Source organism: Sorex fumeus, unplaced genomic scaffold, assembly GCF_029834395.1.
Source record: "Sorex fumeus unplaced genomic scaffold, SorFum_2.1 ptg000047l, whole genome shotgun sequence".
Taxonomy (NCBI): domain Eukaryota; kingdom Metazoa; phylum Chordata; class Mammalia; order Eulipotyphla; family Soricidae; genus Sorex; species Sorex fumeus.
In genome coordinates this window covers 8,325,372-8,613,729 of record NW_026606104.1, presented here as the reverse complement: position 1 = coordinate 8,613,729, position 288,358 = coordinate 8,325,372, and the positions used below count along the sequence as shown (strand labels likewise).

The 288,358-nt window shown below is 41.1% G+C and overlaps 2 protein-coding genes and 1 pseudogene across 4 annotated transcripts; all 3 read right to left on the bottom strand.

Moving 5' to 3' along the window:
- Positions 1-47,753: 47,753 nt before the first annotated feature.
- Positions 47,754-55,185, bottom strand: GFI1 (growth factor independent 1 transcriptional repressor). Its single transcript, XM_056123612.1, has 6 exons — positions 55,060-55,185; positions 54,533-54,715; positions 52,223-52,725; positions 51,970-52,107; positions 50,852-51,017; positions 47,754-47,932 (listed from the first exon to the last, which is right to left on the bottom strand). The coding sequence occupies exons 1-6, from the start codon at positions 55,172-55,174 to the stop codon at positions 47,754-47,756; spliced, it is 1,284 nt and encodes a 427-aa protein (XP_055979587.1). The 5' UTR covers positions 55,175-55,185.
- A 28,074-nt stretch (positions 55,186-83,259) lies between these two features.
- Positions 83,260-273,088, bottom strand: EVI5 (ecotropic viral integration site 5). 3 transcript variants are annotated; one of them, XM_056123726.1, is made up of 20 exons: positions 272,772-273,087; positions 227,022-227,251; positions 213,669-213,858; positions 211,810-212,034; positions 210,223-210,297; positions 202,452-202,577; positions 200,142-200,285; positions 199,144-199,233; positions 198,917-199,014; positions 183,487-183,547; positions 175,910-175,963; positions 173,683-173,715; positions 172,987-173,133; positions 164,877-165,011; positions 164,006-164,146; positions 159,279-159,437; positions 153,338-153,484; positions 147,622-147,717; positions 114,942-115,037; positions 83,260-87,156 (listed from the first exon to the last, which is right to left on the bottom strand). In XM_056123726.1, exons 2-20 carry the CDS (start codon positions 227,168-227,170, stop codon positions 86,848-86,850), a joined length of 2,475 nt encoding a protein of 824 aa, XP_055979701.1. In that variant the 5' UTR covers positions 227,171-227,251; positions 272,772-273,087; the 3' UTR covers positions 83,260-86,847. The 3 variants fall into 3 exon arrangements, with proteins under 3 accessions (XP_055979701.1, XP_055979702.1, XP_055979703.1); XM_056123728.1 differs by lacking the exon at positions 83,260-87,156 and adding an exon at positions 112,726-112,797 and having other exon boundaries at positions 272,772-273,086; XM_056123727.1 differs by lacking the exons at positions 172,987-173,133; positions 173,683-173,715 and having other exon boundaries at positions 272,772-273,088.
- On the bottom strand, positions 256,953-261,765 carry LOC130031483 (thyroid receptor-interacting protein 11-like; annotated as a pseudogene).
- Positions 273,089-288,358: the final 15,270 nt, after the last annotated feature.

Below are 288,358 nucleotides of genomic sequence, written 5' to 3'. Positions count from 1 at the left end.
TGTGGGAGAAAGAGAGAGAGTTCTGGGTGGACAGCACCCTTGAAATCAGGTGACAAAAGAGAAACTAATGAAGATGTTAAAGGAGGGGGATGAACTAATGAAGATATTAACATCGAGAAGAGTAGGAAGAAAACCAGGAGATCATGTTTTCTTATATTAAATATTCATCAAGTAAGAGAAATACTCAAACTTGACTTTGACTGACCCATCAAGGCCTCTAGATTTTGGGAGAGGTGTCACTGAGACAGTTCTGTCAAAGGAGCTGGCACTTGGAGTCTCCATTCTTTTTTTGTCTGTTTTGGGGCCACACCTAGCGATGCTCATGACTCATTCCTGGCTCTCTGCTCAGGGATTACTCCTGGCAATGTTGAAGAGACTGGACAACACCAGGGACTGAATTGGGGTCGGCCATATGCAAGGCAAGTGCCTTTCCTCTGAACTATCTCTCTGGCTCTTGGAACGTTCATTTTATGGCATATGATTATGTCCAAACTGACCTTTATCCTTGACTTTCTGGTCCCAAACTTGTTGGACCAAAACTTGTTACCAAAATCTCTCAGATGGTTATGGTACATTGTGAGTTTTAGAAAGTCTCCTCAAACAGAGGAGGATTTTTAGCTGCCAGGACAGCAAGCACACACACCTCAGCATCTGGGAAAAGCCTGACTCAATGAAGTCCTAACTTTGCCTTTGACCATTCTCATATCTGACTTTCTGACATGAAGACAGTGGCAGAGAGTCTGTGGCATTTGGATAGTGTTAGAATTATGATGTCTCTTTATGCACCCAAAGGGTAAAAGCTCTGCTGTAACCATGCTGCCCCGACAATAGATTTAAATTAAAATTTCAAATCACTTGATCACTTGACATCCTGTTACTCATCAACTTGCTCAAGCAGGTGCCAGTAACATCTCCATTCGTCCCTGTTGCATGCTAGTGTAGTCCCTGTTGCATGCTAGTGGCGTCTGCTCACTCCAGGAACATGAAGAGCCTCAAACCAATCATTCAGGGTCTTGACGAAGAAGTCTGACCATCTCGTAGGTGGGCGGCCACCAGTCGGCAATGGCTCTAGTCCAGTGGTCGTCTCCAAATTGCATTACGTGTCCAGAGCATCTGATTTTTGACACCTTGGCAGATGAGACAGCATCCCTGATTCTCTATCATTGACAGAGGTCGGAACTCCGGCTTCTTTCTCTTACTTGAGTGAAGCATGTTACTCCAAGCATAGCTCTTTCGATTCTTCTTTGGGAGATCCAAATAGCGTTCTCATCCTGTTTTTATAGGGCCCAGGTCTCTGAGGCATATGTTAATGCAGGAAGAACAGAGGAATCGAAGAGGTGTGCCTGGAGCCAGAGGTTCTTCATCCTCTTTGCTATTTCTTCAATGCTCTTGAAGGCGTTCCAAGCCACTCTCTTCCTCCTGTGCAACTCAGATGCCAAGTCATTCATCATGTTGACTTCTCGACCTAGGTACACATAACTTACATTCGGAGATGTTCGTTCTGTTGAGAGCAAATGGAATGTCAGGAACGAGTTCATTTCTCATAAACATTGTCTTCGTGAGATTCAGCTATAGTCCGACCTTCCCACACTCATGGTCAAAGTTGGCCAGCATTTGTGCCGCTTGGCTAATGCTGGGTATTATTAGAATGATGTCATCAGCAAAGCGGAGGTGGTGTAGTTGCCAACCCTCTATCTTCACTCCCATTCCTTCCCATTCCAGTCATCGCATGACATTCTGAGGGTGGCACTGAAGAGTTTCGGTGAAATGGTATCACACTGCCGAACCTCTCTCTTGACATGGATGACTTCATGTAGAATGGTAAGATCCTGGTAGTGAATCCATAATACAGCTCACAGAGGATCCTGATGTATTGAGTTTGAATGCCCTGTTTGACTAGGGCTTCAATGACCACTTCCGTCTCAACAGAATCAAAGGCCTTCTTTAAATCAATGAACGTTAGACAGAGCGGCATCTTGAACTCCCAAGAAATCTCAATAAGCTTGGTTACTGTGTGGATATGGTCAATCATGCTGAATCAAAATTCAAATAAATTTTAAAAACTTTAGAAAAACAGTTGGTTTTCTGCATGGGTGGCTGAAAGGATCCCAAAGACAGTGGTGAAGGGATATTGGCAATTTGGTCTCAAGTGTGGTATGCTGACATCATACCCCTAAAAATTATTTTTACATAGCGGTAGGGCGTTTGCCTTACAAGCAGCCAACATGGCCGATCCGAGTTCGATTCCTCCGCCTCTCTCGGAGAGCCCAGCAAGCTACTGAGAGTATCTTGCCCGCACGGCAGAGCCTGGCAAGCTCCCCGAGACGTATTTGATATGCCAAACACAGTAACAACAAAGTCTCCAATGGAGACGTTACTGGGCCCGCTCGAGCAAATCGATGATCAACAGGAGGGCCTTTACTTTACTTTACATTAATTTACATTTACATTTACATGCTCTTACATTAATGTTATCTCAAACAATAAAGTTTAAAATAGATTCTGACTTTCTGAAATGCAAAGCATGCTTAGAGGACACAGACTGAGTGTGTGAAAGCATGGCCATCCTGAGCGACTCATTTCACATCCGGAAGCACATCCTCCTGTCACCTCGTTGTCAGCACAACAGAGAAAGCGAGCACTGTGAACAGAGGTTCAACTTCAGAGAAAGCTGAATCCTAAAGCCTTTCTTGGCTGCCACCAAACAATGAGGGCCAGCAGAAGTTTGGTGACTAAGCACAGTTTCAAATCCTCACCTAGGTAGTATGTGACCGAGAGTATTGCTTTTCTGTGCCATAAAATATGGATGATAATAGTATCTATCTTATAAGATAGATATGAATATTAAACAAATGAATATTTTAAAGCATATAGAATAGCCCCTGGAACATAAAAAACACAAGACATGCAATAGTTAAGTTACATAATAATCCATACGGGCATGTGCTGACTCACAGTCTCTGCTGTCTTCCGGGCCACTGGCCTCACCTTCTACGCATGCTCCTCTTGCAGTTCTAGGCACCTCTTCATGCTAGAAAAATGGATAAACACTTCTTCCTTGTACCATGTAGGGAAAGAGAAACAGAAGTCTTCGCATAGCTGTTATACAAGAGGAGTGAGAAGAACGTTCTTCCTCTTTTGTAAAGAAAACACACCATTTTCTTACTCAATAGTAGTATAATGTGGCAGGTGAACACCTGCCTGCAAGTGAGGTGAGATTTGTTCCACCCAAATCAATACCCGTGAGGAAAGCAGTGGCCAGGTTTCCAGAGGAAGATTGAAGTATGATTTGGTCAAAGAATGCAAGATCTGGGGCTGGAGCAATAGTACAGCGGGTAGGGGTTTGCCAGCATCCCATATGGTCCCCCAAGCACCGCCAGGAGTGATTCCTGAGTACAAAAGCTAGGAGTAACCCCTGCACATCGCTGGGTGTGACGCAAAGAAAAAAATGCAAGATCTTCATTATAAATCTCTACCTGATGACAAGTTCTGTGCTATACTCTGGGGATATAGTCCTCAAAGTCACAATTTCTGCCCTCCAAGGAGCTCACAGCCTAGAGGAGGAGCAGAGACAGAGACAGAGACAGAGACAGAGACAGAGAGAGACAGAAAGAGAGTGTGCAGAACTTGAAAGCATAGTGGGAAATCACTGTGCCAGACCAAAATTAGGAGAGTTCTAAAAGAGAGAGAGTGGGGAACTGTCAGCTCTTCCTAAGGAAGGTGAATCTTTTAGCACAAGGAAAACTTTATCAAGAGAATGAATTTCCAAGCACACGTAGATCTAACTAAGTCAAACATGAAGCATATAAAGCAAGGAGAGGAATAAGGAGGAGGAGTCTGAAAGGGACAGGAGATATGAGGCTGGAAAAGTCGGAAGATCCCAAAGCAGATCACATTTTTGCGTGAATTCAATAGCTGAAAATTTAAGGTAAGGTTAAAGAAGAGGGGGCAGGGGAAAACATTGGGATGAAGAAAAGGAGGGCAGGAAAGAACCTGAAAGTGTGTTTACCAAGGAGGTAAAGGGGTTCAGGTAAAAGCACAAGGAAAAAAATCATTTAAAAAATGTGGCAGTTACTACAAAGAGATTAGGCAGGCTAAGTTCTGAGAAAACAGGCAATTAGTAATTAATGCTGACCTTTACCTCGAACAGAATGGTTTCAGTGATCATGAAAGAACCAGGGTTACGGTGTTTAGTAAATGGCAGTTAAAAACTGAAGTGATGATAGCAAACTACTCTTTTTTAAATTGTTTATATTTTTTAATTTTTTATATTTCACCATAATTTTTAATTTTTTATATTTTATATTTTACAATATCCAGATAGTTAAAATATGCATTCATGAATGTGCCTTCAGAAATTTGTAGCAAAGGAACAATCAAGAGTATATGTAAAGATTTACAAAGGTTGTACAATAAGGCTAATTATAGTACAATCTTTGTAAATAAACAATTTGAAATAACTTTATGGTTACGGTTAAAAATGACTAAGTCAATTACAACATATTTTAATGCAGTGATTAAAATCATGCTTGGGAAAGAAAACTTACACAGAAAAAGTGTCAGTCATTATGAAATAGAACATTCAGAAACAGACTCAATGTCAAATGAATTGTGTTAAATGTTCACAAATATAAGATCACAAGACACAAACCAACATGTTAGCATTGGCTGTAACCTCTAAAAATGTGATTGTGGCTGTTGGAAACAAGCTTGTTTGTACTCATTGATTTTCCTGACTATTTTTTTATAAAAATGTAGGAGAACTGCTATTTATTCAGCCATTGATTAAGCTGATTGAATTGGGCATGAACTCCACTATATTATTATTTTTTTTTTGCTTTTTGGGTCACACCCAGCAATGCACAGGGGTTACTCCTGGCTCTGCACTCAGGAATTACTCCTGGTGGTGCTCAGGGGACCATATGGGATACTGGGAATCAAACCCGGATTGGCCGTGTGCAAGGCAAACGCCCTACCCGCTGTGCTATCGCTCCAGCCCCGCACTATATTATTTTTTAATGAATAAAAAAATTAAGAGCTTGCCAGTGAGAACAGAAGAAAGAAATTCATTTTGAGGGGAATACAGATAGATTGGAGAGGCAGAAGAAGATTAATTTTATTTATGGGTGACGGGAAAAGGAGAAAGTTGAGAGTGTAAATGAAGGGGCCAGCCCCTGAGAGATAAAGAGAAGCCTAGGGCTTCGGGCGGGCGGGGTCTGAGAAACAAGGTGAGGATGGCCAGACCCTCACAGATGCCTGCTCACCTGCCATTCGGGAGGAGAGCAGGGAGAAGATTAAGGGGATGCAAGGGAGTGGAAGAGGTTTGTAACAGCTGCTCTGGGGCATTAAGAAATCAATTAGCAATAAATGAAGGGATTCTAGAGAAGATCCAAGGGAGGGCCCAGCTGCCACTGAGGAGCAGGACTTGATCCTGCAGTCAGTTAATTTATTAGCCGCAGCAAGAGGAAATGTGTGGCCTGGATCCAATGAACATCCAAGTTATTGCCAGAAAAATGTAACCTAGAATAACTACTAATGATTATGTAGCACTGTAGCACTGTCACACTGTCCTTCCGTTGTTCATCGATTTGCTCGAGCGGGCACCAGTAACGTCTCCATTGTGAGACTTATTGTTACTGTGTTTGGCATATCGAATATGCCACAGGGAGCTTGCCAGGCTCTGCTGTGTGGGTAGGATACTCTCGGTAGCTTGCCGGGCTCTCTGAGAGGTACAGAGGAATTGAACCCCGGTCGACCACGTGCAAGGCAAACGCCCTACCCACTGTGCTATCGCTCTTGTTATATTAATAAATACAAGTGCTTGTTTGTTCATTGCAGCACTCTTTACAATAGCCAGAAACTGGAAGAAACCTGAATGCCCAAGAACAGATGACTGGTTAAAGAAACTTTAACCAGTACATCTACACAATGGAGTACTATGTAGCTGTTAGAAAAGATGAAGTCATGAAATTTATATACAAGTGGTACAACATGGAAAGTATCATGCTAAGCGAAATGAGTCAGAAAGAGAGGGATAGACATAGAAAGATTGCATTCATCTGGGGAATATAAAGTAACAAAATATGAGATTAATACCCAAGAATAGCTGAGATCAGCACCAGGAGGATTACTCCATAGCTTAGAGGCCAGCTGGGCATTCTAGGGGAAAGGGCAGCTCAGATAGAGAAGGGAGCACCAAATAAAGGGTGTTTGGAGGATCCTCCCAGGAGGGGAGATGCATGTTGAAAGTAGACTATGGAATGAACATGTTTGCCACTCAAAGCCTTTTTTGCAGACCACAACACCCAAAAGGAGAGAGAGAACACAAGGGATTGCCCTGCCACAGAGGAAGGGTGGGATGGGAGGGATGGGGGTGGGAGGGATATTATCCATGGTGGTGGAAAATGGGCACTGGTGGAGGGATGGGTATTTGATCATTGTATAATAGAAACCCAAGCACAAAAAATTGTAAATCTACAACTGTACCTCATGGTGTTTCACTAATAATAAAAAAAGGAAAAAAAGAAAAAAATGGCTGGAGGAATTGGTCAGGATAGAATATGTGTGCAGAAAGTAGATAAAGGACCAAACATGATAACCTCTCAGTGTCTGTATTGCAAACCATAATGCCCAAAAGCAGAGGGGGATTATGGGGAATCATGTCTGCTATAGAGACATGGGGAGGGTGGGAAACGGGGGCTATACAGGGGATATTGGTGGTGGGGAATGTGCACTGGTGGAGGGATGGGTGTTTGGTTATTGTGTGATTGTAACCCAAACATGAAAGCTTCTAACTATCTCATGGTGATTCAATAAATTTTTTTAAAAAGTTTAAAAAAATAATAAATAAATAAATAAATAAATAAATACAAGTGCTGTTTGGCTCTTCTGGTTTGGTCTCAAGTAGTTGTATATTTTCACTGTAACCACTAGTTTCAAAATAAAGAAGCATATGTTAAGAAATAAAAATGGTTTTAAGAAAGTGGCACTTTATCAGCCAAAACTGATGAAGCATTAAAACATCACATTCATATTGAGCTGAAATAAGTGGCAAGCGCCTTCCAAGGCTGCTGATCCCCGTTTGTCTTCCAGATGAGTGATTGGGGAAGTTCTCCAAGACAGTTGTCCGAGGGTAAACTGTCTCTTGGCTTTGTAGGTAGGTGATTACAAAGTATCCCCCTCTCATTAGAAAATGGTATCAAGGGCTGAAATGATAGCACAGCAGGTAGGGCATCTGCCTTGCACGCGGCCAACCTGGGTTCAATTCCCAGCATCCCATATGGACCCTGACCACCACCAGGAGTAATTCCTGAGTGCAGAGCCAGGAGTAACCATGTGCATGTACAGGTGTGATCCAAAAAAAAAAAGAAGGGAAGAAAGAAAGAAAGAAAGAAAGAAAGAAAGAAAGAAAGAAAGAAAGAAAGGGAAAGAAAGGGAAAGGAAAAGAAAATAGTAACAGACTTTTCTATCTGACCAGTATCATTGTTATAATTCACCTTGAAAGGGATTATCAGAAAATTCAAGATTGCTAGAAACCAAGGAGAATCCTTATAAAATCTAGTTCATGCTGGGATCATGTCCTAAAATGAAAGACTTATCATCTGTTAATTATCTACTAAATGCATATTATTTGCTGAGTCCTTTATTTAGTATTTATAAGACAGAACTTCTACAAATTAAAACTACAATGAGGAGGCCAGAAGGATGATCCAATGGGCCTAGCACATGTTGCATGCAGGACATCCTGGTTCTACACCCAGCACTATATGACTCCCCAGGACACTGTGGGAAGTGACCCCAGAGAACACAGCCAGGAAGAGCCCTGAGCACTGAGATCCCACTTTACATACATTAGGAAGCATAATATTTTTATTAAATGAAAAATAAGAAATATTGGTGAGAGAGTGGAGAAACTGGAACTCTTATGCAATGCTAGTGAAATGTAAAATAGTACAACTGATGTGGGAAATAGTATGGAGTTCTTCAAAAGACTGATACAGAATTAACACATAGTCCAGGGATTCCTTATCTGGAAATATATTTAAAGGAACTGAAATCAGGAAGTTGAACAGATATTTGTACACCAATGTTCACAGCAGTACAGCTCAAAGATATTAAAGACCCACTGACAGATAAATGATAAACAAAATGTGTGTTATATATACACTGGCCATTTAGTCAGCCTGAAAATAACAACCTTCTGATACCCACTGATACATTCTAAAACATGGATGAATCTCAACACTATTGTGTGGCAAGATCAATAAGCTGGACATAAAATGACAAGTAGTGTATGATTTCACTTATATGATGTAACAAAATAGGTAAATTCGTAAAGGCAAATATTAGGGGCTATGAGATACTGGGGAAAGAAGAGTAGAAAGTTATTCAATTTAGGATGGTGAATAAGTTTTGAAGTAAATAGTTATGGGATGTGAAATAATGTAGAATGTAATCTAATGACACTGAAGTGATAGTTAAAATGGCAACTTCTGTATTAGATCACAATATTTTATTGTTATAAAAATAGGAAAGTGCTGCACATAGCAAATTATGAGAAATAAATACATTTTACAATTTACCATTGATGTTTGCTCTTCAAGCCCATGTTCTCCTTGCACACATGTCTCACTTGCTTGTCTCTATGTTTCTTTGCTTATTTCCACCCTAGAGAAGTCTGTGTTCTCTCTTGAACACACACTTCTCCTTTCTTTCCCTCTCACATAAGTTTCAATAAAATCTATATTCTTTTCCAAAAGAAAAAAACGTTTACCATTGTTTATGTTTGCTTGTTTTCTTCTTTGGTAATGCATGATAGTTTATCTTCCACCTTTTCTTCAATGAACTTTTGGAATGAGGAAAGGTGTTTTTTGTTTTTAATTTCTTATTAATGAATCACTTGAGGTACAGTTACAGATTTACATATTTTCATGTGTTTCAGTCATACAATGCTCGAGTACCCATCCCTCCACCAGTGCCCACCCTCCACCACGTAGGATTCCAGCATCCCTTCCATGCCCCACCCCCCATCCTCCCCCATCCACCCCGCCTCTGCGCCAGGGCATTCCCTTTTGTTCTATCTCTCCCTTTGGGTGTTGTGGTTTGCAATAGAGGTGTTGAGTGGCCATCATGTTCAATCTATAGTCTACTTTTAGCACGCATCTCCCATCCCAAGAGGGTCTTCCAACCACATTTTACTTTGTGTTCCCCTCTTTATCTGAGCTGCCCTTTCCCCCAGCATGTGAGACCTGCTTCCAAGCCTTGGAGCAAACCTTCTGATACTTATCACTACTATTCTTGGGTGTTAGTCTCCCATTCTGTTACTTTATATTCCACAAATGAGTGCATCTTTCTATGTCTGTCTCTCTCTTTCTGATCATTTCACTAAGCATGATACTTTCCATGTTGGTCCACTTGTATGTAAATTTCATGACTTCATCTTTTCTAAAAACTACATAGTACTCCATTGTATAGATGTACAAAAGTTTCTTTAACCAGTCATCTGTTCTCGGGCACTTGGGTTTTTTTCCAGATTTTGGCTATTGTGAAAAGTGCAGCAATGAACATACAAGTGCAGATGTCATTTCGACTGTACATTTTTGCCTCTCTGGGATATATTCCCAGGAGTGGTATTGCTGGGTCAAATGGGAGCTCAATTTCTAATTTTTTGAGGAGCGTCCATACTGTTTTCCAAAAGGGCTGAACCAGTCGACATTAACACCAGCAGTGTAGGAGGGTCCCTTTCTTCCCACATCCAAGCCAACACTGTTGCTTTTGTTCTTTTGGATGTGTGCTAGTCTCTGTGATGCGAGGTGATATCTAATAGTTGTTTTGATCTGCATCTCCCTGATGATTAGTGATGAAGAGCATTTTTTCATGTGCCTTTTTGCCATTCACATTTCTTCCTTGAGAAAGTTTCTGTTCATTTCTTCGCCCATTTTCTGATGTGGTTGGATGTTTTCTTCTTGTAGAGTTCAACCAGTGCCTTATATATCCTTGATATCAACCCCTTATCAGATGGGTATTAGGTGAATATCCTTAATGAGGAAAGGTATTTTGAACAGAATGAGGAAAGGTGGAACAGCACCTCCCCTGGGATGATGATGGAGGTGATATGCCATTAGACACCAATTTATTCAATGTTTATATTTTCTTCAGAGCAAATATGGAGCTTATTTTTTAATACTATGCACTGTATATAATTAAAAAGTAGTTTTAATAGCAGCAAAATACTTTTCATTCTCTTTTTCTTTTTTTAACTTTTCATTTTCTTAAGGGGCAGGTTGATTCTGAATCTTTTTATTGTTGACCATTATTCACTATGCTAGCAATGACCTTTTCTAAATTTCAATTTCTTTTTTTTTTTGTCCTTGGGCCACATCCAGCAATGCTCAGGAATTACTCCCGGCTCTAAACTCAGGAATTACTACTCCTGGTGGTGCTCAGGGGACCATATGGGATGCCAGGCATTGAACCCAGGTAAGCCTCATGCAAGGAACACACCCTACCTGGTGTGCTATCTCTCCAGACCTGCTTATAACCTTTTATTTACTATAATATACTGGAAATATGCTCCTGATTTCCAATCAATTCAACAAACACAGTTGAGCACCCAGAATGTGTTGGGCCTCTCTGCCAGGGGTCCAAGAACCCTTGTCCTTTGAGCCTGTAACATAATGGGGTTGATCTTGACTAGCAATCTCACCCTTTTCCCATACCCCTTTTCACATCATTTCATCATTTCACATACACCTTCCCCAGGGTAGATACTACTAATTTGGAGTATATGCTTTCAAACTTTTTTCAATGAATACCAGATAAGGTGGGCTGGAGCGACAGCACAGCGGTAGGGTGTTTGCCTTGCACGCAGCCAACATGGCTGACCCAAGTTCGATTGCTCCGCCCCTCTCAGAGAGCCTGGCAAGCTACCGAGAGTATCTTGCCCTCACCGCAGAGCCTGGCAAGCTACCCGTGATGTATTCGATATGCCAAACACAGTAACAACAAAGTCTCCAATGGAGACGTTACTGGGCCCGCTCGAGCAAATCGATGAACAACGGGAGGACAGTGATCAATGATCACCAGATAAGGTATTTTTTTTTACCATATAGGGACAAAAATTACTTTTGTTTTGTCTTGGGGTGGGGGTGGGGAGCTGCACCCTGTGGTGCTTAGTGCTTACCCCTAGCTCTTTGTTCACGGATACCCTCCTGCTGGTGCTCAGGGGACCATATGGGCTGCAGAGATTTGAAGCATCATCACAGCTGCAGCTGCATGCAAGCACTGTAACCTTTGTACTAACTCTCCAGCCCTGGTACAAGTTTTAACATGTGAGAAAGTTGTTGGATTTGGGCAGTGATGGGAGGTGTGGGAGCAGGCAGGAGGGTTGGGGAAGCTATTCCTTTGCTCCGAATTCACTCATTTTGTTTTTTAAGGGATTTTTAAAGGTATCACATGTAATTTTATTCTTATTTATTTTTTTACTTTTTTTTTCTTTTTTGGGTCACACTCGCAAAAGACAGGGGTACTCCTGGCTCTACATTCAGGAATTACTCCTGGCATTGCTTGGGGTACCATATGGGGTGCTGGGGATTGAATCTGGGTCAGTTGTATGCAAGGTAAACGCCCTACTTGCTGTACTATCACTCCAGCCTCAAAATTCATTCTTAGCAGTATTGAGGGAGCAGGGGAACATGTGTGGTGCCACAGGTTCTAACTGGGGTCATTGTCATGCTAGGTAAGCGCCTTAACCCCTGTGCATTCTTTACCCATTCCCTTATTGGTGTGCACGTGTGTGTGTGTGTGTGTGTGTGTGTGTGTTTGGCTTTTTGGGTCACACCCAGCGATGCACAGGGGTTACTCCTGGCCCACGCCCTCAGGAATAACTGCTAGCAGTGCTCGGGGTACAATATGGGATGCTGGGAATCAAACCCAGGTCAGCCAATGCAAGGCAAATGACCTACTGCTGTGCTATAGCTCCAGTCTCTTGATATATATTTTAAATGCCTAAGGTTTTCATACATAATAATAAAGGTATTTGAATATTTATCTTTGTAACTCCTGTATCTTTGAAGGAAAAATACATAAAAGTGAATTTGCTTTTTATTTATCCTACTTAATATTTTATGACCCATATGAACCACCTTAAATGTTTCCTGGAACAAAGCATTAGCATGGAGGGTGGGGATTTTTGCTTTCTCAAGACAAAACACTGAAAAGAGGGAACTTTGTGTCTTTTCACAAAGCCCACAGGAACTGGAAGTGGGAGGGGAATGTTCAGTGGGGGTGGGGCAGATTGCAGAGTGGTGTTCTTCATGCACCTTTTGCATCTCTCTTCTTATGTGGACAATAGGAAACTGATTTTGAACAACTGTCAATGGTTTGAACTGAGTGAAAATGAAAGACATTCTCACTGCTGAGGCTACCCAGTGACAAAATGAAACAGCTGAGACAGTTGCCATCTCTAGAGATGTTCAAAGCCCAGAAAGGGGAGCCAGAGCAATTTGGGTGTTTGCCTTGCTTGAGGCCAACATGGGTTTGATTCCCAACATCCCATATAGTTCCCTGAGCATCAACATGTGTAACACAAAAAGCCAAAAAAAAAAAAAAATCCCAGGACAATTTATAAGAGAGGCCACCCAATGAGTTTGGCTAAAGGTACACCTAGTGTTGAGAAACCTGGGTTTGCGTCCTGATTCTGCTACTTAACTGGGAAATTTACGGCAAATTACTTAGCCTTAATTTCTCAATCAGAACCTATGGTGGGCCAGAGCAATAGCACAGCAAATAGGCAATAGCACAGTAAATAGGGTGCTTGCCTTGCACACGGCAGACCAGGGTTCAATTTCTTGCACCACATATGGTCCCTGAGGTTTGCCAGGAATGATGCCTGAGCACAGAGCCAGAGCCCCATTGGGTGTGGCCCCAAAACACAACAAATAAACATAAAAGAAACCAGAAAATAAACTAAGATTATATATCTAGAATCAGTCCTTCCTTCCTCTCTTCCTTCCTTCCTTTCTTCCTTCCTTCCTTCCTTCCTTCCTTCCTTCCTTCCTTTCTTCCTTCCTTCCTTCCTTCCTCCTTTCTTTTTCTCTCTTTTTTGGGCCTCTCAGGCAGTGCTGCGTGGGCTCAAGGCTTGGCCTCATGAATGGATGCTCAGTGATGCTCTTGGAGCAGCAGGACTACTCCAGCAACCAGATGTGTGGGACCATGCCATACCAGGGTTCCTATTCTGCCTCTAAATCATACAAGATGTATATCCCATCCACCTTTGAGGTGTTTCCACCCTCCACCACCTCCCTCAAAAAAAGATTTTTTAAAAATTCCCATAGAAGTAAAATGACTGAAGATGAGGTCAAGAGAGGCACTGATCAAGTGTTCTGGCTCCCACACACTCAGCCCTCTGGCTTAGGTGAAGTCTGGGATTGTTTTGTGGGGGTTGGGAGATAGGAAGGTGGTCACAATGAGAGAAAGGAAACTAGTACAGTGATAGAAGAGATCAGGGATAGGAGAGATCATTATGAGAAAGAAGTCAAATTATCTTAGGAAATTCTCCAGAAGACGCAGGAAACCCAGCATATCAAAATGGACAGATATTTGTGTGTTAATTTTCTAGCCTGCTACTTTGTTTGTATTGACTTATTGTTTCTGAGTTTTGGAGGTCTTGGGGGGTTTTTTTGCTTTTTTATTTTTTAATTTTTATTAGTGAGACATCATGAGGTGAGTTTTGTTTTTTTTAAGTAGTGTCTTTAGGGTTATCTATTGTAGAAAATCATATCATCTTCAAATAGTGAGAGTTTAACTTCTCTTTCAGTTTGGATCCTTTAGATTTCCTTTTCTTGCCTAATTACTGTGAAGCTGAACAAAGAAAACCTCTTCAACAAATGATGCTGGGAAAACTGAATAGCCACATGTGAAAAAAATGAAACTGAATCTGTGTCTCCATACACAAATAGGATTTCAAAAAGTTCAAAAGATTTTATGTGGCAAAATAAACTTGGGATAAAATTAAAAGACAGAGGACCAGAGTGATAGTACAGTGTCTTGCAGTAGGTTGGCACAAGTTCGATCCCCAGCACCATATATAGTCCCTGAGAATGTCAGTTGTGGCTCAAACATCAAAAATATGAAGACCTGTTCATGAATCCCACACCACATATCAGAAATGGTTTTTTTAAAATTTTTTATTTATTGAATCACCATGAGAACAGCCACAAAGCCTTTCAGTTTAAGTCTCAGTAGGTCATACAATGATCAAACACCCATCCCTTCACTAGTGCACTTTTCCACCACCAAGAACCCCAGTATATTATACCCCCTTCTCTTGCCTCCCCCATCTGTGTGGCAGATTTCACTTTACTCTCTACGTTGATCACATTCAATATTACAACAAAAGACCCACCATTATTATTCGGAATTTCCCCCAACAATCAGACCTGCCAAAAAGACATCATTAGATAATTTGTTTTCTATTGTTGATTATGAAGAGCACATGATGTCGCGTGGCCGCTATCATGGCCACGCAATTTTGGATTTCTGATATTTTCGTAACAAGTATGGAAGGATTACTGCCAAAAGCTGCTGGGTTCAGAGATTGGTTTGTGTGCCTCTGGGATCACGGTCGTTCAGGAGCCAGAGGAGGCATTCGTGGGTGGCAACTCGAGGCATTGTCAGGGCAGGGAGCAGGGCCAGTTCCACCCCCCATCCCATGAGACCCCGCCTGCTTCATCACTGCAGTCTCATAGCTGGCTATCCATTAGGATCTGAAAGATGGTGTCCAACATGCCGCCACCGCCAGGAGGAAAAGGTGGGGGGGAGAACCCCTCCCGGGGTGACACGGGGCCATAGTTTAATGCACAGTCTAGATGTATTTCTGTTGGGCATTATATTTTGCTTGAATCTTCCCACCACCATTCAAGCCTACCTTCTAGGGACAGACACTAGATCATTTACTTTCCATTGCTCACCTGGCTTATCAGGAAAGGTCGTGCGGCCAGGTAAGCAGCCACGTGGTTTGGAAGAATAGTCCTGGTGCCCACATATCAGAGCCATGCTTATAGAAGCTCATGGTCGCCGGGATTCAATCTGGAGAAGGCGGGGAGACTGCACCTATCCCATCTGGGACCTCCCAGTAATATCGGCTAGGTATGGGGCCCAGAGAATTCTCCAGGTGTTGTGGTGCCCGCCGGCCAGGTTTCTTCATTGCTGTGTGCCCAGAAAGGGTTAATATACAAGATACATAAAGCTCAACAGCAACAAAAATCAATAACCCTATCAAAAAATGGGGAGAGCGAAGAATGCTACAGGTCCCAAGCAGAGCCAAGATCACCGGGAAGTCCCAGATGGGGTAGGTGCCGCATCCCACCTTCTCCAGATAGAACCCCAGTGACCATGAGCCTCTACAAGCATAGCTCAGGCATGCAGTAACCAGGACTTTTACTCCAAACTGCTGGGACTGCCCCAGCTCCCAGGTAACCTCTGATTCCGGAAGTAATGCCCACAACCCGCCCCCCACCGCCATCTTTACAGCACACAGCAACAAAGAAGAAAACCGCTGGGAGGCTCCACAGCTCCCGGAGAATGCTCCAGGTCCCAAACAGAGCCGAGATCACCGGGAAGTCCCAGATGGGGTAGGTGCCGCATCCCACCTTCTCCAGATGGAACCCCCGGTGACCATTAGCCTCTACAAGCATAGCTCGGGCATGCGGGAACCAGGACTTTTATTCCAAACCGCACAGCCACTTAGGCGGCCGCACGACATCTCCTTATATACAAAGTGATCAATGGAAGGTAAATCATCCAACATTTCTCCCTGAAAATCAGGCTTAATTCTTTTGCAAACCACAACACCCAATAGGAGAGAGAGAACAAAAGGGAATGCCCTGCCACAGAGGCAGGGTGGAATGGGGGGGATGGGGGGTGGGAGGGATACTGGGGTCCGTGGTGATGGGAAATGGTCACTGGTGGAGGGATGGGTATTCAAAATAAATTTTTTAAAAAATGGAGAGAGAAGATGAAGTTACTTCCCTGAAAAGAATGTGAATGGCCAGCAAGCATATTAAAAAGTGTTCATTGCTTCTTATCAGGGACATGCAGATCAAAATGACAATGAGATACCATCTCACACCAGAGATAATGGTATCTATCAAACAGACTAAAAATAACCAGTGCTGTATGACTGAAACCCAATTATGAACAGCTTTATAATGGTCTAGCTTACAGATATTTAATTTAAAAAAAATTTTTAATAATGTGGAGTTCATGCCCAATTCAATCAGCTCAATCAATGGCTGAATAAATAGCAGTACTCTTACATTTAAAAAAGAAAAGAAAAGAAAAATAACCAGTTTTGGCAGGGATGAGGCAGAAAAATGAATCCTCATTTGCTTTCAGTGGGAATGTCATCTGGTTCAACCTTTATGAAAAACATGGAGCTTCCTCAGAAAGGTAAGGTTAGAGCTTCTATATGACCAGAAATTATATTTCCTGGCATCAAACCCCAAAACAACAAGAACTCAGAAAGATAAATTATACCTATATTCATTGTAGCATTTAGTACAAAGACCTAGGATATGGAAAAAACCCAAATGTCCAATGACAGATAAATGGATAAGGAAGATGTGGCAAATACTCACACACACACACACAGGAATATTATGCAACTGTAAAAAATTACATTTTTCTGAAATTTGTGTGGAGCTGGAGAGTTTCTTGTTCAGTGAAATAAGTCAAAGAAGGGCAAATAAATACCATATGATCTCACTCTGTTGAACAGAGAAACAAACCAAGGAAACTGTTAAAGTATGACAAACCCCTGACCTTGATCTACAAAACTGAGATGACAACAGGGACTGGAGAATGGCTGGGGAGAATGAAGAGGTGGACTAGAAGCAACTGAAGAATTCTAAAGGGAAGGGTACTCAGCACTTTGGCAGGTAATAAGATGCTATAACTGTACATCAAAACCATAAACATTATCACTGTGTATAAACATTACCTAAAGTACAATTAAAATATAAAAAGGGTACTTTTTAAAATGCCTCCTTAAGAAAAATTTACTATAATTCTACTAAAGTGCAGATGCCGTAAGACACAAAGTCCTGGGTAGGGTTTACAAACTCTTACCTCCAATTTTTGGTTCAGTGTAACTAAGTCTCTTAAAAGATACTAGGCAGATACTCCTACATTAAAAAAAAAAAGGTATTGGACAGAGATCTCAATGGACTAAGCACATACTTTGTATGTGGGAGGCCCAAATCCCATCCTAGCACCCTTGCACCATGCCCCCACCCCAGCCCCAAATCTGAAGTCAAAACTGCACTTCAAGGAATAAGCACAGGTTTACACCACCCATCAGATGGTCACCAACACATCCTTGGTGACTTCCTAGCTCTTCCCTAGGCCCCCAAATGAACACAACCAACCCACTTTTTAAAGACTGGGTGTGAACAAAGGCAACGCCAGCTGAAAGAAAAAAGCTCAACGGAGTGAGCGACTCGGAACACCTGCAGCCCTCTGCCCACCCTACTCATGGGGTACAGATCCTGGAACGGTCCAGGCCCCAAGTGAGCCACCAGACACCTGGGGGTGTGGCCGCGCAGGTGCTTATGGGAAGGGGGCGAGCCCGACACCCCAGCAGCTGCAGGGCCCTGATTGAAAGTTGATAAATGGCTCCGGGTTTCACGCTCCCAATGTCACTGCAATCGAACCGGCAAATATTTACCTTGGAATCCGAGTGACTGAAAATATTTGGTTGGAGCCAGATGCGTCGCGTGTCTCTCCCTGAAATATTAGCTAAAGGAGTGATTTAGGAAAATAAAATAGAGGGTGGGGCGCCTTCCTGGCTGGGCTGTTTGCTTTCCTCGGGCTTCGCACCGAGTTAAGTTTCTAACAATCCCAGAGGGAACGTGAACAGCTGGGAGGCAGGCCAGACTGGGAGAGGAGGTCTGTTTTGGTTTGGGGTGGATAGTTTTACATAAATCAGAGATGTGGAAATACAACTCTTCCTTCAAGGCTCTTAAGAAGGCTCTCAGAAACAATTAACTCGGGAGAAGAAAACAATTGTTACACCTTTAGTTCTCCAGCTCACCGCTAAAGACAAGTTACTTGGACTTCCACAACTCACAGAAACTCAGCTTGTTAGTGGAGGGGGGTTGATGGTGGAACTGGTATTGGAAACTTGTATACCAGATAACCTAGCAGGGACACAATTATAAATCATAGTACTGAAATTTTTTTTCAATTTTTTTTAAAGAATTGCAGAGACTGGGGGGATAGTACAGCAGGTAGGGCGTTTGCCTTCCATGAGGCCAACCAGGATTTGATTCCCAGCATCCCATATGGTCCCCCGAGCACGGCCAGGAGTGATTCCTGAGTGCAGAACCAGGAGAAACCCCTGAGCATCGCTGAGTGTGACAAAAAAAAAAAAAAAAGGAATTGCAGCTTCTCTCTGCCAAGGCATGGGCAAATCAATTCATATAGCTGAATGTCAGAGATACTTATACCGCACCTGGATGTGTGGAATCTCTGCTTGAACACTGCCAATTCTTACCACCAGTGCAAACCAGACCCAGGCTCTTAGGAGCTCCAGCTTACAGGTGAGAATCAGTTCAGACAGGGGGAAGGATTTGTTGAAGATCTATGGCGTCTGGTGGTAGAGCTGGGATTGAGATTGGAGGAACACACAGTCTGACTGACTCTGTGCCCCCCATTCCTGTCCCCCCAACTCCTGTCCCCCCACCTGCTTTTCTCCGTGCTGCTGATTAGGAGGCTTGTATCTTCAGGACCAAGGGAACCCCGGCATTCCACTCTGTTCCCCTGTCACATGCCATACTGGAAAGAAAGCTTCTGAGGAAATGAAACAGCATATAACTAAGTCTTAGATTCAAAAACGTTTTTAAAGAAAAAAAAAAGAGTCGATTTTTTATCTCTTTTCCAAATGTAAAGAAAATACAAGGTATGAGGGGGAGTGACGGACTGGAAACTGGGAACACTGGTGCTGGGAAATGTACACTGGTGGAGGGATGGGTGTTGGGACACTGTATGACTGAAACCAAATTATGAGCAGCTTTGTAAAGATCGCACAGTGATTCAATAATTAAAAAATAAACAAAAATATGAACGATTAAAAAAAAGAAAGTACAAGTTATACAGGAGTGTGATTAGGTCTCCTGGACTCTACCAAGATGATAGGTGATCCCTGAGCACAGAGCCCAGAATAAGTTCTGAGCAGTCAAGTGTGCCCCCCAAAGAAAATCAGATCACAGATCATCCTGTTATTCGTCGATTGCCTCGAGCAGGCCCCAGTAACGTCTCCTTCATCCTGGCCCTGAGGTTATATTCAAGGCTCTTTAGGAGAATGAGACCCATCATTGTTACTGGTATTTGGTATATTGGGTACGCCACGGGGAGTTTGCCAGACTCTGCCGTGTGGGCAGGCTACATTCGGTAGCCTGCCAGTTTGTCAAAGTAGGAATGAGATGTCATAATAAGATGTCGCGTGGCCGCATTTGCGGCCGCGCGGTTCCAGGAGCTGGTTTTTATAGTCTCAGAGTCTTGGCCGCTGATGGGATTACATGGCGCCAGGGGGCCAGTTGGTGGGTGTGACCCCCGCCTACTGGAATTTGGAGGATCTGGGTGGAGGATGCTCGACTCCAATCCGAGTAGGCTTGGAGATCTCGGCCCCGGAACCCACGTGGCTTTGTCCCTCTGCCGGTACCTTCAGGTGTGCGGAGAGTGGTCTCAGCATGGTGGTGGTTGGTCCTGGAGGTCTTCGGCTGCCAGAGCCCTGGCCAGGGCGGGGAGGAAAGCTCAACCCGCTCCCCTCCAAGGGGCCTCGACGAGGAATAGCCAGGCGCGGGGGCAGGAGACTGCCCAAAGAAAGTAAATTAATTAAATTAAAATTAAAAAGAAAAGAAAGAAAATCTAATTTAGTCCTTTCTGCAGGGCAATTTATTCACCTGGTGGAAGAAAGAGGGTGAAAAGAAAGAAGGAGGCGTGGGGCACAAGCTCTGGAGGGGAGTGTGGTATTGGAATAGTGTGTGTATGAATGAATTGTAAATCACAGTCCTAAAATAAACATTTATTTATTTATTTATTTTGCTTTTTGAGTCACACCCGGCGATGCACAGGAGTTACTCCTGGTTCATGCACTCAGGAATTACTCCTGGCGGTGCTCGGGGGACCATGTGGGATGCTGGGAATCAAACCTAGGTTGGCTGCGTGCAAGGCAAATGCCCTACTTGCTGTGCTATTGCTCCAGCCCCTAAAATAAACATTTAAAAATTAGTTCACCAATAAAAAGAAAAAATGGAGTTATAGGGATAACCGATTCAGTGGCTCTTCTATCTGTAGTGTACTTGGCACATCAGCTGGCTGCATGTTCCCTTCTGCGCCTGTGCTCCAGACCAATACACCCCAACCCTGCACATACCTTCCACGTTTTCTCTACCTTTCTGCCTTTATCTACTGTGTCTCTCCTCCTCTTCCAGATGATTCTTTGTTAAAGACTTAAAAGCATGGGCAGGAGAGAAAATGCAGTGGTAGGGAATTTGCTTTGCATGCAGCCATCCTGAATTTGATCCCTAGCGTCACACAAGGTCCCTTAAGCACTGCCAGGAGTGATTCCTGAGCACAGATCCAGGAGTCAGCCCTGAATACATCTGACTATGACCCAACTCTCCTGCCACCCCACCAAAAAAAAAAAAATGGCAACTCATTTGATGCGGCACCACATCAAATCATCACCTTGGCTAATGAGAAAGTACAACGTGGAGGCCAAAAGACCACAGAATGAAGGGATGTTTCGAATGTTTCTGATCCAAAAATACCCCAAATTATATAAAAAGGAGATATCGCAGATATAATATTGCAGATATAACAGATATAATTAGATCTACCCTAATTCCATCCTGCTTACACCTGTTTTTGAGAAATCACTATTAACATTTTGGTACTTGTTCTTCCATACTGTTTTCTACACAAACCAATATTTATCAAAATTGATCATACCTTTATATTACTTAGTGACAAATTTCTAACCTTGGACTATATGGATATGCAGGTGTCTACGCAAACACTCCACAGTTTTAAATAATGCCCTAGTAAGCATCAGACAGGTCAGATGCCATTTTCACAACCTGCTTTAGTTAAGTAAATTTCAATTTTTGTAATAAAGCTAAAAGGGAAGGGGGGAAAAAAACAACTAGTCAACAGAGAAATTTCAAGGCAGTTTAGATAAAACCATACTTGGGAATGGCAGACGGAATCACAGCATACCCAAATTCAAGGGAATTTCCCAGGAACTTGGAAAATCTCCAGCTGGGTCCTCCCCCAGCCGACATGCAGAGACCAAGTTTATCTGTGGAAGTGGAGCCATTTGTCTTGCATTACCTGAAACTCCTCTGGACCAAGTGGGTCTGGAGTGAGTTATCATATCAGCATGTGTAAAGTGCATCAAGGACAGGCATTTGCATCTGTGAATTGCAAAGACAATTGCAAAGGGTAGAGGGATATAAGAAATGCCACATGCTGAGGAGAGGGAAGCAACTGTGTAATCAGGAGAGTGAACTTGCTGGATGGCTTAGCATGGTCTGGCACCCTTGCTCTGGTGCAGACCTCTGAGCCCGCCAGCCCCACCTCTGCAATTATTTCCAGGTTTGGAGAAGTGACTTTGACAAATCACTTCTGAATAAAGCTTTGATTTGTCCCTGCTTAGTAGTCTCCAAGCTTGCCCAGCTTCGGAAGGAGAGAAACTGCTTCCTACTTAGTGGGATTAAACTCATGAGTGCCTGTATGGAGCTAATGCTTGTCCAAATAAACCATTTTTTAAAACGTTATTAAAGCACTATGATTTGCAAAGCTATTCATAGTTATGTTTCAGAAATACTCTGTTCCCACACCAATCCCACCACCAGTGTTTCTTCTCTCCACCAGGGTTCACACGTTCCCTCCCCCACCCCCACCCCCAGCCTGCCATCCTGACAGGCACCTTTTTAAGTTTGGTTGTTGACATTTGGATCTCTGTGGTTTAGATACTTAGCTAAAGCGCTCTTTTATACAGCCAATGTACTAGGATCCCCTTGACTCCTGCTCCCTGTTGCTTCCCTTCTATTTCTTCTCCGTCAATCCACCACCCACCCCTCATGAATTATTTCCTTCTCTGCCCTTCTCCTCCCAATGAGGCCAAGGATGATCTAGGAATCCCCCCTTTCAAACATTGCATTCCCTCGCCCAGTTTTTCTGTATACCACATAGAAGTAAAATCAAACACCCATGGAAATCTTCAAATAAACCATTTCTGAAGCACCATACTCGGGAAATTTTCTAACTAATAAGTATTTAAAAATACAGAGTCATCCAATTGAACTTCTCCAGTTCTTTGATTTTATAAATGAGGTACCTAAGTCTAGAGTATAGTGACTGACCTAATGTTTTACACTATAGATGTTTACGTTTTAATTCTTCTGGATTACTACCTTTTCATTATCAACTTATTAACATCAAAAAGCTGTGAGAACTTGTAGGCTATACCTGTTAATAAGTCCTTGTCTTAAATGCTGAAAAGAGATTCACCAAAATAGAAATGTTTTTTAAAATTGTATTTAATATGGTACTGTATAGGATCTACCCCAGCAATGCTCTGGGATTCCAAGGATCACTCCTGGCAATGCAGGCCTGAATAAAAGTTGCTTGGAGGGGGGTGGACTGGAGAGGGGAGGTTGTCACCAGAGCAATATCAAGTATTGTTGGGACGTAGGAAGCAGGTGACTTGAGAAGATGGGATCAAACACAGAGCCTCATAAATGCTAGGTAAGTGCTTCACCACTTTGACTTCTCTGGCCCTAAATATATGATATTAAGCAAAATTATTTATTATTGTAACAATAACATGCTACTGTTCTAAATGCTCTATTACTATCTGTTGGGTTTTTTTTTTCTCTTTCTTACTACACCTTCTTTGAATTGATTTTTTTCTTTTTTGCTAATTTTCATTCTGTTCATTATTTGGAAACTATACACCCTACATTTATTATTTCAGAATTACAATGGCTGACTTAACCTCAGGTCTGAAGTTAATATCATTACCTTGATCATAAATAATCAGAGACCTTGAGCAGTGTTAACTCCAGTATAAGCCAAATATTTTAACTCTGCCCTCCCTCCTACTGACACAATATTTTGTTCCATAGCCAATGTCTGTTAAGATAAGTTTTTCTATTTGCTGATATATTGGTTCACCGTTCCCTTTATATAGGCTTTTATTTTTTTTTATTTATTTATTTATTTTTTTTGCTTTTTGGGTCACACCCAGCAATGCACAGGGGTTACTCCTGGCTCTTCACTCAGGAATTACTCCTGATAGTACTCAGGGGACCATATGGGATGCTTGGAATCAAACCCGGGCCGGCCAAATGCAAGGCAAATGCCCTACCCGCTGTGCTAGCACTCCAGCCCCACCATAGGCTTTTATTTTACAGATAAATATGCTTATGAGGTTGAGAAAATTATTCTCTATGACTAATTTGATAGGAGGTTTTATTAAAAATAGATGTCAAAATAGATTATGTTAAATGCTTTTAATGTATCTATTAAGATTCATATATGGTTTGTCTATCTTTCAATATGGTGGATTAAATTAATTTTTAAGTGTGAATTCAAGATTTTATTCCTAGAATAAAACTCTGTTGTGTTGTTTACTTTTATTATATTGTTGGATTTGACTAGATAAGCTGTTCAAATTTATTCATACAAAGTTATTAATATTTCCTTATAAACCTTTACAAACTGTAGTGATATCACTTCTCATTCTTCTTTTTCATTTTTTATATGGAAACTCATGGGGTTCTTTTATTCTTTAATAGTTTGACTAGAGAATTCCTTGTTTCTGTTTCTGTCATTGATTTCTTCTCTTATCTCTATTCTTACCTTTTTTCTTAGTTTTTTTTTTGTTCTTTCTTTTCTAGTTTTTTGAGATTGAAGCTGAGAATGTTGACTTAAAATTTTTCTTTCTTAGGACTGAAGAGATAATAGAGGGCTTAAGGTGATTGCCTTGTGCATTTCATACTCGAGTTCGATCCCCAGCACACCATCTGGTCCCCTGAGCCCTGCTAGGAGTGATTCCTGAGCCAGGAATAAGCCCTGAGCACAACTGGGTGTGGCCCAAAAACAAAATAAAAGATTTTTTTCTTCTCTAATATTAGTATTCAGTGTACAAATTTCCTTCTAAATGCTGCTGTGCCAAATCCCATGATTTTGTATATTTTATATTTAGTTGGTTATTTCAAAATACTTTGTAGTTTCCCTTTTCATTTCTTTTTTGACCAATATGACACTTAGGTGTTTGTTATTTGGTTTCTAAATATTTGGTATTTGGGGATATCTTTTGGTTATTAATTTCTAATTTAATTTTACTGCAATTAGAAATAAACTTCTTATTTGAAGTTATTTGAATTATTTGAATTGCTTTAACTAATATATGTTCTGTGCACGCTTTTAAAAAGTAGTTATTCTAAAAAGGTATAGTCGAAGTGACATCTGCAATTGTTTGTTCATTGCAGCACTCTTTACAATAGCCAGAATCTGGAAAAAACCTGAGTGCCCAAGAACAGATGACTGGTTAAAGAAACTTTGGTACATTTACACAATGGAGTACTATGTAGCTGTTAGAAAGGCTAAGTCACAAAATTTACATACAAGTGGTACTACATGGAAAGTATCATGTTAAGCAAAATGACTCAGAAAGAAAGGGATAGACATAGAAAGATTGCATTCATCTGGGGAACATAAAGTAACAAAATAGGAGACTAACACCCAAGAATGGCTGAGATTAGTACCAGGAATTTTACTCCATGGCTTGGAGGCCAACCACGCATGCTAGGGGAAAAAGGAGCTCAGATAGAGAAGGGAATACCAAATAAAGGTGTTGGGAGGATCCTCCCAGGATGGGAGAAGCATGCTGAAAGTAGACTATAGACCAAACATGATTATCACCCATTGCCTCTTTTGCAAACCACAACACCCAATAAGAGAGAGAGAACAAAAGGGAATGCCCTGCCACAGAGGCAGGGTGGGATAGGGGGTTGGGGGGGTGGGAGGGATACTGGGTGGTGGGAAATGGGCACTGGTGGAGGGATGGGCATTTGATCATTGTATAATTGAAACACAAGCACAAAAATGTGTAAGTCTGTAATTGTACCTCATGATATCTCACTATTAAAAATTAAAAATAAAAAAATAAAAATAAATAAAAAGTGTGCATTCTATTGCTGGATGTCTAAATATGCTTATTAAATCAAGTTTATCAGCAGTGTGTTTCCAAGTGGTCTTCCAATTAGAAACAGAGTATGTTGTAATCTCTGACTGTAATTACCTATTTTTTCTGCAGTTGTATCAGGTTTTACCTCATGTATTTTGAAGCTCTGTTTTCAGTTTCATAATATTTAATATTGCGACATTTTCTTGAGAAACTATCCTCTTTAGCTATATGAAGTGATGGTCTCAATCTTTCAGAGTAATATTTGCTCCAAATTCTGTTTTGTCTGTTATTAACAAAGTCACTCTAGGGGTGGGAGGATGTTGGCCAGTGGCAGGGAACATGCCACACTTTTGCAAGTCCTGGATTCCATCCCAGCACCACTGGACTCCTGAGCATCACCTGGAGTGGTCCCTGCACAAATGTCAATAGATAAAGGGTCTCCAGCATTCTGCATTAATATATGTGTTGCAAAAAGGAGCACTCCAGCATTCTGCATTAGGACTATCATGGTATAGATCTTTCTGATCTTTGACTTTTGACTTTTTATTATGATCTATCGATTTTTTTTTCTTGTGGACAACACAGATCTTTACCTACTCAGATTATCTGATCTGTGATTAGGTTGTTGAAACTGTGCTACCCAACATAGGAGGCACGAGTCACATGTGCCTAAATTTCATTCAAATTTAAAAGTTGAGTTTTTAGTCATAGAAGCCATGTTTCATATGTTCAGTGGCCATTTGTGGCTGTAGCTATACTATGAAAATAATTTCTCTTTGGTTACAAATGGGATTACTGGGATGTCTAGGTTTGAGGCTAACATATTGCCATTTCTTTTCTATTCATCCCATTTATTCTTTGCTCTCTGTTCAATTCTAGGTTACTAGCTTTCAAGTCTTCTCGGTTCAATGCTCTGATTGTAATTTAAAATATTTATTTAAATATGTTAAGCATATACATTAAAATATTTTGTTTCAATAATTCCAGCATCTGAAATATTTGTAGATCTATATTTAATAAAATGTATTTTAATGATTCTCATTTATGGTCTTATTTTCATTTTTTGTATTTGTGATTATTTGTATTTGTAATAAATAAATAAATAATATGTATGTATGTAAGTTGCCCATTTCTCTTAGAATCCAACCTGTAGTGAATCTTCTCTGAGGGGTGGGAATGGGGGTCACACCCAGCAGTGGTCAATGGGCTCAGTGCTCCAGGTTCACTCTTGAAAGTTTTCAGAGAACAATGTGATGCAAAGGATCAAACTTAAGCCTCTCAGGATGAGGGTGGAGCCGGTCCTGTCCTCCCCAGTCCAACGAGACCCCAAGTCATCACCCACAAATGGCCTCTCTGGCTCCTGATCAAGCTGCTTAATGACCATGATCCCAGAGACTCAAACAAATCTCAAAATCCAGCAGCTTTTGGCAGAAATATGTCTGGACCCCACAGTAGGTTACTGTCGCAGGGCCACCCCAGGAGGGAAAGGGTGTTGTCCCTCCGCCTGCTTCTCCCAGGCGGCTTGGTGGCCACCATCCTCCAGAGGCCATTGGACAGTCAGGTTTGGTCCTGCAGTGACGAGACATTTTGGGCCTCACGGGATGGGGGTGGAGCTGGTCCTGTCCTCCCCACCCCAACGAGACCCCAAGTCATCGCCCACAAACGGCCTTTTTGGCTCCTGATCAAGCTGTTTAACGGCCATGATCCCAAAGACTCAGGAGCAAATCTCGGAACCCAGCAGGTTTTGACAGAAATCCCTCCAGATTTAAGTGTTAAAATTTCGGAATTTCAAAATCGCGCTGCCACTACTGCAGCCACGTGACATCATATGTTATTCATAACCAATAATAGAGAGCAAATTGTCTACTGTTGCCTTTTCAGCAGATCTGAGTGTTGGGGTAAAATCTCAAATAATAATGGTGGGTCTGGTGTTAAAATATTGAATGTGATCAAAGTAGAGAGAGAGAGTAATGTGGAAATCATCTGCCCCACAGGTAGGGGGAGGGTGCGGGATGGGGGTATACTGGATTGTTGGGGGTGGAGAATGGGCACTGGTGAAGGTACGGGGGTTTCATTGTATGACCGAGACTTAAACCCAAAAGCTTTGTAACTGCTCTCACAGTGATTCAATAAATAAAATTATAAAAAATGAAAAAAAGTAAGGTGGAGTTCATGCACAATTCAATCAGCTAATCAGTGGCTGAATAAATAGCAGTACTCCTACATTTAAAAAAAGAAAACTTAAGCCTCCTGCATGCAAAGCATGTGCACTAGCCCCTGGAGCTACCTGCCTATCCTGTGCAGGAAGTCCTTGAGACCTGAATTAAAGTTACATTCCGGGACAGCACAGCAGGTAGGGCATTGGCCTTGCACACGACCAACCCAGGTTTGATTCCCAGCATCCCATATGGTCTCCCAAGCACTGCCAGGAGTGATTCCTGAGTGCATGAGCCAGGAGTAACCCCTGTGCAATGCTGGGTGTGACCCAAAATGCAAAAAAGAAGTTACATTCTTCCTGGGAAATTTGCATTTGTTTCTTTCAGTTGCTCAGGCTGTTATCATCTGGGATGATAAATTAAACTTCTAACCTAAAATTCTTCCTTCAGAATGGAGAATGGTTCTGCAGGTTGAAACACGTGCTTTGCAGCAGGAAGTATGGGTTCATCCCCAGCACACATTTCCATGAGCACCACCAAGAGCAACTCCCAAGTAATAGGCCAGGAGTAGCCCTGAGCATCACCAGGTGTGGTACCAAAAAAAAAAGAAAGAAGAAGATAAAAAGTGGATTCTAGTCTCCGGCACGGCTACGGCCCCAGAAGCACAAGGACTTAATGCAGAAAACCAGCAGCTTGGAGTAGAAAAGTGAACGGACTATGTGTTAAACCGCGCCATCATGCCTGCCCGGAGGGGAAAGGGTGTTGCCCCATTCGCCCTCTCCTCTCTGGAAAGAAAGATGGCAGCCGCAAGGGAGCCTTGTGGACAGCAGGTATGAGCCGGGGGTCGGGGGCAACAAAAACCTCATGGGAAGGGGGGCGTTCCAGCCCGTCCTTCACGCCCTACCAAGGTCACCAGTTGCCCCCCACGAGCGGCTCTCCGGCACGGCCACAACTCCAGAGCACAGAAACCAATCTCTTAATTATCTGACTTTTAATAGAAATACTTCCAGGGTTAATAAGTAAAATAGCAGAAATCCAAAACCGCGCGGCTGCAATAGCAGCCGTGCGACAACATTTAATTCTTGAACCCAGCTGTAGAAAGCAAATCATTTCACAACGCTTTTTCAGCATGTCTGATTTGGGGGGGGGGGGGGGGTAAAATCTAAATAATAATGGTGCATCTTTTATCGAAACAATGAATCTAGTCAAAGTAGATAGAGTGTTAACTAGAACTCATCTGCCTCACAGGAATTGGGAGGGGTGGGAGGCGGGGTTCTATTGGGGTTCGTGGTTAAAAAATAAGTATTGGTAAAGGGAAATGTGTTTGATATTTACATGACTGAGACCTAAACCTGAAAGCTCTGTAACTTTTCCCACAGTGATTCAATAAATAAATAAATAAATTATAAAAAAAAAAAGTGGATTCTAACTGAGAACTCAGAGTCGATGCTGAGTTCTAGGAGAGGCCGGGGCCTCCCTATTGCACAACCACAAAAATGTTTCTTCATTATCTCCTGGGCAATGTGACTTTTCCACTTGCTTTGTCGCTGTGGTTTTTGATGATTGTGTGCCACACTCTTTGGTTATAGTGCTAAAGCACATTATAGTTACAGCGCTCACACATATGCTCCTAGCCACACACTTGGCTGTGTCTGAGCTCACTGTAACAACGCTGAAGGTAGCAAAGAGCTGAGCTGCTGGGACCACACATGTGAGCAGCCCCAGGGATTGAACTCATAGCCTCTCTCTTAGAAAGCCAGCACTGGGGCTGGAGCAATAGCACAGTGGGTAGGGCATTTGCCTTGCACGTGGCCGACCCTGGTTCGATTTCCATCATCCCATATGGTCCCCTGAGCAGCGCCAGGAGTGATTCCTGAGTGGAAAGAAAGAAAGAAAGAAAGAAAGAAAGAAAGAAAGAAAGAAAGAAAGAAAGAAAGAAAGAAAGAAGACAGCACTTAGCCACTGAGCCATTCCCAACTCAAGATAAAAAAAAAAAATAGTGATTTTTTTTTTCCTTTTCTTTAGGCCTTGGGTTTAATCCCCAACACTGAAGGGAAAAAAATACTACATATCCATGCACAACACGTAGAGCTATATATAAAGAGCACATATATATGATTTTCAGATTCTCCACTTTGGTCAGACTTGGCTGTTAACTCCTGACTCTTTGCCCTGCTTTTGCAGCCTTGGTGGAGGAGGAACTCTGGAGTTTGAAAAAAAAGTCTCAGGGCAATGGAAAGTTGGCACTTGTTTCCTGTCCAGATTTCCTTTGACTACAGTTTTCACTACATTAAGATCAATAAATTCCTCACTTCAATGGCAGACTGTGATATATTTTTGTGGGTTGAGCAGTTTTACAGACTGAGAATGCAGAGTTGCTCAGGCCTTGCAGTGCCGGGGACCACCAGGACCCCCCCCAAAGGAGTACTGAAGGGTAGGCTATTTGGTGCTGGGTGCAAATAATTCTGACTCATGCTTTGCTTTGCGTGCATCCCTAACTGCTATGCTATCACCGGCATGATTATTTTAAAATATTTTACCAGAAATTTTAGTAAAGCGGGTTGCTCAGGGTATGTTATTCTATGATCCTGACAGAAATCAAAGTTTATAGCTCTGTTATATTTCAGACTTGGGGGGGCTAGATGACTAACTTTGGAGCCTTTGGTGAACAACAACGAGACAATAATTTTTGTATATTGAATGCCTGGTCTGGTCCAGGCATTCTGCACGTATATCTCCATTCCTCACAATAATCCCTAGGTAGTCTTTCCATTTAGCAGATAAAACAATTAGGATTACATCCCACAACTGGTCAGCAAAGGAACTTGTACTCTGTTCTTTACTACCAATTCTAATATCTCAACTTTATTCTTTCCTCTTAAGAGACAGTTTACTCCTGCTTATAATTGACCGCAGGATTTTACATTTCAATGTCCCAATAGATAGATTTCCAATAGCTCAGCCCCTGTCCTCCACATGCTTCTTCATCAGAGAATCCTCTGTAGTGAAACCATGTAGAAACTGACTTCCTCTTATAAGTAGTCAGAATTCAGATTTCTCTCCTCCCTATTTCCAAAGCTCCAGGTGATCTTTATTTGTATGTGACCTGCAATCCATTCCTTCATCTAATCTTCTTTTAGTTCATGATATACCTAACAAGTCTTTCTCATAACTGCAGCCTTTATACACCATTTTTTCTTCATTTTGGGAGGTTGGTGGCTTTTGTCCTTAGCAGCTGTGGCCTTAGTTTTTATCTGGGTTTGCAATCAGGAAGCTGTGATACTTCCTGAGAGTGTTCAGGGTACAATTTTTACACAATACAAATTGAGCTCACTTTGGAGTTGCTTGAGGCTTCTGAAAGGGTTGGCTCTGCCCTGTCCAGTTTTCTACAGGTTGAAGCCAGCAGTTGGTGAGAAGCAGCCTCTGTGGTTTACAAGTCCTCATGCTTCCTGACCAACGTAAGTGGAGCATTTGGAAAGAAGGCAACGATCAGGATTGGTGTCTTGAAAACCGTTACAAAGGAGGAAGTTTATCAACGTGGTGGGAGTAAATCTCCAAACCACCTTCAGAATGTTAACACGCACACACCGCTTCTCGTTGTGAGAGCCGGTCAGCAGGTTATTGAAGAAAACCAGCCTACACCCAGAGGCATGGGGGCTGGGATATGGCTTCATAGCAGAATGTTCTCCTATTTACAGAGGCATGAGTATTCTTGTATGTTCTCCTAATAAAGAAGTTGAAGGAGAATCATCATTTTCCACTACTGAAATCATTAATCAAAGAAAGAGAAATGGCACTGTGGGGGTCATTTTTTTGTCTGTACATGCTTTTCCACTTTTCATTGGTGAAATGTTCTTAATACTTTCCACTGTTATGTGTTTTCAGGGTGTTCTCTTATTGGCTACACTTGCAACTCTGAGACAAAATTATTTGTCTATATTAATTACTATAAAACTTATCCTGCCCCTAAATACTATTAAAATTCACATGTTTTCTATTAAGTCTGTATGCTAGGAGTCCTTTCTGGACCTTCCTGCGCAGGTAACCTCTTGGGGTGGAGATTTGGAGGGAAGGAGAGGAGCAAATTCATGTCAGAGTCTGTGTGAGCAGATTTGTGAATGGAAATGGGTGAGTATTCAGAGGGCCTAAGGTCTGACACCATGTCTGAACTTAAAGTGTTCAGCTTTGCTGATATCTGCAAACAATGGTCCAGAATGATCTGTCTACCTGTCGGTCCTCCAGAAAATAACATAAACAGGACCTTTTATGGCAAGAGGATTATTTTCTGGAATTCAAAGAATGAGACCACTAAGCTCCACAAAGTCCCTGTGAAGTGAAGAGGCCTGGTATTACTATTTCCACAAGAAATGGGGATAGAGGGAAGTGGGATAAATATTGAGGAAGGAGAGAACCCAGCCCTCCTCCGGCTCAATTTTGTCCCTACCCATCACAGCCACAGAAGTCCAGGATTCAGATCGTGGCTCTACCACTTAGCACCTGTGTGACTCTGGGAAATCACCTCTCTGGGTTTCAACTTTCTCACCTATAATCCAGGCATGACCGTTTTCTAGTAAGAATCTTGAAGGGGGGAATACTGACAAAACATTTGACTCATTGGGGTCAGGGACATAACTCAGTGGTAGAGCACCTGCTTTGCATGTATGAAACCACGGGCTCAATCACCGGCACGGCTTACTGGCAGTGCGTGGGGGACCTTATGTGAACCAGGGTCAGCTACAGGCAAGTCATGTGTCTTACCCTTTTACTATCTCTCTGACCCCCCAAACTGTATGTATTTTATACCTGAATGGAACATAGGAATGTTAATATCCTGAAATTGACAATGAAATCAGTCTACATAAAAGATGTGAAGGTATTTTAAAAAGTAACCACATGGGGGTATAAGAGACATTTATAATGGCAACCTAAACAAAAAACCCACAGGGATGCAATGAAAACTGAAACCACAATAATCTCTAAATGGAGAAGTAATAATTGTAGCCTCTGAATGTTCTGAGAGGCATGGGTTTGGGGAGGTGCTGTCTGCCATGGGGACTCTGTTTAATATTTCAGACTTGGTGGAGAAACTAAAACTGATGTGTGTGTGTGGTGGGGGTGGGTATGCCTGGCTTTGCTCAGAGCTTATTCTTGGCTCTGCTCAGGGATCATCCCTGTGGGGAATGCTGGTCCATACAGGGAGCCAGAGATCAAAGCGGGTTAGTTGCATACAAGGCAAGGAATGAAAAATGAGTTCTCTCCAGCTCCTAGAACTGATTTTTTTGTTTGTTTGCTTTTAGGTCACACCTGGTGGTATTCAGGACTTACTCTTGGTTCTATGCTCAGAGATTACTCCTGGCAAGTCTCATGAGAGCATATGTAGTGCCAGGGATCAAACCCAGATTAGCTGAGTGCAAGACAAGCACCCTACCTGCTCTAGCCCTAGAACTGATATTTTTTAGGTTACAACATGGTTCAGATCTATCTAGTCTAATAAATAGTAGAAAGGGCTGGAGAGACAGTAAGGGCAGTAAGACGCTTGCCTTGTATCCAACTTGGGTTCAATCCCTTGAACTATATATAGTCCCCAAAGTCCTCGGAGGAGTGATCCCTGAGCACAGAGAAAGGAGTAAGCCCTGAGCACCACTGGGTGTGGCTCCAAACCCAACCAAAATATATATATATATATATATATATATATATATACAGTTGTAGTTAAGGAAATAAAGAAAACCAGTCTCCATTGGAAACATGGGAAGAACTGGGTATAGGTATTAAAAAGGCATTGATTCGTCTTAAAAGAGGTAGTACATAAATTGCAGCCCTCAGAATGAGTGGTTAATTTCTTGAATATCTTTGGGAATTATCTAAAAGAAGAGTGTGCTTAATTTTATGTGGCATTATCTAGGTTTCCAGAATCTAAAAAAAAAAAAAAAAGCTATGATCTAACGGAAACTGGATCATTCAATAACACAAGTAAGACCCAGTGAAGGATTTAAATAATCTGATACCAGCCTTGAGAGCCAGACTGTGTGGTGTCAATGTGACTTTGGGAAGATGGATTCCTTTCTGTACTTTACTTACCTACAAAAAGGTGATAATAATAAGAGATTCTTGGGGTGGTAAGTTTTACATATCAATCTAACTGGCCATAGAATGCCCAGATTAAATATTATTTCTGGGTGTGTCTATGCAGTGTTTCCTGATGAGCATCATAATCAATGGGTTTAGAATTTTTGCCACACTGGGTGAAATATTGCTAAAAGAATTTATCCGCTTTGTGCTTCATTGCTGCCTGGTTGAGTTTGAGAGCCCATTTCATCTTCCTAAACTATTAGACTGGAATTGAAAGCATTGGCTCTTCTAGTTTTCAGGATTTTACACACAAATATATTATGCCGGTTTTCTGGATGACCAGGATTCCTACAGATGGGAGAGCATGGGGCTTAGTTAAGTGACAAGAACGAGAGAAGGGAGGCTGGAGTGATAGCACAGTGGGTAGGGAATTTGCCTTGAATGTGGCCAACCCCGGTTTGATTCCCAGTATCCCATATTGTCCCCTGAGCACCACCAGGAGTAATTCCTGAGGCAGAGCCAGGAGTAACCCCTGTGCGTTGCTGGGTGTGACCCAAAAACCAAAAAAAAAAAAAAAAAGAACAAGAGAAGGGAAAATTATTTTTGGAGAGCCCTGGTCATTACTTCATTGCAATGTTTAGGATTATAAGAGAAAATTCATGCAGAGCATCTAGAACATTCTTTGCACAGAATAGTAGTTCTAATATTAGAACTGGTAGTTACTAGTGGTCATTACTAATATTAGAAGATATCAATAATGATAAATAATGATAGAATTAACAGTGGTAGGGTCACTTGTTATGTGCTACTCTATTCCTATTAGAATTTCTCTCTCTTTCTCTCTCTCTCTCCCCTGAATTATTTTGCTAATTGTATTGACTTGTAAAATGACATAGTGAGTAAAGGAAACCAGATTTTTCAAAGAAACAATAATAATCTCAGTGAAACTGAAAGTATAAATAAGGTCTGGAGAGCTTTCATGTCTCCCCCCACCCCACCTCCAAGTACAGAGCTGCAGGACAGCTACTTTTTAGTGGGTACACAATAGAGTATTCTACAGAACTGAAAAGAGAGAGTTACAACCCCTTGAGTAGAGAAGTGCCTGCTCACACTCTGGAACTGACCACCATGTCCTGTAAGTACAGTGAGAGCCACACTTTACTCTATAATAGGTAGAAAGTGCAGCTCAATGGAATGATGATGATGCTTCCAGATCTAGAAAAACAGAACTTACACTCTCATTTTCAAGCTCTATGGGCCTCCAAGTTTAAGTGAAGCATGAGGGATAATCTATTGTTGACCTATTGTTCATTATTCTGAGATTCCTAGCGTCAACAGTAGATTTTGGTAAGATAAAAACTTTACTGTATGGAATGGGAGACTAACACCCAAGAATAGTAGAGATAAGTACCAGGAGATTACTCCACAGCTTAGAAGCCGGCCTCACATGCTGGCGGAATAGGCAGCTCAGGTAGAGAAGTAAAAGGTGCTAGGAGAGCCCGCTCAGGATGGGAGATGCAGGTTGAAAGTAGAATATAGACCAAACATGATGGCCACTTAATACCTCTATTGAAAACCACAACACCCAAAAGGAGAGAGAGAGCAAAAGGGAATGCCTTTTGCTCACAGAGGCAGGGTGGGGTGGAAGGGACGGGGTGGGGTGGTGGGAGGAATGCTGGGACCATTGGTGGTGGAGAATGGACACTGGCAGAGGGATGGGTACTTGATCATTGTGTGACCGAAATGCAAGCACAAAAGTTTGTAAGTCTATAACTGTACACCACGGTGATTCACTAATAAAAAATTTTTTTAAATTTTTTTAAAAACTTTACTGTATGAAGGCAAAGATAAACAAAAGGCATTACATAAAACTATGAAAAGAAACTACGGACAGAATAAAAGGACACCCAACAGACTGGGAGAGGATATTTACCCACCACTCTTCTGACAAAGGGTTAATATTCAAGACATATAAAGCACTGGTAGGATTTTACAAGAAATAAAATCAATCCCAATAAAACATAGAAGAAAGGGATGAACAGAAACTTCTTCAAAGAAAACATACAAATGGCCAAAAGATATATGAAAGATATATAAAAATAATGCTCTGCATCATTTATCATCAGGGAAATACAAATCAAAACAGTGGAATATCTCACACCAGTGAAACTGGTACACATCACACACACACACACACACACACACACACACACACACACACACACACATGAAAACAGCCACTATTCGCATGGATGTGGGGGAAAAGGGAACCTCATTTACTGCTGATGGGAATGTTTATTGGTCCAGCCTTTCAGAAAAAATATGCATACTCCCCAGAAAACTAAAAATTGAGCTGTCAAATGACTCAGAAATACTACTATTGACATTTACCACAAAAGACCCAAAACCCTGTTAAGAAGAGGCATTTATATTTCTATGTTCATTGCAGCTGGAGCGATATTTCTATGTTCATTGGGCTGGAGCGATATTTCTATGTTCATTGGGCTGGAGCGATAGCACAGCGGTAGGGCGTTCGCCTTACAAGCGGCCAACATGGCCGACCCGAGTTCAATTCCTCCGCCCCTCTCGGAGAGCCCGGCAAGCTACCAAGAGTATTCAATATGCCAAACACAGTAACAACAAAGTCTCCAATGGAGATGTTACTGGGCCCGCTCGAGCAAATCGACGATCAACGGGAGGGCCTTTACTTTACTTTACTTTTATTGCAGCACAATTTACAATAGACAAAACTTAAAAAGAGTCCCAAGCATCCTAAAACAGTTGACTGGGTAGAGAAACTATGGAACATACAAACAATGGAATACTACTCAGTTTTAAAAGAAGAAGAAATCATACACCTTACTGCTACATGAATGGATCATGCTAACTAAAACTAGTCAGAAGAAGAGGGACAGACACAGAATGGACTTTCATCTGTGGGGTAAAAAAGAAACATAGTAGGGGAATAACAAGTGCCCAAAGGCAACTGAAACTGAGAACTGATCTTTGGTAAGAAGCTTTTACCACAGGGAATTGGAGGGAGGGGAGTAGGATGTGGAGGCAGGACCACTGGGGTCAATGGTGGAGGGAAGTGGATGCACTGGGGGAGGGTGTGGTACTGGAGTGATTTATTCAAGAATCTCTACCCTTAACAGTATTAAACCATGGTGCCTAAAATAAAAATTTTAAAGAATTACTGAATAGATGAATATATGTATCGTATTTTTAACATATTCCTCATAAGAAATCTCCTTAGTGGGGCTGGGCGGTAGTATAGGGGTTAAGTGTCTTGCCTTATCTGTAACTGGCACCAATTCAATTCCAGGCATCACATATGGTCTCCCAAGCACAACCAAGAATATCCCTAGAGCACAGAACCAGAGTAAACACAGAGTGCCCTTGGTATAATACACCCCTGGTATGGTACAAACACCCTCTCCACTAAAAAATCTTATTGTCTTAAATTGAAACCAAATTAAATTGTCAAGTAATATTTATTCTTCAAAAAAACTTTACTCTTCTCCAGGCAGGTTCTAGACCCCAAGTGCAGCAATAAATAAATCAGACATAGTCTCTGACTATGGAGTCCAAATCTGGTTGGGGAATCAGATGATAACAACGAAGTAAATAAACAGAATGTACAAATAATCCAAAAATGCCAGAAATGACTTGTGAACACAATCTCTATTGCCCAGGCAGCCTCTTGTGAGGCACCCTGTGGGTTCTTTGGGACTGGGGTGGATATATCCTGGGACTTCTCTGTGTCTGTAGAGTGGAAGGGAAGGAACACAAGGGGTCATTGCTTTTCACAGCATAAGAAGTGGAAGAAGAAAAGGAGGAAGTTTCATGACCACAGTAGTATTTGCATATATGGTAAGGGATATTGGGGTGTTGGGGTGGGAGGGCTGGCACCATGTTCTAGGGTAAATCTGCACCCAGGGAGAGAAGATAATCCTTATTCTTGGGAACTTCAGGAAGTGAATAGACTTTTCAGAGGCTGCAAGTGTTGACTAGAAAATTCTTGGGGGAAGGAACCCTGATCTCTATTTTTTCTCTTTGTCCAAGAAAGATCCTCTCCAAGCTGGGTGTTTCCAGCACCCAGTTAGGGTTTTGATAGAATTATAGAACCTAGTTGGTTAGAGATGGAAAGTCCCTTAGAGAGCATGTAATCTCATCCTCCCTTTGTACAGAAGTAAACAAGCTCAGAGAGGGGACAAGTTCAAGTTTCGGATCTAGGACTGGTTCGATGCTCAGCAGTCCCATTTTCTCCTTGTTGGCACAAAGGGAAATTTCACAACCCAGCCCCTTTTACAGATTCACAGGGATAGTGTGTTGGTATTCTGACCAGTGGAATGTGTAGAGAAGTGATCTAAGTCTTACCTCAGAAAGGTTCCACATGATCATCCATACACTATCTGAATTCATCTGCCAGCTAAATACAGAGAGACAACTCTAAGATGATTCCCGAAAAGACGGTGGTGGTACAGACAAGATAGAAGCAGCTGCTATCTCTCAATCACTTGTGAAAGCAGCAACTCAAGCCGTCCAATTCCCTAGGGAACCCCAGCACAGTGGTTGTACCTCAGACTTGCTGACTCCCAAGTCAATGCTTTCTTTTCTCTCCCAGTTAATAGATTCCTCAGAAAACTTCCTACTTATTTCTCATATCTGGAACCTCCCAGTCTTGGACCAACAGTGATCAACAAAAATTAAATCTCCAGTGGAGGCCTAAGTTTATTGATACAAAACTTACAAGTTTGTGGATAATTTCAGATCAGCTAGTGCTTGGATGATAATCATAAGCTCCTAGCCTCCTGCCCACTATTTTTTTATTTACTTTTTTCCCATTTTTTTCATGTTCTTTTTTTTTTGGTAGGAGTATTGCTGTTTATTCAGCCATTGATTAGACTGATTGAAATGCTGCCCACTCTTTTAGATATCTGTAAAGAACACACATGTCCAGTGTCTTTCAAACAAAAAATTCTATTTTCATTGGTTACTATGATAACCTGAACCAATGAAGCTTGAACTGTGAATCAATAAGAACCATAGGTCACTGATATAAACACAGAAGCAACTACTGGGCAGAGTTTTCTTCTTCCTGTCCCCTCTGAATCACAGATGGAGAATTACATAACCAGGCAGAATTGCTAGTCACAAAATTCACATCCTTGGACAGTTGATTAAATGGAGCAATCTGGATCTCTTTTACAAAGCTTCCTGATTTTCAATCTCTTGTGTGTGAAAGGACTTGACTGAACTTGCCTCAAATATACCTCAATGTCGTCAATTAGGTGGGGAACTCTTGGGAGAAAAAGGAAGGGCTTAGGGCCAGAGAGATAGTGGGTATGGTGCTTGCTTTGCATGTGCCCAACCCAGGTTCAGTTCCTGGCATACCATATGATCCCCTGAGAACTGCCAGGAGTGATCCCTTAGTGCAGAGCCAGGATAAAGGCCTGAGCACTGCTAGATGTGGCCCCAAAACCTAAAAATATAGGAAGAGCTTAAGATAGAACATCTAGGACAGTCTTGGAATTTACATAATTTCATTTTTTAATTTTTAATTTTTATGTATTTTATATAGTGCCTCAACACATGATGTAACCAGTAACCACACAAGAACAAGAAAAAGAGCTTGCATGCAGGATTGATATGGTGGTTAAGAACTCGTTACTCTTGATTCTTAGAAGCCCACGAACAGTAGTTGCAGCATAAGGAAAGAGGAAGTGGAGTTTGTGTGAAGCCCAGGGGAAGATACGTCCAAGAAGTGAATTATATACAAGCTTATCAAAAAGTAAGGAAAGGATGGCTCCTGACTCTTCCTAAAGGAGTCAAAAGAGCTATTGAGTCAACTGAGGAGTTGCCTTCCTTACTCTGAGCATAACTGAGAAATTTCTACTGCAATGAAGTCTCAAAGAGCCATGCCAATCAGTTCTACTTCTCAGAAAGGGTGACCTAGGAAATGGTTTTATTCATGCTAAAAGACAGAATTGAAACTACGCTTCCTAGCTTACCAAACACACACACACACACACACACACACACACACACACACACACACACACACAAATTCTCAATGAAGTTTGAAACCTGGCACCAAGAAGCAAAACTAACTTCCTATTTTTTGATTCTCCTCTACAGACTTAACAAAGTTTTGCAAATGTGAATCCTTCCTCTGAGACCACAAATGAGCGGGAAGAGGAAAGCAGTCTTACTCTTTCATCTGCTTGTTTTTTATTCTCTTCCCACTTCTTCTTCATTGCTGTCATTTTATTGCTGTCACTGCAGTAGTCGAGGAGACACACACCTGGCTGTGAAATACTGATGTTTTTAGCTGCTGTGCTCACTGGAGGTTGCACGACAGCCTGTGGTATTTACACACTTGGTTGGTGCTCACTGAGGTTTGCACTCCCGTCATCTCTTTTATTGCATTGCTTACAAGTGACTACACCCAGATTCAGGCACCCTAGACATGGATGTGGTACTCCCTGGGACTAGCTATAGTGCTCCTAAATGTGCTCCTTGGGGCTTATACTTTTTTGGAGAGAGGGGCACACCCAGCAGTGCTCATGGGGTTATTCCAGGCTCTGCACTCAAGAACTTCTTTAGTTGTTTTTTGAGGGACCATATGGGATGCTGGGGGTTGAACCCATGTGCAAGGCAAGTGCCCTTCCTGCTGGACTATCACTCCAGCCCACAGCTTGTACCTCTTGGCATGGCATTTGCAGATATTTTTTGTGGCACTCACCGTGAAAAAAAGTCATTCTTTTCATGGTGCTTGGGCTGGAAATAATCTGTGGTACCTGGGATCGGAGAGAGTAGAGCAGGCAGGATTGCAATGTGGGACCCCAGGACTCTGAACTCATGACTCTATACTTACAAAGCAAGGACTCAGGCCACTGCATTATTCCTTCAGGCCCTCTCAGAGTTTACTTTCTCTCTCAAGTGTGTAGGTGTGTATAGCTGTTTTATTAGTAAAAGTTTGGGAAGCTGGAATGATAGTACAAGAAGTAGGGCATTTGCCTTGCATGCAGCCAAGCTGGGTTTGATCCTCGGAAACCCATATGGTACCCCAAGCTCACTAGGAGCAATTCCTAAGCACAGAGCTAGGAATAACTCCTGAGCACCACCAAGTGTGACCCCCCCCCCGAAAATAACTTTTTAAAAAGTTTATTAGAAATGGGCTGGAGCGATAGCAGAGCAGTAGGGCATTTGCCTTGCACACAGCCAGCCAGGCCAACCCAGGTTCTATTCCTCCACCCCTCTCAGAAAACCCAGCAAGCTACCAAGAGTATCTTGCCCGCACGGCAAAGCCTGGCAAGCTACCTGTGATGTATTTGATATGCCAAACACAGTAACAACAAGTCTCACAATGGAGACATTACTGGGCCCGCTCGAGCAAATTGATGAACAATGGAAGGACAGTGCTACAGTGCAGTGCTTATTAGAAATAAGAGACCAGGGCTGAAGAGAGAGTGTAGTGAGTACTTGCCTTGTCTAGCTGACCCCACTTCGATCCCCAGGACCACATGTGGTCCCCCAAGTACTATCAGCAGTGATTTCTGAGCACAGAGCCAGAAGTAAACCCTGAGTCCAACTGGTATGGCCCCCCAAAAAACAAACTAATCAGAACATAATGCTGGCAATATTTAATTGGTGTTGTTTACAAAGATAGATACCTAAAAACATAAGGACTAAAAAAAGATTTAAAACAGAAGCATGGAAAAATACTATTTGATAAGTGAAGGAAGTTAATATATATAATGTATGTGTATATCTCAGGACAAAATACACTTCAAAAGTAAAATAAAAGCTGGTGACTCTGTGGTAGCATGCACACACACACACACACACACACACACACAAACACACCCCTTGTGTAAAGCCTTGAGATCTATTCTCAAAAAATACACACATGCACAATTATTACAAATAACAATAGAATAATATGAGAAAAGAACAATTCATCAGGACTCATAATATTTGAATTCCCATATACCTGATAACAAATCTCAAAATAGATAAAGTAAAAATTTAACAAAATTCAAAGTAGGAATTTCATCACAAAAGATTCTAATATCTCTCTCCCAGTGATTGATCAATAAGGCAAAAAGAAACTTAGCATATAAACAATTTAAACAGCAACAGCATAACTAAAAATTGGAGAAAGGCTCCCTGCTGGTGCTAGGGGCAACCAGGCCTAACAGAGTCATGCCCAAAAGGCCATGTGGTGCCAGAGATTGAACCCTGGGCCTTGTGAATGCCAGACATTTGCTAATTACAAATGTTATCATAAGGATATGGGTAGAACTTGTACACCTTAATTTGAAAATAAATATTTTTTTCAGGTTATCTATAAAATGTGGAGAATCTTGGAAAAAGTTCAAAGGTTCAGCAGGTGCCCTGAGATCAATCCCTGTCACCACTGGTCCCCTGAGCACTGCCAGGAGTTACTTCCCAAACAATTCCCCTGAACACCACTGGATGGTGTTCTGACCCACCAACCCCCAGAGGTGAGTTGCTCAGGGTTGTTCTTAATAACAAAAATTGCGAATAGCTAAAACTTTTCCAACAGGAGAATATATAAATAACTAACAGGTACATATATAATGGAAGGCGACATGCAACAATAAAAATAAATGGATAAAACTAATAATCTAAGAAAAATAAATCTTAGAAAATGTTGAGGAACTAAAATGTAAATCACATAGATATATATGCATATATTTTATATACACATATGTATATTATTTATATATAAATGTTGGGTAACATTGGTTTGTCCTTGCTCCTCCTGGAGGGAGGTTAGGTTTATTGAATTGTACCCATCACAGAGCTTCCAAAGCACACCCAGTTCCATCAGGCACTTCTAATCCTATATTGCTTTTCTCTTTCCTTTATGTCCTTTACATAGCTCAGCAATGTCCTTCTTGTGTAGATACAGGGAGACAGTTAATGCTATTCTTTTGTAACAGAGAAGTTGACTGAATAATATTTACTTCTGGGCATCCATCATATTTACTTGGCTTAAGCCTCAATTGCCTTTACTTCCTAACAGCCCCCAAAGGAGGGTCCCAGTGAGGGAGTTGGATGGACCCAGGGCATGCCGTAACCCTGGCATCAAAAAGGGACGAGCTAAGTGCCATACGAAGTATAATAAGTTAAGAGCACAGTCATGGATCAAACTCTGTCATGACCCCAAAAGAAATAACTGAATAAGAACCCTGCTGGGGTTAGGAAAGACTAACCTGGTCTAAGGACTGTAGTCTGGGATTTATAGCGAGATGTCCCCAGGAAGAGCTACTTTTTAACCTTAATATATCTTACTGTATCCATACAAAAATGACTAGAAATATTAGGAAGAAGCAAATTTAATATGACTGTTTAAATGGATTACTAGCCAAGGAGAGGAGAAAGCAATATACCCTTAGATGTAATCCCACCCTTGAGTGGGTCTCCTAGTAATCTAAAGTGCTGAACCCTCAAATGAGATTTATCCTTGAGTTAATCTCCTAGAACTTCCCCTGAAGGAGGAGCTTTACATCTGTTTATATTATGATGATGTTCAACCACAGCTATGTTACCCCCCACCCTTGACTATTTCTAATATAACCAATGCTGTGAGATGGAATAAACGGTCACTGATTACCAAACAGCCTGTGGCCCTGTTTGTTTGTGGGTCGCTGTTGGTCAGCAGGGGAAATGGTTCTCGGCCACCAAATGCACCCATGTTTGAATTCACATATAAATATTTATTTATATACACACATACGTATACTATTACTTAATTTTCATTAAGTTAAAATACACTAAGGCCAAAGTACATGGGTAAGGTGCTTCTCTTACATGAAACCAACCCAGATTCAATTCCGGGCATGCCATATGGTCTCCTGTTGCACCATCAGGAATAATTCTTGAGTGCAGAGCAAGGAGTAAACCCTGATCACTTCCTGGTGTGGCACAAAAAAAAAGTTAAAATATGCTAAAATTATATATATCCATATTACTTATGGGCATATATGAAGTTTTTAAAAATATTCATGGCAGTAATATAGACCCAGTTTGATACAGTGGGTGCCTTTGAGGAGAAAGAGAATGACGTTATACAGAAACATATTTCAGAAAATAATTCAAACATATCTAATATTTTTTTAAAAGTAAAATTTAAAGTATAGCAGAATTATTTATATTCTATAACTTTAATATTTAAAATGCTTTATTTATAGAACATTTTATGAATTTTTCTTTTCAGTTTGCAACCGTACCTGGGAATGCTCAGGGGCTACTTCCCATTCTGTGTTCAGCAGTAGTTCCCTGCAGTTTTGAAAGGACTACATGGTATCAGGGGTCGAACCCTGTACTCCTGCACACAAAGTCTCTTTCGAAGCTATCTCTCTAATCCCATGTTTGTTTTAAGTTTAAAGTAAAATGGGAGACTTTCTCTCAATGATGGAAAATATTCCTAACACTAATTAATTTTTTTCTAATACTAATTTAAATATTTAATCATTATCAAAACTTTTAATTATATCTCTATAATTTCTATAAATGGCAAATTAATTTTATAAAATTATCTTGACATAAACTGAAAATACCCTAATTACAGGATGAAAAAAATATACACACATGTGAGTAAAGAGTCCATGCTAGAAGAAAATGAGTTTAAACTTTTAAGCTAGAAACAGTTGGGGGCCAATAAATATCTTTAAATTCTGTGTCTTTAAAATGACCTAGTGAATTAAAAGAAAGTATATTACGCAGTTCCTGAAAAATTTTTATTGTTGAGATTTAAACACGTGGTGCCTAAAATGTACAGTAGGAAGTAGTTTCTTTCAGACTTTACTTTGTTTCTGTTACCCAATTTCTTTCAATTAACCAATCATGTTAAAAAATATAATAAAAAGAATTGGGTCAAATCACTATTACCACCAATTTCCAAGGGCAAGGCAGGCAAAAGCCAAAGCCTGCATCCCATTAATTAAGTCCACTGTCCCTTTAATTAAGGCGGGGCTTTTAAAACTCAATTGTTCCATTCGTGTCTCAAATCAATCAGACGAAATTCACCTTTTACATGGCCTGAATCCTGATAGCTTGGCACACTAGAGAGGTAATTTAATCATCTCTGGTGTAGATGAACGAAAACTCAAATTAGCAGCTGAAAGGGTTAGTCTGCTCTGAGATAGCTGTGCTTTTCCACTTTTATGCAAGAGCTGAGCTTCACCAACTGGCTAGCTGGAGGTGTTATTAAAAATTTAGTGAAAGAAACAAAGGTGTGCTCTGGTGTCTCTTCTTACCCTTTCTACTGTTACTCCCGCAGACAAAAGGCATAGAGCCTACCTCATGAATAATGTGACATGGAATATTCACAATCTATTTTTAATGGAGTCAAGTAATAACATTAAGGGAGATATTTGCAATCTTCAAATTTCACAAGGTAACAGGCGCAGTAATTTGTTTTGATTCTAAACTGGGATATCAAGATATTTTTTTATCAAAAAAAAAAAAAACCACATACTGTTAACATCAGCACTCCTGCTCTTCTTTTGCAGCACCATCAGGGATTATGAGATTGAACCACATGTTCTAAAGGTCCTAAAGGGTAAACAAAACAGGGCAGACACCTGCACTTCAATCAGTTCCACTTACGCCTCAACACAGTTTCTTGACTTTTCAAAGCAGGTTGAAAACAATCAGCCAGCTTACACTATGAATTTTGTTATCTTTATTCACTGGGGACTCTGCTTCCCTGAACACTGGGGTTCCTAAACACTACAACTATTCACCCATCAGTTTTGGAAATATCTTAAGCTGAATTTGTGGAGAGCAAAGAAATGTGAATTTTGAATGCAGTAAATTGACATGGAAAGACAGCACTCAAAACCAAACAAAAAGACTGAGATTTGGAGAGACTGGAGCAAAGCAGCATCAAGCCCACTGACTTCCCCACTGACTCAAGAGTCTTTTCAGCTTCATTAGTTCCTAGGATCTCAAGTGATGACAACTCCACTGTGTGGTGGAGAGCACAGCTAGTCAGGATGAAGCCAGAATTTTCTCTGCTTACTCACCTATCATTTAAGCAGGTATTTGTTGATCTCAAACTGTCCAAGAAACTGTTCTGGAAGCTGAAGATTCAGCAGTGACCAAAGGTCCATAGGACACTGTTACAGGCACACAGTGCCAGGTACACATCGAGTGCTCAATCAGTGCATGTGAACTGATGTGAACAAAAATGCATAAAAGGACCATTTGCATAAATACTCTGACTCAGGGGCTGGAACAATAGCACAACAATAGCACAGCAGGTAGGGCATTTGCCTTGAATGTGGTCAACCCGGGTTCAATTCCCAGCATCCTATGTGGTCCCCTGAGCACCGCCAGGAGTAATTTCTGAGTACATGAGCCAGGAGGAACCCCTGTGCATGGCCAGGTGTGACCCAAAAGAAAAAAAAAAACATGACTCAAAGATGTCAGAAAGAGCACTGGGAGGCACCATAGAATCAAGGGCATCAGGAGGGGGAGGGTGGGAAAGAGGGGGTATACTGGGGATATTGGTCGTGGGGAATGTGCATTGGTGGGGATGGGTGGTTGATCATTGTGTGATTGTAACCCAAACATGAAAGCTTGTAACTATCTCATGGTGATTCAATAAAATTTTTAAAAAAAAGATGGTTGAATAATATTGCATGCCAGAGGCCCGGGCTTGATCCCCAGAATCATTTGGTCCCTTATAACTGCTGTAAATAATCCCTGAGCATAGTCAGATATGGCCCCAAAACACAAAATTGAAAAGGAAAAAAAGAATCTCTGAAGCATGGGGGGGGGGAAGGAGGGGGGAGGCGAAAGCAATCTAAAACCTTGGGCTGGAGAGACATCATAACAGGACTGAGCACACTTTGAAACCAGGAGGCACAGGTACAATCCCCACCACTACATGATCCCCAGAGCACCTCTAAGAGTGAGCACATAACTGGGAGTATTCCTTGGATAATAGCGCCCAAACCAAACAAAATGAAAAAGCCTATGAAAACAAGCAATTGGATTTTACTCGTTTTGGGCTGTTGATGTGCCTGCTTTATTTTCACTGTCCACTCTAGTTCCACCAAGATCCCTCCTAGAAAAACAGAAGTCTTCACCAAATTCCCTGTCTAAATAAAATACACTGTGTAAGAGTCTTAATATTTTATTAATTTAAAACATCAATCTAATAAATACGTATTAACAAACATAATGCACTCCAGATCTGAAAACATTTACAAACCTCACCAAAGTGAAAATGCCAGTATTTTCCTCTATGGTACACGTGGAAAGTCAGAGTCCTCACGCCATAGTCTTGCTAGTTTAGACCCTGAGATGTATTAGCTTCACAATAAAAGACTGGATATACAAATGACTGTTTGAGTCATCTGTTCTGCTATCTTCTATTTATGCTTGGTAAAATGCAAAAAGGTCCCCAAAAGTTCCAAGATTCTGTTACATCTTCTTGAGATTTTCTCAGAGCAGACTCAAACACTGAGGGTGGAACCGAGGGACAGGCCTCCCCAGAACCTAGCACAAGGCCTGAAATGCTGCTGGCCACTGGTCATTAGTCATTTGCTAAATGATTGCAGGGACCTTGTGCATAGGTGTTGTTCTTGGTGCTGGGCTGCAGCTTTTGGAGGCCTCCCAGCAAGGAGGGCTCGAATCTCTCCATTGAGTCCCTTTCCCCATGTTCCGGCTTGCTGCAGACTCCACAAGGCATCTTGTCATTGCAGAAAGATGAACTCATCTCCTAAATCATTTTTTGAACCCTTCATCAATTGGGAGAACAAATTCCTCCTGCCTAACAGGCAGCACCCAACAGAAAGGGGCCAAGAGACTCCCCCAAAGATAAAAAGGAACAACCACAATCACAGCACTCATTCTTCATTCTAGATCAAAGCATGAGTCTGGGTCTGCCACACAAATGGAGATTCTGCCCCTTCCCCCATCCCACCCCCAGGAAGGAAAATCAGGAGAAAGGAGAAATTCTGAAGGACTTTCCTTGGTATGGAGTAGGGCTGGCAAAGGAAGGACCCTGGGACCCACAGTGAATCCCTCTTCACCCTGAGTCTTCCAATGAACAGGAACCTGATTTGGTGTGGCCAAAGTTCAGGGAGTCACCCTCCAGGATGAACTCAAGAAAGTCATTTCTCCCCTCTGGCATCTGAGAATTTCGAAGCGGGGTGCAAGTGGGTGGGGTGTCCTCTGTAGTGTTGTCACCGGCCCCCCTCTGGCAGCCAGCCAGGGGCTCATTTGAGGCCATGCTGCGTCTCGCGGTGCCGGCGGAGGTCCACCTTCCGCTGGAAGCCCTTTCCACACAGGTCACAGCCGAAGGGCTTGAAGCCCGTGTGCTTGCGGCTGTGGGTGATGAGGTTGGAGCTCTGGCTGAATGCCTTGCCACACACCTGGCACTTGTGAGGTTTCTCGCCTGCAGGGATGGCAGGGGGAGGGGAGAAAGAATGCATGTGATTAGAAAACCCAAGGGGGACTCCCAGGCCCTGGGCAGCAGCTGGTGGTGGGGTTGCCCTACTCAGTGGGGCTTTCAAGCTACTTGGGGATAAGGGAGGGAACGGGGTGGCTGGGGGGGTGGCCACTTGATTGAGGCAGTCCTGCCTGGTGGCAGCAGGTGACAAGGAGACTGTCTGAGGGGGTTGCCCAGCCAAAGGCCTCAAACTGTTTGCTGCTAAACGGAAACAAAGCAGAGGCCCAGTGCCCGCCCACGAGGAGGCCCTGACTTTAGAAGCTGGCGCTCCCACAGCAGATGTGCAGCGTGAGGGGGTGGCGGGGTGGCTGTCCTCCAGCCATGTGACTGTGCTAACTCAGAGGAAGTTTGCAAATCTGAGTTTCCGAGTGGGTGGTGGCTTGTAAGGACCACTGATGATGCCGCCTTCTCACTCTTGAAGGACACACAAGGTAGCCAAAGCGTGCAGAACCCTCAAGAGTCTCGTTATTTCTAAATCCACACGTGTCAGCCAGAGAGTGGGTAAGGCCCTTGCTTTGCATGTGGCTGATCCAGGTTTCATCCCTAGCAGCCCACATAGTCCCACCAAATCCCACCAGGAGTGATCCTTGACCAGGAGTAAGCCCTGAGAGCTTGGTGTGACACCCTCAAAAATAAATTTCACAAGTGGGTCTCAGATTTCTTTCCTCTTTGTCTGATTTGGTGGTGCTGGGAGATTGAGCCCAGGGCCTTACAGATGAGCATGTGCTCTACTGCTGAGCCGCATTCCCAGTCCCACACAAATTTAAGGCATCCTTTTGAAATCTTGATTTGACTTTTTTGTGTGTGTGTGATGTTAATCATGGGGTTCTGTACGTATTGTCAAGTTTGCACCATGAATGAATAAATTAAAGTTTTCTTTCCCCTCTCACAACTCGCAACTCTATACTATTTAACGTTTGGGTAAATAGCGTGACTTTTCCAAAATGTGAGAGTCAGGGTTTGGCCTTGGAAAATAATGTAAGACCAATGAAGGGTTCTGTTTGTTTGTTCCTTTGTTTTTCAGTAGTCAGGACTCCAGACAGGGCTGCATATAAGGCCTGAGCTCCCACACTGAGCTACATCCCAGTCCTGAGATGAAGGAAGCTTGACACTGAGAAACCTTGTGTCCTTCTGGTTGCTCTCCTTTCAGTCTTGAAGCTTCAGATTTCCTTGATAATAAACCAACCATCCAAACTTAACCTTTCTCTTTAGGGTTAAACAAATCTGAGAAATTAATTCTAGCTATAGTGTAAATGTTTCAGATTCTAGTCAAGATCCCAGTTACATTTTGATTGGTGTCTTGAATACTTTTATTAAAAATGCATGAGTTGCATGAAAATTTCAGGCCAAGAGGGCATGAAAAAAATCCTATTCGTATCCTCTTAAAGCAAATTTTGGATATTTTTAGGACAAAGTAGGATATTTAGATGGTTCCTAGGATTTCTGAAGGGGCCATCTATACTGTTCAAGCATATTTATAAACATCACTGTGATTTGTTTTAAATAAGTATCCTTATTCTGAAATAACATGATCAGAATTCTAAATCTCAAGTAAATAAGACATCTGTCTTATTAAGTATTCAAGAGAGGCTCATGTGTGAAAAGTACCACCAATATACAATTAGGGAAAGAGCCAGAATTGGAAGCCAGAGTATTCCATGACCCAGGATTTACTCTCAATCCAACCTTTAGTAAATGACTCTATCTGAGTTTCAGGATTAAATGGAAGTAATAGATCTTAAAGTACTAAGATTTTAAATTACTAAGCATTATAATAGCTAAGCAAATTCTTATTACGGTGATATGAATGTGCCAATATTTTGAAAGGGCAACAAGTAAAAAGAACTGTCAATACCCACCAACGACCCTGACGCTGAATACAAACTACAACAAAGCAGCCAAGAAACTCAAAGTTCAATGTCAGCCAGACTCAGCCCTGCCACTTGCTAGCAATGCCACCTTCTTTGCCTCACTTTCACCTCTAAAAGAGAACTAAGCAAAGTTTTGGCCTTTTAGACAGACAGTGAGCACAGCATGAGATGATGCATTTCAAAAAGTGCTTAGCAGACAGCTTTGGAGTAGCAACCTTTTCCCCAGTCAGAATAAACTTTTTTTTTTTTTTTTTTTTACAAAATGCAGCCATACCTCTCAGTATCTGCAATGCAAACCATAATGACCAAAAGCAGAGAAGGGGTAAGAGATAAATTGTCTGCCAATAGCGGCAGAAGGAGGGGTGGGATGGAGGGGCGAGGGGATACTGGGGACATTGGTGGTGGAAAATGTACACTGGTGGAGAGATGGGTATTCAATCATTGTATGATGGAAACTCAAACATGAAAGCTTTGTAACTGTATCTCACATTGATTCAATAAAAAATAAATAAATAAAAATAAAATAAATAAAATGCAGCCAAAGAGGACCCACAAAAGTGCCCTCCACAAAACCAGATAGGAGCCTGAGGGAGAGAGAGCCCTCAATCTCCAGGCCAACATTTAGAGCACTTTTCTGAGGGGAGCCAGAGCTTCACATCCAACCCAAGGCAGCAGCAGCAGACCACGCAGATGCTAGATAAGAGGAACAGAATTCACTGCACTGTTCACTCAGCAACTCTACTCGGGGTTCTTCAAATAATCCCCAATCCAGATGCCTGGGGAGAACTAAGCATGGAAATAAACCCAAGAGATCCTGGATCACAGGCTAGAATATGCTGCTGCCATGACTGTGCTGGGCCTCCTGACTTCCTAGCTGCAGCCCTGGAGATAGCAGCAGACCCCAGGGAAGGGGGGTGAAACTGGCCTTGGAGGAAAGCACAAAGCTGCCCCTCCGCCCCTCCACAGGCCTTCAAGCCAAGAGCCTCCTGCTTACCGGTGTGGATGAAGGTGTGTTTCTTCATATCAGACTTCTGATGGAACCTCTTGCCACAGTACTGACAGGGGTAGGGCCGGGTATCAGAATGGATGAGCAGGTGCGTTGACAGAGTAGAGGACCTCTTAAAGCTCTTGCCACAGATCTTGCAGTCAAAGCTCCGTTCCTGGGGGAAGATGTGTATTCCACCTCATTGTCTGAGCTAGTCATTCTCAAGTCCCCCAAATGAGGAGTTGCCTCCACCCCCCCTTTCCGGGCTTCTTTTCCACCTACTCTGCCTCCTAAAGGTCTCTCCCTCATTTATTTCCAACTCCCAGCTCTTACCTCCTCCTCTAAACACCCATCACCCACAACCCTCCACACCCCAGGGGACAACAAAAGAATCCCCACCCAGCTTTTTTTAACACTCCTTTACAAACACTTCTCCACCCTCCTCCCCAGGAGGCACCGACCTCTGGCGGGGGTGAGCCCGGAGGGGGGAAGGGGGAGGAGAAAAGAGAGAAGAGAGAGGAGAGAGAATGGAGAGAGGAGAGAGGGAAACTGCTCGTTCATAGCAAATCTTGGTAAACGCTCTCCAGGCCTGGCCGCTTGGTTCTGATTTGCTTATCTAGGCTCCGTCTCTGGGCTACACCGTAATCTCTGCGGGGGCACCCTGGCAGGAACCGGGTGGGAGACAGGATTCTCAAGTGCCTGGCACCTGGGAGTTCAGCAACGACTATTTATAAACGCATGAATCAAAGAGAACTGTGTGCAGCTGGGGGCGCGCTGGGGGCGGAGGGGGGGAGGGGGGGAGGGGGCTGAGCTCCCCCCAAATGGGGATGCGAGGAATCCACGTTTATTTAGAGACTCAGCGGCAGTAAAGAAACGGCTCAAGCCCTGGGCAGTGAGCGGGATAACACGTTCGTGTCAAGTCCAGAAGAAGACACCAAGCTCTGGGTCTGCCCGCCGACACAAAGTGGTCGCCTTTACACCCCCACCCGTGAGCCAGAGGGCGTGGCGGAGGCACGGGGAGAAGCGGATCCTGGAGAAAGCTGCCTGGCGGGGCGGAGCCGGCGCTGCAGCCGAGCCGCGAGACCTCCCCGACGGCTAGCGCCTGGGACGGGCCGGGCCGCGCTTACCTGCGAGTGCACGGCTTTGTGCTGCTCCAGGCTCACGGCGTGCCCGAAGGTCTTGCCGCACATCTCGCACGCAAAGGGTCTGGTGCCGCTGTGGGACCTGCGCACGTGCACCTCGAGCCCGTGCGGCGTGGAGAAGACCTGCGGCGGGCGGAGTGGGGCCGGGGGGGACAGGGCCACTGAGCGGGGCTGCGGCGCGGGCTGCGAGCAGGGCGCGCGCGAGCTGCGGGCGGGCGCGGGCGCGCGGGGCCCTCACCTTGCTGCACTTGATGCACTTGTACGAGCCGCCGCCCAGCAGAAGGCGAGTGCACAGCAGCTCCGACTCCACTTTGACGCCGGCGCCCTTGTCCGCGTGCAGTGCGTGGCCGCGCTCCGGGTACAGCCCGCCGCTCGCCGCCGCTGCGCTCGGCCGTTCGTAGAGCCCGGCCGCCGCCGCCGCGGGCCCGAAGTCGCCGAAGAGCCCGAGGCCGGCGCCGCCCGCCGAGCCGCCGCCCGCGCCGCCTGTCCCCGACGCCCCGGCCCCCGCGCCGCCCACGGCCCGCTCCGGCCCGTAGAGCGCTGCTGGGTGGCCGGGCTCCGGGGTGCGCTCGCAGAAGAGGCCCAGGCCCGCGGCGCCACGCTCCAGGGCCGCGCACGGCCGGTAGCTGTGCATCACGTGCCGCAGGTCGGAACTCGCCAGGCCGCTCCACGAGTAGGGCTTGAAGGGCAGGGACAAGGGCTGCGCATCGTCCAGCGACGGGCACACAGAGTTCTCCGAGGCTGCGAAGGGATAAGAAGGTTCAGCCACAGGCTGCAGACTGCCCCGACTGGAAGGTAGACGCACACGTCTTAGGCCTGCGAGGCATAGAGTTCGATCCCTCGCACCGCCTAACCTGCGACGCCCGTGGATCGAGCATGACTGGGAGCGGCCTGGGTCCCGAGTCCCACGGAGGTGGTTGCCATAAAAGAAATAATAAGATTCGTGGAGCCAGGCCTCCTGGCATCAGCCTGTTTGATGTATTTGCGGAAGCCACTTACACCCCGTTTGTGGAGCAGGTGCCAGAGACGCCCCCGGGATAAAACGAGGGCCGGTCCTTGAGACTAGAAGGGTCACGATAGGCGGCAAGCAGCAAGCCAAATGTCGTCGAATGAGGAAATCGTTCACTCTGTGCCTGGCGGGTTCCGTGGCTAGTGACTGTTAGCTCTGGGACATGCAGTGCAGGGGAAGGCTGCTGCATGGGTCCTGAGCCTTGATCTCTTTCCCCTTCCCACTCAGGGTGGTTTTTAAAATAATTTTTTAAAAATCCATTCCCCGGGTTGATAAGGAGAGCAGTTGATATGTCAATATTCCTAAAAGGTATTAAGTGCCCAAGGAAGGTAGCAAAAGGGCAAAGCTAGCGACTTGAGATTTGCCTGCCCAGTATTGCCCATTCTCGGTTCATGTCACAATCTGATGGAGGTGGGAGAGGAACACAGATTTCCAAGAAAATAATTCACAAAAAAATAAGATTTAAGCATCATCTGTAGATTCCTGGCGTCACCCTCCTCCACGTGAATTTTGACACATAACTGGAAGTGCAATACAAGCTTTCTAAGTGTCCGCTGCTTTCCATAATAGTTCATACACACACTGACCCCAGTTCTAGCTATTCTCTTCAGCTAGATGCTGTTCCCCCCGAGTTCTTATTGGAGACAAAGTAGCATTCCCAAGAAGAACCCTCCCTCTAAGCTTATGACTTCAATCAGGTCTAGCCACATAGTCCGGACATGGGTTGGGGTCGACTTTAAAACTCATCAATACAATCTGTATATGCCCTGCCTCGACTTCATCCTCCCAGGACCCACTTCTGAGACCAGCCCAACTCAAGGAGTAGTCTCTCGCTTTGTGGGAAACTCGGTTGCTGCTTATAAATGACACCAGAAGGACTACTGCATGAGGCTCATCCATCCTCTGCCATAGTCACAGAACAAAAAATGAAATGTGGGGCCCCATCCGTGCCTGTGAAGCCTAAGCAGGGCCAAGTTATTTGCCCGGGAACATGCAGTGCAGGGTGAGGCTGTTGCATGGGTCCTGAGCCCTGATCTCTTTCCCCTTCCCACTCAGGGTGGTTTAAAAAAAAATTTTTTTTTTTAAATCCTTTTCCCAGGTTGATAACTCAGGGGACACTGCATTGGGTGAGGGCTGGTGTTAGAGGTGCGTGAAAGAAGGATGCCGTTGGAGGCTGGTCATGTACAGATTGCAGCGAACAGGTTAAAAGACAATCACACCTTTTGGTCTCAGATGCTCCCACCCGTGTTTGAGGCTAGGGCATCTGGAATCTTTCACAACAGTCAATGTTGTGGGAAACGCAGTGTCCATGTTACCGGCCCCTGAGATGACAAATGTCAGGGATTCTGAAACCAGGTTTCGTTCCCTGGGGTTCCGGCAGCAGACACCCGCCAGCAAGCTGTTCCAGTTCCAGAGAAAATGAGTTCCTGCTGTGGGGCTCTGGGCCCCACGAACATTCTCAGCCACCCATTACTCGCGGCTGCGGCCCTCCTGCAGGGTCCCTACCGCCCCAGCCCCAGAAGTACCCCAACTCCCTACCTGGAGACGCGGAGGGCGAAGGAGGCCTCCAGAAATCCTCGAACTCCGAGCTCCGATCGCACGGGCTGCTCTTACAGCTGCCCGGGGACGCTGAGGCTCGCTCGGGGGCCTCTGTCAGGGGCGACTCAAGAGACAAACGATGCCGGGATTCCGCCTTCTCCCCCCCTGCGCTCGAGGTGCTGTCTGCCGAGAAAAGGCGGGAGAGAGGTTCAGGCTGGCCCGCTTGGACCCGACGGTTCTGAAGTGGCGCTCCCGGACTCTCAGACTAGGGACACCCCAGCATCGACCTTTTCCCCGGCCGCAGACCTAGCCGGGAACCCGACCTCCACAACCCCCAGACCCAGGGCGGAAGCAGAGCGGGGCGGGCGGCCGTGGACAAGAACGAAAGGAAGCCCGACGGTAGGAAACAATCAAAGGGCCGCGAAAAGGGGGGCGTCGTGGCTGCCCTTTCCCGTTCCTGGGAGATGGAGAGGCGGGCCTTAGGGTCGGCGTCCCGGACTCAGCCCGCTGGCCCGCGCGCCTCGCACCTGCTCCTCCGGGTGCCGGGGCGTTCTCCAGGCGCAGGGAGTAGTCGGGTCCCGGGGAGCGCGGCTGGTGGTAACTGTGCGCCTTCTTGCTTTTGACGAGGAACGATCGCGGCATGGTGCTGCGGCGCGTGCCCCCGGCTCGGTTCCGAGGCTCTCCCGCAGGCGCCGTTAGCCCACCGCGCCCTGAGTTCTGGCGGCGTCCCGGCCGGGGGCGACCTAAGAGAGAAGCGAGGTGGAAAGTCGGGTGAGCTAGCTTCGGGCCGGGCGACCGGGCGGGGAGATGGTCGGGGAGGAGCGAGGCCGGGCCTGCGCCCAGGGGATTGGCCCCCGCGCGCCGCGCTCACCAGGTGGCACTCGGACAGGTGGCGCAGGGCCGCTGCTCCGCGCTTCCACCCGACCGGGGCTCGAACCTAGGTCTCTCGCAGCCGCCAGGTCCACGCCCTGCTCCCCTCTTCCTTAGGCAAACCCGCACTGGTACACACGCCTCCACGAGGACCCACGATCCCAGCTGGCCAGGGAACCCAACCTGCTCGTTCGCTGCCGGCTGGCCCTGCAGCCAGTGTGTGGAGAGCCACCCAGACGAGCCAGGAATCAAGCTCTCCTAAAATCAGCAACTGATGGGGTGTGGAGGCTCAGGGGTAGAGCCCCAGGCCGAGAACACACTACAAACTGAGGGGCCGGAGGCAGCAGAAACACGGAGATAGGAGAGCGGCGGGCAGAGAAAGAGGAAGGGGCGGCAGAGGATAGAGCCGGTCCCCGGGGAAACTCGCTTTCGGGAGATTCTACTCATTCCGCTCGAGGAAAGAGTTGTCCTCAAGAGACGACTCCGACGGGCACAAAGAGAGTCCCGTGGGGTTGGGAGGTGGGAGGGAAATACACCCCTGATAGTGGAAATTTAACCTCGGACACCAAGTTCTGGAAAAAAAGCATTTTGCGCTCTGCTCACCCGAAGCCTGTGCCCGGGATAGCGACGCTCGACGTACGTGCGCTGGCGAAGTCACGCGTGGGGTCCGGGTAGTAAGCGGAGAAGCCACCGAGAGCGGGGAGCCGGGGTCCGCGAGCGCGCCTGCCCTGCCTGCTGCGCGACTCACCAGAACCCCCCAATCAGTTCACCTAATCGCGGGGTCGAAACCTGAGCCTGGCGGGGAGGCGGGACGGCGCCTCCCGCTAGACTCTGGGCTTGCTCCGGGGGCGGGACCAGCCCGGCTGGGAGGTCTGGAGAAAACGAATCTGCGGTGCGCCGGGAGCTAAGGCGCTAATGATGCCGCCGCGGCCTCTCGCCAGGACCTTGGCGGGTTCAGAAACAACGACCCTGAGAGTCCCGGGCTGGACCCCTCCTCCTCACACTGCCAGAGCAAGAGTAACACGACTTTAAGGTCTGGGTTTTAAGACTCGGCCCTTAGCGTCCGGGTGACCGCCCAGCTCCAAGCAAGTCCTCAGGGACCCCTTCCCCAAAGGGTATTCTACGCAGGACAGAATCCCCTTTCCCGCGGGATAGTTAAAACAGGCTTTGGAGGAACCAGGGCTGGAACATTTAGCAGAGCCCAGAAAGTTCCTAGGGGTGGGGCGTCTTGTCCGGATTAGCCTTTAGGGGACGGGCTTTAGAAGATTTCGGGGGTACTAGACTGCCCCGTGGCGCGATTCTGTCGCTTGGATTCTCCCAGCGCCCAATCGGGCGGCATCATTTGACAGCACAAACGCAAAAAACGAATTCCAGAAACTGGCAAGAAAAGGGGAAAGGGGACCAAGGAGTGAAATGAGCCCGAGGGCCAGCTACAGCTCTGGTGCGCATGGACGCGGAGCCGGACCCGGACTGGAGGGGGCGAAAGTCGTGTTGTCAGCGCCGGGCGACGGTTCCGAGCCCTCCAGCGTCCCGGGAGGGAGGGCCCGGCCGGGTGAGCGGGGCCTGAGCAGCGGATGGGAGGACGCAGGCCGGAGCGCGTGGGAAGGCAGCCGAACACAGCAGCTGGCGGCGGGGCTAGGGGGGCGGGGCGCCCCTCCCTACCCCCTGGCACACTCGGGCCGGCCGGACTGCCCCCTGCAGGGAAAGGCGCTAGCCAGAGGCGCGGAGGGAATCCCGTCTGGCGCCCAACCGCCGCCGTCTCCCCACGGGCTTCCCGCGTGGTACCAGCGCCTTTGCGGGACCACCAGAAAGCCCCGATGCATGGTCCCAGCTGCAATTCCTAGGCTCCACCGCGAGGGTTGCCCCGGTATCCGGCTGCCAGTGCTGTCGAGGGCGCTTTCCCCACAGCCACGGCCTGACCGCTGCGTCTAACTGACACAGCACTGGGAGGGCGTCTGCCCATCTCTTCCCCCGCGCGGACGGAGGAGAGCCGCAGAAGCTGCGAGGTGCACGTACCTGCGGGGTCAGGACGCGGGCGCTGCGCGCCCAAGACGTTCCGAGCTGTCTCAGGAGCGACCGCGCCGTCTCTCTAGGTCTTTTTTTTTTTTTTAAATCTCTTGTGGAGCTCAGCCCCCAAAACCACAGCTTCACTTCCTGAGCGTTAAGGAGTAGCTCGTCCTCTCAGGCCTGCTCCCCCAACTCCGTCGGTCGGCTGGGCGCACTCCTCCTTTTTGCAAGAGTGAGGAGTAGGGATAGGGCGGGGAGGAGAGTGGGGGCAGGTGGCCGTTCCCGCCAGGCTGCGGATTGACCCTTCCTAGGTTTACTCTGTGACGACAGGGGGTTGAGGACACCGACATGCCCCACACTGCAAGGGCAATGATTCGAAAGAAAACGCACTTATTCTGGGCTCCCGGGAGGGAGACTTCCGCAGCGAGCAGAAGTCACAGATTCAGGACACAGATTGAGTGGAGCGCGCCGGGGTGGGAGCGCCCCATCTGCAGCTGCGAGGGCGCCTTTCCGCCCCCCACAACCCCCCCTCCTGCGGCTCGGGACACCCGCCCGGGCCTTGCAACCCGTCGGGGCCGCGTCGGGCTGGGGGCGGTGAATCAGCGCTGTTGGGGCCGCCGGCCTGGAGCCCGGCTAGCGGCCACGGTGTCCGCAGCGCAAAACCTGCCCCGCCACCCCGAAATAGCTTGTTGTGGAAACACTTGGGGATAAATACGCCCAACGAGGCTGAAAATACCTTGACACCCAATCCCAGAGGTTTGCTCATTTCCCTTCGGATTTAGGTAATGGTTAAATTTGGAAGAGGTGGGCGAGCGCCGAGCCCCCGGCCGACTCGGGCGCTGGCGGCGCGTCCTGCAGGCGCCCGCCGGGCCCGCCTTCCCCACGCATTGCTCCCCCGCGCTCGGTGGCGTGGACTCCACCCGCAGTGCACGTCGCGGGGCGGTGGGGAGGGGAGGGGGCTGGAAGATGGGAGGTGAAAGACCGCGCGGGGGCAGCGGCACCCCTGCCCGGCTGACCCCGCCCTGCCTGGCACGCGGGGAGAGAGGTAACCCGCCACCGTGGGGCCCTGCCCGGCCACCCGATCCCCAGGGGAGCAGTAAAGGCCATAAAAGCTCCCTCAAATGATCTGTTGAAACCTAAAGCTTCTTTCGGACGGTGTGTTTCACCAGGAAGGTACTGGGTCTTCAGCACTCATGCTCCTGGTAGGCATTTAACATTTTGTTACTTACTGAGCTGGGTAAATGACTGGCGTTAACGAACGAATGCTACTGATAGAGCAGGAAGAAATGAAAACAGCTTCTCCAGAGTGAGAGAGACAGCAGCCTCTAGCGCCAGGCTGCAGCCCCTATCCACCCGTCTGATCAGTGCTGTCTACCTCAAGCCTCAATACTCCCGACGGGCCGGACACTGAAGTCACTTCACTTTTTTTCCTCCTTTTGGCGGGGTGATTGGCACACCCGGTTATGCTCAGGAATTACTCCTGGCGGTGCCCAGGGGCTCCTATGGGATGTTGGGGATCGAACCCGGGAAAGCTGCGTGCAAAGCAAGCGCTTTATCCACTCTGCTATCTCTCTGGCCTCATGTAGTGCCTTTACTTTCTAAAATGGATTGAATTAGATTATGACCATTACTTCACGGACAAAGCGTCACCAACACCGGGTGCCGGTAGCAGGGAGTGGTGTCCTTCGGTATTTGCAAAATAACTATTAGGAAACTATTTTAGACGGATTCTAAGTTGCCCTGGAGAGTCCGGGAAGAGTGGGAGGGTGGGAGAGAGTTAGTCCTTATGAAGTCCCTTCTCCAGACAATGCCTTTAAAAAAGAAATTTGAGGGGGGAGGGCTACACCCTGCAGTCCTCAGACCTTTCTCCTGGCTCTATGCTCAGGGATCACTCCTGGCGGTGCTCAGAGAAGCACATTGGATGCAGGAGATCGAACCAGGGTCAGCGGGGCAAGAGCCCTACCCGCTGTTGATCCAACCTCTTAAAAAATAACTTGAAAATTGCATTGTAAGTCCAAATATTTGTGGAACTTTTTTGGTTACTATGGCAGTACCTCGGGCTTGCTTTAATGAATTCTTTTGGACCAGAGGGGCGGTGCTTGTCTTGCACGTGGATGACCCAAATTCCATCTAGGGCACCCCATATGTTCCCCCCAGCCCTAAGAGTGAACACTGAGTGCAGAGGCAGGAATAAGCCCTGAGTACTGCTAGGTGTACGTCCTCCACAAAGGAACTGTTTTGTACTGCAGTGATTATGCATCTGCTGTGTACCAGGCACCTAACCACATGCTTGGCTTATTATTCTGATTAACTGGACTCCTAGGACTCCTGTTCCTTTGAGCAACCCTTTCTTTATAAACAAACTTAGAGGAAAGAAATCTTTTTTTTTTTTTAGGGAAAAAGAACTTTTCTAATGAGGTACTGGGGTTTGCAATACACTTAAACATATTTTTCATGCATACACCATTCTAACACCAGACCCATCACCAAAGAGCAGAGAAAAGCAATCTTAATCAGAAAATTAAAAGATTGCATCAGTTTATGGGAAATTAAGAGCACTTTGCTAAGTTTTTATTTCTTGTGTGCTCTGTCCTGGAGAACGTTGAAAAAGGTCTTCCAGCAGCCGAATCTATATCTTTCCCTTACTTCTTCTATCCTATGTAAGATCAGAAAAAAATCTCATAATTAAAAATAAATTATGAACAGGACAAAAGAAAAATTATCAACTAAGTGCTAGTAAAATTGCCAGACCATTTTCTTTACACATTAACAAGTTCAAAATCACATTTCTTGAAAAGGTGCTGTAAGTATTTAATAGATTAGTTCAGTGTTACTGTGTTTCTGTATGATATTTTAAAAAAACAAAACAAAACCCAGTAGGGGAGGCTATGAAAGGGGCAAATCACCTATCATCAGTTCACAATAAATCTCTTTCATTCAGATTTGGTCTAGACTTCTTGCTTTGTTTACCCTTCCAGCATCTGAGTTAGCAAAGTAAAACGGGTCACTGGAACAGGGACGCCTGGAGAGGTGCAGGTGGAAAAGAAACGTCACTGAATCCCCACTTTTATCTTTCATTTCGGATCCGTGTACTTGTGTTACCACTTCAATAAATGAGGACACGTTTAAGATGTTTAACTAGTGGGGCAGGGGATGTGGCTCAGTGGTAGAGCACATGACTCTCATGTCTGTGGTGCTGGGTTTGATTCCCAGTACTGTAGGGAGGAAAAAAAGAGTGATATCCCAGAAGTGCAGTATTAAAACGTAGCTCCCAAATTTTGGGGGAGCAAAGAGGACCGATAAGAAGAGGGGCACCCAGAGAGGTTACAAACATGTCAGGAAACAGCAGAGTCAGGACTGGTGATGATGAATGCATGAAGCTGACTTGCCGCTACTCTAAACTACTTCTCACTAACTACTAGACTGAAAGTTAAGTGAGAGTCAGCCACAAAACACACATCTTTAAAAGCCAGAGTCTGTTCTCCCAAATGTGCCTTTTGCAAATGAAGTAAGGAAACCTTCCAGAACGGCATAATTTTCAATAAACTATTTTTTTAAAAAAGCATGTTAGGGGATCAGAGAAATAGCTTGATGGGGTGCACGCAGTGCATACTTTGCTCATGGGAGGCCCAATTTTCATCTTTGGTTCCACCTACTCCCCTAAGCCCTGCTGAGGGGACTTCCAAGAAAACCAGGCTGAAAGAAGCCCCTGGGTATTGCTTAGTATGGCCCCCAAACCAAGAGAATTTTATGTATGTTAAATTTATTAATTTTGTCAGTAATTTACAATCATTATTGAATAATAACAATGTACTTATAAGTGTCAGTAACAAACTTCATATTGCAAAGATTTCTCAGCTCAGGCTAGAGAGATAGCAGGTATAGTGCTTGCTTTGCACGTGGCCAGTCTGGGTTAGATCCTCAGCACCCCATACGGTCCCCCAAGTATCACAAAGAGTGATTCCTGAGCACAGAGCTAGGAGAAAGCCCTGTGCACCACCAGGTATGTTCCAAAAACAAAACAAAACAAACAAAAAGTTGTCAGTTCTCACCAACTGCCTATTTATTTTTTAGTGGCAGCTCATAAATCAGAATTCTCTTACAACAAAAGATTGAGACTTTTTAAAAACCAATATTGCAACAGGAAACTTTCAGTCTCTTGTTTATTTTTCCTCAAAACTTTCTAGTATCTGTTCTAATTAGGGGAGGTACAGAAAAAATGGATGACCCCCAAAACCCTAGGGAGGGGGCCTGCTCCACTTTTCAGGATACATTTCTGTGATGTTTGCCACTTTTGATCTCACAGTGATGCTGTCAGGAAGGGAAAGAGTCAAGGCTTCACATGGACAGTATTTGTGGGAATTTATCTTAGTTCTGCCAGTTACTAACCCCGAAATCCTGGGCAAGTTAGTTCAAATCTCCTTAATTCAGTTTCCCAGTGGAAAGTCAATACAGTCTTTGCAAGATGGGGTGGTTGACCTTTGATTTCATGTTTTCCAGTTGCGGGTGGGGGTGGTCCTAGGTTTATTCCTCTTCTTTTATATCCTCTTTCAAATTGTTAAATTTCACTTATGTAAATGACCTTAAAGCCCGTTGTTGGGATTTGTATTTTTTAAATGAGGTCAAGAGAAAAATGAATTAAGGATCTATGTTCATGTCTCAGTATTTCATGAGTTTCTTTAAAGGAAGGGAAATGATTAACTAACTTGTATTAAAACTTAGTTTGCCAACTTCAAGACAGGAAATGCCTCCCAGGTAGACACTAATAGGATCTGTTTATTGAGAGGAATTGCATTGAGGAGACACATTGAAGGACACATTAATGCTTAATAAAATAAAAAACAATCCACAGGATGGAACTGGGCAGGAAGCGCCTCTGTAAACTAGATAAGAGGTTTTGTCTATAAGAAGGTGGTGGTTATTTAGTAAATGTGTCTTTCACAGGTCGGGGATGTGGCTCAGTGGTAAAGAATTGGCCTTGTATGAATGTGTGAAGCCCCTAGATTCAATTCCTGGTGCTGCAAACATGAAATGAATCAGTAAAATAAGCATTTTTCATTATTAATTATTTCATGTATGATTTAATAGAGAACTAGTACATAAATCTTAGTAAAATAACTTTCTTGCAGTTTTGCCAATATTTTTTTTGGAGGGGTTGTTCTGGGGACCAAATTCAGGGACTCAGGCATGCAAATCAAGTGCTCTACCACTGAGCTACATCCCTGGCCCTTGCCCTACTTCTTTTAAAAAAAAAAAAACTATACTTGTAGGGCCAGAGATTTAGTTGCCTGTGGCCAACCCTGGTTTGATCCTTGGTACCACCAGATACAGAGACAGGAGTAGCCTCTGAATATTACCAGGTGTTACCAAAAATCAATCAATAAGTAATACATAAACAAAAATTATACTCGTATCATATTCTAAAAAGTTGGGTTTTTGTTTGTTTGCTTTGGCAGTACTGGGGACAGAGCTCAGGACCTTCCATATGAAAGACAAGTGCTTTACTGCTGAGTTACATCTCCAGTTACATCCCCAGTTACATCAAGCATAAATTCTTTTTTCAGTGGATATTATCATTATATTTTTATTTTATTTTTCCTATTTCCTTCATTTAAATAACAAAATTTTTTAAATAATAAAAACTACTTAAATAAAAAGCATGATAATAATTTTCCTTCTTTAGTCTTTTATTTGTTTTTTGAGCCATAGCAACAGTTACGGGATTAGTCCTGGCTCTGTCCTTAGACAGGACTCCTGGCAGACTCAGGGACCATATGGGGTACCAGGAATTGAGCCTGAGAACCTCGGTCACTCACATGCAAGGAAATCTCTCTACACACTGTTGGTGTCTTTTTGGGCCTATCTAACTTGCTTTAGTATTTGTCTTTCTTTTTTACTTTCTTTCTTCCTATTTAAAATTTTTTTTTTTGCTTTTTTTTGGGGGGTGCTGGAGCGATAGCACAACGGGTAGGGCGTTTTGCCTTGTATGCGTCCGAACCGGGTTCGATTCCCAGCATCCCATATGGGCCCCCGAGCACTGCCAGGAGTAATTCCTGTGCAACGCTAGGTGTAACCCAAAAAGGAAAAAAAAATTTTTTTCCTTTTTGGGTCATACCCAGCAATGCTCAGGAGCTACTCCTCGCTCTGCACTCAGGAATTATTCCTGGTGGTGCTTGGGGGACTATATAGGATGCTGGAGATCAAACCCGGGTCGGCCACGTGCAAAGCGAACATGCTACCCGCTGTACTATTATTCAGACCCCTGCTTTAATATTCTTTCATTTGCTATAATATTTTTTGAATTTTTAATATTCTTCTCATTTTCTATAAAAGAATGCTAGCCAGTATATTGCTACATTTAAAAAAATCATTTGTCTTAATATTTAACTTGTTTTTTTGTTGTTGTTGTTGTTATTTCTTTGTTGCTTTTTCCCCCACTATTTTCGAACAATATAATGGAAAGTTTTCTGGATATAGCTATACTTTATTTTTTTTTAATTTTTAAATTTTTATTAGTGAAACACCATGAGGTACAGTTGAAGACTTACAAATTTTTGTGCTTGAGTTTCAGTTATGCAATGATCAAATACCCATCCCTCCACCAGTGCCCATTCTCCACCACCACTGAACCCAGTATCCCTCCCACCCCCATACCCCCCATCCCACCCTGTCTCTGTGGCAGGGCATTTCCTTTTGTTCTGTCTCTCCTTTTGGGTTATAGCTATACTTTAAAATGCTTCTTTAGGGATATGTTTGGGAGTAGAATTTCTGCATCCAACAATCAATTCAGGGGAACTGGGGACTACACCCAACCAGACTCGATTCAATGCCCACGGGTGTAATGCTGCTAAGGCACCAGAGTATTGGGGGCCAGAGGCTCACAGCCAGCAGTATTTGGGCATAAAATAGAGGCTTGATGCTGGGGGGGTGGACCAGGTCCTGAGTATGCACTGTTTTGCTTGTTTTTTGAGACATTGGGGTAAAATTCAAAACTTCATTCATGAAGGCATGTGCTCTGCCATGGAGCCACATTCCTCGCCCCTTATAATGAATATGTTTATGACCCATGATATATAATAACAGAAAAGGTGTTTTAAGAGCATAATGCATAAGCTAAAAGAATTCTTATCACTAAATAGTTAAACAATGATAAAGATCAACTATGGAAAAGTTAAACCTTGATTAAAGCCCAGATGCGTGGTCTGTTTTATGCACAAGCAGTACTGGTTAGACCACGGCCACATCCTGTCATATTGTCGGCATTTGTCCTTATGGTATTACAAAAAAATGTAATGTTTGTATTTGGATTAACTAATGAAGGGTATAGTCAGACAGAAATTAAACATTTTTCCTAGACTATATTACTTCATGGAGAGGAAAGGCAGAATTATAATTGTATGACCCTCTTTTAAATGTTAAATACAGTTGTCTCTTTTCTACTCTTACAAGTGGCAGGCATGAATATAAAATTCAAATGATACTCTCAAGTCAGAATAAGAATTGATTATCAATACTTGTGGAAAGTGTTGAATGCTTTTATACTAACACATGCAAAAATTGGGAGATGAGGTAAAGGACAAATTTGAAGATAAATATAAGACACAAATGAGTAAGACTTAATATTAAAGTAATATTAAAAATCTTTTCAAATGCAAAGAAAAAAATACTCTTTTCTTTTAATAAAATTCTGGGGACTGACATATTTAAATCTTTGAACACTATAAAATGTGCTCAATTACAATCAAAATTTTCATTCAAAATTAAATTTTTATGTCAGGGATTTCCAGCATCTTAAAAGGGAGGGGAGCTGACCACTGTTCAAAGTTCAAATAAGAAAATTGTTAACCTCACCACAAATATATTTTTACATTCTTCCTAAGAAGAGATTGACAGTATAAAGTGTCATCTTATGTGTGGGCTGCAGATGACTCTTCGTAGAACAGACCTGACATGAACTTTTATGGAAAAAAAAAAAAGGAGTAGATTTTACATGGTAAATGGAAAATGTAACGAGAGAGAAAACGTAAAATTATTTTTCTTTTGAGTTTTTCATCATTTCCTCCAGGATGTTTGGTAATCATTTCACTCGGCCTCAGATGAAACATCTTTGCTTTTAAAACAGTACAATCTATAAAGTATAACTTTAGGAAATTACAAGATGCAGCTCCCCTGCAGTGTGTGTTGAGGCACTCACAGGATCAGGCCCTAAGAGGCAAATCCCTTAGAGCAGGCCAGCAGATGCTCTTGTTCTGCCGCTGTCAGGTCCAAGGCCTCTGGCCTTGTGGGGGAGATAGAGAAAGAGAAGCTGGAAATGGTCCCAGGCAGGCCTGCTGGCATTTCTGTTTCCCACAATTACTCCAGTGGGTTTAAGGCGCCCAGGTTCTGTTCACTGGCAGAATTTTTTTTTAACCCAGTACAATCTGTTGATTCTATTTTTTTCTTATCCATTTTTTTATTTTACAAATATGTGGTCAATTGTATACAAACAATTGCTTTTTTTTTTCTTTTTGGGTCACACCCGGCGGTGCTCAGGTGTTACTCCTGGCTCTGCACTCAGGAATTATTCCTGGTGGTGCTCGAGGGATCATATGGGACGCTGGGGATCGAATCTGGGTTGGCCTTATGCAGCCCTACCCGCTGTACTATAGCTCCAGCCCCTGTTTTTTTTTTTAATTGAATTTCTGTGAGATTGACTATTACAAAGCACTTCTAAATTTTTTTTTTCTTTCTTTTTTTTTTATGTTTTGGGGCCCCATCTGACTGTGCTCAGGCTCTGTGCTCAAGGATCACTCCTGGTGGTGCTCAGGGATGTGATGGGATGTCAGGTCAAAAGGCAAGTGCCCTACCTGCTGTACTATCCCTATCCTTGTATTCCCATCTTTTGGGGCAATTCTTATGGGTTTCCACTGGTAGTGGCATACCAAGGGAACATTGGCCCTTCCTAAAAATTTTTATTTTTTTGCTTTTTGGGTCACACCCGGCGATGCTCAGGGGTTACTCCTGGCTCATGCACTCAGGAATTGCTCCTGCAGTGCTCGGGGGACCATATGGGATGCTGGGAATCGAACCTGTGTTGGCCATGTTGGCTGCGTGCAAGGCAAACGCCCTACCCGCTGTGCTATCGCTCCAGCCCCCCTAAAATATTTTTAACTGTTCCTGCTATCAGGTAAGGATTAATTCAGCAATATGGTTACCATTAATTTCCTCTTTCTCTTAGTTCTCTCTCTTGCCCAACATTATACAGACATATTATAAAGGACTCAGAAACAACCAGATAGAATAGGTACATTAGGCAAGAGGTGGGAGAAAGGCCCCAGATCAATGCCATTCTTCCCAACTCATCATATACTTACCAGTCTGGATGTCCCATAAACTCTCAATGAATTTTAATCAAAATATACTCACATGCTCACATGCAGCAACACAGTAGGCTTTGGTGCAGGGTGGCCTTTGGCTGTGATCATAGTCTCCTTGTTTACAAGTGGAAGAAACCAGGATCAGGAAACACCGGAACCAATGTGGAGGTTAAACTGAAATGCAGCCACTGAGGCCCAAAGGATGGAAAGGCCCTCGATGGCACTGTTGTCCCAGAAGATGTCTAGCTTCGCAGTCTCATGTCACAGTTCAGTTCCACTCAGCAATATATACTGAACATAGGTTGAGGGTCATGCACCAACTCAAGTGTGGGGAACAGAGAGGACCATGAAGGTCTCTGCTCTTAAATCCCACTGAAAAAGTAATTATAGTGAGGAAGGTGCAAGGGAGAAAATACACGAAGCCTAATTTGCTCTGATGTAAGGTCTCTGCAGTAATCATCTGACCTGGCATAAAGGGATTTTCTGTGGATCAGTGTGATGGTTAATATTACGTGTCAACATGACTGGGTTCAGGGAAACCCAGATAAGTAGTTAAAAGGGAAAAATAAAAAAAATGTATAAAGGCGTGTTTGTGAGGGTGTTTCCTGGAGAGCTCAGTCTTTGTATCAGTAGAGTGAGGAGCTGCCTTACAATGTGGCTGGCTTCATCCAATTTACTGAGGGCCCAAAAGGAACAAAAAAGGTAAGGGAAGATACAATTCTTTCTTTTTTTCTTTTCTTTCCTGAAAAATTAGGTACAGTGATTCACAAAGCTGTTGATAAAAAAGTTTCAGGCAATATTCCAACACCAAACCCACCACCAATATCTGTATCCTTCCACTAATGTCCCCAAATTCCCTTCCTCTCCCTTCTTGGCAAAGTTTGTTTATTTATTCTTTTTTTTATGACCTGGCAATGCTCAGGGCTCATCCTGGCTCTGTGCTCAGGGATCACTAGACCTCGTGGGGCTCACTAGACCACTTGGTGGGGCTCACTAGACCAGCTGGGGCATTGGGGATTTAACCCAGATCAGTAGCATGTAAGGTAAGCCCTCTACCTGCTGTACTCTCTCTCTCCAGCCCTGAAAAAAAATTTTTTTTTTGCTTTTTGTGTCACACCCAGCAATGCACAGGGGTTACTCCTGACTCTGCACTCAGGAATCACTCCTGGCGGTGCTCAGGGAACCATATGGGATGCTGGGAATTGAACTCGGGTCGGCTGCATGCAATGCAAACGCCCTACCCACTGTGCTATTGCCTCAGCCCCTGAAAAAATAATTTTTAATAAATTTTTATTTATACTTTGGGTCACAAGCTTACATTAGTGTTGATTCATGGTACATAATTACTTCACCTCTATACCACTGAAATATCTAAGACCCTTGAACAATGCACTTATATTATGGTCAGTCAAGTGACAATTTTTTTCTCCTTACCTTCCTCCCTCCCTTTCCACCTTCCTCATGGGACTTCATGGCCTTGTAATGGACTTCATGGCCTTGTAATGGTGTAATTTGATAATGAATATCTCTTTCTAGCTCTTTATCCTATTGATTCTGTTTTTTTGAGAACCTTAATACAACTAGGCAATGCATTGCATAGTTACTGCTAGTGATCTGAGACTCTTGAGGCTGGAGTTAGGATTTTGGTTTTTTTTTTTTTTGCTTTTTTGGGTTACACCCGGCAATGCACAGGGGTCATTCATGGCTCTGCACTCAGGAATTACCCCTGGCGGTGCTCAGGGGACCGTATGGGATGCTGGGAATTGAACCTGAGTTGGCCACATGCAAGGCAAATGCCCTACCCACTGTGCTATCACTCCAGCCCCCGGGAGTTAGGATATTTGAGTAACAAAATAGTACATTAATTCTGGGCTGGAGAGATGGTATAGTGAATATGACCCTTGTCTTGCACATGGTAGTCCACCCCTAAGTAACCAACCCCTGAGCAAGGTGGGTGTGGTCCAAAACAAAACTGTTCTGATTGTAGATAGTAAAGGGGTTAGCAAGACACACATCCAACTAGGGTTTCACCACTGGCACTTACTTTATGGTCCCAGAACCACCCCACCACCACTCCCCCCTCCCCCACACAAGTATCAGGTACAGCTCTGGAGGCCTCTGGAAACTGCTGGGGGTGGTTCTAGTGGTCTCTGACACCACAGGGCTCAAGGAGCACCACATTCTCCAGACTCAGCATCAATAAATCGTTGGTTGAGAACCACTAGGAGTGGTCTGAGCCCCCTGAACATTACTTGAGAGCCCCTCTCCCATAGAAACTAAACAACACCTCCAAGGAAAATCCAAAGACAAGGGTAGGTTTTTCTGAGGCAATCTTTGTGTGTGTGTGTGTGTGTGTGTGTGTGTGTGTGTGTGTGTGAGAGAGAGAGAGAGAGAGAGAGAGAGAGAAAGAGTGGGGGGAAGGAAGTTGGGCCACACACACCCAGCAATGCTCAGGACTTAGTCCTGGCTCTATGCTCAGGAATCACTCCTGGCGGGGCTCAGAGGACCACATGGGATGCTGGGGATCAAACCCAGATAGGCTGTGTGCAAACCAAGTATCTTATTGGATAGACTTTTACTCTCACCTCTGAGACAATCACTTTGAATCTGCATAGTCTGCAGGTGAGACCCTAAAAGAACCTAACCATAGAATATGGTCAAAATAATTCCCCCAAACTTTATAGTTTTAATACTGAAATGAATTAAGAATAGTACAATAAACATGCGTCGTTCCAGTGAGAGCCTGGAGGAACATAATAGTGACTTAGAGCACCTGCCTTGCAAGCAAATGATAATGAGTTAAAATACCTGGAGTCCCACATGCACTGAGCACAGACTTGGAAGCTCCGTGTATTACTATAAATAAGACTGGCAGCTCCGCTATCTGTGGTTCCTGTAACTGTATGTAAGTTGTTGTTTTTCTTCTTCTTCTCTCCTCTTCCTCCTCCTCCTCCTCCTCCTCTATCTCCTCTTCTTCTTCCTCCTCCTCCTCCTCCACCTCCTCCTTCTTTTTTTTTTGTGGGGATGGGGAGTTTCCACATGTAGGGTCTATGGTGCTCAAGAGATTATGTGATGCAGACTTCCTGCAGGCAAAGCATATGCTGAGCCCATCAAGCTCCCTCTCCTGCCCACCATAAGATATCTCTAGTCACACTACATCCAGGTGTGCATGAACACCGCAAAAAGAGGTGTGACCCCTGGCAAGCACATGTGTAAGTACCCAGGTGTAACTTGTGTGCCTCAGCTAAGAGTGTGTGTGGCAAGCACGGGTGCAGGCACTGCAGCTCAAGGGGCACAAATGCCTGCCGAATGTGTGAGGACCACAACCTGATGTGAATCCCCAGGGAGCACAAGTAAAGTGTGAGAGCCTGGCATTTCCACAGTCCCTGGCCATCACAACCAACATTCTTAAGGGGAAGGGGGAGGCAGTGCAAATATTAAGAGGAGCTGGAGAAATAGTACAGTGCCTTGCATGTGACCAACCTGGGTTTGATCCCCAGCACCACATACAATTCGGTCACGCCGTGCCAGGGATGACCCAAGAGCACAGAGTCAGGAGTAAGGTCTAAGCACAGTCAAGTGTGGCACCAACACCCCAAATAATATATTTTTAAAATAGAACTTTTTTTCAGTTGTAGTATTGTGAGTTTTAGGTTTACATATTGCTATACCACCCCATCACCAGATTGCCAAAATCTCTCCCTCATTGTTCCTTTGTCCCTTCTTATCCTGTCCCCCCCCCCTTGTTTTAGCAAGACTTGGTTCTATAGGTAAAATATCAAGATTTTTATCTTTGTGTTTGAGTCATACCTGACAGTGCTCAGGGCTTACTCCTGGCTGTGCTCAGTAATCACTTCTAACAGTGCTCACAGGACCACATGCAGTACCACGGATCACAAGCTGGGGTCAACCACATGCAAAGCAAATGCTTTAACCCCTGCACTATCTAGCCCCATGTCTTTTTTTCCATCGTTGATTCCTTTGTTTCTTTATGCTTCACACATGAGTGATATCTTCTGGTTTTTATTTTCCTTCTGACTCACTTTGCTTAGCAAAACACCCTTTAGGTTTCATCCAAATTGCAGCAAACTACAAGCTTTCATCTTTTCTCATAACTGAATAGTATTCCACTGAGTATTATGTGACAATTTTGTTATCCACTCATCTCTTCCTGAACACAAGGGCTCTTTCCAGATCATTGCTACTGTAAATAGTGTTGAAACAAACATAAATATGCTTGCTTTTTTTTTTTCAAATTAACGTTTTTGTGTTTTGGGGATAGATGCCAAGGAGTGGAATTGCTAGGAAAACCCTATTTTTAAATTTTTGAGAAGTCTCCATAGTTTTCCACAGGCTGAATCAGATGACATTCCCACAGAGCAAACAGAGGTTCATTCCTTTTTCATCACAGTTCTGTCAGTTTGTTTTGTTTCTGTCAGTAGTGTTTTGTACTGTTTTTTTTTTTTTTTGCTTTTTGGGTCACACCCGGCAATGCAAAGGGGTTACTCCTGGGTCTGCACTCAGGAGTTACTCCTGGCAGTGCTCAGGGGACCATATGGAAGCTGGGACTTGAACCCGGGTCGGCCGCGTGCAAGGCAAATGCCCTACCCGCTGTGCTATCTCTCCAGTCCCTGTTTTGTACTTTTTGAAGTAGGTTATTCTTACTGATGTGATGTATCCCATTATTGTTTTGATTTGTGCTTTTCTAATAATAAGCAATGACAAACATTTTTCCTACATACGTATGCTCCTTTATAATCTCTTTGGGAAGACATCTTCTTTCCACATTTTTGGATGGGGCTATTTGGTTTCTTTATTGGTAAACTTTGTAAGTGCTTTATGTATCTTGGGTATTAGCCTTCAGCTTGATGTGTGAGGAGAATAGTTTCTTCCATTTAGAAGAGTGTTTTTATTTTAGCCATCGATCACTTCTTTCTCAGCACAAAAACATTTCAGTTTGATGTAGCCCAATCTGTTAATTTTGCTTGTTTAACCAATGGGTTCAAATCAGTGAAGCTGCCTATGAAGTATTACAGAAGATTCTGCCTAAGTTTTTCTCAATGTTTTTTATGGATTTGGATCTAATTAGTATTGAAGTCTTTGATATATTTAAATTTTTAATTTTTATATTTAGTATAATATTTTTCACTTTAGCCCAGGAGCGATAGCACAGCGGTAGGGCGTTTGTCTTGCACGCAGCCAACATGGTCGACCCGAGTTCGATTCCTCCGCCCCTCTCGGAGAGCCCGACAAGCTACTAGGAATATCTCGCCTGCACGGCAGAGCCTGGCAAGCTACCCATGATGTATTCGATATGCCAAACACAGTAACAACAAAGTCTCCAATGGAGACGTTACTGGGCCCGCTCGAGCAAATTGATGAACAACGGGAGGACAGTGATACAGTGATAATATTTTTATACATATATTACTGCAGCACCATGCCGACCACAAGAGTGCCAGGATCCCTCCACCATTATCCCAAGATCCCTTCCCCTGGGAAGCCCCTCTAACCTTTTGCCCGAGAGAACAGTGCTAGTGACCTTCTCACACAGTTGTTTCCACTGGTGACCATCTAATCCCTTACTCTTTCTTCATATTCCACAAATGAGTGAAATTAACTGGGGTTTGTTTTTTTTCTTTCTGTCTCACTTCACTTAACATGACTCCCTCCAGTTCCATCCAAGTTGCAGCAAACTCAAAGATTTCATCTTTCCTTTTGTTGATGTGGTGTATCACATGAATTAACTTGAATATATTCAACCACCCTTACATCATACACTTGGCCATGGTGTCTGATGATTTTAATGCTTTGTTGAATTTCGTTTACTAAGATTTTGTTGAGGATCTCTGCATGTATCTTCATCAGAGATATTGGTCTGTGATTTTATTTTTAGTGATGTTTCTGTTAGTTTTTGATAACAGTATAAAATTGGTTCCTAGAACTATTTGGAGGAATTCCTGTTCTTGTGACTTTCTGGAAGTGGCTGAGAAGGAAAGGAAGTAGGTCCCTTTGAAGGGTTGGAAGAACTCATTAGGGAACTCATCTGGACCTGGACTTTTGGGGAGATTTTTGGTTATGAATTTGATTTCTGTGCTAGCAAGTGGTCTGTTTAGTATTTTATTTACTCTCAAATAAGTCTTGGGAGGTTATAGAATTAAAAATTTCTTCTAGGTTTTCTAATTTAGTAGTAATGTTATTTTCATATATATGTATATATAATATAATCTCAGTTTTTTATATTTCTGTGGTTTCTGTTGTAACTGCTCCCCTTTATTTCTGATCCAGTTTGAGTTTTTGTTGTTTTCTTTGAGTCTACCTAAAGTTTTGTCAATCTTGGTTATTCTTTTGAAAAGCCTGGTCTTGGTTTCAATGATCTTTGGCATATTTTTCTTTCTATATTTTTCATCTCCACTCTAATTTTATTTCTTTCTCCTTATTTTGAGCTATCTTTGTTGTACTTTTTTCTAATTTTTTAAGATGTAAGTTTAGGTTATTTGAGCCTATTCTTATTAACTGGTGAGTAACTGTATTGTTCATAACTGTATTGTTATGAACTTCCCACTTAGAACAGCTTTTATAGTATCCGATAAATTCTGGTAGCTTGTAATTCATTCTTGTTTCAGGAATCTCTTCATTTCATCTTTGATTTCCTCCTTGACCTACAGGTTGCTCAATAGTATGTTATTTAGTTTCTAAGTGTTTGAACTTATCTCAACTTTATGTTTGTGATTTATCTCTACCTTTAGCGCACTGTATTCTTAGAAGAAACGATATGATTTCTAACTTCATCATTTTATGAACACTTGTTTTGTAAAAGAACAGACTGTGGTCTGTCCTTGGGAATGCCCCTTATGCAATGAAGAAAAATGTGTACTTGACTTTTGTGGGGGAGTAGCCCTATGTATGTCTTTTAAGTTGCTTTTCCATTCCTTCCTGTAAGGCCAATGTTTCCTTACTGATTATCTGATTGAGAATAAGGAGAAAAATATATTAAAATCTTCTACTGTTGTGTTGTTGCCTATCTTTACTTGAGCTATTAATAATTTCTTTATATATTTGAATGCTCCTTCATTTGGCGAATGTTAATTAATGCTAGGTTTTCCATTATCATCATATAATGTCCATCACTGTCCCTCGATAATCTTTATTAATGTGTTCTATTTTGTTTGATGTAAATATGCCCTTCATAGCCTTTTGTAGAGTACCATTAACCTGTATGATTGTTTTTCAGTCTTTTACTTTGAGACTTTATCACAGCAGCTGAGGTGAGTTTCTTAAAAACAATAGAAAGTTGGGGTCAGGACTCTGATTCTTTGGTCACTTTTGATTGGTGAATTCAGACCATTACCATTAAGCAAATTTTTTGGACATAAAGTTCATAAAATTCATTTTAAAAAGTAACTTTATTATACCATAATTTTAGTTCTCCACATTGACTATAAGTCTTTGAAATGATGATAGGTACACTGGTAACCAAAAAGTTTAGTGAATCTTCATCCTCTTATGTTTTCTGGACAACACACGTGAACTCAATATGGAAATGTCTGCATTCCTTTGGCCCATATAGCTCTGTCGAGCCTGGTATCTACATACACATCTGGGGTGCCCATCTTCATGGCAAACTTCTAGATCTCTCTGTCCAAGGTGAACTCTTCTTGAAGCCCACTCCATGGATGCACATGTGAATGTTTATGGTATATTCTTGGTTAACTACCTCACTGATGGCAGAACAGCCCTTTTACTCATTATCCTTCTTAGTGGGAACTTTTATGCAGGGCTCAGAAAAGTATAGCCATATTTTTATTATATTAATGAAGTTTTTCTTTGCTTCCGTGATCTTTTCAAATTTTCTTCTTCTGTACGTTGATGGCTTCCTTTTATGTAGTGGTCAGATTTCATTTGCCTCTTCTTGATGGTGTCTGCTAAGTATCTTTGTTGTTGTTGTTTGTTTTGAGTCACACCCAGTGATACTCAGGAGCTGCTCCTGGCTTGGGGGACCAGATGGTGACAGGAATAAAACCCAAGCATCCCACATGCAAAACATACATGTTTCCAGCACTTTGAACTCTCTCCTCCAATCTGTCTTGAGATGACCATGCAGCTCAAGTTATGAGTCTATATCCTCTTCTTCCTTCTCCTCCTCCTCCTCCTCCTCCTCCTCCTCTTCCTCCTCCTCCTCTTCTTCCTCCTCCTTATCTCTCTCTTTAAGGCTTATAGTTCACACCTGGTGGTTCTCAGAGCCTACTTCTGGCTGAGTGCTTAGGTATCACTCATGATGGTGCTCAGGTGATCATGTGGGGCTAGTGTCAAACTTGGTGCTCCTTCTTCAAAACATGCCCTTCAGTATTGTGAACCATCTCTCTGACCCCATATCACCTCTTGAATGTAAATAGGTGACCAGAGAATACATTATTATAATAGAACATCTTTTTGAAAAAGTTCTAGTAAAATCATCTTATAACCTAGGGCAAGTTACCCAAATTCTCCATGTCTTAATTTCCTCATCCATAAAGTGAAGATAAATATATTGTTGTGAGGGTTAAACAATTCAGTTTGTACTTAGCTAGATTCAATTTGGTATCCTAGATTATATCCTAGAATAGAAAAAAAGATTATGAGTGGAAAGCTGGTGGGATCTGAACAAAGACTATAGTTTGATTGAAACAACAAAAATAGTTTAATAATTAACATACTATTAATAAATTACTATTTTGAAAAGTGTAACTCAAGTTATGTTACACTTTTTTTGGGGGGGGGGGAGGCAGGAGAGGTAAATCCAGTGGTGTTCAGGGCTTACTCCTGGCTTCGTATTCAGGGATCACTCTTGGAGTGCTCAGGAGATCACATGAGGTGTCAAGAATTGAACATGGTTTGGTTTCATGCAAGGCAAATCACTGTTTTATCAACTGTACTATCTCTCCAGCCCTAGTTATGTTAGAGTTTAAGGTAAGCTGCTTATTTGCTATGCTGAGAATTGAATTCAGGGCCTCACATACTCAAGGTGTGTGCTCTGCTGCTAAGCCATATCCCTGCTTCCTAACCTTAGGGGAAGCTGGATGAAAGGTAAAGTAGAACTCTCTGTATCATCTTTGGAGCCTCTTTGTATATATAAAATTATTCCAACAGAAAATATTTATTAAAAAATAACTTATTCCTTCCTCACTGTACATACAAAAGTGTATTTTTAATATAAGTATAAAAGCTCTAATTATAAAACTCCTGGAAGACATATATTGTCACTATATGTGACCTTGGTTTAGGTAATCATATTTCATGGCACCGAAGGTACAGTAGCCAAAGAATTAACAGGTAACATGGACTTCACAAAAATTAAACTCTTTAACCTTGTAAAAGAACCTTTAGGAAAGTAAATGATATCTTACTAGATAGAAGAAAATATACATAACTTGTTTTAGAATGTATCAAGAATTTTTGTAATTCAACAATAAAAACAAAAATGGACAAATAATTTTGATAGAGTACACTCAAAGAAGATATACATAGCATTAATAAGTGCATAAAAAAGACATTCAACATCACTAGTCACTGGAGCAATACAAATGAAAACCACTATGAGATACTCTTTCATACCCGCTAGAACTGCCAAAAATAAAAAGGACAGACAATAATATGTTGATGAGGATGTGGAGAAATTAGAACTTTCATACTCTGCTGGTGGGATTTTAAAATAGTGCAGACCACTTAAAACAGTTTGGTGGTTCTTCAAAATGTTTACTGAGAGTTACCATATGACCCGGAAATTCCATTCTAAGTATTTACCCAGAAAAACTGAAAATCTATGTCCGCACACAAACACTGGCATGAATGCTCATAGTAGCATCCTTTAGGAAAGACAAGAACAGTAACATCCCAATTCTTATCAATCAATGAATGAACATACGTGTTATATACATGAACTAGAAAGTTTTTCAGAAAAACAAAAGGATGGGGTGCTACATGCTACATGAATGAGTCTCAAAAACATTAGGTTATATAAAGCACACACAAAAGCTCACGTGTTTGATTCCATTTCTACGAAATGTCCTGAACAGTAAAAGTCATAGAAACAGAAAATTTAAAAAAAGTAGTTGCCAGAAGCTGAGGAAAGAAGAAAACAAAATAACCAATAATGATTATGAGTTATTTTATGAGGGTGATAGATATATGCTGAAATTGGTGTGATCATTCTCACTTATTGGTGATGGCTACACAACTCTGAATGTACTTAAACTGATATAGTTTAAAGGGTTGAAATTTGTATGGTGTGGATTATTTTGCAATAAAGCTTTTATTTAAAACACTGGTTTTCAACCACCAGTCTGCAAGATGTAGAAAGGCTGAAAACCAATATCTATCTCAGTGGTTAAATCTGCTGGTTGTGGGCCCATTTGTATGACAGGTGTCTGTTTGTGGGTATAAAAGTGTTGAAGAATGCCGATTTAAAAAATGCTCCTAGATGAAATCATGCAGTTTGCTACATGTTGGATGGAACTGGAGGGCATTATTTTGAGTAAAAAGCCATAGGGAGAAGGACAAACACCAGACAATCTTAGCTCAAGTGTACAGGTAAACAAGGGTATAAATAATATCAATGGAAAACTAACTGGCTGTTGTGGAGAGGAAGTACAACAGATGAAGAGCCTGCCCTTAAAGGAGGCTGATCTGGGTTCGATCCCTGGCACCTCATATGATCCTCCAAGCATGGCCAGGAGTGATCTTTGAGCAGAAGTTAGCCCTGAAAAATGCAAGAGGTAGTCCCCAAGCAAACAAAAATCAGTCTGGGTCCTGGAGTAGAGTGTGGAGCAAACAGTGGGCAGCTTCGGATAGGCGTGCAGCATGAGTAAATATGATGTAAACTGATGAGATTTCAGGGTGTGTGTTCATCTTCATAAACATTGTCCTCATCACTCATCACTTAGCACACCAGTTGAAATTAGGACAGAGTCTGCTGCAAATAAAATGATTGTTTAGAAAAATCATGCAGACAGTGAAAGTACAAATATGGTATGCAGATAAAAGAACATTCAGATCAGAGGGCCTTTCCTGAGAACCTGCACTGGCTCTGGGGATTCAGAAATGCACCCACCCTTTCCTTGACCAACTCTGACCAAGTTTATGATGGGGCCTGGGGAGCAGCTCTGGTACAGGCTTTGTCTCCAGTCTCACCGAAGAGCGACTGGTGATGGACAAGAAGCTTCTCCAACTTGACCCAAAGTAAACAATTCTATTTTAGAGGAATTAGTGAAGCAAATGAAAGGCTGCAGGATCCTTTCAAAATAGCCAGAGTATCAAGGGCTATGAGCCAGACCAAACAACACACCTTCCTACACACCCCGCCTTGGGCCTGTGATTACTCAAATCCCAGTGCAGGGCTGGGAGGTGCCGGTCAGCAAGACCTCTGAAGAGTGGGGGACGGTGGGCCCGCAAAGGCTGGGGCTGGGCTTGGCCTGAGTTGTCTAGGAGTTTACTTGGGATAAACGTATGATATTTCCCTTGCTATTGATAAAATTTATGTTTAAATCATGATTCCCTGCCATGTGGTTGTCCATCTTCCTGATGGGCTGTTGCTCTTGCACTTCTGGCAACAGTTTGGCGTGGCAAGCTGGGGAGAGGGGTAAGTTAGACCTCTAACCTCTAACCTCTAACTGCAGGGACCAGCACTCACCCATGCAACAAAGGTTCTTTAGTTTATTTATTTTTTATTATTTTATTTTATTTTAATTTTTGGGTCACACCCGGCAATGCACAGGGTTTACTCCTGGCTGTGCTCAGGGGACCATATGGGATGACAGGAACTGAACCCTGGTCAGTCACATGCAAGGCAAATACGCTAATTATTATACTATTGCTCCAGCCCAACACCAAACGTTTTAGTTTTACAGATTTTTGTTTTTGGGCCACACCTGCTAGGAGTTATTCCTGGCTTAGGGCTCAGGGGTTGCTCCCTGCAGTGCTCACAGGGGGACCTTGTGGTGCTGGGATCAAACCCAAGCTTCCTGCTTGCAAAACTTAGTGCTCCAGTCCCTTTGAGATGACTCTCCATTCCCGTGCACCAAAGGTTTGAAATATCTTTGTAAATAGAGGATGTTTGATCCAATCCTGTGCTCCTATGAAGGTGTAAGGGCAGATGCTGGACCTTGAGACTAAGAAACAGAAGTGACCAAGCCGGCCATGGCCATCATCTTGGTCATTCACAGGTCAGAACTATTCTGGTTATAGTCATGTGTCTAACTTTCTTAGTTTTTTTTTTTTTTTTTTGCTTTTTGGGTCACACCCGGCGATGCTCAGGGGTTACTCCTGGCTTTGCACTCAGGAATCACTCCTGGCGGTGCTCAGGGGACCATATGGGATGCTGGGAATCGAACCTGGGTCGGCTGCGTGCAAGGCAAACGCCTACTCACTGTGCTATTGCTCCAGCCCCTTTTTTTCTTTTTGGGTCACACTCGATGCACAGGGGATACTCCTGGCAATGCACTCAGGAGTTACTCCTGGCGGTGCTCAGGGGACCATATGGGATGCTGGGAATCGAACCCAGGTCGGCCGCGTGCAAGATAAATGCCTACTCGCTGTGTTAGCACTCCAACCCCCATGCAGCTAACTTTCAACTGCACCCTGAAGACAGAAGGCCTGCAAACACTAAGCAAGGGTGCCTCGTGTCTGGCATGGGGGGTCGGGAGAGGGGGAAAGTAGCAATGATGCCCCTCCCAAGGAAAGCCTCTGGATGGAGAGGTGCCCCTGTGGGGGAGGAGCCGGGGCTGGCTCCAGAAGGCTGGGCACCATGAAGGCGGGAGCAGTTAGGAGCTACCAGGTGCATGTCAACTGTCACTGCATCTCTCCGCCCTGGAGTCTCTCATGTGTAGAGTTCGCATTTCCTTTAAAAAAAAAAAGAGAGAGAAAAACCAGCAAAAAACCAGAGAAACATCTGTAAGTTCAACTAGCCTCTTTCCACCTGGCCCTGTGCTCTCTCTACTGAGTGTAGACTTCGAGAAACATGTGCAGTCTCGGAAAAGCGGTGGGTGCTGGGTGCAGCTTATTGTGGCTTGGACATGGAGGTTCTTGGGGCCTGAAATCCCTCATGCTGGTGTGAGAGCTTTCATCTCTAGGTATCTTTGGTGTCATCCAGAGAACAGGAGAGATGCAACTATACCCAGCAACAGGAGGCTTGAGCAGGAGAGCCGGGTAAAGGCCAAAACCATGGGGCACACAGAACCAGTGGGGAAGGGATCAGGGGGCCTGGCCTAACGGAGGCTTTTGAATGAGAAGGGAAGGGGAGAAGGGGTTCAGAGGAGCTTCTCACCCTATCTAATGTAGTCTCTGAATTTCTGTAGTAAATCACCTTGTATTTCTCACCCCTTGTGTGAGGTCAGAAGTTGATTTAATTCATTTTCCTGCTTTGGGAGCTCCAGCATGGTGCCTTGTGTCAAGCTGGTACTTAGAAACTAGAGGACCCTGGAGCTGGGCTATTAGCTTTGGGATTCTGAGTTTTCCTCTGAAATGTGTTTATAAGTAGTTGTTTAGGAGCAGCAAAGGTGCTGTTCAGAATAGGAGGGATAGAAACAGGAATTCTAACTCTTGCATTTTTGAGTGAGCAGACAAAGAAAGAAAATGGGAAGGGGCTAGGGAGGTAGCTCAGTAGTAGGGCGCTTGCTTTGCAGGGATGAAGCCCGGGGTTCAATTGTCAGCACAGCTGAAAACATGTTTGTTTCCCTACTGGGAAAAGAAGGGGAGACCTAGTCTCCCGAGGTCCTTATGAGCAGGGTGAAGAGGGCGCTGTGCACAGCCTTCCAGGGAAGGCACACACTGCTGCAGCTCTGTAGCTGGCCACACTATCAATGGGGAGCTTTATGGCCACTCCAGCATCAGAATTCTGCCCACAGACATTTCTATTTCATGGGTACTGTATATGCCCTTTCTTTTTTTAGCTTCCCATGCAGGGCCTAGGGGGCCTGATTCAGTGCCTGAACTAGGGATGCAGCTGCTCAGGACCATGGCACAAGCCATGGGTCTATACCAGGCGGTGCTTGGGAAGCCAGGGTGTGCTGGACATGAGAGGCATGCATCCCTAGGGGCCAGAGAGATAGTACAGTGGGTAAGGCACTTGCCTTGCATTAGGCAGACTCAGGTTCAATCCCCAGCATCCCATATGATCCCCTGAATGCTGACCACCAGGAGGAACTCCTAAGTGCAGAGTCAGATTAAGCCCTAAGCACAGTGAGGTGTGGCTGCCCCCCCTCCCCCCCAAAAAAGGAGAGTCATGCACTCTAGCCTTTTGAGTCATCTCTCCACCTTATTTTTAAAATTTTTATTTTTATAAAATAGTTTACAATATTTGACTACATTTAATATTTGAACACCAATTCCACCATCACTATATTTTGGATGATTCCATATCAAACCCCAACCCCTGCCCCAAAGCAGAACTGAAATATTTTATTTTGTATTGTTTGTTATGTTTTATTATAAACCACTTAAAATGAACCAAAAAACTTTCCTTAGAGGAGAGTGTGTGACGATTCTTGTATTTCACTCAGAGGCCAGTAAGCCCTTCTATAAGAGATTACTAATATGTTGTTAAGGGTTGAATCATGTTCCCCACCTCATTTTAAAGCTTGAGTTTTTAGCATGACTGTTATTTTTATTAGTTTTGGGCCACATCCAGAAGGGTTTACTCCTGGTGGTGCTCAGGTTAAACTGGTGGTACCAGGGATCCATTTTTTTTGTTCTTTTGGAGTTTAAAGCAGCATGGTAACAAGTGTTAATGTTTGTGGCTCTACATACACATATAATTAATGTACAGTGTTTGATACATACTATACTTTTACCATCACTTTTACGAAAGTCCTCAGAACTCTGGCCTCTGTTCTTATAACATTTCTAATCTTCCTCTTCCTCCCCAAGACCTCTCCTCCTCCTTGGTAGCCTGTTTTGTAGTCAAAGTCCAAGGGTTTGTTATCATTGTTTTATTTCTCTACATACCATAGAAAAGGGAGGTGATCTGGCATTTGTCCTTCACCCTCTTATTTTGCTTACCAAGATGCCCTCCAATTATATCCAGGTTGCAGCAAACTATAAGGTTTCCTCTTTTCTCAGTTGTGTAGTATTCCATGATGTATATATCACAACTTCTTTACCCACTCATTTACTGGATATTTGGGTTGTTTCCATATCTCGGATAAGCACTACAATAAATGTAGGTGTGCATATATCTTTTTGAATTAATGTCTTTTGTGTTCTTGCTCTAGATGTTAGAAATTGCTGGGTCATGTGGAAGTTCTTTATTTCCATTTCTGCAGAGTCTGCGCACTGTTTTCCATAGAGGCTGAGCCAGATAAAATTCCACCAACAATGAATGAGCATTTCTTTTCCACCATATTCCTGCCAACAATGGTGTTTTCATCTTTTTGGGGTATGTCTAGTCTCACTTCTTACTGGTGCGAGATGTTGTCTTAATTTTAATTTCTCTGATAATAAATGTGATGAGCACTATTTCATATGCCTATTGGCCATCTGTATGTTTTGTTTGAGAAAGCATCTATCTTCTCTCCCCAGTTTTTGATGGGATCATTAGTTGTTCTTTGTTGTTGAGCTCTCTGAGTGCTTTGTGTATCTTGGATATTAGCCTGTTATCCATGCATGGTCTGCAAAGTTTTTTCTGATTCAGTAGAGTGTCTTTTGAAATTTGGCTTGTTTGTACTTTTTGTTTGGCTTGTTTATACATTTTACCACTTTTTACCACCTAACAACAAGTACAGCATTTAAGGAACTCTTTAAGAATGTCTTTCAGTTTACAATTCAAACATAATTCAAGAAAGCAGTTTCAGTTCTAATGTCAATGATAAGTAACACTAACACAGTAAAGCATATGCTAAACATCAATGATGTATGCTTTAAAACCACGGGATCCAACTTTTAAACACCTGAGGCTTGTTTGGGCAGTTAATATGCATAAAGTGGAGCCAGGAAAGCCTCTTGAACAGATGATGCTGGGAAAACTGGATAGCCACATACAGAAATTGGATTCCTATCTCACATTATACATAAAGTTAATTTAGAATCCACCCATGACTTAGAATTTAGGCTAGAATCCATAAAAACGCATGGAGGAAAGAGTAGGCAGCCAAGGTACAGACCTGAGGTTGTCTTCAATGTTTCAACTACACTGGCAAAGAAAACAAAATCAACAATAAGCAAATGGAACTACATTTATTTTTTTTTAAACCATTTAAATCACTTTTTTTGTTTGCTTGTTTTGCGACCATACTTGGTTGTGCTCAGAGATTTCTCCTAGCAATGTGCTCAGAGGGCCAAACCCAGGTCTGTTGCACGTAAGGCAAGTGCCTACCTCCCTCTGGCCCACATTCAAACAACTTTTAAGAGCACAGCTGAGCGGCAGTAAATATATGTAGTGCTGTGCAACCATCACCACATGCCCCTAGTCATAACAACAAAGAAAGGGAAAGGAAGGGGTTAAAAAAAGGAAACATATTCTTGTAAAATGGAAAAACTTTAATTGTTTAAAGCAAAGGCACAAGTAAACATCTTGGATTATTATACAATGTTATAAAAAGAAATTCCAAGAGCAAATGTAATACATTATAATTTTGCTTCTTTACAGTTATTCTAATGTATTATTTTATCATATCCTTCGAGTAAATGGATGTGCTGTAAAATCTTGGGTTACAAGAATCCATTCCACTTTTACCAGAAGTTTTAATTTTGATGGAAAGAATTAAATTAAAATGTAGAAACATGTTAGGTATGGTACTACACAACAGCAAACTGACCTTGGAAGGGCCTTATCAAAACACAATTCTCTTAATTTCCTTTAAATTTAAAAATTATAGTGCATTATGTAAAAGACGTAAAAGAGTAAAGAATGAACCAAATAATTTGTTATGATGTTAAAAATAAAAAATTAAAAAAGGTCTAGACCTTGTTTTCAGTCAAAGGCACTAACTGGAGAGTAACCAGCTGCATTATTTTCAAGCACTAAGAAAAGTTATTCCAAAATTGCTGGCCAGTCGGTTGGGACTTGATGTCTCAATTCATCATCAGACTCTGAGGGCCTAATACTATGAAAAAAGAATAGAGGCTGTATAGTTATATCTTGACTTTATTTTCCAGGAAGATTATAAATCCTTCCTAAAAGTATTTAAATTAAAGATCTTGAATGTGAATATTAAGTCTCATTTAATAGTTCAAATGTCAACCAATTTTTACCACTTTTTACCACCTAACAAGTACAGCATTTAAGGAACTCTTTAAGAATGTCTTTCAGTTTATGATTCAAACATAATTCAAGAAAGCGGTTTCAGTTCTAATGTCAATGATAAGTAACACTGACACAGTAAAGCATATGCTAAACATCAACGATGTATGCTTTAAAACCACGGGATCCAACTTTTAAACACCTGAGGACTGGCACTGTCCAAACACTGACCAACAATTAACCATAGTGGTTGATATCAGACTTTCTCAACCTTAAGCCTGTGAAAAGTGGTTGGAAACCACTGCTTTAAAAAATATTTTGAGTTTTTTCCCCATTTCCAAAGATAAAGATAACCTTCCAAGTTTGTCTATGGCATCAATGATTTTATGATATAAAGCAGCTACATTTGGGAGCCACAAAAGTGGTGCTCAGGGATTGTTCCTTGGTTTGTGTTCAGAAATCTCTCCCAGTAGGGCTGGGGGAAAAATATGTGGTGCCAGGGATTGAACCCAGGTCATCTGCATAAAGGCAAGTTATATGTTATATGCTACCTTTCTGGCCCCAACGAAATTTTAGACTTCCAGGGGCTGGAGAGATAGCACAGCGGGTAGGGCGTCTTCCAAACCACTAGCTCAACAGTAACAGTGGATAGTTAGATCTTCTAAGACAAACTGAATAAATAAAGCTATATTTTAAAGTTTCTAAACCAAAGCTCAGGAACCTTTGCCACTCTCTAAAGTGCTAGAGTGGAGATATTTTAAGCTAGGGGAGCCACTCTGCCACTGTCCCACAAACGCAGTCATCTACAATCTAAATGGAGCATAAAACTGACACTTTAATCTGAATCTCATTTGATTTTCATATAACACCAATGATTTGTATTTTTTTTCTTCCAACTATTCTTGTCACCTGAGCATCAACAGGCGCTAGGTTGACAGCAATAAAAGTTCTAAAAGAAAAGTCATAAAGGGCTTGTCAGACAATATTCGGAGCAGTGTTTTACACTCACGAGCTACACAAGAGTTTAAGAATATTGGTTTGTGTGCATATTTTTATAGATATCTATATGTGCATCAAAAACACACTTAAATCAAATTCATTTAATTAAAAAAAGTGGGGAACTGAGAAATTTATTAGCTGAACCATTTCAAATGCTTTGGTGTTAGAGAGATCTGGATTTAAATCTTGGCCAGGGATATGGTTCCGTAGAAAAGCACTCTCCTTGCAAGCATGAGGCCCTGGGTTCAATTCCTGGCACTGTCAAAAATATAAGTAAATCTTGTCTCTGGCATTTTTCAGTTAATGACCACAAGTGGACAACTTAACCATGTAAATTCAGTCTGGTACTACAGACACAGCAGGCAGATTTTTAATCTTATTTCTCAAGAAAACAACTACAAAGAGTTTACTGGTTCTAGTAAATTCTAGGACCAGTAATTCAACTAGGATCAGATTTTTCAGTAAGGCTTAACTCCTGGTTCTAGAAAACTATTTTTGGCTCACCTACTCCATTTCATCATATAAAATTTTTTTCCACATGAAATATATTGTGTAATATTGTACATCCCTATATACCTTCTTTGTATATTTTCAAGGCTAGTTTTTGTCCATAGGTTGTTGATAAAAATGAGAGTAAAAGACATTCAGTTAGCACATTCTTCTTGTCTTTCCATAGAGTGAATTTAATTTGGGTGGCTCTTCCAACTTATCAATGACAGGCATATTATTTTCTCAGGGAAAAGTCCAGATGATTAAAAAAAAAATGGGGGGGGGGGAGTAAAGATTTCTTATGGCTTTATGTATAGATTGGTAACTAGACAATATGAAAGATAATGTTTGTGGGCTACTTGAAATATGACTGTGGATCATAAACTTCAGTCCAATGTTTTACTTACATTACATAGAATATTAGCACTATGTATGTGCTATTCTTTAATCATGAAAAATTTAGTGATAGTCATGAAATAAAATTTTCTTCAATAGTGTTTTTGAACAAGCATCAATTATGTTATAAATCTGCTAGTGCTGAAGCTAGCAAAATACTAATGCTATTAAAATATTAGTGTTTGGTTTTATTTTTAATTTTCTTTTAATCTATTATTTACAAAAATCCTTTTAAGATGAAGGCAGTTATTTTGCAACTGGTATATTTCTTCATATAAAATGATGTTCAGTGTGGGGTAATGGCAGATTTATAAATATGTACAAAAAAACTTTATTTGCAACCTACAACTCTGATTGGTAGGGTTATACATGAAGTATAATATGCACATAAAAGTTTGAAATTATAGTGAAACTTAAAAACTCTTAAGACACACAATCGTTGTTTATAAAATTATATGAAAAAAATAAAAAGCTTTGTGTTTGGGAACTAGTCATTTTAATGGAAAAAAATTCCCAAACACAAAACACAAACGCAAGGTTGATGTCTTGAATAAATGTTTGCTGACAGCTGCCCTGAAAACAAACTGACGAAAATAAATATACAATTTGTTCACTGAGCATAAAATATTGCACAAGAGCAGTTTATCTGAAGAAAATTCAATTTTCCATAGGTCTGAGCTTCAAAATGGTTCTCACATGTAGATCTAATTGTATTTTCTAAACAAGACACACTAATATTCAGTAATACTGTTAGATCCTTATTCCCGCCCCTCCCCAGTTAACCATACTCTTGCCTACTTTATGGCAATGGTTAAGTCAGTGGTGAAGATTTGGCAAAGATAAAAAGGCAGATAAAATAGTAAAATATATATATGTTCATATATATATATATTTACATATGAAACAGATGTCTTCCAAAAACCCTTAATCATAAGAGAGTTGATCCCTTGAACAAATCCAAATCCACAGTCTAGGTCACAGTGATGTCAGACAGTGGTTGAGTATGACTCTCTTCTTGAAGGCCACTCCTTCTGCACCACGGGGTCACTTTCTCTGGTCTCCAGCACACTGTCTTCTGGTTCGCTTCCACTGTCATCAGCAACCACAGGGTCCAAAGACACAGGGGCAGATTTTCTGTGCAAAGGAAAACCAACGCCACTTTCCCGCAAGGAGTTATCTATAAAATCTTCATCAGAGGAATGCAATGATTCATCATCTATTAAATGGTTGACAATGTGGATTCCATCAAAAGAGGGTTGTCCTGAGAAGCCCCTCTGGCCTTTCAGGCATCTGAGCTGTTAAAACAAAATCCGAATTAGTACACTCAACTGGGGAGATGCTAATCCATAAAGAGAGCAAACGTTTTGTGCTTAAGGAAGAGATACTTTGATCTTTTTTTCATTTACCGATATAACAGTCTACCAATTAAAGGCCCCCTATGTGCTATGTGCTTAATTAAATCAACAAATTGTACTGACTGGGTGGCTTTATTATCCTCATTTTGCAGATCAGGAAATGTAGACTCAGACTAACTTGCTTGAAACATTTGGCTGATGGTAAGGTTTGGATTCAAGTTGAACCTTCATTATGACAGAAATAATGTAACAGTTACAATGTACCATCATTTGTCTTCGACAGTATAGCATGGAAAACCTTATGTTATACCTCTCTCTTTTCTGGATCATTTTGAGACAGATCCTAGCCACTCTATCACCTCTATCACTTCATCCATAAGTCTTACAGGATATATCTCCTATCATAATAGATTTTAAAACCATACTCTTGAACTATCTTAAGAGCATGCTCTGAATGAAAATAATTTATAAATCACTGAAATTTGTTAACAATCCCCATTCTACTATTCATAGCCTAAGGTCCACACCATTGTCACTTAGGGTAGAATTTCTTTTCCCCACTATCAGTGTTTCCTTTGTGTGTCTGGAATGCTAGTTGCTAATACGTTTTTGCTAATACATCTTTCTCTACTCTTTCCCAGAAGGAAGTGACTTTTCTCATCAGGGAGAAAAGGAGAGAAATGGAATGTATTACTCAATTCCTTACTGCTCTCTCCGTCTTTGGGTCATTTCTCAGTTCCTGGAGTTTCACAGGGTCAGAACATCCTATAAGAAGGGCTGAGGAGAACAGCCTGTTAATACCACCAGTGACTGGAGGAGTAAGTCTGATGAATTTTATAGTTCCGTATTAAAAACCTTTTTGCTTTTTAATTTTAATAAGTCACATATTGCAAAATTAGCTTTATTAGAAGTAAAGATGATTCCATCATTTGCTAAAGGGGGTTCCAGTAAACCCACAGCTTTGCACATGAAGACATGAGCTCTACCATTTAAACCAAACCCCCGGCCATCAATCTTTCACTTTTCCACCTGAGTTTCCTCATAATCACTACCGTATAAATAATCATTTCCATTCTAAATAATTAAGAGCTGGTGTTTTTAAATATAACATTTATTTTACATGTTCTAAAGAGCTGTTTTTTTAAATATAAAATTTAGTTTTGATGTTGACTTAAGTTCTCCCATACACTATGAATCTTCTCCTACAACAAAGCAGAAGTGTTCAAAAGAAAAATCCACTTAAAAATACACAATGAACCAGCCAAATCTCCCTTGACTATCAAGACTTTTGATGAAATATACCCCATGCCTCTGACCCTTATTATTAGCAACCTTCAATTTTGTTTTTTGGGGACTAATTCCTGGACCCTTACTCAAGGCGATGTGAAATATTCAGGAAATATTACACGCACTTTCAAAATTAACGGTACTGCGGGGAGAGAGTCAGCTCTTGCCCTGACACCGCTCAGTCTTCCTAGGGGTTTCCAGGAATGAAGAAACCTCAATACTCCCCTGTTCGGTATATGAGAGAGGGAAAGAAAGGACGCAGGGACTCATCACAATGATGTCAGCAAACTTCATTCACAAAGAAATCCCTCTGCCCTGGAAAAGAACCAAACTACAATGAGGTGCAGTGCAATTCAAATAACACCTCTGATATTTAGCAGAGCAGAAGGGATCTAAACTCAGAGTTTGTGATCCTTAGGGAAAGGACACTGAGGTCCACAAAGACCTACCCGCAGTGGGTATCCCCACGGCAGTACTCCAACAGCCGTTCTCTGATGCAATATCCTATCACCTTATTGCAACACACAATTTATAGCTGAGTGTTCAATTAAGTCAGTTAATCTCTTCCTTTCTCTTTTTCTACCAGGCCCTCTTAAGAAATACCAGGGACTGGACGTGCCTTCCTTCTTCCTGGCTGCTAGAAAGGAGCCGGATGGCAGGAGAACCACCACTTCTCAGCTGTTTAGAATGCTGAAGCTTTCCTTTGCTCGAACAAAACCTACTTTACCGAAAACATCGCAGGCTCATCTTAGACTAACAAGTAACCTCAAACAAACTACAGATTAATGTCAAAAGGCATACAAGGAATGCCTCTTTATTTGATGGCTACTGAACCAAAAACAGCAGAAACATGGGAGAATGTTTTGGTGGAGAAAAACAGAGAAGGCAGGGATAAAAGTGGTGCTTCTCCTGGCTCAGGGGACCAAGAGGTGCTAGGGACTGAAATGGGGTCAGTAACAGGAAAGACACACACTGAAACTCCTGTGAGATTTCTCTGGCCCCCAGATATCTGCATCTTAAATAAGTATGCTTGATGATTCTGAAGAGAATGACTCATAGACATTTCAAGAAATTCTGCGGTAATTGGACTACATATAGGAATTGTTTTTATGTTAGTTATGTTAAGAAAACCTTCAATGGGTACATAAACTTGAACTTAAAGATTTCTTATTAATTCTCACTGCTACTATTACACTGGCCACTGTCATATTTTCTGCAATGCAATGGTCTTGGGGCCAGAGAGAGAGTACAGCAGTGAAGATGCTTGCCTTGCACTCAGCTGACCTGGGTTTGATCCCCAATGCATCTCCATGAGTGATTCCTGGGTACAGAACCAAAAGCAACTCCCAAGCACCTCTGGGTGTGGCCCAGAAACAAACAAACAAAAAAGCAATGGTCTAAATGTGGGATAGGGAAAATGGACTAAACACAGACTAGGGGAAAACCAACTAAAGGAAAAGAGCAAATCAAAACGAAGAGAACCACAAGGCTTGTAAACAATTTTTCAAACATAATCTATTCTTCGAGGGTTTAAGGACATATTCTCCACCTACTTTTAAATCTAGGACTCGTGGAGTAAATGTTTCATGGGATTCATCACAGAGGAACACCATTCAATCTCAGACACAGCAATGTCTCACACTATCTGAGAGAGATAGTGAGAGAGAGAGGGGGAGAGAGAGAGAGAGAGAGAGAGAGAGAAAGGAACACTATTCAATCTCAGACACAGCAATGTCTCACACTGTATCTGAGAGAGATAGTGTGTGAGAGAGAGAGAGAGAGAGAGAAAGAAAGAGAGAGAGAGAGAAAGGAACACTATTCAACCTCAGACACAGCAATGTCTCACACTGTATCTGAGAGATAGTGAGAGATAGTGAGAGAGAGAGAGAGAGAGAGAGAGAGAGAGAGAGAGAGAGAGAGAAAGGAACACTATTCAACCTCAGACACAGCAATGTCTCACACTGTATCTGAGAGAGATAGTGAGAAAGTGTGTGTGTGTGTGTGTGTGTGTGTGTCTGAGTGTGTGCGCACATAGAAAGCAGAGCCTTGCACCTTCACCTCCTATTAAACAAACTATTGCACTGTAGCACTGTCCTTCCATTGTTCATCAATTTTGCTCGAAGCGGGCAAGAGTAACGTCTCCATTATGAGACTTGTTACTGTTTTTGGCATATCGAATACACCCTCAGGCTCTGCTGTGAGGGTGGGATACTCTCAGTAGCTTGCCGGGATCTCTGAGAGGGACAGATGAATCGAACTCGGGTTGGCAGTGTGCAAGGCAAATGCCCTGCCTGCTGTGCTATGGCTCCAGTCAAACAAACTATTACGTTCAAATTTCATTCCTGCGTTTATAAGGTTTTGGAATTAATCCCTGATACCACACACATAATCTCCCATTATATTTAAAGAACTAAAAAAAGAAAGTAAAAAAAATAAAAATTAACCACAAATTAAAACATGGGGAGTGGATCTGAATAAAACATTTTTCAAGTAAAGTGTACAAATGGTAAATAAACATTCGAAACAATGCTTAGAATCAATAATCATGAAGAAATATAAGCCAAATCATGAGGTATCACCTCATGTTATTAGAAAAAACACAAGAACCAATAAATGGTGACAAGGATGTGGAAAAAGGAATTCTTGTGAATACTTGGGAATATAAGTTGGTGCAGGTTCTATGGAAAACAGTATATTTTTATGGAAAACAGTATGGTATTTCTTCAAAAGATTAAACACAGAACTACCGTATGATCCAGCAATTCCACTCGGTATTCATATGAAAAAAAATGAAAACATACATGCAACCTCAAGTTCATTGTGACCTTATCTACAATAGTTGTGGTATGGAAACAACCCATGTCCATAGATAGATGAATGAAGATGGTGTAGTATAAGGAGTTGTGCTGGTGGGCACAGGAGCGTGTGCATACTCATGTGTGCATGAGACAGACCTTTCTTAAGAGTAGAACTCTTTCTCCAGGTCTTTGTTTAGGTTCTGATTCCTCTCTGAATGACAGTTAAGTATAAATGTCCTTTCTTAAGTATCATACATATGAAAACTTCCATGAGAGAGATAAAGTGTGTGCTCAAAGTGTGGAGGCAAAATAGCTCAGGAAGTTTTGGGGGGAATGCTAAGAAGTTTAATAATAGACTGCTAGCAGGGGCAAAGGAGAGTAGCATGGAGAAGTTGTAAATGTAGAGTGTTCAGTCAAAGAGGTCAACCTGTCCAATATCAGGTCCCTATCTCTCCAGTCCCTTGACTTTTACTTAAAAAAAAGGAGTATTAATTGACTGAAGAGATAATACAGTGGGTAGGGGACTTGTCTTGCAAGTTGGCTGACCTGGGTTTAATCCCAGGCATCACATATTGTCCCCGAACCCTACCAGGCGTGACCTTGAAACTATTGGGTGTAGCTCAAAAACTAAAACAAAATAAAAGCAAAAATTAAAGTCAATTATCAGCAAACTTCATTTGGCTATTTTGATTATTTTTATATTAATGTCATCCAAACTGTCTCTAAATCATTTTGGAGGAGGATAAGATATAAATCTCAACACAAACATTTTCCACCATCTACATTATAAATGTCAGTTATCTGTTTAGTTATATTCTAAGAATAAGGACATCAATAAAAACCTCTCAAATGCTTTCAAATTTATTTGTAGCTTGATCATTTAAATAAAAGTTACAGTCACTGAATAAGCCTTAAATATTCCAATGACAAAATAAAAACACAAAAACTGCATCCTTTAACATTCTTTCATTTCTCAGAATTATTTTGATATTAAATAGTAGTTCAAAATTTATGAGCTCCCCAGATATTAAAAACAAAACAAAACAAAACAAAAAAACCGTTGGGGTCATACCTAGTGGTACTTGGGGGACTCAAGATCACTTCCAGCAATGGCATTGTTGGGCTTGTCAGCTTGGTGCTGTGGACGGCTGTGTTCAGGGTCAGGAGGGTCATACTTCATGTGCAGGGAGGTGGGTATGTGGTGCTGGGGGGTGAACTTGATGGTTCCTGTTGCTAGGGAGGTACTTTATCGCTTGAGCTACCTTTCTAGTCCAAGATTTTTTATTAAGATTTTTGCAAAAACTTTAACATTCTATTGCTTAATATACACATATGTGTGTACACAGGAATAAATATTATTTACAGTTAAGTTTTCCAAGTTATACAATTTAATATCGAAGTTAAACATTTAAAATCAGCACTCAGGAAAAAATATGGACTGGTTGCTATATTCACAAACTATCTATTCTGCTTGCCTGCCATGGTGGGGATTGTTTCGTAATCATTTTTGTACTCTCAAATTTAGCATCCTGACTTGACAAGAATATACACATGAGATATACTGATGAACTCCACAGAAAAGAGGGCAGAATTCTTGAAAATGCCCTTAGACTATCTTATTAAGTACAGTGGTAAATGAGAGTGATAGCCACAGGACGAGAAAGCCAGTATACAAAGAATGTTCTGCTTCTTACCTGAAGAGGGCTGCTTCATCATGTCATGCGTTAAGAGACAGAGTTTAAAAGAAAAAGTCAGAATGTGTAATTTATTTAAATAATACTTAAGGCATTCTTCCTTAGCCATAACAATGTAAAATTCTGACCTTTACAGAGACTAGATTTTAGTATTTCTCAATATTAATATAGTTAGCATATTCAGTAATGCTGACCAAAAAAGATTTAGTGTTTGGAAAAGGAAAATGACATGTTATTATATTTAACATACAAAAGAAAGCAGTATAGTTAATAAGAAAACAGGAAACTGACATGTTCATTGTCTGATGAAGGTAGGTTTTGACAGGAAACAGCAGTCTTTAGCAGCATGATAGTAAAAAACTCAAACACTTAAAATATTTAAAAATGATCACAGCTATTTCACATTAAAAACTATCACTGACATTTTTAAGAAGGGCGTACCTGCATGAATGAATATTCTGTAGTAAAGGAAATTATTTCATTTATATACTTCAGCAGCTAAACCACTAAAAGCTAACATAGAAGTTTCCTTTATAAACAGATTAAACATCATGGTTTAAGAGATTTTCAGTTTTCAAATATAACATACTGAATGGGAGAAATCTATGCTCTAAGAACATTGGATTGCCTGGGTTACCTTCTTGTGGACAGAGGTACATATTCTCTGTATGTTTGATTTCAGCACATTACAGAATACTGGTAACTTGAAAAGGGTTGAATTTTATAGTTGGTTTTAAAGATTCAATAGGTTAAGTGTCTGCAATCTCCTAATATGTATGAGTAATACAATTATGAACTCAAAATTGACATGAAGTTCAACAGTTAATAATGCTTTCATGCACTTTATTTCAAGTTAAAAAAATTTTCCTCCCATGTGTGATTAGAGGTTGAGCTGTGCAGGCAACTCTGCATTCTACCACTTTCTGAGATTCAAAAGAATAAGAAGGACTATATTGAGTATTTTGAAAGACAATCAATCCACAACAAAGTGGAAAAAAATCATCCACACACCAAAAAAACCCCTAACCAAATGATCACTACTAGACTGGGTTTAAACCATTGAAGTGAGTCATGTGATAGCAAGTGAACAGCAAAACAGTTGCAGTAAGTTTCCAAGACTGAGTCATATCAGATTATAAAAGCTCCTATTTGTACATTTGGGTTCATATAAACTTTTTAAAACATAAAGCTAGAATGTATTATTTAAAAACATACAGTACACAAAAATTTAAATAATTATAGATTATATTCTAAATGGGGAGATGGAAATGAAAACCAATAATATATATTTGGATTTCTACATCCTAGAGGTTTTACTTTTATTTCTCCCCAGAGTTTGATACGCATTCCTTAAAGAACAGGTTAAGTACTTTTCTTAGTTTTCAAAATTTAGAACAGATATACATGTGCTGTAACAATAGGCTAAATCTATCTCAATGATCAGCTTCTTTAAAAACTTAATTGTATATATGACAAAGACTAAAACTAGCCACAAGCACACAAACCAAACGGTTTCCAGTGAATCAGAACAGGAAACCAATAAAAGCAATCAATTGGAGGTCATGACTTTTTGATTACTTCATTACATAGACAAGAACCAAAATTCAGAGAGTACTTAAGAATCAGATTAGTTTTTTAAAAATTTAAGAATTTTATTAAAATACGAATGTTTTTGGCTTTTAGATAAATTGGTCAAGAGATAAAACCTTTTTAAAACAACAGATTCTGGGCCAGAGAATGGGCCAGTGGGGAGGGCATTTGCCTTGCACACAGCCAACCTGGGTTCAATCCCTGGCATCCCATGTGGTCCCCTGAGCACTGCCAGGAGTGACTCCTGAGGGCAGAGCCAGGAGTTATCCCTAAGCATCACTGGGTGTGACCCCAAAAGCCAAGGGAAAAACAAAAAAATTACCAAAACCTCCCTCACAAAAATCCAATAGATCCTATGTTAAATGTACAACATGAAATAGTTAATACTCAAGTTTTTAGGAACAGAGACACATTCACATGGGTAAGTAAAAAAAGGTGGAAAGTTTGGAATTAAAGAACTCACATAGTACATGTGTTACTAGAGAGAAGAGGTGGAAGAAATAAAAGTCATTTAGAAAGAATTCTTTAGTCTTTCAATAGAGTATTCTTTGGTTTATCCACTCTTCTGGGACAAACAAATGAAACTGCCATTTTCTTGTTCCTGGCAACTGACACATTTTGTTAAAATTGAGACCATTAATACTACTTAGAATGTATCCTAATGTCAATGGTGATGAGGTTAGGAATATATGAGTTTCTATGTAAATTATGACCAATTACAGGAAATAAATCACTTCACACTTGTTTCACTTTGAACTTTTAAAGTTACTTCAAAGTACCACATACATGTCATTTGATTTCATCTGCTTCAACCGAAGAGCTGAAGTACTGAAAAAAATTCAATCCTTTAGCAAAACATTCTCATAAAAATGGGCTGGAGGGACAGTTCATGGGGGAAGATGATAGCCTGAATGTGGCTGCCTAGTGTGATTCCTAGTATCCCATATAGTTTCTTAAGCTCTGCCAGGAGTGATCTCTGAACACAGACCAGAAGTAAGCCCTGAGCACCGCCAAATTTAGCAGGAAAGGAAGGGAAGGGAAGAAGAGGGAGAGGTACAAAAAGGATAAGGTAAAATGAAGTATGGATACATGCTACAACATGAATGAAATCTTGAAAATATTATGGAGGGGAGAGGAGTGGAGAAGAGGAGAGGATTAAATGGAGTATTACTTTCTTATCTCAATTCAGAGAAATTATTCATCTCTATAACTAACCAATAAATCAATGTCAGTTCAATCACTTGGCTAATTTTTTATTTTTTAAAAAATTTTGCTTTTTGGGTCACACCTGGCAATGCACAGGGGTTACTCCTGGTTCTGCTCTCAGGAACTACTCCTGGCGGTGCTCAGGGGACCATATGGGATGCTGGGAATCGAATCAGCCGCGTGCAAGGCAAACGCCCTACCTGCTCTGCTATGGTTCCAGCCCCCTTGGCTAAATTTTAAGTCTATAAAATACTCTTACAATTCAATTACAGAGTCAAAAAAAACCCCAATGAGATGAGAAAACATCTGAGTAGACACATTAAATAAAATATGAATGTTCAATAAGCATATATAAAATTTCCCAGTATCATAGTTCTCAGGAGCACTGTAGCACTGTCCTCCCATTGTTATCGATTTGCTTGAGTGGGCCCAGTAACGTCTCCATTGTGAGACTTCTTTTTTTTTTATTGTGTTTGGCATATCAAATATGCCATGGGTAGCTTGCCAGGCTCTGCCATGGAGGCGAGAAACTCTCGGTAGCTTGCCGGGTTCTCAGGAGAATACAATCAAAATAAAATGGCATTCTCATTGACTAGGATGTTGAAAGAGAGAGACAGAATATCAAGCATCTATCAAACCTAGCTGATGAGAATATAAAATAGTATCACTGTTTGAAAATGATATGGTAATTTGTCAAATGGTTAAACATAGTCATCTATGACCCAGCAATTCCAGTACTAAGAAGATATTCAAGACAAATGAAAACGAAACTGCACATGAATAAAAAAGGTAAGGTAAATGAAGTATTGATAAATGCTACAACATAGATGAAATCTTGAAAATATTATGAGTGAAAGAAGCCAGACATAATTATAATTCCATTTAAATAAAATATACCAAATTGGAAAATCTATAGAGATGGAAAACACAGGTGTCCTAGGGGACTCTGGGGGGAGTGAGGATTAACTATTGATAGAACTGGGATTTTTTGAGTGATAAAAATGTTCCAAAATGGATACTGGTTATCATCATTTTATATATCAAATATGTGCCACATTTCATAGTATATACCAAAATATACTAATATGAGATATAATGTATGTGTACTGTATCTCAATAAATATAAAATTTACATGTGCATACACACATATTAAAAACATAGCTATTTGGTGCGTACACTCTCAAAGGCACTACTGCCAGGTGGAAAACGAGTAACTTTCTATTTTGGGAAATGCAGAAAATTTAACTGATTGAAAAATGTTAATCACCAGTGGCAAGTTATTACTTCAACAATCATCAGCATTTAGTTATTACTCCAACAGGAGAAAAAATGGTGGCTAGCTACTACACCTTCATTTTAAATTTAAACTTAAATTTTAAATTTCATTAAATTTTAAATAAAATGAAAATATTTGCAATTTAAAAGGTTGCCGTTTAGACTGAAGTACTAAGGAAAGGAGATCAATGCATCTAGTATTCACCTTTTTCAGAAACTAAAATCAACTTCTAATGGGAAAATCATTTCTAAAAAAACCTACATATACAGTCACACAACCACACTATTTTGTCACTGAGTACAAACTATGCCTTCCAAAGGACAAGGTTAGTATCTTTCTCTTCCTCATTCTGAGGTGCTCACAGGCTGCTTAGTTAAGATTGGGCACTTGCAAACCACATGACCTCAGGAATGCTATCTTATCACATCACAGGTTCCTCACACTGACCACAACAACTTAAATCAGACAGCAGCAAAGTAGCACCAAGTCTCTTGACACGTATTATTGCTATGGCATTTTCAGCTGTCCAGTCTGTGGGGAGTGAAAATCTGATTATCTCATGTCCAACTGCATCTGTGAGATACTGTCCATGAAAAGCACATGATTTACTGCTCTAGGGACTGCCGACCACAATTGAAAAAATTTTTAGTTCTTGTAAATCTGTGAATCAGCTATTCATCTTTGATTAATTCTCTTTAATTGTCAGTTGAAAATTTGTGGAGACAATTTTCCAACATTCCATGCTTGAAAAGCTGTCAATATTATACATGTCATTGCTTCTTTAAAAAAAATGAAATTTAAAATCTAGTCACTTGATCCAAAAGAAAATACAGTTTTAAAAATGGTGGGCTGGTGCTGGAGACATAGTATAGCACACAAGGTGCTTGCCTCGCACATGGAAGACTTGGGTTTGATCCCTGGCACCTTACATGGTACAGCAAGCCCTCAGCACAGACAGGTATGGCCCCAAAGCAAATAAATAGACAAACAAACAAACAAAATGGCTGGCTATTTCAAAACCTTGGTACAGCTGATGAAATTGGACTTTCATGTTTAAAAATGAATGAGAATTGGGGTCATAGAGATAGTATAGTGGGTAAGATGCTTGCCTTGCATGTCTGACCTGGGTTCAGTTCCCAGAACCCCATATGGAGTTATGAGAGAGGAGCCAGGAGTAAGCCCTGAACACACCTGGGTGTGACCCCCAAACAAAACAAAACATAAAAACAAATTAAAAGAAACAGATGAAAATATGCTTTGTATATAAGAATATTTAAGAATATATAGGATTAAGAAAACAAGTGTGACATATAGGGTAGCTTGGTGAATAATGGCAAAGAAAGACTAATTTACATAAAAGATTCAAATTGACTCTGAAAAGCAGGATTCTATTATAATTCAAGCATAATCAAGGAGTGTTTATTTAATGAGTCTCCTCTTTCTAAATAATCATTATTTTTTTAATTAAGGAAGTTTTCATGTCTACCAGATCAATCTCCATGCTATTGTCAGCACACTAGGGAAAAAGGATGAAGGAGACCTTCTTTCCCTCGGGTTGAGCAGTTCCCTTTCTCCACTGACCTCCTCCTTGTACAGACCACAGTGGTCTTTAAAGCCTCTGACTACAAGGATGTCTCTGCTTCAAATGTCCTTCCAACTCTCCTCACCTGCCCTTCAATAACAGAGTCCTGTGGTTCCCTGTCCAGATTCTCTGACAGGCTTCCAGGTCACGGTACCATGGAGTTCTACCACAGCCCTGCCCACAGACTGCCTCTCTCTACCATGATTCCTTAACAACACAGCCAATGACTGCCACCATCACCTTGCACAGGCCTGGGAGAGATATGACAGATAGGCCATTCAGTGGGTGAAAGAGAGGGCTCAAATGGCTAAGCATATACTTTGTATATGGAAAGTCCAGGTTTGATCCTCAGCACTGCATAGTTCTCCAAGCACCTCAGGGGGACAATCTCTGAGCAAAGATCCAGGAATAGCCTCCAGCAACACTGGGGGTGACCCAACATCAATAGTAATAACAACAGTAATAATTATTTAGTAAACAGTAATGACAAGTCTCACAATGGAGACATTACTGGTGCCCACTGGAGCAAATCGATGAACAACAGGACAGTGCTACAGTACTACAGCTGCCTTTGGGATGGCACAAACTGAGGGCAAGGCCAGAGAGCTAAAAGATATTCAAATGTTCAGACTGAATAAGCACCAAATGTCTGAAGGTCACAGTTAATCAGTGAAACAGAAGTCTACTTCTCTGAAGTGGTAATTTCTTAACCATTTGTGTAACAAGGAGAACAAAGACACAAAACTAGGCTGGAGAGTGCTTGTCTTGCAACCGGCTGCCCCTGGATAGATCTCTGGAATCATATACAGTTCCCCTAGCACTGTCAACAATGATTACTGAGCACAGAGGTAGCAACCTTAGGTTTGGACCAAGTCCCTCTCCCCTAGAAAAACCCCACACAAAGACACTAAACTTGAAACTAATTTTATCAATTTAAAAACGCATTATTAGGGGCCAGAACGATAGCACAGCGGGTAGGGTGTTTGCCTTGCATGTGGCCAACCTGGGTTTGATCCCCAGCATTCCATATGGTCCCCCAAGCACAGCCAGGAGTAATTCCTGAGAGCAAAGCCAGGAGTAACCCTTGAGCATTGCTGGGTGTGACCCAAAAAGAAAAAATTAAATAAATAAAAATGCATTATTACTATAAAGAACCCGATGAACTGCATGTATATTTATGCTATCTTCAGTTTATAAAATTGTTTTGAAGTACTGTCATGCAAGGAGAAAGTTAGGTGAAGAGTAGGGATAATCAGCGTCAGAATAAATCAAGGCATTTAAAAAATGGATACTGGACAGGAGCAATAGTACAGCGGGTAGGGTGTTTGCTTTGCATGTAGCCAACCTGGGTTCAATCCCTGGCATCCCATATGGTTCCCCCAAGCACAGTCAGGAGTAATTTCTGAGTGCAGAGCCCCAGGAGTAACCCCTGAGCATCACTGGACGGGACCCAAAAAGAAAAAAAAAACTTCATTCTTAAAATATCTTTCGCGCTTGCACCATCAGGTCCTCGATAGATGCATCTGATGCCAGCGTACGTGCATTGGAAGTACAGACAATCATTTTGGTCTTTCTTCATTTAGGCAGCCTAGTTCGGCCTTGAGATTTTATCACCCTCTCCTTCCTCATCCTTCTCAACACTGCCGTATTGGTGACTCCTTCAGGGTCAGGGGAATGAGACCCATTGTAATTACTGGTTTTGGCATATCGAATACACAATGGATAGCTTGCCAGGCTCTGCCGTGCGGGTGGAATACTCTCGGTAGCTTGCCAGGCTCTCCGAGAGGGGCTTTTGGGGCAGCCTCTAATCGCCCTTGTAGGGGTTCCCATGGTTCAAACCATATTTGAAACCTATCAAATATGGTGCATCAATCCTGGAAGATGGGTATTAAGTACGTTATAATGTGTCACGTGGCCGCTTTGCGGCTGCCCGGTCCGGAAAGCGTCCTAGATCATGGCGGCGGCTGGGTAGTGGAGGTAGTGGAGATAGTGGAGGTCTGCTGGTGAGGTATTTATCTGGTACAGTAGGGGTAGGGTGGGTTTTCTGTGCATAATCCAATCCCTGGGTCTCTGGCAATTGGTGGAAGCAGACAGGGCAGGGTAGGGTGTGGCTCCTGGTTTTAATCCCTTTGTAACCTGTGGTTGGTGGGAGCAAGCACAGGATCTCTGTCCCTGGGTCCATTGAGCCTAAAGTTCAAGGTCTCAGAGTCTGACCGAGACAAGAAGGCATCAATCACATCATGCTGTTTTCGACACTGGAGAAGAACTGTTCCTTGGAACATGTGATAAAAGAGGCGTCAGAGGCGTCGGTGTCCTTGTCAACAAGAACTTGGCCATGAGCATCGATTCATTCGAATGCCTAACAACCCGAATCGGACGATTACACTTGAATAGATGTGGCTCACTGCTGGCAGTTTCTATCTTAGCTGTCTACGCACCAACATCCAATTATAATGAAGGAGAAATTGAGAAGTTCAACATGGAGCTGGAGAAGTTCTATAAAGAAGACCCACCTTCTACAAGATCATTGTTGGTGATTTTAATGCCAAGATAGAACCGAGAAGATCAGCTGACGAACTCCACATTGGGACCCGTGGCCTAGAATGGAATGAACCGGGTGAGAGACTGTCTGAGTTAATCATGTCGACTAAGACCATCTATGGTAACTCACAGTTCCAGAAGGCCAAATCTAAATGTTGGACATGGGAATCTCCTGGTGGACGGTTCCACAACAGAATTGATCACATTATATTCAATTGACGGTTTTGCCTAACCGATGTCACTGTTGTCCCAAAATTCCAAACAGGATCGGATCACCACCATCTTCGTGCAAAATTCTACTTCACAGAACGGGGAGAAAGGGCTACAAAGTTTAAGAAGAGAACTCCCAGAACGACCACCAACTGGGAGCTCTTTGGCACTACCGCGGCAACATGGGAAGATGCTGTCGTTGAAAACATTGACGAGGAATACGACTGACTGCTTCAGCACCTCCATGATTGTGTGAGGAATGCCAAGAGAGAGATAGCCACAAAAAAAAAAAAACGCCTGTCTTCGAAAATTCTTGAGCTTATTCACCAACGTGGTTTGGTGCATGCCTCAGGCAACCACAAGCGAACGTCCGAGCTCGCAAAGCAGAGCAGAGATGCAATAAAGGAAGATCTCAAAGAGAGAAGAGCAGAAGTGCTGGTAGATGCGGCAGAAGCTGGGAAAAGCATTCGTAATGCCCGCCTCTCCTTCGCCAACTACAAGATCAAGATGACTGCCCTCCGACGTCTTGATGGATCTATCACATCTTCCAGAAGGGCAATAGAGAAGATTATCCGTGACTTCTACTCAGATCTCTTTGATAGCCATGTCCACCTGCCCACGTACCAAATTCCGCAGGATGGATATGTTGTTCCCAGCGTTCTCCCATCCTAAATCTGACACGGCATTTAGTTGGTAAAGAAACGAACTTCACCTGGCCCAGACAAGGTCAGAACTGAACACCTGAAGAACCTGCCGTCAGTACTCATCAATATGCTGGCTTGGCTCTTCACACGCTACTTGTCTGAATGCAAGGTTCTGTCCCAATGGAAAACAAGCAGGACTGTACCACTGTACAAGAAGGGAGACATCCACAACATTGGCAATTATCACCCTATCTGCCTATTGTCTGTCATCTACAGACTGTTCACTCGAGTCATCCTGAATAGGATTGGCAGAACACTAGATGAAGGACAACCATGTGAGCAAGCCGGTTTTCAAAAAGATTTCAGCATGATTAACCATATCCACATGATAACTAAGCTCATTGAGGTTTCTTGGGAGTTCAAGATGCCGCTCTGTCTAACGTTCATTGATTTAAAGAAGGCCTTTGATTCTGTTGAGACAGAAGCAGTCATTGAAGCCCTAGCCAATCAGGGCATTCAATCTCAATACATCAGGATCCTCCGTGGGCTGTATTATGGATTCACTAGCAGGATCCCTTCACCATTCTACAAAGAAGTGATCATCCATGTCAAGAGAGGGGTTCAGCAGAGTGATACCATTTCACTGAAACTCTTCAGTGCCACCCTCGAGAACATCATGCGACGACTGGAATGGGAAGGAATGGGAGTGAAGATAGACAGTCGGCAACTACACCACCTCCACTTTGCTTATGACATCGTTCTAATAACACCAAACATTAGCCAAGTGGCACAAATGCTGGCCAACTTTGACCATGAGTGTGGAAAGGTAGGACTCCAGTTGAATCTCACCAAGACAATGTTTATGAGAAACGGTCTCGTTCCTGATGTTCCATTCACTCTCAATGGGACACACATCTCCGAATGCAACAGTTATGTGTGTACCTAGGTTGAGAAGTCAACATGACAAATGACCTCGCACCTGAGAAGTCAACATGACAAATGACCTGGCACCTGAGTTGCGCAGGAGGAAGAGAGTGGCTTGGAATGCCTTCAAGAGTGTCGAAGAAATAGCTAAGAGGACGAAGAAACTCTGGCTCTGTGCACATCTCTTCGATTCCACTGTTCTTCCTGCATTAACAGATGCCTCAGAGACCTGGGCCCTATGAAAAAAGGATGAGAATGCTATTCGGGTCTCCCAAAGGGGAATGGAAAGAACTATGCTTGGAGTATCATGTTTCACTCAAATGAGAGAAGGAATCCGGAGTTCCGACCTTCGTCGACGATCAAGAATCAGGGACGCTGTCTCGTTTGTCAAGGTGTCTAAAATTAGATGGGCTGGACACGTAATGAGATTTGAAGATGACCGCTGGACTAGAGCCATTACTGACTGGATTCCATGGGACGTCAAAAGATCTCATGGCCGCCCACCTACCAGACGGTCAGACTTCTTTGTCAAGACCCTGAGGTTTGAGGCTCTTCGAATGAACAGATGCCATTGGGCTACACTAGCACGTGAGAGGGACAAATGGAGACATTACTGGCACCGGCTCGAACAAATCAATGATTAATGGGAAGTCAAGTGATCAAGTGATCTTAAAATATAAGTGCATGAGTAACTCCATAGAATTTTTAAAACACAGCTCTTTTCAGAAACTTGTTAAGCACATCTTAATATTCATTATTTTAAGTACTGGTTAATACATTTAATACAGAATTCATAATTAAAAGTTATTCATATCATACATATGACTGAAATGGTTATAGGTATATGTCGTTTTCCTAAAATCTAAGAGTAAATTTTTACATGGCCTCTTCATGGGAAGGCTGAAAGAAGTCATTACCACCCTTACTGAATTAAATCTACTTGCAGTAGCTAGTCACACTAGATGCCATAGTGAGTTTCATTTCTTTAAAAAAAATGCTTATTATCAGACCAGAGAGACAGCTCCAAGGGTTGAAATACATGCTTTCACTCAAAAGCTCTAGACAAAATTCCTATCCCTGAATGGCTTCCCAAGCATTCAGCTAGGAGAGATCCCTGAATACCACTTGATGTAGACCAAAAGCAAAAAAGTTTAATCATCTACTTTCATTTTTCATAACCCAAGTGATATCAAGTTATCTGATATCTAGTTTTCCTAGAAGTTGTCTTTATCATTCTGTTTCTATTCTAATCACCATAGAGTAATTATCGGGTACATTTACTCAACAATTTACAGGTAAGTCCTAATAAACACTTCCACCACTATACATCTGAAAAACTAGCAATTCCCATTTGATGTAACGTACTATTAAAGAAATTTGGTCACCCAGTCTACAAAATGCAGATATATTCTAAGACTAAAGGAGTTGTAGAACAGAAAGATTCTGAAGCCAGCTTCATAGAGTTTTTCTACTGGTCCAATTGAGAACAATTTGAATACCAGAAAGACTGATTCAATGAATATGTATGTTTACTAGCTCTGCATCAGAAATTTTAAAAGAGCGTATAGAAGGCCAAGCATGACATACCTGTGGTCATCAAGGAATTTACAACCCAGTTGCCTCAGAAGGCATCTGAGAACGCACACCAATTCTTAATCAAAATAAATGAAATTATATGCCATGCTATCTGCCATTTCTAAACTATCATAGTTACATAGATAAATTAACTTCCACTTTCCCCCATCAGATAGTAAATTTCTTGAAAGTAATTCTACACGGTTCTTTCCATAGTGTCTGGCACAATATCGGGGAAAATCCCATCTGCTATTAACATTAACTCTGAGTTTACAATTGTCTTCTATTTCCTGGTCAATGTCTGTTTTGGAAGGATAAGAGGCTGAAGGGCTTTTAAGCAGTGCTCAGGGGACTTAGTAAAAATGTGGGTTCAAAAGGCAAGCTAGTTACATGCTAGGGGCGAGTGATTCAGTGCTGTTTGGGGAAGCGGTGTCTCCAGGGCTACATCCATCGGTGCTTAAGAGACCATGTGATCTGGGGATCAAACTTGGCGACTCATGACTCTGAACTCTTAGCTATCTCCCCAGTTCTAATATTCTTGAGGGTATTTGGTCCTTTAATAAATAACAGATTCACATTCCTAGTTTCAGATTGAATCTGTATTATATAAGTTGGCTGCTGACCCTAATTTTACTTTAAACATTCCATAAGAAACTCTTGAGGCATATCCTACCTTAGTCAATGTTCTATTAGTCTTCCTTCCTTGGTCACTGTCACTGTCACTGTCCTCCCGTTGTTCATTGATTTGCTCAAGCAGGCACAGTAATATCTCCATTGTGACTCTTGTTACTGTGTTTGGCATATCAAATACATCACAGGTAGCTTGCCAGGCTTTGCTGTGTGAGCAAGATACTCTTGGTAGCTTGCCAGGCTCTCCGAGAGGGGCAGAGGAACAGAACCTGGGTCGGCCGGGTCAGCTGCATGCAAGGCAAATGCCCTACCTGCTTTGCTATCACTCCAGCCATATGTATTTTTTCTTGGTTAGAAGTTCTAATACCTTTCCTCATCTTGTTGTTATCCCCTTTCTTTAATGATCTGCTATCTAACACTTTCCTACCAGATCATTTTTTTGGGTGAAGCTCTCATAATTCAACTTCAATTCTTTATAAAATTACCATTATTAGAAACATATATATATATATTTTAATTTTTATTAGTGAGACACCATGAGGTACAGTTGTAGACTTACAAATTTTTGTGCTTGGGTTTCAATTATACAATGATCAAATACCCATGCCTCCACCAGTGCCCATTTCCCACCACCAGGGATCCCAGTATCCTTCCCACCCCGCACCCCTCCCATCCCACACTGCCTCTGTGGCAGAGCATTCCCTTTTGTTCTCTCTCTCCTCTTGGGTGTCATGCTTTGCAAAAGAGGCAATGGGTGGCAATCATATTTGGTCTATAGTCTACTTTCAGCATGCTTCTCCAATCCTGAGAGTATCTTCCCAACATCATTTATTTGGTGCTCCCTTCTCTATCTGAGCTCCCTTTTCCCCTAGCATGTGTGGCTGGCCTCCAAGCCATGGAGTAAAATTCCTGGTACTAATCTCGGCCATTCATGGGTGTTAGTCTCTTATTTTGTTACTTTATGTTCCCCAGATGAATGCAATCTTTCTATGTCTATCCCTTTCTTTCTGAGTCATTTTGCTTAACATGATACTTTCCATGTAGTACCACTTGTATGTAAATTTCATGACTTCGTCTTTTCTAACAGCTACATTGTACTCCATTGTGTAAATGTACCAAAGTTAGAAACATATATTTTCTTTAACAAAATAAATTTTAACCTATGGTAGAAACAGAACACACAGGTGCATTTAATTGAGTAGGATATCCTTTTCTTAACAAATATAAAATAAAATTAGAAAATGGTATAAAGCTTTGAACAAAAGATATCCTATGTCGGATCATCATCATACTTTTCTCCAAATGTAGGACTTTCTATATTCTTTTTGGAGGACAAAGAATGCACAGAAAGATATATAGTCCTAGAGACTGAAAAAAAAATAAATCTAGGAACAATTACTGGAAGTTTGGTTACCAGTTAAATAAACTCTTGACAGTAATTTATGTCCTTGAGTAAAGTTTGTATTTTTTCCCTTTTATTTATTATTTAGATGCCAGGAATTGTCTCTCCATGCAAGATATCTGCAGCCCCAACTGTGTATTTCTTAAATAACAGATATATTTGTTATTTAATAGTCAGCCCAATTTTAATTTCGAGGAAGCCACCCAGTCTACAAAATGCAGATGCACTCTAAAACTAAAGGAGTTGTAGAAAAGAAAGATTCTGGAGCCAGCTTCAAAGAGTTTCTACTTGGTCCAAGTGAGAACAATCTGAATACCAAAAATTTCAATATTCATTGAAATTCAGCTATTTTCATCTAGTTTTATGTTCCTGGAAATGCCAAATTTGGCCAAAAAAATCTGTTGCCTCTATTTCAGAAAATCATCTAATGCTTACAAACTAAGATTCTAGCAGCTACTGAAACTGAAATACAATTTGAAGAGTCAAATCAGACCAATTCTATGGAATATAAATCCAGAACCTGCTGTGGAAAGAAAGGAAGGTTTACAAGTGAGAGCAGATTTTTATTTTTATTTAGTTTGGGGGGTACACCTGGGGATGCTCAGGGCTTACTCCTGATTCTGCATTCAGGAATCACTCTTGGTGGGGCTCGGGGGTCCATATGGAATGCTGGGGACCCAGGTCAGCCACATGCAAAGCAAGCGCTCTGCCCACTGAAATATCTCTGGTCCCTGAGAGCAGATTGTTATTTTATTTTTTAATTTTTATTGAATTACCAGAGATACAGTTACAAAACTTTCATGTTTGAGTTTCAGTCATACAATGATTGAACACCCATCCCTCCACCAGTGCACATTTTCCACCACCAATGTCCCCACCATCCCACTCCTCCCCTATCTCTATGGCAGACAATTTCCCCTCAGACTCTCTAATTTTGGGCATTATGGTTTGCAATATAGATACTGAGAGGCTATCACATTTGGTCCTTTATCTACTTTCAGCACACATCTCCCATCCTGAGCGATCCCTCCAACCATCATTGACTTAGTGATCCCTTCTCTATCCCAGCTGACTTCTCCCCCAGCTCATGAAACAGGCTTTCAACTATGAAACAATATTCCTGGCCCTTGTCTCTAAAAGCAGATTGTTATTAAGTAGACACTGGAGTTTACATCTGAGGAAATAATTTGTTTTAGTTAAACCAAACTCAGAAGGATTCTGGTAGACCAGTGGAATAGAATCAGAAGCCAGAATGACTAGGCACTAGTCTCTGCCACTAAATAGCTGTATAACTTTGGACAAGTCCTTTAACTCTTGGGCACTCAGTGTCTTCATTAATCAAATTTTAAGAACATGCCTGACTTATACAGGCTAGAGCGATAGCACAGCGGGTTGGGCATTTGCCTTGCACGCAGCCGACCTGGTTGGCCCAGGTTCGATTCCTCCGCCCCTCTTGGAGAATATGTTCTGCTGACACGGCAAAGTCTGGCAAGCTACCCGTGACGTATTCGATATGACAAACACAGTAACAACAAGTCCCACAATGGAGATGTTACTGGGCCCGCTTGAGCAAATCGATGAACAATGGGAGGACAGTGCTACAGTGCTTGAGTTAAAAGAATATATAGGAGAAGGGGCCAGAGTAACAGTACAGCAGATAAGTCATTTGCCTTGCAGACTACTGAACCAGGTTTGATCCCCATCATCCCATCCCCCCCCCCCCTCACCACCACCAAGCACCACCAGGAGCAACTCCCAGATATAGAGCCAGGAGTAATCCTAGAGCATATCTGGGTGTGGCCGCAAAACAAAAACAAAAATAATGTGGGGAAGGGGATATGGCTCTTGAACTACATCCAGCTGTGCTCACAACTTATTTCTGGGCTCGACACTTACTCCAGAATTCTCCGCTCAGGGATGACTCCGTGCAGTGTTTGGGGATCATATACAGTGCAGGGGATCAAAATGGGGTGGGTCGTGTGCATGACAAATGCCTTATCCCCTGAACTAACTCTCCAGCCCCTAGCCACAAACTGCTTTTCATTTTTACAAAACTAAGTCCAGATGCTGCTAAATATATTTCAAAGAAGGCTGTATAGTATATGGTGGTTAATTGGGTGGATGAATCTGGAAGCTACATAATCTGAATTAACATGCTATAACTTTTATCAGGGACCAGAAAATGATTTTATGGAGTGACTTAATTTCCTAGAATCTCTATCTTATATGTAAACCAAACAATAATTATATTACCTATTTTACAGAACTCGAGTTAAAAATTATAATACTTAGCACAGCAGTTCCTCAAATAACATCAATTTCATTTTGTTATAAACTTGATGAACAAAAAGGAAAATCAAGTCAATGTTTATCCAAGAACCTGTTTTGTTTTACTTAAAATCACAGTTTCTAAGAACTTCTGTATGGTATTAAATGAGGACTTACTGTTCAATGTCTGGTATAGAGTGACTGGCTATGAAACTAAGGGTAGTTACTATAATGCCATGCTTTTAATAATGTGCTGAAATTTATTTATATAACTTTTTTGTTATTATCAGACCATGGGCCCCTTATAGACTATGAATTATATTTCAATCTTCTTTTCAGTTTTTTTCCCCCCCCTTTCTGGACTACCCTTAGTGGTGTTCAGGGGTTATGTCTGGCTCTGCACTCAGGAATTACTGAGTGCACGGGGGACCATATGGGATGCTGAAGATCAAACCCAGGTCAGCTGCATGCAAGGCAAGTACCCTATTATCGCTCCATCCCTTCTTTTTTCAGTTTTAACCCCAGTGCTTAACCCCAGTGCTTAGAAGGTGATAAGAGGAAAGATGAATGGGAAGCTAGAAGGTCCTGGGGGAAGAGGATAAGAACAATGCTTGACATAAGGCCCAGGTTTGTTTGTTTCCAAATATGCCATAAGGACAGGGTGTAGAAACAGGGGTCAACCTTGGCCAGTTACTGGCCAGGTCTGGGAAACAGGGATCTCCAGTATTTTCTGTGAGGTTCTTGACAGGGTTTCAGAAACTTTAAATCAGAAAATTTCTATACAACATTGGTAAAATTAGGACCAGAATGAGTTAGGTAGTGGGGAAGGAAAGGCTGGGAGTCCAGAGGGTGCCTTAGATAGAACACTGTGGTAAGCTGGAGGAAATGAAGATAAATTGTCATTTGCATTGATAAACAGGAGAGATAGGGAGCTCTAGTAGCTCTACCAGTAGCAGAACTCATTCACTGGTTGAACTGCTATCCATGTATTAGGGAAGAAAAGAATTTTTAAAAACTGCTATCAATTAATTATTATTCTTAAGTTTTTATTATTTTGGGGTAGAGAGGTGACTCAAGTGGTATGCAGGAGGTAACAGGACCCCACTGGGCTCTCAATGCAAGGGACTGAGGATGCTGTGACTTGGGGGAACCATGCAGTGCCAGGAATGGAACCTATGTTAAGTGCATGCAAGACATGCACCCTAACTGCTGTACTATCTCCCAGACCTTATTCTTAAGATTTTTTCTTTTTAAAGACCAGTGACATGGGCCAGGGAGACACTCAGCATGCAATTTTCCATGAAGGAGCTTCAGGTTTGATACCTGGCACTGCACAGTCCCCTAAACACTGCCATATGTTACCCAAAACGAAATAAAGATATTGGTGACATGTTTACTAATCTAAGGCCTCCTTCAACAGAGCAGCAAAGAACAGACCAAAATGGACTCAAGTGCAGCTCAGATATTTAACACTTGCAAAATCTTGGGTAATTAACTAAACCATGGTGAATCTGCTTCCACATCTGATCCTCTGAGATCGGCACTGTCATTAGGTGGGATAACATAAAGGCCATAGGATCAGAAATATATCTAGCCATTTACAAATATACATGACTTAATCCTCTTTCTTATTTCATTAGCTGACTTGACTATACTTAGTGGCTGTCCCTGTCATGACAAGTACAACAGTGATGAAACTGCAAGGTTCATCTCAACATTTCCTTCAACATTTAGAGAGGTATGAAAAGAAAATGAACAAAGTGACTTTTAATAGTTATGTGTTAGAATACAAAACTGATGTTTGAAAGTTAATTTTGAAGTTGAAGCCAAACATTCTGGCAAATTGTAGCATATAGGCAAAAGTCAAGATGGGAAAAATTACTGATTCTAGTTATCTCTTATTGCACCACTGTGAAGTCCTGTTTCACAAGAATGAAAACTCACTAGAATAGGGACTAAGGAGAAAGATCAAGTAGTAGAGCAGATGCCTAGCATGTGAGTAGCTTGGAGACTGATGCCTGGTACTGCATTCTCCATGTGCCCTGCACTACTCAGCATGCCTCCCCATTCTCTTCTCCTACAGAGCATTGCTGGGGGTGGTGCCTATTTAAAAAAAAAAAAAGAGAGAGAGGATTAAAAAAGTGACACCTTATTTAACCATCTTTTTTTTGGGGGGGGGGGGGGTATACCAAACAGTGTATATTGTACACCAATATATACCAAACAGTGCCCAGCTATCTGGGGGCCACTCCCAGCTATTCTCAGCCAAGTTGCTGGGCTAGCATTCAGGCCCAGCAGGGACACAGAGGGGTACAAGGTGGTGCTGGGGATCAAATTCAGGACCACATCCATGGCCAGGATTGGGCTCCAGCCCTCAAACTGTTTCCTCGGTCCCATTATTTAACTGCCTTAAGAAGATGGTCCAACCAATAGACATTTCTGTAGAAGTCTAAAATGTATAGTATACTGGTTTAAACTTTCACTTATCCTCTTGTTAGTTTGGAAACTGCTGAAATAGACACAGGTTTTAAAATCCACTTACAGAAAAAATAAAATCTACAGATGAAAGCATAAAATGATTTGATATTATCTAGTAAATTTAATCTTTTAGCTTTGAACAGCCACTTGAAACTTGTTCTATTAAATTTACCCTTACTCACATAAATTAGTCACATTTATTCTTAACTGAATAACTGTCTCTTGTAAATTTCCGGTCTCATATTCACTCTCGCCTCTACTTATAACTTGTATGATCCCCAGCTACAATGCACTCACTTCTCTACAGGATTTTCTGTCTGGTCCTGCTTAAAATCCAGGACTCTGGTACAATTTAAATCTCATCAAATAATCCCCCAATTTTATACTGCATTAACTCTTTAACTGTAGAAAAAATTTACCCCGATATTTAATTTTCACAGTTGCATAAAAGATTGTTCTCACAGGCTATCTACAAAAAACACTCAAGTTTTACTTCATATAAACTATCTTCAGCCACTCCTGATGAGAGTAACACTATTTTTAGCTCAGGTGCATTAGAAACAAATGTTTGATGAATGATGTTTAGAATGGTATCAATAGAGAGAACAAAATGGGCTGAGCTCTTGCTTTGCATGGAGGAGGTTCAGGTTCAATTTCTAGCATTACCAAAACCATGGATCCCTGAGCCCTGAGTTGGGAGTCGCCCCTCAGCAGGTATGGGCCCGAAACCAAAAAAACAAACAAAAAAATTAAACCTCAGAAATAAAGTCTATCTATATAAATTTTCTTCATTTAGTAACATCAATTCTTTTATATAATTAGAAGGCAAAATTATGCATGGAAATAGTTACATACTGGTCATAATAACTTTTTGAATGTAAATAATAATTTTTATGTTTTTATTTTTATTTTTTTGTAAATCATAATGCTTTAATAAAACAAAACTTTTTGAGAGAAAAGAGAGATTCATGAATAAATGTTGCTGATCAGTAGTAAATGCTGATGAGTAGCAAACGTTTGTGGCCTTAAAGTTTATCTAAATAACACCATAAAATCAAACCTGCAGAAATCAATTTATTGTGACCAATTACAGTCCATCTACCTAGTTTCTGGCAGATACGTGCTAACATGTTTATTGTACTTTTATTTTAAGATTTATTAACAGAAATGTTTCAAAGATGACCCTGAGCACATGCTTCTGAGTAAATAAAAGTAGTAATAACCTCCAAGTTCAAAAACAATTTCAAACATATCATTCTTAAAGATGGGTGTATAAACACAATGGCTGTGTTGATCATGGGGTTATTTGAACATCATTTATCCTTTTTCTCTAGAACCGTGCTAGAGATGTTCTCAGCCCATAGACCACAATCCATTTCCTTCTTTAAAGACAACTCTTGCCTGGCAGGACTGTGAAGGGACTCAAGGTTCTGGTTTTACTAAACTCCTTCGGTGCCAGGGTTAAGCCCATTATTCTGAAAGGGAACATGTGCAGAGATGTCACTGTGATCTCAGTGAAGACATGGCACCCCTGATAAAGGTGACAGATATCACTATCAGGGACAGCCCTCACACACTTCTTCCTGTGTTTAAAAGCCTGTGAGTGCCAGGGTTGTGACAGAGATTTCAAGCAGCAGCAGCATTAGGAGACCAATGATGAGGGAGAGAATCCACCGGCTGCTACCTTCAGGCCACTTGTAGTTTGTGAAAAGCTGATTCATGATTTAGGCCTTTCTAAACTAAATATGCTATTGCTTATACCTAAAAGGGTTCTAATAGCCTTTTCATAAATTTATTTTCACCTGATAGAAACCTTTCTAAAATATGACATTTTCCCTCCTTATTAAAAATAACACGCATTATATTCTCTCTCTCTCTCTCTCTGATCACACATGCAAACATGAACAATGCTGCTCTTACTCTGCGAATTAACTACATCCCTTGCCCAACATTTAATTCTTTTTTTTTTTTGGAGTTTTGTTTGTTTTAATTTTTTTATCATTTTTTTATTAGTGAAACACCATGAGGTACAGTTATAGACTTATAAATTTTTGTGCTTGGGTTTCAGTTATACAATGATCAAGTACCCATCCCTCCACCAGTGCCCATCCTCCCCCACCACGGGTCCTAGCATCCCTCCCACCCCCCCCTCCCTGCCCCCTCCTCCCTCCGTCCCACCCTGCCGCTGTGGCAGGGCATTCCCCCTTGTTCTCTTTCTCTTCTTTTGGGTACTGTGTTTTGCAAGAGAGGCATTGAGTGGCAATCATGTTTGGTCTATAGACTACTTTTAGCATGTCTCTCCCACCCTGGGAGGGTCTTCACAACACCCTTTATTTGGTGCTCTCTTCTCTACTACATGGAAAGTATCATGTTAAGCAAAATGAGTCAGAAAGAGCGGGATAGACACAGAAAGATTGCATTCATCTGGGGAACATAAAGCAACAAAAAGGGAGACTAACACCCAGGAATGGCTGAGATTAGTACCAGAAATTTTGCTCCATGACTTGAAGGCCAGCCACATGTGCTAGGTGAAAAGGAAGCTCAGATAATTTTTATGTTTTTTAAAAAGAATAAGGAGATCCTAAATCCCTCAGCTATTAACATAGCTGAATAATCAATATTTATAGGCATGACACCCAAATTTCAGAACTGACTTAAAAATCATCTCTAAGATTTATCAGTATTTTTGATGCTTTTTTTTTTATTCAAAATTTACTTAGACTGACTACCTCCAGCAGTTACTACTTAAAACATCTTGTAATGAGCAAACATTTTCTTTGAGATTTAAGCTAATTTAATGGTCACACTAATTTTATTCTTCTTCTTTTCTTTAATAAATAAGATTTATGTTGGCCATTCAAATTTTACTGCTGATTAAATTATTACTGTACAAATAATTCAAGATAAAAATATACTTTTCCACTTATGCTCAAGTAGATATTTATCACTAGTAATTAAGGATAAGAAAACAGTCAGTCACAGTAACAGAAAGCATCTTTTTAGTCAAAATATACTGTTTTAAATAATATAAATTACTTATATAGTGCCTTGCAAAATTACCTCAAAACGCCACAAATTTCACAGATTCAAGGTAGTGCCAGTTAGAAAGCGTTTAGATACTAAGAAATCTGTTAACTGATATTAGGCAAGTATCCTTTTTTGCAATCTCAGTAATATCACCATGGAAGGAAAAAGAAGAAGGCAAGAGTCAAAAAACTTCCTTTTACCCACAACAGTAAACTCCGCAAATCTCTTCTACAGGTATAAAGCAAATTTTGGTTGGTATAAAGTAACCAAAAAAAAAAAAAAACTGGTTAGGGTTTTGAAATATCAGTAAGTATTTTATATATATATACACATACATATATATATTCTCCATGCAAACATTACCTGATCATTTTAGATCATGAATAAAGTGGTTCAAGAAAAATAAATTCTTAATCCTGTCAGAAAAATCTGGTAAAATCTTCTAAAATGTTGTAATTATAGACAAAGAGCTGCTTAAAATATTTATCATGATATTTCCAGTAGCTAAGTCCATCATAATCAGTAATGAAATGCCTTTACAATACAGAGGAAGGAAGAAAGAAATATGTAAAGATCAAAGTTTATCACTTACCTCATGATTCAGCTCTGCTATCTGATCTTTTAGTTCCCTAATATACTGGTTAGAATCAGACTTATTAAGCTGTCCTTGAAGCTTTCCTTCTTCTTTCTGTTTTGTGATAATACAAGAAATCAGAAACAATTTTTTGAACAAAATATTTGAAAAGAGTATAAACGCATATCTTTAAATTGAATAAATTTTGTGTATACATTTTAAAATTATCTTTGAAAAATGATTCATAGTAATAAATTCATATTAGTTATTGAACATCCTAAATATTTTAAAATAATACAATGCCAACTACTTACAATAAAAGCAACTTATAAATGTGACTTTGGGGAGATCAACTAACTGAATGGTCTTCTACTGAAAAAAATTACTCTCAAATTATTTCAAAGTTATTTTTCTATTTTGAGGGATGATGACTTCTAACCATAAAAATCTAGGGCCTTCTACAACTACACTGGAAATTTGCTCTTGTTTGAAAACAGAAGGAGAAAAAGGAAAAGAAAATGTTCTTCACTCCATTCTTAAAAGAGAAAGGGAGTTCTAAATCTCTTCTGCTTACTTAGCTCAGGAATGTGAGTCCTAAATAAAAGATGCTTCAGTCTGAGGAGCTGGTTCTAGGACTGTGTTGGGACAAGTTTCTAGGGTCACAGATTAGGAAGGGGGAGAAACTGTTTTATTTTTTACTTTTCTTTTTCTTCTTCTTTTTTTTTTTTTTGCTTTTTGGGTCACACCTGGTGATGCACAGGGGTTATTCCTGGCTCTGCACTCAGGAATTACTCCTGGCGGTGCTCAGGGGACCATATGGAATGTTGGGAATTGAACTCAGGTTGGCCACATGCAAGGCAAATGCCTTACCTGCTGTGTTATTGCTCCAGCCCCTTGAGAAGCTATTTTCTTATGCTGTCTGAAAACATACATGAATTCTGAATATGAAGGGCTTATTAAAGAGTGAAAACCAAATTGCTTTTTGTTCTTTTCAGAATGCTTGGGAGGCCTTGGACTGAAGCTGCTGGGGGACATGGTAATTGCTATACTTTCTGGCCTCTTTCATTCCACTTTTAGAAACAAAGCATTTCAAAGTCACCATAGTAAGACTAGAGCAGTAATAAGGTCTAAAGAATTCACTACCCAAATTGCATTTATTTCAACTGTCTCTCACATTAAGATTTTCCTTGGCTCTAGATTTATTTCATTTGTGTCTTGTATATCCAAAGTGGAAAAAGACACGAAACAGCAGGGAGTATGTAAGTGAGCAACTGAAGCAAGAAAGAAGAGAAGGAAGAAGATAGAAGAGAGGAGAAATACATGGAAGCTATTCATTGATGTAAAATCAACACAGAAATTATTTTCCTAGAATATATTTCCCAAATCTCATAGGTCATCAGAAATGGCACCAGCAATTGAGCATTTAGATATATTTCCAAAAGAGAAAACATATATGTGCGTGTGTGTGTGTTCATCTGTCTTTTTTCTCGGGGGTGGGGGGGCTCCCAAGTACTGCTCAGGAAGTCACAGAAACCCCTCTTGGTGACTCTTAGACAGCTGGCCCTGTGATTCAGTGTAGAGCTGAGGAGAACTGGCCCTGCAGTGCCTGAGGATTACCAATTTCACTTGAGATTATCAATTATCTAATGTTTTAGAATTTTTTTCATATATTTTTATGACTTTCTATTTTCAAGCAGCTTACACATGTTGTTTCTGATAAGCAGGTGGGAAAATGTCAACTACACTAATAAATTTACCAGGAACCTGCATTTTCTTGAGGTTTTCTTTTGGTTTAGCTGATAACAACAGATTGCAGTTAACTGGTTTCCTAAGCAAAACTAATTAGGTAAGTAACAAACTTAGAGTAAATAAAATCCTACACACCAATAGTTTTGGTAGTCTGCATTTTCACTGACAGATTTTAAAATACAATCTTTTTTTGGTTATACAAAAACAAAACACTTTATATTAAAAGAGAATGTAAGGTAATATTTCCAAAGGTTTAAATGCATATTTCTCTTGTGCCTTAGAATAACTGTTCTGTCAATTATTACTCTGATATCCATAATAACTTGATTCACATTAAAACATTAAGTTACATAGGAATTTGTATATTATTATCAATAACCCTAGTAAATGATACACACGTTTAAATGATTGAGATAAAATAACAATACTAATTTATTCTAAAATGTATTAAAACTATCTAGAATAGATGAGTACCTGATAAAACAAATATGTCAAAATATTATTTTTAAATTGAAGTGGTGGGTTTATATTATCCATTCTAAATTTCTTTCAGCATCTATTTATTTGGAAATTTTCACAGTAAAATATTGGAAGGAAGCATAGGAATGAAAACCAATTCATTTCTGCTCTCCCGAAAGGATGCTAAAAAGTATTTGGTTCATACTATATTTCATTTACAGGTGTAAAGATAAGTACCTTCCAAAGATTACTTAGTGTTTTATTTATAGTTTTGCTATTTTGCCCAACATCCTACAGTACTTGACTCTTTGCTCTGGATCAATCCAGGTGGGTGTGAGGGACCATATGGGGTGCCGGGATTGAACCCAGGTTGGTTACATGCAAAGCCAAGTGCCTTATCAGCTATACTACCTCTGTACTATCTTTCTGGCACCAATATGAATATTAAAATCTACCATTTGTTCCAGGAATGGACACTATTCTTATAATTTACTGAAAATGCAAAATACAAAAATTGAACTGGGGCTGGAGTAATAGTACAATGGGTAGGGCATTTGTCTTGCAAGTGGCCAATCCCAGCATCCCATATTGGTCCCTCAAGCACCGCCAGGAGTTAATTCCTGAATGCAGAACTAGGAGTAATCCCTGAGCATTGCAGGGTGTGATTAAAAAAAAAAACCCACAAAACCTCAAAGACCAAAAATCACCTTCAGGAGTCCAGAGGGATAGTACAGTGGGTTGTTCTGTATGGGGATGTACAGGGGTTGACCCCCGTCATCCATATGGTCACTGAATAATTTCTGAGTGCAGAGCCAGGAGTAAATCTTGAGCATTGCTGAGTGTAGCTGAAAACCCCCAAATAAATAAATAAACATAGAACTTCATTAAGAAAAAATTTTAGAACAGATAGAATTGCAGTTCATTGCCTTGCATGTGGCCGAACCGGACAACCCTGGTTCAATTCCTCTGCCCCTCTCCGAGAGCCCAGCCTACCATGAGTATCTCGCCCGCACTGCAAAGCCTGGCAAGCTACCCGTGACATATTCAATATACCAAAACACAGTAACGAGAGTCACAATGGAGACATTACTGGGCCCACTCCAGCAAACAGATGAACAACGGGAGGACAGTGACAGTGACAGTGACTATTATAATTTGTAGTAAATGTGCGGATCCTGTATGAAGATCCATTCTCTTTTTCTTATAGTGGTGGGACAGTTGGAATTAATACCCCTGCACATCCCCAATTCCTTAATTCCTTAAATCCTTGACGGAAATGACAGGAAAATCATATCTGTTTTTCACAGTAATTGGTTCAGGGTTTGTTAAAATATTGTGAATTTAAAAATTGTTGCTTGAGGGGGTATGGTGCCGCCAGATCAATATGTACCTGTGAGGCTAGTGCATCAGCAGCCTGATGGCGCCTTCAGACTTCCAGATACCCCAAAATTGCTGCTGTGCCTTTGGCCAGACCCCAAAAACCTGGGGCAAAATTTACCAAGAAAGTAAACGGCCAAAAGTTAGGTATGTGGGAGACACACCCATAAACCACTTCGGGGTCAGCTATATGATTAGAGGCATGGCCTTTCTGGTTTCTGATTGAACTGCTTAATGGTCATGATCCCAGAGACTCAGTGGCTTGCTGTCGCCAAGCCACCCCAGGGGGGAAAGGGTGTTGTCCCTCTACCTGCTCCCCCTTGGCGGCTCGGTGGCCGCCATCTGCCAGAGGTCATTAGACAGACATTGGGCCCACAGTGACGAGACATGTGGGGCCTCATGGGATGGGGGTGGAGTTGGCCCTTTCCACCCCACCCCAACAGACCCTGAGTTGTCATCCACAAACAGCCTCTCTGGCTCCTGATCAAACTGCTTAACGGCCATGATCCAAGAGACTCAGAAACAAATCTTGGAACTCAGTGGCTTTTGGCAGAAATGCATCCACACTCCGCAGTAGGTTACTGTCGCCGGGCCACCCCAGGGGAGAAAGGGTGTTGTCCTTCCGCCTGCTCCCCCTAGGCGGCTCGGTGGCCGCCATCCACCAGAGACCATTGGACAGTCAGGTTTGAGCCCACAGTGACGAGACACGCGGGGCCTTATGGGATGTGGCTGGAGCTGGCTCTTTCCTCCACATCCCATCAAGACACCAATTCGTAGCTCGTGAACAGCCTTTCTGGCTCCTGATCAAGCTGCTTAACGGCCATGATCCCAGAGACTCAGGAGCAAATCTCAGAATCCAGCAGGTTTTGGCAGAAATCCTTCCAGTTTTAAGTGTTAAAATTTCAGAATTTCAAAATCATGTGGCCACTACTGCAGCCACGTGACATCGTATGTTTTTCTTAACCAGCAACAGAACACAAATTGTCTACTGTTGCCTTTTTGGCAGATCTGAGTGTTGGGGTAAAATACCAAATAATAATGGTGGGTCTGGTGTCAAAATATTGAATGTGATCAAAGTAAAGAGAGAGTAATGTGGAAATCATCTGCCCCACAGGTAGGACGAGGGTGTGAGATGGGGGTGTGCTGGGGTTTTTGGTGGTGGACAATGGGCACTGGTGAAGGTATGGGTGTTTCATTGTATGACTGAGAATTAAAACTGAAAGCTTTGTAACTGCTCTCATGGCGATTCAATAAATAAAATTATAAAAAATGAAAAAAAAAAGGTGGAGTTCATGCCCAATTCAATCAGCTAATCAGTGGCTGAATAAATAGCAGTACTCCTACATAAAAAATAAATAAATAAAAATTGTTGCTTGGAATGATGGAATATAGTTTCTTATTCCAGTTATTATGATAACTTCAGCTGTTAACTTTTTTATTTTTATTACTATTATTATTATTTTGCTTTTTGGGGTCACACTTGGCAATGCACGGGGGTTACTCCTGGCTCTGCACTCAGGAGTTACTCCTGGTGGTGCTCAGGGGACCATATGGGATGCTGGGAATCGAACCTGGGTCGGTTGTGTGCAAGGCAAACGTCCTATCCGCTGTGCTATCTTTCCAGCGCTGTTAACTTTTTTAAATAGTGAAATCTTCCTAAGGATAAAAATGGTAAGGGCAGAAAATCAGCAGGGCAGCAACATCAGAAACTTAGCTGAATTTAACAAGTTCAGGTCGATTCTGTTTCTGAAGCACATCCTACCACTGGACTTTCTGGGTACATGAATCAATAAATCCTCTTTATTATTTATGCCATATTGTTTAAACTGAATAAATCCAGTATTGGATTTTCTGTTACCTGCAATAAAAACATTCTACTTTTTCTTTTTTTCTGACAGTTTTAGAGACAAACTTCAGGGTTTCACACATATACAAAGCATGAGCTCTGCCACTGATCCACATTCCCAGCCCTCTCTCTAATAAATATATTTTTAAAACATGGCCAAGTAAGTGAATAGTAAAAACAACTTATTTATAGGAAACATGAAGCGGTAATTCCTAAAGATTATCACAGAGAAAAATCACCTAGGCAGTTTTGTGAACATTAAGAAACAATAAACTGGACCCAGGAGAGAGCTCTACAAGCTGGAGTGCAGACTTTGCATGCTGGAGCACCAAGACTGATTTCTCACACTGCATGGTCCCCCAAGCACAGCTCAGTGTGGCTTCCCCGCAAGAGAAAGAGAACAACAGTAAAAGAACTTGCTTCTCACAAATTTAACTCTACCTATCTGGGTAGAGGGCTTGAAAAGCAGTAAACTTTAAAAGCTACACAAGGGCTGGAGTGATAGCACAGAAGGTAGGCCATTTGCCTTGCATGTGGCCAACCTGTTTCGATTTCCAGCATCCCATATGGTCCCCCAAGTACTGCCAGAAGTGATTACTGAGTGCAGAGCCAGGAGTAATCCCTGAGCATCGCCGGGTGTGACCCAAAAAGCTACTCAAGTGATGATTCTTTTTTTTTTTTTTGGCTTTTTGGGTCACACCCGGCGATGCTCAGGGTTACTCCTGGCTCCTCACTCAGGAATCACTGCTAGCAGTGTTCAGGGGACTATACGGGATGCTGGGGATGGAATCCGGATTGGCTGTGCAAGGCAAATACCTTACCCACTGTCCTATCACTCCAGGTCTACAAGTGGTGATTCTGATGCAGTTAGCCTGTAGGCTGGCACGTAGCAAATCATTGATTTGAGCCACCTTTTGGATGCTGACCTTTTATGAACACAAATTCAAACTTCTATTCATACCAATTATAAGTTAATCGTATCCTATCTCATAAACATCTTAAAAAATATTTTATAATAGCACAGCGGTACGGCGTTTGCCTTGCACATGGCCCACATGGCCGACTCGACCGACCCGGATTCGATTCCTCTGCCCCTCTCAGAGAGCCCGGCAAGCTACTGAGAGTATCTCACCAGCATAGCATAGCCTGGGAAGTTACCCATGATGTATTTGATATATGAAACACAGTAACAACAAGTCTCACAATGGAAATGTTACTGGACCCACTCGAGCAAATCAATGAACAATGGGAGAACAATGATACAGTGCACTCATAAAATATGTTCATTATGTTTACATATACGAAAGATCATTTATTTCAACTACCACCACAATGGTAAATGTGGTGACTGACAAGGACTCATAAATTTATTTACAAATAGCCACTAAATTTCCAGAGAAAATATACTTAAAAGCAAAAATAGAGGAAAACTGCCAAGAGTTCTTAAATTAATCTCTTTCAATTCTGCTATCAGTTTTCACTTCACATTATTTCTACGTGACGTTCGGCTGGGCAGTTCCCTGTCTCCACAGGTTGGTTCAACTTTAAATTCAAATCCCTTTACTGGTTAACCTAGCTCTCAAACAGAAAATACTATTTTAGAATTCGGTAATGTATAATGAGGAACTAAATAAAATGTTTAGAATCTGAGAAGTTCATAGGGTTACATATGAACCCTATGACTGAAAACTAATAGTTCTAAAGAATTTAACAAAAAAAAAAAAAACCCAAAGATTTAGGGACCAGCAAAATAGTTCTTTAAGAACATAAGACACCAATACCTGTGAGGCAACACAACAAATAAATGAAGGAACTACGTAGTCCAATGTTTCCATCTACTCATCAAGTTATGCGCTAATGGGGGTCCCTTAATATTACAAAAATGTGTGCAGGGGAGCAATGACTGTGGTGTGCAATGATCTTAGGCACATACTCCTCTGTTTTCTGCCCACAGCCACCAGGAACTGTAATCAGAGAAAGGATGAGGTAGCAATGGAAAGTGCACAAGATGTGGCACAGATTCTGTTTCAGATTACTGAAAAAAATTAACAAATGCCATGGCTAATAAGGAACAGATAGGTAAATGAGTATTTGTACAACAGGTATATGATCAAAGTTTATGGCTTCTAAGAGCAGCAGAATTTTGAGTCACAGATATTATTATCTTCATCTGTTGTACTCTAACACTAACATACTATTTAAAAAGCTGACATGGTCCAAGAGACAGTTCAAGTGGCAGAGCACATGCTGAACACAAATACCAGGCCTTGAGTTTGATTCCCAGTGTCAGCAGGCCCCCATAGCACTGCGGGGTGTGGCACTGGTGACCAGCAAGCACTTCTGGGTGCCAAGCACTAACCATCAGGCTGAGAATCATTGAAAATGGCTCAGATCTACCCCCTGACAAGCATTACTTGGGCAGCCCCTACAAAAATAAAAAGTTAAACGATGAAATGTAGCGTCCAAACCAGCAGATAAAAGGTGAGTCTTTTAGCCTGTATCTCTGGGCTGCATGTTTTTGGGCCTGTTAAAATTAAGGTACAAGGGAGATGAGTGAAATAAAGCTACTTTGAACACGTGTTTTGGGAGAAAAAAGTGGGGTTTTGTAGTGCACAACAAAAAATGTTGTGGAGTGAGAGCAGAAACTAAAGAGTTAGGACTAGTCTAAACTCACATATTTGGTCAACCTCAAGTTTTGAAGGAAACTGAAATGAACATCCCTAAGTCTGTTCATACTTTCCCCCTCTTCCATTTGTTTTCAATGCAGCTATAACTTACCCATCTTGCCACAGGAAGGGTACAACTTTAGACAGAAAGCAGATCTTTAAAGCTGTGTTTTAAGTCATAGGCTTCTCAATTCTCTATACAACTGAATGATATGTTCTTGCTCTTGTAATATTTATAGAATATAGCCAGTCAACACCAAGTTAATACATAAAAAGGCAGTAGAAAGTACTTCAGAGATAAGGAGGCAAATATGAAAGAATCCAGTCTTGCAAAATTGCCATCTTGCAAAATTTTTCTGTAGCTATTTTTTTGTTTTCAAAATTTTCAAACCTACAGGACAGCTGAAACAGTAGTCAAGATGCTTCTTTACCTTTTAACTCTTTTCTGCCAATTACTATTCTGCCATATTTGCTTTCATTCTTTCTCTTTGTGTATATTTTGAACCATTTTACGTTTGAATGTAAACTTGGAGATGTGCCATTTCATTACTATATATTTTAACACATCTCTAAGAATAAGAAACTATCCCACATAATCAAATTCTCTAACAATGAATCTGACAATAATTCACTGTGTCACTGAACATGAAGTCCCTACTCAAATTTCTCTACAAAGGCCTAAACTGTGTAATTACTGCTCAGAATCAAACAAAGGACCATGATTACATTTTGTTGTTACATATCTTTGGTCTCTTTTAATCTAAAATAATTCTTTTGGCACTGTAGAGGTAGTGCAGCAGGTAGGGTGCTTGCCTTGCATGTGACCAACCTAAGTTTGATCCCTGGTACCCTGTAATGTCGCCCAAGCCCTAGCAACAGTGACCCCTGAGTGCAGAGTCAGGAGTAAGCCCTCAGCACCACTGGCTTTGGTCCCCCAACAACAAATGAACAAATAAAGTTTTTATATTAATATTTTTGAAAAAAAAAAAAAGCCTGTCTTCGAAAACACTTGAGCTTATTTGCCAACGTGGCTTGGCGCAAGCCTCAGGCAACCGCAAGTGAACGGCCAAGCTCACAAAGCAGTGCAGAGAAGCGATAAAGGAAGACCTCAAAGAGAGAAGAGCAGAAGTGCTGGCAGATGCGGCAGAAGCCGGGAAAAGCATTTGCAATGCCCACCTCCTTTGCCAACTACAAGACCAAGATGACTGCCCTCCCATGTCCTGATGGATCCATCACATCTTCCAGAAGGGCAATGGAGAAGATTATCCATGACTTCTACTCAGATCTCTTCGATAGCCATGTCCACCTGCCCACATACCAAATTCTGCAGGACGGATATGTCATTCCCACTGTTCTCTCTTCTGAAATCCAACACGCCATTTCATTGGTAAAGAAGCAAACAGCACCTGGCCCAGACAAGGTCAGACCTGAACACCTGAAGAATCTGCCATCAGTACTCATCAATACGCTGGCTCGGCTCTTCACACACTACCTTGTCTGAATGCAAGGTTCTGTCCCAGTGGAAAACCAACAGGACTATACTACTGTACAAGAAGAGGGACATCCACGACATTGGCAACTATCACCTGATCTTCCTGTAGTCTGTCATCTACAAGCTGTTCACTCGAGTCATCCTGAATAGGATTGGCAGATCACTAGATGAAGGACAACCACGCGAGCAAGCCGGGTTCCGCAAAGGATTCAGCACGATCAACCATCACTGTCACTGTCACTGTCCTCCCATTGCTCATGGATTTGATTGAGCGGGCCCAGTAATGTCTCCATTGTGACAATTGTTACTGTGTTTGGCATATGGAGTACGTCCCAGGTAGCTTGCCAGGCTTTGCCGTGCGGGCGAGATACTCTCGGTAGCTTGCCGGGCTCTCCAAGAGGGGCGGAGGAATCGAACTCAGGTCGGCCATTTTGGCTGCATGCAAGGCAAATGCCCTACCTGCTGTGCTACTGCTCCAGCCCATGATTGACTATATCCACACGATAACCAAGCTCATTGAGGTTTCTTGGGAGTTCAAGATGCTGCTCTGTCTAACGTTCATTGATTTAAAGAAGCCTTTAATTCTGCTGAGACTGAAGCGGTCATCAAAGCACTAGCCAAAAAGGGTGTTCAAACTAAATACATCAGGATCCTTCATGAGCTTTATTATGGATTCACTACCAGGATCTCACCATTCTATAAATAAGTGATCATCCATGTCAAGAAAGGGGTTCGGCAGGGTGATACCATTTCACTAAAACTCTTCAGTGCCCCCCCTCAAGAACGTCATGCGACAACTGGAATGGGAAGGAATGGGAGTGAAGATAGAGAGTCAGTAACTACACCACCTCTGCTTCACTGATGACACTGTTTCTAATAACACCAAGCAGCCAAGCAGTATAAATGCTGGCCGGCTTCGACCGTGAGTGTGGGAAGGTCGGACTACAGCTGAATCTGACAAAGACAATGTTTATGAGAAAGGGTCTCGTTCTTGATGTTCCTTTCGTTCTCAACAGAATGAACATCTCTGAATGCAACAATTATGTATACCTAGGTCGAAAAGTCAACATGATGAATGACCTGGCACCTGAGTTGCACAGGAGGAAGAGAGTGGCTTGGAACGCTTTCAAGAGCGGTGAAGACATAGCTAAGAGGACGAAGAACCTCTGGCTCTGGGCACATCTCTTCGATTCCATTGTTCTTCCTGCATTAACATATATCTCAGAGACCTGGGCCCTACAAAAACAGGATGAGAATGCTATTCAGGTCTCCCAAAGAGGAATCGAAAGAGCTATGCTTGGAGTATCACGCTTCACTCAAATGAGAGAAAGAATCCAGAGTTCCAACCTCTGTCAATGATAGAGAATCAGGGATGCTGTCTCGTTTGCCAAGGCATCAAAAATCAGATGGGCTGGACACGTAATGAGATTTGGAGACGACCGCTGGACTAGCGCCGTTACAGACTGGATTCCATGGGATGTCAAAAGATCTCATGGCCACCCACCTACGAGATGGTCAGAGTTCTTCGTCAGTACCCTGAACGAATGGTTTGAGGTTGTTCGTATTCCTCCAATGAGCAGAAACCACTGGGCTACAGTAGTGCGTGACAGGGATGAATGAAGATGTTACTGGCACCCGCTCACGCAAATTGATGATTAACAGGATGTCAAGTGATCAATATTTCTGAAGAGTTCAAGTTTATGGGTTGTGTATATCCAAGCTGAAACAGAAAAATATCCCACTCCAAGGAACGTACAATTTGAATCTCTTTTAACACCAACAGACAGCAGAGTAAAATGAGAAAATACATATGTATTTAATAGGTAGGTCAAATATATAATATATAGGAACAGAACATCAAAATGTCTGAAGCCAAACACTCAGAAAACAGGAAAGAATTAAACCAGAAAATAGCATTTTTATGTTAAACTAGGGCTGGAGCGATAGCACAGCGGTAGGGTGTTTGCCTTACAAGCGGCCAACATGGCTGACCCGAGTTCGATTCCTCCGCCCTCTTGGAGAGCCCGGCAAGCTACCAAGAGTATTCGATATGCCAAACACAGTAACAACAAAGTCTCCAATGGAGACGTTACTGGGCCCGCTCGAGCAAATCAACGATCAACGGGAGGGCCTTTACCTTTACCTTTATGTTAAACTAGTACATAGTTATCACATCATTTATATATATTAATCAAAATAAAACCAAAATAGTTGCTATGATTTTTCTTTGCTTCTTATTAATAGAGACTAACATATAGGTTAAACTTTTCAATTCTAGGAGGTGAAAGAACTCTCTACACATTTGAGTAACATTTTAAACACATACAGGGCCAGGGATGCAGCTCAGTATTGGAGCATTGCAGCTCAGTATTGGAGCATTGCCTTTCATGTGCAAGGCCCTGGGTTTAATCCCTGGCAATAAAAAAAAAATTATAAAATAAACACATGAAAACATTTTTTTCTGGGACCAAAGATTAATATAGAAGGCAAGAGTCTTGACCTGCACCTGACCTGCACCATATGACATGATCCTGGTACTACGAATAGTCCCCAAGCCTCACCAGGAGTAATCCCTGAGCACAGAGCCAGGAGTAAGCCCTGAGCACAGTAGGATGTGTCCCACAATCGAAAACAAACCTAAGTTTTTCAACCTGTCACTTGTCTTCTGCAATAATATTCTATACGGTACATAAATAATTCTAAAATGTGGGAGAAGGATACAAAAAATCTCTAAGATTTTGTCATTAAAACATCAAGCAATCACTCATTAAGCTTCATCCTGCTGAGACAGCGTTCACAAGTAGAAAACTCCGTAGCCAAAGAATCTGGTTCAAAAATGTAGTTTTGGACAGCTTGAACTGTCAGATTTTAACATCCTTATGTGGCATGGAGATTATCATCAGGCGCTGGGGTGGGGGAAGGGGAGAGGAGGGGATTAATCTCCATTTTTTCCTCTTGGCTGTTTTATATTTGTTTGTCTGTGGTTTTGATATCATTGATCTAACTCTTGTGTAAAGAGATATATCCCAAGGACTAATGACACTGATAGAACAGGGAAATCTTTTGGGAAGAACTGTCTGAGGACACTAAGACTTGGACAATAAGTTCCACAGTTAAAACTGACAGCAAATAATTTTAGTGTTTCTTCAATATTAAGAGTTATAATTTCCTTTTTGAAAAAGGTAGGATTAGAGAGATAGTACAGTGGGGAGGGTGCTGGCCTTCCATGCAGCCAACCAGGGTTAGATCCCTGATCCCTGGAATCTTATAAGGTCTCCCTTGCCTGCCAGGAGTGATCCTTGAGCAGAGAGCCAGGAGTAACCCTCGAGCACTGCCAGGTGTGGCCCAAATACAGAAACAAAAATAAAAACAGTTCTGGGTGGAGATAGCTCCAGAATTGTGGAGGTGGGATGGCAAATCCTACACATGCAGAGGTCCCCTGCCAATCTCTGAGATTCTATGACTCTAACCCAATAATAAATCAAACAAGGGAAAAATTTTAAAAGAATATAAATGTCAGAGATTTAAAAACACTAAGATGTCTGAGTTCACTTATTTTATTACATGATTGAAATTTGTGTGGTAATTATGTACTTTCTTGATATTAGATGGGATATATTTACTTACATCTACTATCTTTTCCTTTCTACTTATAAATTTTTATTAGCTATGCTATTTTTACAGTAGAAACTAAGAACATTCTATTCCATATCAACTATTTCCATATTTCTCTAGTACGAGTTCTGGATTTAAATTAGCTATTGTATTACCCACTTTTTCAAATACTACACAAATTTCTTAGTTCTTTTATTTATTTATTTTTATTTTTTTAGTTTTTGGACCACACCTGGGAATGCTCAGAAGTTACTGCTGGCAGTGCTCTGGGGACCATATGGTATGCTGGGGACATGTTGGTCGCATGAAAAGACAAGAGCCTTATCCACTGTCTTATTTCTATGGTCCCACAAATTTCTTAAGTTTTTTTTTTTTTAATTTTAACTTGATTTAAGCCAGATTTCACTACAGAATTTTTTCAAGAATAATATGTCAGCAGTTTCTTCATACTGGAAAATGCCATCCTACTTCAAAATATTTTATCCATACTTTGCTTGGCTTGTAATTTATTACCCAAACTCAGAATCTTAGAGACTGGCTATTAGAGAACTTTCTGTAGTGGTGATGTTTTTTAACTGCTTATTGAATATAGGTACAGTAGTAGTTACCATATGACATGAAGCAAGTGAGATAATGTCACTAAGGAATTAAGGGACTGATTTTATTTTGGGGAGGGGGTCTCCCAAATGGCACTCAGGTGATCTGGGGACCAGTCCCAGTGATACTCAACCAATCACACCTGATTACTCAATATCCTGGTCAAGCAAGGCCAGTGTTGGGAGCAAGGCGTCCAGAGACTGCATGACATGCATTTTACCCAGTCTTTTCGGCTACCTCTCTTTATCTTTAATTTTTAATTTTAATCAACTTAAACTTAAATTGGAGGTCTTCGGCTGCCGGAGCCCAGGTCGGGGTGGGGAGGAAAGCTCGACCTGCTCCCCTCCAAGAGGCCCTGGCGAGGACAGCCAGGTGCGGGGGCAGAAGACTGCATTGTTCTCTTCTGGGAGCTGGCTTTTATAGTCTCTGAGTCTTGGCCATTGATGGGATTACATGGCTCCAGGGGGCCAGTTGGTGGGTGTGACCCCCGCCTACTGGAATTCGGAAGATCTGGGTGGAGGATGCTCAGCCCTGATCCGATTAGGCTTGGAGATCTCAGCCCCGGGACCCTACTTTGGACAAAGTAGCAGGCTACCGAATGTAACCTGCCCCACACGGCAGAGTCTGGCAAACTCCCCGTGGCGTACCCAATATGCCAAATACCAGTAACAATGACGGGTCTCATTCTCCTAAAGAGCCTTGAATATAGCACTTTCTTTAAAATCTCAGGGCTAGGATGAAGGAGACGTTACTGGGGCCTGCTTGAGGCAATCGACGAATAATAGGATGGTCGTGATTCGTGATTCGTGAAACTTAAATTGCCACCTGTGGTTAGCTGTTAAAATACTGCGAGTGGGGCATAGAAAACACTCTGTTGGTTTCTGGCACTGATTCAGATGTAAGAAAGCTGGAAGATAAAAAGTTCAGGAGGTAAGGTACTTGACATGCACACAACTGTAGAGCTATGTCCCTGGTTCAAATACTTTGCACCACATATGGCACCTGAGCACCACCAGGGGTAACTCCTGAGCAGAGCACCAGAACTAGACCCTGAGCACTATGGAGTGTGGCCTAACCACTTATCCCTCTCCCCAGCCTGCCCCATGCCCCACCCTGCAAGAAATCTAGAGGTCAAGTCCTACTCTTTCCATACAAACTCAAAGGTTTAAATGCTTATGTAGCATTAGGAGCCAAATTTTCTTTGAACACAGTACATTCTTTTTGAGGCAAGAGCAACAGTACTATGGGTAGGATGCTTGCCTTGCACATGGCTGACCCGTGTCCAATCCCCAGCATCCCATATGTTTTCCTGACTCCGCTAGGACTGATTCCTGAGTGCTGAGCTAGGCATAAACCCTGAGCACCACTGGGTTTGGCCCAAGAGCCAAAATCCAACCAACCGAACAAACAAAAAAGATCATAATGCATTCTTTAACCTTCAAACTTACAGTCTTTTGAGACCACTAATTTTATACCCATTATTCTTAATGTCAGGTATCCCTGTCATTTATGCCTATAAGCTACTACTTATTTTACATTCTTACTCTCATTTATTGTGATCATTTAATTTTTTATCTTTATGCCAATATTTCAACTTTTTTAGCACTGTCTACTGAATAGTCCTTTGTGCTTCCTGCAATGAACTGGATTTTAATTTGCTTCCTTAAGAGTACAACCTTCCTTCTTACCTAATTGTATACCTTACAATATATTCTTTTACTCCTCCATCATCTCACTGTATTCAAAAAGATTTTATCTTTTGGCCATAATTTTCTAGTATTCACATTTGGTTGTATTCGATATGCCAAAAACAGTAACAACAAGTCTCACAATTTGTTGTGAGACGCTACTGGTGCCCATTGGAGCAAATCGATGAACAACAGGACAGTGCTACATATTTGGTTGGTATGTAGTATGAAGCATTCTTTGAACTGCCTTTTCTTCTTGGTTGGATCTTCTCTTTCCTACCTTCTCTTTCCCTGTTATCATACTGCTTTGCCATATTTCCTCATCATGCTTGTGGCTAGGTGACTTTAATAATATAAAAGGTAGTATTTATGAACTCCCCTCTCTATTTGAAATCTATTTTCTTTGCTTTCTTCAATCTCAACTTTGGTTTTACTTTTGACAGCTGGACAAATAGCACAGGGAAAGGAAGAATCTGGTTTGATAAGGTTCCACTTTATTTTTTGGAGATTTTTGTGAAGTACTTTATAGTTTAGGGGAGTATCTATTAAAACTTTGGCTTTTCAGGATTTGGATCATTACCCACGTTCTGTGCGTTGTCCGAAGACCTTCACGTTAGCTAAGATTCAACTGTCTGCTTCCTAATCTCTTTCACAACTATACCTTTCAAAATTCTTTCTACAACTCCTCAGTCAGGAAATGAGACTCACTTCTCTTCTCTCTATATTTGGGATGCGAGTCCTCTGAGATTTTTCTTACTTACCTAAAACAAGTTTGACGAGTGGATCAGGAGAGAGGAGACAGTGAAGATGCAGCAAATCCTGCAAGGCCTCTCTATTTGAAAGAGTTTGCTTTTCCTCAGCTATGATTTTTTTGGGAGGGTTGTGGGCACATCCAGCAATGTTCAGGGTTTACTCCTGCTCCTGGCTCTGCACTCAGTAATTACTTCTAACAGTGCTCTGGGGACTATATGGGGTGTTGGGGATTGAAGCTGGGTCGGCTGTCTGCAAGGCAAGTGTTCATGTACTTCTCTTTGGTCCCTTAGCTGTGACTTTTAAAGTTTAGTCAGTTAGGTTGTGTTCCTTATGTTCTCAGGTAGTTTTTAGTGGATGTTTGCCTATGAAAATCAATTATTTACTATGTCATATGGCTGGAGCTAGAAATGATGAATATAATTTTATTTACCTGTACAACAGCACTTAAGTGATTTTTTTTCATATAAAATACTTAGAACTCACTACCTGCTGGTGTGGCATAGGTGTGAACCAATGCTTCTCGATTCACACCTAGAGGTGCTCAGGGGCTACTCTCTCTCTAGTTCTGTGCTCAGGGGTTGGTCCCCTTGGTGCTCAGTGAATAATGTAGTGCCAGGGATCAATCCTGGACCTCTCTGGGGCTGCAGAGATAGTACACCAGAAAAGGCCCTTGACTTGCATGTGGCCAACCTGAGTTTGACCCCTGCACCCCGCTAGAAGTGAGTCCTGAGCACAAAGCCAGAAGTAAGCCTTTGTTTTAACAATGTTCCTACCAATGAATAGTAGTTACAATTTTTAAAATAATAAAATTATATATAGAGAACACAAATATAAAATGGAAGGGGGAAAAAAGCTGGCTTTCTGTTAAAGTCTGTGACAATTTTCTATTGTACAGATCGATAAGATCAGAACTATTCGTGATCTGAAAGTAGTATAGCCCCCCCGCACTGCTTTTTTAGTGAAGAAAAATAGTTTTACTTAAAGAAAATCACTTAGAGAAATGAGAGGAGAGAGAAATAGATACATGTTCAAGAGAGAATACGGGCTTTGCCAGAGAGGAAAAAGTCTCCCTTTCTCTAGTATTTAGTATATTTTATTTATTTAGTTGGGGAGTTAGGTGGTGGGCAATGCTCAGTGGTTACTATTGGCTCTGCTCTCAGGAATCACTCCTGGTGATGCTCGGGGGACCATATGGGATGCTGAAGATCGAACCAGGTCAACTCCATGTAAGGCAAGCTCCTTATCCACTATACTACTGGTCAGGCCCCATTATTTTATATATTACAACATATTAGTTCTAACCAATTCAAATTTAAAACATAGTTTACATATAAACATCAGACCCTTAAAGGAACTAACAGACAATTAGTAATCTCTCTCAGCTCTCCTTGGAGATTTCAAAATAAATCTAAGGTTATGCATAGGATGTGGGTTTTTCACTGGAGCAGGATTACAGCAGGTCTGTGGTATCTGTAGGGCAATGGCACAATGCAGGTTGCTTAGTCTCAAATGCAAGGGCAAAGCTTACAGTTAAAAAGCATTTTTAAATTTCAATTAATTTGAAAAAAGTAACGAAAGATCACGCTTCATAAAGACATGTTCAAACTCTCTCTTCTATCCAAGTTCAACTTGTTTAGAGAGATTCCATAAAAAAGGCAGTATCTTATTTTAAAGATTTAATATGCTGAGTTTTTTTTTAAGTTAATGATGAAATGAACTGTTTAACGGTCACAGAGGCAATCATAATAAACTGCAGCAGGGGTACAATTTCTAAGTAGTACACAGGTATTTTCCATACATGTAGTAGAAAAAAATGCGTGCAGCAAGTTATAACTACATAAAATTATTGTAGTATCAGAAAACCCAATGATCTGAGTAAATCCATGATTGCTGGCAAGTAATCACGGTGATTAATCAACATGACTAACTGAAACACTGGTAGCAACCACTAAGCTTTAGTAAATCATTACTGATTTGTAGTTTGCACTATGAAAAAATTAATCAGAACGGCAAATGTGGTAAATGGTAACCTCTCCATGACTTCAATGTGACTCATTTTGCACATCTAAATTCAAAGCTTACTCATATCAAGTACTACTGGTAAGTTTTTTTAAATGGTTTCCAGTAATCTATAGTTGTCAACAAAATATCCTTTATGTTTTACTGAGTAGAAAAAAAAAGTACATATAAAATGCAATAAAAAAAGTCAATTTGAAAAGTATAGAAAGAGAAAATATTTTTTTATTAGTGTTTTTCTTAGTGCTGACTTGATTCCATTTCAGAAGAGAAATTTTTATACACATGTCTGTTTTTAAAGAGATGCTTCTTACAGAACCAGCTATAAGAAAAAAGTCAGTGGAACATCTCAAAACTAGAAAATACTTCTTTAAATCAGTGTAAGTAAAATTATTTGTGAGAACTACTTAAAATTTTATATAATCCCCAATTTCCTAGAAGTCATAAAATTATATAATTAATTTTTGCAATAAAATTTTGATTTTTGGTTTGGGTTTTTAGGCCACGTCCAATGATGCTCAGAACTTATTCCTAGCTCTGTGCTCAAGGTCATTCCTGGTAGTGCTCAAGAGACCACTGGAAGTGCAGGGATCAAACTGGGGTTGGCTGCATGCAAGGTACATTAACTCCTTTATACTCTCTTGAACCCAAATTTTAAGATTTACAACAACCGAGCACTGTCCTCCCGTTGTTCATTGATTTGCTCGAGCACCAGTAACGTCTCCGTTGTGAGACTTGTTGTTACTGTGTTTGGCATATCGAATACGTCACGGATAGCTTGCCAGGCTTTGCTGAGTGGGCGAGATACTCTTGCTCTCGCTTGGCTGGCTCTCTGAGAGGGGCAGAGGAATCAAACCCCAGTCAGTGGCATGCAAGGCAAATGCCCTACTGTGCTATTGCTCCAGTCCATTTACAACAACAACAACAACAAAACTGAAAGGGGCTCAGGCAATAGTACAGTGGGTAGGGCATTTGCCTTGCACACGGCCAACCCAGATTCGATTCCCAGCATCCCTTATGGTCCCCGCGCACCGCCAGGAGTAATTCCTGAGTGCAAAGCCAGGAATAACCCCTGTGCATCGATGGGTATGACTCAAAAAGGAAAAAAAAAGAAAAGAAAAGAAAATTTCCATATACCCTGTGTACTGTTGCCCCCTATTATTAACATTTTCCACTAGTATGGCAAATTTGTTATAATGAATGATTTAATTTTTTTATACATTATGACTAACTACAGTTCGTATGTTATACAGTTTACTTAATGGGTGGGTGGGTGGGGCACAGTTTGGGGCACATTTGGCTGTGCTCAGGAGTGACTTCTGGTAGTACCCAAAGGATCATGTGATGCTGGGGACAAAAACAGACTCAGTGGCACGCAAAGCAAGCACTTTACCTCCTATACTATCTCTCTGGCTTAAATTTTTGTTTTTGCTTCAGGGCCATACCTGATAGCGCTTAAAGGGCCATGCAGTGCTGGGAACTGAAACCAGGGTCTCATACATGCAAGGTATGAGCCATCCAGAGCCCTTAGTTATCATTTCTCAATAAAAACAAAAGGTGTACCTTTCACCTGTCATATATCAATGTGATTTATATCTTTTTAAGAGGAGCCTCCCTAACAATGCTCAGTGGATCAAGGGACCTTTCTGGGTGACACCTGGCCTAGTCATACAATGCCGCTCAGGCCCAGCAGTGTTGAGTGCCACCAGCAACGCATCACTGATGCTGGGGAGGCATTCAGTGCAGGGGATCCAACTTGGGACCTGTGGATGTAAGACATATGCTCCAGCCCAACCCCTGCTGTTCATATTAACCTGGATCCAGAAAGTGGTCTGATCTGTCAGGTATCACCTTTTGCCAGGGAAGGTAAAGAGTTATTCAGCCTTAGTTATTCAGCCTTCCCATACTGCGCCTTTGGAGGGAAGTTACCAAAGAGCCTCTTCTTAAGGGGTAGAGATTTCATGCTGCCACAATTGCTACCAAAAAAGTATTCGGAAATCTTTTGCAGAGGGATGTATCTCTTCTCCCCTATTTCAGCCATATCACAATAAATCAACACATTTTATTTTCTATTTTAAGTTACAATCTACTACAACTATTTTTTTCCTCAGTTGTTCCACTTTTGGCATTGGGAACTCTCAGCAGACTGCTCTGTGCTGTTAACATATTCTGATTCGTGCAGGGATATCTCTGAGTAATTCCTTGCTTTCTGGCAAAGGGCTGCTCTGAGCTCACTCATAGTTCTGGCATCAGCAATTTCTCTGAAGAACCTGGTTATCTTAGGCAAGATAACCAAGAGTAGTGTTAGAAAACAAAATTTGTGGGCTCAATGCAGGAAAACTAATCTTTATGTTTATTATTTTTTTGCTCAGGAAAAGGGGGAGCAGTCCTCAGCAGTGTTCAGGAAGTCTGGAGGCCTCAGTGGGAACTCTTGGCCAGTGGACTGATGGTTCAATGCAAGGGCCCAAGGACACAATGATGCTTGGGCTCTACAGTGCCAAGGACATCTGGGCCACCGTGGCAGTGGCGGAGGCCTATAGATCTGCACCTAGGGATGCTTGGAGGACCACGTAATGCTGGGAACTAAATCCAGCTTTTATCTCCTGGCCCCTACAAACTTTTAATAATACTAAGATGAATAACTGCTGGAGCAATAGCACAGCGGTAGGGTGTTTGCCTTGTGTGCAGCCAGCCTGGCTGAGCCAGGTTTGATTCCTTCGTCCCTCTCGGAGAGCCCGGCAAGCTACCTAGAGTATCTCACCCGCACGGCAAAGCCTGGCAAGCTACCCATTACGTATTCAATATGCCAAACACAATAACAACAAGTCTCAAAAAAATGGAGACGTTACTGGGCCAACTCGAGCAAATCGATGAACAATGGGAGGACAGTGACAGTGATAGAAGATGAATAACAATCTTATGTTATTTAAGAAACCTAACTGCCCTCACAAGTTTTTCTACTCTAGTTGGTTTTGGGGGATTGGAATAATATCCTTCATTTCCACATACAGCAATATTTTTAGAACTTTTAATCACTCGATCCCCTTCAATTTAACTGCATATTAAAGCAAAGATTAATTTGAGCACTTTAGTAAGAAATTTGGGTGTTCCATAATTTATAATAAGTAGATAACTAGCTGAATAAAGATCCTATGTGCCTAATTTTTTGTTAAGAATTAGAACTATGAGAAAAGATTAAAAGTAAAAAGTAAAGGCCCTCCCGTTGATCATCGATTTGCTCGAGTGGGCCCAGTAACGTCTCCATTGGAGACTTTGTTGTTACTGTGTCTGGCATATCGAATACGTCACGGGGAGCTTGCCAGGCTCTGCCGTGCGGGCGAGATACTCTCGGTAGCTTGCCGGGCTCTCCGAGAGAACTTGGGTCGGCCATGTTGGCTGCGTGCAAGGCAAACGCCCTACCACTGTGCTATCGCTCCATAGAAGTTATTTTTCTAATTAAAAATACTTATAATTGAGGCACCCAATTAAATTTTTAAATATTTTAATAGTCAAGTAAGTTGTGCAAAAGGAAATCATTGTACTAAAGGGAGGAAAAATTATCTCTCAGAAAGAGGTTTATTAGCCAATCATTTTCATATAAACCACTACTTGTTGTGAAACTATTAACAAATTAGCTCAGGAAATAAAGTACAAACTGATCACAAAACTTTAAGATAAAGACCATCATCATTTAGTAATACCATAATTTCATGTTATTAATATCCATGTTTTAAAGTTAAAAGATGAAAAGTGTATCATTTCCTCTATCTAAACAGCATTCTGATCTGAGCACACTGATTTAAACACAACTCCCTCATTTTTATGTCAGAACAGAATCTTGAGTGGGCGTTTTTTTAAAACCAAGAGTGGTTAGGGTATTGCCCATCTGAGGCATACCCAGAGGTTATCAACTGGGCGGATTGATTACAAAAGTTGGTAAATGGTACTGAGTACCAGGAAAAATAACAAAAAGTTGAGTTTGAGTAAAACTATACTTTTACATTTAAAACTTTCCATTATTTCTAACAAAGTAGCATAGATTTTATAGATGTGCTGAGCCACAGAAGTTTTTGATGGGGCCATGATAAGTTTTTAATAAGGTCATGACCCCTAGATAGGAAATGGGTTTAATTTCATTTTCCTAAAAGAGGGCTGGGGAAATAATACAAGGGGCAGGGGGCATGCTTTGCATGTGGCAGGTCTTGGTTCAACACTCCGCATCTTGAGGTTCCTTTTATCCCTTGGGGAGAAGTTCCTTGGTGACCAGCTGGGAGTAGCCCCTGAGAACTACTGGATGTTGACCCTTACACCCGACCCCCAAAATAAAGAAAGAAAAAAATAGAAATGCAAACTAAATAACAGTTTAAGTATCAGAAGGAAGTGGGTTCAATTCCTATTTTTCTCAACTAACTGAACAAAAATTAACTTCTCCATGTTTTCTTCCAACACCTAGAAAGTGAAGCATTCCATATAACATTGATGCAAAAATTATTTTTGTTTTACATTATAACTACATGGGGCCACCAGGATGTGGGGGGAACTCCACACTGACAGGTGTTAAATTCAGAGCCCCTGCAGGCAAAGGTGCTCTGCGCTGCAGCTCTTGGTACAATACAGCCTGGTCCCCATTTTAATTTTCTTGGTTTATGTATTCTGACTTTACATTTTTTACATATTACTTTAAATTTCAATGTAAATAAAATATAGAAGGTAGAAAAGTCCTGCTACAGTACGGAAATAAATAAACTCTGGAAGTGGAGTTTTTGGGCCAACCCAGCTGTATGCTCAGGACTTACTTCTGGCTCTGTGCTTAGGGATCACTCCTGACAGTGCTTGGGGAACCCCTTCAGTGTTGCTGGGGAATTGAACCTGAGTTGGCTACCCTGTACTATCTGTCCGGCAAAGGAAGAAATTATTTTTAACTACCAATTCCTCCCATCTAAACACCCTTGACTTCAAAATAAAGAAATAATACATTCCATGAATTGTTACAAGCATTTTTTGAATCCATTTCAATGAAACAGTTTTAATAGGTTACTATTAAACTAACTGACGCCATCTAACTGATCACTTTAATAGATTACTATTAAACTAACTGATGCCATCTAACTGATGACTTATGTGCTCAAAACCCAACCAATACTTTGTATCTTATTCAGAGAAAGATTGAAGTGCCTAGGTTCTGCATAATCAGCTCTTCTTAACCCTTGCACTTCATTTATGTTTCATCTAACTTAACTCAGATACACCCCTGGTCTTACACCCTAACCTTTTCTGTTCCCTTACTGGGGAATTCTCCCCTCAAGTATGTATAAATCACTTGCTTCAAATATTTGTTTATTTGCTTTGCTAGCCTCCCTCTTCTAAGATTGTCCTGCCCATGCTATTTAAATAGTCCTCAATACTAATCTTACCCCTCTCCACCATGTTAACACACACACACACACACACACACACACACACACACACAACCCCACAGTATTGATTACCTTTTATACTACACACTATAGGATTCATTTATTTTGTTCATCTAACATCCCCCTTTACTATTTACTAAGCTCAATGGTAAAAGAAAACTGTTTTATTCCCCAAACAAAATTCTTTGTTTTATTCATCTCTGTTCACCAGCTTTCAGAAGGGTGAACATCACTTCACAGTCATTCACCGAAAAGAAATCAACGCCCCTATTTAAACTCATTGAAATTCTCTTCTTCAGATTTGGGCATCTGTATGAAAACAATTATAAAATTGTGACACAGCATGGGGAGTTCTGGAATAGGAGGGGCACACCCAAATCTGCTGGCCTGGCCTCCTCAAGAAGACTCATCAGAGCAGCTCAGACCTAAGGTGACTTTTGAAATAATAAAATGAAAGGAAGAGACAGAAACAAAACAAAACAAAACAAAAACAAACCCCAATGAATTAGGGTGAGAGGTTTGAAGGATTTTTAACTAACATTTGTGTCTCAAGAATGGGACTATGTGCCGCATGAGCTAGGGTAGAAGGCAGCTGGAGCCAAAATAGAAAAGGGATCACTAAGTCAATGGTGTTTGGAGGGATCGCTTGGGATGGGAGATGTGTGCTGAAAGCAGATAAAGGACCAAACATGATGGCCTCTCAACATCTGTATTGCAAACCATAATGCCCATGAGTAGAGAGAGAGTATGGGGGAAACTGTCTGCCATAGAAACAGTAGAAGGGGTGGGACAAAGGGGTGGAGCGATACTGGGGACATGGTGGTGGAGGATGTGCACTGGTGGAAGGATGGGTGTTTGATCACTGTATGACTGAAACTCACATGAAAGTTTTGTAACAGTAGCTCATGGTGATTCAATTTAAAAAATAGGGCTATGAGAAGTCAGGGAATGAAGCTAGAAAGTATGGCAATAATCAACGAGAGAGGGGAGAGAAGGAAAGTGAGAAAAGGAAGTGGACAGTGGTGAAGGGATTGGAATTGGAACATTGTACACCGGAAGCTTAACCATGAGTAACTTTGTAATCCATGATGACTCAATTTAAAAAACTTTCTTAAATTTTAAAATAACACGAAAAAGAAAAAAACACATACACATAAATCAATCAGAGCAGGAAGGATCTTCGTAAAGAGAGTGGAAATATGAACTCTGTCCTGAAAGCCTTGGGAAGTTCAGAAAAACTAAGTGATGAACAGGGAGCTGATAGTAACTTTAACTGGAAAACAAACAGTTCCATGAGTCAGCTAATCTGCAATTAAGTAAATTCACAAAGGGCTGGAAAGATATCTCAGTGGGTGGAAGGACTACTCTGGTAATTGGGAGGCCAAGATTTGGTCCCTAAGCATCAGAATGACCTTGCACCAGAGAGATAATACAGCAAGTATGCTGCTTGCCTTGCATGTAGAATACCCAGGTTCGATCCCTAGCACCCTACCCAAATGCTCAAAGACGTAAACCCTGAGTTCAGAGTCAGGAGTATCCCTAAGTACCTTCAGGTGTGGCCCCAAAACAAATATACAAACAAACAAAAATAGGAGTGACTCCAGAGCACAGAGACAGGAGTGAAACACAAAGCACAGGGGTGCCCCCCAAAGGAAAAAAAATTAAGAAAATGCATGAAACTTTTATATTTCCAATACAAATGAAAAAATATTTCATTAGGTTTCATTTTAATCCTGAAGTGGGTTTGTATTTAAACTCTAAAACAGAAGAGTGAATAATTTTTTAATTTTTATTAGTGAAACACCATGAGGTACAGTTGTAGACTTACAAATTTTTGTGCTTGGGCTTCAATTATACGATGATCAAGTACCCATCCCTCCACCAGTGCCCATTTTCCACCACCATGAGTCCCACTACCCCTCCCACCCCCCATCCCTCCCATCCCATCCTGCCTCTGTGGCAGGGCATTCTCTTTTGCTCTCTCTCTCCTTTTGGGTGTTGTGGTTTGCAAAAGAGGCATTGAGTGTCAATCATGTTTGGTCTGTAGTCTACTTTCAGCATGCATCTCCCATCCTGGGAGGAACCTCCCAACAACCTTTATTTGGTGCTCCTTTCTCTATCTGAGCTCCCTTTTCCCCTAGCATGTGTGGCTGGCCTCCAAGCCATGGAGCAAAATTCCTGGTACCAATCTCAGCCACTCTTGGGTGTTAGTCCCCTATTTTGTTACTTTATGTTCCCCAGATGAATGCAATCTTTCTATGTCTATCCCTCTCTTTCTGACTCATTTCGCTTAACACGAATGTAGTACCACTTGTATGTAAATTTCATGACTTTATCTTTTCTTACAGCTACATAGTACTCCATTGTGTAAATGTTACCAAAATTTCTTTACCCAGTTCATCTGTTTTTGGGCACTCAGGTTTTTTCCAGATTCTGGCTATTGTAAAGAGTGTTGCAATGAACAAACAAGTACAGATCCAAATGGCTAAAAGGCACATGAGAAAATGTTCTACATCATTAATCATCAGGGAGATGCAGATCAAAACAACGAGATATCATTTCACACCACAGAGACTGGCCCACATCCAAAAGAACAAAAGCAACCGGTGCTGGTGCGGATGTGGCGAGAAAGGGACGCTCCTTCACTGCTGGTGGGAATACCGATTGGTACACCCCTTTTGGAAAACAGTATGGACGATTCTCAAAAAATTAGAAATTGAGCTCCCATTTGACCCAGCAATACCACTCCTGGGAATACATCCCAGAGAGACAAAAAAAATGAATAATTATTTTTAACTTAATTATTTCTAGCATAAATATTTAAGTTTTAATATTTGAGCTTGTTCTACATGCAAGAGGACCTTGAGCATAGAGTCTAAGCACTGTCAGACAAAAACACATGGGGCTGGAAAGATAGCACAAGGGCTTGCCTTGCAAGCCTGGTTGAATCCACAGCTTAGGATATATTCCCTGAGTGCCACCTAGAATGATTCCTTAGCACAGAGTTAGGAGTAAGTCAGCCCTGAACACTATGGGTAGGTCCCCCCAAATAAAACAAACAAACAAAAAAAAACAAATATTCGTACTATCAACTACCAAAATATTTAAATGATATACAGCACTGTAGCACTGACCTCCTATTGTTCATCGATTTGCTTGAGTGGGCCCAATAACGTCTCCATTGTGAGATTTTGTTGTTACTATGTTTGGCATATTGAATACATCACAAGAAGCTTGCCAGGCTTTGCTGTGTGGGCGAGATACTCTCGGTAGCTTGCCGGGCTCTCTGAGAGGGGCGGAGGAATCGAACTCGGGTCGGCCACATGTAAGGTAAACGCCCTATCCACTGTGCTATTGCTCCAGCCCGATATACAGTACTATAATTTTAAAATATTTAATGAAAACATTAGATCAACCCTTCTATTTTGAAGGCATGTGATCTGTTCCAAAACAGCATTAGAGTGGAATGGTGGTGACTAAAATTCATGTTTTATTCTTTGAGAAGGAAAATCTAGGTAATAAGTTTTACAAACACTTCAGGAAAATGGCTAAAATCTCAAAGCTGCTATGGACTTTAAAAGTGTTAACTCACCATGACAGTAACAAAAATCAATAGAAAATTAATTATATTAAATTAATTCTATTAACTCACAATGAAATTAGTAGAAAAGAGCTCCTCCAAAGATGAGGAAATGTCAATGAAGTCATTGTTATAAAGGATTATTTTTCATATTAGAGATGGAGTTAACATGCTAGTAATGAGGGAAATTTTAAATTTTAAATCAGAGCTCATAAAATTTAAATCAGACCACTAAATAAATATACTAAGGAATTCTAAAAAAAATTAACAAACTTAGAATGATGTATATCTGGTTAAAGTGCTATGGAATTTTTTAATGTAGTGGATTATATCTATTCATTCCTTTTTCATAACTACATCTAAACATGCTTTAATTATATCAAGAAAATATTAGTTATAATTTAATTGAGTGAAAGTTTAAGAGAATTTGACTTATGGGGAAAAAAATTACTCAAAAAGTAATCGTAAGTGAAGAGAACTGGTGTGAAAAGATCTGAAGCACAAAAATACTTGAACAAGTTGAGTTCTCCCCCTAGTGGAATTTAAATGTTTTTGTAATTATGAACAACCTAATGTATATTCTCTTCTTAACTGAAAAAAGGAGATTTAGTTCTTTTGTACTGGTTCTGAGTCCACAAGTGGTGGTGCTCAGAGACTATTCTGGCTTGGTATTCCGGGTTAACTCATGCAAGGTGTTCATGTAGTACTGAGGATGACACTCACTAATGGGGCATATGCTTGTCTTCTATAAGATTAAGAAAGCTATGTTTGGGGCTGGAGTGATAGCACAGTGTTTGCCTTGCATGCGGCCGACCTGTGTTTGATACCCAGCATCCCGTATGGTCCCCTGAGCACCGACAGGGATAATTCCTGAGTGAAGAGCCAGGAATAACCCCTGTGCATCGCTGAGTATGACCCAAAAAGAAAAAAAAAAAGCTATGTTTACTCCTAGCTTGCTAAGGGATTTTATGCATTTTTCAATAATGAATGAATATCTTATATTCTAATAACTGCATTTGCCATTCCATTAAGTTTTGTTGGATTAAATAATAAAATAAGAAATAAATATGTTGGGGATGGGGCAACAACACAGTGGGTAGGGCGTTTGCTATGCACGTGGCCAACCTGGGTTCGATTCCCACCACCAGGAGTAATTCCTGAGTGCAGAGCCAGGAGTAAGTAACCCTTGAGCATCGCCAGGTGTGACCCAAAAAGCAAAACAAATAAATAAATGTGAAATAAATTATGTGTCTGCCAAGGGGGCAAGGCAGGAGACTGGGAGATAACCTGGGGACATTTCTAGAAGGAGGGGGGACATTGTTGGTGGGACTGATGTAAAACACTGAAACAACTATTATAAACAATTTTATAAATCATGCTGTCTTAAAAAAAGAAGAGCAATATGCAAAAGCATTCAAAAGGCATCTTCCAAAACAGGAAAATTAAATAGTTAAGACCTTATTAGGAATCAGAGAGGTGAAAATTAAAACCATAATGAAACAGCACTGTATTCTCACCAGAATGGCACAAATGAAACATCTGACACCACTAAGAATTGAGGGAGGATGTGGAACAACATGAACTTTTATATATTGTTAATGGGAATTCAAACCGATGTAAGCACTTTGAAAAATAAACCGAATGTTTGCATGTTCTATGACCCAGGCATTCCACTCCTTGTTAAACATGCCAGCAAAACAGCTACACATGTGATCAGTACAATGTACAAGGCCGCTCATACATTATACTGAGCTCATTCCTTTTTTTTTCCAGCAGTACTGCTGAAAATATCTAAGTTTGGAAATTCTCAAATGACTTCATATTAAAAAAATAAATATACTGTGATATAATCACAAAATGGATTATCTATAAGAATAAAAATGATGACTCCTACTAAAAATAACTGGCAACAAAGAGGAAACACAGGGATAGAGAGGTAGGAGAGGAGTTAAGCTACTCGCCCTGCAGACAGTTTATTTTAGTTCATTTCCTATCCCCACTTACTAGTCTGTAAATTCCTTGCTCATTTCTATCTTCTTCCCATGTTTGGTATGCTCTGTGTTTCTCAAGTCTGGTCTATGTGTAAATTGGTTGAGCTAATACTACCTATTTCTTGTTTTCTTTAGATTAATATATTAATGGGGCTTACTATATATCAAAAAATCAAGATATGCCTGTTTCCTAGTGAATTCCTATTAACTATAAGATGTGCCAAATAAATACAGATTGGAACTGACTGACATGAAATAGTTTTTCCACTCAGGCTTGAACCGACTTGAATTCTCTCAGCCCCCAGTTAATACAGTAGTGACCCTTGAACATAGTGCCAGGAGTAAGTCCTGAGTACTTCTGGGTATGATTCCCTCCAACCAACCTCCCTCCAACCAACCTCCCTCCAATAAAAACAAAGAAGAAACACAAAAATTTTCAATGAGACCCAAAGAAATTCAAAACCAGGAAATTACACTATGTGAACCAGATATACTTATATAATTCAACTGGAGGGATGAACAGAGAAACTATTATCACAAAAATCAGGATAAGAGTATGAATGGTAAGAAATCTAGAATACAAACAATATTCTTTTAAACCAGAATAATGGCTATATGAGTAATTTTTAAGTAAATCAGGATGAATATGAATGGTAAGAAATCTAGAATACAAAGAATATTCTTTTAAGCCAAAATAACAGCTATATGAGTAATTTTTAAGTAAATATTCATTTGGGGAAGGCTTTTTTTTATCTAAGTCACACCTGATGGTGCTTAGGGCTTATTCCTGGCAGGTTTGGGGGACGACATGGGATGCTGGGGATCGAAACCAGATTGGCGGCATGCAAAGTAAGTCCCACTGAACTATCTCTCGAGCCTGGGAGAGGTTTTCTTGGCTATACTCAGCTGTGCTCAGGGCTTACTCCTGGCTCTGTGCTTAAAGGTTGCTCCTAGCAGTGCTTGGGGGATCATGTGTGGTGCCAGGGATCCAACCAGGGTTGGCCACATGCAAGCAAGTACCTTAATCCTTGTACTTTCTGGTTCTAAGAAACACACACACACACACACACACACAAACACACACAAACTTTAAAGTTTTGCCTTACGCTCTTCTCTGTAGATTGTATTCATATTTTATTTGGGTAGAGGTGCACTCTCCTGGCACCAGAATAAATGTTGCTTCCTGTGGTATTTTGGAACATGAAGTGCCAGGGGTTGAACAGAGGACTCTGGCATGTAAAACACATGCTGAGCCCACTGACCTCTCTCTAGTTCTTACATTTATAATTTTTAAAACATGGTTAAAAATTGAGGCCATGTACATGGTTAAAAATTGAGGGCAGAGGTACAGAGGGGATGGCATTTGCTTTGCAAGCATCTGATCCTAGTTCAATATCTGGCACCAAATATGGTCCCTTCGGCCCTGCCAGGGGTAAGTCCCGAGCACTGCCAGTTGTGGACCAAAAACAAACAAAATAGACAAATGCTGGACCAGAGAGACACTATTAATGTAGGCTTTAACCCCTGTACCATCTTAACATGTATTCTAGTCTTGCTTTAAGCTGACCTAGTGCAACCCCCGGCTGTTGCAAGGAAGAGCCCCAGAGCACAGCGCCAAGCAAGAGTCCCCGCACTGGTGAGCATCGCAGCATGTGGCCCCACAGCCCACTGCCAAGAGAAAAAGACAAATGCCATCTGATTCCACTTATATGAGAAACTTAGTCACATTCAGAAAGAAAAGCAGATGATCAATGGATTCCAGGAGATGAGTAGGGTGGCTACTGCTCAGTGGGTACAGAGGTTTGGCAAGGTACTGGAGTTGATCATTTGTGGAATATAAATTAACAGAATGGGAGACTTACACCCAAGAATAATAGAGATGAGTACCAGGAGGATTGCTCCACGGCTTGGAAGCTGGCCTCACATGCTGGGGGAAAAGGCAGCTCAGATAGAGAAGGGACCACCAAGTAAAGGGTGCTTAGAGTGCCCATTCAGGATGGGAGGTGCGTGCTGAAAGTAGACTATAGACCAAACACAATGGCCGCTCAATACCTCTATTGCAAACCACATCACCCAAAAGGAGAGAGAGAGCAAAAGGGAATGCCCTGCCACAGAGGTGGGGTAGGATGGGGGAGATGGGGTAGGCGTGGTGGGAGGAATACTGGGATCACTGATGGTGGAGAATGGGCACTGGTGGAGGGGTGGGTACTCGATCATTGTATGACTCAAACGTAAGCACGTAAGTTTTTAAGTCTATAACTGTACCTCATGGTGATTCACTTAAAAATTAAAAAAAAAGAATTAAAATAAAAAGATTCTGGAGTTGGGGTTCACAGCAATGTGAATGTACTTAATGTCTTATTTTGAAATGGCAAATTTTATGTGTATTTTACCACATTAAAAAAAAAACAAGAACAAAAAGAAAGATGGCGGCCACATGGGAGCATTGTGGAGAGCAGGTATGGGGGGGGGGGACTGAAACCTCATGGGACCGGGGGCGTTCCGGCCTGTCCTTCACACCCTACCGAGGTCACCAGTTGCCCCCCATAAGCGGCTCTCCAGCACGGCCACGGCCCCAGAAGCACAAGGACTTAATGCAGAAAACCAGCAGCTTGGAGCAGAAAAGCGAACTGACTATGCGTTAATCCGCACCATCATGCCTGCCCGGAGGGGAAAGGGTGTTGCCCCATTCGCCCTCTCCTCTCTGGAAAGAAAGATGGCGGCCGCACAGGAGCCTTGTGGAGAGCAGGTCTGAGCTGGGGGTGGGAGCGCAACTGAAACTTCATGGGGGAGGGGCCGTTCTGGCCCGTCCTTCATGCCCTACCGAGGTCACCAGTTGCCCCCCACGAGCGGCTCTCGACTCCAGAGCACAGAAACCAATCTCTTAATTATCTGACTTTTAGTAGAAATACTTCCAGGGTTAATAAGTAAAATAGCAGAAATCCAAAACCGCGCGACAACATTTAATTCTTGAACCCAGCTGTAGAAAGAAAATCATTTCACAATGCTTTTTCAGCATGGCTGATTTGGGGGTGGGGGGGGTAAAGTCTAAATAATAATGGTGTAACTTTTATCGAAACAATGAAGCTAGTCAAAGTGGATAGAGTGTTAACTAGAATTCATCTGCCCCACAGGCATTGGGGGGGGGGTGGGGAGTGGGGGTTTACTGGGGTTCTTCGTGGTGAAAAATAAGTATTGGTAAAGGGAAATGTGTTTGATATTTGCATGACCGAGACCTAAACCTGAAAGCTTTGTAACTTTTCCCACAGCGATTCAATAAATAAATAAATAAATAAACCAACACCGAATGATCATTGAACATAAAATCAGCCATTAAGATGAAGACAGAAGTCAGTGCTCAGGTACAATTGGAAAGGGAATCTGTGCATTCCTCTAACAAAAATGTGGCTGGTTTTTTTTTGTTGTTGTTGTTGTTGTTGTTTTTACATTACCTGGATTTCAAGCTCAGCGATATGCTGTTGCAGTTCTGCCACGGCAGCAATGCTGTCTGCTTCCCGGAGCCTTACAGCCATCACTTCTTCCTTGTTCTAGATTGGCAGGCAAAAGAAGCCAGAAATAAGCCACACGATAAAACCAAATCATGAAACATTTTTTGGGGGGGGGAGGGGCGGCCGGCACACCCAGCAGTGCTCAGAATTTACTACTGAATCCACACTCAGCAATTACTCCTGGTGGGTTCAGGGGCCTATACTGGGTGCCAGGAACGGAACCCGGGCCTGTCACATGCAAGGCAAATGTCCTATGTGCTCCATTACTGCTCCCAGAAACTTTCTCTAATGAGGGGGATGCCTCCCAGTAGTGTTCAGGAGGCCTAGGGGCCCCACTCCTGATTCTGAGCCAACTGCTCTGGTTGCTGAATGCAGGGGTCCAAGCATGAGATGCTGTTTGGGCCCTGTGGTGCCGCCCTGGCATTGCTGGGGGCCTCCAAGGTAAACCCAGTGATGCTCAGAGGACCATGTAGTACTGGGAATCAAACCCAGGTTGGGCACATGCCTCAACACTGGATTATCTACTGGCCCCTAAGGCAAATCTTTAAGATTATTTTGCAATACAATTACAGGACTCCATATGGGGTCATGGCCTCCATTTTGACAAGAATACAAGAAACTTTCAATATACCTCCTAAATCATACAGCATCACTAATACAGCTTTGTAACTGTACTTTTCTATTTGTATCCATCTTTAAAAGAAAGTCCCTTGAGGACAGTGATCTCTCCCTTTCTCTCCCTCCCTCTCTCCCTCCCTCCCTCCCTCTCTCTCTCTCTTTCTCTCTCTCTCACACATATACACAACTGCACAAACTTGAAAAATCTAAAAAATTTAACCTTAAGCTTCAATTAAGCCTTAAGGTGACAGCCATCATGCAAGAGTTGAACACACTCAGCTGGCTAAGCTGTTTCTGAACTCCTGATCCACTGAAATAGCCTCTGGTTATTGACGTTTATTGCTAAGTTAGGCCAATGTTCTAGAAGTAATTTGTTAAATAACAATAGATAAAAAATATGTTTGTATTCGATTAATTACAGTTAACATTACCTATTAATCAAGTTAAAAACCCAAGCCCTAGTCTTCCCCACTCTCCAATCTAATATTCAACTCTTGCTAGTTCTGTACAAAAATAGATCTGAAATCTATTCCACTTCTCTTTCATTCCATTGACAATACCTAAGCCCACACAGCAGCTCTGGACTAAAAATCTCATATCAAACCTCTCTACAGGGATTAGAGAGAGAGTTAAAAGGCTATACTGAAAATCTCACATCAAATTTCTGTACAGGGGCTAGGGAGAGCACTCAAAGGGCTGCTAGTGCAGGCTCTGCATGTGGGATCCCCAGGTTCAATCCTCAGCACCACTGGATCCCAAGCACTGGTTGGAGTAATCCCTGAGCAATGCAGTGAAAATATGCCCTGGCACTACTGAGAACAGCCCCTCCCTCTCCAAAGTCTCTCCAACTCGACTTCAAACCCATCTCCACACACAATGACATGTGTAGTCACTTAAAAACAATTACAGGGACCAGAGAGAGAGAGAGAGAGAGAGAGAGTGTACAGCAGGGAGGGAGTCTACCTTGCACATGGCTGACCCAGGTTCTATCCCTGGCATTTCATATTGTCCCGAAGCTTGCCCAGATCGATTCTTAAGTATAAAACTGGAAGTAACCCCTGAGCAAAGCTAGGTGTAGCCTAAACCCACCACTCCAAACTCCCCCAACCACAACAGGTTGGAGAGCAGAACAGCTGAGAAGTGCATGCTTTTTATGCAGGACTCACAGGTCCAGTCTCTGGCAACCATATAGTGTATGAGCAGTGAGTTGGGAGTAGCTCTACAACAACAAAACAAACTTTATTTTTAATAATAAAATTACAGGGCCAAGGAGGTAACTCAAGTGACAAAATACTGTCTAGCATGTACAAGGCCCTGCCACCATTGGGCTCCCTGAACATCACTGGGTAGCCCAGAGCACTGTGGGGCACAAGAAGCACTGTATCACTGGCCCGAGCGCTGAAACCCTTGGACTGATGGGCCAAGTATCATTGGGAGTGGCCTCCAGATTCCCTGAGTGTTGCTTGAGAGGTCTCTGTCTCCTCAAAATGGAAAGAAAAAGATGGAACATGTTAGTCTATGCTGATTTTTATGTAAGAAATATTTTTATTACTTGTAACAATCTAAAAGAAGCTTTAAAAGGATGTATCATAAAATAACAGAAAAAAATCAAGAAAAATAAATCAAGTAAGTGGTATGGTGAGGAAGGCAGTGAGATAAAGGGAACAAGGGTGTGAACAATGCTTTCATTTGTATTCAGTTAAAAAAATATAAACTTTATAGCAAATCATGTGTCTCGCTATTACATTTAATGATAAGCAATTTTTCTTCGTCATTATTTTACAAACATACATCATAAAGGTAAAGGTAAAGGCCCTCCCGTTGATCGTCGATTTGCTCGAGCGGGCCCAGTAACGTCTCCATTGGAGACTTTGTTGTTACTGTGTCTGGCATATCGAATACTCTCGGTAGCTTGCCGGGCTAATCATAGTAAAATCCTTTAACTCACTTTCTGAACTTAATATTATTTCTTCAACAATTTTCCAAGTTTGTGAACTAATGTATCTTTTCTTATGAATATATATTTCTCTAACAAACTGGAGAATATAAAATTTTGTCTTATAATTTTCACCTTTAGATTTACATAGGAAATTCTAAAATCTACTAACTTGGGGACAGGCATATTTGGAATTTCAGGTATTATAGATTTTAGAAAATTTAATAAAATACATAAACTATAGCAGGACATAAGGATGCATTTATATAAAATAATGTAATATGCAACTGACACCCAAGGACAGTAGACACAAGGGCCAGGAATATGGCACCATAGTTAGAAGCCTATCTCATGAGCTGGGGGAGAAGGCAGGTGGAATAGAGAAGGGATCACGAAGACAATAATGGTTGAAGGAATCATTCGGGATGGGAGATGTGTGCTGAAAGTAGTAAAGGACCAAACGTGATAACCTCTCAGTATCTATATTGCAAACCATAATGCCCAAAAGTTAAGAGAGAGTACGGGGGAAACTGTCTGCCATGGAGGCAGGGGGAGGGCTGGAAAGAGAGTTATACTGGGGACACTGGTGGTGGAGAATGTGTACCGGCGGAGGGATGGGTGTTTGATCATTGTATGACTGAAACTCGAACATGAAAGCTTTGTAATTGTATCTCACAGTAATTCAATTAAAAAAAAAGGAATCATTCATAATAAAACAATTCAAATGCTCAACATAATGAGGCAGTTAATTTTAAATATCCATACCTAAGATGGATAAATAAAAACTTTAAGTAGCTATGTGTCAATTAAAATCAGGTTTTACTTTTATTTTTTTAGGTTTGGGTTACATCCAGCAATGCTCAGGGATTACTCCTGATTCTGCACTCAAGAACTACTGGCAGGTTCGGGGGATCTTGTGGGATGCCAGGGATCAAATCCAAGTCGGTTGCATACAAGGCAAATAACCTACCCGCTGTACTATTACTCTGGTCCCTGATGTTTTACTTTTAAATTTGTGTGAAATTTAGTATAAAAAAATTTGGATTTCAGACAGTTTAAATTTTCTGTTGAGGATTATAGGCTTTTAGACTACTTTTTAAAAAACAGCAAAATTTTTACTATTTTTTTGAGTGCAAATAGATTTAGTTGTAGTTGGAAAATAATGTTAACAATGAAACAGAACCCTAACGTTTTATATAAACGAAAGAGTAGCAAATCTAATTATAAACGACAGTAACATACAGCTCATGAAATCTGAAAAAAAAAAAAAAACCAACAAAACGAAACGAAAAAACATATTTGGTGGGGAGGGTCTGGGGTGTGGGCCACACCTGGCTTTGTGCTGAGGGGAACCATATGCGGTGCTGAAATTCAAACTAGGTCACAGCCGCAGCCGCATGCTAGGCAAGCACCTTAACCTTTGTACTATCTCCCTAGCCCCAAAATATGAATCAGGCTTATACAAATGAAGGGCTAGCTCTCCTAACAAAGTGAAGTTTGTTCCAGTGTAACAGCTATTTAATCATTATATTTAATTCCTAAGGTGACAAACTCTCTAATTATTCTTAAAATCTGCAAAACACAGTCTAAGATTTAATAAATCAATATAACAAGTATGGGGTGATATCACAGTCAGCATCTGTAACACACTTCACAATGACACTAATAAATAATAAAAATTGAATTTCATATCAGTTCTTAAAATTTTCTAAAATTCACACTCTGAACTCATTCATCAAATACAAAAAAAGTAATTATTTTCATCAGCGAACTCCTCAAATATTCACTTCCCATAAAATACTTTAACTGACTTAAATGGTACTATGGTTTTTCAGGACCAATGGTAAATAAAATAACAATGTTATCAATGTAAGTTAAGAAAAACTTACACCAATAACTAAAAAATTATTAAACTGAGTTCTTTATTAAAAAATAGTTCCAACAGACAACTCAACATCATAAAAACTCAATCAGATATTGGTAGAACAAATAAAAATAATATATCATGTTACATTATTTTAGTTTTAAATAAGTGCAGTCATATTCCTTCAAGAGGAACTACTCCTGAGTCAGTACAAATTTTAGTACTGCCTACAGATTTCTGTCAGTGTAAATTGTAACAGCCATGCATATTTATTAGGATGTAATTTCATCTCTGGATTTCAGTGACACTGATAAACCACTCAAGCCTCACTCTTGGTTTATAATGACACCAGAACAAGTTGATGGAATTACAGCTTTATATGTGCCATTGAAAGTCTTATTTCTTATCATTGAACAATTCGGCTGGAATCTTTAAAAGATTCCACTTCTATTCTCTCAACATGGAAAGATGTCGGTCTAATTTACTTTTAAAATCCTACTCTCGTCCTCAGTAATCCATTTTAATGCTCAGTCAAAAGTCATTTGCTATTTTATACAAACATCACCCACTTTATACTCCTCTCCTCCCCCACTACTGCTTTGCTTATACTACAAATTTATTTCTGGGCAAAAATAAATTTGTGTCCAAATGCTTTTCATGTTTTGTGAATTCTAGACACTTCTAAACAAAAACAGAAAAATTGATTAAACCAATAACGGAAATGGATATACTAATTTCCTAATCCAGAATTAGAAAACACACAGTTCTTTTATTCCCCACTCTAGCTAGAAAACATATAACAATGCCAACTTGCCACAAATAAGGTACCAATCAATTTTGACCTATCTTTTCTCAAATAACCTGTCTTTTTTGGCTGAGGCATTAAAGGCTTTGATTTTAAATGGCTACAGGTCAAAAGAAACATATAAAGAGATACCAATTTTCAACAATGTGGATGACTTAAACTTAATTACCTACACCTTTAACCAATGGATGAAAATGAGGTTACTTGCCAAAAATCCATCCCAGAGCAGAATTGAAATCTGAACTGAAGAGAACTGAACTGAATCTGAACTGAAAGCAACCACCAAATCAAGTTTAGGAAAAGATGGAAACAAGTCTATTTCTCTAAATTTGGCCTTAAGCTAATCTAATCAATAACAAGATAAAACAAACAAAAAAAGACATGATTTTACAGAGTATAGTGATAAAAACATAAACTGGTCAGTTGACCTATTTACCTTGCATTCAATCTCTGCTTGTTTTCGCTTTGCTTCACTTAACTGAGTAAGCAGCCCTTTGTTCTGTGCGGAAAGATACTGTACTTTCTCCTGCAGACTGACAACTTCTTGTTCTGCTCTTCGAAGATGGTTACTATTGATCTGGTTCTAAGAATAAAGACAAACACATTCAGACAACAGGTTAAAAGACCTGAAAAAATACCCACCAAATTTCTACAGACTCATTTTATATTTCAACATTAAAAAATGTTAATACTAGTCAATTAACTACTAAGGTAGGTCAACTTTAAGCAGTATTACTAAAAAAAAAAAAGCTACACAATTTTCTTTAAAACCTAGTCTATAAACTCCAAATTATTAAAAACTTTTATTATAGTGCAATTTACTACTTAGACAATGAATATTAACTCTAAGGATGTTTACACAGGGCTTAAAGTACTGAGTTAAGAAGCAGATAATGTGGCATAGAGTGGGCACATGTGAGAATATGACAAATTGAACTCCCCTTCCTCATTCCCAAAAGAAAGCTTGTGACTGTTGAGCTCATGTCTATCTACCATGTATAGTATGATCTATTTTTGTAAAGTTTGACCTAGTTTTCAATTTGTTGAATAAACTAGTTAATATCTTTGAGTTATATATATATATTTAAAATATCTATAAAACACAACTTATTTCTTATTTGGTTTTCTTCAAATTAATATATTATTAGGGCTTAACATATATGGAGATGAAACATGCTCATTATATAGTGAATTATTGTACAGTATGCGCTAAATAAATACAGATTGGAACTAACAGGAAGTAGTTTCTCTGCTCAAGTTTGACACAACCAATGAATTCTCTCAGCATCAAATTAATGTAGTAGTGATCTGGGAGAAAAAGTAGAAACTTCTATAATCAAAGATAGGTAAAATGTAGCTCTTCATCCAACAGCTTTCTCTATTTTGGTTCAATTACTGAGCCCTATCAAATTTCAATTAAAGACCTTGCTGTGAGAATGCAATGTGGAAAGTGTATGAAAGAAATCTTACACAACTCCTAAAATTAATCAGCAAGTTAATGAATGCTCCATTGCTACTACTATTACACCTATTCTACCCAGATCATGTCTGCACTCCTTGAAAATGACTCTGTTTGGGATTTTAACTTAAACAAACAAACAAACACCCAAGACCTTTCTAGGGGTGAGAGGGATAACAAAGGACAATGGTTACTTGTACTGCATATAGAAGTGACCCTGGTTCAATCCCCAGCACCAGCTACTCCAATCCCCCCAACTGCTTCAACAGCCCCTCCCACCCCCGACCCAGAGCATTCTATTTACCTACTTTGGGAAAGACCTAACCAGAAACCATTAAGAATGACTTAGCCAGAATAAATATCAGGTGATATTTATTTATATGTGGGTTCACTAGAGTGTGTGGAACCCAAGGGGGCAGCAGAATTCTTACACACTTGCACACAATAAACTGCAATTTTTTTCTTATCAGGCCACAATTAGGGGAAAAAAGGATGAAATATCTTAAGAGATGTCCATAGCACAAACTGACGCCCTACCGAGGTGACGAGTTGACCCCCACGAGTGGCTCTGCGGCACGGCCATGGCTCCAGAAGCACAAGGACTTAAAGTAGAGCCCAGTAGCTTGCAGCAGAAAAGTGAATGGACTATGCCTTAATCCACGTCACCATGCCTGCCCAGAGGGGAAAGGGTGTTGGTCCCTTCCGCCTTTTTCCCTCTGGAAAGAAAGATGGCAGCCGGTTGGGAGCTCTGTGGAAAGCCAGGTATGAGCCGGTCGTGACGGGGTGACTGAAACCTCATGGGAAGGGGGGCGTTCCCGGCTCATCCTTCACGCCCTACCGAGGTCACGAGTTGCCCCCCACGAGCGGCTCTCCAGCACGGCCATTGCTCCAGAGCACAGAAACCAATCTCATAACTATCTGACCCTCAACAGAAATACTTCCAGGGTTAATAAGTAAAATACCAGAAATCCAAAATCGTTTGATTCTTGTGACCATCTGTAGAAAACAAATTATTTCAAAATGTCTTTTCAGCATGTCTGATTTGGGGGTGTAAACTCTAAATAATAATGGAGCATCTTTTGTCGAAACAATGAATCTAGTCAAAGTTGACAGAGTGTTAACTAGAATTCATCTGCCTCACATGCATTGGGAGGGTTGGGATGTGTGTAGGGGGGGTTATTGGGGTTCTTCGTGGTGAAAAATAAGTATTGGTAAAGGGAAATGTGTTTGATAATTGCATGACTGAGACTTAAACCTGAAAGCTTTGTAACTTTTCCCACAGTGATTCAATAAATAAATTAATTAAAAAAAAAAAAAGTAAGATGGTCACTAAGTCTTGTCTGAGTCTTCTGGGGGATCCAAGGCTTACTCTTCTGCAGCAAATCAACAGTGTTGCCTGAGGGGCAAAGGGGCAACCACTCCCTGCTTCTGAGGATGTGCAGTAGAACATATTGTGTCTGGGACTGCAGCTGGGCATGGAGGAGCCTTCAGCACATCCAACAGCCCAGGTCCAAGCACACAGTGCAGCCCCAAACAGAGGCTGTGCAGAACAGTAAGAAACACCTCTGCCCCTCCAAGCCCTTTTAACAAGCAACCATTGAAAACTGCTGCAGACCAGGCCTTTGTAAAGTGCTGTGCAGAGAGAAAACCTAAAGACATCAAGAAGCCCTTGGCAAACCAGCCTCTATTCTAAAAATAAGATCTTACTAGAGGAATTTGAAGACTGTGGTGCAATGAGGGTAACCACAGAAACAACAAACCTCAAACCCAGCCCAAGTCCTGACCATATTAACTCAAATCCCCCACATTAAAGGCCTAGCAGAAAGAAAGGTGTGCCCATTTTCAGTCATAAAAACTGTTCACCTTAGTCTACTGTCCTACACAGGAGAATCAGTTTTCAACCTCCCCCGCCTCCCCAAAACAGATGAGAAAAAAGCAAAACACTACCAAGAAAGCAGTCAACAGTCTCATACAGAATACTGATACTGAAATTACCTGGGAGGGCAGTTTAAAGAGCTGTGATTAATATGCTAACAGAGAGGTGGAAAACAAGCAAGGTCATATAGGTAACAGCACAGAAATTAAAGCTATAAGAATCAAACAAAAATACCAGAAACAAACTCAATGAATGTGAAAAATGTCTTTAATAGCTTATCAGATGACCCAAATAATGAAGGAAAAGATAAACAGAAATATTTCAGTTAATAGCAAATAAAACGGAAAGAGAAAAATACTGACAGGGAATAAAGATCATTTAAAACTTGCTGAACAGTGGTTGGAGAGATGGTATAGCTGGTAAGGCACTTACCTTGCATGCAACTGAATCAGGTTCAACCCCCAGCATCCTGCATGGTACCCCATGCAACTGCCAGGAATGATTCCTGAGTGCAGTGCCATGAATAACCCTAAACTTTGCTGGGTGTGGCCCCAAAACAGAACAAAGAAAATTGCTGGACAATCTCAAACAATTTAATATATGTGTCACTGGAAACCTCAGGAGAAGAGAATAAAGAGAAAATACTGAAAGAAATAATGACAAAGAATTCTCCAAACTTTATGGCAGATACAAATATCATGTGGCCCAAGAATTTAACAGGAAAAAAAAAAAAGAAAAAAAACCCCAAATAATATTATATTTAGACCACTAAAAGAGAAAAATCTTGAAGGCAGAGAAATGAAAACACCATATCCGGGGAGGTGGGGGGGGGGGAATGCAATATTTCTGGTTCATATCGTTTCTGACAAAAAGTGACTAAATATTGGGGAAAAGAAAGTGAAAAAGACCAGAATTCACAGTAGGAGAGAAAGTATAGTGGGTAAGGTAGCAGCAGACCCGGGTTCTGTTCCAGATCCACTTACAGTTACCCAGGCACTGCCAGGAGTGATCCCTGAACATGGAGGTAAGAAATTAAGTCCTGAGCACTGCATTCATTTTAAAGACTTTAGCTGTCCTTGTTACTGTGTTTACTCTGATAGAATCACGCTGCACACAGGTATATAGAATGACACATGAGCTCACTCTGCCCCCTACTGACTATTTTAAAAACCAAATCACATTACAGATAATATGGTCTATGCAAATGTATCACATAAGAACCAAATGTATTTTATAACATAAATGAATCTATAAAAATAAAATTTTGTAGGGGGCTGGAGCGACAGCATTGTGGGTAGGGCATTTGCCTTGCATGTGGCCAACACAGGTTTGATTCCCAGCATCCCATATAGTCCTCTGAGCACCGCCAGGAGTAATTCCTGAGTGCATGAGCCAGGAGTAACCCTTGAGCATCACTGGGTGTGACCCATAAAGAAAAAAAAATTGTAGACCTTAAGTACATTGAAGATAATTTATTAGAGAAAAGGGGAGGAACTGAGAAGAAATTAGTTTAATTCTGTGACTGACTGCTTACAATCACCATATTTCACAGATAATACTATATTCTACACCAGCAGTTCTCAACCAGGAGCATCTCTATTCCCCCAGGGGACAGCTGGTAATGTTGGAGGACTCTTGGTCATAACAATCTGGAGTGGCTTGGGGTGATGCTATTGTCATGAAGTGGGTGGAAGCAAGAAACGGCATTAAACATACTGTATACATTTCTCAAGCAGGAGCCATATGACACCCTGTGGGTCCCCAGAATATTTCAAGAAACCATAGGTTAAAATCACATAAATAGGGTCCACAAGAAGGAAACATGGTTGGAAACAGTTTTCTATGATTAGAAAAGGTTGGGAAATAAGCTGTAAAGCATGGAATTGCACCCACAAAAAATATCTGATTCAAATGTCAATAATTTTGGATCAAGGTAGAGAAATTTTGCTTTATGTGAATATTCCTTTCCAAACTGTACAAAGCAACAAAGTCAACTAAATTTTTAGACTTGCTTTAAAACTCTGTTAAATGGGTCAAAAAATACATTCAACTTCTCATATCAAGGAATAGCATTTTTAGCTCTTTTCATTGGGACTAGATAATAAGTGTAGACAATTTCACCTTTTAGGTGTACCGTAAGAAACAATAACACTCCTGGGAATATATCCCAGAGAGGAAAAAATGTATAGTCGACATGACATCTGCACTTGTTTGTTCATTACAGCACTCTTTACAATAGCCAGAATCTGGAAAAAACCTGAGTGCCCGAGAACAGATGACTGGTTAAAGAAACTTTGGTATATCTACACAATGGAGTACTATGTAGCTGTCAGAAAAGATGAAGTCATGAAATTTACATACAAGTGGTACTACAAGGAAAGTATCATGTTAAGCGAAATGAGTCAGAAAGAGCAGGATAGACATAGAAACATTGCATTCTTCTGGGGAACATAAAGTAACATAATGGGAGACTAACACCCAGGAGTGGTGGAGTCTAGTACCAGGAATTTTGCTCCATGACTTGGAGGCCAGCCACACGTGCTAGGGGAAAAGGAAGCTCAGATAGAGAAGGGAGCACCAAATAAAGGGTGTTGGAAGAATCCTCCCAGGATGGGAGAAGCATGCTGAAAGTAGACTACAGACCAAACATGACTGCCACTCAATGCCTCTCTTGCAAACCACAGAACCCAAAAGGAGAGAGAGAGAACAAAAGGAAATGCCCTGCCACAGAGGCGGGGGGGGGGGGGGGGGGGGGATGGGGGATGGGGGTGGGAGGGATGCTGGGACCTGTGGTGGTGGAGGATGGGAACTGGTGAAGGGATGGGTACTTGATCACTGTATAACTGAAACCCAAGCACAAAAATTTGTAAGTCTATAACTGTACCTCATGGTGTTCCACTAATAAAAAAATATATATAAATTTAAAAAATGAAATAAAATTAAAAAATTTTTTTAAATTATTAAAAAAAAAGAATGACACCATAAGTACATAAACTTTTAATCTGCTAATACAATTTAAAGCTATTAGGCTTTCCATCATACCTGTGTTTCCATTTCCATCATCCTTTGTTTTATTTCTTTTATTTCTGCCTGTGTTTCAGCTTCTCGAAGCCGAATGGTCATCAGTTCATCTTGTAATTCATTCACAGCATTTTTTTTGGGTGGGTCTTTCCATCTGCCAGAAGTACGAGCCAAGTGGCGCTAAAACACACAAAATTAAATTGCAATATATATCCCCAGTATCAAGATAAGAGCTAGTTTTATTGGGTATAAATTATCACTTAATCACTTAATCCCCGTTATTCATCGATTTATTCGAGCGGGTGCCAGTAACGTCTCCATTCATCCCGGTTGTGTGCTAGCGTAGCCCAATGGTATCTGTTCGTTCTAGGAACATGCAGAGCCTCAAACCGATCATTTAGGGTCTTGACAAGACCTGGCCCAGACAAGATCAGACCTGAACACCTGAAGAACTTACCATCAATACTCATCAATACATTGGCTCGACTCTTCACACGCTACCTGTCTGAATGCAAGGTTCCATCCCAATGGAAAACCAGCAGGACTGTACTACTATACAAGAAAGGAGACATCCACAACATTGGCAACTATCGCCCAATCTGCCTATTGTCTGTCATCTACAAACTATTCACTCGAGTCATCCTGAATAGGATTAGCAGAACACTAGATGAAGGACAACCATGTGAACAAGCTGGATTCCGAAAAGGATTCAGTACCATCGACCATATCCACACGATTACTAAACTCATTGAGGTTTCTCGGGAGTTCAAGATGCCGCTCTGTCTAACGTTCATTGATTTAAAGAAGGCCTTTGATTCTGTTGAGACGGAAGCGGTCATGGAAGCCCTAGCCAATCAGGGCATACAAACTCAATGCATCAGTATCCTTCGTGAGCTCTATTGCGGATTCACTACCAAGATCTCACCATTCTACAAAGAAGTAATCCATATCAAGAGAGGGGTTCGGCAGGGTGATACCATTTCACCAAAACTCTTCAGTGCCACCCTCGAGAACATCATGCGACGACTGGAATGGGAAAACATGGGAGTGAAGATAGATGGTCGGCAACTACACCACCTCCACTTTTAACACCAAACATCAGCCAAGCAGCACAAATGCTGAACGACTTTGACCGTGAATGTGGAAAGGTCGGACTACAGCTGAATCTTACGAAGACAATGTTTATGAGAAACAGCCTTATTCCTGACGCTCCATTCGCTCTCAACGGAACCACCATCTCCGAATGCAACAGTTATATATACCTAGGTCGAGAAATCAACATGATGAATGACCTGGCACCTGAATTGCACAGGAGGAAGAGAGAGGCTTGGAATGCCTTCAAGAGCATTGAAGAAATAACTAAAAGGACAAAGTACCTCCAGCTACAAGCACATCTCTTTGATTCCACTGTTCTTCCTGCATTAACATATGCCTCAGAGACCTGGACCCTACGAAAACGGGATGAGAACGCTATTCGGGTCTCTCAAAGAGAATCGAAAGAACTATGCTTGGAATATCACGATTCACTCAAATGAGAGATAGAATCCGGAGTTCTGATCTTCGTCAACGCTCAAGAATCAGGGACGCTGTCTCATTTGCCAAGACATCAAAAATCAGATGGACTGGACATGTAATGAGGTTTACAGACAACCGCTGGACTAGAGCCATTACTGACTGGATTCCACGGGACATCAAAAGATCACGAGGACGCCCACCTACAAGATGGTCAGACTTCTTCGGGTATAAATTACAGGTTCACTATATTTATTAAATTATATTAATCACTTTATATTTTATGACTCAGAAAACCACAGCAACACTACATTTTTGGCTTGTTTTTGGGTCACATCCAAGTATGAACTTGTATGGAAGAATCATACAAGGCTGGGAACTGAACCTCGGTCTCTTGCAAGCAAAGCGTGTGCAATTAACTCTCTGAGCTATCTCTTTGGCTCCAAAAGTTAAGGACTATTACCTTTATTACATAAGTAAAAACATTGGAGTTAAGTAACTCTACAAAGGTTACATAGCCAATAAGTGGCAAAATTGGGATACAAATCAAGACTTAAGTCTTTTAATTTTTTTTTTATTTTTTGGTGTTTTGGGTCATACCCAGCTCAGTGGTTACTCCTGATTCTGTGCTCAGGAACTAGTCCTGGCAGACCTCGGGGAAACATATGGAATGTGGGAGGCTGAACCCGGAGTCGGTTGCATATAAGGCAAATGCCCTACCCACTGTATTATCACTCTGGCCTGTGTATGATTCAAGTCTTGTAAATCCTAGTGGATTGCTTGAGCGGGCCCAGTAACGTCTCCAATGGAGACTTTGTTGTTACTGTGTCTGGCATATCGAATACTCTCGGTAGCTTGCCAGGCTCTCCGAGAGGGGCGGAGGAATCGAACTCGGGTCGGCCATGTTGGCCGCTTGTAAGGCGAACGCCCTACCGCTGTGCTATCGCTCCAGCCTAGTGGATTAATTAACTATTTCTAAGAATACAATTTTTACCCCAATACTTCCAAGAGATTTTTCACATTGTTTTTATTTTTTTTCAATCTTTTCACACTGAGGATGATATAGTACATAGCAACAAAAATATTGCAACAAAAATATGACTCAATCCCTTCTATATTCTTGAAAATCATAAGAATGTAAAGAGGGAGAAACAATTTGAAACTACTTTTGATTTATAAATGCGCTCCATTTTTTTCTTCTATTTTTATAAAGTTGTTCAAACACAGTTAATATTCAAACACCAATCCCACCACCATGCACCTTCCTACCACTGTAAGGGGAAAGTGTGTGAAGATTGTTGTATTTCATCCTGGAACCTGTATAAGTGATTACAAGCATGTATGTTAAACCCAAACACATGTGTGCTACTTTTGGTACATCCGTGGGCTAGAGTATCAGAGGTTGCGCGCTCCAGGATTTTCTGTGTCACTCTCTTCTGGGAACTTTATTTTATAGTTTCTGGATGTTGGCCATTGATGAGATTATAATACACCGGAAGCAGTTTGTGGGCATGACTGCCAAGCTACTGGAAAACTGGGGAGCTGGAGTGAGGAGGTCTAATACCATTCAGAGAAAGCTTGGAGTTCAGTCACGGGTCCCACATACCTGGGTAAATGTGTTCCATTTTATGTATAAACTCAGCATCACTTTATTTTTTGTGTTAAGATTTTTTAAAATTGATTCACCATGAGATCGTTACAAAGTTGTTGTAACTGGGTTTCAGTCATATAATGTTCCAACATCCATCCCTTCACCAGTGTACATTTCCCACCATCAGTGTCCCCAGTTTCCCTCCTCTCCACCTCACCCCAATCCCCACACTTTTCTTCTCTCTCTCCTTCTGGGTATTATGGTTTGAAATACAGGTACTGAGAAGTTAACCTTCTTTCAGCACTCATTTTCTTATCCAGACTGATAATTTCCAACTATTATTGTCATAGTAGTCCCTTCTCTATACTAACTGCTCTCTGCCACACACACACACTTGTGGCAAGCTTACACCAGTTGGCAAGTTGACCAGTCTTCCTGGCCCCTGTTTCCTCTGTCATTGGATATTAGTCTCATACTGTGGGGTTTTTTTTATATCCCACAAATGAGTACAATCTCCTGTCTGTCCTTATTCTTCTGCATCATTTCATTAAGCTTGATACTCTCCATGTCTATTCGTTTATAAGCAAATTTCATGACTTCATTTTTCCTTGTGGCTGTGTAGTATTCCATTCTGTAGCTGCACGATATTTCTTTATCCAGTTGTCTGTTCTTGGCACTCAGGTTTCCAGATTCTAGCTATTGTGAATAGTGTTGCAATGAACATAAAAGTGCAAATGGCGTTTCTGCTATGTCTTTGGGTCCCCAGGGTATATTCCTAGAAGTAGTATCAGTGGGTCAAAGGGGAGCTCAATGTCTAGCTTTCTGAGTAATGTCCATATTTTTTTCCAAAAAGGCTAGACCAATCTGCATTCCCACCAACAATGAAGGGGAGTCCCTTGCTTCTCACATTTGCACCAACATTGGTTATTCTTGTTTTTTGGGGTTTTTTTTGATATGTGCCAGTCTCTATGGTGTGAGATGATATCTCGTTGTTGGTTTGCTTTGCATCTACCTGATGATTAGTGATGTAAAGCATTTTTTCATGTGCCTTTTGGAGATTTGAATTTTTCTTTGAGGAAATTTCTGTTCATTTCTTCTCCCCATTTTTTGATGGTATTGGAAGTTTTTTTCTTGTACAGTTCTACCAGAGCCTTATATATCTTGAAGTATCTTGAACACCTTATCAGATGGGTTTTGGGTAGTTTTTCCCACTCTGTGGGCTGTCTTTGTATCTTGGACATGGTTTCTTTTGAAGTGCAAAACTTCTTAATGTAGTCCCATTTGTTTATCTTTGCTTCCACTTGGTTGGTCAGTGGTGTTTTACCTTTGAAGATCAGCATCACTTTATTTTACAATTTAAATTTTGTTTTCCCCTTACACATCCATATAAACACTGTGGTTTACAGAGCTGTTCATGATTATTTGTTACAGTGATCAGCATTACTTTAAACTCAAAACCTAGTTTTGGTCAGCAGCTCCTTTAAACTCATACAAACTGGATATTCAGATTTACCCCTCCTTTCCCCAACACTGCACTTCAGATTCAACCTAAGAACTCACATATGAAGCCTGTACTTTACCACTGAACAAAATCCCCAGCCCCTTTCCTGTCTTTAGCAAAGGCACACAGAATATATTGATGTACCTGCCAGTGTTCCTCTAAATCCTTGACTTGCTGTCTTAGTTCTTTCAAGCCCATAATAGCTTCTGCTTCTCTCAGTTTCACAGCAATGAGTTCTTCCTGAAGCCTTGCAATGTTATTCTCGTCAGGAAAAGAATTGTTCCTCTAAAGTAAAAGAACATTTTATTTGGGATTTTTAATAAAATAAAATGTAGCAAACATAGAGCTATGTTGTCTGAGGTATACTGACACTTAATTTTATGAAGTTCTAATGAAATATAATTCACAAACAAAAAAACCTTATCCTTTTACTCAATTGTGCATGAAGATGTAATTCATCATCATGATCTCCTTCCAGAGCATTAGAATCACTCCAAAAAGAAACCCTTGAGTTCATGAGAACCATTTTTGTTTTGTTTTGGGGCCACATCCGGCAGTCTTGGGTCTGCGCTCAGGAATCACTTCTGGATGGCTTGGGGGACCATATGGGGTGCGGGTGATTGAACCAGGGTCAGTCACGTGCAAGGCAAGAGCCCTACACACTATACCACTGCTCTGGACCACCATGAAGGCCATTTAAGCAACTCTTTATCTCTGGATACCTGACTATTTTGGATATTTGATACAAATCAAATGATGTAGTGACTGACCTTCACTTCTCCAACACTAAACAATTATCAACATCAAAATTATCCCAGTTGCTTTCCTTTAAAAGAGCATGAATATCCACTTTTACCCTTAGATATTGGTATGTTAACAACAGATAATAAATGGGGATCTTACACACTTTCTTGTCTTAGTAAGAAATGAATAAAATGCAAGTCTAATCTAACCGATCAATAAAAAATATCTACCACATGTTCTAGTTTGGGAGTGATAGCATTTATGTTCTCACCTTCTCAATATCCAGAACTTTATCTTGCATCTCCTTTAGTGCACATTGAGACTCAGCTTCACTCAAGCGGGCTTGGACCAGTTCCTTTTCTAGTTGTAGTACAAAATCTTCATTGTAGTTGGAACTGCATTTATGCTACAAGTTACATACATACACTGAAATTTCATGGAAGTGTGAACACATAAATACAATAAAAATAAATGCAATTTTATGATATAGTTATTAATCAAAAAGTAAAAGTTTCATCTACTGAATATTTATTTCCAGCGTCTGTAATTATTCCAATGAAAATGCTTAGCTTTTATATTCTAGCTTTGATATCTATAGAGATGCACACATTATTAGATACTGGTGACTAATTAGCATAATGATGAAATCTAATTCTCAGATAAATAGCTCCTTATATCTGCACATCCAGATGAAGTCTTTATGCCCTTATAGGACTGCACTGGACAACAGTTTATGTACCAGCTACATGAGGGTTCCAGGTACCTGAAATGTGGATAGTCTAAATCGACATGGGTTAGAACTAGAAAATCAAATTGGGTTCTGAAGGCTTAATATGGAATAAAAGTTCAAGTTATCTTAGTAACTTTATAATAAAATACTGAAATATTTTAAATATAACAAATTAAACAAAAATTGAAGGTATCTTGTTCCTTTCAATATAGCATTAAAAATGTCTATGTAGTTCATGTTATATTGCTTGACAGCACTTACAGAAGGTAGGTATACACTTACTGAGATTCTACTTGAATCTAATGGGGGCAAAAAGGCAACCAGCCTAAATGCCAAATAAAAACATGTTTGCCCTTAGAAATACATACTTCTTTAAAGATCTGCATGTAAATAAATGCTGAAAACAGAGAAAAAGCAGGAAAATAACCTTTCCATTCTCTTTCCTACCTTATAATGTGAATGAATCCCACTGCAACTACTTAAGAAATTCCTTTTTAAACTAGTATCAATATCAATTTTCTTTACAAAAGACTGTAATATTTAATTCATGCATAAAAAGGGGGGACAGCTAAAATTTCCAAGAGTGAAAAGAGAATGCTCTCCAGTTGAATTATCCATATTTTCAACATGCTAGACATATTATACTAAAACTATTAAAAGTTCAATTAAAACATGTCATATTCTAATGCTCAGTTACCTCAAAAGATGATGTCCTTAGTTTAAAAGAGTATTTCACTTATCAAACAAATGAAGATTGTTTTGTTTTTTGCTTTGGGGTCACATTCAGCAATGCTTAGGGCTTACTCCTGGCTCTGGGCTCAGGAGTCTCTCCTGAAGGTGCTGAGGGAACTGGGGAACTATACAGCATCAACCAGAGTTGGCTACATACAAGTCAACTGCCTTAACCTCTGTACTATCTCTTCAATCCAACAAATGAGGACTTTGAATCAACAATGTAAAAAATTTAGAGTGTTATGTGTAATCTCTCTTAAAACAATGTTTCAAGCGTCCTGAGGGATAGGTTAGTAGCCAAAATCCCTGTAAGCAGGAAGCTGGGAGGTGAGCACAAAGCTGGGAATTTGAGCATCAGTGCTGATCACATGCACAGAGCTTGTCCCTCTGTGGCTGCCATCTGTGGACCCCAGTGTACAGTGCACGACAGCCGGGAGTGTGAGTGACCTGCAACTGATGTGTGTGGCTTGTGAGCACCAGGAATGGTGATATACAAGCACTGCACCCAGGCGTGGGCCTCAGAAGCATGTACAAGCAGCCCCGGTAAAGCACCCATCGGCCAGTGAGCACAACAAGTGTGTGGGCACTACAAGGCAGAGAGCTCCAGAACACCATGGCTGACCATGTTCAATGCAACACGGCCACAAAGGAAAGGAAAGGGGGAATTTCTTAAAATAAAAATAAAAAAATCCAAGAAACATAATGGAGGTACTATTTAAAGATTTTTCATGTTAAGGTGTTTGTCTTTTTTTTTATTAAGTGCATCTTTAAAGTTAGGCATATCCTTTAAAGCAGAAGTTTATTTGTGGTGAGTTGTATATTTTTACTAGCAAGATAATACTTTATTGGTGAGGAAGACTCCCAAATAGTGCTCAAGAGGTTCCAGGGTCCCTCCTGGCAATTCTTGGTCAACCAGGCCAGCAGATCAATACTAGGGCCTGAGGATGTGGTCATGTCCTGGTCCTGGAACCCACAAGATGCTGAGGAGCTCCCAGCACTCCACCTAGGAATGCTTGGGGGACCAACTGGTACCAGGGAATCAAAGCAGAGTTGACTGCAGAGTTGACAAACCATGCACCCTAATCCCTTTATTATCTTCTCTGGCCCCCAAAATGATAATTATTAATATTTTTTATAAAAACCTTTCATTAAAATCATCTTACTACTCAAGTTGAAATAATTATACAAATAAAATATTTATTTTTTTGGCTTTGTGGGTCACACCCGGCGATGCTCAGGGGTTCCTCCTGGCTCTGCACTCAGGAATTACTCCTGGCCGTGCTCGGGGGACGAAGCATATGGGATGCTGGGAATCGAACCCTGGTCAATTGCATACAAGGTAAATTCCCTATCTTCTGTGCTATCGCTCCAGCCCCAAATATTCTATTTTAGACTAGGTCAATTTAGTTTTGGAAGAAAACCTCTATCTAGATAGGCCAATAGTGTGACAGTTTACTGAACTACAATATACAACTTACTAATAATTACAAATGTAAATGGCTTATTCTTAAAATATCATTACTTAAGTAGAATAAATGGTGCTTGTAACACGGAGAAGAAACAAACCTACCAGATAAACTGGGTGTGAATCAATTCCTAAATAAATTTTCTATAATAAATTATCTAGATTTCAACAATTTTTACGGACAAACTAGTAGTTTTAAGCTTATTTAATATTATATCAAATCCTTGGCTCTTGATAGCACCTTTGATTTCTTCTAAAATTATAGATGGAGAAAAGTCAGAAAAAATCTTGTAATGTCTCCTCTTAGGTACATCCTTATATAAAAAGTCCCAAAAAGTTCAAGATAGTCTTCTCAGTGTTTGGCCACTTCAGCTATTAACATTTTCCTGGTCTATGCTGATCTGAGCAAACAAGTTGTTTAACTGCTTAATCCAGGTATGTGAGCAATAAGCAGCCATGAGTGGATTAAAGAGCCTTTAAATAAGTTAGACCCAGCTGGTCTCACAACACCTAGATGCACCAGTTATAAGGGACAAAATCAGACATGTAACTGTATAACGTATCACTGGGTCATTTCTACTTTATGGGTTTCCTGGAAAAACTGACATATATCATATAAAACATGGAATTAAATGGAATTTCATCTTCATGTTTAATTTTTATCTTGTACTGGGTTTATTATTTCATTTCACACATTAGTCTGTATACATGTGCTAATTTAGTACTTGGGTTGATAAGTATAATAAATAAGTATTATGATTTTGAGGGAGGAAGGGGTTTGGACTATACGTTGTAGTGTTCAGGGTCACACCTGGCAGGGCTCAGGAGACCACATGTAGTGCCAAGGATCAATCCACAGTAGGCCACATGCAAGGCAACTGCCTTAACTTAAAGTACTATCTCTTTGGTCCTCATTAATGTTAGTTTTATGTAGTACACTAAACACAAGTACAATAATAAGTTAACTCAATAACTTTTCAAAACCAATATATCAGATCCAAGCTATTAAGAATCTCCCCGGAAAAAAAATAAAGAAATAAATGGCTAGTTAAAGACAATTTTAACTAACTGTTACTACAGAAATGCGCTTAGGTTTTTGGGCTCCACCCAGCTGTGCTTAGGGCTTACTTCTGCCTCAGAGATCACTCATGGCAGAGCTCAGGGGACCATATGAGGTGCTGGGGATCAAAATGGGTTGGCTGCATGTAAGGCAAATGTCCTACCTCCTCTACTTCTTCTCCAGTTCAACATTTACTTTTGAAAAACCAATCAAAAGTTTAAAATATTATTGGAAAATAAGAGAAAGATTGCACTAATAGCATTACGAGCAGTCAAAATTACATAAAGGCAACAAAAGTTATTGACTACGTAGTAAGACAAGAGCCAAACTGGCTGAAAGAAAGTGAAGAAAAGTCTCTTTACAAAAGAGAAAAATTTGCCAAATGAGAAAACATGAAAATGAACATTTGGGAACCGAATCTACAGGTACTAAAACTGCGAGATAAAAGGTAAATAGAGGGTGTCATTTGCTTGGTAGAAAACCATTTCCCTCCAAAATTACTTGCTGGTGGTAAGAAGAAACCACTCCTTTGTTAAAAGCTAGTGAGTCTATGGTAACAAAATTTAGCATAGTATTTAAACATAATATCACTAATAATGGAAACAATATGCACTATACGCTTCCTGATTTAAAGTAAAATAAAGTTCACATTCTCATATCTCATTCATCATATATCATAAAACTGAATCTAGCTTGCAAGAAATATGACAGTAAGGAAGAAATTTGAGAAATACAGAGTACAAGATGACACCTGTCTATGCAGTTGTAACACCCCTGAAGCAGATCACTCTTTGCTCTCCTTTAAGCCATCCAGATAGGAGTTATCAACTTTATTAACCATTTAAAATAACAAATTTGGTTATTTTCTGTTTTGTAATGGGTTCAATTTCATTGATTTCCATTCGCTTTAAGCTGAATTTGGTTTTTGATTTTTTTTTTTAATGTCTAATTTGTTAAGGAAGGAGTTCAGATTAGAGGTTTTAAACTTATTTCCATTCCTAACGCAAGTATTCAGTGCCATAAATTAGAGGCGGAGAGGGGCGACACCTGGTGGTGCTCAGGGACTACTCCAGCTTTCTGCTTGGGGATCATTCCTTGTGGTGTTCAGGGGACCTTACAGTACTAAGGATCAAACCCGGCTCCCCCCACAACATGCAAAGCAAGCACTCAACCCACTGAACTATAAATTTAATCCCCAAATTTTGATAATGTTTCATCATTCTCACTTAAAGTTTCATCATTTTCATTTAATTTATGTAATCAATTTAATTCAAATGTTAGTTTCTCTTAAACTTTTCTTTTGACACATAAATAAAAATGTTGTCAAAATGTCATAGAATCTAGAAAGATTCCTTGTAAGTTTTTATTACTTCAACTTTGTTAAAAGTTAATTTCAGGGGCTGGAGCGATAGCACAGTGGGTAGGGTGTTTGCCAGCACACGGCTGGCTGACCCAGGTTCAATCCCCAGCATCCCATATGGTTCTCCAAGCACTGCCAAGAGTAATTGAGTAATTCCTGAATGCAGAGCCAGGAGTAACCCCTGAGCATTGCTGGGTGTGATACAAAAAGAAAAAAAAAAGTTCATTTCATTGGCCTGGATATATTTTATCTTTGTAAATGCCATGTTTACTTTTTGAAAAAGAGTATATAGTTGTTATTAGAAAAAGTTTCATAAGTGCAATGAGAAAATTGCTCGATAATATTGTAAAGATAAATCTATACCCATTTTCCGCCGATACTGTTTCTTCCTACTTGCCTCTTCAAAGACTGAAACAAAAATACTGGAGACTTGACTGTAACTGTGAATTTATACATTTCATACTTTAGAACTTGATTCTCCTTTGTATTAGAAAACATATATTCCTAAACACAGACACAATACTACAAAATTTCCACGTTACCTAGAATTGTACTGAATAAACAAGAATACTTCCCGGGGCTTGCTCCTCAAGCCTGTGCTCTTCCTTTACTTCCTCTTTTTCTCTCCCCTAAAATCTAAGTAAATTTTGTTCAATAAAAACTATCTTAATTTATATAAATACACACATACATATACACATGTATATGTATACACATATGCATACATACATGTATATGTGTGTGTATACAAACATATGTATACATATTTCTAGGAAGACTACTTTCTGGCATTTATTACATAGAGAATCACTAAGATGTACTGCTGATTTTTTTCCTTGAAAGGGGGAAAGGGTCAGTCCATTCCTGGTGGTGCTCAGAGGACCATCTTGTATCAGAGATCAAACCTCAGCCTCCAGCATGCAAAGCATGTGCTCAGCCTGTTGAGCCATCTCTCAGGCCTGATATGTTGTTGAATTTTAAACTTAAGTGCAAGGAAAATTCACCTCTGTGAAATAATCTCTTGGTTTTATAATATGAATAAACGACAAATATTTTGAAATCCTGGTTTATTAACCAAACACAGTAACAGCATCTCTCACAAATTTTACGTATAAAGATTTTAAACATATCTGACATATGGAAACTTAAATAATAAACTATAATATTTGAAGTACATCTTGAGAAAGACTTTAGACATTTTTTTAACATGAATAAGCCTCTTGTTGCAGTTAATCGACTATAAAATTATTTACTATTTTCATCTCTATTTATCTTGTGAATTAAAGTTATTTTTTCCGTCATTCACCAAAAGCAGATGTTCTAGGATTTTAACATAAAAGGTGGTGGTGCTCAGTGGGAGCCCATGCAGTGCTAGAGTTCAAACTCAGAACCATGGACCTGCCAGGCATGCATTCTGCCACCTGAGCTATCTCCACAGCCTGTTCTTGAAATTTCTTATGAAGCATTATTATGGCTACAAACCACTTTTCAAAATTTAACGGTACTTATTGAATTTATTCTAATGAATTATGACTAGTTAATACTAGATGCAAATATCATACTATGATGTTATCAAGAAATCACATCGCATTTGATAACTGGTCGGTTTAGTTCCCAGTAATCCCCAATTCTACTTTTATGCTTTGATATTATTGATATCTCTTATGAGACTAGGACAAAATAGTCACATTCCCCTCATTTTAGCAGTTGTTTACAACTTTTTATTTTTCTTAATCACCTTCACAACAAAAAATGGTAGGATTTTTTTTCCCTTATTTTATTTTTTGCTTTTAATTTTCTGGTATTTATACCCAGGTGATGATGTATTTTACTGGATAAAGGTAACATCCAACTTTAAAGTCATTCTATCTCCCTATTAGACCAGTACCAAGTTCTAGACTTAAAAGAAATTTTGCCAGCTCGTGACAACCCAATTCTTTTTTTTTTTTTGCTCTTTTTGGGTCACACCCAGCAATGCACAGGGGTTACTCCTGGCTCTACACTCAGGAATGACTCCTGGCGGTGCTCAGTGGACCATATGGGATGCTGGGAATCGAACCTGGGTTGGCTGCGTGCAAGGCAAATGCCCTACCCACTGTGCTATCGCTCCAGCCCCCCAACAACCCAATTCTTATTAGAGAAGAGAAAACTGAATATCCTCAATGATCCTAATTTAAGGCCCTTAGAAACACATTAGTCTGAACTTGACTATGGAAAAGGGTATTCAAGTTGAAGAAGAAAGATACTACGTGTATTTTTATGATTAGAAGCTGTTTAACTTAATACCCAAAGAGAGTTAACAAGAGTCTTAGGCTGATGTTTTGAAAACTATACTCCTCTTGAAAAAAATATAAGAAGATACCTTAAGTCAGAGCTTAATGTCTTGACAAAGAAATTGAGAGGACTGGGCTTGCTCCTCAAGCCTGTGCTCTCCCTTGAACACGTATCATACTATCTCCATGTGGTCTTTGCTTGCCTATTTTCTCTCTGGAGAAGCCTGTGTTCTCTCTTGAACTCTCACTCCTCTCCCTTTTCTCTCCCCTCACATCTTTCTAAGCTTCAACAGAAAAAAAAAAAAAGAGAAAGGGCAGCTCATTATCAAAGCTTAAAATGAGATCATTATATATACTCTACATGCTAACATTTCATCGGCACAGTGAATTAAAACAAGCTGAATATTTTAAAACTACCCATGGCAAAATAACTAGAAAAATATTTCTGAAGCTTAAAACGAAGGTCTAACATATATCACTTATTTTCTGTGACGGAAAACATAATGTAGTGAAAGGAAATATTACTAATTCCTAAGAAAACTGCGTAGACTAAAATTATTTTAGAACAAGGAGTCTTTGGGCCACAGAAAAACTTCTAAATTATTACAGAGTGTAAAATTAATTAAGAGCTTAACACAGAAAACAAAATTATTCAGAACAAAAGCACAAGATTGTGCTAGAAAAACAACAACAAACAACAAATAAAGATTCGAAGGGAAGGGAATGAGAGAGGAGAGAAACAGCCCTGCCCAACTCCTTACCCATTGTTGCTGGTGCTGGAGCTTCCTGATGGTACTCTCAGCATGCTCCAGTTTAGCACTGGCCTCATCACTCTGCTGTTTGATGGTGGCCAACTCCCGTTTTATGAGGTAGTTTTCCTCAGCCTCCTGGGCTCTTGTCACTTGTCCCTTAGGACATAATTTTTTGTGTGTGTAAACCAACTTAGGATAGATTCAAGAAAGACTCCCCTTGTGAGGTTTAGTCATTTACTTTGATTTGTTAAAAAAAATGAAAAATCATCTCAGAGACAGAATAGCCTAAGTAATTATTAGTCAGCAGCTTATTATTGCTCCAGCAAATTTGGGAAAAACTAATGAAAAGTTTACCTGACAATTACATGAACAATTCATTCAGTCAATAAAAACTGAACTCATGCAATATTATTCAGTTGTACATGCAGAACTAAAATTTTCAATAAATAGTTAATTAATTTCTCAGAATCCACTGGTTACCATTTTGGAAGAAATACTTTAAAATAAGGTTAGCTTTAAAACGTGCAAATGGCTTTCATTAAAACCATGATAACACTGTTATCAAAAATTAAGGTTATATCTAAATATACCATCCCAAAATTATTTCTAGGAAAATGCATGTAAAATTGCATGCATTTGATTATGATTTCTAGGTTTAGGGCTTCCCTTAGAGGTTAGAGAAAATGCTAAAATAAAAAACAATACCTGTATCAATCTATCTGCCAAGGAAGCACTTTCCTACAAAAGGAAAAATTCAGATAGGAATATCAGAGAAAGAAATAAAATAAAGGTGATAAAATTAGGAATAAGAAGAAACAAAGCATACCCAAATTCCACCTACTTTTCATTGCAATTAAAACAGAAACTTAGATTTTAAAACTACTACAGAACATGCTCTTAGTCTTAAACATTCAAACATATGTCAAAATATATACTGCAAAAAATCAAGTGCATCTAGTAAATCGAACACATATTCTAAGGGTTTTTTTCATTATTTAGATAAATAAATATCTTATTTTCAAAGCAAATTATATTTAGATCTAGCCAAAATGCCAACCCAAAAGGCAGAAGGAATTTGAGTAAGCAATTTCACTTATAAAGTGTGACAGCAATTTGTGCAACAGTAACTTTCAAAGAAGCAAAGCAAGGAAAATATGACAAGTTAATAAACTTGATAGAACAAACTAGCAATAACTGATCAAAATTTCTGGTTACAGAGTTTAATTGAAATGTATTTCTAGAATTCTGAATGCTAAAGGGCACACCTAGTAGGTAAAACCAGTCGTAAAAAGGTACATAATTTTCTACAGGCAAGACAAACAATAAATACTTTTCTACAAACGAAAAGCTAAATAAAAATGCTTTCTTACTGAAAATGTCATACTCCAAATTCTTTTTTTTCAAAAATAGTGATCTATAATGACCTTAAAAAATTAAGCTCAACTTCTTTATGAAATCGCCAAAAATAGATTATCCTCATACAAAAACTATTTTTGATTTCACATAATGAATCTACAATTATACAACAATTAAAAAGTCATCCATACCTTGTATAGCACATCTAATATGAAATCATTCACACTTTCAAAGGCCCTCCCGTTGATCGTCGATTTGCTTGAGCGGGCCCAGTAACGTCTCCATTGGAGACTTTGTTGTTACTGTGTCTGGCATATCGAATACTCTCGGTAGCTTGCCGGGCTCTCCGAGAGGGGCGGAGGAATCGAACTCGGGGCGGCCATGTTGGCTGCTTGTAAGGCGAATGCCCTACCGCTGTGCTATTGCTCACACTTTCAAAACTAAGATTATTTTTCATACTATCCATACTTTCATCTATTTCTTTCTCGAACACCAAATTAAATTTTCAGGAAGATTTTAAAATACTCAGCACTATCATGAGGAGTACTTTTAATCTGTTTCTCATGTTTAGGTTCAAAAAATAAAAAAGTCCCAAACACCAGCTTTGTGAATGCAGATGTTTTCCTTTTTAACAAACCAAAAACTCCTACACATTTTTATTACTCAGTGCATTTGTAAAGCATCAGAAGACTACAAAAGACAGCACAACAAAAGAACAATGTGAAAAGTCATGATTCCCATATGTGACAAATTATTTTATATACAACAGAGGAGAAAAAGTAGCATGAAAATAATCATTCTAAGAACCAGAGATTTAAGCACAATTCCTCTATGCTAAACATACATCATAGTAAATTTTTTGTTTGTTTGTTTTACCCTATTTTGTTTGCAGGACCAGAGATTAAACACAGGGAATCACACATGTAAGGCACATAATCCACCTCTGAGTCAACCTAAGAGGTCAGTAATAGTACTTTTATTGGGAGGGGGACTCATACCTGGAGGCGCCCAGGGGACCATCTTGTGATTGGGGATTTGAACTATCTAGGCAAGCACCTTACCCTTTGAGAGAAAAGCAACTTACCTTATCTCTCTAGCTCAATATTTACATATATATTTTTATATAAGAAACGTTAGTCATTTTCACTACACTTAAGGCAATCTTTGATCTTATAAGAATCATTTCCATCTTTAAAACATGGTTAGACAGACTATCAGGGCATCACTTAAAATTTATTTTTAAAATACATGAAGAATGGATTTTCTGTAAAGGTCCTTCTAAAGAATATACATTTTAGAGATTATATATAAAAGAAAACAAATTATATCAATATCTTAACTCTAATAGTAACTTCAGTGAAACTTCACACTTTAAGTTCAAGAACACGATCAATTACTACTAAAGTTAAACAGCAAGCAGAGAAGGAAGCTAAGGGATCAATATCCCTTATCCCTATATTTTTTTTAGTATGTATTTAAAATGAACAGAAATCCTGTGCATTTTGAGTCTATATTTAAAATGAACAGAATTCTGTACATTCATGAGATGCTTGTATATAAGTACCCATTCACTTACTTTTTCTAATGTTTCAATGCGTTGTTTTAAAAGTCTATTTTCTGTTCGTAACCTCTGCAAAATAAGAACAAAGGGAGGAAAAAAACATGTTTTTACAAGCATCCCAGAGAGAAAAAGATATCTATGACATAATCCTTAAAATATACCACTTCTTATAAATAAGGGGAAAAAATTCTAGGAATAACAATATTATCATTGCCAATTTATTTTCTTTTTATTTTATGTATTTTAAGTCCATGACTTACAATAATGTTAACAATGCTGCTTCAGGCATACTATATCCCAATACCTCACTCATCACCAAACTGTCAGTTAAGATTTATACAGGGAAATGACCACATTTATCATTCCAGTTTTGATTGAATTTTAAACAAAAGTCACAGTACATGCATAAATAACAGCATTAATAAACCTTAATTAATGTTTTCCTACAAATGAACTCGGGCTAAAAAAGACCCTGATGAGATATATATTATCAGTTTTAGAACTAGTTTCCATTTGTTATATACACAAATTTGCAAAATTCCTTACATTCTAAAAATGTAAATTAATCTCACCAACTGTTTATTGTAAATAGTTTTTATTTTAGAAAAACTAATGTTCTAATTATCATTTTATCATAGTTCAAAAGAGTAAAATCATATTTTAAAATATTCCACTTAATTATTCAAAGTCAAATTGCCAATTTACTTCCATTAGTAATAAATCTCAAGCACTCCACATTTTTAAGTCAGTTTTTTGCATACTCCGATATAATTTCATATTAATTCACAAAAAGTACCCCTTTTCTAAGTCACCTAACCCCTGCAATTTCATATCACTCCAATTTCAACCCCCTTTACCTTTCTGCACCAAGTTGTTCCAAACCTCACTTAATCCAGTCTTTTTCCAACATTAAATTTCCTGCTATGCTGCTGCTAAAGCCTTTCTAAGAAATTTTTTTATCAACTCATTATTTTGCTAGCAAAGACCATAGTATTTTATAATAGTCTCAAACCAAGGAAATTAAAAACTATGAATTATTACATAGAAATGAACAAGCAGAACAAAATAATCCTAAAGCCAGTACAAATATAATTTTCAAATTAGATTTTTGTACTCTATTCACTAGAACATTTGATATTTATATTATTCTATAAATGATCTCAGACCCAAAACATCTTCAGAAAAAAATGTTTCTTATTTTCTGGATATTCATATTTTATATATAGCTTAGAGGATTATACATGTAAGCAAATTACTGTGTCTATTTTTCTCAGGGCCATGGAGATAGCAGGGGTATTTGGACTAATCCAGGTTCAATCTCTGAATGAGCTGAAGCCTTGGGGGCCTCCCAAGTGTCACTAAATTGGCCTTGGTGGTTCCCAGCACTGCCAGGACATGAGCAGCACTGAATTCTTAGGCCCTGCATAGCTGAGTATTGTCAGGAGTGGCACCTGGATCCCATGAGTACCACTTGGGAGAGAGCCCCCAATTACCATCAAAAAAAAGAAACAAGGTTATTTTACCTAACCAATTAGAAATGAGAAACTAAAACTAAAAGAGCAAGAATATTGCCCCAGGCGCTGGAGCAATAATACAGTGGGTAGGGCGTTTGCCTTGCAAGCAGCCGATCTGGGTTCGATTCCCAGCATCCCATATGGTCCCCTGAGCACCGCAAGGAGTAATTCCTGAGAGCAAAGCCAGGAGTAACCCATGTGCATTGCCGGGTGTGACCCAAAAAGCAAAAAAATAAAAAGAATACTGCCCCAATGTTGGCAAGTAAAATGAAATTCTCTGCTAAAAAAATATAAAATGCAGAAATATTTGCTAAGAAATTTGATCTAATACCTTAATATTATAACGTAATACTAATACAAATAGAAAGTATTTGTACACTTATAGAGGAAGAAGGTTTGGAGCAATAGCGCAGCAGGTAGGGCATTTGCCTTGCATGCGGGCGACCCAGGTTCAATTCCTCCATCCCTCTTGGAGAGCCCAGCAAGCTACCAGAGTATCCCGCCTGCATGGTAGAGCCTGGCAAGCTCCCCATGATGTATTCGATATGCCAAAAACAGTAACAAGTCTCACAATGGAGATGTTACTAGTGCCTGCTTGAGCAAATAGATGAACAACGGGAAGACAGTGCTACAGTGCTACTAATAATAGTATTTTTAAGAATTTAATTTAGTTTAAGTCAATAGTCTTAAAAATATTAATGTCCTATGTTATAATAATTCTACCTATTACAAGCTATGGAAATTACAAGATGCTACAAAAAACTTTATAGTGAAGTTGATATAACTATAACTGTTTCATTAACAAAAATTGAAAAACAACAATCAACCAAAAAGGAAATCTTTATTTCTATCATTCCACTCTTCAACCATCATCTCTATGCTTTAACTTCCAATCAGTCGACATTCCTTTGCTTTAATTTACATCTCCCAACCCCATTCACCCCTTAGTACTTAGTAAACACTTGTCTCCCCCTTAGTTCTCAGTGTACTTGCCTGGTTAAACCAGGATTCTGGGAAAACATACTATTGTCTGAACCCATGTTGAAAACATTTCATGATTTACATGAACTATCACTAAATTCACTCAGATTCTTAGCAATGAAATGTACTTTCTTAGGCTATCTTCTCATCCTCTTGAATTACTATTTCATATTCCTATTCAAAAAAGCAACCCTCCACACCTCATTGTCTCTCGCAGATGATAATCTTGTTTATGATTTCGCAGAAAAAGGTGATACAGTAAGAATAAATTCCCTCAATATTACAATTATGCCCATGTATTTTACATTCTCCTGTTACTATGGATTAACTAGCCATGCTAGTAGAACACATCAAGCCTCCCACCCATGCACTGAATCCCATACTCTTCATCTACTGATTCTGTCATTTGTTCATATTTTCCTACTGAATTATCCCCATAAAAACATGACTACTTCTCCCATGGGGCTGGAGCGATAGCACAGCGGTAGGGTGTTCGCCTTATAAGCGGCCAACATGGCCGACCCGAGTTCGATTCCTCCACCCCTCTCGGAGAGCCCGGCAAGCTACCGAGAGTATTTGCTATGCCAGACACAGTAACAACAAAGTCTCCAATGGAGACGTTACTGGGCCCGCTCGAGCAAATCGACGATCAACGGGAGGGCCTTTACCTTTACCTTTACTTCTCCCATGAACAAAAAGGAATTAAAAAAAAAAAACCTCTTTACATCACTACTCTCTCCAGCTACCTTATCATTTCTTTTTCATAGCAAATTCCATGAGAAATATCTATAATGCCATCTCCATTAGATTCTAGTTTCGCTCCAGTCCTTTTTGTTCCCACGACTTCTCCAGCGATCTCTGTACTGACAAAAAACTATGACTATATCTCTGTACTAAGATCACCAAAACCTTATAAGTGTCTGTCTAATGTAGTAAGTCCTTCTTTTGAAAGACTCTTGTCTCTTGCCTTCTAGGACACTACTTCCCTGATATTCTCTCATGCTGTCATTGTCCTCAGCCTCCTAACCTTAAAATGTTGGCTTAGTTTCCACTCAGTTCTTGAATACTATTCTATTTCATCCATTCTCTTTCCCCAAGTCAGATCTGACTTCACCATCAATGTCCATTATTGTGTCAACTACCTAGTTTTTTATTTCCAACATGTCTTCTCTTCATCTCTGATACTCAAGGGGCTAGCTGAATATCCATAAAGATCTCATATATTATATAATATTGGACTCCGAAATTGTTATTATTTTCCAAACCAGATCTTTCTAAAGACATTACCCTGTAGACATATCCATCTGCTACTTAGAACTCTATTTTCCTAACTGCTCAAGCCAAAATACTAGGTTCTCATCTCCTATTTCCATGGTGATTTTGATCGTGCTTTGCACCAGGCATACTCCCTGCCAAATTCTGCTCTTCAGGCATCTATATAGCTAGTTCTCTCACTTCTTCAAAATTAACCCAGTCAGCTTCTTTAAATTTTCAATTCAAGTGCTACAATTTTGTTTTCCTGTCCTTAAAGTATCTTTTCTTCTGCTTAATACCATCACCTGAAGTACCATACATTTTACTTCTCTGTTTAGTGTTTCACTTCTTACTAGAATGTAAATTACACATGAGCAGGAACTGGTCTATACACCTCAAGCACTTAAAGAGTATATAATAGGCATATATCTGATAAATAACTTCTTGAATAAACTATGCTCTTGTTAAACAAGTGCACACCCAAATTCTTCCTACGTTAATACATTAAACTCGGTCTGAGAAAGCAGCACAAGGTATGCTTAAGATTTTGGATCCCATTAGATTTTGGAGAGTAACACAGATCAGGGATTAAATCCTCAGCTTTCACTACTTTCTAACAATGTGGCTGTGACATACTTGAGCTTAGTTTCTTTCTTCACAGAAATAAAAGGACCAGACCCCTTACATGAGGTTACCGTAAGAAAAAGAGGAGCTAATGCATATAAATGACCTATCATATAATGTGAGTCTCCACCTCAGACTGATTGTTCAACTGTTAATTCATATGTGACAAAATTAACATTTGTTGTGTTTCCTTTTTAAATGTCAGTCAGTAGATGAGTATTTTTTACTACACTGATATTTATTATACCTAGAATATAAATTCTGACTAAAAACCTATTAGAATCTTAAACACCTTCCATTTCCTAAGCTTTACATCTCTATGTCCCAAATTCCAACTTAAATGTAAATAGCAGATTATTGGTACATGCATGTATCTGTCTTAAACAGAGCTGGGGATAAAGGTTTTTCTTTTTAAAGATGTGAGTTACTTTAATAGAAGCTAGAATTTTCATATTTCTTACCTCCCCCGACCTCAAGTGGAACACCAATCAATTGGAAGAAGAGACTGATAAAGGTACTTCCATTAACAAAAAATTTCACAGTAAAAATGTAAAATTCTTTTTATAAAACCATTATTATCAAACTCTTCCTATAATAAGGAAGGATTGGAAGATGCTTAAAAGTTACATCTTGAAGGCCAGAGCAATAGTACAGTGGATAGGGCGCTTGCCTTGCACATGGCTGACCCAGATTCAATCCCCAGCATCACATATGGCCTTCTGTGCCCACCAAGAGTGATTCCTGAGCACAGACCCATGAGTAAGCCCTGAGCACAGCCAAGTGTGTCCCCCTCCCCCTGAAAAAAAATCACATATTGATCAGAGAGCTGAGACAGAATTCTTATGAAAAAAAAGGTCACCAGCCCAGAGGTCTTAAAATTTTAATTAAAGAAAAATTAATGGAAACATCACACAATATCAAAGCCTAATTTTGATTACTTCTATATCAAATTTAATGATCGTGCTATTTATTTTAATAAGGAGCAGTATAAGCAAGACAATATCCCTGTAGCTTTTTGAGGAGAACCAAGGCAAGAAAGTACAAGTTTAATGGAATTCACTCCCTTGTACAAGAGACCCTGGAGAAAAAAGGAAAAGGACATGAGTAAGAAAGTGGCAGTTCCCATCTTAAAGGCTATACATAATACTAAGCTAACTAACTGTAACTGGATTTTTGATTATGACTGAAATGAAGTATCAGACCGAAGTAAAAAAAAATTTTTAAGTGAAACAAAGTAAAGAAAAAAAAAAAGAAGTACAGTGACACAAAAACTGTTTTGACTTTATCCTTGGCAGGGCAGGAGGAATGATGAAAATGACAAAAATGTTAAGTGTAAGAAAACTATGTGGAAACAGAGTTTTATAAAAGGAACAGACTACCTTCAAGATAAGCATATTTTATTTGCCTGGAATTTCACCAATTTCTTAAACTTTTTTGCGGATTATTCTCAGTAAGTGATTTTATGGTCACGGTTTTTGCCTAAAATACATCGAATGTGCATCCAAAAGTCATCCTGTTAGGTATATGAACTATATAACCTTCTGGGACTGGAGAGGAGGGTGGCTGCGTTGCTTGTGTCCAACCCAGGTTTGATTCCTGGCACCCCATATGGTCCCTGAGCTCTACCAAGAGTTATCATTGCATGTACAGCCAGGAATAAGCCCTGAGCACCACCATGTATGGCCAAAACAAAACAAAACAAAAAAAAACCCTAAAAACCAAAAGACTAAATAACCATTCTCCAAAAGCAAACTTGGAAAAAACCGCAAATATGGATTAAAATCTGTTAACAGTCTTTTTGAAAAGGTCTCTGGGTACTCTTATATTCACGTGACTTCATTTTAGAAGGAACTTTTTCAAGAGCAATGTCTTGTGGTATGCAAGAACCCATACTTGCTCCCCACTCATCAGGATGACGTTCTTTTTACTTTTAGTAGACTGAAGTGGAAGGTATGACTTAATCGTGCCCTTCCCCTGCCCTAAAAGCAAACGGTAGAGGAGCAATTGGGTGACAGAGTTTTTTTAAAAGGAAAGAAAACATTCATAGGGCCTTTTTCTTTCTCTCTTGCTCTTTCTCTCTCTCTTTGAAAAACAGAGATGAATCTGTTTCCAATTCATAGGGGACAGATGATAGAAACAGGAGTGGGGAAAGTCTAGGAGAAGAGAAAGAAAAAGAGAAAAAGAAAGAGAGACAGACAGTCGGGGACATCACATAGAAAAGCAGGGAAAAACTTTCCCAGTAATTTTTTTTTGGGGGGGTGTAATGTTGGGGTCGGTGGTGCTCAGGGATAACTATTGGCTCTATGCTCAGGTTATCTCCTCATGGTGCTCAGAAAACCAAATTTGGGATTCCTGCATACAGAGCTGATATTTCCCAGAAAGCATCTGAGGAAGACTACAGCAGCAAAGAGTATAGTGGAGCGGAAATGAAGTAAAATGGAAAGAAACTGGTTCAGCCTGCCATTGAATTTCTTTACTAACTTATGCTCTTACTCATCACCCCTATCCTGAAATACTGGCATAAAAGCCAATACAACTTTGCTTAACCCCCAGATGAAATAGCATTAATGATAATTAATTTAGAATTTATAACCTATTGTGGGTACAAAAGATAATTATAGTAAGTGAAATATAGTATGTTCATGGACATAAAAATGTTTAAAAAAAACACCAAATAGACATATTTAGAAATTTGTATCTCCTCAAAATTACAAATCTATCTTTTTCTTGGAGAGTACTTTATAGTGCAACCTTTGCTTAGAAATGGGAAAACTAAATTAGCCTACATTTCCTAAAGCTCAAAGTTATAAGCTCAATTTAGTTCCAGTGCTATGACTTGCTCTATTTGTTATACTTTAGACTATACTGCTATTAGTCTCCACATGTTATAGACGAGCTTCTCTGAAACATTTAAAAATATGCTAAAATGTAATGATAATTATCCCCAACAACCCAACAAATCTTAAGAAAGGAAAACACTTCTCTCTTTCATACTAGAATTTAAAAAAACTTAAAAAAACAGTATTCTTATTTTTCAAATGCCTATTTCAAACTGTAATCTAGGAAGATAGTGAAGAAATTTACCAATAAATGAAAAAAAAATTACTGCCAAATTTACTACAGATAGTTAACAAATATAATGAATATGACCTAACACTTATTGCCAAATAACTGACTTTAATTTATGTCCAGTACTTTTAAAAATCCTGAGGGGCTTACTTTAATTTCAACTTGCTCTTCCATTTCTTTAGTTTTTATTGTAGTGTATTCCTTTTCAAGCCTAAGAAGGAAAAAAAAATTAAAGGTATATATTTGTTCCAAAGCAGTTATTAAAATATAAAATTGAAAGATACCACAGTCACACAAAATACAATTTTACTATTCAACCTGTTTACTAAAGCAGTTTATACTTTGAGCTACTTGGGAGGGGAATCATCTGCATTATATGAATTTGTACAAAATATTACTTAACAAATCAAAACAAAAGAATAACAGAAGTGAACTTCAGAAAGTAAAATAAAAGTAAAAGTAAAGTAAAGGCCCTCCCGTTGATCATCGATTTGCTCGAGTGGGCCCAGTAACGTCTCCATTGGAGACTTTGTTGTTACTGTGTCTGGCATATCGAATACGTCACGGGGAGCTTGCCAGGCTCTGCCGAGCGGGCGAGATACTCTCGGTAGCTTGCCGGAATCTCCGAGAGGGGCGGAGGAATCGAACTCGGGTCGGCCATGTTGGCTGCGTGCAAGGCAAACGCCCTACCGCTGTGCTATCTTTGTAAATTAGCGCTTTAATTTTTAAAAGTGCAAAGAAAGAAAAAATAAAATGAAATATATAGGGCACCAGGGAGCTGGGTTTACAGACTCTATTTAGTCTTAAAATACAAAAGAGCAGAAAGGAACAGTGGAAGCAAAGCAAGCTGGGTTCAAAAACAAAGATTAAAAGAAAAAACAAAAAAGAGCTACGCTTTCCTCTCAATCCTTGATACAACTATATAATCCAAATGGGCTTAACCCCTCAAAAGTAAAATTGACTAAAATATTTATATGAGGGAATGGGGGGGCCCAAAAATCTTCCTAATAAAAGACTCGATGCAAATATAAAATCACCATCAGGATTCCACATTAGTAGTAAATAACCACAGTCAATAAATAACAATGGTCAGGGCTGGCACGATAGCACAGCAGGTAGGGCGTTTGCCTTGCACTCAGCCGACCCGGGTTCGATTCCCAGCATCCCATATGGTACCCCAACCACTGTCAGGAGTAACCCCTGTGCACTGCTGTGTGTGATCAAAAAAAAAAATTAATATGGAGCACAGTCTTGAATATCACTCCCCAAACAGTAATTGCAAGGGGGAGAAATAGTAAATGTATATAATATAGGACAAAATCCTAGCAAACAGCATCTCAGATCAAGGTTACCACCACCAGTGACAGTACCTGCACTCCCAGTGAAGGTGCCCTAGGGAAGGCATCTCCCCCATCCTCCCGTGGCATCCTTCCAGAAATGCACAGGCTCATTCTAATACCAAGAATAATCACCAAACTAGCTCAAATGTGAGGACTGTCTTCAAAAATATTTAAAAAGTCTGCCTGAATGGCAATCTGAGAATGAGACACAATCACCAATTATAGAAGAGTAAAAATAACAAATATTATTTTTGCAATTATACAACAGTATTATCTTTTAAAAATGTATAAGTCATAAAGAAATCAGGCCCAACTTATTTTTATATCTGACTTCAACAAAAAGATTACTACCAAATTTAACTACTCCAAATGTTAACAAGAACTGGGTCCCAAACAACTTACTTGGTTTCAAAAAAACACATTCTCAAAGAGCATTTTAATTTTCCTTCCCATAAATACTTATTTATTTCAGTGACCTTCATCTATTTAAGTGACTTATATGCACATATCTACATAAAATAAACATAAAAATCACTTTTGGGGCCATGCTCAGTGGTGCTCAGGGGTTACTCCAGATTGGGGGATCATACAAAGTCAGGATGGAACCCAGACCTTCTGCATGCAAAGTATGAGCTCAGTCTGTTGAAGAATCTCTCTAGCCCGCACTGAAAACATTTTCAAATATACAGTTCAGTGGTATTACTACAACTATAATGTTGTAAGGTCATCCAAATCATTGCATTCATAGATCTGTTCATCTTGTCAAACTAAAACTCTACCTAACTGAAACGGTAACAGTGATTCTTTCCTTTCCCCAGACCCTGCAAACAAACAAATTTATACTAAGATTTGATGTTATCTCATGTAAGTGTAATTATACATTATTTTTCCTACTGTGATGAGCTTATTTTACTTAGCATAATGTCACCAAGGTTCATACCAAACATCAGAAAGTCCTTCCTTTTTAAGACTGAATTAGATGGAAATATTTCATATTTTTCTCATGATCATTTGGGAGTTTTGTGTTAGGGAGAGGAAGACCAAAAATGAGTCCTATTTTGAGGAGGGCCTATCATCTCAAAGGAACAATCCAATAGAAGATCAATATCGTGTGGAGATTGATCACTGGCTGAGGGATGCTTGTCAGGTTTCTCTACTACAAGCTACTTCATTCTCTCTTCACTACTCTGAGAACTTTATTGTGGCTTATCTGAATTACTAAAGGAACCTCATAATCATTCTCTCAACTGCAAGTCTGACTGCACCATCTTTTCTGCACACCATCAGGAAGTGGTGTTTTTAAAATGCTGATTTGCATTATACCAGTCCCAGACTTAAGCTGCTTCAATAGCTATTATCTTCACACTAACTATCTAAGGCTTACTAGAGGCCATAGAGATAATACATAGATTAAACCCTAGTTTGATACACAGCACTGCCAGTAGTGATTTTTGAGCACAGAGTCAGGAGTAAGCACACCACCAAGTGTGGCCAAATAAAAAAAGTTCTTATTCCTATAAAGCACATATACAATCATTTAAGGACAAAGGGCTCAAGTGAAACCCCCCAAAAGTGTGAGGACTTATTGTATTTATACAAAAATATTTTTTTAATCTGGAGAGGGGAAAATAAAGGAAACTGAAGAAACTAGATGTGAGAGGACTGTATATATAGATATATATATATACACACACACATATATACATATATGTATATATACACACACTACAGAGAGACACACACATATGGGAGTACTATATTTACATATATATTTAAAAGCACCTAGTGGTCCTCAGGGCTTACTCCTGTCTCTGTGCTCAGGGATCACACCTGGTGGGGCTCAAAGGATCATAAATTGGTCACATGCAAGGTATGTACCTGAACCCTTTTTACTATCTTTCCAACCTTGTATCTGTAACAAAAGCTTAAAATTATACCAAAATAAAAATTACAACAACAAAAATACCAAAGGTCAAGCTTGATCACTTGTATCTTTCATGTCTTAAAGGCACATCTGAGTCTTTGTCCACAATATTATCCTTTTGCTTAAAATGCCCTCCTTTCTGCATGGCCAATGCCTACTTATTCTACTTGACAGTCAAGAGCAACTTTTAAAACCAGATGATAACACTTTTCTCAAATTCTCAAGCAGTTTCTCAGCTTGAGAGATAGTATAGCGAATTGGATGCTTACCTTGCATGCATGCAACTGGGTTCAATTCCCAGCACTCATCAGTCTCCCAAGCCCCACCATGGAGTGATCCTTGAGCAGAACCAAGAGCTCTGAGCACCATACAGTATGGGTCCAAAACCAAAATGAATATTCTCCAGTAGTTTCCCTTCAAGTGTGAATGTCTCACACCTTAGAGGACCAACAAGACCCAACAGAAAATCCAATTTAATTCATACCTGTGCTGTCCAATACAGAAGCCACTAGTAACATGTGAGAAGTCAATGGCCACTTGAACTGTGGCTAATATACTGATATAAACTTTGGTCACTGTTTGCCTGCCACAAGTAGGTACTGAATGCCACATAGGCCAGCTAAGTTTGGGTATCCTTAGCTTCCCTCTGCATTTCTTTTTTGCGGGAGGGGCCGCCCAAGCAGCGTTCAACAGCATTCCTGGTAATCTCAGCAATTAGCCTAATGCTGGGACTCAATAGCGCTGGAACCAGCAGGATCACGGTCCGGAGGGGCTTCCAGGGCTACACCTGGCAAAGTTGGGAAGCAGGAGAGAAATACAGTGCCAGGGATCAAACTTGGGACTTGGTGTAGAGAAGTAGGTACCCCTTGGAGATCTTCCCACCCCCATTATGCTCTGGACTGCACTGCTCACCACAGTCATGCTTGCTACTACCTACAGTCATACCAACGGGTTTTTTGCTGATCCTTAAGTATATCTGACTTTTGTTTCAGTCATCACATTTACTCTTCTCTAGTGGGGAGTACACGCACTCCAGATAATCATCTGGTTTCAACTCTTATTTGCCTTATGTTGTTCAAATGGCAACTGATTAGTCTGCAAGCCCAATTTGACACAGCACCCCAGGACTCCGTCTTTCATCCGTTTCATTTAATAGCATGTTGCACTAATGGAAATGATACTGTTTATTTCTTCTTTCTCATTCTTTTGCACTTGTGTAAGTTTATATAAGCCTCTAGCCTCAGTAGTTATAGAGTTTTGAGGGGCTGGAGAAATAGCACAGGCGTTTTGGTGTTGGCTTTAACTACAAAAGGACTGACTCCAGTTCAATCCTTGGCACTGCATATGGTGTCCAGAGCACCACCAGGAGTGACCCATGAGCACAGAGCCAGGAGTAAGTAAGCACAGCTGGGTGTGGCCTACAAAAAAGCAAAAAAACAGTGCTCTGAAACTGTGTTCTTTTTTTAGAAAAATCTTTGCTTTCATTATCTGCCAACCTTCAACCTGACCAGGTCATTGGTTTTCAAATTTTCCTCCACATGTACTGCTTAAAGTATGTTTCTTCTTATATTTTAAAGATTTCTCTTAAAAAAAACTTAAACCATTTACCTGAAGTGTAAACAGTTGCAAGATACATAGACACAGAAATATAGATATATATGTGCTTTAAATTTTTGCCATTCAAATATTAAATGGAATACCTCATTTAATTTATTAATAACATCAACAATATAATAAGTGGCAAAAGCAGCATCGCTTTTTAAAGCCATAAATTAAATTTTATTTCCATTCTATCATTAAAGTTTGCCTTCCTAATTCGAAACAAATACATGTGTAACAATTCTTAGATAATTATTATTCTATTTTTCGGAGAGCCTGTCAAGTTACCAAAAGTATCTCACCTGCATGGCAGAGCCTGGCAAGCTACCCGTGACGTATTCGATATGCCAACAACAGTAACAACAAGTCTCACAATTTGTTGTGAGGGATTACTGGTGCCCACTCAAGCAAATCAATGAACAACAGGAGGACAGTGCTACAGTACAGTGCTACTTTTAAGGAGCATATGGCAGCCTTGTTAAACAATACTCAGGTGGATGAAATAAGAAGCTTCTTCATTAGGCTTTCTTTGTAGTGATCTCATGAGATCAAAGCATTCTGATATTATCCTTATGTGCAGTATCATAAAAAGCTCTTATATCCCAAAGTAATGTGCATACAGATAGGATCTGTATGTCAAAGATACATCTTTACAAAACTGTAGGCAGCAGACTGCAAACAATATGATGAAAAAAGAAGAACCGAACAGACGACTGGTTAAAGAAACTTTGGTACATCTACACAATGGAGTACTATGTAGCTGTTAGACAAGACGAAATCATGAAATTTATATACAAGTGGTACTACATGGAAAGTATCATGTTAAGCAAAATGACTCAGAAAGAAAGGGATAGACATAGAAAGATTGCATTCATCTGGGGAACATAAAGTAACAAAATAGGAGACTAACACTCAAGAATGGCCTTGATTAGTACCAGGAATTTTTCTCCATGGCTTGGAGGCCAACCACACATGCTAGGGGAAAAGGGAGCTCAGATAAAGAAGGAAACACCAAATAAAGGTGTTGGGAGGATCCTCCCAGGATGGGAGAAGCATGCTAAAAGTAGACTATAGACCAAACATTATTGTTACCCATTGCCTCTTTTGTAAACCACAACACCCAATAAGAGAGAACAAAAGGGAATGCCCTGCCGCGGGGGGGGGGGGGGGGGGGAATGGGAGGGATGGGGGGATGGGGAGTGGGAGGGATGCTGGGATCCGTGGTGGTGGGAAGTGGGCACCAGTGGAGGGATGGGCGTTTGATCATTGCGTAATTGAAACCCAAGCACAAAAATTTGTAAGTCTACAACTGTACCTCATATGTCTCACTAATAAAAAAAAAAGAACCAAAATATCTCTGATAGTGAGCAGTTATCAGGCAAACATGGATCTCAGAATATACATAAGATTGAAAATCTGGTTATCACACTTAGAGCATTTTCCTACCTCTAGTGAATTCTGTCTGCAGTTTAAAGACACAATAGGCGGCAATTTTTACAGGGTACATTTATAACCCACTGCACTGGTTTCTATCAGACTGCCAGGGCAATAGGTTATTGAGCTCTCTACTCTTCCACCTCCAAGCCACAGAAGGCAACTCTTTTTCAAACCCAGGTCTGAGACTAACCTTGTTACATACTCCAAAAGTGGTACTCTGTAGAAATGGATGCTATTCAACTTCATTTTTAATGCTGATAAGGTACCACTACCCCAAAACATATGTAAATAACTACTACTTCTAAGAAGTATCTAATTTACTGCAATAGATATATGAGGAGAAAATACATATGAAAAAAATGAGGCCAATAAACATTTTAACAAATACAAAATTTTGTACTGCTGAAGACTGCCTGCATGAAGTCAAGAAATCCTACTCCTAAATATTTATTATAGGAAAATTCTACCAAATATTTCATGGCATTTTAACAACATAACAGCAAACAAATATGGAATGTCTGAAAAGGTTATCAAGAAAATACATATATAATGGCACAGTCACTCAATAAACTATAATGACCGTGAAACTGAGTAAGCAATAGTCACACAGAAAAATCTAATCATACCATCATAATGTAAACCAAAAATGTGAGCCATCTTAACATTTAAAAATAAGCACTACGTACTTTTATATGTAGTCAAGACTACTGGGAGTTTTTGCCAGTGCAGCACAGGGACTAAGGCCACACTGAGTAAAGCAAAGCCTGGCACTGCAGGCATGATATCTCCACATTTGGCCAGTGGAAATGATATGCTCAGGCCCAGCAATTCTTGGGGGTCACCAGAGTGACACTCAAGAGTGCTTGGGGCAAAAGACACACATTGCTGGGGATCAAATTCAGGGCCTTGCACATGCAAGCATGTACTCCAGTCCATTGAGCTATCTTCCCACCTAGTAGCAAAACTATCATTCGAAAAATAAGAGAATGAACGATGAACCAAAATTCAAGAATAGGAGCCAGATATATAATAGATAGGTTAAGGCACTTGCCTTACATGCAGTCAACCTCAATTCAATTCCAACACTGTAAATGGTCCCCTACAGACCTCCAGAAGTGATCCCTACGTGCCACATTCTCCCCCCCAGAAAAAAATCAGAATAGCAATGACTTCTTGCAGATGGGCACCGGGGTCATCTGATGGGTTTACAAACATCTGTTTTAGTGCTATGCTTTAAAACTTTAAGACAAGGGCTGGAGCAATAGTACAGCAGGTAGGGTGTTTGCCTTGCTCATAACCAACCCAGGTTCAAACCCTGGCATTCCATATAGTCCCCCAAGTACCATCAGGAGTTAATTCCTGAGTGCAAAGCCAGGAGTAACGCCTGAGCACAGCCAGGTGTAGCCCCCAAACCAAAAATAAATAAGATTTCACAACATACAAATTATAACATTTCATCAAACATACTGTATATTTTGTGTGCAAATCATAAAATTAAACTATTATACATATCCAAAGCTAAAGTTTAAATAGGAATCATACTTTAGCCTTGGATATCAAAACCATCTAGTGGGTTTGCATTTAGGAAACCACCTTTTTTTTTCCCTCATTAAAGCACCATCGAATGTAGCTATCGAATGTAGCCTGCCCACAGGGCAGAGTCTGGCAAACTCCCCATGGCGTACCAAATATGCCAAATACCAGTAACAATGATGGGTCTCATTCTCCTAAAGAGCCTTGAATATAATCTCAGGGCTAGGATGAAAGAGACGTTACTGGGGCCTGCTCGAGGCAATCGACGAATAACAGGATGATGAAATGAAAAAATGAAAAAGCACCATGATTTCCAAAGCTCTTCATAGCTGAGTTTTAGGCATACAATATTGCACCAACCCCACTACCACTGTCAACCTCCCTCCACCAATGTTCCCAGGTCCCCTCTAAGACCCCCCACCCTCTCCAGCCTGCGCTCCTGAAAGGCATCTTTCTAAGCTAAGTTCAGTTGTGAAAGTTAGGGACTCCTAATTTCAATATTTGGATATTTAACTGTATCATTCCCTAACACCACCTTTATGCCCAAGTCCCCTGACCTGGCTCCCATTGCTTCCCATCTGTCTCTTCTTCTCCCCTCCCCCTCCACTTTCTATCCTTCTCCTCCCTATACTCTGGGGCCACGGTTAATCTGGGCATCCCCCCTTTACACAGCATTTCCTTATCCAATTATTCTAAATACCACATACAAGTGATATTCTGTGTTTATCCTTCTTATTCTTCCAGTTTACTTAACATGAAGTCTTCAAGTTCCATCCATGTTGCTGTAAACTGCATGATTCCATCATTCCTTACAGCTGTGTAGTATTCTATTGTGTATATATACATCTTCGTGATCCTATTATCTGTTGTTGGATACCTAGGCATATTCCAAACTTAGCTACTGTATCGAGTGTTGCAACGAATAATGATGTGCATCCATTCTTTTCCTTTTTCTGTCCTGGAGATAGATACCCAAAAGTGGAATTGCTGGATCATATGGGAGCTTAATCTAAGTTTACTGAATATCCTTCATAGTGTTTTCCAAAGGGATTTCACCAGACAACATTCCTACCATCAGTAGATGAGGGTTCCTCTTTGACCACATCCCTGCCAACAGAGACTGTTCCCAGTAAAGTAAAGTAAAGGCCCTCCCGTTGATCATCGATTTGCTCGAGCGGGCCCAGTAACGTCTCCATTGGAGACTTTGTTGTTACTGTGTCTGGCATATCGAATACTCTCGGTAGCTTGCCGGGCTCTCCAACAGAGACTGTTCCCAGTATTTTTGATATATGCCATTTTCACAGGTTCAATGAAATGTCATCTTGATTTGGATTTCCTGAATAATAAGTGATGAACACTTCTTTATGTGTCTGTTGGCCACACATGTATCTGTTAGTCTTCCTCAGAAGTGTCTGTTCATTTTCTCTCCCCATTTTTTGATGGGGCTTTTAGATTTTGTTGTTGTTGTTGTTACTGATCTTTGCTTTTATAGATCCTGGATATCAACTCTGTATCTGATGGGTTAAGTGTGAATAACTTCTCCCACTCGGCAGTTGTTAGTTTTAGCTCATGTTTCTTTTGCCACACAGAAACTTAATTTATTGCATGCGCTTATCCAACTCTCCCAATAACATTTATTGAAAAGGCTGTCTTTATTCCATTTCATGCTCTCAGAATCTTTGTCAAAAATTAACTGACCATATATTTCGGGTGGGAAACCATTTCTTAACAGGCAACTATCACCACCCTGATCCAAGTTTTTGTATTCTCTTGTATACATAATTTTTGTATTCTCTTGTATACATAATTTTGGGCTGGAGTGATAGCACAGCGGGTAGGGCATTTGCCTTACACGCGGCCAACATGGCCGACCAGAGTTCGATTCCTCCGCCCCTCTCGGAGAGCCCAGCAAGCTACCGAGAGTATCTCGCCCGCACGGCAGAGCCTGGCAAGCTCCCCATGACGTATTCGATATGCCAGACACAGTAACAACAAAGTCTCCAATGGAGACGTTACTGGGCCCGCTCGAGCAAATTGACGATCAACGGGAGGGCCTTTACCTTTACCTTTACCTTACATAATTTCAACAGTTTATTATTTCCTCTCCCTGAATCTACCCTGATTCTTCTCCATAGTTTTCCACATGGCAGACACTTCACTTCTGTTCACTTACGTTCTTCCTCTGTCCTCTTCTTCTGGAACTCCTAAGATGCAAATGATCTTCATAATACTATCCCATAAATCATGATTTTTTTTTCATTTTTAAAACATTCTTTCTCTTCTGAAAGGAGCACCAAATAAAGGGTGTTGGGAGAATCCTCCCAGGATGGGAGAAGCATGCTGAAAGTAGACTATACACCAAACATGATTGCCACTCAATGCCTCTTTTGCAAACCACAACAACCAAAAGGAGAGAGAGAACAAAAGGGAATGCCCTGCCACAGAGGCAGGGTGGGATGGGGGGGTGGGGGGTGGAAGGGATACTGGGACCCATGGTGGTGGAAAATGGGCACTGGTGGCAGGATGGGTATTTGATCATTGTATAATTGAAACCCAAGCACAAAAATTTGTAAATCTACAACTGTACCTCATGGTGTTTCACTAATAAAAATTTTTTAAAAATAAATAAATTCTCTGTTCGTTTTAGTGGTTTCCTCTACTTCATCCTCAAACTTACAGATTCATTATTCAGTCTCATCCGTTCTTCTGTTAAAATCTGCTATTGTGTTTTATAATTCAACCACTGTACTCCTTAGCTCACTGATTTGTTTGAATTTTTCTCATATCTTCTTTCATACATTGTCCTTACCAAAACTCTCTTTCCCTTAACTCTTCACTTCATGAACCAGTAAGACTGTTTTTTGAAAGTCGTCCATGAGTGGTTTAGAAAATTCCAGTATGTTTGGGATCCTTCCTGGGCTTTTGTCTTCATCTGTTGATAAAGGGAAATTTCTTCATTTTGTTGATAAATTTCTTCATTTACTCTTTATGCCTGGTGCTGCTTGAGGGCTAGAGAAGACTGAGTTTGAACCAACCAGGGCTGCAATCAGGGGTTCACTATCACAATTTTTGACAGTCGCCAGTTCTAAGTCAATAAGCTCATACAGTTTGTATGGACCCAGATGATCACTTGGTATTTGAAGTTACGGCATGCCTGAAGCAGCTACAGCATCCAGGTCTAGCCAGCCTGGACTCTGACCCAGTGTTCATGGCTGGTGGTGTCAACAGTAAATGTGGGGTCAACATCCAGCTGGCCTGGGCAGTGGCAAGCAGATAAGTAAAACAGCAAGCTAAACTTTGTGGCTACTGCGGGACATTTGCCAACACCTGGCAACAACTATAGTGCCAAGTTTCAGCAGACCAGAGGAGCGACCTGTGCTGAGGTTACAAGTGTTGGCAAGGCCTGGGGCACCAAGCTTGAATAATTCTGTATTGCTACCAGACATTCAAAATCAGTTTATCCGAGTGCTACATTGAGGAGGCCTAGATTATGGCCAGGACACTGCAGTCACAGTTACTCTGAAATATAACTGTGCAAGAAGTTCAGACAGGCCTGTTGGCTGCCTGGGGTACTAGATTTTAAGTGTTCAGGAGGCTTGGGCAGCAGTGACCAGGAAGTTCAGGTTTGTCTAGCAATAGCTTCCCTGCCACGTTCTTTCAGTCCTGGGAGGCTGGGCTTCAGATCGAAAACATTTGCCCCATAGGGCCTGAACATCATTACTGAGAAGTCCTGAGTGTCAGTTATGGGCTCTCAATAACCACAGCCTAGCCATCCCTCAACTGCCCTGCTGAGGTCACAAAGGTCTGCGTAGACGGACAAACCGTTTCTGGGGGACCAGGTTTAAGAGACAGAAGGAGCCTCAATCACAGAGCCTCCCCTCTCAGCTAAATACCCAGACAGCAAGTCAGGGTCCCCTGCAGCTGGAGGCAGCATTTTGGGTGGCATGGCCTGTTTGCTGGCTGACAGCTCCACAGCTGGGAGGGGCTCAGTCTATAGTTTTAGCTAAACAAGTCACCAATAAGCTCTGCTATGGGGAGGGCAGAGCTTACCTCAGGAATGGTGTTTTCCAGATAGAATGGCAGAGGTTAGGGGCAATGCCGGCAGCAGGTTCCATGCCCCTGTGTCCAATTCAGACTCTTGTCTATCATTCAGATGTAAAAACAGTCCATAGTTGGGGAGCATGGGCTTGGTTAATCCCCTTGTTTCCCAGGTCAGTGTCTGACACCTTAGAAGTTTCTTGTAAGAGGCCCTTTTCCCAAAGCTAGAACCATATATAATATCTGAGCTTCTGGTATAAAATTCTGTCTTTTTCTGGAGAGATAACTGGCTTAAGAGTCTGCCTCTTTGGTTATCTTGGCCCATCTTTATTTGGTAGATTCACTCTCCACATTTCACATCGTCATATTTCAAACACTGATCTTAATAGGCAAGACTGTTTATTTTGAGCTTCTATAAAATACCAAGTAAACTTCCATAAGTAGATAACATACAATAAATTAAAATGTAAGTTCTCAACCCATTCTTTAAGCCTATTTGATAATCTGACTAATTTTGAACCCATTTCACCCTGCAGTTAACTAAAAGGAAAAGGCCACAGAATCAAAACACACTATAAGAGTGTTTTTAAAATAATAGCACACTCACATATAAACGAACACGAACACTGTCCTCCCGTTGTTCATCAATTTGCTCAAGCGGGCCCAGTAACGTCTCCATTTTGAATTTGTTGTTACTGTGTTTGGCATATTGAATACATCTCGGGTAGCTTGCCAGGCTTTGCCGTGCGGGCGAGATACTCTCGGTAGCTTGCCGGGCTCTCCAAGAGGGGTGGAGGAATCAAACCCGGCTCGGTCGGGCTGGCTGTGCACAAGGCAAACGCCCTACTGCTGTGCTATCGCTCCAGCCCACACTCACATACATACACTTAAAAGGTTCCTATTTCTAATCAATATGGAATGGAAAAAGGGCTTTTATTTTATTAAAGTAGTACTGCACTATAAAGTATTATTTAAGTTTCAAGTACATAACATTACAATTAACATGTGCACCTGCTATAATATATCTACCACTGAAAAGCCAATTCTTTCACCCTACATTTGATCCCTGTCCAATTAACCTTCTCCTTAAGTTGCCCTGAGCACTGCCAGAAATGAAACTGCACAGAGCATGGAGTTAGACATGCCCCAGGTTGTGAGTACTGCTGGGGTGGCCCCCAAACAAAAACAACAAACCAAATTACCTATTCCTGCCCTTCTTTTTTTTTCTTTTTTTTTTTTTTTTTTTGGTGTGTGTGGGGTGTCACACTGGCAATGCTCAGGGGTTACTCCTGACTCTGCATTTAGGAATTACTCCTGGCAGTGCTCGGGGGAACATATGGAATGTCGGGGATCAAACCCGGGTCAGTCACATGCAAGACAAATGCCCTAGCCACTGTACTATTGCTTTGGCCCCACATCCCTGCCCTTTTCACTTTTTTCACTTCCTTTTTTTGGTAGCCACTCAGGGTTTTATCCAGTTCATGTGTCTATAATCTCTAGGATCACAGGCATGAAATCATACAGTGCTTGTCTTTCCCCATTTGGTTTATTTCTTTAAGATAAACTCTCAAGATCCACCCATGTTGGTGCAACTGGCATGATTTCACTTTTTTATCTTTCTAGTCAAACAGTACTTGCATATATATCACATCTTCTTTACTCATTTGTCAGTCAATGGGCACATGAGGTTGTTTTCAGCTTTTAGCTATTTTCTTGTAAAAATCTGCATACAATTCTTTGAAAGAGCTGTTCTATATTTTCTGGTTAAGTACCAAAAATGAGATGACTAGAACATTGGGAATTTCCATTTTTAATTTTTTTAAGGACTCTCATTAATTGCTTTATTTAGTGATTGCCCCAACTTACAATCTCTTAATATCCTCTCCAATACTTGTTGCTTATCTTTGAATAACAACCATTCACAGAGGTGTGGGGGTGATATCTCATTATTGTTGTTGATTTACAGTTCTCTAATTATAATGACGATGATTAACGATGATAGTCTTTTCATGTGCCTACTGGCCATCTGTATGCCTTTAAAGATTGTTTATTCAGATCCTATGCCCAATTTTACAATGAGGCTGGTTGTTTTCTTGTTTTACCAGTATTCTGCTTAAATATTAACCCCTTATTAAATGTATGATGTGGGGGGCTGGAGCGATAGCACAGTGGGTAGAGCGCTTGCCTTGCATGCGGCCAACCTGGGTTCAATTCCCAGCATCCCATGTGGTCCCCCACGCACCGCCAGGAGTAATTCCTGAGTGCATGAGCCAGGAATAACCCCTGTGCATCGCCAGGTGTGACCCAAAAAGAAAAACAAAAAAGGAACATAAATGTATAACGTGTGCAAATATCTTCTTATATTCTGAAAGATGTCTTCACTATGATACACATGTCTTTCACTGTGCATAAACTTTTCACTTTGAAGGAGTCCCAATTGTTTATTTGTTTTTTTATTTCCCTTTGCAGACTGGAGCAATAGCACAGCGGGTAGGGCGTTTGCCTTGCACGTGGCTGACCCCGCTGACCCAGGTTTTGGTAGCCACTCAGGGTTTTATCCAGTTCATGTGTCTATAATCTCTAGGATCACAGGCATGAAATCATACAGTGCTTGTCTTTCCCCATTTGGTTTATTTCTTTAAGATAAACTCTCAAGATCCACCCATGTTGGTGCAACTGGCATGATTTCACTTTTTTATCTTTTTATCTTTTTTTTATCTGTTTTGATTCCTCTGCCCCTTTCGGAGAGCCTGGCAAGCTACCAAGAGTATCTCGCCCGCACAGCAAAGCCTAGCAAGGTACCCGTGATGTTTTCAATATGCCAAACGCAGTAACAAGTGTCACAATGGAGACATTACTGGGCCTGCTCGAGCAAATCGATGAACAACAGGAGGACAGTGACAGTGGCTTTCCAGTTGAAAGAGAAGTTTTAAAGTTAATACACAATAAAATGGTTCCATAAACTGCTATTGAGAAATATTAAACTCCAAATATTAAATTTACTACATATATATCCTCCCCCCCGCTTCCCTTGCTTTTTCTTTGTTGTGTGACAGAAGTCAAACAAATCTGAATGATGAACATGTAGCTGTGTTGCTTACTGGGGGCTATACACCGAGGGCAGTGCTCACCTACTTAGCCAGGGTGCTCTTCAAAGGTCACATACTTTAGCTACAGTGCCTGCACACACTTGGTTTATGGCATGCAGGAGGCCACATTCTTTGTTGTGGCACTGGGAATTCCAAACAGAAAAAACATGGATCACACTCGAGCACCTGTGTGGTGCTGGTGAATATTTACACCAGCCTCACATGTAAAAGGCAGACACTGGAGCCAAAGAGATAGCACAGCAGGTAAGGCATTTGCCTTGCATGCTCCCACCCTGTGTTCAATCCTTGCATCTCATATGGTTCCTAAAGTATGACCAGGAATGATTCCTGAGTGCAGTGCCAGAAGAAACCTCTGCGTATTGCCAGGTGTGACCCCAAAACCAAAATAAATAAAAATAAAAGGGAGTCCCTATACCACTGAGTTATCCCCAGGACCCTAAATTTATTCTATATTAAGCACCAATACTACCAAGGAAAACATTGTAGTGTTTTTAACTCAGAGGAAAATCATACTTATCATTAAAATATTTTGCCACTTCTATTTAATTTTCTATATGTTTCAACAAACGTAACTAGAAAATAAAATATAAAATACTTACTTTTTCATTTTTTTGGAATTGTATTTGACTTGGTAAGCTGCCTGGATTAATTTGTCTGGACCCCCATCAAACTGATGTGGAACGACCTTCTGAAAGTGCTAAGATATCATAGGAAAAACAAGAAGAATTTATATTACCGTTTATTATTAAATAATAGCATCATGATGATGAGGAGGAGGAGAAGGAGGATGATGATGATGATGAATAGAATTCACAAACTGACTTACCTGTAACATTCCTTCCATGTCAAGTTGCATCAGTTCTGTCTGATTCATTTGAAGAAGCGCTAATCCTACCCGAAATACTATTTCTAAACCCTGAGGAAACAAATCATAAACAGTCTAAGTTGTATTATTCTTCTATCCCAAAAGAATACTGTAGTGAACACTGCGGGAACTAAATGAAAGGCTGACAAAGATTTTCTGTATAGTGGGACAGCAAATATTTCAGGCTTTATTGACCACTATAGCCCCCAAACAGACTCAAACTATATGTCCACAACCCATCAGGCTGTTTTCCATTCACAGCAATGGATGAATAAGTCCACTATGCAAATCCAAATGGATCAAACACAAATCATAGCTCACTAACTCCAAAGTAACTTAGTATTACAAACTGATCTCCCTGAGATACTATTAATAACAATACAGGGTTTAATTAAGATGAATTAATAACAAGATTTTCAGATATCATCTGCCACTATCCTTATCTTTCTGCTTTCTCCCAAAATAGAGAAGATAAAGAATCCTTACTACATATCAACAACCATTAAAAATGACTTCCTGCAATGCGTTCATGGAAAAGATGTAATTAAATTATAATCATAATCTACTTCTCTTTGGGCAACATTTACATTGCCACACATCAACTACAAGGTAGTATTTCCTTCTCCCTAAATCATTTTAAGAGTTGATATTGAGATTTGTTTGATCAAGAATGTAAGCTCCCAATCTTACACTGCCTACATCTGAATCCAGGTTACTATGTCCTTTGAGTCCACAGATTAGATTCTTACCTTTCTCAATGTCTTATCTTCTTCATCTATCAGCTACCAAATGTCAAAACTAAAGTCTACCTACTAGCGCTGTTTCAGACTTAAGAGAGTTTAGCAGTTTAGCATGGGATATGTATGTAAGTCTCCTTTACTATCCTCCTCCTCATTGCCCTGATCTATTTAATCAAAAGACTTCTTTATGCACCTCTTCTATTCCACCCATTTACTTACTTCAGACATAAAGATATCAAATATCCTTGTTGCAATTGGTAGTGGAAATGTTGTAAGAAAGATAGTCAGAAACCAGGATGACGCATACATTGAGGTATGAAAACTTTGAGACTGAAAATGTACAAAGAGCTCTGGAAGATGCTCCTAAAATAAAAGGGGGAAAAAATTAAACCATAGTAAAATAGAATATCTTAAACCAAGTCATAATACACATACTGGATCAGCCTATACCAAATGCAAGATAATGAATCATGTGGAAAAGTTTAAGATGCAGAAACAGATATAGGATAGGGGAATAAGATGGAGAGGAGCACACTAAAGTGATATGCATGATACCCTTTCAGTAACAGTATTATAACCCACAAGACCAAAAGGAAGGGCGATGAGGGGTAAAAAGTGCCTGAAACAAAGGCAGGCAGAGGGGTGGAAGGGAAGCTGGGAACACTGATGAAGTGATGTAGGTACTGGTGAAGGGATTGGTGTTGGAACATTGTACACCTGAAACTCAATCATGAGCAACTTTGTAATTTACCATGACTCAATACAAAAAACGTTTTTATTGTAAAGCAAAAACAATCAGGTGGGTTAAGGAGGGCTCAGTGGCCAGAACAGTTATGCCCCAGGCCACCCACATGCCCAGGGCACAGCCAAGAGCGCTGCTGTTTGGAAGCCCAGGCACTGCAATGGGGTGTTAAGAGCTCCGGCAGCATGTGCCAATCCCCTACCCATGCAAGCACTACAACTACAAAATGTGTGCACACCCTAGTGTGTAACTCCCAGCAAGCACTTCCAGGGGAACGAAGCACAAGCACCATAATTAAGAGCAATCCCCCTGGCTAAGTAGGTGAGTACACAATCAGGCCTGTGTCTGCAGCCCCCTCAATGCAGCAGTGACAACACAGAGAAAGGAAAGGGTAAACAGTCAAAATAAAATGTTAAAACATTTTGCACTCCCCTTTCCTCCTACCACATAAAGAAGAGAGAGAGGATTTCTACATGGCTTTTTTGAGTCCAGCTGCCAGAGAAAAGGAGACTTGTAAAGGAAATTCTCACGCCAGCTAAATCACTCACCCACATCCATACATTCTGCTGATCTAAATGAATTCAAAGTAAGTGATGCTGCAAACTGCATTGTATAAGCAGATTAACAGTAAACTTAGTTTTATGTATCTATCAGCAAAATTAAATTCATAAAAGTAAAATATTTCAAAGGTGTTTTCCACTAAATGGACTGCTCTAGGAAGTCTGAAACTTGAGATTTAAAGGGAAGGAAACATATTTTTAAAGAAGATTCTAGGTTAGCACAAGGAGGGATATAAATAAGGAAAGGCGGGGAGAGATTCATGAGCCATCCCAAAGGGAAAGGACTGACCCAAGTGTAGTGAGGGCCTGGTCCGGGGACAATGAGGTCTCAGCAGAGCCTCTCAACCTCTCTAAACTTGCCACCACTTTCCAGCTGCCAGAAATACTTCACATTCATCTTTGATTTTGTTTTGTTCTGTTTTGTTGGTTTGGGGGTCACACCCAGCAGTGCTCAGGGGTTACTCCTGGCTCTGAATTCAGGAATTACACCTGGCAGCGCTCATGGGACCATACGGTTCAAACCTGGGTAAGCCACGTGCAAGGCAAGTGCCCAACCCATTGTACTATGGCACTGGCCCCTCATCTTTGACATTCAATTGATTTCTGGCTGATGTGTGTTCAGAAACCTCTTCCTGTTGCCAAATTTTTTCACAATCCCCATATCCAATTACACAACCACATGTGGGGGTCATCACAGTTTAAGAAACTGGGGTCACAGAACAGTTAGCAGGAGATAATAGGGCATAATCAGTAAGGTCAAGCAGTTGGAATATGGGTCTATCAGATAGTTGGCAAACATATTAGTTGTTTGAATGTGAGATCACAATCAGGTTCCCGACTTTTATCTATTTACAGAAAATACTTAACTGGGAAGTAGGTTTAAATTGTTTTAAGTAACCAACAAATATCCACGTGATTAAAATATTAGGTCTTTAAAATTTCTTTTACTGCTTTTGATACAAAGGTAAAGGTAAAGGCCCTCCCGTTGATCGTCGATTTGCTCGAGCGGGCCCAGTAACGTCTCCATTGGAGACTTTGTTGTTACTGTGTCTGGCATATCAAATACTCTCGGTAGCTTGCTGGGCTCTCCGAGAGGGGCGGAGGAATCGAACTCGGGTCGGCCATGTTGGCTGCGTGCAAGGCAGACGCCCTACCCGCTGTGCTATCGCTCCCAAGATAACAAGAAATATAAAGGCATTGTGCCTTTTGTTAACAATTTACTGTTACCTGTATCATGCACTCAAACTGGTACATACAAAGGCCCAATTCTGCCATGCTTGGTTTAAAAAGTTCACGAAGTCTATAGTCTTGCATTAATTTAACAAATACACAGAAAGCTTCTTCTTCTGGCATCTACAAAAGGAGGGAGAAAGAGCAACATAGGTTAATGTTCTATGATACAAATATGTGCCAAATTAAAATTAAATTATGTACCCATCAATCATAAAAACTTTTTTCAGTGGTCATGTAACGCAACGGTTCCCAAAAAACCTCAAAGGATTCCTAAACATGCTTCTTACTAAAGACTAATAATAATACATATTTCCTTGGCTTGACAAAGCCATAAATAAAAACCTAAAACTACTCTTGTTAATACCTGTATTTAGTGTAAGCACAACGATACAATTCCATGATAGAGATCTTCTCTATTAATCCTATCACGCCTTGCAGTTCTATTAATTTATTCAGTCACACAAGAAGCCCAGTTCCCAGAATCACCTTACAGGGTTCAAACATTTAAAAACATTCCCTAAGCCTTTCCAGAGCATGTTCTGGAACTCAATTTGTTATTAACAAAATAGCCTACTTACATCCTCAATCTACTTCTCCAATTATTCCTTCCCCTTTCTTGTCTGAGTTCCGGTTCTGCCTGAAGACATCAATACCAAAACCAATCCAGCCCTCTCCTGAGGGGAGTGCACTTTCCTTGGCATTGGAAGTAGGGATGCAGAACTCAATGACGCTCAATGCCACTTCTCTAGGAGTAACTGCCCCCATCTTCTCCTCTTTTTCCTTCTTTTCAGCATCTGCAAATTTCTAGATCAGAGGTTCCCAAACTTAAGTGGCCCATGGCCATAGCCTCCCTTTACAGAAAGAAATTACTCAGTGCCCCTATAGAAATCTACATTCCTTAAATAAAAAGAAAGTTTCCCCAAATTGCACCAAAGGCTACCAGTGCCCCCTGCATTTTTCTAGTGCCCCCTCAACTACTTTGGGAACCACTGCTCTAGGCTGTCCTTTATCTCCACGCCACTTATTTTTATGAAGATTAGTTTCTTGGCCTACTCATATTTAACTTCCTTCCCCCTCAATGATCCTGAAAGGTAATGGCCAGTCTAAACTAGACCCACGCTTCCCAGAGTGGAGACCTCCCCATCTCCTTGCACTGGAATATTAGTAGCCTGAGGAGCAACTGAGGTCACTTCTGTTTGTAAACTAAAAAACAGTATATTTCTGGGAAGCGCTAAGAAAAAAATTTTTTTCCCAAAAGGGGGTATATTCCATTCCTGGGAATATATGCAGAAAAGACACATGCTCTCCTATATTCACTGATTGCAGCACTATTAACAATAAGCAAAGTATGAAAACCACCACAAGAACAGATAATATAGTGCACATATACAATGGAATGCTATTAAGCTGTAAGAAAAGATGAAGTCATGTAATTTGCTGATACATGGATGGATCTGGAGAGAATCATGCTGAGTGAAATGAATCAGAGGGAGAGGACAGACACAGAATGTTCTTACTCATAGGTGAGATAAAAAGAAACACAGTAGGGAAGTAACTAAAGTCCAAAGGTAATAGAAACAAAGAGCAGGAGAACTGATCCTTAGTAGGAAGCTTGCCACTGGGGTCATAAGAAGCGGGGGTTGGGGGGAGCGGGTCAGGAATGGACAAGGAGCAATGGAGGGAGGTGGATTAAGTCAGGGAAGGTCCCACTAAAAGTGATCACTCTGGAGTAGGGCTATGTGCCGAAAGGAGATAAGTGGTATGCATGATATCCTATAGTAACAATACTGTAAACCACAGCGCCTAAAAAACATAAAAAGAAAGAAAAAGTTCCTTTCACAGAGGCAGACCAGAGGGCAGAAGGAAAACTGGGGACACTGGTGGAGGAAAGTGGAAACTGATGAAGGACACTGGCATTCGCAACTTTATACACTGGAAACTCAATCTGGGTAACTTTGTAATTCATGGTGATTCAATTTTAAAAAAATAAAAATAAATAAATAAATAAATAAGAGAAGTAGAGGATACATGGTGCAATAGCACAGTGGGTAGGATGTTTGCCTTGCCCACGGCCGACCCAGGTTCATTTCCCAACATCCCACATCCCATATGGTCCCCCAAGTACTGCCAGGAGTAACTCCTGAGAGCATGGGCCAGGAATAACCCCTGTGCAATGCAGGATGTGACCCAAAAAAGCAAAAGAAAAGAGAGATGTAGAGGGCCAGAGCGGTAGTAGGCAGGTAGGGCAGCTGCCTTACATGAGACTAACCTGGGTTCAATCCCTGGCACTCAATATGGTCCCCTGAGCACCACCAGGAGTGATCCCTGAGCGCAGAATCAGAAGTCCCAGGCACTGCCAGTAAAGCCCAACCCCCTTCTACCCCCAAAAAAGGAGAGGTGCACCAAATAAGCTTCGCCACCTCTGTTCCAGAGCCACACCACAAATAAAGTTAACCCTCCCTGAATAGCTACATGACCCTCAGCAAAATTTTCAAACTTCACTGTTGCAGTTTTACCACATTTCAAATGAGTGGAATAATAAAACAGTACTAATGTCACAAGCTTATAGTGAAACTTGGTAGCACTGTAGCACTGTCCTTCCATTGTTCATCGATTTGCTTGAGCAGGCCCAGTAATGTCTCCATTGTGAGACTTGTTGTTACTATGTTTGGCATTATTGAATTCCTCACGGGTTGCTTGCCAGGCTCTGCTGTGCAGGCAAGATACTCTTGGTAGCTTGCTGGGCTCTCCGAGAGGGGCGGAAAAATTGAACCCGGTTCGGTCGGGCTGGCCGTGCACAAGGCAAACGCCTTACTGCTGTGTGATCGCTCCAGCCCGCAGTGAAGGTTAATATACAAAAAGGTTTTTTTTTTTTTCTGGTTTATTTTTGGGTCACACAAGGCAAGGCACAAGGGTAATTCCTGGCTCTGCACTCAGGAATTACTCCTGGCGGTGCTCAGGAGACCATATGAGATGCTGGGAATCGAACCTGGGTTGGCCGCGTGCAAGACAAACGCCCTACCCGCTGTGCTATCACTCCAGCCCCCACAAGAAGTATTTATAATTATGTCACTCTGAAGCTCTATCACTCACTTAGATGACAACAGGTTTTCTCTGTTCCCAACTCACTCTCCTGTGCTTACTTTGCTCTTTATTCTGTTAATACTTACTCACTCACTTAACATTACTTTAACTTTCTTCTCTTTCTTAGTTATAATTACAATTATAAACTCCACTGCATAAATTCTACTCTACAACCCTTTAGGTAACAGAAAGTGACTAAGTGAAAACAAAAACACTTCATATGCTATCTAGTCTCACTTTGAATCCAGGAGCACTAATCTTGGTGGATTTTAATGCTGTCTAATAGTCCTTCTTTCCACAACTTAATCAATCTCATTCTCCTAACCAGGGCTTCTTAAACTTCTTCTATTTGTCCAAGTAGTGTCAACACAACCCCAAGTATACAGATATACAAAATGAATGTAGAAATCAAACATTTACTGATAATAAATCAAGGAAACTTATTCCCTGAGCACCAATCTTGGAGTAAGCCCTGAATACAGGTGGGTGTGAGGAGGAGAAAAGAAACAGAAGAAGAAAGGAAGCAACAGCAGCTAGGTCCTGGGTCACTGTTTAAACTTTGTTCTGTATCTCAAGTTTCCAACACCTGACTTGTTTAGTAATTCCAATTTCTCTCAAAGAAGAAATTAGAACTTTCCTGTTCTCCTACATATTTACCACCATACAGGCATATGAACCCACTTTTTATAGAATCTAATCTCTTTTCTGTTTATCAGCCTAGACTTTTTCCTCCTGGTTTCTAGCTCATATTTGCAACTTCCCATGTAACATCTCCACTTGAACATCCAATGAGCATCTCAAACATATCACACAGGTTTCCCACCATGCGATTCCTTCTCCAACCTTCTATTCAAAAAGCAGATGAGGGACTGGAGTGATAGCACATCAGGTAGGACATCTGTCTTGCATGTAGCCAAGCCGGGTTCAATTCCCAGCATCCCATATGGTCCCCTGGGAACCGCCAGGAGTAAATCCTGAGTGCAGAGCCAGGAGTAACCCCTGTGCATCGCTGGGTGTGACCCAAAAAAGCAAAACAAATAAATAAATATTTAAAATAAAAAAAGATGAATCACCAGCAACTTCTTCCTGGTTTACTCCACATGGCAATCATCAACTAGTCCTATACTCAAAATATTTCAAGAATCAACCATTTCTTACCATGAACATCTGGTTCAAACCATCAAGGGTGGTTTGATAACTATCTGGATAATTGTAAAGAGTCACTCACTGGTGTTCAACCTCTTCCCGTGCACCTCCTTCCCAACAGTCTACTTTCCAAACAGCCTAGAGCTGCCAATGCCATCCTTTCATTCGTGAATTAGATCACTTTACTTTAATGATAAAAATACCATAGTGGTTTTTTCATAGTCTCAAAATCTTTATAAGGTCATACAGAACTTGATCCCTCACTATTTCCTGAACCTTATCTCCCATCCCCACCTAACCCTTTCTACTACTTTTCCAACTGTGCACTACAATAAACCTAGAAATGAATCGATCGATGTCCCTTTCTGGTCAGGTTAGTACCTCTTCTCTTCTGAACAAATGAAAAATTGTTCATCTCCTTTTCCCTCCACAATAGTTTTGATATAGAACGAAGGGGAAGGTTTGAAAAGTATAGGACATTACAGTGGAGGGGGTGGTGCTGCAATGATTAATACAAGAAACCCTATCATGAATAGTACTGTAAACCACAGTGGCTAAAATAATTGTTTTTCTAAAGGCGGGAGGGAGGGAGGATGGTGAAGCAGTGATTTTTTTTTTTAAGAAAAAGAGTTGATTTTAAAAGTACAAAAGAAGATTTTTTTTAAATTATCACTATATTCTTATTTAAAATATTGAAACAATGGTCATAAATAGTCACGGTCCTCCCGTTGTTCATCGATTTGCTCGAGCGGGCCCAGTAACGTCTACATCATGAGACTTGCTGTTACTGTGTTTGGCATATCGAATACGTCACATATTCGATCATAAAATGAAAATGAAAATGTATGACCCTAAGTTAAAACAAATATAGAGAATAGTAATTCCATTGTTTTATAGACATTCCTAGAGCATTCTTTATAGATGAATCTTAGAGCAATTTGCTGCAACATACTTATCAATATGACACTGAATTAATGAGAATCCATGTCTTTTGCACAGGTCTGATGGGGACAACATCTATCTAGTTTTATAGGAGATTATATATACACAAAACACACATGTGCAGCACTATTAACTATTTTACCATAATATTAATAAATAGCTAACAGTAATTTTTTAAAAGCAAACTAAGTAACTTCTATGCTAAAGTTGTTGAAGGCAATACAGCAGAGAGTACATAAAAAAATTAGTTTAAGAAACAAGAAGGGTGAGGCTGGTGAAGGCAGTACTGAGCACTTGCCTTACAATACAGCCAACCAGGTGTCAATTCCCCAATATCCATATGGTTCTCTGAGCCCATGAGGAATGATCTCTGAGTGCAGAGCGAGAAATGAGCCCTGAACACTGTCAAGTGTGGCCCAACTGCTCCCTCTCCCCCACCAAAAAAAAAAAATGTGTTGTGTGTGTGTGTGTGATATATATGTATGTAAAAAGAAACAAGAAGAACGTTTGAACCTGGCTATATCACACTTTCTAGATTCTGGTTCTGATCTCGTAAATGATTACTGCTATTGTTATGGCAGTATATCAGATGCCCAACTAAGTATATTAATTAAGTATTACTGCATGAAAGTGAATAAAACTATGAAAAGTGCTACAGGCACTGCCTGCAGTGTTGTGAAGGAAGTGTAATGTCTCCTTACAGTTCCTAAAGAGCTAAATCACTGGCAGGAGATTCGAATGTTAGGTAGGAAAAAATGACTCTCCAGATGCTTAATAGAAATAGACTATTAAAAGATTATTTTGGAGCTAATAAGAAAATAGGAAGCGGGTAGGGTGCTTGCCTTGCACACAGCAAACCCATGTTTGATCCTGACATCCCAAATGGTCCCCTGAGCACGAGCAGGACTGATTCCTGAGTGCCAAGCCAAATGTACTTCTGAGCACTGCCAAATGTGGCCCAATAACCAAAAAGAAAAAAAGGAACAAAATTGTGATCAAAAAACCACTGGAATAACTGATATGTTGAATTCAACAATGAAAGGCCTAAAAGTTCGATATCATAAAAACTAGGAAAATTACAATTCTTCAAAACAGATATACCTCAACATTAGTAAACATTTTTTAAATTAATGTAACCAAAAAAGGACAAATCTTCTATAATAGCAAAGAGAAATTCTTATGTTATAAAACAAAAGGTCAATCATTAATTACAAACAAGTCTTATTAAAAATTTATATAAAATTAATTTTTGCCACTTAGAAAATAAATGTATATTCCTAAATGTTATTTTAAAAAAGTAGAACTATTAGAAAACTACAGCAATGCATTTGGATATAGCTTTCTGATGACTCTAGTTTTGTTTTTATTTGTTTTGTTTTGTTGTGTGCCACACCCAGCAATGCTCAAGGGTTACCCCTGGCTCTGGACTCAGAAATTACAGCTGGAATACTCAAGGGAACATAAGGGATGCAAAGGATAAGCCTATCACACCAGCTCCAAATGATGCCTCTATTTTTTTTTTTTTTTAGTTTTAGTAACTTTAACATAGAAAGTTAAGGAAACATATTTCTAAGTCAGATGCCTCTATTTTTTTTTATCTAGAAAGATATACGATCTTGGGTAAGGCACTCAGCTTTTATTGCACATCTACCGTATGACAAAACCATGCTAAGCTTTTACCTACATTATCTCAAGTAACCTTTACAGTGAGTTTGAAAGTAGGTAGCATTATTGAGGACTAAAATTCTGAGACTAAATACAGAGTCTTATGAAGGACAATATGATGGACTTAAAACTTTTTTTTCCCCAGACAGAAACAGGGGGTAGGATTCATGCCTTGCATTGCCACTAACCCAGGTTCAATCCCTGGTCCCACATACAGTTTTGAGACTCACTAGAAGTGATGTCTGAGCGCAGAGCCAGAAGAAAGCAAACAATGTTTTATTTTTCTCAACAAAATTGAAGAGATAACACTATTATGTCATTTTCCTCTAAAGTTAAGACATTCTTTTATGATCATTCTGAAAAATTAATTTACGATTATTTTGAAGCTATTCCATTCTAACACACTTTAATTATTCACCCATAAAGAAAATAAAAATATGCTAATGGAAATATGCTATATCCTCAAGGTAGTTGAGACTATTCAGCATGATTTTAGCACCTATACCTTGAGGTAGAATAAGCCCTCAGCTCTGTGACCAAAAAAATCTTGAATAAATTTCTACATTTTAGGTACAGGACAAATAAAATTCTCCTACCAACACTTTAATCATGCCCTGTTTAATTGAAAAAGATTATTGCTCCTTATATTATAACACGTAAGTTAGGGTTTAAAAGTTAACGCAAGTTTTAATGTAGATATCAAGTAGTTCAAACGTCATAGAGCAACACATAACTACATGCTGCTTTCAATATTTTTAACCTTTTAAAATGAAAAATATTCTTAAATTATAAGTAAGTACCCAAGAAAAATACAATAATCATTCATAAATATTATCAAATCTTAATAACATTTATGTCTAATAAAAATGAAAATTTTAAATAATCTAATAAGCACTTAATCAAACATTCAATACTTGTACTAACTTACCTGCATTAGCAGCAATCCAACTATAAATGCACTTCCTTGACAGTAACCAACTTCACGATCCACTAAAGAATAAGCCTAAAAAGCAATAAATGCTGCTTCAAAATTTCAAAATACTGCAACGCAATATAATCTTCTAAAAAGCCAAGAGCAGTGAGACAGATGGATTAAATACATTTATTTTTAAGAAAATGACACCTGCTTGTTACAAATGTTATTCCATAAATATTTAAGAAGTAAATTTTCTATTCACAATTTCCGATTAGAAACTGACTACTCATAAAGTAAATAAAGAAATTCGTACTGAGGGAAAAAAATTAAAGTAATTTAATTTTTATGCCTGATAAAGACAACACTAAGGCAGGAGTAAACAAACAAACAGTGTGTCAAGAAATAAGGGGACCTAACTGTACCACATGGAGTTTCACTAATAAAAAATAAAAAATAAATAAAAATAAAATAAAAATCTATGGCAAAAAAAAAAAAAAACAGAATATTTAAGGGCTACTCAATCATTGTATAACTGAAACCCAAAAACTTATAAGTCGATAACTGTACCTCAGCGTGTTTCACTAATAAAAATTAAAAAAAAAAAAAGAAAGAAAGAAGGGGACCAAGGGCTGGAGCAATAGCACAACGGGTAGGGCATTTGCCTTGCACGCAGCCAACCCTGGTTTGATTCCCAGCATCCCATATGGTCCCCTGAGCACCGCCAGGGGTAATTCCTGAGTGCAGAACCAGGAATAACCCCTGTGCATTGCCGGGCGTGACCCAAAAAGCAAAAAAAAAGGGGGGGAGGAACCAGGAATAACCTCTGTGCATCACTGGGTGTGACCCAAAAAAAAAAAAGAAAGAAAGAAAGAAGGGGACCGGTATGATAAAACAGACAATAAAGTGTTTGTCTTGCATGTGACCAACCTGAGTTCAATCCCAGGCAATCCCAAAGGGTCCCCCAAGCCCACAATGGGTGATCCCTGATCCCTAAGCACAGAACCAGAAACCATGAGCACTGTTGGATGTACCCCTACCCACCCCCTAAAAAAAATCAATCAGTACTTTATAGAGGGGAAAAAAAGGAACTGTGGGAAGGGGGAGGCAATACTAAAGGAAAAACTAACACCACAAACTTTCAAAGAGGAAGGTTACAGTTACTTAACAACACTGGCCATAGCAAGCAAAGAATTTTGTTCCCAGATCGCGAAAATCATATATAGTGAATTATTTCCTTTGAAAAGGTAATCTCACTATGTTATATTAATTTATAGGTTAGTTTTAACTACTTATAGCAAGCTAGCCAATAATATTTTTAATCACTGTCACTCTTCTCCCATTGTTCATCGATTTACTCGAGCGGGCCCAGTAATGTCCTCATTGTGACACCTGTTACGGTGTTTGGCATATCAAATATTTTTAATAAGTTCTCCAAACTGGATAATAATGTAACATATGAATTAAAGCTGAAATTATGCTAAAGTCAAATTTATTGTCAAAACAACTCATTATTAGGGTGAAAGCGCATATATCATTGTGAAAAATACCTAGTATCATGAAAAGAAAAACCAACTAACAACCAAAATGAATAGAACTTACCTTCATTACATTAAATAAAACCTCCTGTCCAAGGCTATCCTTTTCCTTAAAAAAATTATGTTCAGGGTAAGTTCTAGCAATATCCCTTCGGATCAATTTTTCACAAGGTGAGGTCATTTTCAGTAGTTCTGAATACTGATCCTTAATTGGCATGCTTTGTGCATTGCATAAAAGTTGCCAAACTATTGCTCTAAAGTGGTGAGGTATCCCTTTACGAACAAGCTCCTAAAATGAAAGTAAATAAAAATTTTAATGAATTATTTATCTTAACTTGAAAGCCAAAGATTTAATAAGTTGTAGTAGAATGGAAGATTTAATCAAATTTATAATTCACAACGCTAGTTTTAATAACAAGAGCAGACAGCCTATCAACTAAGTCTCAGATCTGGCCCTTGGGTGTATGCATTCTACTCTGGGCTGGGGGTGGAAATACACCATAATATCATCGATAAATTCTTTTATGTTCACTGAGAATGACACCTCTAAATATATTAAGAACGATAATCTAGGGGCTGAAGTGACAGCACAGTGGGTAAGGCGTTTGCCTTGCACACAGCCAACTCGGGCTCAATTCCCAGCATCCCATATGGTCCCCCAAGCACGACTAGGAGTAATTCCTGAGTATATGAGCTAGGAATAACTCCTGTGCTTCACTGGTGTTACCCAAAAAGAAAAAAAAAACAATAATCTACGGAGATGCACATGACAGAATATTTGGTTGGCATTTGTTAAATAATCATCACCTGTTCTGTTTCAGGTCAAATAAAACAAAAAACGGGCTGGAGCGACAGCATAGCAGGTAGGGTATTTGCCTTTCACGTGGCCGACCTGGGATCGATTCGATTCCCAGCATCCCATATGGTCCCCTGAGCACCACCAGGAGTAATTCCTGAGCGCAGAGCCAGGAATAACCCTTGTGCATTGCTGGGTGTGACCCAAAAAGCAAAAATAAATAAATAAAATATTAATTATTAGTTATTGGGCTGGAGCGATAGCACAGCGGGTATGTTTGCCTTGCATGCAGCCAACATGGCCGACCCAAGTTCAATTCATCCACCCTCTCAGGGAGCCTGGAAAGCAACCGAGAGTATCAAGCCGGCAAGGCAAAGCCTGGCAAGCTCCTCGTGACGTATTCGATATGCCAAACACAGTAACAAGTGTCACAATGGAGATGTTACTGGGCCCGCTCGAGCAAATTGATGAACAACAGGAGGACACTGACAGTGATAGTGATTAGTTATTAATAATGGCAAATCATGAGGGGACTAATAGCACTTATCTAACATAATTTTAATATTTCATGCTTTGAAATTGCTGTTAGATGAAAACTGCAGATGTTGTTTAGTCAATGCCAACAAAATATTGATATTATGCATATTTATTTTGTATATTTTTGAATTTTAAATTTGGAATTTTAAGTGATAGCACAATTGTGTTTCTGAATTTAGAAAACAGATAAATTTTAAAATGATTTTGATTTTTCAGATCCTTATTTCTCCAATTAAGAGAGCTTTAACAACATTTATTTATAAGTCAAAACATTTCAGGGTCGGAGAGATAAGACCGTGGGTAGGGTGCTTGCCTCCATATATCCAACCTGGGTTCTATCCCCAGGACCAGGCACCACATACAGTCACCAGAACTCCTCGGAGATTGGTCCCTGAGGGCAGAGCCAGCAAGCAAGCCTTGAGAATTGCTAGGTGTGGCCCCAAAACAAAAGCTTCTGTGTAAGTGAAAAAATATTAAACAAAACTTTTGTTTACGATGCCTAAAAAAATAGAATTTTGATTTACCATCTTCTATTAATTTATAACTAATGACCTCTAATTAAAAAAAATTTCAACAGAGGACTTAAATACCTTAACTTGCTTTTCCTTCTTTTTGCGTACATCTTCCCATTCGTTAACAATTCTTCCCCAAAGAATCCAAGAGTCTTCTTCAAGATGGCTGAGGTTGCTGGAAGCGGATGAACTTGACACAAGGGAGGAGCCACTGTTTCTTCTGGACCCATTTACAGATCTTAAAGACTTACTATCCGTCTCTAACAGTCTAAAACACAATTAAAACTTGCTTAAGACCTAATCTCCTGGATGAAGTAATAATACTATACTAAAATTTCACTAAAGCAATTAAGTTACTGTTTAAGACATTTTAAAATATCTCTGATGGGGATCAGTACAGGGGGTATGACACTCGCCTTGCTGGGGATAGCCCAGGATCCCTTGGCATCACAAACTGTCCCCTGAGCACCACCAGGAGTGACCCTTGGGCACAGAGCCAGGTGTACTCCTTGAACTTCACCACATGTGGCCCCAAAAAAACAAAACAGAAACTAAAATGAAAAGAAAATAAATAAGATATGCATAAGGGCTAAAGAGACAGCTGGTACATGCTTTGCATGAGAGAAGCTCAGGTTTAATCCTCAACACCAAATAGTCCCAGGAGCACCACCTGGAGAGAGCCTTGAGCACCAAGCCACAAGCAGACATTCAGTACTGCTGGTATGAGCCAAAACCCAAAACTAAACAGACGAAATAAAATATGCATAATTTCAATATTTTGCTAGCATTCACTAAATAATATCTATATTTTTTCATCTAAGCATAGCAATTTCAATACAATTGAAAGCATAAAATAGTAAATTAAGTTAAATATATAAGTACAATTAGTCCCGTCATAATTTTCCAATATGTCCATTAAAAATTCACAGCAGAAGAAATCTGGTGGGATAAGTAGCTGAGAAGACTTACTGAGAAACCACACTAGGAAGAGGTGTTAACAAACTTTATGGAAGAACTCATCATATCATCTTTATAAGGTAGTGAGTGCTTTAAAAGACCAAAGCAGATACATACAAATTAGCAAATTCTCTTCCTTTTTTTCCATTTTGCCTCATTCCAAACAGTGTCCGGCCCATGCAGTGTTTATATTAAAAACCAAACTATTACTAATGTTAAAACTGAAAGAATCATTTACTTGCTCATATATACAAACATTTCTATGTATTTAAACTCCTGGATTCTCTTGAGAAATAGAAAGAATCAATCCTATATTCCAACTAAGTGGAGTTTCTGTCTTTTAATGAGAAAGGACTTCCATTTTGCTTTGTTTTGTTTCGATTTTGGTTCATACCTGGTGGTGCTCAGGGTTTATTCCTGGCTCTGCACCCAGGGATCACTTCTGGCAGATTCAAGGGACCATATGTGGTACTAGGGATCACACCTACATTGGCCACATTTAAGGCAAGTGCCCTATCCAATGCACTATTTATCTGGTCCTGGCAACATTTATTTTGTTTTTATTTTGTCATATTTTTTTTTCTGAGTCACACCTGGCCATGCTCTGGGCTTACTCTTGGCTCTGTGCTCAGGTAACACTCATGGCAGGACTTGGGAGACCGTATGTGGTGCTGTGGATTGACCCCAAGCTAGCCATGTGCAAGGTAAACACCCTACCCAACATACTATCTCTCTGGCCCTCATGCAACAATTAAATAGAATGTCCTAGGTATTGCTGGAAAGGAAAAAATTATAAAACATTCAAATTAACTACTTGCTATTGAAAAACATCTCAGAACCATAGATATTATTTCAATAAGTCTATACATCTTAAAGAAAAACTAGTTACTTATAAATTTAACCTTATATGATCCCAAATCAATGAATTCAATATGGAATGGCGAGGTTAATTTTTACTGAAATGATCTTAACATAGTTCTTTATTTCACTTTACTGAATGCTTGTTATACACCCAATAGTTAAACTAAATCACTGCCATAAATAATTTGCAGATATAAAAAAAAAATAATGATATTTTCGGAACTAAACTAAGCTGGCATCTAATGGAAGAACATGAAAAGCAGCTAAAAAGAAGGCTTCTCAAGACTCAAAAGGGTTTCAGAGAGCTTTTAGAATAAGCAGGAATGCCGAATGAACTAATGCACACAGACAAAAGGATAAAAAAGTTCACCATTCAAAGGACGTGGAAATAATATATAACAAGCATACAAATACAAAACTGTGAGAACTGTTCAGAAATGAAATATCTCAAAAATATTATTGTATTAAGAGGTGCTGTTCCTTCCTTGACTCACACCATATATAAAAATGACTCAATATGGATCACAGACCTGAAAATAGAAGTGAAAACCATAAGAGAGGAAACACAAATCAAGTAAACAGGAAATAATCTTCACAACCCTGTGTGGGCAAAATCTTTTATTAAAACACATAAAAACAGTAAGCTCAGAATTCTGATTTAAAAATAAACTGAACTTCAAATTTAAATAGTCCTGTTCTTCAAAGAACACCAGTAAGACTGAGCCAGAGCCAGGAGTAAACCTTGAGTGCTATCAGGTTGGTCCATCCCTCACAAAAAAAATTAATCCTGGTTTGGTATTAGAGGGGCTGGAGTGAAAGCAGAGCAGGTAAGGCGTTTGCCTTGCATGCAGCCGACCCGGGTTCGATTCTTCCAACCCTCTTGGAGAGCTCATTTGTGGAATATAAAATAACATAATATAAGACTGACACCCAAGGACAGTAGAGACAGAGCCAGGAAGATTGCTCCACGGTTGGCAGCCTGCCTCATGATCTGGGGGAGAAGGAAGCTGGAAATAGAGAAGGGACCACTAAGTCAATGATGGTTGGAGGGATAGTTCCAGATGGGAGATGCGCGCTGAAAGTAGATAAAGGACCAAAGAGATAGCCTCTCAGTATCTGTATTGCAAACCATAATGCCTAAAATAGGGAGAGAGGATGGGGAAAACTGTCTGCCATGGAGGCAGGGGGAGAGGTGGGATGGATGTGCGCACGCGCGCACATGCGCACAGGGAATACTGGGGACACTGGTGGTGGAAAATGTGCACTGGTGGAGGGATGGGTATTCGATCATTGTATGACTGAAACTCAAACATGAAAGCTTTGTAACCACGTCTCACAGTGATTCAATAAAATATTTTTTAAAGAAATTGGCTCTTTATTAATAGGCTCTTTATTAATATAATCAATCCTCCTTGTCCTAACCAACTAAGAAGTTTCTGTTAGATAAATTCCAGTCATAGGGAAGTATTCAAAATAGCTACAGCCGACAATGGGCGCTGAAGCCACCTATCAACTGAACTCATAACTGAAAGTGTAAGGGCCGGAGTGATAGTACAGTGAGAAGAGCATCTGCCTTGCACACAACCAATCTGAGTTCGATCCCCAGCATCCCATATGATCCCTAAGCACCACCAGGAGTAATTCCTGAGCATAGAGCCAAAGTAACCCTGTGCAGCACTTGGTGTGACTCAAAAAGAAAAAAGAAAGAAAGAAAGAAAGAAAGAAAGAAAGAAAGAAAGAAAGAAAGAAAGAAAGTCTAATAGAAAATCTAGAATTAGATGCTTTTCAGACGCTTAGAAGACTTGAAAAAGAGAGCACATACCCAGTGCCCTGGTAAACAATCTTCAGGACTAAACTGTGCATAAGGAAACATGCCACAGAGAGGTGTTTAATGAAAACTAACTTTCTCCTAACTGAGGCACCCCAGGAACTGCAAATCTAAGGGCAATAATAGCCAGCTTACCCTCCAATGGGCACGTAAGTGGAGCACACTGCTTTGGCACAACATAACAAACATCAAAGAAAAACACAATACTATAGACTACAGAATGTAAAAGGAGAAGAATGAACTCTTCTGGGTATATGGCGTTTGAAGCCTTTGGGAAAGACAAAAACCAAGATAAGTTTGAAGCTGAGCCTGAGTTTCAGTTGTCTGAGAAGTGCCAACTATAAATATTTGAAAGTTTTCTGCACACAACCAACACTTTGGAAACAACCTACTGTTCTCAACGTAATGGCTGAGTAGAAAGCAGGACACATCCCCTGCCCCAAAGAGACCCTGAGTCAGTCACTGCCCATGAACGACCCCTCTGGCTATTGATGAAGATGCTTAACTGCCATGATCCCAGAGACCCACGAATCTCAGAACTCAGCAGTTTTTGGCAGAAATGTGTCTGGACTCTCTGCATTAGGTTACTGGTGTCCGGCCACCCCAGGTGGGAAAAGGTGCCATCCCTCCGCCTATTTCCCCTACCAGCTTGGTGGCTGCCATCTTCCAGAGGCCATTGGACAGTCAGATATGGGCCAGCAGTGACAAGACATGTGGAGCCTCCCAAGATGGAGATGGAGCTGGCCCTTGTCTCCCCCACCCCCGCCCGCCAACGAGACCCCAAGTCACCACTCATGAACGGCCCCTCTGGCTACTGATCAAACTGCTTAACGGCCATGATCCCAGAGACACACAAATGAATCTTGGAACCCAGAGGCTTTGAGCAGAAATCCCTCCAGATTTAATTAAAATTTCAGAATTCCAAAATCACGCGGCCACAACAGTGGCTGCACAACATCATATTCTATTCATAATCAACAATAGAAAACAAATTGTTTAATGCTGCCTTTTCAGCAGGTCTGAGTGTTGGGGGAAAATCCCAAATAATAATGGTGGGTCTGGTGTCAAAATATTGAATGTAATAAAAGCAGAGAGAGAGTAATGTGGAAATCATCTGCCCCACAGGTAGGGGGAGGGTGTGGGATGGGGGTATACTGGGGTTTTTGGTGGTGGAGAATGGGCACTGGTGAAGGGACGGGTGTTTCATCATTACATGACCGAGACTCCAACCCGAAAGCTTTGTAACTGTTCTCACGTGAAACAATCAATAAATTTATTATTTAAAAAAAGAAAAAGAAAGAAAGAAAGAAAGCAGGACACAATGGTAACCAAGTACAGGTTACTGTTACAGCCAAAGCAAAGGAGGCAGAGGCACTTCTATATATACCATCTATACATACCTAAAAGGCAATCTAATTGGTCCGTCTCTAAGCAATTTCACTGGCCTTTGTCTAGGTGATCTGACTGGTTATTTGTGTAACAATCAGATTGATAGGTTTACACCTGTTATTAACTGGCATAACCAATCAGGCAACAGGGGCTGAAATACATTAGAGATCACAAGTACAAGTCATGTGTTGCTGTGTGCTACGCTTCTGGTACAGAAAGCTACTGTAGAAGCAACTGCTATAAGAGGCAGGTGTTGGAAATAGAGAAGCTGCAGCTGAAGGAAGCTCCTAAAGAAGCCGCTGTTGAAAGTTGGAAGGGATCTACTGGGGCCCATGTCCTAAAGTCATTGTGGAACTACAACAACTAGTTACAGTTAACAACTGGTAGTAGGTTGCCATAGGTGTCTTACTTGCCATTTCCAAGAACCCAGAGTTCACAGCTTTAGCCATCTGCACTGTAACAATACCTTGGAACAGTAAACCCCTAAAATAATATCTAAAGGGCTAAGAAAGGATCTAAGGAAGCAAAACTACTATAAAAGAAAAATACCTGGAGAGTTAAAAATGCTGGCACTTAATACAAAGTAATAAGGGAACAACTTTACAAACATGGGGGGTGGGGAGGCAGTGTTTGTTGTTTGGGGGCCACACTCAGCAGTACTCAGGGGACAATATGAGGTACTGGGGATCAAACAGGGCCGTCTGCATGCAAGGCGCACTTACCCACTGTACTAGCTCTCCAGCCTCAACATGGGGTTTTAAAATCTCATAATCTTATACCTAAGAAATGGGCATGAATGAGCTAAAAGATGGCAACTGCTGGCTAAAAGAAATAAGCCAGTAGCAACAAAATATATACCTGACACAGAGAATTCAACCTTTCCACATGGACTTACTCAAAAACAAATTGGTTTCTTAGAGTCACATGAACAGTCAAAGGGAATTAAGAAAAAACATGGAAATTAGCACAGGAAACAATTTAAAGACATTAAAGACAACAGGGATACAACTAACACAAGAGGGATCCCTCCAGTTCTGAAAGGGGGGAGGGGGGTGGTATTTTGTTTGTGTTAAGACATGATCTCGGAGAAACCTTAATGCTTGAGGCCTACAACCCCCTTTCAAATATTCTGATGAAAAATTATGATTTGTAGATTGCAGAATGAAGATAATACATAACAAGCAGAGCAGCCTTTTCTAAAAAAAGAAATGATCTAAAACTAACTTAACTACAACAGAGTGAATAGAGTCTTTTAAATAGTTACACCATCGAATTCCTCAGGAAACAAGTCAATTAATGAAAATTCAAACAATCCTTAATGAAAAGAAAAAGAGAAGTTTGAGTGAGAGCTTCTGTGATTAAAAGTATATGACTAGGGCTAGAGCCATAATACAGCAGGTAGGGCGCTTGCCTTGCACACAGCAAACCCGGGTTCACTCCCGAGTACCACATATGGTGCCCCCAGCCCCACTGAGTGCAGAACCAGGTGTAAGCCCTGAGCACCACTGGGTATGGCAAAAGAAATAACATAAAAAAAAAAAAATACATGACTAATAGGGACTTGAAAACATCGCTGGCTCACATACTGTTTCTTCCCAATATACATGGCTGTGCTATCTGGAAGGTACCCTCGGGGAACTGAGACAATGCTGTGATGGTAAAACTACACACACAGTATGAACATGACAGCATCTAGTCAGCACTTCTCAATCAGGGGCTGTACAGCCACCTGTGGTCCTACAGGATATTCCAAATGGTCACCGGTTTAAAAAAAAAAATCAATGTAAATTTCACTTCAGTCACTTAGTGAAGAGGACACTACACCAGAGTAGAGGCCAACAAGCAGAGGAAGAGGGGACCCACAGGAAAGACACATGGTCAGAAGTGAGCCATGGGCAAAATAAAAGTGGGAGAACACTCATCGAGACCAGCACACTGGCCAAAAGAAATAAAACACAAACCATCCTCCCCCATCTATAATAATAAAAGTTATAGAAGCCACATTGAAAGGAAGAAACAATGTATTTGAATAGTCTGTTTTATCAAATAGTTTAACTATCATTTTATATGCATTCAAATCTTTTTTCCCCAAAAAATCAACTCTTCAAATCCTGGTATATATTTTATTCTTATAGCATATCACAATCACCCACCACTTTTCCAGTGCTGAATTTTCTAATACAACCATACTGGAGAGTGCCTGTGTAGATGTGGGTAAGATAGAGCTATAGAAATAAGTTTCAAAGATACCTGCTTACCATATTTTTAAAAAACTGAAATGTAAAATACATTTTCCTGACTTTTACAGGAACACTTTCTATTCTTTCATATCTTCCCCCCAAAAGTCTGCTAAAAAGCAAAATCTGGTAAATAATACAACATAAAAGGAAATAAGCCACAGCTGTAAAACCAACTGCTAGAACCTGAACTAGGTTTGGCTCACACAAATTTCAAAGTAGAAACACTCTCACCCTTAATTAAAATACATTGTTATTATGGATATAATCCTTAGTTCTTACCTCCCTAAATCCATCTCTGTGAAATTCCTCCTATTTTTCAAAAGAAAAGCACATTTAGCTCAGATAAAATAGTTGTTCTGTTTCCATTTTACAGCTTTCAATTATTAACCTAAAGCAAACAGACCTTTGACATTGTATCAAACCATTCCACCACATTTTGTGGGGTTGCCCTAAACACTTTTTTTTTTTAAAGTGAAACCTACTATAAAACTGAAGGGAGGTAAAACATTTTTTTAAAATAGAATTTGACATATTCACATTTATTTTCATGATATTTAGTATTTTTTACCCTTTAATTTTCTAAAATATTTTACCTTTTCTAAATTGATGAAAGCCAACTAACAACCAGAGATGATTACATTTTGGAAAGGGGGGGGGGAACGACACATAAACAAAAGTGTCTTCCCAGTTACAAACAAAAGTCGTTTCTCACAATTTTAACTTATAAATACACTTCTCATAATTTCCAACAATATATTATAATTTTCTGTATATCTTACACATCTGCGTTTCAAGTCACAAGACTGTTCAGAGAAAACAGGAATTCTTACTCAATTTTTCCCCAGGACATAAGTGGTGAAACAGGCCAGAAGAGGGGGAATGCTACATTTTAGCACTTCTTGCCTCATTTATTAGAGTCAGAAAAGATGTCTTTTCACCCGAATTGGTCTTCTCAGACAAAACACAGACTAAATCACCCATTTTCTAGGCATAAATCTTTTTTATAGATTCCGAGCTTTAATAATTTAAAGCAAAAGTCAAACTCTGAACTCAAAATAGCACAAATATTTTAGTAATTTTACACTAGAACTAAAGGTGACAACCTTTCACTCATCAAATTTTTGCCAAAATTCCTGTTCGAAACATTCAAAACTACTCTAGCAATTAATTATGCACTGATGATGTGTGCATCAAGCACATACGGTTTTCTGAAGAACAACTGTGAATTACTTGGAAATAAGTTTCGACTTCACATCTATACTTGAACTCAGAACAATTTTTAACATAATGCTTTTACATACTTCAGCTGTATAGTAATCATTGATCACAACTGGTAATAAATTTCACTTCAGGGATGGGAGTGGGAGCACAGCGGATAGGGCACTTGTCTTACACATAGATAATCCAGGTTTGATCCCCCACATTCCATTCCCTCAAACCTCACTAGAAGCAATCCCTGAGCACAGAGCCTGGAGTAAGCCTGATCATAGCCAGGTACGGCCCAAAACCAGAAAGAAGAAATTCCACTTCAGTCACTTACAAAGCACCAAAATTTCTCTTTAGCATATGAACAATTCAAGATGTATGTATGTATGGTCTGCCCAAACTTAGTCACAAAGTGTTCTATCATGTTTCTTTCCTCTGAGTCCCTATTTCTCAGAACTGCCTTGACACAATCTAACACTTTACCCTTTCATGATCCGCTTCCAAATTCACTGTATCCAAGAGTCTTTGCCAAGCTATACATTTTCAAACCTCAATTTTAAGACTGCCCCAATACTCCAAATGCAGTGAACAGAAGGGAATCACATGAGATGCACATTAAAACCCTTAGTTTTCTACTTATCCCTCAAAAGCTGAGAACCATTTAAGAACACTTTTGAAGAAAGTCACCAGAAAGAAGATATTTGATTACCAGGTCTGTGTAAGTTTATATTAGGTCTTCTGTTACATAACTCTTTGGGGGCAGGTCAAAATCCCTACCTCCTAAATTCTATTTCCAGGAATTTCATTCGTGCATTTATTTTCTGTCTCTATTTTCTGTCTCCATGTCAACAGGAAGAGAAGAAGCCTAAGGTCAGGGCTTTTTAAAGCAAGTATTTCAACAATGACCTCAGCAATAAATTTGGGGTGGTGGAGGGGTGTTAAGGAGAACCATACCCTTTGGTGCTAAGAGACTACCTAGTTTGGTGCTCAGGAATCACTACTGGACTACATCCAGGTCATGCCTGCAAGGATGTGGGAGGCTTACTGGGCCATCTCTCCAGCCCCAGAAATAAATATTTTTGAAGCTGAGCAGAGTTGACAAAATTTAATTTTTTCCAATATTATTCAGATTTCTTCCTCATGACAAAGGGAAAAAAAACCTTTTTTTTAGTGGAGGGCAAGAGGGTTAGAGTGCGTACCTCTCAAACAGTACCTAAGGGCCACTCCCAGTGATGCCTGGCCTGGCTATTTGGACGTGAAGGGTCAATTCTCAACCCCAGATGTGCTGGGAGCCACCAGATCATCTGGCAGCAAGGCAGACCCTTCGGCCCTATCTCTACAGCCAGAAATGTCAAACTTCTTATGTGCAATTATTTCATTATGGTCATGATGGAGTATCAAAGACTATATTTATCTTTTCCCAGGGAAAAGAATGAAAGAAAGAGAACAGACAAAATATATGAAAGCAAGTTTTCTGAAACAACAAGCAACAGTGGAGTGCAATTCCTAGAATTCCAAGATAAGTGAAGCCTTATGATTGCCTTCTTACCTGCTAGGACAGTTTTCAGGGCCTGGCAAAGGTGGTAAAACTCAGAGAGAACCAAGTACAATTTCTGAATTAGGAGACAGAGCTGTAGTACAATTTCTGAATTAGGAGACAGAGCTGTAGGTCTGAGACCTGGTGGGTTAGGTTCCACAGAACAGAGGGCCACAAAGGTAAGAAATACACAAACACAATATGTGGACATGCCCGGGTACACTGGGCTGGAGCAATAGAACAGTGGTAGGGGTGTTTGCCTTGCGCACAGTAAACCAGGCCAAGCCAGGTTCGATTCCTCCGCCCCTCTCAGAGAGCCTGACAAGCTACCGAGAATATCTCGCCCACGCGGCAAAGCCTGGCAAGCTACCTGTGACGTATTCAACATGCCAAACACAGTAACAACAAGTCTCAAAATGGAGACGTTACTGGGCCCGCTTGAGCAAATCGATGAACAACAGGAGGACAGTGTGACAGTGTGTGACAGCTCAGGTACGCAGAGAACTGAACACAGAGAAATAATGACTAAGCAGAGAACACTATTTGCATAGGTCTAAGAATGGTACCCGTACCCACCAGCCAGAATGGAAAACCTCTTGTTTGAAAGCACACTGGGCAGAGTACACAAAGGGTCTTGCCTTAGTCAGAAGGAATAATAGCCATAGGCTGGTGCACTACTCCAGAACAAACACTTTTTAAGAAACTTAACTACATTCCAGAGCAAAACTCAAGAATATTTACAGAAAAGAGTCAAGCCCATGATTAGATTCCAATGTCTGGATTCCAAAAAAATATTATCAGACGTGCAAATAGGCAGGGAAATATAACAAGAACAAAGACAAATCAATTTAATTGGTATTGACAAAATGTTAAAATTATTACACAAAGCCATTAAAATGTATTATAACTAGGGTTGGGGAAATAGATCAAAGAGCTGGAGAGATGTTTTGCATACAGGAGGCCTAGGTTTAATTCCTGCCCCCACCAAACCCTCATCACGTAGCCCCCTGAAGAGTTAAGAAGACTCCCAGCACTGCCACTTGGTGTGGAGCAAAAAAAAAAAAACAAGAGTGTGGGAAGGGGGGTGGAGGAGTGGAGGGAAGACCACAAAAATCTAACAATGACCTGTAAACCTAGCCTTTCATACTCAAGAAGTTTGGGGGGCTTTGTTGTTATTGTTGGTGGTGGTGGTAGTGGTGGTTGGTGGTGGTGGTGGTGGTGGTGTGTGTGTGTGTGTGTGTGTGTGTGTGTGTGTGTGTGTGTGTGTTTGAATTTTGGGCCATATCCAGTGATGCAGGTGGCTTATTTCTGGCTCTGAGCTCAGGAATCACTCCTGGTGGGCTAAAGGGACCATATGCGGTATGGGGATCAAATCCAGGTTAACTATATGCAAGACAAGACCCCTACCCACCAAACTATCACTCCAACCCCTCTCAGAAATTTTTTTTTTAGAAAAGGATTTAAATGTACAAGAGCAACCCTATAACGCATGAACTTTCATAAAGGAAAAAATTTATCGCTTGGGAATTTGGAACTTAACAGCAAACCAAAACACATCAGAAATAGAAAATACAGAGTGTATTTTTATATTAATTCATTTCTTATTATTCTGATATATTATAAAAGATAATTATTAGTCCAGAGAGGTAACATAGGAGTTAAGGCACTGAATGTGGCCGACCCAGATTTGATCTCCAGCACTGAATATGTATGGTCCCCAGCAATGTCAAGGGTCTCCTGAGCACAGCACCAGAAATAGCCCCTGAGCACCTCCAGATGGATTGGAGTCACCCAATCCAAAAGGAAACAAATGATAACTGACTATTAAAATAACAATGGGGTATAAAGTTCATAAGATATATTTAAGAAAAGGCATGACTCACTCAATTATAAGATGTATTTAAGAAAATGCATGACAAGGAACTGCAAAGAAATGGAAATGTACTAATCTGAAATTCTTACACTAGTATTGAAGTAGTATGAGATCAATTAAAGGTAGAACATGATAAGTTTAAGATATATATTATGAGCCTAAAACTTCCAGAGCCTGGGGCTGGAGAGATAGCACAGCGCGTTTGCCTTGTACGCGGCCAACCCAGGTTCGATTCCCAGCATCCCATATGGTCCCCTGAGCACCGCCAGGAGTAACTCCTGAGTGCAGAGCCAGGAGGAACCCCTGTGCATCGCCGGGTGTGACCCAAAAAGAAAAAAGAAAAAAAAAAAAACCTTCCAAAGCCAAGAGTATGCTCTGAGCACTGCCAGATATAGGCCCCCAAACAAAAAAACAAACAAGAAAGATAAAATCATGCAATTTGCTGCTATTTGGATGAATCTGGAAAATACAATGCTGAGTGAAGTTAGTCAAAAGGAAAAGGGCACAGGATGATTTCTCTCATCTGTGGGTTATAAAGAAACAAAGTACGGGTATAACAAATGCCAAAAGGCAAAAGAAACTAAGGATGGGTCTTCAATAGGAAGTTTACCACTGGGGAGTGACTGGGGGACTGAGGATTATGACAGGATGAATGGACCCTGGGACACTGATGGAGGGAAGCGGACATTCTGGGGGAGAGTGTGGTGCTGGATTGTGTTATACATGAAACCTGATCATTATCAGTACTGCAAACCACAGTGCCTAAATTAACTTTTTAAAAAAAATTCAAAAATTACAGATCACCATTTAATAACTTAAGTTATATCTATTATAATTTTTACTGTGAGTAAATACAAATAACCCTTGAACAACAGGGGTCTGAACTATCTGGGTCCAGTTAAAATTAATTCAGTTGTAAACAGGTGTCAATAAGGTGTCAATAAATACAGCACAGTAATTTATTTATTTTCTTACATTTCCTTGGAAACACTTTAATCTTTTCTTTTGGTTACTTTATTGTTAAGACCACAGTGCCTGATCCCTATCACATCCATCCAAACTATATTAACTATGTTCTTGATAAGGCTCTGTCAGTCACAGGCAACTAGTAATTAAATTTGTGAGGAAATGCAAGCATTACAGAGATTTCTGATGCTTATGGGTCAGCTTCTAGAACTTCTACATTTTTTGAGAGGGAGATGGCATATACCAACCCCCATATTCGAGCCTGGCATGACATGCCCCCATGCACACAAGCCCCACTGGGTGTAGCCCTGGAGGCCCTCAAGCAAGAGTGGGCTCAAGGGGCACCAGCACTGGACCTGAGCAACACTGCCTCAACTGGTCCCACGCACTGAACTGTCTGGCCAAGTTATAGCATCACCAGGAGCAGTCCCACGGCACACTGAGCACTGCTAAGGAGGCCAACAAGAAAGAAAACAAGTCGAGTGTACTTAAATTTTAGACTTTGGCACCAATGCTATATTATCAGTTAAGAGTTTAAGATAATTGCAGAGAGCAAAGCTGTCATCTCACTCACCTATTTTGTTCCTCCAGTTTAGCCAGCAGTTCTAAGTCATCTGGACTCAGCTGGGAGGGGGAAGCCGGAGAAAGGGCTGGTGTGGACAGTGTGGTGGAAGAGGAAGTGGTATGTAATGACGGAGATGGACTCGCGACCTGACTGGCCATCTGACTGACTGTGTGTGATACGGTGTTCTTCACCCATGAGAGAGTAGAACTCAGCTTTTCTGCAACCTTGTCTGTCGCCACCTAGAGATGAAATAGAAGTTGCAGGCATTTCAGTTTAACAGCTCATTACCAAGATCTTGATAACCCTGCTGAACTTTACTAACACAATGAAAAATATTCTGTGAGGGGATAAAGGTAAAACCTGTTTTGGCAATCACTATCCTAAGACCCAGCTTTGGAAACTTAATGTCCATTCTGCAGCACTGACAAATTAGAAGAGTACTTTCCAAATTACAGGCTACATTACACCATCAAATTGAGGTTCAATAGGTGGTAAGGATAGGGAAATACAGCATACATGAGTAAGCAACAAAAATTGGTTTTCTTAGCATAAGATACAATAAGACCCATGACCTATTTCTTCTAACCACTAAACAGTATTTTTTTTGTAGAAAAGGGACTAAGTCTAGTAAAACAGAGGATAAATAGTTCAAAAAGAAATTAAGAACCAAAAAAAAAAAATTAAGAACCATTTTCAAATAGAACTATCTAGAATTAGAATGAGATACCTACATAAAATAGACATTTCCTACCATAGTTTATGACAAACTGTCATTTTAAGAGTTAATTATAAATACTTGGCTGAAAATGAGTTTTAGATAGCAATCTGAACTAGAAAAGCCTTGAAAATTCCTCCCATCTCTAAGATCCAAAAAATTACACTTGTCCAAATATTCATCATAAATCACACCACACTAGTAAGCAGATCTGTATACACAAATTCACATAAGACAAAATGTACATAAACAAATATTCAAACAAGGCATTATCCCTTCAGTAATGATGTTTTTCAGTAACAAATGATACAACTGAGGACAATAACCATATTTGAATATCTACATAAAATTAAACATTCTCAATGATAATATGACTGTATAAAATAAGAACAGGGTTCTATGTATGTATGTTGCTAGTGTATTTCAAATGCCATACATTGGGATCCAACCCAGGACCTCATACGTGTGAAGAATATATTCTGCCACCATGCCATACTTCAATCCCAAGAATGGTTTGTTTGGTTGTTGTTGTTGTTTTCCTAAGGGATTATATTCTTTTTGAGTCAGCATAAAAAGTCTCTTGACTGTGAATTTCTTAGACATATAAAAGCTAAAAACAACAAAGTGCTTGTTGTGCTTTGAAAATTAGAACTAGAAAAAGAAGGAAAAAATCAAAGAAAGAAAATTAGAGCCAGAAAGAAAGGATAGATGGGGCAAAGACACTTGCCTTGCATGTAGCTGACTTGGCTCAAACCAGGCACCACATATGGTCCCCTGAGAACTGCCAGGAGTCAGAAGTGGTATCTGTGCACAGAACCACGAGTAAGCCCCAAGAACTGCAGGATGTGGTCCAAAAAACAAAACTAAAAATAAAATTTAAAAATTTTGAAAAAAAAAAGACAAAATTTTTGCAATGAGTAAATGGCTAATTCACTACACAATATTTTCAAATCAGCATATTCTCAGCTAATCTTGACTACGCACAGCAAATCATACACTCACCAAAACACCAGTACCTAAACACACTATCTTACCCAGACTAGCTTAACAGACTCCATTATCCTAATGAGTAGTCCAAGGCTTTTCTCCTCACCTCAGGACATTCATGCTTCTCTTTCTATCCCTCTGCCCCCATTCTTCCTAAGCTTGCAGGAAAAGTCAACACAGGGAATGTACAAAATTGAAAAGAGATTATAAAATCATAAATAAGTCAATCAAGCTGAGGCTAGAACTTCTCACTGTCACTCACTGTCCTCCCATTGTTCATCGATTTGCTCGAGCGGGCCCAGTAACGTCTCCATTGGAGACTTTTGTTGTTACTGTGTTTGGCATATCGAATAGTCATGGGTAGCTTGCCAGGCTCTGCCGTGCGGGCGAGATACTCTCGGTAGCTTGCTGGGCTCTCTGAGAGGGGTGGAGGAATCGAACTCAGGTCGGCCATGTTGGCTGCGTGCAAGGCAAACGCCCTACCACTGTGCTATCGCTCCGGCCCTAGAACTTCTAATACAACAATTTTGTTACAATTGAACGGGAGAGCTTTATTAACCAAAGTATCTTGGAATCTCAAGGATACTTAATTTTGACTAATTTTCACATTTCAATACTTACTACCCTTGTGGTTGGTATTAAACTAGGGACTGAGGACTCTTTTTATTGAAGGACCATTCCCTAAGAAAGAGCAACAGGGTGAAGTATGGAGTCAAATGGAAAGAAACAGAAGCAGATCATTTCAGTCTCCAGACATGGCCTCACTAAACCAGAGCACAACAGTTTCTCAGTGCAAAAGGTCAACAGGAACCAGTAAATACTGAACCAAAATTCCCCTTGTACCAGGAAGTAAAAGGAGCAACAGTAGACAAATTAGTCAACTATGACTTGTTATCCTAATGATCAACTCTACACCGTAAGTTCAATTACGAAGAGAGCACTCGTTCATACCCACAAAGCACACTGTATTTGTAAAACAGGAAATCAAACAGTAACTTGTAAGAAAAATGTTACCCTTTACTAATACTGAACATTAATTTAAAGAACTTTCATAAATTAATGCCTTACATTCCCATTTTATAAAAAAAGTTAACTCCTTTATTCAAGTTAACTATTGCAAAAACTAGACATTGAAAAAATTATTCTTAAAAAATTAATTTAGAGGCCAGAAGAATAGTATAGTGGATAGGGCAATTGCCTTGCATGTACCCGATGCCTGGTTCAATCTGTGGCATCCCATATGGTCCCCAGAGAACCGCCAAGAGTAATTCCTAAGTGCAAAGCCAGGTGTAACCCCTGAACATTGCTGAATGTGAGTGACCCAAAAAACAAAAATAAATATATAAATATATAAAATTAATCTAGCATACCCTTTCTGCACACTGTAGCAAAAGGCTTCCATTTAAAGAGTTTGAAGTAACAGAGAACATACACCTAATATCCTTTCAATCTCACTTAAAGGAAATGTAATCTGTAAGTCACAATGACCCATCTTCATTTTTACATTATTTAGTATTACTATAATTGGAGTTCTTATTGCAGTTTAATAAAACTGCATTTTACTAAGGCTTAATACTCTTGGTTGCAGGAAAAAAACAAAGAATTGAATTCTTTTCCATATCACCATGCCCACTACTTTTTTTAAAACTCTATTATTCCAAACATCCACCCTTCTGCCTCTAAGCCACGTGCCCTCATCCTACAGTAAATTGAGGGCAGGAAGACATAATATGACCATCCAGTTATGTCACAAAGTTCCTATCTACTTCATAAAGGTATTATGCACTTGCATTTTTAATGCAAACACACTTGAAAATAAATCATTAAAAATAATAAGTAAAGCCATCAAAGGCAACAGAACACGTAATGTATAAAAATCATCTCTGAAAACTTTAGAATACGGGGCCCAAGTGGTAGTACAGCAAATAGGATGCTTGCCTTGCACAGAGTTGACTTGGATTTGTTCCCTACAACCCAGGGAATTCCCTGAGCCTGGCAAGAATGATCCCTAAGCTCAAAGCCATTAGTATGCCAGAGCACAGACAGGTGTGGCCCAAAAAAATCAAAGCAAACAAATTCCTGAATAAGCAATTCCAGAGATACAACTATATTGGTGATTTTGCAGGGCTCAGGACAGGAGGATGGAGATGCAGACGAGGTTTCTTTTGTGATATGATGGGAACATTCTAGGTAGGCTGAGGTAAGTTATAGTGTAAGTTGTTCACAATCTTGTGACTATATTGAGATAAACCGACATATTTTAAGGGAAGTGAATTTTTTATGAGTTCTCAAATTCAAAAGGAATTAGTCAATTTGGAAAACTTAAATAATGCATAAATCTATGACATTCTGAAAATAGCAAAACTAGGGGGATGGTAAATTGATGAGTATGTGCTAATTAAGGTTTAAGTTATTATAGAGGCAGCAGAGAGAAAAACAGAATAATGTAACATTACATTGTGGTGATAGAAACAAATTTATTTATTTCCGGTTTTGGTTTGGGACCATACCTTGAGGTGTTTATTTCCCTGGCTCTGTGCTCTGCATCATTCCTGCTGGGGTTCAGGGGGTCACATGTGGTACCAGGGATTGAAGCCAGGTTAGCCATGTGCAAAGCGAACCACCTACCCACTATCTCTCCAGCACAAAAATTATATTCTGGTTCAACCAGGAGAAGGAGGAAATGCTAAAAGATTGGAAAGTATTATGCATGAAACCTTATCAGCAATAGTTCTGTAACACACACACACACACACACACACACACGTACACGCACGTACACGCACATGTACACAAAGTGTCTCTTGCAGAAGCAGAATGGTGTGTGAGAAGCAAATGAGGGTTGGAGGTAGGGGTCATTTGTGGAGGGAACTGGACACTGGTGAAGAGGGATGAGTGTTGAAACACTTTATGCCTGAAACCTAATCATGAATAACTTTGTAGTTTCACAGTGACTAAATTTTGCTACAAAATTATATTCTGATCAAGTGGGAAAGAACAAAGAGGAAAAGAAAGGGAAAAATCAAAAGTGAAATCTAGAGACCAGAAAGACAGAACAGGGATCAACTTGCCCAGCACACAGTCAACCCCAGTCTAATCCCAGTGCCACACTGTCCCCCAAACATCACAAAGTACAGTTCTGGAGGACCCCTGAGCACCACAGGGGTGTTCCAGGCAATGGCACAGCATCTTCAGGTTCTTGCTTTGAACCACTGTCTGGGTTGTCCAAGAATCTCCACTAGGCCTTCTGAACACCATTTGGGAAACCCCCCCCCCAAAAAAAAAGATGGGGTGGGGGCTCGAGGTGCTGGGTGAGTAATCTATCCTGGCTTGAGCAATTATTGGTGTCTTTTATTGGACTAATGAAACTGGTTTTTATTGAACTAATGAAATTGATATTTATTGTTATTTGGCAAGGGGTGTGGAGTTTATAAAAACAAACTAAGAATGCATTAAATTAAGAAAAAAGATTCAGGGCCAGAGAGACAGTACAAGAGGTAAAGCACTTTTCTTGCATGGGGACAGCGGACACCGTTTGAATCCCTGGTATCACAGATGATCCCTTTAGCACCACCATGGTTCTGTCCTGAGCATAGAGACTAGAATAGCCCCTGAACACTGCCAGGTGTGACCCACACAACCCCAAGAAAGAAAAAAACACTCATTAAAGGATTAAACATACATTTATACATAAATTTATACATAATTTGTACATAAATTGTTGTGACACTCAAACCCAGATATTAGAAAATTAAGCTTAATTCCCCTCCAAAGCAGAAATGGGGCCCCATTTTTCTGCCAAGGGCCATTTAGATATTTATAACATCATTTGTGGGCCTCATAATACAGGCAGATGAGCCATAGGCAGCTGACAAAAACACGTCTGTCATGTACTGGAGCCAGACCACGTGACCTCATGGGCATTCTATAGCCCGCAGGCTGAATGCTCCCTCTGCCTCCTCTAAAGTAGTAAACTATCTCCACATCCATAAAACTTCTATAACCTACAGTGAATTGTAACCAGTCATATATAAACACTGTCTCCTGCTGCACACAAAAGCAAAACCTCAACAGAAAAGCTGTTGTCAGGCAAGAGAGACAGGTCAATGAGCTGCAAACATGTGTAGCATGCAAGAGATGAGAGTGTGATCCCTGGCACCACATGGTCCCCCCTGCTCAACTGAAGATGAATTAATCACCTAAAAATCTGGGGGGAGGGGTACCATCAAAGACATAGGATCATACAAATCTGGTAAACATAGATATTTACACTGTCATCTGAATCCTTACTGTTTTGGATTTTTACATTTAATTCACTGTATCACTGTATCACTGTCGTCCCGTTGTTCATCAATTTGCTCGAGCAGGTGCCAGTAACGTCTGCATTCATACCAGTCCTGAGATTGTAGCAGCCTCTCACTTACTTGTCCTTCCCAGCGCTGCCGTACTGGAGGTTCTTTCAGGGTCAGGGGAATGAGGTCTGTTATTGTCACTGTTTTCGGCATATCGAATACGTCACGAGTAGCTTGCCAGGCTCTGCCGTGCTACATCTAATTCAGCTTTTAAAATAACAGGTATGTGGAAGGAGGGATAGTACAGCAGGCAAGGTACTTGTATCTCTTCTGGCATCTCATATGGCCCCATGACACCTCCTGGGGCAATTAATTCCTAAGGGCAGAACCAGCAGCAAACCCCGGAGCATGACCCAATATGACCCCTCAAAAAATTTTAAATAAAATCTCATGTATATTTTCCTATTCCCTTTCAAAGTAATTCACAACATAGGACCAAAGTTTCCATATCCTATTTACCTTTCTTTCTCTCATGTTACCCCCAAATCTAGTAGTTTAGTATATCAAGAATTCATAATCTTGGAGTTTTTATGTGTCAGCGATTAGGACACAATTTAACTTGGTGATTCTAAATCAGGATCGTTCATAAAGTTGCAGACAAAATCTTGGCCGGGCTACTACATGAAGGTTCAGTTGGAGTGGAAAACAGATCGTTCATAAGGCTACTGCCAGAAGACTTCACCCCTCACCACATGAACCTCTCGAAGAGGCTGAATCATCCTCACAATGGGACAGCTGGCTTCCCCAGAATAAGCAAACAAAACAGAAGATGCAATACTTTATATGACATAGGACCTAAGTCACAATGACATCCTATTGCTGGCCAACCTCAGCTCAATCCCCAGCACCACTTATGGTCGCTGAGTCTTCTAGGAGTAATCCCTTAGTATAGGGCCAGGAGTAAGCCCAGAGCACTGTGGGGTATGACCCCTGCCAAAAAAAAAAAAAAAATCCTATTATTGTAAAATATCCTACTAATTACATGGGTTGACCTTATTCAGCATGGAATGGAAAATAAAGTATGGAGACAACTGGAAACCATACTTAAGGCTAACTACCTTATGAAAAGCACCACAGCTGTATGTTATATTGTTTATAACTGCATACATATTTTTAGAGTAATAATGTTATGTCTGGAAGGAAATGGGCAGTATGATTACAAGCATATTTGTAATGTTTCATTATTTAAGGGGAGACATTTATTATGTCATTTTTGCTTTCTGAAAATGAAACAGTTCACTATAAAAAAAATGGATGCTGGGGGGCCGGAGCAACAGTACAGCTGGTAGGGTGTTTGCCTTGCAAGTGACCAGGCTAGACTCGATCCCCAATAGTCTCTAGGTCACCTGAGCACCCCCAGGAGTAATTCCTGAGTGCAAAAACAAAACAAAACAAAAAGGATGCTCTGCTTTGTAAAAAGTAAATTAGTATTTTTCAAGTATGCTGCTGAGTATATACATCAATAAAGCTATTTTGAAATACTATTTGGAAGTTATGTATAAAAGTTTTATATATGCATAGACTGACTCAGGAATCTGTCCAAAGGGTTACTGCCTCAAAATAAGCAATTATAGATATGTACCAAAGTTATTTTTATATAAGGAAAATGTCTAGTGATAGCCACAATGTCCAACAAAGAATGAACAAATAAAGTATCATGCCAACAGACAACAAAACATCATGAAGCCACTAAGTAGAATGTAATTCCCAGTGATAGAACTAATCATTTATAAGTGAAAAAATAAGATATATAGCAATTGGATAGGGGTTTAAGTATCAAATTATTAACAATTATCTCAAGAAAATGATAATTTAGCAATGGAAATGAAGGCAGAATGGCAAACATTTCCTTTTCTACCACCTTGGGGGTAGTGGGCCACAGCCAGTGGTACTCAGAGGCTATTCCTGGCTCACTGCCCAGGAGTCACCCTTCACAGAGGCTCAGGAGACCATATGCTAGAGATTGAACTGGGTTAGCAGCATGCATGGTTAGTGCCTTATCCCCTGGAATCTCCATTTTCTACTTGTAGACTTTCACTCTTTTGCCACAATTAATGATACATTAGTGTCACCCAAAGTTCATAGTTTATATCAGGGTACACACTTTTGTGATGTACATCTTGTAGGCCTAGACAAATGCATAATAACAAGTATTCACCAGTAGAGCATCATACAAAATAGTTATACTGCCCTAAAAATTATCTGTGCTGTCTTATTCATTCCTGTCCTTCCCCTGAACCGAGTTTTTACTATCTCCATACCCTCCCCAGAATGGCATATGTCTGGAACCAAATAGTATGTCTCTTTTAAGAAAAATTTATTTCACTTAGTAAAGAGGCATTTAAATTTCCTACTACATCTTTTCACAACAGGTCGTGTTAGTATTGAATATTACATTATAATTTGTTGTAGACACAGATAATGTAATATTTGGAACAAACACAGTTTATAATTTATGCATTCATCTATTAAAAGACATTTTGGTTGCTACCAAATTTGGATACTTATGACCAGAGCAGCTATAAATATCCATGTGCAGGTTTTTATATGAACATAATTTATCAAATCCTTTGGGTAAACACTAAGGAGCACGACCTCTGAATCTTAAAGAGTGTGTTTCATTTTTGAAAAATGGCCAAACAATATTCGAAAGTGGCTGCAGCACTTTAGATCTGGGCAATTCTGATAACATAAGCCACATCTCATCATTGCTCCCCGCCCCTTCCCATTCCCTTTTGTTTGGATAAGTAGGTTTGCACATACTTGTCCGTGATGCTTCCCACATACTTTAGCACTGTGGTGCTCACAGCATGCTGGAGATCACACTTTTCTGTGACACTGTGACTACATTCAGCATCTAAAATGATGCCAGGGAGAGAATTTGTGGCCTCATATGTGCAAGCAGGGGGCTCTAGCACTAGACTGTATACTCAGATAAACTATTCATGCATGTCATTGCCTAACAACCCCCACACCTCTTATTGAAGACTACCTGTTTTCTATTTTACTGCCTTTACTCCTTTATTAAAAACCAGTGGACTATGTGATATAGGTCTATTTCGGAGTCTTTTGTTTTGTTTTGGGGCCACACTCAGCAGCACTCAGGGCTTACTCCTGGCTCTGAGCTCAGGGATAATTCCTGGCAGGCTCGAGGTCATCTGCGGTGCCAGGGTGCAAACCTGAGATGGCTGTGTGCAAGGCAAGTGTCCGATCCACTATTCTATTATTCTGGACCCAGATTGCTGAGTCTTTTGTATTCCACTATTTGCCTGTTCTTTCATTCGATCATAGCCTGGATTTCTGCAGCTCTATAGTATACCTTAAAATTAAATAGTGTCCATCTTGCACTCTTCTCTTACATTAGTTATTCAACTCTTTGCCTTTAGTGTCAATACCCTCAAATTCATTTACCAGGAATTTGACTGGGATTCCAGTGGATTTACAAATAAAGTCATGAAATTATCTTTTTACATCTTGAGTCTTCCTACCACAATATTTCTCCTTATGTTTCTGGGCTATGTCATTAAGCATATGTCATTAAGCATGTTTTCACTTTCATCCAAGCTATAGCATGTATCAGAACTTTGAACCTCTTAATGACTGAATAATATATTAAACAATATAGTCTTCATATGTATTATTTACAGCCCCATTCTTCTGCAGTTTTTATGGACTCTTAGTCCATTAAAAAAAAAATCTTGAGATCTTTTGGGTTTGAAGATCAGACAGAAATAAATTAAACACCACTATGGCAATGATAATTGGAAATGATCACTCTGGACAAGAACTGAGTGCTGAAAAGTGATAAAGGGATATACATGATAACCTTTCAGGGCCTATACTGCAAACCATAATGCCCAAAGGAAAAAGAGAGAGAAAGAGAGGGAAGAAAAGTACCTACCATAACGGCAGGAGGGAAACTGAGGACAGTGGAGGTGGGACATGTACACTGCTGAAGGGATAGGTGTTAAAACGCTGTGTAACTGAAACCTAATCATGAACAACTTAGTAACTGTATCTCATGGTGACTCAAAAAAAATTTTGTTTTAACATACACATATGTATAGGAAGATCTATTCATCTGTTACATTTGCCTATTGTGAATAATGCTACAATGAATACCAGCCTAGCTTACCAAACAGACTTAAAAGTTTGCTCTGGCTAGAAAGCCAGCAGAGGGACTTTGAAGGGAAATAGCAACAGAAGCCGTTGACTGCAAGTATTACAACAGTACTGAATAAAATGTAAGACAATAACTATATTTTAATATTTATATTTTTCAAATTTTCATGAAACACTATTTGCATAAATGAGAGGAAATCACTTTATAGAGTTATTTGACGTGATCACATATGTTTGGGGGCAACACCAGTAGTGCTCTCCTGGCGTCGTGCTCTGAGGTCACTCGTGGCAATGGCCAGGAGCCACATGTGTTGCCAGCAAGCACCTTTACCCCTGCAATACCTCTCCAGCTCAAGACATATTTTTCTTCCAAAGCAATAAAGAGCATGAGAACTGGCTTCCAGTGGGAAGCTGGACACTGGCAGGGGCAGGGATGCAGGGGAATGAATAGGTCAGGACAGGGTACAATACAAAACTGGAGAAGGTAAGTGGTCGCTCCAGAGGACTATGTACTACAGAAAGAGGAGGTATGAAGTGCCTAAGTGCCTACCATAGAACCAAGCTGAGATGGGAGTGGGGGAGCAGGAAGGAAATTGGGGACATTTGTGGAGGGAAATGGATAATGGTAAAACGTTGGCACTGCAACCATGTATGCCTGAAACTCAATCATTAATAACGATTTAATTCATGGTGATTAATTTTTTTTTAATTTTTAAAAGACCTATTTTTCAATCTAGAAATATACACTAAGGACATAAAAGGAGAAAAGAGAGGTAATGCTGAGGCAAGGCATCAGATCATTATTGAAGCCAGGTTGCAGAGTAGGAACACTACTGACAAGAAAGCAAAACTGGAACCCAAAAGCATCTTGCTTTTTCTGTCCTGATCCAAGAGAAGGTACTACTTTGCCTTCCATAACAACTCTGTACAGTACTTGGAATATATATATACTTGACACAATAATAAAGACTGGCTGAAATAATAGCTGAGTAATTTATACAGAAATCTAAGCTCTTCCACTTACAGCCTCATTTTAAAAATTATTTATATCTTTAGTCTTAAGTTGACAACAGCAGCCATAAAGTTATTTTACTTTTAAATTGAAGTTATTCAAGTCAAACAGTGGAATTAGAATCCCAGACTTGCAAATTATGGCAGACAAAGACTAGCCTGGAAGGACAAAAGTAAGGAACTGGAGACCTTTTAAGTAAGAGCTGGCTGGAATCAAGCAGGTGTATGGGGTAGTGTCAGGCCAAGCTGCAGCACTTTGCATGGTTGAGGCTGTTGCAAGGCAAGAAGAAAATCCCTCTGTCCTACTGATGAGGGTCGTAAAAAGACACTTCAGGCAGAGGTTGTAAACAATCCCCATGTTGGCATTTAGGGTTTGTTTTTATGTTTGGTTTTTATTTATTTTTGCTTTTGGGGTCACACCCAGCAGCAATGCTCAGGGGTTACTCCTAGCTCTGCACTCAGGAATTACTCCTGGCAGTACTCAGGGGACCATATGAGATGCTGGGACTCAAGCCTGGGTCAGCTGCGTGAAGGCAAACACCTTACCCATTTGGTATTATTGCTCTGGCCCCTGAGGTTTGTTTTTTGCAGGAATGAGTTCTTCTGCTTTTTGCGGGGAAAGACAAAATGGGAAGGACTCACCTGGCAGTACTGGGGATCCCAGGGTGATCCATAGGCCACATGGAACAGCAGATTGAACTCGGGGCCTCAAACATGTTAACCATGTACCAACTTGAGCTACAGTCCTGGCCTTCCTGTCAGTTTTGTTTATTTCCATTGTTGTTGTTTACAGAGGCCAGACTCAGTAATGGTGAGAGGACTCAGGCTGGCATGGTGCTCAGGGACCACTGGGGGAGGGGGTACACCGGGGGTGCTGTGAACCATGTACTGTGGGGAACTGAACGTAAAGCCTCACCCATATGCGGTATATGCTCTACCACTTGATCTGCTGTTTTAAATCAGGGTTCCTGGGGCCAGAAAGACAGTAAAGCAGGTAAGGCATTTGCCTGGCAAGTGACTGATACATATGGTCCCCTAAACTCTGCCATGAGTGATCCCTGAGCACAGAGCAAGGAGTAAACCCTGAGCACAGCAAGGTATGACCAAAAATATCAAAAATAAAAATTAATGGTTTTCATTTATTAAATTACTATTATAGGTATGGCCCATGTATGGCCCTCCCGTTGATCATCGATTTGCTCGAGCGGGTCCAGTAACGTCTCCATTGGAGACTTTGTTGTTACTGTGTCTGGCATATCGAATACTCTCGGTAGCTTGCCGGGCTCTCCGAGAGGGGCGGAGGAATCGAACTTGGGTCGGCCATGTTGGCTGCGTGCAAGGCAGACGCCCTACCCGCTGTGCTACCGCTCCAGCCCACTATTATAGGTATTATACATTTATACATACAAGAATATAATTTCACAGAATTTTGAGAACCAAAAATTTTAAGGAAAATTTGCAAGCAGGTAACAAGAAGGCTGTATTTATGAAATCATTTCAACCACAACTCTGACTACGTACACAAGCTTGCAAACACCGGCGTTTAACAACTTATAGCACCATACTTTCCTTATTTGTTCTCAAAAGAATCAGCAACGTATCACATTTTAGAGGTGTGTTCTATTTCCAAAATGATACATGCCAATGTCAGTATAACACACAGTGAAACTGTGAGCTGGGATGGAGCAGCGGTTTGACCCCAACACCACCACCAGGTACCCTAACATCACAGGTGCAGTCTTGGAACCCCAACCACTGCAGCAACCACCACAGAACCAGCCACAGGCTGAGAATCGCTGGTAGGGTCCCCAGAACTCTTGAGTACCACGTGGGAAGTCTCTCAGCACCCCCAAAACAAAAACTTTGTTAACTTGAACATTTACACATCATTTTTCCTCTTTCTTACATTGTGAATACAAAAAAATTTATGGACAACTAACTAGGCATACAAAAGACTAAACAATAAAAAGTAAAAAAAAAAACATTATTTAGAGTAGACTTTGTTCTTCTGGTGGGATTAAAAGTTAATACTAATCTAATATTCATGTTCAATATTTTAATTGGGCTATAAGAAAATACCATTACAGGCCCCAGGGATGTGGCTGACTAGTCAAGGGCCTGCCTTGTATGTGCAAGAGGCCAGGGGCACAATCCCTGAAACTGCCAGGTGCAACCCTAAACACTATACAAACTACAACCCATCAGGCACTACAACTGAGTTATGAACTAGGCATCCACAACAAAAAATGTGGATAAAACATTTTTTATCCACATAAAAACAGAAACAAATGTTACTATGTCAAGAGCTGTGTGTTGTATATTTTGAGTATTATGATAAGTAGGGAGTGCATATTTTTAAACACAGTCTGTAAATATCAAAAGAAGACTTCTGTTAGAGAGAGATGGCATGAGGGAGATACAGAGTCCTGACCTCAACAGTAATCGAAAAGAGTGGGAAGTCACAAAGGTAAAAACATGGAATAAAGAGCAGCCATGTTGGGCCAGAGTGATAGTACAGCAGGTAGGGTGTTTGCCTTGCATGTGGCCAACTCAGGTTCAATCCCTAGCATCCCATATGGTCCCCCAAGCACCGCCAGGAGTGCTTCCTGGGCACAGAGCCAGGAATAACCCCTGAGAAATGCTGGGTGTGACCACAAAGGCAAAAAGAAATTTAAGAAAGAGCAGCCATGCTGACAAGTCCCTTTCCTTCAGATGTTTACATGGCAGGTTTCTCAGAGTTATTTTATTCTCTGTAGGTATACCATCTATTTCCATGTATCTCTGATCCTCCCTACCTCCAGCTACATTCCAGAAAAGCAACACTGCACAGAAAGATACACTGCTAACATCATCATCATTCCTTTTCTACGTGCCAGGTAGGTGAGATTTAGACTGTCTTGGTTAATTCTCATCATAACCCTAAAATAGACATCACTGTAGTTTATGGAGGTCAAATAATTTGCCTAAGAACAATTAGCTAATAAATGCTGGGAACAAGATACTAAACATTCAGCCCTAAAACCAAAACAGCCTGACAAATTAACAAATCAGAGCATAACAGTAACACACAATTCATCAAGACTTGCAACAATCCCAAGAACTTTATCTGACAAACAGGACCTGCCTGAACTAATCTGATATCAAGGAATTCAACCTACTAAAATATCAAGGTGGACATCATATTTGAAAGTAAAATTGTCAGTTATCACAGGTAAATTCCTACCCCCCTTTGAAAATCACCTATAAAAGACTTAATCCAAGTAATCATTAATCTGTGTAATACTTGTATGAAAAAAATAACATCAACACAAATTTTTAATAATAGCTATAGACCTGTATACTAAATGTGGTAAAGCACTTGACATTTTATTACCTTTACGATTTTTTTGGAGGTTTTTAAAATTTTTTTTGGAGTGGGGTAGGCCACACCCAGTGGCGCTCAGGACTTCTGGTGGTGCTGGGGATCAAATCAGTATTAGCTGCATGCAGAGTAAGCACCTTAGCCCTGCACTATCTCTCTCACTTTATAACTTTATGAGTTGCACAAAAGGAAGCCTTCCCACTTTGTAAACTACAGCAGTATTTTTGCATCTGGAAGGTACAGGGAGAAGACAGGAGAGATAATAAAGCAGGAAGGGCACCTGCCTTGCATGTGGTCAACCAAGGTTCAATTCCCAACACCACATACGGTCCCCAATCCCCAAGAGGAATGCTCCCTAAGTACAGAACCAGAAGTAAGCCCTTAGCACCACTGGACATTGCCCCCCTTAAAAAAAGGAGGGGAGGGCTGGAGCAATAGCACTGCGGGTAGGGCATTTGCCTTGCACATGGCCAACCCGGGTTCGATTCCCAGCATCCCATATGGTCCCCCAAGCTCCGACAGGAGTAATTCCTGAATGCATGAGCCAGGAGTAACTGCTGTGCATCACCAGGAGTGACCCAAAAAGAAAAAAAAAAGAAGGGGGGAAGGAAGTAAATAGAGGGTGAGGAATGTAGCTCATGGGGCCAGAGCCTTGGAAGCAGCCACCCCAGATACCATCCTGGCATCCCATACAGTTCCCCAAGCACTATCAGGAGTGGTCCCCAAGCACAGAGCCAGGAGTAAGACCTGGGTACAACTGGGTGTGGCCCTAAAAGAAAACAAAAGGGGGGATGTAGCTCAGTGATAGAGTCCATGCTGTGTATGTATGAGGGCCTGGATCAATCCCCAGGAACCCTACCAACAACAACCTCCCCAGAAAAAAAGGAAAACAACAAACAGCACCCACTTCACAACTGTATGCCTATATAACAAAAGCAAACAGAATTTTACCAAGGCTAGCAAAAATATTCAACTCTATTCTAACAGTATTATTTAAATCTTAAAATATGTGTTTTGTGCACTTTTTCATATTTAATTCTTCAATGATGGGTTTATGATTTCATTAAATCAATATGTATATCACTTTTAACAACCACTAAATAGTATCACATGTAGAGCTCTTTATCTTACAAAATTTCCTTAATTCTACATGACTGTCACCACTTAAAATATCTTTTTTTTTTTTTGCTTTTTGGGTCACACCCAGCAATGCTCAGGGGTTACTCCTGGCTTTGCACTCAGGAACTGCTCCTGGCAGTGCTTGGGGGACCATATGGGATACCAGGGATTGAACCCGGGTCGGCTGCGTGCAAGGCAAACACCCTACCCACTGTGCTATTGCTCTAGCCCTCACCACTTAAAATATCTTAAGCTACACACAAAGTTACTCTACAAGCCACACACTTTTCCAGCCCAGTATAGAAATCTGAGTATTGCTGATATTTATAGGTTAGATAAGACATTTCATGTAAAGTACCAGTTTCAGCAGTTTCAATATTTAAGAGATTTTTTTAAAGTGTACCAAATACAGCATTTGACCTTTGAGACCAAAGAGCTGTATATTCAATTTTATTCAAAAATGTATGAAATATTTCAGTAAATATTTCATTAGCAGTCATTTCATCTGTTACCAAGTATCAGAGACCTCTCATGTTAATGAGCTCAATATACTCACTGCAAGGTTACACCTCCTTCCCCCTTCCCACTCCCCTTTCCCTTCCCTTTGTGGCTATTGTCCATCTGAGGTCAAACACACTTGGTTGTGTGTGCTTCCTAGAATCACACTCACAGGTGCAGCACCCAGCTTGCTGTTGTGTTCACCCCTGACCTCATAGTCCACTGGGCTTGCATGCTTTTTGCAGCACTTCTGCTACGTGCCCTCACTCTTCTTTAGCTGGGCGTTCGCAGACATTCTGCTCGTGCTTGCCAGGTGGCCTCAGTGGTGATCACACATGCTTGCCAGGAGTTGCGCACCTGCTGCTTTGCTTACTGGGGGACACGCCCTGCAGTGCTTAGGCGTCACTCTCAGAGACACTGGGAGAGTGTGCAAGGTGAGGGATCATACCCAGGCCTCCATCTTGCTAAGCATGTGTGACCCTAGGAAGCACACACAACCAAGTATGTTTGACCTCAGATGGACAATAGCCACAAAGGGAAGGGGAAAAGGAACGGGAAGGAGAAGGGGAGTGGGAAGGGGGTTAGGAGGTGTAACTTTGCAGTGAGTATACTGAGCTCATTAACATGAGAGGTCTCTGATACTTGGTAACGGATAAAATGACTGCTTGACCCACTCCAACTTGGCCCTCACACACCATTAGTGCTCACAAGGGGTCAAACCATTCCACACACACCTATCTGTGAACCAGAAGTCACTCTCAGTGGTGCAGGGGGTCCCAAACAGCAGAGGTGCCGGGACCAACCTCAGTGCATATGGGCTGCACAGGGGATCAAACTCACAGGCTCTCGCTTGCAAGGCAGGTGCATTTGCCACTATGTCACCCCTGGGATCCTACACTTTTCCCTTCCTTATCGACAGTGTTGTTGCTGTGGTGATCAGAGGTGGCACACATGCCTGGCTGCCGTACTTAGCACACTAGGGGGCTGTACAGTGTTCGTGCCCACTCTAATGATTCTAGTGCTCACCAGGGAACACGCTGGTGGCTCACACAGGAGCTTGTCACGGTCACACTTACTGACCACCGAGTTGCCCATCTGTTTATAATAGTGCTCATTGACGTCACATCCCTTTACAACTTCCTGGGGTAAGCAATGTAATTCCTCATATTAATATAAAAATACTGTCATAGGTAGTTTTGGTATCACATTAAGCCATTCTGGTCACTCAAACCTGGATACAAAACAAACCAATCCTGCTGCCAGACAAATCTTTGCATATTAGCTCCATTTCTCTTTGTGCTTTTGTTTGTTTTTATTTCGCTTTATTCATAGCATAATTACAAAATCCTCATGCCTGTTATTAATAACTAAACAAAAACATTCTTTCTTTGGGGGGTGGTGCCTCCCCCGCCCTGCTCAGGGGCCCCAGGCAATACCCAGCCCAGGAGTACAGGCCGGACAGTTGAGATCTTGGGCAGGCAATGCAGTGCTGGGGTGCAACAGTGCTAGGGGGCGACCAGTGTTACACCCTGTAGTGCTGAGGGGGGCATGCAGGACAGAGATAAAACAGGATCTTCAGCATGCAATGCACACACTCTAGTCCTTTAATCTATCTCCACAACCCCTATTCCAGATACTTTCTATCTATTATTTCCATTTCTCTAGACTACCTCTGCACAGTGAATAATGAAAGCACACATTTTCTGATAAAGAAAGGAACCAGAGAAGACAAATGACAAAGAAAATAAAGCAAGATCCTTGTTCTTTCTACTACACTATTGCACATTTTTTTCATTCCATCGGTACTTATAATGAAACTCTTTCAACATAGAATTTGACTGGATTCCCAACAAAAACTAAGGTTTTTCCTTCATAAAAGGAATAATTATGTGAAATATTTTACTGCATTGCCAGTTTAGTAACATTTCCCCCACAACAATTCTGTATTAAAACTGGGAGGAGAGTAGGAGCATGGGGATAAGTCAGTGGTAGAGCACCTGCCTTGTAGGCATGAGGTCAAGAGTTCAACCCCAGAGACAGAATGCTAGCAGGAAAGCTAAAGTACTTGCCTTCCAAGCAGCCACCCCAAGTTTGATCCTCAGCACCAGAGTTCCCCAAACATGGCCAGGTGTAACCCTAGGCCCCCCAAGCACCACTGGGAGTTTGGGGGCCTCCCAGGAACCACCAGGGTGACCCAGATAATCCACAGGTCCTATCAATGAACCATCAGCCTAGCTCGCTGAGACTTCCTGAAAGAGGCCTCCAGATCTCCTGAGCACCATTGAGGAGAACCAAAAAAAGTATTTAAAGTTCAATCCCTGGCAATTCACCCAACACACCAAGAGCTATTTCAGCAACATCGCCATTTATGATCCCTGAGTCACAACAAGGCATGTGATCTCTGGCACTCCACAACCAGGTGCGTGAGCACAACTGACATGTGTAAAAACTGGTGAGCAGCACAATTCAGCACACAATAACCACAGCCCAGTGTATGATCCCAACTGTGCCCCATAATCAAGTATCTGACCCCCATCATCACCACAGTAACCAAAGGGAAAGGGCAGAGAGAATGCTGCCTGAAACATGATTCACCATGAACACCACAAAACTAAAATCTTATCATCTGAGCAGCACCTAAAACTGTTATAGCTAAGGTTTCCGAGTTTGTGGACAAGGACTGCAGCAGATTCCCTGACTTCAAACTTTCATTGTTACAAATTATTTCCCATTTTATTTAAGAAAAAAGAGAGGGGAAATATTTAAATACACAATTTTATCCTGGCAGCAACAAGACTACCAAAAAAAAAAAAAACCTGTCGCCTTATGTCTTATTTTAGTCTGAAAAACAACACAAATTCAGAATGAGTAGTCTTTCAAATAAATATTACACAAATTTTTTAGCTGTATCACAATACATCAAGCATTGCATCAAAAGTATGTTAAAATGTGTCACACCTAATATAACAAGCTATCATTTGTTTTTCAAAAATCCTAAAATTGCACTAAAAATCATCAATAGGGGAACATAGTGATAGGACAGCAGGTAGAGTATACCAGGAGTTGCCTTCCATGGGGTTCGATCCCTGGCATCCCATATGGTCCCCTGAGCACTGTCCAGGAGTAATTCCTGAGTGCAGAGCCAGGAGTAACCCGAATATCACCAGGTGTGACCCAAAAAGCCAATTTAAAAAATAAACCATTAATATAATTTTCCAAATGAGTACCCTCATGGGGGCAGGGGAAGAAACAACCTGAGTGTATGCTCTACATGCAGGAGACCTGGGTTTGATATCCTAGAAAGAACCACATGGTCCCCTGAGCAACCCTTGAGATAGAGCCAGCAGCAGCCACTGAGCACCACCTAGTGTGGCCAAAAAGCTAAAAAAAAAGAAAGAAACAAAAAAACTAATAAGTCTATTGTATATTTATCATTAATACTCAAAAAGTGATAAAATTATGAAAGAATATTTTCAAAACTGGACAGAATATATCTTTTTTTTTAATTTTTTTTTATTAGTGAAACACCATGAGGTACAGTTGTAGATTTACAATTTTTTGTGCTTGGATTTGATTATACAATGATCAGATACCCATCCCTCCACCAGTGCCCATTTTCCACCACCATGGATAATATCCCCCCACCCCATTCCCCCATCCCCCCTGCCTCTGTGGCAGGGCAATCCCCTGTGTTCTCTCTCTCCTTTTGGAAAACTAGACAGAATATATCTTAAAAAAAACCAAGAAACTCTGGCACAAAGTAGTATCAAGTAGCCTTATTATCTAAAATTATTTTTAAAAGTGAAAATGCTAGAAATTACTACCCATGTCCACACCTCTCTTGATGCTCACCTGACATAGGCAAAAGGGTCTTCTGCCTAATAATGTCCAAAGACCGCTGACCTCCTGGCTCTTTGCACTACAGCAAAGCTCGGGTAAGTTTCTTCCCAGTTATCGCTCACAGCTTTAAAACCAACTACTCCTTGGCTTCAGTGGCCAACAGTACCACCACAGGCACTGAGCATGACTTGCGCAGCACTGCAATTTGGCCAATGACACAGCTAAGGTGTGGGCGGGAGTGAACCACACCCAGTGTGTGAACCCCAGTCTCTGGGACAAGAGAAGTGAAAGGAAAGGGGGAGAGGAATGCCACTATACACTCCACCCCTAAGTACCCCCAGTCTCGCCACACTCCCTCCCCCATGACGCAGCAACTGGAAAGTTATTTTGCACCTTCCCCTCTGCACCTCCCTTTTTTAATTTTTCACTGTAATCCAGTCTCTATCCTACCATTTTACTGAAACCACACATACTGAGATCACTCACCAAGAGCTTCTTTGTTGTTCAGTCCAGTAAACACCTTACGGTATCTGACTTGGTCTCTCTGCAAAATGTGACCTGGTACACTCTGATTTTCTGATTAGAAAATACTTGTTTATCTACAACCATAACAACCTGAACATGCCCAATCTCCTCTATCTTAGCAGTTAAGCAGGTGGGAGTGCTTAGGACATGCAGGAGGGGAAATACATTTTAACTCAGAACTGAAATATCAGGCCCAGGGAGACGGCTCAAAGGACAGGAGCACATCCTTTGTATATGGGAGGCCTGGGTTCAATTCACAGCACTGCACGGGTCCTGAACACCACCAGGAGGGAACCACCAGAAGGAAGCAAGCATTACGTAGTCTCCAAGAACCAACAGGTTTGGTTCCCAAAATAAAACAGAACAAAAGAAGAACTGAAACATCACATGGGAGGAAAAAAGAACAAGGACTTTCAAATTCTTTTAAAAAAAGAAACTCGAAAATTCTTTAAAAGACATCAAGATGTCTTTCCTATACACATTCTAACACATGAAAGTTTTATATATATATATATTTGCATTTAGCAAAAATCAGATCATAGTATACATACATATTAGAGAACTTTTTTCATTTAATGTACCTGGATTTATCATCAGTATTAGATGGCAACTTGATTAAAAACTGCCTAAGTGTTGGGAAGATCCGCCCAGGATGGGAGATGCATGCTGAAAGTAGACTATAGACCGAATATGACTGACACTCAATGCCTCTTTTGCAAACCACAGCACCCAAAAGGAGAGAGATAACAAAAGGGAATGCCCTGCCACAGAGGCAGGGTAGGATGGGGGAAAAGGGGAGTGGGAGGGATACTGGGATCAGTGGTGGTGGAAAATGGGCACTGGTGGAGAGATGGGTACTTGGTCATTGTATAAGTGAAACCCAAGCACAAAAATTTGTAAGTCTACAACTGTACCTCATGGTGTTTCACTAATAAAAATTAAAAAAAAAAAGAAAAAAAAACAGAAATATCTTAAAAAAAAAAAAAAAGCTTGCCTAAGTGTCCCTTTACCTGAATACTATGAAATTTACCTTAAATGGCAAAAGGGACTTGGCAGATGTGATTAAGTTAAGAATCTTGAGATGAGGAGACTATCCTGAATTATTAGGTTGGGTCATCTGGAATGTTATATGCTGTTGACTCTAAAGAATGAAAGAGCCTATACACACACACACACACAAACACACACACAATACACGTGTATATATATATGTATATATATATATATGTAAAGCAAAAGATATAAGGAATGCAAATGTAACAGTAGAAAAGGCTTCAACTCTGCTCATACATTGACTTCAGTCCCATGTGACATTCTGGACTTCTCATTTCCAAAACCATAAGAAACTCAATTTTTCATTGAAGCCACAAAGTCTTTGATCATTTATGACAACAGTCATAGGTAGGAGACAAATATAGTAAATATACATGCAAATATAGGAACAGCTGTACTGCACTGGAACCATGTATGGCATTCTATGACGTGAATGTACTGTATTTTATTTAACCGGTCCTTTTATTAATTAATGAATACTTGGGTTGTTTCCAGTTCTTTACTGTTATATACTAAGTGACATAAACACCTCAAAACATATCTTTCCTCATTTGTGTTTTTCATGTGGTAAGTGTCAAGTAAGATGGCATGTTAATCATATTAAGTTTTAACAGTTGTATTTAACAAAAATTTAAAAAATTTTTAAATATTTTTTATAAATTTTTTTAAATGTTTAAATTTAAAATTTTTTTTTTTTAATTTTTAAAAATAAAAAAAGTCTCAAGGTCTGGGAAATAGTACAGCAGTTCATGTGCCCAATGCAGGTTTGATTCCAGCACCACAAGGTCCTCTGAGCATCTCCAGGTGCTGCCCTGGAGGCCCCTCTGTGCCCTGGGTGAGGCACTGGAGGCTGGGGTGTCTCAGGTATCCCTGGCACTGCAAAGCCTGAGCAGCACAACATCCTCAGGCTCTTTCACTGAACCACAAGAGGGGTGGGCAAAGATTTGCTGGTGGAGTCCTTCCTCAAAGTCTGGTCTTATTAAATGACTTTCCTGATTTTCCATCTGTAGCAGCACTCATTCTAATCCTTTGTAGATTCCGCTCCATAATGCATTCCTTAAATAATTATCAATGGCTCCAGAAGTTCCAATTCCACTCTGAGTTCTTGCCTTTATACACATACTTCCAGAATTGTTTCATTTATTTATTTTTTTTTACAAAATTACTTTTTTGTATGAAATAGTATATTACTGTGGATGATGATACTGCCAACTCCATGTCATTTTTTTATTTGAACTATAGATCCACATTTTTGCCTTGCAGCACTCCTGAGAAATTCTAAAATGCACAGACTTGAGCTCTATAAAACAAAGCTCAGTGTTAAAGTTGGGTTGTAAATTAACCACATTTAGATATTTCCCTAAAATTACAAGACAATTTGTTATGAATTTTAACTACATTATTTAATTATAAAAATAATTTAACAATTATTTAATTCTAAAAATAATTTTAATTTTTATAAATTAAAAAGCAGAAACTGGCAAACAATCACAAATGTTAAGGCATTAAAGTACCATTACTGGGGCTGGAGAGAGAGCACAGCAGGTAGGGAGTTTGCCTTGCATGCAGCCGACCCGGATTCAATTTCCAGCATCCCATATAGTCCCCTGAGCACTTCCAGGAGTAACTCCTGAGTGCAGAGTCAGCACTCCAGGTGTGACCCAAAAAGGAAAAAAATAAATAAAGTACCATTATTTTTCCAGAGGAATATATAAAATGGGTATCACTTATACTTAAATTTACAAAATTTGAGACAAATTTTTGATGGAAAACGTTTTAAATACTCTGAAGTATAAAAACATTGGCTTTAAAAGTCAAACTCAAATGCTTTATGTTTGACACATAATAGCACTTTCTTAGTAATGCTCATCACTCCTTCCTGAAAATTGTTTTCCATCTCCAGATTTCCCTCCGTCCATGTACTAAGAGGTACTAAGTGGATAACTATGGAGTCTTTTCCCTACCTTTTAATGAATCAAAGAATAAAACAGAGGCAACAGCAATAAACCAGCAGTTAAGGAGCTTGTCGTGCATGTGGCTAATGCAGGTTTGATTCCTGGCACCCAATGGTCCTTCAAGTCCACCAGGAGCAATTCCTGAGTGAGGCGCCAGGAGTAAACTTTGAGCAAAGCCAAGAATAAGCTGTGAGCACTGCCAGGTGCGGCCCCAAAACAACAATAACAACAAAAAAGATCCCTGAGCACATAAACAGAAGGTTTTGTTTGTATTTTAATTGAAATAGTCAGTATTTTAATTGGCTGGTTTTAAGAAGTCATTCCCCTGCACTCCTCACCTACCCCTCCAACGCCCTCCCTCCCCCACACACACATCCTTGAATTATTTTGTTACTTTTCCTAATAACAGAGACTAAAACTCAAACCACCACAGGTACAAGATTTTACCAAAATCAAATTACTGACTGGCTGGATTTTCCACAGTAGAAAGGTTAAGACCATATGGAATGTCATGGAAAACTGTAGTAGCTACGGCAAAACTCGACCACCAAGCTGAGTAAGTTTATAGATCAGCAGACAGTAAGAGGCCTGTAGTTAAAACACCACAGTGAACGTACTGAATAACGACCCATGGCTTTCCCACTGTATGGCTACGAAGAAGATTCCTGGAGCAGATGTTTCATCTCTAACACATCTTCATTTCAGAAAAGCAGATGTGCCGTAGGTCTGGGTTTGGATCAACAAAGACTCAGTGGGTATACCAGTCCTCTATAGTTTCAAGGATCACATCACAGAAACATTGGGTATTACAGCTTTCAGACTAGATCATATATTTATTTTAAAAGTAGCCATGTCAGGTCGAGCTTCAAAATTCAGATAGAAAATCTACCCATAGAGGGCTGGAGCAATAGCACAGCGGGTAGGACATTTGCCTTGCATGCAGCCAACCCGGGTTCAATTAGCAACATCCCATATGGTCCCCTGAGTACCACCAGGAATAATTCCTGAGTGCAAAGCCAGGAGTAACCCCTGTGCATCGCCAGGTGCGATCCAAAAAGGGGGTGGGGGGGGGAGGACAAAAGAAACTCTACCCATAGGAGAACTAGCTATAGAGTAAGGACAGAAAGACTGCTAGGAGAGGGAAGGAGACACTCAAAATTTTATAACGCAGGGGCTGGAGCAATAGCACAGCAGGTAGAGCATTTGCCTTGCATGCGGCCAGTCCAGGTTCAATTCCCAGCATCTCATGTAGTCCCCTGAGCACCACCAGGAGTAATTCCTGAGTGCAAAGCCAGGAGCAACCCCTGTGCATTGCTGGGTGTTATCCAAAAAGAAAAAGAAAAAAATTAAAAAGCAGATAAAACAGGATGACATACAATATATATATACCAACCATGCATCTCCTTTTCAAATTAAGGAAATTGGGGTGGTGGGGAGGTCAGAGTAGAGGCATGATCTATGATCTATTTCTTCAAATCAAAGAATTACGTGTATTTTTTTTAACTTAGACACTTGTAATTCATATGCTCCATCCTGAGATGAAACCTCAAAGGTAAGCAGCAAATAAATTAGGAGGGTCAATAAAAGTATATTTGTAAGGTTTATATAAGAACCTCTAATAATTTTATTTCAAAATTATTAATAATAATAAAAACAATGGGCAAAGTGGACAGGAGACAGTTGGACAGTTCTATATTGTCAACTTGTGTGATAATTGCCTTTAAAGGCAACTAAATACAGAATGGGAACTGAAACAAATTAGTTAAGGAGACAGGTGATACTCTGAAGCAGCCATGAGTCAGTTACTAAATTCTTCAGAAACACATGTTCACGTGTTCATTGGCATACACAGACTTCCCATTTTCTAATACAGTAGAAACTCTACATTAGTCACAGCAAAATTTACAAACAACCCAAGTTAGTACTGGATTTGGTGTCCTTTGAGGGTTTTTTTTTTGTTTAATTTTTTTAACTGTATATCTGTGAGATAGACCATTACAAAACTGATTCAGTTATACAATAATCCAGCACCAATCTCTCCACCAGTGTACACCACTGTACATTTCCCAATACCAGTGTCCTGTTTCCCTACCATCATCCCCCAACACCCCAACCCCCACCTCCAGCCTCCCTCTATGGGAAGCACTTTCCTTCTTGCTCTCTTTTCCTTTTGTGCATTATGGTTTACAACACAAGTAAGTACTAAGAGGTCATGGTGTTTGTTCAAGGCATTCAGTATTTTTATCAGGACTGTAAGGCTGGACTAGCTTTTTATTGAGTGACAGCTTTGGGGTGTGCATGTGACTTCCAGAAGTAAAGGAAAGGAGGTAGGCCATCCCAACCCCAAGAAAGCCTGGAAATTTCAGTTCAAAATCCGCATACCAGAATTTTCAGGAGATCGTATCTCAATGTTGAGACAGTGGAGTCAGGCTGAGAGTATGGTGGCGATTTGGGGTTGTGGGAGCAAGTGGGTGCTGGGGGCTCTGCTTGGGTGGGCACCAGGGCAACCCGCCCCCCTCCAATTTACCCTGGGTCTGTTCAGCTATGCGTGGGCCCGAGATTAACTACAGTTTTTGATCTTTTTCAAGATTTATCTATGGGTCTCTGAAACAAGGCCAGAGTAGTAGAGCTTACATGGTGGCACTGGAGTTGGTTCATGGAAGTGACTGCAAGCTGCTGACCAGGCTTCGCTTGAGCTCGAGGCTGACCTTCGCCCCTCCAATTTACCCCAGTCTGTTAGTATTCCTGGAGTATTGGGAAGTGGGGGGAAGTAGTCCATCCCAACTCCAAGAAAGTCTGGAGATTTCAGTCACAAAACCTGCATACCCAAATTTTCAGCAGATTATATCTTGGCAAGGTCCGTCCTGAGACAGTGGAGTCAGGCCAGGGGTATGATGGCGATTTTGGATTGTTGGAAGCAAGCTGCTGACTCAGGCTCCACTTGAGCTCGAGGTTGACCTTCACCCTTCCAATTTACCCCAGTCTGTTAGGCTATGTGCAGGTCTGAGATTAATTGTAGCTTTTGATCTCTTTCAAGATTTATTTATAGGTCTCTGAAATAAGGCTGATAAATGAATGTGTATAGATGAGCCATAGGTGGTTTGTGGGCATGGCTCCCACAAACCTAACTTTTGGCCATTTAATTTCTTGGTAAACTTGGTCCCAAGTTGTTGGGATCTGGCCAAAGGCACAAAGGCAGTTTTGGGGTATCAGGAAGCCTAAAGGCACCATCAGGGTGCTGATGCACTTGCCCCGCAGGTACAGGCTGACCTGTTTGTGGCACCATACCCCCTCTTTTATTTGTTTTTGTCTTTGGGTCACACCTGGCAATGCTCAGGGCTTAGTCCCAGCTCTACACTCAGGAATCTCTCGACAGGGTGCTCAGGGGATCATATGGGGTACCAGGGATTGAACCTGGTTTGGCCATGTACAAGGCAAGTGCCTTACCCACTATATTATCAGTCTGGCCCATTGGATTTGGTGTCATTTTCACCTTTGTTTGATATACAGATTTATTTTTCTTCCACTCTCCCCCATCCCCCATACTACAACCAGAAGTATCAGGGGCTTTCTCCTGGGTCTGTGCTCAGGGATCACTCCTGGTGAGCTAGGGAAGCATATGTGTTGCCAAGATCAAACTCAGGCAGGCCAGGTGCAAAGCAAGTGTCCTACTATTCTTAACATCGGTATTAGCTCTCTGGCCCCAGATGTTTCTATTTTAAAGGTATAGTGAAAATTCACAAAATTTGCAAGAAGTCTTCACAGGTACAAATTCCATGACCAACACAAAAATGAACATCCTGACACAGTTAAGTTCCAAGGCAGGACTTTTTTTAGAACAGGTTGATAAAAGTGACTGAAATGCTCCCTTACTTTGGAAGCTCCAGATCCCTGGAGCTGGTGCAGAAGTGACATCCCTGCCCTCAGTGAGGAGGACAGCAGGGTCCTGCCCATGATACTGCTAATATGCTTTAGAAAATGTTTAACAAAAGCATTCACAGTGTCACAGTAACACTTTTACAACTGGTAGCTTTGTGTCCGTGTTTTTTTTTTCATTTCATCATCCTGTTATTCGTCGATTGCCCCGAGCAGGCCCCAGTAACGTCTCTTTCATCCTAGCCCTGAGATTATATTCAAGGCTCTTTAGGAGAAGAGACCCATCATTGTTACTGGTATTTGGCATATTTGGTGCGCCACGGGGAGTTTGCCAGACTCTGCCCTGTGGGCAGGCTATATTCGATAGCCTGCAAGTTTGTCCAAAGTAGGAATGAGATAATAAAATATCATAAAAAGATGTTCTGATAAGATGTCGCGCGGCCGCAAATGCGGCCGCGCGGTTCCAGGATCTGGATTTGATAGTCTCTGAGTCTTGGCCGCTGATGGGATTACACGGCGCCAGGGGGCCAGGTGGTGGGTGTGACCCCCGCCTACTGGAATTTGGAGGATCTGGGTGGAAGATGCTCGACTCCAATTTGAGTAGGCTTGGAGGACTCGGCCCCGGAAACCGCGTGGCTTTGTCCCTCTGCCAGTACCTTCATGTGTGCGGAGAGTGGTCTCAGCATGGTGGTGGCTGGTCCTGGAGGTCTTCGGCTGCCAGAGCCCCGGTCGGGGCGGGGAGGAAAGCTCAACCCGCTCCCCTCCAAGGGACCCCAGCGAGGAACAGCCAGGCGCAGGGGCAGGAGACTCACTGCACTGGTCTCGTCAAAGGGACAAAGCCACGCGGGTTCCGGGGCCGAGTCCTCCAAGCCTACTCGAATTGGAGTCGAGCATCTTCCACCCAGATACTCCAAATTCCAGTAGGCGGGGGTCACACCCACCACCTGGCCCCCTGGCGCCGTGTAATCCCATCAGCGGCCAAGACTCAGAGACTATAAAATCCAGCTCCCGGACGAGACCAGTGCAGTGAGTCTCCTGCCCCTGCGCCTGGCTGTTCCTCGCTGGGGTCCCTTGGAGGGGAGTGGGTTGAGCTTTCCTCCCCGCCCCGACCGGGGCTTTGGCAGCCGAAGACCTCCAGGACCAGCCACCACCATGCTGAGACCACTCTCCGCACACATGAAGGTACTGGCAGAGGGACAAAGCCACGCGGGTTCCGGGGCCGAGTCCTCCAAGCCTACTCGAATTGGAGTCGAGCATCTTCCACCCAGATCCTCCAAATTCCAGTAGGCGGGGGTCACACCCACCACCTGGCCCCCTGGCGCCGTGTAATCCCATCAGCGGCCAAGACTCAGAGACTATAAAATCCAGCTCCTGTGTCCGTGTATGAGGAGATATTTGTTTGCAAGATACCTTTAAAAGGGTACTTTCGTGCTTCTAAAACATAATCACTTAAGGTACATATTCTACTTTTCAGAACACAAACAAACTGGACAAGTCACAACTCGGTGATGCTCCATCAACAAATTACGCTGAGTGGGAAAAAAAAATGCACTAAAAGGTTTCAGACTGCAGAATTCCATTTCCACAGGGCTCTTGAAAACCAATGTCAAGAAGCAGAGTGGTTAGGTTGCAGACATGGAGCATGGCTGGCAAGAAGCTGGCTCTAATGATAGTGAGTTGTGTGGGCTGCTAAGGAGAAAGTGTTCTGAGTCTACCCATCACCTACCTACACAGAACCAAGCACAAGCCCTTCCACCTCGGATACTCATGACCTCCAGACACAGACCTGTTTGATGTCTATTCCCACCAACTCTTCTAAAGAGGAGCCATACACACCCCAAACTGATTTTCTAAGTGTTCCAGAAACCACTACTATTATTTTCTTCTTGTTGTAAAACCCTACTGTTAAAGATCAACCACCTGTCTCTAGCTTAAATAAACTTGAAATCCAAAGAAACAGAGTTGACATGGAGCAGCTAAGTTTTTTGTCCTTGGCTCATTTCCATAAATAAAAAGACCAAATGCTTCTAACTTAAATTTCATCAAATCAGAGAAATGGGAAAAGAGTAGGTGCTTGCAAATGCTCCGCCATGGCCCCTGCACCATTTTGACAAGCATGAACACTAATTTTATTCAATTTGGAAAAGCTACAGTATTCAAACACTTTTTTTTTTCCAAAAGGCTGCTTTATGACAGATTTACACGGTTTCTTTATAGCACAGGCTGGAGTGATAGCACAGCGGTAGGGCGTTTGCCTTGCACGCAGCCAACATGGCCAACCCGAATTCGACTCCTTCGCCCCTCTTGGAGAGCCCAGCAAGCTACCGAGAGTATCTCGCCCACACGGCAGAGCCTGGCAAGCTCCCCGTGACGCATTCGATATGCCAAACACAGTAACAACAAAGTCTCCAATGGAGACATTACTGGGCCCGCTCAAGCAAATCGATGATCAACGGGAGGGCCTTTACTTTACTTTACATGGTTTCTTTATAGTGCTATGTAGACCATGTACGGCCACAGGATGATTCACTGCTTCAGATCTTTCAGTACAATTCTGGCACTGTTGTCTAATGACCAGCAATGATATAAATGTGGGCAGCACCTCTGAGATGGGCTTCAAGAAAAGGTAACTGGATGCACCAGGTCCAAAACCAACTGGGTTAATAAGAAGAGCAGCTGAAGAGCAAGGGATCAGGAATGAACCTCCTTCTCTACCAGACCTAGATTCTACTTTCTCTTTAAAACTTTCCAATAAATCTGTACCTAGTTTTCTCCGTTCTAGCAAATCTAGAGAATTCAGATCACGAACTGAAAGTTTTGGTGGTAGAACATCTGAATATGATTTAGAAAGTTAACAAAACATTTTGGAAAAGAGTTATTCAGGACCAACTGCTGACAGGGTCTCAGAGGCCTTTTGGGGATGATTCTGGATCCTCTAAACCATCCAGTCATCCACCTAGTGACATTGCCCTGATCTTATGAAGCAACTGTTCCATTTCCTGTCTTTGCTTCCCATCAATCAAAACACTTCCTGGTGGTGATGTTTTGGTGTAGGAAAATGTCCAACGAAAAGATTGCTCATTAGGACTTTGTCCACTTTTCCTTTTGTAGTGTGAAACAGTTTCTTTAGTTCGTCACCCAGCATTTCTTGTCAGAGTTCCATTTGGTTTTTTTTGTTCAAAGTTCTTCAATTTGTTCTTCCTTTATTTCTAATCATTCTGAAAGTCTTGACTCAATGTCCAACACAGCATTTGCTTCATCTAATTGTCCCTATAATGGTATGATTTTTTTCCCCAAGTTTTCTGCCTTTTTCTTTCATTAGGCTCTTGGCTGTCTGTACTTCTTAAGTTCAGCAGAATACATAGCCTTCTCCTCCTGCTGGAAATGCTCAAGGACTATTTGCAAGTTGGTCAGTGAGTATGCATACTATTTCACTTGTTCTCAAGACACAGCAAGCTGCACTGAAGCATTATCTTTTGCCTGGTGATCACATTCGACTGTCCTACAATGATTCTACCTGCAAACTGGCTTGGTGACTTGCATTTTCCATCACATTAGAGAATGAAATTAGCTTTTCTTCCAACATGGAAACTTTCTTTCTCAGCCTATCTTCCACTCCAGAGCTTCACAGGTGTTAAGAATCTTTGGGTTCTAAAAGATGATTACATAATTTCTCTCTCAGATTAAGGGTGTTTCTTTGTCACATAAATGCTGGATGTCATTTTGTATGGTACTGGTTTCCATGTTTGTTTTAAAGCCAACATGAGTTGGTCTCTCTTTTTTTTTTAACATAATGGTCTTCTGCATTGTTCTGACTGCATTTAAAAGTCAGTTTAACTCCCCAGACTTGCCCTCCTCTTTTTCCTTCAGAAGTTGCTCAAAAGCAACCAAATCTTTCCTCACATGGTTCTCAAATTCTTTTTCTCGAAGCATCATAGAAAACTTTGCATTAATCTCATGTGATGACTGATAACCATTTTCTTTTTCTCAAAATGCTTCTACAGTTTTTTTTATTTTCCCCTCTTAGTTTACAAATAATTATTTCCAGTTTCAATATCCTTTTTTAATTAATTTTTTATTAGTGAAACACCATGAGGTACAGTTGTAGATTTACAAATTTTTGTGCTTGGGTTTCGATTATACAGTGATCAAATACCCATCCCTCCACCAGTGCCCATTTTCCACCACCATGGATCCCAGTATCCCTCCCAGACCCATCCCCCCCATCCCACCCTGCCTCTGTGGCAGGGCATTCCCTTTTGTTCTCTCTCTTCTTTTGGGTGTTATGGTTTGCAAAAGAGGCATTGAGTGGCAATCATGTTCAGTCCATAGTCTACTTTCAACATGCATCTCCTATCATGGGAGGATCCTCCAAACACCCTTTATTTGGTGCTCCCTTCTCTATCTGAGCTGCCCTTTCCCCTAGAATGCCCAGCTGGCCTAAAAGCCATGGAGTAATCCTCCTGGTACTGATCTCGGCTATTCTTGGGTATTAATCTCCTATTTTGTTACTTTATGTTCCCCAGATGAATGCAATCTTTTTATGTCTATCCCTCTCTTTTTGACTCATTTCACTTAGCATGATACTTTCCATGTAGTACCACTTGTATATAAATTTCATGATTTCATCTTTTCTAATAGCTACATAGTACTCCATTGTGTAGATGTACCAAGTTTCTTTAACCAGTCATCTGTTCTTGGGCAGTTGGGTTTGTAATTATCTGTCTCTAAAGTTCATTTTCTTTCACTTCGTGGTAAGTAACTAATTACTTTTGGCTTTGATTAAAAGATCTTTTTCCTTAAGGGACTTTTGTAAAACCTCCTGCTTCAACCTTCAACCTCTAAATCAGTCTGCTCAGGCTCTTCTCTTTCTACCTCTGAGTGAGCAGCAACAGAATCTGTTCTGTGATTCTTTTCCTGAAGAGTTCTACTGAATGCATATTTTTTCCTGCTACAACCTTCTTAGATCTTCTATCTCTTGCTTAAACAATCCAGAAGCATCCATTGAGAGATTACTTTGTTGTGGGAGGGGACTCGGCTGGATGGAAGCAAATGATGCTCCAGAATACAGCTGAAATTAAGTACTTCCTAGAATCCCTATAGAGGATCTTTAGTGTTACAGAGTTGCCCTGTGCTGTGCTAAATTTGGGCTAATTCCTGCTTTGCTTCATATTTCTTGCTTCCTCTAAGTTACTCCTCAAACATAATGCTAGAATCTTGATGAAGAAATTGAGTCAACTCATTCTGATAGTAGGAAGTTCTTCCTCCTTTAATTTATCTCTTAAGTTTAGAGTTCTTCTGGATGTCTAAATTACTTTGTTGGATTTGTTTAGCTCACGGTCACGGTCCTCCCGTTGTACATCGATTTGCTGGAGCGGGCCCAGTAACGTCTCCATCGTGAGACTTGTTGTTACTGTGTTTGGCATATTGAATGTCACGGGGAGCTTGCCAGGCTCTGCTGTGCGGGAGAGATACTCTCGGTAACTTGCCAGGCTCTCTGAGAGGGGCGGAGGAATCGAACTCGGGTCGACCATGTTGGCTGCGTGCAAGGCAAACGCCCTATCGCTGTGCTATCGCTCCAGCCCTTGTTTAGCTATTCTAGTAAATTTTCTATTTTATCATGTTTCTGAAAACCATTAAGGACAGTTTCTGCCTACCTAACTCTTTAGCAATGTTTATGCTATCCTCTGTAAATTGCTGAACTGCTTTTCATCATTTAAATCTTTTTTCCAGTTTATCAATGACAGCCTCTGCCTCATATTCTTGCCTTGACAGTTGATCTTTTATTAAAGTTCCTTGCTTTATGGCCTCTTGAATCTCTTGGTCCAATTCTTCTGTCTCAGACATCAATAATTCCTTTACACTAACATTTTCATCAAGCTCTTGTTGCTTCGCCTTCAAATTAAGCCTTAATTCCTGTAATTCTGAGTTCAAATTCACATCTTTTGTGTTTTCATGTCCCATTCTCCATTTAATTTTATCAGTGATTCTGAAGTAGTTCTTTTTAAAGCTTGAACATGAGCTCTCAGTTTTAGATTATCTTCTGCAAAATTATCTTTGTTTATATTTTTCAACCTGCTAAGTTCAGTTTCTGCATGAGAGGACACTTTTTCTGCAGCTAAAGTACTTCTTCCATGTGCACTCGTGGAGAAGGAAATTCTCCTGGTTCCCTAACTTCTTTTTCTGGCTCACTAGTACCACGCCTCATAGCAGAAGTCTGCAATTTGTTATATTCCAGTTGTAAGCTTTTACATTCATCAACTGTCTGTTTTCCAGTTAGTTGTTCTTCTTTTTCTCATCAACACATCTCCATCATTTTCAGCAAAAGATAATTTTTCCTTATGCTTTTTATTGTATCTTCAAGTTCTTCAATTTGGGGGGTAGACTCTACTCTCTCAGTCTGTAGAACCTGAATGGTATTTTGCATTTCTTTCATTTCAGAGTAACCTTGCTGAAAAAGATTTTTCTGTTCTTTGATTCTTTCTTCATAGTCTCCTAGTTCTTCCCGATATCCATGGCTTATTTCTGTTAATTTCTGTTCATGTGCATTCTGCAATATTGACATTTCACGTTGATGATTATCGATTTAGTTCAAAGTTCCTTAACTACATTTTGTAATTTGCAGATTTCACTTGGATCAGCAAGTTTTGATCCTTGTGTTTTAGAAGCTTCTCTGCTGTAGTTGACTTCACTAACTTGAAGACTGGTGATTTATTTGAATCAGAGGCTTCATGCTCTTCTAGATGAGTACATAAGTTTTTAAGTCTCTCATTCTCTGACCTTAAGACAGCTTCAATTTCATTTTTCTGAGCACCAGATCTGTTTCCACATCCTGCAGGTCCCCCTTAGTAAAGTTTGAAATCTAGTTAGTGAGAGAAGCCATGATGCCTTCCCACTTGACCAAGGGACTGTCAAAGCCAGAGTCAATGCTCCTGTGCCAGGAAGACATTGTCACAGTTAAGGAATGACCCGCTCCACTCTGCAAGAAGTATCCAGCACCGTGGAACAACTCAAAGTGTCCTTGAACCATTGCCAACAATTCCGGACCAAAGTACTCAACAGTCGATAACTCATTAAAAAAGTTTCTAGACAATGCCAGCTTAAGGGGGCAAGGCAGCTCTCACCAAATATAGAGGCCTGACCCAGAACTCTAGGGGGTCCACCTCCAGTGACACAGGCACCCCAGCAAGCCTTCCATTTATTCTCCCTTCTTGCTACAATCTTGGCTGGACCACGCCTTCCTCTACATTAGCAACTTCTCACAGTTCCTTGGGTAAGTCCTGCCAACTCCACGCAGGCCACCATGACACTCACTCTGAATGCCACAACAGATCCCCATGCTTACTACTTATAAAATAAAATAATTATTTCCTCATATCTGCAAAATCATCTACTTCACTGTTTCCTTCCACCACACCTCACTGCCATGGTAGAAGAAATTGAACCAGAGCCTCATATATGAGAGGTACTGGGCTATATCCCAAGCCTCTTCTCCTCTATTAATAACTGATACATCAATAACCAACAGCATACAGCAGGTGATACCTCATATCTTTACCTCACGTACCACAGATGTAGAATTCATAAGAATCTCTCTTCCTATTAATTCCTTACCACAATAATACATCGTTTTCAACCCTATCCCTTTACTGCATTTTGTACAACCTCTGGGACCACAGAGATGGTACAGCAGGCAGGGCACATGCCTTTGCATGCAGCTTCGGTGGTCATAACCCTGGTTCTACCCACAGCACTGCATATGGTCCTCTGAGCACCACCAGAGTCACTTGTAAGCACAGAGCCAGAAATAGCCCCTAAGCACTGCTTAGTATAGCCTCAAAATATGGCAAAATGTCCCAGTGTACCATAATAACCTTTTCTTTTTGGAGTTAGCAGTTACGGTTGATTACTACTCTGTGTTCTGTACTCTAGGATCGCTCCTAGGAAACTCAGAGGAGTATGCGGTATGCGATGCCAGGAATCAAGTTCAGGCCTCCCTCATGGTGAACTCACAAGACACTAAATAGCAAAATGAACAATGGAAGATCCAGAGAGCAGTCAGTTCAACCAGCTGTACGGAGCACTTCAGAGAATGAATGCCAGCACTGGATCTATATAATGAACAATTAACAAGCACTAAAAGCCACATTGTCTTTGGCACTTAAAGGATAAGCTGCAAACAGTATAGGCAGTGAAAACTCTCTTGAAATACAGATACAATAATAAACAGTGAGAAAAGGCAACAAATAAGCTGAACAGACAGCTAGCAACAAGCGACCAATGATGACCTTTCCTGACATAAAATGAGGGGCCAGGGGCCTAGAGATTTTATCCACAAAACACAATTTCTGTTTTCACTGAGAAAGGGCTATCATATTGACAGTAATTACCTGTGATTAAAATCCTAAATTTTACATGCAAACATAAAAGTAAAATAATTAGAAGAGAGCAAGAAAATACAATAGGAAGTGTATTTTATGAGTTGCCAAAATTAGTTTGAGGGGCTGGAGAGATAGTACAGTAGGTAGGGTGTTTGTCCTGCACATGGTCATTCCAGGTTAAATCCCCAGAATCCCATATGGTCCCCCAAAACACAGAAGTAATGCCTAAGTGCAGAGGGAGAAGTCACCTCTGAGCATCACCAGGTGTGCCCACCCAAAAAAAAAAATTTAGTTTGAACATCAGCAGAGTGCTCACAGCAAATCAGGTCATTACAGAAACCAAGTATCAATCAAGAACCCTAGCCAAGTAGCAATATAAATTCCACCCAAAAAGGGCTCATAACACAGAAAATGATGGCATAATTTAAGTGAATACTTAAAACTGTATAAATTCTGCCTTGAGAAAACAAGGCATGATGAGAATAATATTTTCATTTCTTCTTGTACTCTGGTAAGAACTCAGTCTAGGCCCAGAAAGATAGCAAAGGGGTTAAAGCTCTTGCTGTGCAAGACAGTGGTACCTGTTGGGTCTTCACACCCTGGAAACAACCCCCATCCCCCAGCACAGCCAGAAATAGTCCCCAAGCATTGCTGAGTGTGGCCCAAACTCTCCTCCTACCCAGATTTTTTTCAATTCTTTCTCTGAAATATTCAGAAACCTACTCACTTGATAAATTCTTTCCTTAAAAATAATAAGTTTTTAAAATGAGGGCCAGAGAGATAGTACAGTGCTTGTCTTGCACATGGCTGACCCCAGTTTGGTCCCTGGCACCACATATGAGACCCACCAGGAATGATCCCTGAGCGCAGAACCAGAAGTAAGTCCTGCACACAGCCACCCAAAACCCCTTCCAAAAATAAAAATAATTTAAAAAGATGGGCAGGGATGTCACTCAGTGGTAGAGCACATGTGTGAGTCCCTGAGTTCAATCCCCATCACCACCACCACTCAAAAATTAAAATATAACAGCAAAGCAACAGAGCTTAACAGAGGATTTGATCGGTGATTTTAAATGATTTATCAGTTAACCACAAATTTATAATCTCACAACTTTATCATTAGCAATAGTTTCCAACTTCTGATAAGAGAATTTTTTTCAAAATAAGAAATTCTGAGCATTACATTTCCCCAGCCATACTTTAATTACTACTGATTGAAATTAAAAAATACTATATTTTAAAAATAATTGACATGTTTCAAATATTCAATATCTATTATTTATTCATTCAAAATATTAAATATTTTATATTACTGATTGAAATTTAAAAATATTATATTTTTAAAATAACTTTCACATGTTACAAATACTAAAGATCTATTATTTATTCATTCAAAATATTAAATATTTCAGACACATACAGATTTCCAGATCCTAAGCAGAAATACAAACAAAGCCTAATCCATTTCTCTAGTCACCATCTCCTCTAAACCATAAATTTTCTATTACAGAAAGATTCAAATAGCTAACTTTTCTTTAAAACCGTTTCCAACCCTGACACTGGAAGACCCTAGGACAGTAAGAATACTGCTCAAAAACAATTGTGAATTCTAGAGTAACTAACTTGGTGCAGAAATTTAGGTGCTCTCCTTCTTCTTAACTCTAAATAATAATAAAGAAATTTGTAGCTATAACCTCACAAGGAGACATCTGGAGGGTAGATGAAAAATATTCCTGAATAATGGAAAGGTGATAGACTTTCAAGTTAAGATGGCAAAATGAATGCATACATCTAATTAAGCTCTCTCCCAAAGTTACCAAAAATAAGAGTTAATGAAAATATTGTTTCTCTTTGTTCTGCTTTTAGGACAAAACCCTAAGGACAAAGGGAATGAAAAAACAGCAATAAAATGTTATAAATATGCTTTTGGTCAGACCCCAAAAACTTGGGGCAAAGTTTACCAAGAAAGTAAATGGCCAAAAGTTAGGTATGTGGGAGACACACCCACAAACCACCTCCACCTCAGCTATATAACTGGAGGCATGGCCTCTCTGGTTTTTGATCAAACTGCTTAACAGCCATGACTCAGAAACAAATCTCGAAACCCAACAGTTTTTAGCAGAAATGTGTCCAGTCCCTGCAGTAAGTTACAGGTGCTGGACGACCCCAGATGGAAATAGGTTTCGTGCCTTGCCTGTTCCCCCTGGCGGCCCGGTAGCCACCATCCTCCAGAGGTTTAGGCCCACAGAGACGAGACACATGGGGCCTCGCAGGATGGGAGTGGAGCCAGCCCTTTTCTCCCCACCCCAACGAGACTCCAAATCACCGCCCACAAACGGCCTCTCTGGCTCCTGATCAAGCTACTTAACGGCCATGATCCCAGAGACTCAAGAAACAAATCTGAAACCCAGTGGCTTTTGGCAGAAATGCATCTGGACAATGCAATAGGTTACTGTCGCCAGGCCACCCCAGGGGGGGAAGGGTGCTTCCCCTCCACATGCTCCCCCTTGGCGGCTCGGTGGCCGCCATCTACCAGAGGCCATTGGGACAGTCAGGTTTGGGCCCTCAGTGACGAGACATGTGGGGCCTCATGGGATGGGTGTGAAGCCGGCCCTTTCCTCCCCACACCAATGAGACCCCGAGTCACCACCAATGAACGGCCTGGCCTCTCTTGCTCCTGATCAAGCCATTTAATGGCCATGATCCCAGAGACTCAGAAACAAATCACAGAACCCAGTGGCTTTTGGCAGAAATGCATCCAGTCCCTGCAGTAGGTTACGGGCACTAGGTCACCAGGTGGAAATAGGTTTTGTGCCTTGGCCTGTTCCCCCTGGTGGGCCAGTGGCCACCATCCTCCAGAGGCCACTGGACAGTCAGGTTTGGGCCCGCAGTGACGAGACACGTGGGGCCTCACAGGATGGGGGTGGAGCCGGCACTTTCCTCCCCATCCCAACAAGACCCCAGGTCACTGCCCACAAAAGGCCACTCTGGCTCCTGATCAAGCTGCTTAACAGCCATGATTCCAGAGACTCAGAAACAAATCTTGAAACCCAGCAGCTTTTGGCAGAAATGCGTCGAGACTGTGCAGTAGGTTACTGTCGCCAGGCCCACCCTAGGGAGGAAAGGATGCTGTCCCTCCACCTGCTCCCCCTTGGAGGCTTGGTGGCCACCATCCGCCAGAGGCCATTGGACAGTCAGGTTTGGGCCCGCAATGACGAGACACGCGGGGCCTCAGGGGATGGGAATGGAGCAGGCCCTTTCCTCCCTGTCCCAAGAAGACGCCAAGTTGCTGCCCACGAACAGCCTCTCTGGCTCCTGATCAAGCTGCTTAATGGCCATGATCCCAGAGACTCAGAAACAAATCTTGGAACCCAGCGTCTTTTGGCAGAAATTCATCCGGACCCCGCAGTAGGTTACTGTTCCCGGGCCATTCCAGGAGGGAAAGGGTGCTGTCCCTCCGCCTGCTCCTCCTAGGTGACTTGATGGCCACCATCCTCCAGAGGCCATTGGACAGTCAGGTTTGGGTCCTCAGTGACAAGACACACGGGTCGTCACAGGATGGGGGTGGAGCAGGCCCTTTCCTCCCTGCCCCAACGAGACCCTGAGTCGCCAACCACTAACGGCCTTTCTGGCTCCTGATCAAGCTGCTTAACTGCCATGATCCAAGAGACTCAGGAACAAATCTCGGAACCCAGCAGGTTTTGACAGAAATCCCTCCAAGATTTAAGTGTCAAAATTTTGAAATTTCAAAATCGCACGGCCACTTCTGCAGCCACGCGACATCACATGTTATTCATAACCAGCAATAGAAAACAAATTGTCTACTGTTGCCTTTTCGGCAGATGTGCGTGTTGGGGTAAAATCCCAAATAATAATGGTGGGTCTGGTGTCAAAATGTTGAGTGTAATCAAGGTGGAGAGAGAGTGATGTGGAAATCATCTGCCCCACAGATAAGGGGAGGGTGTGGGATGAGGGTATACTGGGGTTTTTGGTGGTGGAGAACGGGCACTGGTGAAGGTACAGGTGTTTCACTGTATGACCTAGACTTAAACTCGAAAGCTTTGTAACTGCTCTCACGGTGATTCAATAAATAAAATTATAAAAAAAATTTTAAAAAGGTGGAGTTCATGCCCAATTCAATCAGCTAATGAGTGGATGAATAAATAGCAGTATTCCTACATTTTAAAAAAATGTTGTAAATACTGGAAAGTTGAAATGAGTAGTGTCTGACTTTGTCAAAGACAACCAAATTTTAAGCCAGCAGTGGTAATATTGTGTGTGTGGGTGGGTGGGGGGAACCCTGAAATTTGAATTTGAGCCCCCAAAAGGCTCAGGAACAGAAACAGGAGTCAGCTGTCCAGATAGTTTGAAACCTAGAAATTCTCCTCCTGAGTGGCTCCAATCTCAATGAGTGGCAGATTAGAGTCTTATTTTCAAAAGGATGGAAGACTATAGATTCTAAGAAAATGGCAAATTGTGTGACCTTATATACAGAATTCTCTGTGGCTCATGACCCAACTTCCCTTTTTCCCAGATCCCAACTCACTGGCAACCTTATCTCTGTCCTCCAACAGAAAATTGGAAGCCTGGAAGCTACGCAGAGAAGATCTGACAAGCCCAAGACAAAAGAGAGATATTCGAGATGATCTCAAACAGTCCACCCAAGCCAAAGGATGCAATCTTGGCCACACACTGAGATCATCAAGGCAAGCTTAGAAATATTGATGCCAATCTATAAGGATAAGAATTAAGTCAGTGGTTGCCTCTGGGAAGGGAAAGAGAGGGAAGAGGAGGTATTTAGGAAATTAACAGTGTTTTCCCTGTTAACAATACTCAATTACACAGGTGCACGTATATGACAAAAATCCAAAAAATTTGTAGTTTACCATATATAATCACAACCAAATTGAAAAATACATATATATATATATATATATATATATATATATATATATAGCTACCAGGATCCAGCCCAAAAGATTCTATTGTAGTGGGTCCAGCAGTCACAGATGTGTTTTCTTCTCTCTTTTTCTTTCATTATGTGCCTCCAGGTAATTCTAATGTCCAGCAGAGGTGGAGAACAACTGTTTTATACCACATTATCAGGAAAACTGAGGTCAGACCCCCCCGCCCCCACCCCTACCCAGACTTCAGGGCTTCTAACCAGCTTCCAGTCTTCCACTGCTCAATCTTGAATAACACAACTGTTGTGCTTACAGATAACATAGCTGGTTAAATTAATGAAATCCATTAACCCTCTATGTAGAGAAGAATCAGTATACTCCCCCACCTGATCTGGGAAGATGCCCCCAAAACTGCCCCTTCCTCCACCTTCCTGGGACTCCACCTGAAGATATGATAAGTTTCTATTAAAGCGCATAGGGCATTAGCCTTGCACGCGGCCGACCCAGGTTCGATTCCTCTGTCCCTCTCAGAGAGTCCAGCAAGCTACCGAGAGTATACCGCTCGCACGGCAGAGCCTGGCAAGCTCCCCGTGGCATATTAGATATGCCAAAAACAGTAACAAGTCTCACAATGGAGACGTTACTGCTGCCCACTTGAGCAAATAGATGAACAATGGGAGGACTGTGCTACAGGACAGTGCTACAGTACTACCAAAATAAACAGTGACAAAAACGTGTAAATATTAGCTGGAAAACTTAAACACTAAAGGTGTTAAATATATATCTATATACATATATGTATATGTATGAATAAACTGATATATATATATACATACACATACACATATACACACAGTTGCTGTGCACAAATTCAGGAGACTCTCTGCAGCGGAGACTATACCAGACAAAAGAAAAGGTAACTTGAGGAAACAAGCTAAGCAAAAAAAAAAAAGAAAGCTGCAATTTGCTCTAGCATGGACGGAACTGAACACATCATGTTAAATGAATAGGTAGGATAAACACAGGATGACATCACTTATATGTGGTATTTAGAGTAACTGGGCGAGGAAAGGCAATGGTTTAAAGAGGGGATGCCCAGATCACCCTTGGCCCCAAAGTATAGGAGGGGAAGGAAAGACAGAGAAGCAGGGGAAAAGAAACAGATAAGAAGCAACAGGTACAAGGGTCAAGGTAAGTTAACGGTGTTAAGGAATGATAGAGCTAAATAGTCAAACCACAGAGTCAACAACACTGAAATGACACCCCAACTTTAATAATCAAACTTTAAATAAAAAGTGCCTTTCAAGATGGCAGGCTTGGAGTTTAGAAGGAGTGGTGGGGTGGTAAGACAGGGAACTTGGGAACACCGCTTGAGGGAAGTTGACATGGGTGGTGGGAATTGGTGATGGAATACTGTATATCCAAAACCCAACTATGAATAACTTTGAAAATCACAGTGCTTTAATAAAATTAAATTTTGAGAAAAAAAGAAAAGAAATCTGCTATCTTTGACATTTTCGGACATATAAAAGAATATATGGCATCCATGAAGCAAGAAAAAAGATTAAGAAATAAGTATTCAGCTTATACATTTATTCTCTGTTAACACTGATATGATATATGATATATGGGCTGGAGCGATAGCACAGTGGTAGGGCGTTCGCCTTACAAGCGGCCAACATGGCCGACCCGAGTTCGATTCCTCCGCCCCTCTCGGAGAGCCCGGCAAGCTACAGAGAATATTCGATATGCCAGACACAGTAACAACAAAGTCTCCAATGGAGACGTTACTGGGCCCGCTCGAGCAAATCGACGATCAACACTGATATGGAAACTCAGAAGAGTGGAATGAGACTCAAGGTTAAAAGCCAGTGGATCAGGGAGAAGATTACATAGTGAATAGCAGCTCCCACCCACAATCCACTTCTTGCCCAACTCTTGGAACACTGGGAGCCTGGACTATTACCTCCCCCACACCCGAGTTTCATTTATGTGCCCCCTTTGCCAACACAATTTCTACCAAATCACTTCCAACAGTGATAAAGTTCTTTTCTTCAATTTCTGGTGCCCCTCATCTAAGCTCCATAAAGGTAGGGGCTGCAAGTTAATCACCTTTGTACCTACCCAACTGCCAAAAAGTGATTGAGTGTCCAAATACCAAGCCCTCTGTAAGTCTTTAATTGGTCCTAACCTGGAGATACTATGCGTTGTGGGTAGGGGTGGGGCTGGGGGAATACACACACACACACACACACACACACACACACACACACATATACATACATGCATATGTGTAGCACTGCACTGCACTGTCCTCCCGTTGTTCATCAATCTGCTCGAGTGGGCACCAGTAACGTCTCACAACAAATTGTGAGTCTTGTTGTTACTGTTTTTGGGCATATCAAATACGTCACGGGCAGCTTGCCAGGCTTTGCCATGCGGGCAAGATACTGTCGGTAGCTTGATACTCTCTGAGAGTGGCGGAGGAGTCGAACCCAGGTCAGCCTTGTGCAAGACAAACGCCATACCCTGCTATGCTATCATTCTAGCCCATGAATATGTATATTAATGCAATATTTAGTTGGAAAACTGGAACAGTCAATGTGCAATGTAGACTATATCCAGTTTGTTTAGGGTCTTTTTATTGCGGGGGTGATGCTCAGGGCTTACTCCTGGCTCTGTGCTCAGGGCTCAAGGTAGAGCTGTGGGACCATCCATATGTGATGCCTGAACCTGGGTCGACTGTGTACAAGGCAAGTGCCCTACCCACTGTATTATCTCTTCAGACCCTAGAGGAAGTCCTGAAAGATTAAAGACCAAGAGTTCAAACTGAGGACTGAGCATACACTAAGTATATGCATGTGGGAAGCCCAGCACTGCCCAAAGCACTGCTGGAAACAACCCCAGAGAACAGAGCCAAGAATAGCCCCTAGGCACTGATGGGTGCGGTCCAAAAAAAAAGCAGAAGAAAGGATTTACTAATGAAATCATAACTAAAATTTATTTTAAAATAATCCCCAAGGAGGGGCTGGAAGGGCTGGATAGCACAGTGGGTAGGGCATCTGCCTTACATGCTGCTGACCCAGGTTCAATCCCCAGCATCCCATATGGTCCCCCAGCACCTGAGCACATGAGCCAAGAGTAACCACTGTGCACCACCGGGTGTGACCCAAAATGCAAAAATAAATAAATAAATAAACAATAAAATAATCCCCAGTAACCTGAGAGACAGTGCTGTGGGTAGGGCATTTGCCTTGCACATGGCCAACTTGGGTTTGATCCCAAGCATCTCCAAGTGCACCAGGAGTGATTCCCCTCCTCTCAGATCCAGGAGTAACTCCTGAGCACCTCTGGGTGTGGCAAAAGCAAAACCAAAATTAAAAATTAAATAATCCCAGGGCCTTCTTCCTCACAATCTATTATATTACCATATACTGGCCTCAATCATTTATAATGTCACTGTCACTGTCCTCCCGTTGTTCATAGATTTGCTCGAGCGGGCCCAGTAACGTCTCCATTGTGAGACTTTGTTGTTACTGTGTTTGGCATATCGAATACGTCACGGGTAGCTTGCCAGGCTTTGCCGAGCGGGCGAGATACTCTCGGTAGTTTGTACAGTCTGGGGGCTGGAGTGATAGCACAGCGGGTAGGGCATTTGCCCTGTACGCGGCCCGACCCGGGTTCAATTCCCAGCATCCCATATGGTCCCCTAAGCACGGCAAGGAGTAATTCCTGAGTGCATGAACCAGGAGTACCCATGTGCATCGCTGGGTGTGACCCAAAAAGAAAAAAAAAGTCTAACTGTACCTCACAGTGATTCACTAATAAAAAATTTTTTACATAAATATATTTTAAAAAAAAGAAAACTGGATTCCTAACCTCGTAATGTTCCGTTGTTTGATCTGTGATGGAACATTTAGTCAGTTCTCCCACCTACTACTTAAGATTGTGTACTGTCTCTGTATTATACGGCAATACATTTTCTCAATTTCCTTTGACACAATGTTCTTGGAAATCTCAGTGATCTTAAAGACAGCTTTCTAGAATAATTTTTTTAAGCTCCTGGTATACTGCAGTTTAAAAAACAGCGAAGGGGTGGGGAGGGTACCAGCTAATGTGTCCGCCTAGAACCAAGGTTAAAAAAGAAAAAACTTCCAACAGATAATGGTTTCTGATCTTCACAAAGCACAAGATTTTCTTGTTTCAACCAAGAAAGAGGCGTATTATTCTACACTGTAACCCTAAGAGAAAAAGAGATCTTTGATGAAGAAGGGGAAAAATGCTGCCGCCCTAAACAGCAAGGACAGTAGCAAAGCGAGGTTATGGAATCATTCCAAAAGTGTGGGTTACCTCTCGCTTAAAAGGAGGCCCATCGAGACCCTCCCCAACCCCCAAAGTCGCGAAAACAATCACAGCCAGCCACCAACTCTCAAAGCCACCACCGCACACACACAGGCCGGAAACTGCGGCTCAGGCGAGGCTTGCCCCCCCCCCCCCCGCCCCCCACCCCGCTGGCTAGTCATAAAGAGATCCGGGGATGGTTCATAGACACTCCCGAGTGCATCCTCAGGAGTCACCGGCGCACCTGGCTCGCCCTCACCTGCCCGGATACACGCGTGGCGCGGAACGCCCGGAGGTGGGGGGAGAATCAAGGTGCCAAGTCTCCACGTCAGGGCCGCGGACGGGCTCACCCATCAGGACCCCCAGGCGGAAGAGATTCCCGGCCTCCAGGGTGGGGGTGCAGGGTCAGGATCCCCACCACCACCGCGGGACTTAGGAAGCATTCCAGAAGCTGCCCCGCGGCGCCCCACAAAGCGCGCACTTCCCCGGGACCCCCCCAAGGCAAACCCCGGGAGCCAGTTTCCCTCCCCGGGAGGTGCGCGCGGGGGGTCCCAGGCCGTCACGGCCGCAGAAAAACAGGCCCGGGGGAAACCCGGAGCGCGCGCCCCGCTCGCGCCCGAAGTTTGGCGGCGGCCACCTCCCCCCGCCTCCGCTCCAGTCCGCGCCTCGGCCCGGGCCGTGAGCCCCGCGGAGACCGGGCCTGGCGCGGCGCCCCTCACCTTGGAAACGTCGGGTGGACTCGGCCGTCAACATGAACTTCCCATGCAGCCGGCAGCCGCGCCGCCGACCCTCCGCGCCGCCCTCCGGTGCCGCTCCGCGCCGCGCGCGCTCGGGAGACCTGGGGCCACCGCCACCCCCACCCCTGTGCGGGGGGCGCCGCGTCTCTCTCTGTCTCTCGGTGTCCACTTGCACCCGAGCCCAGCGCTCTGGACAGCCCGCGGGTTCCTCCCCGCTCCAGCCGCGTCAGGAAAGCCCAAGGCGCAGGCGCAGCGAGGCCTTAAAGAGACCCTGCCTGTCCCCAGCGCATAATGGGTTCGAGCAGGTTGGGAGCCCGGACTGGCCGGCCGCGGCCCCGGGAAAGCCGCGGGATTGGACCGTGCGGCGCCGAGGGCGGGGAAACCGCGCTCTCTCCCCGCCTCCCTTTCCAGGCGCCGGCCCGCGGCCCTACAAATTGCCGACTCCCCCCTCAATACCCTCCCCACCCCGCGGCCTCTTGAACCGCCCCTTGCGTGGCCGAGCTGCACAGGACACCCCGCGCCCTGCAAACGGGTCCCGAAACGACCCTGCGCTGGTGGGGCTGTCTCCCGGCCCCGATGCACAAGCGCAGGCTTGCAGAGGCCCTCCCGAGCCCCCCCGAGCGGCGGCCTAGGTCACTCTCAGAACCCTAGCAGCGATGTGTACGTGGTCAGTATGACTGCAGATCGTTGCTCGACCGACTTATCCTCTCCACGCCCTGGATTTATGCGGAGTCGGCAGGGGTCAGAACATGGGCACAAATAACGAGAGGTCTAGGCGGGCAGCCGTCCCAGAGCCACGGAGAAATTCTTAGAAGGGAAGTGCTTCGTTGGGGACAAAACAGCATTCGAATTCCGGTTGTAGTCTCATTTGGAGGGTGGTTGGAGGGGAGATGGGGTAGTGTCCAAAACTTAATAATAAATGCTATTTGGGGCCAGAGCGTAAGTTCAGCAGGCCTGGGACGCAAGGTTTGGATGCAGGAGGCCTCCATCGCATGGTGCCCCAAGCACAGCCAGCCGCAGCGACTCACCACCACTGAGCAGGGAAGAGCTCCTGAGCACTGCTGGGTGTGGCCCCCAGACTGAAAACAAGAGCCAGAGAGACGGTAAGGCTTTGCACGCCTAACTTGGGTTCTTCTAGCATAAGGTCTCTGAGCCCGACCAGGAGTGATCATGGGACACAGAGCCAGGGGTAAGCCCTCAGCACCAATGGCTGTGGCCCCCAAAATATAAAAGCAGTATAAACTATGCTCATTATACAAAATGATGAGAATTAATCAGCCTCCATACCCCCAAAAAAAACTCCAAAATAATTTGCCTAGAAATTAGATTGGCCCTGGTTATTTTCTAACTTACATTTATAATCTCCAAAATTTATAATCTTCGAACTTTTTGTTTTTCCTACTGCTAAAATAATAAAACGCAATTCAGGAAAAGAAAAACCCCATTTTTATAAACAAGATTAGGAAATACTCCAGAAATAGGAAGTAGAGACTGCCTTCCACCAGCCATCAACTATGAAACCCGTGAAACTTTCTTGAGGCTGACATTGCATGGCTGGAGGCCATGACATTATTTAAAAGTCTATTTCATTGTACATGTTCACACAAATGAGTCCATCTTGCATAGGAAATCTCAGAGATACTCTTGCTTTCTCTCCTATAGTCCATCTATCAGCAAATTCTGTTGCTTTTATTTACGTTTTTTTTTTCTTTTTGGGTCATACCCGGCGATGCAAAGGGGTTACTCCTGGCTCATGCACTCAGGAATTACAGTGCTCTGGGAACCATATGGGATGCTGGGAATCGAACCCGGGTCAGTTGAGTGCAAAGCCCTACCCACTGTACTTTGGCTCCAGCACCTCTGCTGCTTTTAGATCTCCCTAAATTTCCTTAAATCTATACTCCTCCACTCCACCTTCACCCTATTTCAAGCTACCTGGGAAAGGGGAGGGTCTTTCAGGGGCTTTACGCACAGGCCCTTGTAGCCCTTCCATAACAAAGGACCCATCATTTCCCAGCTTAAACCACTTCCATGGCTTCCTATTCTCTTAGCTGAAACCCCTCATCTGAACCCTGCTTGTCAGTCACCTTGACCTTTTCTCCACCTCTCCCCACTGCCCAGACCACATTCCAGCCTGCTATCTCTGTTCCAATCCCATTGGCCTCCTCCAGCCCCTCAGAGCTTCATCCTCCCGGCAGTTTGATGGACTTTGCTCTGTTTCTGGAACCTCAGCTCTAACCTCCAGCCCTTAGAAGCACCTCTGACTGCCCTGTTTTGTCTCTTCCTATTACGTGACAATAAATTGTGTGATTCTTTTTTTTTTTTTAATTGAATCACTGTGAGATACACGGTTACAAAGCTGTTCATGATCTGGTTTCGGTCATACAGTGTTCCAAAATTGTGTGATTCTTTTGGTGAATTTTTTTGCTTTCCCTGCTAGGCTACTATTACCTCCATAAAGGAGCTCAGTTTTGTTTGGCTCACAGTTGCTTAATGTATGAACAACCACATTTGTTTAATGTATGACTAAGAATTATACAACTTAAACTAGAAATGGCTTAAAGGTTACCAAACTCACAGAAAGGTGAAATGCCACGATTTGACCTTCGGAATCAATCTTTTTTTTTGTTTTTGTTTTGTTTGTTGGTTTTTGGGTAACGCCCCGCAATGCACAGGGGCTACTCCTGGCTATTTCACTCAGGAATTACTCCTGGCAGTGTTCAGGGAACCATATGGGATTCTGGGAACCGAACCCAGGTCGGCCGTGGGCACGGCAAATGCCCTACCCATTGTGCTATTGCTCCCCTGTAATCAGAATCTTAAAAAGATCTCCAGTTATTTTAAATCTTATGTTATTTTAGCTGGGCTATCACAGATTTCTTGGATAATCTCTGATATTGAGTTCTAATGTATTTTATATAAATCCCTAAATTAATAACGATAGCTATAGGGTAGCCACATAAAACTAATAACACTGGTTGCTTCAAGGGAGGGAGATTGAGTGACGGGGGGCAGAGTGGAAAGAATATTTTTGGCTACCTACATGCGCTTTTATACCATATGAATATGTTGTCTACTGGAAATAACTAATCCAAAGAGTGTACTATATGAGTCCACTTGAAATTCTAGAAAAGCCAAAACTGGTCCCTGGTTAAAAAAAAAAAAAAAGCATAATTAGTTGCCTCTGTCAGGAGATTGGCTGGAGAGATCTATATTTTCAGTGGGAGAGGTCCTATATCTAATATAGGCATATTGATTTTATTTAAATAATGCAATTATCATTATGTAAATTTTACCAAAGAACTGAATAAAATGTAATAAATAAAGTGCACTATTTAAAAATTAGACAAAGGGGCCAAAAAGATAGCTGACCAGGCTAGAGTACATACTTAGCATGCAGGAGACCTGGGTTTGATCCAGGGCACTATAAGGTCCTCTAAGCACCATTAGGAGTGAGCCCCAAGCACTGAACTGGGGTGGTCCCTGAGCATTGCCAGGTATGATTCAAATAACAAAGAACAAACAAATAAAAATAGACATAATAGGGGGCCAGAAGACAACAGGTGATTTAAGCACCTGTCTTGTAAGCGGGAAGCTGAAAGTTTGATGTCAGTGAGTCTTAGATTCCCTAAGGGTGGTTGTGGCTGTACTTTTGGTGCCTGGTGGCTCTGTGATGCCCTGTTCCATAAGAATTTCCAGCCCCAGGCCTGCCATAAAACAGCAGGTAAGGTGTTTACATTGCATGCAATTGAGCTGGGTTTGATCCCCTGTACTCTATATGGTCCCCAGAGCCCCACCAGGACTGATTTCCAAGTGCAGGGTGTGGCCCTCCCACAAAAAAAAAAAAAGAATTTTGATTCCCATCACAACTAGATATATGCTATGAACACCACAATAATGCCATGTGACTGACAAAAATTAAAAGAGAACCACAATCCACCAACCCCTGCTGCAATGAACATGCTTTGTAAGAGAACTCTGGTGAGCATTGCAGCCAGAATGTATATGAACACCACAACTTTTAAATGAATGTGATGGGCTAGAGTTATTAGCACAGCAGATAGGGCATTTACCTTGCATGCAGCTGACCCAAGTTTGATCCTCAGCACCCCATATAGTCCCTGAGTACTACCAGGAGTGGTTTCTGAGTGTGCAGCCAGAAGTAAACCATGAGCACTTCCAGTGTGCCCCCCCCCCAAAAAAAAACAAGAGGAAGGTGTGACTCCGGAAAATATATGTGCAGCACCAAACCCAAGAATGTGATCTCTGGAAAGCACAATTAAATACGGAAGCACCACAACCAAACATATGTTCGACTTCCAGTAATCACAACAACATCAACAGAAGAAAGAAAAGGAGGCCAGAAGGGATAGTACAACGGGTAAGGCATTTGTCTTGTGAGGGCCAACCCGGTTTCAATCCCTGGCATCCCGTACGGTCCCCCAAGCACTGCCAGGAATAATTCCTGAGTGTAGAGTCAGGAGTAATCCCTGAGCATCACTGGGTGTGACCCAAAAAGGAAAAGAAAAATAGGAAAGGGAGAAAAATTTTTAAATAAACTTTTCTATGGCCCAGCACTCTGTGTATTGACTAAAGGCTATACATACATTATTTCTTTTAATTCATCCTCATAATAGCCTCATAAGACAGATATTATTATCACTCTCCGCATTGTATAAGATAAATAAAAACCAATACTTAATAAAAAAAAACCACGTAACTAAGTATTTATATAATTGGAAAATGGTGGTGCAGAATTTTAATCTTAAGTCAATATAATTAAGGCCACAAGCGATTTATGCTTATTACCCACTAGATGAAGAGTTTTCAAAGACAAACTTTAATATTTCGGGCCACACCCAGCAGTGCCCAAGAACGACTCCCAGCACTGCACTGGGGACCATATGTGCTGCCAGGAATTCAAACTAAGGTTGCAACCATCAGTCACATGCAAGGCAAATGCCTTACCTCCTATACTCTCTTCAGCCCTGAAATCATAATTTTTCTTAGCAAAGAAAAAAGGCAAAACCTTCACACAGGAGCTACTGAATTCATTTATTTACTCATGAATTTATTGAATTGGGACAAAAGTAAATTGCTTTTCTATGTAATATATATGTGCATACACATATATAATTTTTTAAAATTATCTAAATAACCATCTCTGGGATAAATTGCTTCTGAGGAGAGAAACTTAAACCATAAGCTCTGGTCATCCAGGGTTATTCCTGGTTTACTCACCCTGAACATTTACATATATTTGATGAAAGAGCTTACACCTTAACTCTTCCCTGAAGTAGTTAAATCTAACCAGAGAAACTGCTAATTCTAACTTCTCACAAGTGCTGGAGCACTTGCGTAAGTGACATTCCACTGTGTGAATTCTGCACCAACAGCAGCCCCAATTTCTGATATCTGCTGCTCTGCTCTTCACACCCTGGAGCCTGGAACTCAGTGGAAGTTAGGAATCCTGGGAACAGTGGGCAATAGCGGCCTCCTAGGAGAGAGCTTGATCTGTAGTGAATTCCATGAGCTGTGCAAAGTTATCTTAGCTCTAATTTTTCACCTTCTCAATTGATTTGTGTCATTGTCTGAAAGCAGATAAACTAAGAAAATCTGAGCTTCTGTTACTCCTGATAAGGGTTAAAGCTCCAAATCTGGGTGTTCTCCATAGTGAAAGATGCTTTATAAGCCAGTCATTGTTGGTGGCAGAAAGGAAAAGCAAGTATGCCAGTCCTCTGAAAGGCAAAAACTACCCAGGGGCTCACTGGTGTCATCTAGAGGGTTCTCAAAGGACCAGGAAATGGCAATTATGTCCTAGGATTGTGTTCTCCAACATTTCAGTTATTAGCAACTTGTAATGACTTACATTTAACTTTAAATTCAGGACAAGAGAGATCATCCAGGGATTAAGGCACTTGCCTTGCATCCAGCTAACCATGTTTGATCCCCAGAACTGCATAGAGTTCCCTGTGCATTGCCAGTCATTACTCCTAAGCACAGAGCCAGGAAACTTCTGAGCATCACTGGGTGTGGGCCAGAAATTTAATTAATTAATTAAAATTTATTAAAGTTTCCCAGTCACACACACCCACACACACACATTTCAGGTGCTCAATAACTGACTACTCTTTTGGACAGCATCAATACAGAACATTTCCATCCACAAACATTTCATTGGCAACGTTATTCTAGAAAAAGAAATAACATCACTAATAGAATTGTTTGCTTTGGAGATATAAAGGCTCACAATGAAATAGTGATAGCCTACTTGTCAGATTGCTTTGCTTTCCATGACTTAAAAAGGGGGCACCAGAACACAAAAGCTGTAGCCTCTTTGTGTATGGGGGTGAAAAGGATAGCTTTAAGCTCTGCTCCCCATTTCACCTCCATCTCACTTCATTTAAAAGCACTGATGGTATTTAAGAAGTGCACAATACCATTGTCATCTCTTGAAGCTTATGCACAGATAAAAACTAGATTCATCACAGCTGTGGTAAAGAACCAGTTGCTTCTGTTTCTTGAGTTCTGATGTCATTACTATATATGACATTGACTCATCAAACAACTTCTGAAATTGCACCACCAAAGTGGGGCATCAGTAGCATGCCAAATCCACTTCGCCCACAGAAAGAAGTCTGTTCTTTTCTTGACTTTTTAAAATATTGGCAGCGGGTAGGGCGTCTGCCTTGCACGCAGCCAACATGGCCGACCCAAGTTCGATTCCTCCGCCCCTCTCGGAGAGCCCGGCAAGCTACCGAGAGTATTGGATATGCCAGACACAGTAACAACAAAGTCTCCAATGGAGATGTTACTGGGCCCGCTCGAGCAAATCGATGATCAACGGGAGGGCCTTTACTTTACTTTACTATGCTTGCTAATACTAGAGTATAATTTCATTAAACTATTGAGTTTAAATAGTTAATCCCTGGATGATCTCTCTTCTCCTGACAGCTACAAATCTCTTTATTACTGCAAGTAACTAGATTGTAACCTAAACTTTTGGTGCACTTGCCAAAAGTGCACTTAACCTCACTGAATTCCAATGCTCTCACTCATGAACTGAAGATAATAATAACTACTTAAACTTGAAAAATTATACTAGGGGGCTGGAGAGGTAGTACCGCAGGTAGGGTGCTTGCCTTGTATGTAGCTATCCCAGGTTCAATTTTTCCACACCATATATGGTCCCCTCGGTACTGCCAGTAGTGAACCCTAAGTGCAGAGGCAAGAATAAGCCCTGATACATCTACACAATGGAGTACTATGTAGCTGTAAAAAAAGATGAAGTCATGAAATTTATATACAAGTGGTACAACATGGAAATATCATGCTTAGTATCATGCTAAGCGAAATGAGTCAGAAAGAGAGGGACAGACATAGAAAGATTGCATTCATCTGGGGAACATAAAGTAACAAAATAGGAGACTAACACCCAAGAATAGCCAAGATAAGTACCAGGAGGTTCACTCCATGGCTTGGAGGCCAGCCTCACACACTAGGGGAAAAGGCAGCTCAGATAGAGAAGGGAGCACCAAATGAAGGGTGTTGGGAGGATCCTCCCAGAATGGGAGATGCATGCTGAAAGTAGACTAATAGACTGAACATGATTTCCACTCAAAGCCTCTTTTGCAAACCACAACACCCAAAAGGAGAGAGAGAACAAAAGGGAATGCCCTGCCACAGAGGTGGGATGGAATGGGGGGGAAGACGGGTGGGAGGGATGCTGGGATCAGTGGTGGTGGAAAATGGGCACTGGTGGAGGGATGGGTACTCGAACATTGTGTAATTGAAACCCACGCACAAAAATTTGTAAGTCTACAACTGTACCTCATGGTGTTTCACTAATAAAAATGTAAAAAAAAAAAAAAGAAAGAAAAATCCATTCTCCTTCCCTTACATTAAAAATGAATCAAATAAAATTTCTTTCTGGAGGTTAGTAAATTCATTTTGAACATGGATTATATAAATAAATAAATAAAATAAGCACTGAGCACTTCCAGATGTGGCCCCAAAACAACAAAATTACAATAGGGCTGGGACAGGGAGATAGCACAGTAGGCAAAACACTTGTCTTGCATGCTGCCAAATTACCCATTACCCTGGTTAGAATCTCCAGCATATTAATGGTCTCCTGAGCACTCCAGGGATCATTCTCAAACAAATAGCCAGGAATAGCCTCCAGAAATAGCTCCCTCATTGTGTTGGTAAAATTACTATAGGGCTGAGGGGGATAGCTCAAGGAAAGAAGAACATGCCTTGCAGATACTAAGGCCTGAGTTTGATCCTGAGCATCACATGGTGTGCCTGAATCCTGCCAGGTATGGCCCAGAAGACCACCCCAAAATACAATGAAGTAAGTAAAAGTAAAGGCCCTCCCGTTGTTCATTGATTTGCTCGAGCAGGCCCAGTAACGTCTCCATTGGAGATTTTGTTGTTACCGTGTTTAGCATATTGAATACATCACGGGTGGCTTGCCAGGCTCGCCCACAATGAAATAAAATGATAATAAATTAAGATAGTATAAGTCCATGATAAATATTCAACAAATGGTAGCTATTATAATTGCAATGAAGAAAGGTTACAAAACATAAACATGCAAAAAAAAAGCCACCTTTTGTTTTTGAGTCACACCCAGCAGAATTCAGGGCTTACTCCTGGTTCTGTGCTCAAGGATCTTGAGGGACTATATGCATGCCAGGAATCAAACCAGGGTCAGCCACATGCAAGTCTGTACTATCTCTCCAATCTGTACTGTCTCTCCAATCCCAGCCCCCCCCCAAAAGATAACTTTCTTTTTTAAAAGCAATTTTTTAAAAAATCCTGACTCTCCCATCTGCTAATCACCTGGTCTTTATGTATCCTTTAACTTCTGGAGGCGCTTTTCTTCACTTAACTTCACCCTCATCCTATTTTTATCCTTATTCACAAATGACACCTCAAGTAAATCTCTAGCCCTCACCAGGCAGGCCCTCATCAGACTATCTGCGAACAGATGTGCTAAAAGACATGCCATTTCATGTGAAAATGGCCTAATAACAGCAAATTTCTAACTTCAGCTCATGTTCATTATCCCTGGATCCTACTTCCACCAAATACAGATGAGGAAAGCTGGTAGGAAGGTGTGTCACTTGACAGTAAAATTCATCCTGCTTTTAGGCAAAGCAGCACTCTTAATCACAACGGGTAGCAAGTCTGGCTAAGGTTATCTCCGGAAGGCCCCGGAGCCACCAACATTCCACCAAATCAAATATACGAACAAATACTGGAGGGACTAGTCATTCTCCTTCACTGATCTCTTCTTCCGCAGGAGAAATATGAAGCCCGTACAGATACATCAAGTCTCTTCAGAGAATGTAGAGTCCAAAAAAAAGAGGTAACCAGCAGCCAGTTACAGAGAAAGGGTGTTGAATTTCAAAACACTAATAACCAAAATTCCTTTCTGCCAGGTGTGGGATTAAATCTAAGACTTCCTAAACTCTTGAGCATCACCAAATGGCCACAGTGCAATGAGAGAACATCCTTAAAATAAAACTGAAGAAAGACTAACAAGCTGTTCCTGTGTTTGGAAGATCAAAGTATACAAATCCCCATGCAGAATCAAGATTTCCTGGTACTGCAATCACATTTGTAAATTTTAATAGAAAAAGCAAAGGTTGTTTACAGACATTTACCTGTTTCCCTTTCGGGTTTCTAAAAGCAGCAGTCATTGTGGTGGTAACCATGATAAGCAGAGATGGCAGGGAGACTGGGGATTTGAATTGAATTTATAGCTGACTCATAGGGAGTGTTTACACCGACACTGCCACAGGATCCTCCCAGTTAGCACCCTTTCAGTTCCACCCTACACCTTTCCTAGGTATTGTGACTAGACACAAGGAATGGGAAGGACAAGGAATGCAGGAACCCAAGTTTTTGATCTGGTGAATGCCAATGGACTTAGAGCTTTTTCCACCTTTCCTTCTTTCCTCCTCTCTCCTGCCCACCCTTCCTTTCTTTTTTTCCTTTTCCTCCCTTCAGTGACCTGATTTGTCTTACAGTGGCAACAGGACTTTAACTGTTACTGTGTCAGGGATGCTGCTGACTCTGAGACGTTGGCTAGAAGTTTCTACATATTAGGTTTCAGCTCCTGGGAGTTGACACTGGACAAACGTATTAATTTGGCAGAACATTCCCTTTGAAGTTTTTTATTTTTTCCTCTTAAGCTGAGATTTTAGGAAAACTGCAGGCTCTTGTGTCCTAATAATGAATATTGCATTTGTTATTCTGGGCAATTAATTGAGAGATTACTATGAACTATAGAAGCCAGGGGTATGCTTTGTGAGCTATAGCTAAACAGAAAGCCACATCTATTCTCTCAAAAAAGATCTGATGTTGGAAAGTATCATGTTAAGCGAAATGAGTCAGAAAGAGAGGGACAGACATAGAAAGATTGCATTCATCTGGGGAACATAAAGTAACAAAATAGGAGACTAACACCCAAGAGTGGCTGAGATTAGTACCAGGAATTTTGCTCCATGGCTTGGAGGCCAGCCACACATGCTAGGGGAAAAGGCAGCTCAGATAGAGAAGGGAACACCAAATAAAGGGTGTTGGGAGGATCCTCCCAGGATGGGAGAAGCATGCTGAAAGTAGACTATAGACCAAACATGTTTGCCACTCAATGCCTCTTTTGCAAACCATAACACCCAAAAGGAGAAAGAGGACAAAAGGGAATGTCCTGCCTCAGACGCAGGGTGGGATGGGGGGGGATTGGGGGTTGGGAGGGAGACTGGGACCCATGGTGGTAGAAAATGGGCACTGGTGGAGGGATGGGTACTTGATCATTGTATAACTGAAACCCAAGCACAAAAATTTGTAAGTCTACAACTGTACCTCATGGTGTTTCACTAATAAAAATTTAAAAAAAGAAAAAAAAACGATGTGATGTGAATTTTAAAAGATTGCTCCTAATCGTGATAGCTCACATTTAATTCTTTGGTGGTTGGGGGTGGAAGAAGAGGGTGGAGCCACACCTGCAGTCAAAGGCAAAGCAAGGCCTGAACCCCTCTACTAGCCCTCTGTCTCTAGTTGCTCACTCTTCAGCGTATTTACCATGATCCGGCTGTGGAAGCACTTTTATACTCTGACTTCACTTAGCCTTCACCCTGATCCAACAGTTATCCTGATTTACCACTCAACCCCAAGCAAATCACCATGTGCTTCCTTTATTTATTCAAACATTCACTCACTAACATATGAAGACCTCACATTTGTGTGCTGTACTTTCCTAAGAGGAAAAACATAACAAATATTTTTAGTTCCTATACTAGGTCAGCAATAATATCATATGCTTTCATATGAGGCAGTCATGATGAAGGCCATTTAAATGATAGCAAGGTTTTGGCTGGTCCGAAGTCTAATGACAGAGGCTGGGGAGAGAGCGCAAAGGACTGAAGCTCAGGCTCTGCAAGCCAGAGGTCCTCCAAGCACTTGTTTGATCTTGAGCACTGTTAGTAATCCCCACCACTACACTAGGAGTAGCCTCTGAGCACAGCCAGGTAGAGTATTTCCCCCCACACACACCCCACCAAGGCCACAATGACAGTAAAAGGGAAAAGACACATTGTTAAGTGTAAAGTTCTCTTGACTACAAATCCTGTATTGTACAAAAATGTAGTACTATGTCCAGATTCTAGTGTGTCTAGTCTGGGGAGTTGGGAGGTGGCTCAGTGGCTGAAGCACCTGACTTGCAACCATGAGGCAATGAGTTCAATTCCCAGTATTCCAACATGGACCAAGTGTGATCCTGGCAGCTATGTAGACTGAGATTCCCCACTGTTATAAATATGTCTGGCCACCGCAGTCAGCTGTGCACGAGCACAATGACCAGAGAGTGGAACTCCCAGCAAGCACTGTTTCCCCTCAGTGAACATGTGAGTCCCACGACCAGAATGTGTCCCTGCATCAGAACTCAGTGAATGTGACCCTTACTGAGCACCACTGCCAAGTGTGGGTACAACCTCTGGCCATTGCCATAACATCAAAAGAGGGAAAGGGGAGAATAACTAAAATATGAAATTGCATACTTTTTAAAAAATAGTTTTAAAAAGCAAGGATTAAAGCAATTGCTTGCAATCCACCAACCCTAGTTCAAATCTCTGAAACCACGTAGGGTCTCCTGAGCACTGCCAGAGTCACTCCTGAGAACAATAAAAATAAATCAGAGCAGATCAAGGACATGAAATTAAGGGTTGTAACAGGGTATTAGGATGAGCGGGAATTCCAAGTGCTGAGAGGATGCTCTGTGTGTGGGAGGCCCATGTTCAGTCTCCAGATCTCTAGAAGCACATAGTCCACCGGGTCTGTCCCAACACCCCCTCAAAAAAAAAGGGAATTTTGGAGAATATTTGGTATTGTTTCTTAAAGACACACACACACACACACAAACACACACCCACAAAAAAAAACCATAGGCAACAGAAGAAAAATTTATAAATTCATCAAAATTAAAAATGTTTTACATCAAAGGACATTATCAAAAGAGGTCAAAGATAACACGAGACTGAAGTCATTATTTCCAATCATGTATCTGATAAGGGATTATCCAAGCTATGTAAAGAGCTGCTACAACTTAACAACCAAAAAAAGTCAATAAAAATGTACAAAGAATTTGAATAGGCAAGAAGGTATATAATAAGTACATAAAATATTACCTTTTTTTTTTTTTTTGCTTTTTGGGTCACACCTGGCGATGCACAGGGGTTACTCCTGGCGGTGCTCAGGGGACCATATGGGATGCTGGGAATCGAACCCGGATTGGCCGCGTGCAAGGCAAACGCCCTACCCACTGTGCTCTCTCCATCCCCAATATTACTCATTTTAATTATTACTCATTTTAAGGTGAAAAACCAGACCACAATGAAATACTTCACACCCACTTAGAAAATTACTGTGAGAAAAAAGATCACAAATGTCTGTAAGAATTTTTTGAGAAGAAACTAGAATACTTGTGTAGTGCTGGTTGGAATGTGAATTGATGCAGCTACTTGGAAAACAGTTGGTGGCTTCACAAACCCCAAACATAGAATTACCTGTGACCCTGCACTCCACACCAAGCTAATGAAATGAATTCAAAACAGGAACTCAAACAGATAAACAAATGTTCACAGAAGTACTATTTACAATACCAGCATGCGGAAACAACCTCAGGATCTACCAGCAAATGAATGTGTAGATAAATAGAGTATATCCACACACAGGTTCTACACAAAAGGGAATAGAGTCCTGATTTATAGATAAACTTCAAAAACCTATTCCAAGCAAAATCTCAGAGATTAAAGAACAAATATTGTGTGATTTCCCTTAGAGAGGTATGTAGAGTAGTCAGATTCATAGTCAGAAAGGATAAAGGCTACTAGGACAGGGGCCATGAGGAATTGTAGTAAATGACATCAAATTTCTGGCTGGGATGATGAAAGAATTTTGGAACTAGACAGTAGTGGATCATCCAATGCTGTGACTGTATTTGTTTCCACTGAAGCATACACCAGAAGTGGCTAAAATGGTAAACTTCATATTTTGCATATTTTTCCACAATAAAATGAGAAAAGTTGATTCTGACAGTTTATTCATTATTATAACAAATAACTTATTCAATCCCTGTTATATGTCAGGCAAGGTTAAGTCTTGAGACTACAATAGTGAACAAAGCACAGTCTCCACTTAACATCATGGAAAGGTCCTTGGAAACTGGGACTTTGAGCAAATGTAAAGAAACCTGGTTCTTGAATAATGACCTTTACCTTAAAACTGGTAAGGGTTCTTTTTATCTTACGATCTTTAAGGGAAAGGAAACGATGTTATTTGAGGACCTGCTACAAATAAGATCTTTGATCTCCTGAAGCATATATTGAAAAGGAGAGATTAATACACACAAAAATAAAAACAAATATTGCTTAAATTTAAATTGCACCAATATAAAAATTATTAGAATTTAAAACTAGTCCATCTGTAAATTTACTTTAAAAAACCAAACAAACTTAAATGGTTCTTCTAATTCCCTTTTGCTGTTGTGGCAATGCTTGGGGATCTCACACAAACATGGTAGCAGTACTCACTGAGGGTCACACACTTGGAGTTGTGATGCTTGCACATACCTAGCAGTAGTGTGCCAGCAATCACACACTGTGTTGCAATGCTGGGGATCCCAAACAGAGTTGCTACCAGGTCAACTTGCTGGGAACACACATGTGGGCAACACCAGGGGTGCAACTCTGGATTCCATACCTTCAAGCCAGGTGCTTTCTCCACGGATCAGCTCCCAGGCACCAAATACACCTTACCGGCCTATTGTTACACAGACTTAATGGTGGGGCTGGAACAGGTAGAGCGTTTGCCTTGCACGCAGCCGACCCCGAGTTTGATTCCCAGCATCCCATATGGTCCCCTGAGCACCACCAGGAGTGATTCCTGAATGCAAAGCCAGGAGTAACCCCTGTGCATCGCCGAGTGTAACCCTAAAAAGAAAAAAAAAAGAATGGTGGCATTATTGAGCCTGTAATGTTGAATGAAGCAAGGGCACAAAGGAATATTTTTATCTTTATTTGTGATTCAGTGGAAGTACTGGGGAAGCATGCATTTTACTAATCTTAGATACTAACCTGAACTCATCGTAATTTTCAAGATTTTATTTGTGTTTCTTTTTGTTGGTGCTTGGCCATATACATACATGAGAAGCAAGTGCTCTGCTACTTCAGCCACATCTTTGGTCTTCATGTCAGGCTAATCAAGGGCTAAGGCACAAGGATACAGTTCAGCAGTTGAGCACTGCCTTGTATACGTGAAGTACTGGGTTTGATTCCTAGCAAACCCAGATTGCAAGTAAATTAATTAAATGGAAATAAAAAATAAAATAAAGAGCTTAACTTCCACTCGATTCTGATCTGTAAATTCATAATAATTAAGCATAATTTAATATAATTATGTATAAAAGTTGCCATACTGTGGTTTGGGGGTGTTTAAATGACAAGTCAAGTCAAAATTAACATTCAGCAAAATTCTGGAAAATACTATGTAATAATTGATGCTTACAATTTGCCCAAACTACTAAAGCTGACTTATCAACCCCAATATGTAGCCTAAAAATTGTCACATTTGGAGCAGTTAAGGCAAAAGTCTGACTAATGTGGGTCCAAAAAATTTTTAAAAAGAGGAAAATTAGAAAAACAGACTAATCTTCAAATGAAAAGATTTTGCTATAAAGAAGAGATATGGCAGCCAGAGAGAGACAATACAGTGGGTAAGGCACTTGCCTTGTATACAGCTGATCCAAATTCTGAGCATCACCAGGAGCACAGAACCAGGAGTAAGCTCTGGCTCCAAATTTGACCCCTAAGCACAGAGCCAGAACAGTACTTACAGCCAGTACAGGGCCAGAAGTAAGCTATTGAGCACAGAACCAGGAGTAAGCCCTAAGCACTCTAGGTGTGGCCCAATCCACAAAGGAGGGTAAGGGAAAAGAAGAGGAGAGGAGAGCAGGGGAGGGGAGGGGAGGGGAGGAAGGAAGAGGAGCAATAGAGCACTCTTTT

Bases quoted from the DNA above. Each gene is read 5' to 3' on its own strand.
- GFI1 (XM_056123612.1), bottom strand. From the start codon at position 55,174: ATGCCGCGATCGTTCCTCGTCAAAAGCAAGAAGGCGCACAGTTACCAC. The intron at 54,716-55,059 runs GTGCGAGGCGCG...TTTTCTCGGCAG, and splicing joins CCCGGCACCCGGAGGAGCAG to ACAGCACCTCGAGCGCAGGG. The intron at 51,018-51,969 runs GTAAGCGCGGCC...ATCTTCCCCCAG, and splicing joins ACAAAGCCGTGCACTCGCAG to GAACGGAGCTTTGACTGCAA.
- EVI5 (XM_056123726.1), bottom strand. From the start codon at position 227,170: ATGGCCAGTCAGGTCGCGAGTCCATCTCCGTCATTACATACCACTTCC. The intron at 183,548-198,916 runs GTAAGTATTTTA...TTTCCTTCTTAG, and splicing joins AATTCCAAAAAAATGAAAAA to GCTTGAAAAGGAATACACTA. The intron at 165,012-172,986 runs GTAAGGAGTTGG...TGTAACTTGTAG, and splicing joins TCCAGCACCAGCAACAATGG to CATAAATGCAGTTCCAACTA.